This window comes from Tympanuchus pallidicinctus, unplaced genomic scaffold (genome assembly GCF_026119805.1).
Source record: "Tympanuchus pallidicinctus isolate F22 unplaced genomic scaffold, pur_lepc_1.0 scaffold20, whole genome shotgun sequence".
NCBI lineage: Eukaryota > Metazoa > Chordata > Aves > Galliformes > Phasianidae > Tympanuchus > Tympanuchus pallidicinctus.
This window is the reverse complement of record NW_026294722.1, coordinates 13,230,117-13,440,334: the sequence shown is the minus strand read 5'-3', so window position 1 is coordinate 13,440,334 and position 210,218 is coordinate 13,230,117. Positions and strand designations below refer to the sequence as shown.

Here is a 210,218-nt window from a genome sequence, read left to right as displayed (position 1 = left end):
CTTTCCCCAGGTGCTCGGGGCAACGGCCGACTGCGACTGCTTTAAGTCTGCTGGCAGGGCGGCTGAGGGAAGCTGCGCAGCGTCACGGTATTCCAACAGAAAGTGCTGGGGAGGAGAGGGCTTCTGTGCATTTGTGAATCCAACAGCATGGAAAATGCCACCCGTTAGCTCCACCCGCACAGAACGACCAAAGTGCAGCCGCCCTTTGATCCCCGACTCACCCGCTCCAGGCTGAAGGTGACACAGATCCTGCAGGCAGCAAGGAACCGCAGCTGCGCACACGAACCAGTCCCAGAAAGGGCTGCTGGGAGGGATGGGAGTCCAAACAAAATAGGCCTTAATAATAGAGGAGCCGGGGATGGCCGTAAATGTTCTGACAGACCTTTTCAAAGGGCACATTCGCCTTCAGCAGTTCAAAGCCTTGTGCTCCTGGTTCACAGCGTGCAGCAGTGGGCAGGGACACCACACGGCACCCGCAACTGGCTGCTGTCGGACCAGCAACCTTTTCCCTGCTCCTGCCCTTTCCTTACAGCAGGACCCTAGGCTGAGTTTCTAGTTCATCTTTCAAAAGGAAGTAGAGGCAACTGCTCTACCACCGATTTCAGGACGTTCCACAGTTTACTGACGGTGATACGATCCTCTGGAGCCTTCTCTTTGGCAGGAAGACCATCCCAGCACTCTCATAGAATCATAGAATCATAGAATCACCAAGGTTGGAAAAGACCTAAAAGATCATCCAGTCCAACCGTTCACCTATTCCCAATAGCTCCTACTAAACCATGTCCCTCAATACAACATCCAGCCTTTCCTTGAACACCCCCAGGGTCGGTGACTCCACCACCTCCCTGGGCAGTCCGTTCCAGTGCCTGACCACCCTTTCCGAAAAGTAATACTTCCTCATGTCCAGCCTGAATCTCCCCTGCCGTAGCTTGAAGCCATTCCCCCTGGTCCTATCACTAATGACACGAGAGAAGAGGCCGACCCCCAGCTCACTACAGCCTCCCTTCAGGAAGTTATAGAGAGCAATGAGGTCTCCCCTGAGCCTCCTCTTCTCCAGGCTGAACATTCCCAGCTCCTTCAGCCTCTCCTCATATGGCCTGTGTTCCAGACCCCTCACCAGCTTTGTCGCCCTCCTTTGAACACGTTCCAGGGCCTCAATATCTTTCTTGCAGTGAGGGGCCCAAAACTGGACACAGTACTCGAGGTGCGGCCTCACCAGTGCTGAATACAGGGGAACAATCACCTCTCTGCTCCTGCTTGCAACACTGTTTCTGATGCAAGCCAGGATGCCATTGGCCTTCTTGGCCACCTGGGCACACTGTCGGCTCATGTTCAGCCGAGTATCAATCAATACCCCCAGGTCCATTTCCTCTACGCAGTCCTCCAGCCACACCGCCCCAAGCCTGTAGCGTCGCCTGGGGTTGTTGTGGCCGAAGTGCAGGACCCGGCATTTGGCCTTGTTGAAACTCATCCTATTGGCTTCAGCCCAACTCTCCAGCCTGTCCAGATCCCTCTGTAGGGCCTCGCTACCCCCAGGCAGATCCACACTTCCAGCCAATTTGGTGTCATCTGCGAATTTACTGAGGGTGCACTCGATGCCCTCATCGAGGTCATCAATAAAGATATTGAAGAGGACAGGCCCCAGCACCGACCCCTGGGGAACACCACTCACAACCGGTCGCCAGCTGGATTTGACTCCATTTACCACCACTCTCTGTGCCCGGCCCTCCAACCAGCTCCTTACCCAGCCAAGAGTGTATCCATCCAAGCCTCTGGCTGCCAGCTTCTGCAGGAGAATGCTGTGGGAGACAGTGTCAAAGGCTTTGCTGAAGTCTAGGTAGACCACATCAACAGCCTTTCCCTCATCCACCAGATGGGTCACTAGATCATAGAAGGAGATCAGGTTGGTCAAACAGGACCTGCCCTTCATGAACCCATGCTGGCTAGGCCTGATCCCCCTCTCCTCATGGAAAGATGCTCCCACCCTCCCCAGCAGCTTGGCGGCTCTTTCCTGAGTCCAATTCTGTATTACTGAAGAGCCCACACCTGGACACTGGCCTCACCAGGGCCTTTTCTGCAGTGGCTTTCCAGATGGGTGCTCCCTGCATGCCCTGGTACCTCCTGCTGTTCTTATCTGGAGGCAGGACTGTGCACTTCCCCTTGTTAAAATCCATGAGCTGCCCAACATCCACTTCCCCAGCCTGCCCAGGTCCCTCTGGATGGCTGCATGGCCTTCAGCTGCACCAGCTGCTTTGGGATCCTCAGCACTTGCTGAGGGCTCAGCTCCATCTCGCAGATCATTAGCGAGGCAGCGATACAGGCCTGGACCTACCGCTGACTCCTAGCATGAACCACAGGATGGCTGTGATTGTTCCAGCTTCAAGCAGATCAGCAGGGGAACAAAGGGGCCATAGGCATCTCAGCTTCGTATGATCTGCAGATGAAGCTGCTTCATGAACATGAAGCTCATGAGCCCAGAACAACTCTAATCTGAACTTCTTTAACGAGCTCATCTGCATCAGTGAGCACCACCGGGTCCAGCCACCAGTTGGTTTGCCTAATACCTGCACCAGGGTCACACTTCACACCTCTCCCCTCAGGGCTGGGCATTGCTCCACCAGCTCTGCGCTCTCCCTGGGCTGCCCACCTGCCTTCTGCAGCCCTGCTTTGCAATGCCCTGCAGCAGCAGCCTCTGCTCTGAGCACACGATGCATCCCCAGCAGCCCCACACTGCCCTGCTTGAAGGGGGAAGGGGAAGGAGAGGTCTGAGTTCTGGAACCCAGCAGCACGGAGTTCCACCCATCAGCCCCACCTGCACACAACGACCAAATTCAAAAGGACTTTAATCCTCCTAACTCCCCCAGATCATTCCTAGGCACCTTCAGAAGTTCATTGGACTGCTTAGCCCTGCACAGTGAGACTGCTGTTTTTAACAAAGTTCACACACTGCAATTCACTGCAAGAATATTAAAATCGTTGTTTATTAATTTATTTTTCAGCACAGAAAGGCTCAGATTATGTCTGAGAAAAAGAAAAGAGTCCCAACTCTACCAGATGTTAAGTTCTAAGTACAAAGTTTTTGCTTAGTTTTGAGCAGAAAGCTTTTCCCAAATATAAAGTGCACCTTTTATAACAGCATCAAAACAAACCCAAGGAACAGTGATAGAATTACATTATTCTGGAACAGTACTTGATTTCACTTAGATAACAGGGATAAATGCCTTCACTCTGTAACATTATTCCTTGAACCATAGAACAAGTACTCCAAAAGCTTCTACAAAGGTCCCCCCACCTTCCAGCAGTAACCTGGAACACTGCAGCTGTGAAATGCTATGAACAGGAACAGCAGAGGCGGTGCTGCATCGCCATTAAACACAGGCTCACAAGCAGCTGAGCGCAGAACAACAACTGGCTGCTTCAGACCACATCTGCAAAGCAGGCCAATACCTCTTCTCACGTCACAGCCATCAGCCTCCAGCCCAAGGAAGCAACCAGACGGGAGAAGAGTGACACCATCTTCTCACACAGCAACCTCTTGAGTTAGCTTCAAAAGCTTGGCTGTCAAGACTGAATGCTGAGCTTCTATATTCTCTCTTCAGACACAGAAATCCAAAGCTCTTTTCCAGTTTCTGAGCATTAAAGAACACTTTACTTCGCAGTTTTGAGGGTGAGAACGCTTTACTTAGTAGTTTTGAAGATGGGTTTTTATTAATTAACTTCATTTAAAGAAAGCAGCCTTCAAAGAGAACACCTCAGACCTGAGTATAACAGGGAAGAAGTCTTCCTCGTTTGCTTTTTGATGGGACGGACACCTAGGAACACTCACACTAGTACTGCCCATAGGGGAGAGTGTAAGAACCCTTATTGTCTGTAAGGGTGATAAAAAATACACCAGAACAGCAACCATCAGGCCAGGAAAACAGGGACGGGATGCAATCATGGAAGGGTTCCTGAAGAACCTGACCACCCAGTGCAGAGAAATGCAGAAACAGCCTGTGCTGGGAGCAAGGAGAAGCAGAGCCACTGCTGGGCCACCACTACACTGAGAGCCAGCACGGAGCTCTGCTTTCCTGCAGGCACCCCAAGCACGGAGCTGTTGAGGAGTTCTGCAGTTCAGTGTAGCAGTTAAAAAAAAAAGTTACATTCAATGTATCAAAAATATGCTATAAAAACAGTAAAACGCTGTGTGCCACTGCAGGGCAGTGCTACTTCAATACAAGTTGTGTGGTCACTTTCATAGCAAGAGGCCTGCATCCCACCAGCTTTCTGAACACCAGAACTGTCATCTTCAATAAAAAGATCGTTACAGAAAACAAGAGGTGGTGGAATAACAAAGATTAAAGGAGAAGGAAGTTTTTCCACCAGCTCCAGCAATGCTGCAATTGCCTTCAGAAGGGATCAGGACAAGCAGCATCAAACCCACCGTACTTCTGGCCATTATGATGAATGGTTTTCTTAAATGAAGTTCCTCTTGCTACAATAGCACCAATATATTCAAAAATACATGAGAACTGAGCTCGCTTTGCTGTAACAGGTTCTCTGTTAGCTTTGTAGCAGTTCAATCCAAATAAGCACTTAGTTTAAGTGCACACATAAAAGCACACGGTATTGTAAAATGCACTGCTGCATTCCTCTATTTTTTTTTTTTTTTTTTACAGTTCATTGGATTGCATTTTAAAAGAGCTGCTGCTCAGAGCTGCCCGTCTTCTGAAGGAGGTGGTTGAACAGTGCAAAAGGAGACACCTTACTTATTGAAAGAAAGCTTCTGCTTGCAGCTGGGCTCTGAAGCTGTCATGTATTCATCCCTGCTTCTGTTATTCCAGCTTTGTTTCAGTGGAGTTAGATGAGGGGCAACCACATCACCATCCTGTCATTGAAAGTCAGAGAGCATTCATGACAACGCGTCCATTTTCACTCGCTGTGCAAAGCAGGGAAAAGCAGCTGGCTGCCAGACTGAGCACCGATAAACACAGCGCTGCACAGCAGCGAGCGTGGAAAACTGCACTGCAGAGATGGAAACTGCTGCCAGGAAGTGGTAGAAACGGGTGGGGAGAAGCAATTCCCCACTTATGGGAGAAACCTTCACTGCTCGTATTTAACCTCTTCCTAAACTGACAGCAGCAAACGCAGGAAGCTCAAGAGGCTTCTATTATGGGCACTGGTACACAGCTTGGAAACATTACTGTAAGTTTCTATAACATTACTCTGAGTTTCTATAACATTACTGTGTTTCTATAATATTACTGTAAGTTTCTATAACATTACTCTAAGTTTCTATAACATTACTCTGAGTCTTTGCTCTGAATTCCCCAGCCTCACATTAAAAGCTTAGGAAAAAAAAAAGCTTAACAAAGCTTTGCTCAGCACCCACCAAGCGCAGTTGCACCTCGCCACCTTAGGGTGCATCCCATACAGTAACTGCTGTGGCCTGGGCTCTGTGCTCACACTTGTCACACACGTATGTTAATCTCATGATCAAACACTGCAAGGGCAGGGCAGGGCAAGCAGAAATAAGCTGGGACTGCCATGGTGCAGTCAGACACCCCTGAACTGCTGTGCTCTGCAGGCTGTGAAGGCAGCCTGCTATGTGACCCCTTTGCAAAATGCCCTCCAGAAAGTAACTGCTCTCACAAGATGGATGCAGGCTGTATCATGCACGAACGAACCCTGAAACAAAACTGCTCATGCCTCTAGTTGCTGCTCCAGCACAGGAGAACACCGATCTACAGCCTGATCTTCCATTTTAGAGAACAGAGCTCTTTCCTTGAATGGCATTTGCAGGTGTGTCTAGGAAAGAAGATGCAGGCTCAGGGCTGTTAGCATATGCAATGAAAAGGAGAAACGCGAGGTTCACAGAACAAAGTGTTTATGCTGCACTTTTGAAGCAACTTGCAGATTTTACTTTGAGATTTGATCCCAGACAAAGGAAAATACCTGAAAAAAAGAAAACCAAACAAACATGGAAAGAAAGAAAGGCTGTTCCTTCCCACGGTGTGACAATTAGACAAAAGCCAACGTGAATAATTGGGAGAGAAATTCAGCAATGGATTTGCCAGCTCATCTACTAATCCTGTTCAGGCTTCCAGCCTGACCCCACACACACAGTGCAATGGCTCCATTACATATTCCAGTGAAAAAAACACGCTTCAAAATGTCATAACTGCTTCCTTACAACGAAGGATAATGCTGGAAGCATCAACACAATCACTTTATTAGTGAAAAAGACATCCACCTTTCTGCAAAGGAGACACCATGGGGAAGCAACATCATGAATCACCAGTTTACAGTCAGAGTTGTTACAGGCTTCTCCATCACTTTTGGCAGGAGGAACACAAGCAAGGCATATGGACCCAGGTTCTGCTTTAGGTTTTCCCTTTTCATTGCCATGGCAGCTCTGACACCGTCCCCAGAGCAGAACAAAACTTAGGTGAGCTGTAACCTTAGGTGAGGTGCCTCCCCTCCTGCCTCACAGCTGCAAACTTGTACGTCTGAGTGGCAGGAAAGGGGCACAGCACAGGTGAGGCCTTCCAAGCACTCAGCCTGCACATTGGTCGCCTTAAGAGTGGAGGCTTGCAGTCCTGTTGCCCTGGGGATTTTGCCCTCCCAGGCTCAACAGGCTCAACGTGGATATCCAGTGGGAGCAGTGCTGGAACAGCTGGTGAGCAGGGCAGAAAAAGAGGCAAAGCAATAGGCAGAACCAACCTGATCACTTCTCAGGATCTTTCAATCCCTGTGGCACTGTAAGCCTTTGTATGAGGAAACCTGCATCAGCGAGTGTCTGCCACCAGCTATTTTTAACTAAACGTGACTTTTCCAAGCACTTGAGTTAAATCAGTGAAAATCTGTCAGCACTTAAGTGAAACCAGAGTATGACCAGATGTGGACTACGAGGAGAACAGAAACTGGGATACTGGAAGCAGCTCTGCCCCACAGACAAGGCCTGAGTCCCAATATTTTTAATGCAAAAATTTCTAGAAACTAATACCTAAATTAGTTACCTGTGGTTTGGTGAAATCCCTCTTTATACACCACTGAACAAAATAGTGCTTTGCAGCTGAAACAATAACTGGATCCTGATGCTTGCAGTAAACCCGGATAACCTGCTCTGAAAAGGTCCCTGGTAAAAGCCTTGAAACCTTTGGAATAAAACAAACAAACAAACAAGCTTTAGTCTTTCTTTTAATTTAGAGTCCTTGGAACTCATTCTCAAAACAAAGAAAGCAACAAGAACCATCTCCCTATAATCCTTGAGTTTTACCCAAAAACTATATTTTCTTCAGAACAAGTTAAAGGCCGTTCATACGTAAAGGCCATCAGGACTTCACACAGAACCAACCACAGGATCACCAAGGTTGGAAAAGACCTCTGAGAGCATCCATGCAGAAGGACACCGATTCCACCACCCTCATGCACAAACGAAGCACCAGGAAGCCCTGCGATGGCTCCCACTGCCAGCCGTGAAGCTGAGGAGGATAAAGGACTACCTGTTCTTTACTGATCTTGATGGCCTTGGAAGGATCAGCCTTGCAGTAGAAGAGGACATTATCAATGGGGTTCTGATCTTTCATTCCATAATCCATATTAACAACCTTGCGTGCAGAACAAATAAAAAGGACATTTGTTAATGTTAGCCATTCATCTTCTGACAATAAATACAAGCAGACATGCACAATACTTCTGTAAATGAGAGTAGTCAAATAAAAGAGTAATTAACAACTGATTACTTAACACACTTAATGAAGTTTAAATAACAGTGTCAGCATCTGTTTGGTAAACCATCATTTGGTTTGTGTGGCCAGAGAGCAGCGCCCACCTCCCCCCACCTTCAGCCTTGGGACAACGCAGAGCAACGTCTGCGTGCAGCTGAGCAGGATAAGAGCTGCTTGTCTGGAAGGATAGTTACATCAACTATGAAGTCTCCAGCTGTCAGCTCCACGTTTGGAGGATCCTTTTCTGGCTTGGAGTTAGCAATGTCACCTGCCAGGTCATCATATTCATCCTGAAAAAGAAAACAGCTCTGACTGCATTTTTCAATCATCAGGTCAAGCCCTACAGACTTCCTACAGCAATCTGGCTGTGAGAACCCTCGTACACCTTAAACAGCCAGAGTCCTGCTGTTAGATTTCAGAAAGAAAACAAGAACAACCTTAACAAACCACAAAGATCCAAAGAACTTGGCTGCAGGAAGCAAGGAAAGCCCTTCCAGGTTATTTCATGAGCACAGAAATTTTAACGAGCAAAGAACAAACTTCCAAGCAAGTTGTTTGCTGGCACAACTGCATTATGCAGTTAAGTTCCCCAAAGCTAAATACTAAATATCTTTACTCAACTTTTTTTTTTTTTTAATTGACAGCTGCAGGATGTCACCCTCTAGTAGTTTTTGTACTAGAAAAACAACACTAAAACAGACAGACAGGATCAGTAACATCACTGACCACTACGGAGAAGCAGACAAAACAAGCTCCTCAAGGAGCTTCAGAGGGGATTGCTCCCACCTCCAAAGCAGAAATCCACAAAGGGCCTCGTCTGGTGAGAGCATTCTCTGCCAAAGGCTGGGCTAATGCTGAGCACACACGGTGTGGTGGAGAACTCTTATTTATGGAAAGGTGTGTGCTGTCTTTAAAGGGTTGGGGCTGGGCAGGAGAGAGAACATTGCCTGCTTAGGGATGGCCAGTGCAAGATGCAAGATTTGATGAAGGATGACTTCCTGGGAGCACCTAAGACTCCAGAGAGAAAAGCTTTGAGCACAGAGCACAAAGGTCCAGAGGGAAAGGAATTCAGCAAGCAGCAGATTTGTCCATTGCAAGACAGAGGGACTGCTGAGAGGGATCTCCACGAGCTGTTTGTGCAGTCTGCAGTGACTCCAGGAGCCAAGGGAAAGTTTAGGTTTAGATTGAGAGCAAGTCCTCCTCACCAACCTCCTGAGTGACCCCCACGTGGTGCAGACCAGCGGGGTACCCAGCTGGGTACAGTGAGGGCATGTCTGTACATAAAACTCTTCCCAGTTTTCTGTAAAATACTCCATAACAACACAAAGACAAGGATGGGTGGGAGAGAACTTCTGAGCCCATTGGGCAGCTGATGTCATCCACCTGGACTTCCACAAGATCTTTGACACGGTCCTGCAGCACGGCCTTATCTCTAAATGGGACAGAAATGGACTTGAAGGCTGGACTATTTGGTGACAAAGATTTGGTTGGATGGTCACAGACAAAGGGTTCAATGGCTCGATATCCAAGTGGAGACAAATTACGAGTGGTGCCCTCCAACCTCAGACATTCTGTGATTCTATGATTTTTGGAGTATTGGTTAAACCCCAAAAAACCCAATCACTATCAATAACAAAAAGAAAACAGGAAGAGGAAAAAAGGTAGTCAGCGACTTAGAGAACATGGTTAGAAGGACAGAATTCAGAATCTCTCGGTGACGGATATTACCTTTGGAATTTCGTTCACTTTCTCGGGTTGAGTCTCTCCTAAAAACTTGTACAGCTCACGCCGTTCTATCTTACGCAGGATTTCTCGTGCCTCACTCAGTTCTGGACGACTTGAGTGCAGAATTTCCAGGTAGATGTTATCTGAAAAGTTGTAGTGATTTCAGTTAACTGTGTCAGAACCCATCGCGACAGCAACACGCACATAAAGGGACAGAGGCTCAACTAACAAGAAAAAATAAAGGTTTGGGGAAAATGCACACTTTGAGGGAGTGGCTGAACACCGTAGGTCAGACAACTGAGAAGTTGCATTATGGTCTCAGATATCCCCAGGTTTCTTTTGCTATGGCTTCAGAGCAGAAGGGTTACTTCTGGCTGTCCCCAAACCAAACGGATGCTGCTCACCTGTCACACAGCCAACACAGCTGCACTCTGTGCTTCTATCAACATTCCCCAGCCAGAAGCAGCCACAGCTTTGTTGTGTGTTAGGCACAGCTCTGCAACACCCCCTACCACAGCAAGAAGCCCCCCACAATGCCTAGGTAAGCTATGAACCACGATGACCAGAACACCTTTACCAATGTTAATAGGAGCGTGAAACTCCCTCCAAGGAACAGCAGACTGTCTGCAGCTTGAGAGATAACCCAGGGAAAACAGGAAAGCCATGAACACGTGTTGTGTGAAGTATTAGCAAGGAACTGCTTGCTGTGTCACCACTACAAAAATTAGGATTCGCTGTCAAAATCAGAAGGCTACAAATTCAAAACCAAAAAATGTTTCTCTTCACCCATCACGGAGAGAAGCTGGAGAACCTGCTGCTGCAGAATCCCACAAGAGGTCGAGCATCAGCAAAGATCCCAAAGGCAGCTGCACAGTTCCACAAAGGCATCACTCACCACGGACTACTGAAAACAAGCCTACTGTCCTCACGGGCTGACACCACTGGACGCAGGAAAGGAAGTGTCTTGGTTTAGGATGAGAACACAGGTCCTTCCACCATTACATCTGATATTGACACACTCCCCTCATCCTTCTCCTTTCTGACCAATTCTCCCTCTGGATCAGGAACTCAGCTCCTCACTGCTGCTGACTGTAAGATGCAGGGGACAGACCGCCCTCCTTGCTGTGAGCTCACCAGATGTCACAGCTCAGCAACAACAGGATCCTGGCGCTCAGCTCCTGCACGGCTGCTCCTACAGACCACACAGTCCCTGGGATAGGCTCCAACCCATGCAAAATTTAGTCTTAGTCTTAATGCGGCTGAACGTGACTACAGCAGATGAAGGGTTGCCAACAGAAGATCCTCAGCTTAACAGATTACAGCAAGCAGACCTGCATCAATGCCTGCAGCACCTCGCTCATAGAAAGAATTCAAAGAAAGAATTGCTGAATCCCTCTGGTGGCCAGCCAAGGCTTGATGGTGGGCTCAGGAAAGTTGCTGTCCCACTCAGGAATGTTTTGGAAACTCTTGTGAGCAGCAGCTCCCAGGAACAGCAAGAGCTGCCAGCCTTTGGGAACACTGCAGCTTGTAAACACAACAGAAGAAAACAGAATACATGAAGAAATTAGCTTATTGGCTAAATACATAGAGCAGCAGTTCTGCAAGGATTGAAGCATCCTCTGCCCTGCAGCCACTCCAGCCACAAGCCCTCAGTGCAGCAGGGTTTGACATGCTCACCCTGGCCTCTGCTCCCATTGCTGCCACTCAAAGCCAGCACTGAACACAGGAGTGCTGCTGTGCCTTGCAGAGAAGGCCAGGAGGGACAGGCAAAACCAAGACAAGAAGCAATGGAAAGATTGAACTACGTGACAGAAAACACAACTCAAGTCAGTTTGGGGGAATTCAGTAATTTCTCCAAGCTCTTCCTCCTCACAGCGCTGACCCAGACCTTGGAGAAGTGGCTGCCAGCAGTCAGACTATTTGTGTAGGAAACAATCACAAGGCACTTCTCATTTGTTTCACTATGTAATCATACTGGAATTCTCCCACAGGTCTTTAAGTGGACTGCTGCTCTTGTATTTACCCTACAAGAACTATATTTACAAGATCTTGTCTAAGAAACTAGAAACTTCCAGGAATAAAATCATTTATGTACTGTTTTCTTCTGTTGCATTTGCAAGAAGGATTGCAGTGCCTCAAGCAAATTAAATTAGATCTTATCAGAGTCCTTCAAAATCTGTCCCAGCGTTAGTTTCACACAACACACATGCAGTGCTCCTCTACCTGATGGAGTTAGGTGGAGCATTGCTCTGAGCTGACTCACACTCCATCTCTGACAAATACAACAAAACCAGGGCACAGGTACGACTGCTTGGCCACACAGTAACTTGGCTTTGAATGCAAGCAGAAAACCAGTTCCTCCCTCTCCATAAAATTAATTTAAACTAGAATGTTTTCCTCTCCCAGTAAGACGTGAAAGCACAAAGATGCTCCAGGTCTAAACCACCACCAGTGCACAAAAGCAGTACTTGAAGAGTCCCAGTCGTGGGCAAGCATCTGCTGTGCCAACAGCTGTACAAACAAGAAAAAAAGGAGTCCTTTCTAAGAGGCACTCATGCTGTTGCACTTTAAAAGGAATTCTGAGAGCTCATACCAGTTAGCTTCGTGTAGGCTTCCATGTCCTCCATTGCTGTAGAGATCTGGTACAATTTTCCTTTAGAGCCTTCTATTTGAAAAAAACTGTCTGCTTTCTGAAAGGCTTCCGTAATCCTAGATGCAAGCAAAAGAGAGAATTAAAAGAGTAAAAAAATAAACACTTTAGTTACATTATAAAGACAAATTAAATTGTGTCCTAAACATGCAGCACAGCTGCACTGCAGTACATCCCATCTCAGTGCTGTCATTTCACATTTGAACAGAGCCTTTTCCATTTAGGTTCAGATCAGACCTTAACTCTACTTCAAGAAAGGTGGAAGTCTGCTTTGTTCTGCTTTGGACTACAGTGCTCAGATGGCTGCAGGACGCCGCCAGACACTGTCACAGTGCAATGACACCCTCAGAAGACCACATCCTCTTACAGACTCAGATAACTGAATGAACACCAAACTTTGTCAAGTTAAAGCATCAGATATGTGCGAAATCTTTTTCTAGTGGAAAAAAGATTTTCTAAGGACGAGTTCTTCCAAAGCCCCCAGTACTTCTTGTACCACGCCATCCTCTGTGTTGCTCTTTCAAAACACAGCAGTTAATGGGCAGCCAAGATCTGTACTAAAAAACATTTGGGGATACTTCTGAGGAAAAGTAAACAGAATGGTGTTACCAGGAAACTCCTGCAGGTATCAAGAGGAGAACTATAAACATCGGGAGGCAACCAAGCTGGTCCTGAACTATTCCTGCTGCAGCTTCACAGAGCCTCAGCCATGCCATGTCTGCTCACTGCTTCCACATATGAGTTACCTTGCTCCACTAAGCGCTCAGTTTGAGCCAAGCTGTCTCTAACTTGCAGATAAAGATTCAGCTCCTGTTGTCAGCAGTTACAACAGCATAACAATGTCCCAGTCCAGAGCTCCTTCAGGGCTTTTGTAATCTGCTTCTAATTGGATTTAACATGGAAAGATGCAGCTGTCTGTCCCCTCCACATTTTTTTTTTGTTTTTTTGTTTTTCATAGCCCCTCCAGCTCCAGGCTGGCTGCTCCCCAGCAAGGCTGCCCAGTGCCCAGCCACAGCCTTGGGCACCTGAAGGGATGGGGCACCCACAGCTCTGGGCAGCAGTGCTGGGGCTGCACTGCCTCTGCATAAAGAATTTCTTCCAAGCATCTAAATCTGCCTCTCTCAGCTTAAAGCTGTTACCCCCTGTCCCATCACAACACTCCCTGATGAAGAGTTCCCTCTCCAGCCTCCCTGGGGGCCCATCTAGCTTCTGGAAGGCCACAGTGAGGTCTCAGAGCTTTCTCTTTCTTGAAAGCACCAGCCCAGGTCCCACAGAGGTGCTGCACAGTCTGAGCATACTCATGGCCCTCCGCCACACTCACTCCAACAGGCCCATATTTCAAACCTCTAAAACATGCAGCATTTGGTTACACAGCCAAGCGGCTCTCACTGCATGTCAAAGCTCACTGATTTGGTGAAGATTCCAAATGGACTTAGAATTCCAAAGTAAAAAATAAAATAAAATAAATGATGTGCGAGACAAAGGAACTGTAATACTTGCATTATTTCAATGATGTTGCCAATCTTATGCTGGTACGCTCGCCGGTGCAGGCAATTCCGGGTGTGGAACATATCGTACAAATTCCCAACTTCCTGAACCAAAAACAACCAAACAAAACAATCATCTGCTTCCTCGCTGCTCACACACCTCAGACGCTGCTGCCGACGCTCCCAGCTCACGCACACCGCTTACCTTATCACGGGCACAGATATGCTTCTGGTTTCCCGCTTCGCAAACTCGAGTGAATTTAATTAAGCGCCTATAATCAAAATTATTCTGGATCCCTAGGTGGTGGCAATCCCTGAAAATATTCCACAGCGAGTGCTTAACAGTGAGGTCAGAGATGCGAGTAAAGCAGTGCTGTTTCAGTAGGGACTGAACAAAAGCAGAAGCTGTAGGATCCGTACCTTGCAAAATAATCCCATTTGTCCACATCAATGCCGTTTTTCTTGTTTGCTACTATCTCATATAGGAAACTCTTCTCCTTTGGTCGTCCTCGGTAGGGCCACTAATGACAGAGGAGCCAAGAAGGAAAATCAGGATCATTGAGAAATGTAACGATGCAAGCAATGGTAAGAGGGTTGCTCTGAAACTAATGCCTCCTATTCTGCTGTGCTGGCCCACAGCATCAGAGACAGACGGCACAGTGAGGGGTGGGCAGTGCAGTTCAGCACAGGCAACGACGACAGCGGGTCACCTCTGCTGCTGCAAACCTGTACAAGTGAGGAATGCAGCTCTTATTCATCGCTGCTGGAAATACACAGCTCGTGGTGCTGAGTGTGTAGAGAAACATTGCTTTGTAGCTGAAAATCTGCTCTGTCAAACGGTATTATTGTGCTCTCTGTATCCGTTGTGGTTTTCACAGAAATTGGAGGCACTACTTTTGGAGCACCCCATGCAGAATAATTTTTGAGGCACTTTGACTTTGCCTATGATAAAAATCTCACACCGTGGTGACAAAGAACACAGAGACAACCAAAGAGATTCAAAAGCTGCACTGTGCATTACAAGCCCAGAGCTTGTAGGACTTCAGCAGGTGACTTCCCAGAACACCAGAAAGAACAAAATCCACACACACTAGGAGCATTTAATTCCCCATTCTATCAAAGTAATGCACACAGCTTTGAAGTGCAAACAACCTGAAGAAACGAGCAGAGGAAGACACTGCCATTATTTAACCCCGAGGGGAAGGAATTAAACCCACACGCCACTCCCTTGCAGTCTTCTGCCATCAGCTCTACAGCATTACAGTGTACTTGTAAACCAACTGTTTAGGTATGTTAAACAATGACTGCTCAAAGAGCTGACTTGAACTCTTAACCCACAACTGAGGAGTGACTCAGTCACAAGGCAAACAGCAAATCAAGGCCAGAACTTAAACTACAAATTGCACCTGAACTTCTCTTAAACATTTAACGATTCTTCAGTTAAATAAACATTGCCTCGAAATTCTGGGGGGAAAACAACTTAAGATGTATGGTTCAAATGTTGACATTAGCACTACAGAAGTATTAACATGGATACAAAGGAGAAGGGAAATGTGCATGAACAGTGGGAGGAGAGCACATCAGGACAAAACCATCCCATTTGACAACAAAGAGCTGTTACAAGGACAACAATCAGGAGCGCAGGTGACAGCAGTAAGATGGAAGGTGCTGTTTGTGCCGGGACCAGGAGGACTGCGAGGTGACAGCATCACAGCACAGGTGCTCATCAGCAGAAGAGTCCCTGCTCTGCTAAAACCAGCACAACACGGATGACTGCAGGCAGAAGATGGGGCAGATGTCAAGAACGTTGGCAGCTATCACATACAATGCTGCTTTTCCTGGTATCCTGCTGGAAAACAGGCACCAACTTGGCCTAAGATCATCAGAAGCAGCAGGCAGCAAGATTTTGTTCAAGTAACTGCAAATGGGTAAAATTTCCCTCCTGCCTTCCCAAAGATCTCGTACTGAGCTGCTATGCTGAGTTCTCTACGTTCTGTCATCAGAGGGCTACAGTATATGTGGTAGCACTACATGCTAACAGAACAGAAAATAATGGATCAGTGCTAACATTTATGGGTGACTTGTTTGGGACAACATGCAAAGTTTGATTAGGACCAGACTGTCATGACAGATCTCCTACAGATGGAGTAATAAGTGGACAGGTATCTTTGATGAGAAGACATGAGCAAGAAAAAGAGGGAGGACTTGATTCTTTCATAGAGTTGCAAACATTAATAATTATGATGTCTTCTTCCTTGCCTCCTGAAACAACACATTTCTTATCCCTTCATCTCTGTTTGTGTCACTGGGATACATCCAAACGTTTTCTACAGCCATCAAAGCTGTTGAGGCTCTGGCACTCCTCGTATTTGGGCCACGCTTTGTGGTGACTCACTGCCTCACCTCTGCCATCTGGCAGCTCTGGTACTGGCTTATTAACATAAACCATCTCCGCATTTTCTTCACCTGGCCAATTAAAAACACAATCTCCAAAACCAGTATAAAACAGAAGAGAGGGAAAATTATCTACTCTCTTAGTAAAATTGACTCTCAGAAAAATTTAAGATGTTTGTTCAAACAACCACGGTCGCAGTCCAGCAACTCACCGATGCCTCACAAGTTGACTCATCTATAGGCCCTCCTATCTGCTCCTTGATGAAGGCCATGTCTTCCTCCAGGATGAGACCATACGATTCCATGACTTCCTCCAGTTTGTTGGATGTGACCAGGTGCTCAAACATTTCAACAGAAGCAGTTTCATGCTGTGAAAAATTTAGAAAAAGATACCTAAACATTACATTACCGTGTCCAAGCGCCCTTCCTGAAGTGCCACAGCTCTCTCCTAACACAGCAGCACTGCCTGGTGTGCTGCCAGCAATGTGCAAGTGCAGCACCTGGCTCATTTTCTCATCATTTATATCTACACAAACAGGAAACCACTCTGTGAGCAGCATCAAGAAACACTCTTAAAATGATGGGTACAGCTGTAGTGAGTTCAGAACCTGACCATGGGTACAGACAATACCCAGATATTTAATTTTCCAGTGTCATGCAATGAGATCTGCAAGAGGACACGCATACACAAGTATCTCAAAATATTACATAGAAGCTCAAGAGCACTTTCAATTTCTGGGGAGATCTCAGAATTGTAGGGGTTGGAAGGCACCTCTGGAGCTCCTCCTCCTCAATCCCAACCCCTAAAGTAGGTTCCCTGGAGCAGGTTGCAAAAGAAAGTGTCCAGGTGGGTTTGGATGTCTCCACAGGAGCCTCCAGCACTCTCTGCACAGCCTGTGCCAGGGCTCTGTAGCAAAGTTCTTCCACATATTTGTGTGAAACTTCCTATGCTCCAGTTTTTGGCCATTAGTCCTTGTCCTATCACTACAGGCCACTGAAAAGAGTCTGGCCTCATCCAATTGCCTCCCACTCTTTACAGATTTATAACCATTGATCAGATCCCCCCTCAACCTTCTCTTCCCCGGGCTGAACAGCCCCCGGGCTCCCAGCCTTCCCTCACACAGGAGATGCTCCAGGCCCTCCATCATTTTTCTGGTCCTCCACTGGGAGATCCCTGTTATTTTTGAACTGGGGAGCCCAGAACTGGGCACAGTGCTCCAGATGTGGCCTCCCCAGGGTAGAGCACAGAGGGAGGACCACCTCCCCCCCCTTCTGGCCAGGCTCTTTGTAATGTACTGCTGGCCTTCTTGGCCACCACGGCCCATTGCTGGCTCTGTTATCCACACCCGGGCCTTCTCTGCAGAGCTGCTCTCCAGCTGCTCAGCCCCAACCTGCACTGGTACACGTGGTGATTCCTCTCCCAGTGCAGGATCCTACACCTGCCCTTGCAGAACCTCAGCAGGTTCCTCCCTGCCCAACTCAGTCTGCCCAGCTCTCGCTGCCCAGCTCTCGCTGCCCAGCACGGCCTTCTGGTGCACCAGGCACTCCTCCCAGCTCCGTATCCCCAGCAGACTTGCTGAGGGTGGACTTTATGTCTTCATACAGGTCACTGATGAAGATGTTCAACAAGACTGGATGCAGTACTGACCCCAGGGGAACACAGGTGACAAGTATCTGCTGCCCCCACTTCTTCTCACACCTCTCTCCATTTCACTGGTGAGGCTGTGTCTGCTCACAGCAACACTAAGGGGGTAGAGATATTCTCCAGACATTTAAAGAGAACAAGAAAAATCATTATAAGGTACTGATACGACTTCAATTATGCCATCAAAATGATTCAGTAAGGCTAAATGATGACCACGTGCTCACAAGTGCTGGCAATCTCGCTGATAAATTATTTTCCCTATAAAAATGTGATTTTTTTCATTGTACTTTAGTACTGAAATGCCTACCTTCCAGTTCAAACCTTGACGAGCAAGTGGAATAAATCTTCCATCAAACATGTGTGAAAATGGCCCATGACCTTAAAAATAAAGATTACACAGGTTTAATTTCAGACACAGCTGTCAGCAGAAATACCTGGACCAAGCTAAAGATCTGGATTCTCTTCTATTTGACTTGATCTTAACATCACCCATGAGGAAAATGCAGCTACAGAACTCTAAAACACCGTAAGAAAACAACACAAAAAAGCCTGTGAAAAGTGGCTCTGTACTCATCAAATGGACTTGCCTCCACAGAGGTCTCCAACCAGACAGCTCCCACCCCACAACATGGCCACGCACTGAGCATCTGAGAGAGCTCTCATTCTGATCTCACAGCAATCTCTTCCAGCAGGTCAGCTTTCAAAGAGCAACAAGCCATTTCAATTCTTGCTCACCCAAATCATGGCAAAGCCCAGCGATTTCCACGCAGAGGATGTCTCGCTGGGTTATACCCAGCTCCGGCTGCCGCTCCTTCAGTTCACGAACCAGACATCCTGCAAGGTAGCCCACCCTGTTGCAGAGAAAAACCCACAGGCACCAGAAGTGAATACAACAGTATTTTACTTTGAACAGGAAAAGAGCAGTTCACCTATTCTGTTTTGCTGCTTTAGGTCACAGCCTTCATCTAAAAGACAGCACACAACAGATACTCAAGCCCTAACCTGAAAGATAATCACAGGCAAATTATTTCCTGTCATAGAGCTCTAGTCAACAGTAATACATTTGAAAGGAGAAAGCATGAGACACTTGTGCCCAAATTTGGAAAGAACAGCACCCTAATATGGCATTCGGCTAACTAAGCAGATCTTACATTCTCCTCCTTCCCGTAAATCAATGAGTTACCATCAGTCTTTCTCAATTAAAGCAGAGCTTCTGATTTTGAAATTCTCACAGACTTCTCTTTTCACGTAGCTAATATTGCTCACAAGCCTGCAGGAAAACAAACACCCTAGCAGATTCACAGAGCCCTGCCCCATTACTCAACAGGAGGCTGAGATGCATCAGCAGCTCCAGTATTTCATAATGGACAGACACAAAATAACATCACTGTGTAAGCAAGCCCACTGTATTATTGACAGTGTGCATCCTGAAGCATCACAGCTTATAGACCACCCTCCTACTTCTAGTCAGAGCTCCACAGCAGCCACAAAAGCACTTTGTTCTTTCAAATTCCTATTTTAACGACAGCTTATCATGATTATTTCACTCCCTTTACTCATTTAACTTCAGGGACGCTGAATATCTTAAAGCAAGAGCAGGTTTTAGTAGAGGTACAAGTTTGCAGGGCCTGCCAGGAGTGAGCCCAGAGCACCGAGGGAGCTGAGGGGTGTTACTGTGGGACTCCTCCCAGCAATTTACCAAAGGTACTGGGAATGTGGGGACTGTGGCCAAAGACAGCCAGCATCACACCCACCCACCAGAGGGACATGAGGAAAGAGCCAGGGCCCTCCAGATCTGTCAGTCCAGGGAGAAGTGATGGAGAAGACTGTCCTGGGGGATACTGAAGGCACTTAAAGAACAAAGCTGGTATCAGGCACAGTCTGCAGGTGCTCATAAAGGGGAAGTCCTGCCTCGTATTTCTCCTATGTCTCCTATGTTTCTCCTATTCTCCTAGGTCTCCTATGAGAAGGTCACCTGCTTGGTGGATGAAGGGGAGGCAGTGGAGGCAGTTTCTCTGGATTTCAGTGAGGCCTTTGTTGCTGTCCCTCACGGCATCCTTTGACAGATTGTCCAGCTGTGTGACAAATGGCTCCAAGCTGCACTGCGTGATGAACTGGCTCTGTGGCAGAGCTTTGAGGGCTGTTGGCAATGGGGCTGCACCTGCCTGCGGTCACTAGCACTGTACCCAGGGACAGGAACAACACAGAGCTGTGCCAAGGTCAGAGCAGGTGCTAGGAAACATTCCCTTACCGCGAGGACAGTCAGCAGGCTCCTAGTGAGGTGGTGGATGGCCTGTGCCTGGCCGTGCTCAAGGGGAGTTTGGACAATCTTGTTACCTGCTTTAAATTTTGGTTAGCCCTGAGGTGGTCAGGCATTGGACCAACTGGCCTTTGAAGGACTTCCAACTCAGTTATGCTATTCTATCTTTTACCGGACACAACTTTACTGTCTGCTTTTATTTTTTTCCTACTCTACCAGTATACACGAAGTTCACCTCCTCTATTTTAACCCTGCAAAAATCTTCAAAATGAGTTGAGAATAACTGTCCTAAGTCTAGCTGTATGGATTAACAAGACTGCTTGGAAGAAAAATTTGCTGCTGCCACTGGAGTTTTCAAACTCCTGTTTGGAACATTTTGTTTATATTCCTTGTGTTTTTGTTTTTTTTCCAGGCTCATCAGATGCAGTCAATTCAAGCTCACTTCACTAATGTGGATCTTTTGCAACGGTCTTTTGCTTTCTGTTAGTTTCACAGTGGACAGTGGCCAGCTGTGCTCTATTTGAGCACTACAAAAGCAACACAAGGCTGGCCAGATCACCTGAATGAAAACATTGACCAGTTTAACTTCTCTGCACCTCAAGATATACCTTCAGAACAAGCTTGAAGTTATCAGCTTCTCTGTGGAGCGTGAATGATTTGGCAACACCCTGGAAATCCTTATGTCCACAATCTGTTTCTTTAACTTATAGTACTGCTAACAGCCTGACAACTTGACCCTGATTGCATAACTTCAAATGCAAATATTACAAGTAAAATCATCCATGCTGGGCAATCCAAGGGGATTACAGCTGCCTGACATATTGGTAACAGACTCAGCGTCCTTCGCTTTATGCTTTTAAACTCAAATTTTGACCAGGGAGAACATCACTCACTGTCTCCAACTGGCATTACTCTCACCAGAAGGAAAAGAAGAGGGGAAAGTACTGATCCATCTTGCAGGTTTCTTTTTCTGTAAACAAAGTCCACAATCGCACACAGGAAGATTCAGGTGACAGAAAATGCCAGGACAGCAGCTGCCACCAAAACGCTGGCACTGCACATCTGTGGAACCAACCTCAGACATTCAAATGCAAAAGAGACATGCGTACAAGGCTACACCACCTTACCCTAATGAGTGTTCAAAGCGGTTGTGGGAGGCTCCAGGAAAAACAAAGTAAGTGCCACCCAGCTGCTTAATGTATCGCAGGCGCTGAAACTGAGGCGTGTCAATGATGCGAACAAGAAGAGGGTGTATCTCGATGTGCCCATGGACTGGATCATTAAAAACCTACAAAAGCCAAACAATAATGCAATCAGTGTCTATTTGACTTTGAAAGTTAACAGGGCTAAGGTAAAGGACATCGAGAAGGGTCAGGGATTTGGTGGGAGAGGCTGTATAAATGATTACTTGGTTTCAGCTTTAAAATTGGCATATTCTGTCTATCTTAATCAAGATTTGTCCTGGAGAGTTGCTTAGGCATGGCAGCAGAGAAGACAGAGTTGTGCACTTCAGAGGGCAAGGCAATTCCAGACAGCTCTAGAAGCTCTACCTGTTCAATTCAATTCTTAACACTTGAGAACCACTGTCTTTATCAGTGACATCTGCTACTCCACTTAAAGGATACTGCAATGCATGTCGGGGATCACAGAATCAGAATGGACTGGGTTGGAAGGGATCTTAAAGCCCATCTATTTCCAACCCATACCATTGGCAGGGAGACTTTCCACTAGATCAGGCTGCCTGGGGATCCAACCTGCCCATGAACACCTCCACAGCTTCTCTGGGTAACTTCTTCCAGCTCCTCCCTACCCTGAGTGAAAATTTCTTCTGAATATTTAACGTAGATCTCCCCTATGTTAGTTCAAAGATGTTACTCCTCATCCTGTCACTACTCTCTCTCACAAAGGGTCCCTTCCCATCTCTCCAGTAGCTCCCTTTAAATACTGGAAGGCTACTGTAATGTCTCCCCAGAGCCCTCTCTTCTCCGAGCGGATCACCCCCAGCTCCCTCAACCCGTCTCTACAGCAGAAGTCCTTTAGCCCTCTGAGCATCTCTGTATCTCCCCTCTGTGCTCTCTCCAAAAGGTCCATATCCTGTGCTGGGGACCCAGGGCTGGATGCAGAGCTGCAGGTGTGGCCTCACAAAAGTGGAGCAGAGAGGGACAATCCCCTTCCTTGCCCTGCTGGCCATGCTTCTTTTGATGCAGCCCAGATGCAGCTGGCTTTCTGGACTGCAAAGGCACACCGCTGGCCTTACTGAGCATCTCATGCACAGCAACGTCAAGCCCCCCTTACAGGAACAATCTTTGTGCTCAATAAGTGCTTGGTATGACATGGCACAGCTTTTTTAAATCCAAAGTGAAAGATCAAGGAGCGGAAATGACAGTTCTAACCTTTTTCACAGAACAAAACCCAAAACCAAGACAACTGAAATGTGAAGTACTTCCTGATCAGCTCTGGGTACGCAGTTCAGAAGGCACCCACGTAACCACAGGCACTTACTATGGACGAGAAGCACACACATTTAATCCTTGCATCAAAACAGAAGATGAAGCCATTTCACAATTTAGTATCTCAGTAAAATGCTGAGGCAAATTAGGCCTTTTTGTCTTCTCTCTCCTCCCTGCCACCACACTGGCAGGGCTGCAGCAGACATGCAGGCAGTGGAGCCACGTGTGCTGACAGGCAGCCCGGGATCGGGTTAAATCAACAGACACCGCTGTGAGAAGCTGCTGGACATCACAAACAGCGGAAGGGAAAGGCCAGCTGTCAGCTGAGACCAGAGGGTGAAGTAGCAAAGCACAAAAAGAGGAGGCTCTACAGGACAGAAGATGTGAAAAGGGAGCTTCTCACATTTCAAAAAGCAGCTCATTTCTTATCCAGTCTCCCACAGCCGCCAGGTGCCCACATCAAGCTCTGAACTGCTGATCTTAACAACTGTTCTGGTTAACGTGGTTTTCAGACCACCAGCTATTGAGAAGAAGGGCTTGGAGCTTGAAGCTCTGCAAGGGAAAAGCACAGTGGCAGCACCAGCTGCTGGGACTGAGCAGGAAGGAAAGGAAGGAAAGGAAGGAGAGGAGGAGAGAGACAGGGCTGCAGGTGCCAGCAGGGTGCTGTGAGCAGAGCCCACACAGCACTGCTGTTACCTTCATGATGTCCACTGTCTGCCTCAGCTGGTTCAGGCAGGCGAGCACTTTCAGTCTCTCATCTGGGAGGCTAGGAATAAGACAGCAACAACAAATTACTTGAAAGCAAAGTTCACTCCCTCACAATCTGCATACCTAGAAAATTACTTGTGCAAGTTTCCATTACTCTGATGTTCACTGATTCTTTTATAGAAATATTTCCATGGCTTTTTCAGAGAAATACTGAAAGCATTTGGTCCTCTACACTCAAACAGAAGAGGAAAATCCCAAATACCTGCACAAGTGCACTAAGCTCCCAGTAGAGCTACTGTGCTGCAGCCACATGGCCTTAAAACAACTCTGGAGGGAGAGATAGCACACTTCCTTACGCCCACTTTTATTAACTGTCTGCAAACTTTGTCCTTGAGCAAACTAGTTTCAGCCTCAGTACAACAGCAAACACCATGAGAACAGCATTTGGTACCTTTTACACTTCTCAGCAATTAACCGCTGCGAGTCCAGCTTTACACCAGTCTTTGAATTTGACAGAAATTAGTACTATAAAATGTCAGCTATTAGCAGAGACAAACACTACTCAGTGCACTACATATTTTCGGCCAAATCATGCAATAATTCACAGTCCACAGAAATAGTAAATGTATGTGATGCCTGAGCTGCTGGTGGGCTTTTCTATCTTATCCACTTCACCTTCCCCCAGCAGGAGGGGCCTCAAGCTGCCGTCTCTGCTCTGTCACTGCAAGTCCTCTGCTGCCTCTGCCTGCAAACGCAATGAGAAGTGTGGCAGTGCTGCTCAGCCTGCTGCATCACTTTGTTCTGCATCAGGGCAGTCAGAAATTCGCAGGTGCTTACAAGGGAGTTCCTGAACGAGCCCACTACTTACAGGGCAACAGAAAGCAGCTAAAGCGAAAACATGAGGTCCATTATATCTGCCTGTCCTTCTGTGCTGCGATAAGGTGACAAGCTTTCCTAAGAGCATTCAGGCAGAGCCATGTGAGAAGCTATTTGCTTCCAGCTACCTACATTCACTTCACTTCTGCAGAGATGATTTTTCTCCAGACTCTTCGAAGACACTGAATCACTTCCAGAGCAAAGCCGAGTAAGATTCCAGCAGACTTTAAACCCCCCCAACGTTACAACTCTTTACATAGGTAAAGAGATGGCACCCAAGTTACCAATTCCAGCACAGGTCTTGGTGGATATGACCTAAAAGCTCGCTAATAACAGAGATCAAACCTCACAAGCACGTTTTTGAAAGAGCTGCAACGCTGTGGAAAGCACAATTGCACCAGCAGCAGCCGTGACATCAGATAACAGTCACTCTAAAGGACATCAGGGCCACACAAAGTCCACGAGGCTCCCGGTGCTCAGGGGAAGGCAAGGCAATGCAAAGCACACAGCACTGAGCACAGCCAGCACCTCCCAGTGCAGAGCAGTTGGCTGCAAGCACCCGCTTACACTTCTAAATGCCACAGAAACTTGGGAGCAAGGAGCAAGCTAACTGGAAAACAATCAGATGTGCACAGAGGACGGCATGAGAGCACCCTGACAAACTACCAATGGCTGCAGCTATGGAAAGAGCAGAGAAAAAACCTATCTGTTCTGCTTACACTGCACCCACACAAATGCGTCCACAAGAACATGGCTCAGTGTGCTTTTATGCTCCAGAAAGGCCCCTCAAGCAGAGCTGAACGGACAGGAGGCGATCCCAGGCAGCGTGGTGCTGCAGGCGGCTGCTCTGAGGGCGGCAGTCCCTGTCTGATGGGACACACATGAGGCTTTGCCCCACTTCTGGGAACACCAACAGCTTTGGGCTTGGTCTCCACCACATTACGGTCCTGGTACAACTGAGCACTCAAGCACTAAATCACAAAGAGCTCTTTGGTGCTCTTCAGAGAAAGACCACCAGACACTTACCTACCTTGTGTCCTCAGGATGAGGCTGCCTCACCAGATTACACACATGGAATCACAGCATTGCTCACGTTGGAAAAGACCTTAAAGATCATCAAGTCCAACCATAACCCAACAATACTACCCTAACTCTAACAACTCTCCCCCAAATCATGTCCCTGAGCACCACATCCAAACGGTTTTTAAACACATCCAGGAATGGTGACTCAACCACCTCCCTGGGCAGCCTGTTCCAGTGCTTAACAACCCTTCCTTTTCCTGATATGCAACCTAAACCTCCCCCGGCACAACTTGAGGCCATTTCCCCTCGTCCTGTCACCTGTCACCATGAGAAGAGACCAGCCCCGCTCTGCTGCAATCACCTTTCAGGTACTGGAAGAGAGCAATAAGGTCTCCCCTCAGCCTCTTTTTCCCCAGACTGAACAGCCCCAGTTTCTTCAGTCTCTCCTTGTAGCCCTTCACCGGCCTTGTTGCCCTTCTTTGGACCTGTTCCAGCACCTCCATGTCTTTTCTGTATGGAGGTGTCCAAAACTGGACACAGTTCTCAAGGTGAGGCCTCACCAATGCTGAGTACAGGGCAGGATTACTTCTCTAGTCACCACGCCATTCCTGCTAGGATTCCTAAGCTAGGATGCCACTGGCCTTCTTGGCCACCTGGGCACATTCCTCAAGCTGTCCTCAAAGTATCTGTCCTAGAGAAGGTGAAAGCTGCCCCTTCCCCACGCACTCCCTTTCCCCCACACCCTCCCTCCCATCACAGGCTGGAACACCAGAAGCCCGCAGCCCCCCACAGCCCTTTGAGACTGACCTGTTCCAGAGCCATCAAGCAGACAGCCCCGCTCACCAATTTATTTCATGTGCACCACACCCTGTGTCACAGCCCAAGCGTCTGGGATTCCCAGCTCTGCCCCCTGAATGCTGAGAAGAATGCGGAACTAGATGTGTGTACTCACTGCTGGGCTGACACAGAGCCCCACCACAACCAGAGGCGACTTTGCACACCCACAGGACTCACCCAACCCAGAAAGGCCTGGAAGGAGCACACAGAAGTTCCCCATGCCTGAGTACCCAGTGTGAGCTCTCGATGCGCAAACAGGTACTAAAAGCGACTGGCCTCAGGGAATAGCATACAGAGAAATCACATAGGTTGCTCAGGAAGTCATGCCTTCTATTTATTTCCATGGAAACTACAACAAAGACCGCAATAATGCTGTCGGATAGAGCAAATTCTCAGCTACTCACGCAGGGCATTTTCACCAGGGGTGAAAAGGTGAACAAGAGCCACACGTGAGCTTGTAGAAGTCTGGGCCATGGGAGGTGATACACACTTACAGTCACCACTGCTGAAAAGCACAGCCCAGCCCTCACTGTGCTGACATCCACTCTGTAAAAGTTCAAAAGCATCAATGACTGCCATTTTTTCTTTCTTTTTTTGCATGGAGGAATTCAAACCCAGCTCTTCACTCCATATGCGCTCCCATGTCCAACGCCATTCTGCCACAAAGGGACACCTCTGCTGCCATCCCTCCCGCAGCAAAATGGCACGGGGCACCGGTGGGAAGGTTCAACCTCTGCTGCCATCTCACCGACGTCCACCCCTGGCACCGCGTGCCAACACCATAAAATAGGAGCGTTTCTTTCGGAGCAGCCCTCGCACTTCTCTGCTCGTTATTTCGGTGACACACACACCCCACGCACCAGAAGCCCCACAGCCGCGCTCCTCGCGGTTCCAGCCCAAACCTCCCCTCCAAGAACAGCACCGTCCCGGCCGACGCCCGCCCCGCTCCGAGCCGCAGCTCCTCGCCCCGCTCGCCGGCCCGGACTCCGCCAATAGCGCCGGGGAAGCACGTGAAGGGAGCCGAACGTTTGGAGAGCTCCGGAGGGCGGAACCAAAGCGAGCGGGGAAACTCGGCGCGGGCCGCGGGGACGGAGCGGCGCCGGGAGGGACGCAGCGGTGAGCGGGCTGAGCAGCACGGAGCACGGGGCAGCCCGGCACTGCGGCACGGCGAGCGCAGCCACCGATCCACGGCTCGGACGGAAGGGCCCCCGCCCTGCTGTGCCGGCCGCTCCCCAGCTCAGGCTGCCCGGCGCCCAGCCGCGGCCTCGGGCACCTGCAGGGACGGGGCACCCGCAGCTCTGGGCCGCAGTGCCGCACGGCCTCTGGGAACAGAACTCCCGTTCACACCTGACCTGAGCCTCCCCTTCTTCAGTTTAAAGCCGTTCCCGCCGCCCGCCCTGGCACTCACCAGACGCGGGTGATGCGCAGCGCGCAGGCGGGCAGGTCGAGCAGCATGGCCCCGGTGACGCCGCTCTCTGCGGGGACGAGCACACGGTGAGCGGCGGCGCCGGACGCTCCCCGCCCGCTCACCCTCCCGCCCGGTCCCGTTACCTCGGAAGCGGCGCAGCAGGCCGGGCTCGCCCACGCCGCTGCGCGAGAGGTGCCGGCAGAGCCGCTCCGTGTCCCACAGCCGCGGGTCGCCGTAGGCCGCGGTGCCGCCGGAGCTCTCGGCGAAGCTCTCGCGCCGCGCGCGCTTGGCGGGAGCCGCGGCCCAGCCCGCCGCCGGGCTGCCCATCGCGCGCTCCGCTCCGGCCCCGCCGCGGGGCTCTGGCGCCGCCGTGACGTCAGCGCGCGGCGCGGCCCCCCGATGCCGCGGCTCGTGGCTCTGCCCCCCGCCCCGCGCGGGAAGCGCCCTGCGGCGCGCGCCCCGTCCCGACTCGGCCCCGCGCCCGGGGCCACAGAACGGCTGTGCCGCGCCGCCCGCCTCTCCGCCGTGCTCGCGACTGCCCCGCGCCCCTACGGCCGAGATGCGCGCACTCGCGTGCTGGGCTTGCACAGAAAGTTCTAGGAGAGGAGGGTGCGGGGCCGCTGTGAGCCGTGCCCCTGCGGAGGTGGGCTTAAGGGAGAGCGACAAGAGGGCGAGAAACAGCCCAAGTGAGGGCAGGAGGCGCCCCAGGCACAGAGCGGCAGCTCCCTGCAGCCCAGGAGAGGCCCACGGTGGAGCAGACCATCCCCCTGCTGCCCACGGCACCGCACGGAGCAGATCTCCCCTTGCAGCCGTGGGGGAACCTGCGGTGCAGCAGTGGACGTGGACTGAAGAAGGTGCAGCCCACGGAGCCCCGCAGGGCCTGGGATGGAGCTGCAGCCCGTGGGGAAGAGCTGGAGGGAGCAGAGGGTCTGGGGGAGCTGGAGCAGTGCCTAAAGGATGGGCCCCATGGTATGGAGCCACAGCAGAGCAATGCTTGGAGAGCTGCAGCCCATGGGAAGCCCAAGTGGGATCAGTTCAGGAAGGGCAGCATCCATGGGAGAGACCTTTGATGCTGTCAGGTGAGCAGTGGCCCTATTCTTACCCCAACCCCGCAATATTTTTTCATTGCATTTTCTCTCCCCCCACCACAGTGGGCAATGGGAGCACAGCCTGGTGTTCCTCAGGAATGCAGCCCAGCTCCAAACAGCCTAAAACAACTTTCTGTAAGGCTTTGTGCTCTCATCATAAACTCCTCAAAGATGTAGTAAAAATAAACAAACAAACTCTTCCTAGGCTCTTTGCAAGGTCTCTCTGTGGAGCAGCAGAGCCATTGTAATGCTATAGCAGTTTGCTTCTGTTAACAAACACAGTTTTCTCACTTAAACAGTTTTGCCAGGAAAGCACACGCAGTGCTCAGCGCCTGGCTGAGCCTTTCCATGCTGCTCGGTTGTTCCAAGCTGTCCTTCAGCCCCCAGACCTCCCTGCTGAGCGGGGCAGTGCTCGGAACTGAGATCTTACTGAGGAGGAGCAACTCATCCCTATCAGAAAAACGGAACTGGCTCAGAAGAAGAAACAAATGAGAGATCTTGTGGCCTCTGGGCCATGAAGCAGCCAGATAACCTTCTGGAATCAATGCAAAGCCTGCTGATGTGCCAAAATCAGATGGACACAAAGCAACAGGCCCAGGGGTTACCAGTGTCACTCTCTACTAGGAAGGGAAGAAAGCAAAGGCAGTGCCAGGGGCGTTGGCCTGAGCAGCACAGCGTTAATGGGAGAAGTGCAGAGAGAAACAGGAAAGACACAGAAACCATTTCTGCTTGTTTACATGTGATAGATGCAGACAAAACCACCTCCCTTCCCTTCTGTGCACCCAGGTTCTGACTGCAGCCTGGTGCAGGCTGGTGGCGGTGGTGAGAATCGAGTTAATGCACAGCCCCAGGGGGGCCTGGTGGGCGTTTGCAGAAATAAAGAGCAAGGCAGCTGGTGGGAGCCAGGAGGGCAGATTTATTTTGCTGCAGGGGTTGGTTTGCTTTATGCTTTTACTTTAGACATCTCTACCAGCACTTCCCTGTGCCACTGGGCTCCCTGGAGCAGCTGTAGCTCAACAGTCTGTCAGAGCAGCATTCTCCCCTTCAGCTCATACCTGCTTTTCAGCAGCTGCTATTGAAGTGATGGGTAATGCACTTACTGGAAATGAAGATTACAATGCATTTACTTTTGCCTGTCCCTCAAGTGTTAAACCACAAAAACACTCTGCCTGACTCACAGGCCTGGCACATAAGAATGCTTCCTACCAGGAAACTGAACTGAATTTCAGTTTCAATTCTCCACGCTGTTTAATCACACTCTCACACCCCAGTTTCTTGAGGCCAAATGTTGGTGCACTTGGGCTGTGGCAGCCTCGTGTTAGCGGATTAAGTGCCAGCAGATCTGTCTCTTGTACTCTTCCTGCTGGTGCTAACAAGCTTTCTTCCCGACTCTGAAAACTCCCAGTCTTATTTCTCCCTCTGTACTGCCCGTGATGCTGTCCCCTCATTGCAGCTTTATCTACAGAAGGGAAGTTTACAGAGAGAAAAGCCAGCCCCATTTTCCACAGCAGTGCCCCTCAGCATCCTTCTAAGGCTGTTATCTCCATTGTAATTTGTCTTTTGGAACTAATTTTTGACTCTGAAGCTCTGGTGCCAAGATTTCAGTACTACTTACATTAGCACACTGGCCCACTTTTTCCTTCAGTAGCTGCATGGGCAAAATTCAACAAGCCCTGAGCACTGAGCTGGTACCAACTTTGTGTACGTTCACAGGAAGAAAACCACCATAAAGCCAGCCAGTAAAAACCTGAACACGTTCAACGCACTTAACCTGTGGGATGAGGGCTGTCCAGCACTGCCCACGTGGCTGCACAGCTGGAGCCCAAGAGCCAGGAGCCCGCAGCATTCAAGTGCTCAGCTGGGCAGGGGCGCCCCTGCCCAGCATTTCTTTGCTTACTTCAGCAGGAGCATTTCTCAGTCTCCTCCCAGAAACCACATCTGACTGCAGCACAAACACCAGAGAAATCTCAGGAGGAAACTTCAGGTAGATAAAAGATAAATTCAAACTGAAAAAGATAGAGAGGAAATGTGAGGAGGTACAAAAATGAAGGTCTTTGATATTACAGGAGATGCAGACTTTAGATGCAGATTTAATGAATGACCACACAAAACAGAGGTTAAAATACTTTTATTATAAAATACATATTTACATGTGAAGGCACTTTAAATCATTAGAAAAGTTTCACATACATTGCTTCAGCTGTTCCACAAGTCCAAAAACGTTTTTCATGTTGTCACCTACACAGGTGAAAAATCTGAACTGCATCCAGTTGTAGTACATCCATTTTTCTAATGAAAAAACACTGTGCTTAATGACACCAGTGAGGATCTTAGCACCATCAGCTCTCTGCCGTTCCAGAGAAGGCTGCAGGAGTGCAGGAGGCGTACATGTGGTAGGAAGAGATGGTGGGGGATGGAGCTTGAGGATCCCTGAGGCCCCCTCCAACCCAAGGGATCATCAGCGATCTTCCAGGGATCTACATCCCGACTGAATCAGCTTCGTCCTTACCATGCCATACTGCTGAAGAATGTAACCCTGGTAAGCCTGAGGTTATATTCATCACCCATAAGGGCTGCAGTGATCCTGCAGGTAAGGCTCAGTCAGGATTCCTAATTTCCCCTACAATGCAGGAGGCTTCTAGGGCCTGGGTTATGCATTGAAGGGAATGTGGTTGTAACTGCAGAGACGAGTGGATCAAGACAAAGTTTGTTTCTATTGTACATTTTGTCTCACCATCTGAAGACAAATATTCAAATTGGATAAAATTAAAGGAACCGAAGAATCTGCATTCTGTGCATCTGTGTCCATTACCCCACAGTCACACCTTTCAGAAATGAGCACCTTTTTTTTGGAAGTCAAAAATCAAAGTAGTTAAAGACCCAAATGAACTGGTTTGTAAACATCCTATCCTTGCTGAGTAGGGTCCCTGCACACACCCATGTACACACTCTCTCCTTCCATGGCTGCTGGCCAGATGCGTGAGATCACACAAGCTTTCTTCCTGTAAGCACAGCACAGCAGATCTGGCAGCATGTACTAAACAAAGCAAACAAAGTGAACAGAGCCCTTAGCACAAATGCTACGGAACTGTTATTTTTTCCAGCGTCACACACACACACACACACACACACACAGTACAGTGCTGAGAAGTTTCTGTACGGCTCTAACTTCAAATGCAATTAAGAAATAAGACCAAAATACTGACTTACAGTAAACTTGACTTTTTCAGTTTTGGTAAAGTAAATCCTATAAAATCCCTCAGTGTTAACAACAATTTTCGTTATAAGAAATAAGAACGTACACATTTCCAATGAAAGCAATCCTTTAGAAGCTATAAAAGTCATATATACAAACATACCTTATCCGATGGGTTTACTTTCAGTGTAGATACTACACAACAAGAGAGTAAGATCTTAAAATGTAGAGTTACATATTGTGTTAAATGAATTTCCACATTTCAACAGCTGTAAGGCAGGTGAAGCCCAAGCTCTCTTTCCAACTGTAACCAACTTGTAGGTCTTTGCAGTTAAGCTGCGATTCCTATCCACAGCTTCTACAGCCAGGCAGCAACCAAGCTGCCCATTGGAAAGGAGCATCTCCCACAGCAGTGCTCACTGGCTCAGGAGAAGGGTAATTCAGACTTATTCAGAAAGGTATCTCTGTGCTTTTCCAGTTGCCGGTGTCCAATTTAAACTGCTGCATCTGCTTCCTGATTCACGTTCTACGCTCTGATCCATGTTGCAACATACGCTTTTGCTGAAGCTCTGACAGGAGATAATGGCACAGGACGTAGAGTCACACACTTCAGAACTGTTCCACTCTTTCTGAGACTGAATCAGTCTGTTCTCCTCTTCAGTTACTCCACATTATTTTAGAAATAAGGCACTTTCAAAGTTTCTACCTCAAGTACGCAAGCTTGAGAAACGTAACCGACTTCACTCATTTCCTTACCGTTTTAATTCCAAAAATAAAATGGTTACCAGAAGCTGAGTTACACTCAGAACTGAAATGCGCTAGATTAGGCTCAACAACATCCACCACAGCTTTCTGCAGATCACTCTTTTCCTAAAACGGCTCAAAGAGAGTAACTTACAGTACAGTATGTTCTCTGGGAATAAAACCACCTTCCATGCTCCATTTCTTACTACCAAACTCTTGCTTCCTGCATCCTGTGGAAGTCAGAGGTTCAACGTTAACCAAACTAGGCAGCTGTCTGCATATACCACATCTTGTAAGGAAGTAATAGCACTATTGCTGTATCGACCTGCTCAAGATAGCTGAGATCCCGCAGAAAACGGACAGCTTTAGTGATTTGCTCTTTCACTGACAACATCCTGAAGGCGCTTCAGTAGAACATCATCATTTTCCTGGCAGAGTCGCTTCATAGGGGGCTCAGTGTCGCCATCAATCGTTATTGCTCGTTTCTTACTCCTGTGTTCACCTTGTTTTATCATGTTGTTGATATCCTTCAAACTCTGTGAACGACAATTTAAGAACAAAGTAACACGAGTTACTATGACTTCATTTCAAACCCGATTTGGTTCTCAATTAGCTGAGAACTAAAGAAGTTATTATTTTGAACCTCTCTGCTGGGCGAGTGAAGAACTCTCCAAAAGAACTCCACCCCTCCCCGCAAAGCGAGGCTCAGTGGATTCCCACCGACATAGAGCACGTTCCAGCGGTGAGATGAATTCATCCTCTCCCAGATCAACCTCTTCCAACCCTTTCATTTTTACCTTGGAAGGGCTCCCATTGAATTTGTACAGGAGCGCAGTTCGAGGCGTCAGGCAGGCACTGTTCTTGTGAGGCGAGACATAAACAGAGTGCTGCTGAGAGATCCGCCGAGGAGACACCGGCTGCTGCTTAATGCTGGGGAACGGAGACAAGGGGGGGGCTTCCATCTGAAAGAGGACCAACGCCCAGGAGATGAATCAGGAGCTACCAGACAGCAATAACTTCACAAAAAGGCAATGCAGCCACACTTCTGGGTTTTCTGCAGAACATTTTATCCTGTAGCAGTGTGACAACCAAGCAAGAATCCACAGAACAAATGCACGAAGGCAGCTCCAAAAGTAACGCCTCCTGTTTTATGATGTTGGCCCATGATGTCAGAGGCAGATGGGTGGAACCTTCCCACTGATCTCCCATTCCATTTTGCCGCCATATGGAACTGTCTGACATAACAGCGTGTGACATGGGAGCGCACATGGAGCCAACAGGGGGGACTGAATTCCTCCGTGTGGAAAAAAATGGCCTCCAGTGACATTCATCAATGCTTGTGAACATCTATGGAGACCAGCAGTGGATGTGAGCGCAGCGAGAGGCGGGTGGTGTGTTCCAGCAGTGCTGACAGCAGGCCACCTCTGCCCCTGCAAGTATTCCCCCCACGAGTGCAGCATGCAGGCTCAGGTTCATCACTTGTGAACGTGCACAGCCAACAGTGGTGAACATTTTGAACAACGGTGTGTTGTAGGATCTGCTCTGTCCAACAGTGTTCTTGTGCTCTTTGTATCTGCTGCAGTGTCCACAGTAATAACAGGAGGCACTGCTTTTGGAGCAACCTATGTATTTTACAGATGTGTCAACACAGCCACAAGAGCAAATGAGCACTGCTATCTAAAGAAACTGAAAATGGGGTTGTAAACTGGGTTGGTTTGCTTTCTGCTTTTACTTTAGACATCTCTACCAGCACTTCCCTGTGCCACTGGGCTCCCTGGAGCAGCTGCAGCTGAACAGTCTGTCAGAGCAGCATTCTCCCCTTCAGCTCATACCTGCTTTTCAGCAACTGCTATTGAAGTGATGGGTAATGCACTTACTGGAAATGAAGATTACAATGCATTTACTTTTGCCTGTCCCTCAAGTGTTAAACCACAAAAACACTCTGCCTGACTCACAGGCCTGGCACATAAGAATGCTTCCTACCAGGAAACTGAACTGAATTTCAGTTTCAATTCTCCACGCTGCTTAATCACACTCTCACACCCCAGTTTCTTGAGGCCAAATGTTGGTGCACTTGGGCTGTGGCAGCCTCGTGTTAGCGGATTAAGTGCCAGCAGATCTGTCTCTTGTACTCTTCCTGCTGGTGCTAACAAGCTTCCTTCCCGACTCTGAAAACTCCCAGTCTTATTTCTCCCTCTGTACTGCCCATGATGCTGTCCCTCATTGCAGCTTTATCTACAGAAGGGAAGTTTACAGAGAGAAAAGCCAGCCCCATTTTCCACAGCAGTGCCCCTCAGCATCCTTCTAAGGCTGTTATCTCCATTGTAACTGAGCAGCACAGCTCCTGAAGGGCTGCAAACATTACAAGAAGCATCACTTTGTGACTTCTGTAACCATGCCAGGTAAATACAAAACAAAAACCTGACACAGAATAAACCAGCGTCTGATTCTTAAAGCAAAGCTCCAATATATTTTACTTACTACATGATCCTGGTTTGTGACATTGTACTTCAGTGCAAAAGATTTTACTCTTCCTACATAGACCGCATTGTAAAATTTAATGAGATCTCCTCTCTCCTCTGTTCCCAGCTCAGTGCAGTTCTCCTCTGCTGATCTTCCCAAGGAATTTCCACTCTTCACAGATGAGTCTGATTACAAGAGAAAGCTTCAGATTTTAGAATGCGGTGTTAAATTGACTTCTTCAGATTTAAATTTGAGATGTCCAACTGACAAGAGCTCCTTCATGAGCTGACCAGTCAGTAAGATGAACTCATGAAACACACCTCAAAGATGCACTGTAGGTGGTTATGAACATCAGGAGGAGTTATGAATCGCTGCCAGCAGACCAGTGGATGGTGACTGAAGTGGATAATGCAGATCTGTGCTACAGCTATTTCCAGCTTAGGAGTAGGAAGTAAAGCAGTATTGATCCCTTTTCTTTATTTTTAAAAGGAGTAGTAAAAAGCTTATTTTTTTGGTTCATCTTTTATGGACTGCTATACAATCCCAGCACAGTAATAATGAAATTAGCCAGGGTGCTGAACAATGCTAAAGGTACTCAGAACCTTCACCTTTCCAACACTCAGCTACATGCTATTCAAACTTGCAACAATGCTTTAAGCAGTCTGACAACGTGCAGCTTTTAGCTTCTGTGAAACTTCCTAGTTGTCAGCTGGCAAAAAAAATAGCCTCTTCCTCTACTCACACCTACTGCACGGATGCCATGACCCCATCTCAAGAATTCTGTGGTACTTCAGTGAAAAAAGCTGCAGCTGCACAGCAAGTTGACGTGATCTCTTGCCTGCTCAAGTCAGGCCTTTACTGAGCACAACATCCTGTTTCACTCTCCATGCTACTGACCAAGCAAAACAAGATCACAAAAGAAAGCCTCTTGTTATCAGTGCAGTATGAAAGAAAACATAAAAAAAAAAAACCTTCCTTCAGTTGGTGTCTGTAATTCTTTAGCACGTCTGCCTTGTGTTACAACACAAAGTTGTCAAAAGTTGTTAAAAAAACAGGAGTTGGTACAAGATAAAGGAGGCACGAATCCATCAGCAACGTGCAGGCAGCTGCTGGACAGGATGCTGAACCTGTTGGTTTTTTTCCTTAAAAAAAAAAACAAAAAACAAACAAACAAACCCACCAAAAAACAAACAAACAAAAGTAAACATTTGTTCCAACTGGGAAGAATGTTTTCTCTCTCTAATGCAGGAGGGCAGTTGATAAAACAGTTTATTTTTCAGAAATATACTTATTTTTCTTCATTATGTTTAAAGCTCTAAAACTCATTTCCTTTCTCTTTATCACTTGACAGCTCAGCTTCATAAAAGCATGCAAACACATTTCAAAAAAATGGCCTTACTTACCTTCTGTCATCTGTACGTCTTGGTTCGCATTTCTCTCCAAAGGGACACTGGCAGAAGTGTTCCTTAACAAAACACTCCTATAAACCTACAGGACACAGAGGAGAGGAAAAAACATTGTTGTCAAGGAAAACAGAAAAGACAGAAGATGAGGTGCTGGAATAGGCTGTCAGGGAGGTGGGGAGTCACTGTCCCTGGTGCCATTCAAGAAACGTTCAGATGTTGTGGTGAGGGACGGGGGTCAGTGGGAAGCACTGGTGGGAGGTGATGGTTGGACTGGATGGTCGTGGAAGCTTTTTCCAACCTTGGTGATCCTATGAGGTGAAATCCATCTGAGTAAGTGAGTAAGAATGAAGAGAGCAATGAAGCTGACTTTTCCATTATCACCAGAATAATCTGAAGGCCACCTCTGTCCAACATTTATACAAAGAAAAGGAGCCATCATTTACTCACGTGGCTGTTTGCTTGTGGCTGATTCCTGTAACTTTTCATTATATCCTGAAAAGTTCTTTCCTCTTTGGTGACCTGGAAAAGAAAAGGCTGTTGAAGGCAGAGTGCAAACAGAAAGACAGGGCTGCTCAGGTGCAGTGTACTCAATTAGCATCCTTGTACACAGATCTTTCATGAGCATTAATATGCTGATGGGAATATGAACAAAACCACACGTTTCCATGTTCAAGCATTCTTTTTTTTTATTTCTGATAGTAAAGCTATTTGTTGCCTGTTAGACATTATCCCTCCTCCAACTTTTCTTCCAGTAATACTAAAAATTAAAAATGAAGCATTATTCCATTAGAAGATGTATTTGTGAATTTGAAAACTACATGTCTCAACTTTTCTAAGTAGAAAGTGAGGAAATACTCAACAAACCACCACACAGGTACATACACACACATACTATTTTGGTTTTCTTTCACGTCAGAATTGCTCTCTGCTACACAGGACTCGGTCTTCCAGCCATCCAATGTACACTTTCATCTGAAATAAAACTCTAATTCCTTAAGCCCATATGTTACCTTTGCCATGATATAAAAGGCACAGAGGAGAAGCTGGTCCAAATGCCTGTCCTTCATTAGATCAGCACAGTGAACCAACGTGAACTCAAAGCACGTCCAGATCTTCCTGCGCAAGTCATTGGACACATCCAACTTCAAACACAGGTCACGCAGGCGCACGCTGGCCAGGTGGTAAACCTACAAGAGAAAGACACACAGCAATGAATGGAGCCAACTGAGCTTAAGCTATCCTGCAGAAGTGAAAGCCAAGTGCAGCTGTTTGATCTTTCAATACTTTGCTTCCTCAGAGTTTTCTCCTTCTGCCCACAAGAATGTCTTCAAATGCTCAATTGTCAACTCTGTGCAAATGCTGGGTGCTTATAGGAAACCTGATTGAAAATCTTCCATTCCTTTTTCTATTATATCACTCACTCGCTACAGTGGGATGCAATCAACCCTTGGCTATGCTGATCCAATCAGTTCTTCATCCACCAAACAGTCCAACCTTCAAATCCATCCCTCTCCGGTTTAGGATATAAAGGAGAAAATCTCTGAGAACATCTTCAGAAAGAATAAATCTCCCTGTCCTAAAAAAAGTAGGTTCTTAACTTACTCCTTTTACTCCTTTACTCTTTTCAAGAAATTCCTCCTTTCTAGAAGCTTTGAGATAGCAGCCCTGATTTCTGAGGCCATGCGCAAGAAAGATCCGCAGTACTGGGGAGATCTCAAAAATGCCAACAAGAGAATCTCCTGGTACAGGATCCAAAACACAGCAGTTCTGAATGACCAAAACACAGAAGGGCAATCTCATTTTTGATGCATCTAACTTCTGCAAACGTGAGAGGCAATAACAAGAGAATTACAAACTGGTAATGTCTCCTACAGAAGCTGCTGAATTAAAAACAAAAAAAACCCCAACGAAACAATGTAATGATAGCACAGGGCAGAAAGTGAACGGGGTTACTGAATTCTCTACAATAGCTTTTCCCTTCTCCCAGCAATAGGAGAATTCTTCAAGCCAAAGGCAAGGCACATGAAGACTGACAGGTAACGTACTGCATGGCGCTTCAGCACAGCTGCAGAGGTAAGTCACACCTTCCTGTCACCGCTCACCTTCCTGTAGAACAGCGCCAAGGATCCTGTTCTCTTTGGTTTGTTTCCTGATGAGAGATGCCCTTCTTGATCCTGATGCACCTGGGGCTGGCAGGGATCCTGAGCCTCTATTTTAGGTGCCTGACCTAGATTCATTGAGATGGGTATCAGTGTGATCCCACCCAGCTCATTTGCGATACCTGGAGATGACACAAGCACCCAGGAAACAAACTGTTAGCAGCCACGACAACGCACTGCAGAACTGTAAATCCTGCACTCTTTCACAAATATTTCACACAGAAGATATTTCTTCCTTCTGTATTGGGCACTGGGAAGACCGAGTCTTCACAAATAATAGAAAAGTACATTTCTGGTAATGCTTAAATGAAGAGTATGGTTGCGAATAATCACTTCTGAAACTATCTTCAAAGTACGAGGTTTACATGAAATTGCAATCTCTGTAGTCAGCCTATCACTCTTCTGGGAGTGATGGGCACTGGTGTTCATTTTCTGACACTATTTTGTAATCTGACTACATGCAGTCCACGTAGTTTCTGTAATTGTCAAGTTCTCTTAATGCATGTCTGTTTAAACATGAAAAGCAGTGATTTTTTCATTTTCTCTTCCTATATGAAGACACAGATTTTGCAATTCAGAAAGGCTACAAAACCTCATTTCTCATATATCATCCTAAGAAATCCTAAGAAGTCAAGCATTAGTTCCAGTAAAATAAAAAAGCCAACCCCCCAAAAAATAAATGCAACCCTCCACTACTTTGCTCAATGTCTATACACAGCCCTTATTCAGTAATATCAGAATCTTTTTAGATCACATTGTTAGAGTTGAGAAACAAACCAATGCTTAACCTGTGATGAGATTTAACTAGAAGGAAGAACTCCACAACTTTGCCAGGTGGAATCCTTGGAACTCTTGTCAGACATCACATTAAAGCACAGAATGAGATGTTAGCACAAAAGCTTAAGTTCTGGTGTTGTGTTTGCTTCTTTGCTTTGTTAGTGCTCTCTTAAAAAAGGAAAAGTAGATACAAGACGTGTGGTCCAGCTAGCCAGATCTTAAGGGTAAGCACAGCATCTCACGTGGAAGAAAACCAGAAAGAACTCATACCATGCAGTGGAATAGTAACTTTCTGTCCTGCTTTTCCTGCTACCGTTGCTGTTGTCACAGTCAGTACCGTCTGCCCAGGAGAGATGGACACATTTTCAGCAGCAATGCTTGATGCTGGAGCAATTGTCAACTTAGTTCCCTCTGTTAAAATCTTTTCCATCTGCATCTCTTTGGGGCTGTCATCTCCAAAGAGTCTCCTCTTGGCACTTCCTGCTGTAGGGGAGCTGTAGCGCTCATGTACAGAGATTGGTGACAATGGCTGAGTGTCTGGTGAGCAAAAGAGAAAAACAATCTTCAGTGGAGCAGCTGAACGGGAATATTTCTCTGCAGCACAAGAAGAGGCAAAAGATAACAACAGATCGAAATGCATCAATTCTGGTTAAGAAGTGATCTCACAGCTCGCTGTTTCTTGGCAATATGAATAGAGACCTACAGACCTTCAACTGATTTTTATTATTCTGTAGTTACCCCAGACAGTTTGGTTTCATATGATAGCAACAGGAAAGACAGGAGCAACCAAGCTACCAGTGCTGCTTGTGGAAAGAACACTCCTCATGGTGCAGAAGCTTTCTGGCTAACCAGCAAGGAGAAACCAATGGACACCTCATTTCTCCCTCTGCCAGGATGGTCTGCTGGGTGCCAGGAGCAAACAAACATTTCCAATCCCCACTGTCTTCCATGGGAAGATAGGAAGAACACTTGGTATCTTATAGATGGACAGAGGTGTGTGAGAACCTGGTACCATCTCCCTTCTACTGAACCACTCACCATAACACCTGCAGTAACCATTAATACATCACTTCCCTAACTTGAGTAGTTAAAAAATAAAAAAAAAACAAACAGTTTTGTACCATGATTTGCCAGATGAACACACAACACAACATCATCACAGCACCACGAGCAAGAACTTATGGACTCTTGTATGGGATACAGTGGAAGAGTGAAAGCAGCTCATCCTGACCAGTGAAGTGGGAAAAAGCAACAGCAGTGCTGCCACTAACCCTTCATCCTCACCCTTAAGGATGTTTTACATGATGCCTGGGAAGAGCAAGGCAGTTCTTCAGAGGAAAAGAATACTGCAGATAAATTATCATCCTCCCATCCTGCAAAAGCAAGGTCAGTATGAAGAGGACTAAATGCAGTTTTGTCATCTCAATATGTAATAACAAGGAGTGACAGTGGCAACCATCACTGAGCCAGTAGGACAGCATGCAGAGAGACCGTGGTCTGAAGGATTATTATGGTAAGAATGAAACAGATCTACTAAAAATGCTGGACACTGCAAAGAAAAGGTTATACTTGAAGGAAAGGAACCAAAAATCCAGTCCAATTCACTGACAGCAACAACAACAAAACCCCAAAGAACAAACAGCCCCAATAACAAAAATCCCCACAACCCCCACAGAGACTGCAAAGCTACCAGATGACAACTCATCCTACAAGTCAGGTAACCCTGCACCTACATAAAGGCACGTCCTGCTCCACTTCACACAGGAAGCGTGATGAACAATGACTGCTGCTAGTAAAAGACACAAGGGTTTGACTTCTTGATCAACTGGGACTAGAACTGAATAAATAAAATCACACATCCAACATATATGAGGAACTCTGAACGTACCCCGTCTTGAACTCCCGCCAAGATCTGTCCGAACCTCTTTTACTCGAGGATGAACTATAGGAGATATTGGCATCATAGGCAAATGCCCAAGCCCACTTCCTCCATTGTTTGCTTCAAAATTATTGGGAAATATTACCTGAGAAACAAGAAATACCAGTGTAAGATAACAAATAGCTTTCCTTTGTCCCAAATCTTTAATATTTTTTTTCTGCATAAACTGTTCCATTCGAACAGTGTTCTGTACAAAGCAGCAGTAAGAAGATAATTTTTCAGTAGAGGAAAACAGATAACATACCTCCTCGCAGGTGGGAACCCTGTTTCCTGAAGCCTGGAGAGCAGTCCAGAGTGCTGAGTCCCGAGTCCAGGCAAGGCTCTCAAGGATTTGCTCCTCGATGCTGTTGAGGTGCTTCACCATGTCTCTGGAAAGTCCTTCTTCAGACCGAATCAGTACTTCAATTACCTAACAGCAAGAAGGCACTCACATGAAAGCAAAGTCAAACAACTCCTGCGTAATGCGACCAAACCATTATTCATTTCAGGACTGTGTTCCCAACTTCCCTTCAAGGTGGAATGTTCCAGCTTCCCCCTCACCCTTGAACCCTCCCCAGCCCTTTCTGACTCCCCTGAGCAACCCAGCTTCCACCAAGGCACCCACAGAAGCAGATTCCCCAAACACTCTGCCCTGAATGCCGCCCTTCCTCTGGTGGCTTGGCTTTCTGATTTTTCATCTTACGTCACACCTCAACAGAAGGCCTCTGTGCCTCTATTCAACATCCTACTTCTGCATTTCAGTGCAGCTGTGCTGTCCTGCGTCCATACAAGCACACAGATATACATGAAATAGATGTATCAAGCCCAAACACATTCCTTTATTTCCTTTTAAAAGTACGAATTAATTGCCTTTTTTTTTTTACTCCCTTTGCCAAAGGGGATCTGGAAATAGACAGCAAGCATCCTGTTAGCAGAGAATAACTGCTTGCAGGGTGCCTTCAGGCCCCTTCTCACACTGAGCATATACAGAAGGGATGCACAAAGCACATGCTGTGTTACAGCCAGGCAGACATGAGCAGGTGCATCAGATTCAGCTGGGCACATGAAAAGAACTAGAAGTTTATTAATAGCAAGTTACAGTGAAGAACCATTACAAAAAGGTTTACTTGCTTTAAGTTTCAGCTTCAACTCAAACATTACACATCTCAGGTAACGTTACGGACAGGCAGAATTTAGGATAGCCAAGGCACACGTTAACATCTGTTTCTCTCCTACATGACTACTAGGAGAGCACCAGCCTCAGACTGCCAGTCCAGTAACGTGCCACTTTCAGTGCAGATTCAGGCAGTATGTCTTTACCTTATAAAAATAGAATGGCCTTAGGTCAAGCACTTCGATTATCCAGGGAAAGGTGCGAGGAGAGCTGTAGGCAAAAAGCACGACCTCCAAGCAGCACGCCATGAGGGAGCGGTGAAACACATCTTGTTCCAAGAGAGCCTTAAGGGATGAGAGAAGACGCCAATGACCTGAGCTTGTGGAAATGGAGGCACAGGTATGTGAAAAGCCCTGCAGGCACAATCACAGGCACCTCAGTATTATTCTAAGAAACCCCACGCTCACAGAGCCTCCAAAACAACAACTTCTTAGGGTGGGAAAAGATGGGATGATCCCTTAAAATAATTACTACAAAGAGTATAATTACTGCTAGGATATAATTCATGTAATAATGGCAGATCTCTACAGTTTTCAAAAGTAGTCAGATTACACTTAAAAGAGAAACGCATGGGATGCGTGTAACATCAATGATACACATGGGTTGCTGTCTGCAGACTGATCTGTACTGGAACCATCTGAACATATCCCCCCACAGAGGATTTATGAAGTGTTCTCTTTTGCAGGTTCTTTACTTACAGTCATGTCCTTCCCATGCAGTCTTCGCATTTCTTGTACCATTATAGTCTCCAAGATCTTATAGTACAATATCTCTGCCAGTTTTAATCTGTTTACAGCAAAATCTGAAATTTAAAACCAACGCTGATGAAGCCCTGTGCTGTTTCCACGAACGGCCTCAGCCTGCACTGACCCATACTAGGGCTCCTCTAACAAAGCACAGCACATATATACGCATCCTGCAAACGAACACAGCATCCTCTGATACATGCTAGTCACAAGAGCAGCACACTGGAAATACTGGAGAGGATTATTAATGTTTATACTGAAGTCACTTGGAAACAGTTGCAATGCATTTCCTAGTCGTATTCCACTTCCTTCATCTTTAGGAATACAAGTATCAATTTTTGTTAAAATCTCTAAAGTTTCAGCACTCTCCTGTTATCTCATTTGAACTTAACTTTCTTTTAATTCTGTAATAAGATACTATTCATCATAGTGTCAACAGCAATACTTTTCTGATTGGGAGTGCTGATTGCTAAAGAGTCCCCCACGCATTGGGACAGGCTGAGCGTTACGTTCTGGAACATCCCAGCATTTCACCTTCCTACCTATGTGAGATCCTGGCAGTTCGTCTGTCGGCTGCGTGTAGCTGTGACAGAACGTCTCCCCGATTTCTCTCACTCTGTTCATGATGCTTTCTGCAGGGCTGCGTGCACAAGACCTGCAGGAGAACACAGGAAGCAAGCCTTGGCCATGTAAGTAAGTGTCCTGATCCCGTGCAAACAAACAAACAGCGCTGGTTTTCCTGAGCTCTGTTAGACAGTAACCCCAACATCATAAATCACGGGAAACATCGCATGGAAAGATTGTTTCTCTCCTGCTGTACAGATTTCACAGCCAACATAAGAGAAATTGAGAGCACAATCAGGAGAAAAAAATGCATCAGCAGGAGCAAGGCGTGAGAGCTTTCAAAAAACAAAAGCAAGGCAGAAGGGCACTGATGAACCCCCACAGACACTGCTGGGAAAAGCACCCAGAGAAGCTCTACATTGGGAGATGCCTTTCTGAATGCCTCCATACTCAGAGGACAGTGGCTCAGGACTGGTAGCAAACGCAGATACTGAGTTATGGTGAAAAGCCAGCGCTGCAACGATGGGTTCCTCAAACAAAGCCTTCTAATTGATTAAAAGTTACTCTTACAAGGGATTTATATCTGAAAGAGAGAACATTCAGAAGCATGGACCATTCTAGAATCAAAACCACTGTTCTTCTACTCCTCCCAGTCAGCCAAAGCATATCCCAGCCTCTGCAGAACTCGTGTTCAGGATGAGAAAAGCCTTCAACACATTTATTATCAGAGGCTTTTCTCAATGCTCATCTAAGTTTCAATATTTACAGCTATTGACAGGTTATTACTTGAATGAACACGTTTTTCACGAGAGATTACAGAGGCACTTTAAGAGGATGACGGAAATAACATTGGATTTCCACACAACACCTGTCAAACGGAAACGCATCCTTCCAAGCATTTGTAATCCCAACTTCTAAGAACATCTGTTAGAAGGACCTTCAAAACAGACACAATTCCAAAGATGAGAACTAGAATTACTATCTTCATCTATTCATGAAGATTGCTACAAAACACTACTTTTACATGTCAGATATTAAGTGCTAATACTAAGTTCCCATTATCACTAAAAATAGTAATAAATAAAAAATCCAGAGCCCATACACCACTATTCAGCAAGATTCACAGTCAGACAACTGCCCAACAGCTCTATGATTAGGCATTATTAAATTTTTACTTGCTATGAAGCAACACTGGTCCACCTTTTACTGCTGCACTGTGTGCATTTATCTGCTTACACACCAACGTTTCTGAGCACGTGTCACTGCAGTCAGCACACAGACGTGCATCCAGGAGGCCAAAGCTGATCTGCAGAACAGAGTGCTGCTCCCAGAAATGGTGGTGAGGAAGGCCTGGGGCTGCCTTCAGCAAAAACTGAATAGGATTTCCAATATCATACAGCTGCTGAAAGGGACGAATGAAGATGGTGCCCCCTCAGGGATGGGGGGTCCAGCTCTCCTCCAGAAGTACGGACCATTTAAAAAACAATGTTCTACTTGATATCAAGACCCATTAACTGGAAATAATAGAAAAACACAAGCAAAAAAAAAAAAATACACTGCACCAAACAAGAAAGTGCAATCTGAGAAAGAAAGCAGCCCCAGTCACAAAAAGATGAGCCTGCATTTGTTAGAGAACAGCTGCAGTGGATGTACTTACTCAAAAACAGCCAGAAGCAGGTCACTAGGGGCATTTTTCAACCCAGCCACAATGTTCTGCAGCCGACTCACGCTTTGTGTGGCTGAAGCAACGGGAGTGATGACAGCTTCCTTTTCTCGTAGGTATCTTCTTCCAGTCAGAGGAGTTGAAGGTGCAAATGACCTCTTCTGAGAGAGAGATGGATAATCAATAAAAAAAGCCAACAGAAGTGGTGCAGAAACAGCATCTCCTGCAAAATCACATCTAAGTTTAAAATAACACAACTAAAATGCTGCCAAAGAAGGCTGCCAGGTCTGTGCTCTTAGGACTTGTGGAAAATTAGTTCCTTTTCCCAATGCTGGGCTCCATAAATACATACAATCCTCTTATCCAAGTTTGAAAGCTGTTAATTGGGTATCTTCCCATACACCCCCTTCATTTGATACAGTTCACGTTGTTAAACACAGCGAAATGCTGACTTTGCTTATAGCTGCAGTTTGTAACCAAAGCAGAGGAGTCAGGCTTTGGTTTTGTGTCTTGAAAGCTATTTTTCATAGAATAGGTTGACTTTTCCTGTCATCAGAAAGAATCACAGGAAAACACAAATTAATCCAGTGTAAAGGTTTCATGGTATTCTTACTGGGCAAGCAGCATGAAATAACTCTATGTCCATATATGGAGGTCTTAACTACCTGCACTTTTTCCTGGACAAAATAACACCAGTTCATCTACAGAAGTGCTCCCACCCTGCTCAAGGAGCAGTTGTTTCCTGCATTAGCAAAGACAACACCACAATTTCTCTTAGCAAGGCTGCCCGACTAAGCCTGTGAGTGACATTCACCTCCTTCCTCCCAGCAAACCATTCAAGGGATGCAGCTTTTCCAAGTCATCTCAGGGATTCAAAGTGCATACGATGAGAAAACTGGACTCCAAAGGAAGGAGCAGTCCCCCCGAAAACGTTACATGAGTCACCTTTTCGAAGTGCTGCTGAAGGTGACACTCCACGTGAGCTCTCGCTGCTGTTTTCCCCACTTGCAAATCTGCAGGAAACTTCCGCGGAGTGCCAATTTCTTCCTCAGCATCCGCTCCTAGGAAAACTCTCTCATCAAAGTCCCCCACTGTTAGAACATACTCCTCGTACTCTTTATTCAGTGCTTTGCTGGAAGAGAAGCCAAAGTTTTACAGCAAAGGTTAAACTGCTGAACAAACACAGAAGTGAAGCCAGCACAAACTCAACGCTCCTCACGCTCTCAGTAGCAGCAGTGCTTCTACATGGAGCTCCTCTGCGTGAGCAGCCTGCTCACAGCCCTGCTTGGCTGCCTTCAGCTCCAAGCCTCCCACGGCAGCACACTGCATGGCCTGCTCTTCACCCGCCAGTGCTTCATGGAGCTACAGAATCACAGAACAGCCTGGGCTAAAAAGGACCACAATGACTACCTAGTTTCAACCCCCTGCCATGTGCAGGGTCACCAACCACCAGACCTGGCTGCCCAGAGCTGCATCCAGCCTGGAACGGACCATAAAGATCACCGTGTTCTAAGCCACCTGCCATAGGCAGGGATGCCCACGCAGTGCATTAATCTCAGACAGTGCTGAAATCAAGGCATCAGGATCCACAGCTGAATTGCTTCACACACACAATATATACATACACGGAATCTGGCTTTTCTGAACAATTTTCCCATCAGCTGATCCAGAAATGTTGGGATCTTAGGTTGAAACCTGCCAAACTAGGATGCATTTGCTTCAAATGACATTCACCAACACAGACATCTTCAGAATTATTACATTTCCCTTACACTTTCCTGAGGAAGTAGAAAAAAGAACTGCCTTTCTTAGATGGCAATTAGCATTAAATTAGTTCCACACACTAGAAGAAAATCTCCCAAAGGTCTTGAAAACCTGGTAGGTACACACGGAACGTGGGACCACGAGGCACTCGGTGATGCACTCCAAGGCTGCCACAGCCCTTTCCCCGCTTCCATTCCTGTACCCATTCCCTTCTGTGCTGTAAAGTGAACTGACATAAAATCTCATAGCAATGTGTAAAGAAAATGGAACCACTCTGGGCAGGGAATGGAAAGAGATCTACTATACCAGTGTCGGTATTCAGAAAAGTCTGATGACTGCACAGGGTGAGTTCTGAATTGAAAGCACTGTGCCCATGCAGTGGGCTGGACAGCATTTTGGTTTTTTGGAACAGAGCTTGGAGCCACCTGTGAAATACAGATACAGGGCAAGTCCTTCACAAGGACGAGAATCCAGATGTGAATGGAGCTCCTGGGGCAGTGGAAGTCTAAGTGCAGGATATAAAATGCTGACAGAAATTCCCAAATCAAAACAAGTGCAGACTGACTGAGCTTTGTTAACATCAGGTGGAGTTGTGTCTTCCTGCTGCTGCTTAACTATTTCCCAGCAAATCCTGATCTCTTTGTCACGAGGAACATGAATGAGTTGGACTTCAATATGTTCCACTCACTGAACAGAAAACTTCTCCTGAAAAGAAGTCACTGGGCTCGCACAGGGAGAAAACGTGCTTCCACCTCAGACAAACAGTACTGAAAGAGCCCATCAGAAGTTAAAGCTCTGCCCAAGCAGAGCAGCAGGGGCTGTGTTAAGTCTGAGCTCTACTTTGGCTGCCTGGCACTCAGTGGCATCTTCCCTCAATGGCACAGAGGAAGGGAACTGAAGCTTCAGTCTCCTCGAATCACCACTGACATGATACTGAACAGCTCCTTTGGCTCCTTGATTCCAGCTAACCTGCGTGTGGAAGAGGAACATTTAACCTGACAAAGGCTGCAGAACCTCCTGTTTGGGCAAAGACACAGGCAGGTTTCCTCAGGTGTCATTCAGTCAAGAACAGGGAGCCTCATTTGAGTGGCAGTAACCACTACCACCATTAGTCGTTGAGCAGGGATACCAGTGCAGCTCACTGCTCCATAGGGAGCAGAGCAGCACTTCTTCATCTGAATGCTCCGCACGTTGCAGCAGGGCAGTCTCTGCTCACGCAGACAGCACAGCTAAAACCTCCCCTTGCAGAACTGAACTATTAGCTGCTTGTGGAAGAGGAAAAAGCCTTGTGGGATCCAGAACAAAGCAGCTGCGACTCATCTTTTCATCTAAATTACTTTTGAGAATTAAATGTTAGAAGTTCCCAAAACAGCTCCGTTTGCCTCCCTCCTCTTTTCTTGTGGTTTTGCAATTGTTGCTCCTTTTTCTTTTGAGCTCTCCCATTGCACTCACAAATGTGTGCACTTATCTGGAGACTAAGAAACAATCCTAAATACTTCCCTATTCACATGCAAATATTGAGGTATGCATAGTAACACATTCATGAGTTTTAGAGCTTGGACTTGCTCAGACTACACACAGGTTAAGAGCTGCCAGAACAACACAGAGTAATCTATGCTGGAAAAGATCCTAAAGATCAAGTTCAGCCATCAGCCAGCACTAAACCACATCCACACGTCTGCAATAGCTGTAGGGATGCAGAGCGCAGCCCTGCCCTGGGCATCCTGCTCCAGAGCCTTAGCACCTTTCTGTGACCTGACATTAAGGAAGAAACTGTAGCTCACCCTCTGATATTGGAGGTATCTCAGACCCAGGAAGCATTTCGGCAAGGAACAGCATTGCTTCTCAAATCACCAGAAGCAGTGAGATACAGTAAGATACGGAAAACATGGGATTTAGCATTCAAAGACCCATACTCAAGAAAGAAACCCAAGTCCAAGATTAAAAACGCACACTGTCACTTACTTATTTTCTGTAAAATTGCAAAGATCCAACAGACATTCTCCTTTTAAGATCTAAGAACAAAAAAAAGCAGAAACATCTTACATCATCAATCAAAACCATTCCATCTCTACCAACGTGACAGCAAGACGGTCCTTGCCAAAAGCACAATGAGCACAACCAGACTTGTCCTTTTGCCCAGACCAGAGCAGCACAATGCTGTTGGTAAGAGGCGCAGGCCAGGCCAAAGCTCAGCTCATCCAAGCTGTGGTGAACGCACAGCTCAGGAGCAGTGCTGTCAGCTCTGCGCCCCGGCAGGGAGGAAGCAACCTGCTTCCTAGTCTGATGACTACAGACATCTCTATGGAGCTTGGAGAAGTTCTCCAGGAGCAAACCCACACAGCACAGTTTTTCCATCTGTGACCCCAACTCCTCATTCAAAGCACTGTGTTTACCCCAGACACACACTGGGACCCAGGCAATCATGACAGCTGTTCCACAAGATAACATTTTTCATTAAAAAAGCTGATCACCTACAGTGCAGCTTCCATACTGCCAAGAAAGTAAGGATCTTTCACTGACATAAAGAGCCAAAACAGAGGGGGCCCTACAGCATGCATCGTTAGAAGGGAGAGCTCAGTTCTGCTCCCGCTGAAATGCAGAGCAACCTGAACCAACACGAGTCCACACACCCACCAGGGCGCTTTCCTCCAGCACATGCAGGATTTCAATGCTCAAGACAAGACCATCTGTACAAACACTACCACACGTCCCCCACATAGTAATATGCACCTTCCTATCGAACAGCTTCGAAATGTACGGCTTGAAGTAGTGCTCCTTTATTCCTTTCGCTTCCACGAGAAGCCCATCGTGCAGCTCACACAGCGTGGCAATGATGCACGGAGGGTCCTCTGAGGCTTTCATCTCTGATGCATGGAAGTCTGCTGGTAAGCCTGGGAATGGGAAGGAGAGGGAAAAGCAAATGACAACCTTCAACTTTACCGAAAAAAAGAATAACCAAAGGAACAAAGCGTATTTCATTTTGAACAGCCTACCCCCACCGTACCTTTAAATGATGGATTTAGCAAATCTCTTCGATTTGGGCACAAAATGGCATTTGCAAAAACCAGGTCCAAGCAGCACAGAAGCAGATGATAGGAATTTACTAAATCGTCCCCAATCATACGGAAATTACCTTGAAGAGACAGCACATCACGTCAGGCAACAGAAGTTCATAACTCAGAATGCATGAGAAACACACGGCTGCAGAACGCAAGCCTACCCTTAGTGTACACAAACAGGGTCCAGCAGAAGTTGAAGAGATCCTTAACACCACACAGCACCCGCCTGTCAACAAGAGGGGCAGGAGTCAGTCTCTGCTTCCAGGAAGCTGAAGCGCACTGCTTAGCAAGAGTTTCCTTCTGCTCAAAGCAACAGTCGGAGCCATCACACCACAAGGGCACACAGAGGCACGCCGTAAGCTGGTGGCACACAGAGCAGCTCTCACTGCAGCCTCCTGGACTGCTCTGCACAGCTTTTTGCACAGTCACCGACTGCTCTGAGCCAACAGCTGCTTGTGGTCGGTGCCCCAGGCACTACCTTGGTGATGTTGCAATTGTGACAGGAGTCTCACAGAGCTGCATGTAGCAGACTGCTGAGGGCTCTGTCAATTGCAGTGCACCTTTCTCCTAAACGTTTTACTAAAGCATCGCACACCCTTTCAAAATATGCAACTACAACTCAGCTGCAGCTCTTCTGGTGAATACTCTAGAAGTAGAGATGAACCAAAACCACCCGACAGAGAAGCTGCGTGCTCACGTTAGTGAATGCTGCTCTGATGAAGGTACATGAACACAGTGCACGGACATTTCTCCTCATACAGGCTCAGCAAAACTGGTTGCAGCAGCAGCTCCCTTCCCATATCTGCATAAGGAGCCACACCAGAGTGGGTTACTTTAAATTACCCCCTCACATCCAGACCAAATTGAGGCTGCAGAAACCCCCAGCACTGAGCCAGCTCAGCTTCCTCTGCTGAAGGTCATATCCTCACTAGAGCTACCAGGGACAGCCATGCAGTCAATGCAGAACAAGGATGAAGCCCTTTAATTAAGAAGTGCTCCGTGCATCAGGAAGACGACAGCACCAGTCGCTGCCTGTCATACAGATGAGCACATTGGCTGCAGTTTGCTCCCACAAAAGGGCCGGCGCTCACCTGGCATTCACATAAAGCAGCCGCTCACTGGAGTCCACTGATGCAGCACTGTGAGGAGTGCAAGGAGGGACAGTAGCCTGGTCTCAGCCACTGCCTATGCCTGCACTGAGCATCCCTGCACGTCTGCTCAGTCACTTCAGAACTCGGCCTTGTTTTTTAAAGCACAACTACCGCTCTCTTTATTTGTAAAACCGTTGTAAAGCCACACGAGAGCTCCCCAGTACCTCTGCTTCCTGCTCCGTTGGGGTTTCGAAGTTTCCTCGTTAGGGTTTTGAAAGATATCCAAAAATATCGGTTCAAACTTCCTGAAGATGACAGTGGACACCTCGAAGTTCCTCTCCAGCCTTTCCACCCGCTCCCGGAACTCCTGTGGCACATTCGACATGTCCATCCACTTCTTCATTTTGCTAAAGAACTGAATCAAACTTAAAAGGGAAGAGGAAAAAAAAAAGAAAGAAAAAAAGACAAAGAAACCTTCGTGTTATCACCGGCTTTAACCGCCGTTCTGTCTCAGCGCTGCCCCGTGCGGGCCGAGCGGCGCACCTGAGCCTGGCGGAGCGCAGGATCCGGGTCAGCGACACGCAGTTGCCCTCCATCAGGCCGCTCCCCACGGTGGGCAGCACGCTGCGGCGGCACGCGGCGTACAGAGCGCAGGCCAGCCAGTGCTGCGCGTCCCCCTGCAAGGCAACGCCGCTCGTGGGGCCGGGGCAGCTCGGCACGGCGCGGCCCCGCCGCCCGGCCCCACCGCCCACCTCCAGGCTGTAGGTGCCGCGCAGCGCCGTGAAGTCGCGGAGCGCCTCGGCCGCGCTGCCCGCGTCCAGGTTGAGCTCCCGGCACAGCCGCTCGATGGCGGCGCCGAGCTCGGGCTCGGGTAGCGGCTCGGTGCGGGACATGGCGGCCCGGCACGGCCGCCACGGCGCCGAGCTGCGCTCAGCGCGCCAAAACTTACGAACCGGAAAGGGCGCGGCCACTTCCGGCGCCTCCGGCGCCGACGGGCGGGAAGCGGGAGGGGGCGCGGGGTCGGAGCGGTTCTGCTCCGCGCGGGTCCGAGCGCAAGGAGCGGCGGAACGGCCCGGCTCGGGACGCCTTTCCGGAGCCCGGACGCGCCCGAGGGAAGGCTGGTCCCGGGGGCCGGGCCGCGCGCGCACTGCGTCCGCTCTGCAGAGCTGCCGTCCTCGGGCGCTGGGCGGCCCTCGGTGTGGCACCGCGCGCGGCCGGCGAGCATCGCCGTGCGGCTCGCGAGGAGCGGCGCCGAGGCGCGCGGGGCAGCCAGACCGGCCCACCCCGCTCGTCCTCGCGCACCTGCGGGAATTTCCGCGCGTTTCTTCCGGCTGATGACCCGCTTTCCTGAGGCGCGCGGTGCCGAGGCGCGGATCCGTCGCAAGCCGTTATTTGGCGCCTCGGAGCGCCGAACGGGGCTGCGGCGTCAGCAAAGAGCGCGGCCCCGCTCCGTCCCGCGGAGGCTGCCGGCCGTTGCCGCGGTCGCTCTCGGGGCCTCGCGTCCGACCCCAGGCGCCCCGAGAGCTCTGGGATCGGCCCGCCGTGCCTTCGGGGCCGCGGCAGCCCTGGGAGCCGCGGCGCCGCCCGAGCTCCGCTCCGCTATGGGAGCGCGGCGGGCCTCGGCGCTCGTGCCGAGAGAAAGGCGAGGAACCGTTATCACTGAGTCAGGTGAATTAAACGTTCACATATATTTGCTGAAAAAAATTATATACATCTGTAGCAAGGCTCTGCCAAGTCTGAAAGATAAGCATCATCTAGTCACTAAATTAAAAAAATAAAAATCTGACCTTTAAATCTTTTTTTTTTTTCTCTTTTTCTTTTTATCCATGTCCAAGAGCACAGACCGTTTATTTTGTTAGCACATTTGGTGGAGGATGGATGTTGGTGTGAGTATCCATGGAAACCGGCGACAATTTGGCATTTCTTTTGGATTGGATGGAAAATTATAAGAAGCCACTTAATGCCTTACAGCCTAAGTAATCCACAGAGTATATCGGGTTGCAAAAGGGTCACAAAGTAGCAGTCAAAGAGAAGCCTAAACACCCAGAGACTTAGCGTACACGTCTGATAATAAGAACAAGGTATAGAGCATGCCGGCTAATTAAATAAACGCCACTTAAAACCCTGTTCCTTAGGAGTGTAACCCTGGAAAAACCATCCCGTGTGAGAAATGGACTCTGAAGAGATGTCTACATCCAGTCACAGTAAGGCTTTGAAGATACATGAAGTTTTATAGCATTTGTATTTTAAGGATTTAGGGCAAGTACATGTTCTTCTACTGAATAAAAAGAAAGTTAGTACTTAAAAGGTTCAAAAATATATCAATCGTGATTTTTTTTTTACATAAATAAATTATATCGATTTTGGATTTAACAGCTGAGAAAACCCTTTCTGCTTCCACTGGAGGCAAAACTGAACAAAATGTTAGTTAAATAGAGATAGCAGCATTTCTAAGAAATCTGTCGACAGCGATACAGTATCTATGCTACGAGGAAGTTATTAAATAGAAGACATTTAATTGGGGGGGGTTTGCATCGTGATTGGTTACAGACTTTAAAAAATCACCCAATCCAGGAATCTGGGAATACGTCCGTGAAAGGATGAACTTTTCAGCTCGTGGGTAACAGACTTCTTTGAGATGCTGATTTCAACATGTACACCATTTATCATTCCAAATGTATAAAAGACAATGACAAAAAAAAAAAAAAAGCATCATAAATAAATAATGCAAACCGAAATAGTTATGCCAAAACATTTGGACCATCCGATAAATTAGCAAAACTGTAACAGAAAATAAGTAAAAAATACAGTAAATCGTGACAACCAGATGTGTGACCGGTGACTTGACGCTCCCAACGCCCGCCGCGCTGACTTCAAGTCTCAAACCATGAGCTGCAAATGAGAACGAGCCCAAGTGAAAGGGAAACGAAAGGAGTGAAGGGGAGGAGAAACGGAGGAGTTGCCTGTGGAGGTGTCTCAACACACACAGAGTTTCGGGCACTGACTGCATTAAAACCTGTCCGCTTAAAACACGTACGTCAGAATCATTTGCCGATGGGGGGACTTGGAAATACTGTTCAACAGCACGTAGAGGAATGGAAAGAAGAAGCAAACGTGATCTCTTCACAGTCTACCACTAGGAAAGAAGAACAAACTCGAGCTTTGGAGATCCCGCGGTCCTTCTGCCCTCAGAGCAGCACAGCCTGCAGCCTCCCCTGCTCTGAGAGACGCCGCATCTGAACATGGACCCCAATGGACAGCAACTCAAAAAGCCTCAGTGTTCATAAAAGAGCATTAAAATCAGCGTGGCCTGTTTGTGGCCTGAAAAAATAACATTACAGCACTCCTAATGCCATAGATGAGGACTAACGCCGTAGATGAGAACGGAATTCTAGCGGGGCCATGGGGGAACTGGTAGCGATGGGTACAGGAATCCCAAAAAGTCATGCAAGATGTGCAAAACGTTTTCAGCTCGGGCTGAAAAGCTCTCATAACTATCGAGGAAAGGGCAACGAAAATTCCACTTAACGTAAAACCAAACTTTGGTTTGAAAAAATACAAAAGAATGCCTACGTAATATTGTCACTCACTGTCGTTTGTTTCCAAACCTTTGAGGTGGGGGTGATGGAGAAATTATACCACTACCAGTAATGTCTCTTTGTTTCAAAGAAATGAATATATGCATTTTCAATCATTAGGTATATACTTCTGTCTATACTACTATTCTAGTAACCATGATAAAATAGGGAAATACTTCAAATCAAAAATACACATCAGCACTTACTATAGCTGTGCTTTTTACCCCCAAATACAGGCTCTGTCACCCAGTGTCGCTGGAGAAAGAACCACCCCTGTCAGTGCGCAGACCAAGAGGTGAGAGCCTTGCTTGGCTCTGTTTTTGCTTCCTTTTCTTCTCAAATGTGTGAGCGGTTTGGGGGGTGCCCAAGAACTGGATTTGCTCGGCCGGGATGAACGACTGGAAAACAGAACGAGAATTCTGTGCCTCCCACACTATCTAGACAACACTGTTTATCTAATAAAGTGGCAAGACCCTGCAACTATTAACATATAATATGTCACCATAGTTTTCTGACAGGGAGTTAGGTAGATAATATTACTCATGGAAACACAGGTTTATGAAGGTGGAGTGGGGGCAGGAGGGTAAGTAACAAATAGGTATGGGATAAGAAACTTACAAGCCACAATCTTTTTTTTCAATGAAACAAAAGTTCTAATTGGTATCATTAACTTCTTTGACCTCCTCCTCTGCTGGTACATCCTGCTCTTTCTCTGCTGGCAAAGGCGGTGTTTGCTCTGTACAGTTTTGACCGTTTGCAGCTTCTTTTTCGGGCAGCGAGACAGTTTCTGGTTCTGGGTTCGCTGCGTCCCCTTTCGCTTTCTTTCTCTTCCGCTTCTGACTCTCCAGGCTGGCTGCCTCCGCGTGCCTGGCCTGCTGCATGCCCGGCAGCGCCATGCCAATGCCAGGGGAGAGAAACATTGACGGATAGATCAGTCCGGGTGACATCCCTGGGATAAGAAACGGGTTAAAAGCTACAGGACTACTGGTAGTTATTGCGGATTCTGTCTGATTAGAAAACGAACTAGGGCCGGGCTTATCTTCAGAAAGAGTTTCTTTTTTCGCATCCTGGCTGCTCTGTTTATCCTCAGTAGCTTTCTCTGCGTTCGATGTACCACTTTTTGTTGTGCTTGTTAAGGAAGTCGGAGCGGTGGCGGTACAAGTCGTTGCCATGGGTGGGTTGAGAAGCCCTCCGACGCCGAACATCTGCGGCACGGTGGCCATGCCTGGCAGCATCATGGGCAACATGCTCAGGGTGCTCTTCACGTCCTCGCCAGCGGGCACGGCCGCAAAGCCCGCAGGGAAGCCGACCAGCCCGGTCAGGGGGATCCCTTGCATGTTTCTCATGTTCTGAAGTCCCACTAGGTCCATTCCGGCAATCAGTCCGTTCATGAACAATGGTCCCATTCCAGAAGAAGAATCTGCTACGACGCCGGGGCCTTTGATGAGCTCACTTCTGGGCCGCCTCCCCCTGCGGCGCGGCCCCGCGTCACGCAGCACCGGCTCAGTCAGCACACGGTTGAATTTGCTTTCTGGTAAGTAGCCCTAGGAACGAAACAGACACAACACAAAATGCCTCGTTACTGCACGAGAGGAAACGTGGCTTTCCGTACTCGCGTCTGCATCCCAGATGGTGTCGGCACAGAAACATTTGCTGACATGATTCTGGATATGGAATTTGAGAGTATGCCTGACTTTTCCCCAGGGGATGCTGCCAAGTGCAGAACATCCTCAGTGTGCCCTGGCACAGTGCTGCAGTGCCAACGTGAGTGGGGGGGAGGGAGGCAGCAAGGACAGCAGCCTTTGGCTCCTCCGAGCCCCTCCAGCTGCTCCCAAGGACTGGAACCCCTCCTAGCACAAGGAGCACCGGGCAGCTCCACGTCAGAGGCTTGAAGTTCGCTTCTATCCCAGCTTCAGTCCTGGCTTCAGCAACCCTGGATATGAGCTCTAAGGGCCAAATTTTCAGCTGCAGGAGACGCAGAGAGTGGGTGTACTGCTGAGCTTCATGAGCATTCACTGCAGGAACAGAGCCCAGCGACCACAGTGAGGGAGAAGACAGCCCACCTTTGTGGAGCAGTGCAGCCAGACACACAGCACAGCCTAACACTCCATTTTTCAGCGTTCTCATCACAAATATTTGAATGGGTTTTTTTGTGCCTCCCTCGAGCTTCAAAGACTTTTGTGCCTTTGAACAATTGCCAATAATAGATCTGCACATGAGCTATACTTCCCACTGACACCTCAAGTGCAGAACAAACCATTGGGGAAGTTTGCGCAGCCCAGCTGCTGCTCCAGGAGGGACGAGCAAGCACTGGTGCACACGGTAATCTGCACAGCAGCCCAGGTAGCCCAGACACCACGGGGCAGCCTGCCCAACACCCAGCCCTCGAGCTCTTCCAGCGGCCGTCCCTCTACATGCATGCACAGAGAGTGGCAGATAGGGCTGCTGAGCACTATGGGCTGATACACAGCCATACCTCAGGCAAAGTGGGGCAGCCTAGGAGGCATCCGCAGGAGCTGGAGGCAATTCGAGGCAATTGACTGCACAGGGCATGCAGGCCAGCCTGGACGTGGAGCTGTGTTTTTGGTGGACAGAGGCAGGATGTGCCAAATTGCCAGCACTCATTAAAAACGGATTTCAGAGTGGTATAAAACTCTAAGCCACCTGATCCCCCCTCTAGCCCCTGCTCAGCAAGGTTGCTGAGGTACGTGGCCTTGAAACAAGGGGCAGTGAGTGGGGCCTCCGGGAGCAGCCTGGGGGGATGCACGTGGCTGCTGTCCCTCGCCAGGGCGGGGACTGGTGGGTGAGTGCACTGGTAGGGCTCTGCTCCCCGCTACCCCTGTCCTGCTGCTGTCCCAGCCCCCCACGCTGCACATCTGACAGCAGGCTCAGGCTGGCACGCACAGAGCTTGCAGGAGCTGATAAAAAGGCTTGGCCCAGGAAACTGCTGGAAAATGTGACTCATGAGAAAGCACTGTGTGCAGCTCCTGCCCTGAGCGCAGGTGGATGACTGATGCGCTCCTGCTGCCCCCGTCTCTTAGTCTCCCAAGCCTTTCAGAAAGGTTCTGCAATGGCTGCCCTGTCCTGCCATGCCCTTCCCAGGGCACTGAGCACCTCCTCTCCTGCTCAGCCGTGATGTGGAGCCATGGTTATGCCCAACCTTCCTGTGCCGCGCGGCCCAGCTGGCCTCCAGCTGTGCCATCCCAGAGAGGCCCTGCCCTGCAGCTCATGGGGCCTCACTGAAGAAAGGTGGTGGGGATGGGGAGGAGGAAGAAAAGATGATATGATACAGATTTCTCCAAAAGCTCTAACTTACTGAAAGCTTAACAATGTCAGCCCAGTCAGCTGCAACAGCATACTCCAAGTTTGCATCAAGCCACCTTGGCAATTCCTTCAATGCTGGTGCCGTGGCTCCCCCTAACTATAAAACATAGCAGAAGGATGACCTCTATTGCAGAAAGAGTTATGCAAAATAACACAAGAAATACGATTAAATGTCTAGGCAAACACACAGTTTAGGAGCATCCACCAGCCTCTGAAGGGGATGGTTGCTACACACCTGGGAGGCTCATGCAGGAGGTGGCCAAGCAGACAGAGACCATTTGGTCCTGTCCAAGCAGAGGGAGGACACCCCGAGGTGCTGATTGAGGTGCAGCTGGGAGCCAAGGCCAGCGTTTTCTGCTCACAGCTGTGGGCCAGTCCCTCCAGCCGTGCTGTGAATGGGATGACAGCACGTCTCCTGGCTCACCGTCCGGGGCTGCGGTTTGGCTGGGGCAGATGCTTTTCCCTTGCTATGCCACTTGGCAGGACTCAGTACGGGACCAATGCCTCCAGCCACATAGCTCAGGGAGCAGAGGGCCAGCCCGTGCCCTGCCCTGCCACCCAGCACTGCCCTCCTGCCTACGAGTGTGCCATGGGGTGGGGACAGAGCATTTGTACGAGACACACTCAGAACTGGAGGAACCCACCCAACTCCCCAGGTCTCCAGCAGCCACTGTGGGTGCAACACAGAAACACAGGTGTGGCCGAATCGGTCTCCCTCTACCCTACCACTCTGCTTTGGGTTTAGAGGTGATTATGGCTACCTCACCTCCTGAAGCCCTGGGTGTGTTTAACAGCCATATTTGGGTGCAAAGTTCCCTGTCTCATTCAGAGAGGCTGATACCCGAGCACAAGCAGTGGGTAACTCCATACTCCCAACTCTCGCTGCTCAGTAAGCACATCTCAGTAAGCAAGAGAAAGCACTGCAAGCCCCGCATTCCCACACGCCTCTCGCTCTGCTGGGTATCAATGTGCTCCTGCTGCACCTCGTAAGGAGCAGCAAAACAGAAACATTTGCAACACATGGGAATATTACAAGTTTTGGAATACTGCAGTGAGTTCAGAGGTAATGATTAGATCCAGAACAGGAGCCAGCAGCCAGGGCTATGCTGATGGCAGCTCCCCACAAGAGGCTGTCGCAGTGCTGCTGCCATGTTGGCACACAGCGCAGCAGTGAGCTCCCAGCCCCTCGTGCTGCAGGCAGTCACTTGTAGGTGTCTCCTCGGTCCCACATGTGTCACAGAATATCATACACCAAGTATGTATTCCATACTTTTGCCCTGTCCACGTGGTCCCCTGGATTAAGATCCACCCCTGGCCTGCTCAGGTTCTGCTAAGTGCTTCAGGACACCGAGGGCAGAGCACAGAATAGACCTTCGCTTACCCTCCGTCCGGTACCCTTATGTACCACCGGCACCCGCTCCTCGCCCGTGAGTGCACTAATGTCCAATTTGCTGGGGTCCTTGCAGCGCTGCCTCCTCTGCTTGGGCTTGTCTGAAAAATTCTGGAGTGCAAACAACACAACGTTAATGAGAGCAGGCAGCTTAATGAGCCTGGCTGGCTAGAAGCCCTGCAGAACGATGACACAGATGAGCACTCGAAGGACAGGGATGCCCCTGCAGCCCTGGGCAGAAGCTCTACGAGCAGCACACGCAGCCTCTGCCACTGGGCCAGTTTTCAAATGAGCATTAATTGCTGGAGGCACAAAGGGACTTCTGGGCACCGCACTGAAGTGGCACCATTTCCTGGCTCCCCCCAACCTGCTCCACACTTGTACACACACGTCTGTAAGCAGGGTGCTCTGCTTCTCTGCAGCTCAGCCCATGCTTTTTTCTGCTGAATTTCAGCAGTTCCCACTGCACAGCTGCTGCACCTGGTTGGGGTCCCAGCCCTTCAGGACCACAGTGCAGTTACAGCTGAGTTCTTGCACTCCCACTGCAGACAACAAGCCCTGGGACATCCGCCAACGTGCAGGCATGGATATAGCATTGTAACAAACTACTGCAAGCCCCGAGTCCCAGGAGTCAATGAAAAAAGAGAGCTGTTGGAGAGGGTCCAGAAGAGCCACAAAAGATGATCAGGGGGCTGGAGCAGCTCCCCTATGAACACAGGCTGAGGGAGCTGGGCTTGTTCAGCCTGGAGAAAAGGCAGCTGCAGGGTGACCTCATTGCAGCCTTCAGTACCTAAAGGGAGCCTGCAAACAGGAGGGGAGTCAACTTTTGGGAAGGGCGGATAACAGCAGGACAAGGGGAAATGGTTTCAAGTTGAGGGAGGGAAGATTGAGGTTGGATGTCAGGGGGAAATTCTTTACAGAGGGAGTGGTGAGGTGCTGGAACAGCTGCCCAGAGAGGCTGTGGATGCCCCGTCCATCCCTGAAGGTGTTGAAGGCCAGGTTGGATGGGGCCCTGGGCAGCCTGGGCTGCTATGAAATGGGGAGGTTGGTGGCCATGCATGTGGCAGGGGGTTGGAGATTCCTGATCCTTGAGGTCCCTTCCAACCCTGGCCATTCTGTGATTCTGTGAGAAGGTCCTGAGACTGGCCTGGCCTTCGAGAACTCAACAGAGCTGCTCCAGAACTCCAAAGCAGCTTTCAAACTGATCTCTCAGAGACAGAACACCTGCCTCGAGGCAGGGAACCCCTCAGTGTTGACACAGAGCTTGCTGGCAGCAGCTGGTCTTTGGCGTGGCAGATGTGTGAGCTCTGTAAGCCCCCCAGAAGGCCAGGGCACTGGGAAGTGGTGGAAAGGCAGCTGCATTGCTGCTCCATCAACAGACTGCTTCCTGCCGTGCTCCTGGTCCAGGGCACAGATCTCTGTGTGTCTCAGGGTCTTAAAAAGCTGCTTGATCTCCTCATCTCTCAGGAGCCCCCCACCCTGCCCAGCTTGCCCCTCCTCCATGCTCCTGCACTCCAGCCCTGGGGAAGCCCTGCCTTGGGCACAAACAGTCTTCTGTGACCAAGAAACAGTCTATTATGTATGGCATCACATTTCTTCCTGCTCTGCAGCCTGTGCTCTGCCTACCAGTTTGTCCCAGAAGCTAAAGAGGCTGAAATCTGAGGAGCAGATCACCCTGTGAAACCAAGAGGTGGACAGATGTCTATGAGACTACAAGAAGAATCAGACAGGCCTCAGTGCCGCTGTGTTCTGACTGTGCCTGCAGATATGTGCCCCCACTGCAGTGCTTCCATTTTCAAAGCAAGGAACTCCGCTTTGCAGGGAACATGCTGTCTGGGGGCCTCGCCTAATACAACAGCATAGCCTAAAATGACCCCAAGTGAAAGGGCTTTGAGCATCCCAAATGTCTTTTCCTATTTATCTCCCTACCCCTGCCATTTCTGGAAGACACTGGACTACAGACTCACGCTGCACATGTCTGATGCCCAGGACTGGAGCTGTAGAACAGACCTTGGGGCAGGGGCATGCAGCTCAGCAGGTGGTTCTGCGACTGCACAGAGAACCATGCCCATCCCCAGAGCGTGACCCAAGCCTGACAAACACTGCCACCTGTGGCACAGGGAAAGGTGCTACGCTTTGAATACTTCATGGGGGCCTTGAATTTAAGAGCGACCACACTAAGCCTAACACCAAAGGCAGCACACAAGGCAGACACAGGAACACACACATGCCACCAAAGGCCACCCTTACTGTGCCGAAGCTGGGAACGTCGAGCGTGTAGTCGGACTGCTGACGGAGCCAGTCGAGGAGACTCTTGTTGGGGACAGCCTTCTCAGCCTGGCTGCCTGCAGCTGGGACTGGCTGCGGAGTTGAGGTAGCAGCTGCCGGCCCATCTGGGAGGGGGCTGTTCTGGGGTGGCTGCAGCTGATCGTCCTGAACGTCCTGGAGTGAAGGGAGGAGCAGCATGTAGTGATGCATCTGTCCCCACACAGATCCCAAAGCAGCTCAACTGCCACCACAGCACAGGCTGGCTTCTTCAAACCCATGTTCCCTGCACCTGCTCCCCAGCCCAGCGCCCCAGCGCATTCTGCTTCCACTCAGCCCCAGCACTGCTAGCATGGAGGGCAGAGAGCTGGGGGATGCTTCTGCATCTCACCTGCAAACACTCTCATGACTAGGAGAGCCACTTGCCCAACAGATCACTCCTACACATGGTCTGAGGGGACTGCTCTGGCTCCCAATTTCCAGTGCTCAAGTGGACCCCAGGGGAGAAGCCTTGTGGCAAGAGCTTAAATGCAGTCATGGACTTTTTATCACGTTTTCTAACAGCAAACACTCCACATCTGGAACAACCGCTTGTGATAATGCTTACTGGAGGCAGCAGAGCTTGTATAGGGGAGCTGGACCACGAGAAGAATTGTGCTGACTGCACGGGGCCCATGTGAAAGGAGGGAGTATCAGCTCACCTGCAGCCTGGTTGGAAGAGGCCTCTCCTTCAGGAAGATGAGATCCATCCCTTCTACATTTTTTCTCCTGCCCCGTCTCCTCCTCATGGCAGCATCGTCTCTTCGGAGGCTGCCATTTACAATTTGTCCTGTGACAGGATGGATTAACCCCGCCTGCAAGATGCCGGACAAGTCCATGCCCAGGGAGCCCTGGAGGGTGTTGACAGTCCCCAGCTTGGGCATGTTTGCGTTCAGAGGGAAAGGAGAGGAGTTCCCTGGGGATCCGTCAGAGGCTCTGGACAGGTCCACAGCCGCATCGCGCCAGCCGTTCAGCACAATGGGAGGATGAACATGGGCTGCTGCCAACTGCTCCAAGCTCCTCTGCTTGGCATCTCTCTCCAGCTCAAATTCATACAGCCGCCTGTGCTTCCGCTCATCTTTTGCAAAGGCAGGGTTCAGGAAGCCTTCCTGCACGGATCAGAGACACAGAGCAAGTTACAGCTGCTGGTGCAGCGCCGTGGATTCCAGCAAACCAACGCACAGAGCTAGCGGTCAGGCTGCCCTGCTCCTCTGCAGCATGTCCTTTCCCTGGGCACAGCACACCTCACCCTGTGTGCAAGTGGTGCCATGGTACCCTCGGACCAACACGGACTCCCACATGCTTCATCCACAGCTGGGGCAGAGGTGGAGTCCCAGGTCAGCAGCTTCCTGCTCTGTGCCATGTCCATCAGAGGGAGATGAGAGACCAACAGGGAAGTGCCCTCTCCTGCACTCCTTCCTTCGGGACACGGGGGTAGCTGGGGGCTGGGAGCTCACCAGGAGTCCTCACCAGAGGGACTGAACAGCCCAAGCTGCATGTTATGCACCACAACTGGCACCAAGAGGCAGTGAAACCCCCACCTGGAGCAGGAAGCTAATGAGCACCTGGGGAAATGCTTCATCCCGGGGTCCTAAACCTGTCTTCAACCAAGGGTCCCGCTCACCTTTTGTACCTGTGAGATTAACACTCCATTGTTGAAGCTGGGATCGGGGGCTTCTGACTCAGCAAAGCTGTTCCTGCTGCCAGCATTGCTGGCCACGGCTGGGGCTGCCAGCAGACTCTGGGTCTCGAACTGCTGGCTGGAGGATGGCCATTTGCCCTTCAGGATGGCGTGGCAGATGTTGTCAATGCGGTTGATGATCACACGATCCTGCAAACAGGATTGGATGGGGGGGATGCTGGGACTCCAATGACTTTAGTTCATGTATGCCAAATCAGGATGAAAGATAAACCCAACCCTTGTGTCCCAGCTCAGCAGCAAACTGCTGTGGGGCACCGAGCACAGCGTCCATTGGGAGCCACGTGCAGAGGAGCAGGAGGAGGCAGAGCTGAGGCTGTGAGCCACTGTCTGTCAGGACAAGGCAGTAGCATCCACAATAAAAAGTGTTCATCTTCGACTCACCTTAGGCCACTCAGAGAAGGAGTAAAGCGTCTTTTCCTGCAGCAGCTGGGCGATGGTTGGTGCCCGGACATCCTGCAGGTCATCAATCTCCCCAGGCAGGACAGAAGCTGAACTCTTGCTCTCTTCCTCCAAATATTTCTCCGGGCCATCTGAGAAAGCGACAGAACAGAGCCCATTATCACACTCCCTCCCTAACCCCTCAGGGTGTTGGCACTTCCTCTCCCCTTCCCACTCTGGTGCCCAGCAGGTCCCCAGCAGATCCCACTCCCCAGCCATCCACCAAGAAACACAGTCAGGCCTGGGCCAGGAGCAGGCAGCCCACACCACAGAGGAGCAGATGGCTGGGCACTGCCATGAACTGAGTTCTGGGCTTTTATTACAGTGGCCCCATACCTTCCCCAGTGGCACAGCTGGAGCCCCGGTGGGTGAGGAGAAGGGCAGGGGCCTTACAGACAGAGCTGCCCATCAGAGTGCTCCAGGCTTGGAAGGGAAGGGTTTGGGCACCCCATGGCTGTACCCAGGGCAGAAGGGCTGCTGGGGTCCTGGCAAGCCCAACTAGTAATCAGCCACCAACTAGCAACCAGCCTGGTCACATTGGCCAGAGGTGACCTGCTGGGTTGGTAGCTGTCCCAGGAGGCTGGGCAGCCTCTTGGCTCTGGCTCAGTACTGGGGACAGCAGGTCCCACCCCTCCCAGATGGAAGGGAGGAGGGGACTGTCAGCTAGCAGGAGCTCTCAGACTGTACCTTGACTCTGGCTGCTGCCAGTTTTCTCCTCCTCATCTCTGATCTCACACTCCTCTTGCTTCACCCCCAGAGGCACAGGATGCAGGGCCTCCCTGCAGCCTGCCTGCCCCTTGGTCTCTTGGCCCCAGGCTTCTCCCCCAGCATGGAGGGGCTGTGTCCCTAGAGCCCCCAATGGAGGGGCAGGCAGGCTGAAAGGCCGGCTCTGAGACTGGCCTGGCAAGTGCTGCAGGGTGTTCTCCTCATCCAGGCTGTGGTCTTCCCTGCCCTCCGGCCCAGGCTCCGCGGGCACTTCGAGCATCCCCAGCCCCAGGGACCCTCTCTCACTGTTCACATCTTCAGGACAAGTGTCCTCATGTGTGGGGAGGCCAAGGCTCTGCTCCTCACCCCCCAGTTCATCACAACTGGCCCTGGCCCTCGGACCACTCAAGCCTTCTGCAACATCTGCTGCCGCCTCTGAGTTATCATCGTCCTCTTCTTCCTCATCTTCCTCACTGTGGCTTTGACTTGGACCTGCTTTTGCCTCCATTCCCTTCTCCTGCAGCAGATTAATGAACCTCTGCTCAGAAGGAACCTTCATGTCATAGTTGTGAAGGCTGGGACTGTACAGCCCCACACTTATAACCCCTTCCATGGCACGGTGCTCAGACAGCACCGGCGCAGGGCTGCTGAGGTCCCTCTTCTGCTGCACGGCCTCACAGAGCTCTGCTGGGACGCTCCGTGAAGGGTCACTTTCAGGAGTAGAAGGTGAAGGCTCAGCTTCTTCATTCTGACAGTCCATTTGGTCACAGCCCACCTGCAAACCCTCCAGGAAGGAAGCCTCTCTCATGGCCTCCGCGTCACAGCTGGATGGATCCTCGTCCCCCTCTAGCTTGCCCTCAGACAGTTTAGCAATGCTGCTTCCAACATCTGTGCAGGTCGGGCTGTCTCGGGCGAGGGAGCTCTGCTCACTGTTGCAGACCTTCTCGTCATACATCATGCACATCAGCGAGTCCGGCAGCGAGCTCTCATCGTAGTTACTGGAAATGATGTCCCGGACTTTAGACATGAACGTTTCACAGTTTGCATCCGGCGGGCTGCCCCCGGCCTGGGACATGGTGCTGTCAGTGTTTTCCAGCTTGATCTGACTCTCAGTCTCATTCTCCAGGGATTCACAAGTCCGATCCACCTGGCTATACAGAGGGGAACTGTAGAGTTTGGAGTTAGTCTGGTACAGGCAGCACAGAGATTCCGAGCCTGGGATCCCTGTTCTTTTATGCTGGGCGTAGTTCCTGTACGCATCTAAAAAAGACAGCTGCGGGTCATTCATGATGTAGTAGTCTGTGCGATTCAGGCCGTGCTTGGCGGTGCCGATCAGCAGGTCCCGGTCGTGTTTGCCACACTCCCACCACACGGGCAGGTAGAGGCTGGGCCGGCACAGCTTGAGCCGCTCGTGCAGCTGCGGACACCTCAGCACCTGCTCGCGCACCTTCCGCAGCAGCTCAATGCGGTACAGGGTTCTGGCAGCGCGCTCCTCCGTGATGGGCTCCACGTAGATGTCGGGATCCGGGGGACCTGCAAGAGGGACAGCAGAGCCAAGGCCCTGTTAGACACACTGATGAGGGCTGCAAGAAGCCGGGTGAGTTTTCTGCCGGGGAGGTGGGGGCAGGGCAGTGCTTGAAGGCTAATGCTGAGACTGAGTTTCCCAGTGCCACCGCCTTCCACTCATGCGTGACCAAATGCTCACACCGGAGCATGCTTTCTTGAGCTGATCAGCTGGGCCAAGAGCAGCACTGGGCTGCAGAAGGTTCAGTGCCCTGCCCGAGATCTGCCCAACAGAGCCAGCAGAGCTGGAGCCGCAGGGAGCTGCCATCAGAGCGGCTCCCTGAGGTGTGAGCCTGGGGCAGCCCTGCAGCATCTTCTCAGAGAAGGGAGTCCTTCAACTCATGCAAGCTCTTTTGATGAGTAACACCTATACACCCATACTGAAGGCATTAACACACATCTCTAAGGAGCTCTGCACAAGACTGGACCTCCTGGCAGGTCTGAGACGAGATCCTTCCTGCTTCTGTTCAAAGCAAATCACTTTGTGCTTAAGTAGCACTCAGGCAGCTTTGCATCTGCCATGTTCTGCATGAACCAATGTGCTGGGGCTCTTCTGAGTGCTCCCACAAAGCAGATGCCCAGTGTGTTGGCCAGGCTTCCCAAGCCTCCCATGCTACCTTCAGACCCCTTCTGCCCTGCGGGAGAGCTCTTCAGACAGCTGGGCATCAGTGCAGGCACAACACAGAGCTCTGTACAGTGCCAGCAGGAGGGTGCTTAGGCAGAAAGCAGCAACACATACTGCACAAACAAACCCCAGCTTCATTCAGTGTGGAGGAGGCGTGAACTGCTGCTTTTCTGCTTCTCTTCCCTCACATCAGAAGATCACCTGCCTTGGATAAAATTAGTTGAGATTTCATGGGAGAATTCCATGAATTGTGTGAGAATAGGGGCTAAAGACCGTGCTGCGGTGCTGCTTTCCTGTTACACCAGAGAGGCAGCCAAAAATGCAGGTGTCTGCAAGCCTATACTCTGGCTGGTATCTTGCTGCCTCCTACTCTCCATGGAACTCCTCCTTCTCTCACTCTGCAACCATTTCTCACCCGCAGCTACATGATTCTATGAAAGGCCATGCAATTTTCACTTACCATCTTCTTTCCACAGTGGGAGACCACAGACATTCTTGCACATGGCTACAAAGCTGTAGAAGTACTTCTCTAAGCTCTCATCTGTTTTCTTCTCCAAACGAGAGATGGCTCGGAACTGGGTCCAGTCAAAGGTCTTTTTCTCCTGGTCATAGATGACCCCGAAGGAAGAGACGGTGCGGTAAAAATCTGCCTGCTCCCTCCTTGTCCACCTGTGGGGCAGAGGAGACATGTGAGCACCACTGACATGTGCTGGTGCCAGCAAGGACAAGACAGCAGGCAGAGAGACTCGGAGCGGGTTATTGGTTACTGCCCACCAGTTCTGAGGGAGCTGCAGGAGGAGCACCAGCACCTGAGGCCCTAAGGTGCACAGTGAGGAGGAGTGAAGGCCACGGGCTCTCGAGCTCTTGGCTCACTGCAATGTCCAGAACCCCATGCAGCTCCTGGCTGTGCTGCCAATGGAGGGCAAGCTCCATCAGCTTCTGTGGATGCACAAAGCTATCGTATCAACTTGCTTTCTACCAAATGGGGTTCAGTTTCACCACCTCTTCAGAAAACTCAATTCTAGTACCAGCAGTTTGAAGACAAAGTTCTCATCCATCCACTTCAGGAGGTGAGCTGGGACTGGGGCTCATTGCCACAAGGCTCCTACTAACAAACACCTGTCCCTCCGATGAGAGGAGTCAGCAGGACTACTGGTGACAGGGCAGGTGTCACCTGCTCACCACTGAAGGAAAGCAGCCCTGGAGATGAGTTCTTATAGCTGCAGTACAGTTACATCATTATTTTCACCTTGCCTCAGACTCCCTGAGCTTTTATCCCATAGGGATCACACAAGGGAACAATCCAGGATAGAAATGGTGAAGACTGCATGGGGTACATACAGCCCTGGGCAAACAGCAGAGAAATGTGGGCTACAGAGAAGAGGTCAGGAACAAACTGTAGGGCCAGAGCAGAAGCAGGTGAGTGCCCTGTGCAAAAGAAATCTTGAAGTCAAATCCGAGCTCCAGAATGCATCCCTGTGCCAACGGCTGCAAGCCACTGGAACTCATCAAGGGAGAGCAGACAGGGCAGCAGCACCCACAGCACTCCAAACCCAACCCAGTACACCCAGACCAGCATTTCCACCCCTCCTCCCACAGGCTGAGTCTTCTGCAGTGATGTTTCATTCCAAAAAGGAGAATAATATGAAGGAAGTCAATAAAAAAAAAGAACGATCCAAACCAACGAGCCAAAGCACAGCTTATTACAAGACTTCCAGTTGAAGGGACACACTGGTGAGGTGACCAAAAAAAGGGCCCATAGAGATAAAGTACAGGAAATATTTGGCTGCTGCAGCATCTACAGCACAACAACATCTTGACCAGTGTGATAAACAGAGCTCTAGGGAAGGTCAGTGGGCTGGAGCAGCTTCCATATAACCACGGAGTGAGCAGGGAGGGATGCTGAGGCTCCAGTAACACTATCTTCAAAAGACAAATGCGTCAGACCTTCCCATGAAACAGGAAGGAGCAGCAGATGTGCTCAAAATGGGCAAAAGGGGGTGCTGGGTACCTGGTGACAGTCTCACCATTTGCTGGAGCGCAATGGAATGGGAACACACGGCAGTTAGCCACCAGCAGTGTCCAGGAGCCTCTAGCAGGAGGCTAATGCAGCCAGGAGGGCTGGGCATTCTGGGCAGGCCAACGGTGCTCATATGTCACCCCTCACCTACGATGAGCTCTGAGCACACAGCTCTGCTCAGCGGCCCAGCAGATGCTGGATTTGATCCTGATGGGCTATCCTCTGCTTGCTTTGTGCTGCCAACAGCCATTATCTGCAAACCACAGCAGGCCACTCCCTGGGCTGGGCTGGTGTCCAGGCCTCGGGGTCCCCAGTGCTGGGAACAGTGGAGGAAGGAGCCATGTGCCTCTGCTGCAGGCAGCCGGCTGCAGGGACAGTGGCTGCTGGGGAGAAGGGACATCACCAGGCCTAAACCAGCTGTGAAAAGGACCCACTACCTGGACTTGCTGCTCTATTACCTTTTCTGCATCTCTTTGTTCACCGAGTCCATCTCAGAGGCTCTCCGGAACACCTCATCTTGCAGCCAGTATCCATGGTTACCAGGCACCAGCATCTCGCTGCGCGCAGGCAACTCTTTGCGGTTGCAGCGCTGGTAGACAGTGACGAGCCGCCGCAGCCTGGCTGTGAGGGCAGACGAGACAGGCCAGCAGGATCTGTCTGAGTCGGAGCCATCCTGGGCTTCAAACATCAGCAAGGACATCAGTATTTAACGCACGCTGCAGAGCCCCAGGGCCGCGCGCTGCCACCTGCCTCCGGGAGCTCCCTCCCACCTTCACCTCGTGTGACTGGGAAAGAGGGGCTGTCTGTGGTGGCCACCCCGAGGCCTGTGCACCCCAAAAGCTGCTGGCTCACACCCCGACCACGTCTGAACCTCCTTCAGAGAGCCCAAGGGCAGAGACTGGGGTAGAAGCAACGGCTCTGGGCTAAACAGCCTCCAGGACTCACTCTGCCCTGCCTGCCCTGCAGAGAGGCTGGCAGCTCACGGCACCAACAGCAGAGACCCCACGCACTCATCTCAGCTGGCTTCAGTACTGCTCTTTCAGGATGCTGCCTGCCCTGCCACAGAGCCCATCCCTGGGCTGTGCATGACTCAGTTCTCAGAGCACATTTGTGCTCTCACCCCAGAAATGCTCTTGCCATCACTGCACTGGGCTACAGCAAAGCCAAGCCTGACATTCCTCCTACAGCCAGCAGGGCAATGTGCCAAACAGGCTTTCTGCAAGCCTCCTCTGCCCTTCAGCAAAGCCAGAGGGAGTGCTGGGTATGCACTGCTGCCCAGGTTATGCTCTCAGCCACAAGCACAGACCCAACCCCTCCCTCCCCCCAGCAGCCCCTGCCATTGCTCTGCCCTTCCTGTGCCAGTCCCTGGGCAGCACCGTGCCATGCTGTGGGAGATTCAGCCTCACCTGCCGATGGCTCATCCCGCTTCTCGCCAGCTTCACCTGCCCCAGCAGCCACAACGTCCTGCAGAAAGAAACCATCAGAGGAACCGCTGCTGAGCTGCACAGGAGGTCACGCTGCCCAGCCCTCCCTCCATGGCCCTGGCACGGACTGGGCCGCAGGACCACACATCCTTGCGCGCAGCCCTCAGCACACGGGAGCAGAGCAGTGCTGACAGCAGAGCTGACAGCTCAAGCATGCAGCGTTGTCTCCTCTGGGCCCCACCACAATGAATTGGGCCATAGCAGCACTGACAGCACCACACAAACGCCACACCCTCATGGGCTGCCTGATCCACCGCTTGTCATCCTGGCTCCTTTGCCAAAGCCCTTTATGGCTGCCGAAGCCAAGCATGAGAGCCTCCTGGCTATTCCCAGCCCCCGACATCCCTCTGCTCCCTGGGAAGTGGATGCTGTCCAGGTCAGCAAGAAAAAGCCATGCTCCAACAAGCAGAAGTGGCATGGGCCAGAGATTGTGCTTGGCAAGGCAGCAACTGCACAGAACAGGGATGCAGGCAGCACTGCTCCCCTGTGCTCCACTGCAGAGCTGAGCCATGTTTGTAGCACTGGGCAGGACAGCAGCCCTGGCAGCAGCATCCATCACTGCCAATCCCACTCACCTCCTGCTTCGGCAGCCCCTCCAGCTTTTCTCCGTTGCTCTCTTCCTTTTCCATGGTGCCCCTGGATAAGACAGAAAATTAGTCCTAATAGTAAGATGCCACTTCTCTCGCAGTGCCAGCAGTACAGCCAGCAGTTCCATCCCTGCAGCATGGAGCAGCTCCCACCTGTGCTCCCCAGTGCCTGCCACGCTCCCATCCACATTGCCTCCTTCTCCCCTCACTGCCCTCCATAAGCATAGCTCACTGCTTAACACCAACCAGCTTCTCACACAGACCCAGGAGCTCTGCAAAGCACCCAAGGGCTCGGCTCATCCCCTGCCTACCTTTCAGCAGTGTCTTGAGCCCCATCGCTGATGCCCTGCTCTGCAGAAAGCAGCTTCTCATCAGGCATGCCCACCTTCTCCAGGAAGCACAGCGCCGGGTCTGCCCGCATGGCATTGTACCTCTCATAACCTGCCAAAGCCATCAGAGAGGAGAAAGACAGGGTGAGGGTAGGCCTGAGCCTTGCTCTGGTGAACCTCCTGCTGTACATCTAAGAAAGAGCTGCGTTGACCCTGCACAGCTGCAGGTGACTGGAAAGAGCTGTTCTGGCCCTGCACAGCTGCACTGCATGGCTGCAGCTCTGCCCCTTACATGGATGTGGGAGCACACAAACCACATCCACTTCGAGTCCTGTGGCTCTGGCCAGCTGCTCCCTCTCACCCGCTGCCCACCTCCCACACAAGCTGGCAACATACCGTGCTTGAAGACACCGATGAGCAAGGATTTATCAGCTTCAGCATTCCACCAGTCCACTGGGATCTCCACGTAGTCAATGTCTGGCAGCAGCACATCCAGCTCTCTGCAGCAGACAAGTGTAAGCACTCCTCTTGCAGCCTCACCAGGCACGGCAGTGTGCCAGGGGCTGAGGGACAGGGGCAGGGGGAGGCCAGAGCTGGGGACAGCTTGGAGTGTAGGGCTGGCCTGACACGTCTCCCTGGGGAGAGCTGGGGTCTGCTCCACTGCACCCACAGCATTTCCTGTGCTGTTTCTCCAAAGACCGCACAGCCCTCCCGCTCAAGAAACATCAGGGGACAAGAGCTCCTGTCTGCTCGGAGGAAGCACTGCAAGCCAGCCAGACCCACAGGAGCAGCACAGCTGGCAGGCTGGGGTGCGACATTCCCTCCACACAAACTTGTGCTGATGGAGCTGGGCTGGCACAAACCATCCTGGGGAAGGCAGCAGCCCCTCCTGCAGGAAATTCATCTGAGTATTTCATGCTTCTTTCTGAAGCACCAAGAGCTGATAGTGGGTAGGTCAGGAGCTGGGTGGCATTAGCAGAGCCCCTTTGTCCTCAGCATGGGGAAGAGACAGTAGGCCCCAGCAGTGGGGCACATTCTGCTTGAGGCTGGCCCTGGGAAACGGGTGCAGTCCCTGCAGGCTTTTCCTTTGGGCCTGAAGGCCAATTCATCAGGCAGCACACAGAGATTTTCTTTGGGGATGGCACTGCGGCCTCAGAGCTGCCACAGCCCCTGCTCACACACAGCCACCACCAAAGGATGCAGCTTTGTCGGTGATGGGGCTGCAGTGCCTGGCTCACCCGGCCTGCCTGGGCCGGGCTGACAGGGACGCTGCTCAAGCACCACTACCGTCACCATGAGAAGCAAAGCTGGGGTTCACCTGAAGTTCCTACCTGGCAGGAGTGCCCTCGAAGGCCTTGTCAGCGGCCTCCCCAAGCACCTCAGCCTTCAGGTAGTACAGCATCCGCACTCGCAGCAGAACCCTGTTCTCGGGCACACAGAGAACACACATTCGCATGCAGGTACTCAGAACTCTCGTTGGAGCATCTACAGGGGGGTGCCGTGAAGGTCTTGATGGCAGCGAAAGCTGTTCCACGTGGTGTTCCCACATGGGAGGACTCACTCTCTGAACGCTGACTCCCTGTAGGGTGGGCAGCTTGACGGCTGCTGCCTGGAACACTGCTCCAGCCTTGTCAGCAGGAGGAGCACCAAAGCATGATGCTCTGCAAGGGCTGAGCCCCCCACGGCTCACTCCCACCCCCTTCATGCCCCACAAGCTGTCGCGGGCTCCTACACTCACTTGTTGCAGTGCTGTTTGAGGTGCTTCTTGTAGCTGTCATCATGCAGGACCACCTCAGGGTTGCATGTAGCAAGCCAGTCTGCGTTCTTTATCTCAGGAAGCAGCATTTGGTTCTTTGTCTTCTTCCCCTTCCTGCCTCTGGGCACTGGTGCTGACAAACCTGTAACAGCAAGTGGCAGCAAGTGAGCACCATGGGCACTGAGGGCCAGGCCAGGCACCTTCAGCACAGCTGTGTCAAGGCAGCACGGCTGGGAGCCCTGCACGGCTGTGGGCTGCAGCCTGCAAGCCAGGGTAGCAGAGACAAGTATGTGCCCAGGTTTATAAAATGCTGCCACTGAACAGCAGAGGTAGGTGGTGGGGTCATCACCCTTCTTGCAGACCAGTAAGGCTGGCAGCTGTGGGGCAGGCATTGCTCAGCACACTTCAAAGCCCCCAGTTTGCCTCACCTGTAGCTCTTCAGATCACCTCCAAAACAGAGCTGGGAGCATCACACCCATCTCCGAGATCTCTGTGCCCATGACCAGAGAGACAAGAGTGGCCACACAGCTTGAAAGGTGTATCATAAGGTAAAAGGGATGGACTGGAAAGAAGGACTGGGCTGGGAAAAATCACAGGAAGATTCATTCCCCTGTCACTGCAACAGCTCTGATAAAATTATCAGTCAGCGCTGGATAGGGACAGGAAAGATCTTAAGAAAACAGGCTGTTGCTTTTTGATAATACTACAGGGCTGTCTGATAAAGCCAACGAGCAGCACTCTGACACTCTGTTTAACATGACGTGCCATTTCTGTTTAGCACTTGCATCACATGGGATAGATGTGGCACATCTCAGATGGATCAAAGCTGACAGATGTCAGGGGGTTTGTAACATCTTCACTCAGCCCAACACAGGTGAAGGAGCTGCCAATGAAGCTCATGAGGTAAACCCAGAGCATGGGAGACTCCATCTCCTAGAAGAGTGTGGGGATCACCACAGAAACAGTGCAGTGCTGAGCCCAAGGGATAACAGGATCCCTTGATGTATGTACGTATGAAAACATCAAATGGACCTCAGCCCTGGGCACAGCTCTCAGAGCCCCTGGCCAACACTGCCTCTGAAGCTCACCCTCTAGGGACTACAGAGAAATTCTGGACAAGAGTTCAAGTAAGAGGCTTCCACATGATCAAGGACCAGAAAATAATCCTGATGATCTGATCTTTTGGGTTTGTTTCCCATTCCATGCATCAGAAGGAGGGCTATGTGGGAACCAGATCACTGCAGGTGGTATTTGCACTTGGCAAACACACTGAATGAGAAAGCAACGCGGTTCCATCTGGCTGACAAAGATAAAGTGAGATCCTGCGGCTGGAGCTGAAAAACACATTTTCAACCTTGAAATAACATGTGAATTCAGAGCAGAGCACGGGAATGATGCCCGGTGAGGTCACTATTGTTTGGAGTATTCCAAGGGAGACGAGCTGCACTGTGCACTTCCCAGGCAGAGTCCCGCTGATGTCACACACAGGGGAAAGAAAAGCCTCAGTGCTGCTGCCGCAGCCATTTGTCTGGGACACCGGGCAGAACAGACAGCATCACGGCGCCCTCAACACCTGCACAGTGCTTGCAGCTCCATGGCATGAAGACGGCTCCAGCTCAGGCAGCTGTGGTCACCAGGCTCTGCCCCAGCACCAATTTGGCATCACAAAGTCTGGGCAAACTCTGCCTTTCTCGCAGCTCAGCCCCATGCCAGGATGGCCAGCAGCAGCCTGGTGGGCCCAGCAGAGCTCTGGGCAGGGCTGGCTGCAGCTCCCACTCACCCTTTCACAGTCACCCTGACACAGGATTGAGGATCCAGGAGGCACGTGCAAGGGCTGGATGTTTTCTGTTGCTTTCTGCCCATCAGAAGTGCCTGGAACATGTATTGCTTCATCAGCTCCGCATCCAGGAGAGCTCTGGTTCCCTGGTGAGCCATGGCAGCACCTGCTGTGTGCCTGCTCTGCACTGGAGGGCTCTGCTCTCCTCCAGCCCCCAACTTTAGACTAGATGGTTCTGTCAACCTCCGGCCAACGCATAGCTGAAAAGCTGACAGAGAAGCTCAGGTTGCTTCTCTGTGCTAAATATCCAAACACATGGGTTATAATGCTGCTTTTTGCAGTAAAGCATTACTGATACTTCACTTAAACCGCTGCTTGTTTGTTACTTGGTACTACTTACATCAAGCCCATTCATATCAGCCAATTCATTTCTTCCTTTTGCTCTGCTCCCCACAGGGCTCTCAAGCTCAGACCAGCTGCTCTAAGCTGCTCTATGCAGGGCTGCATGGCAGAGCAGAAGGGAGCCCTGCCAGCAGCTCCCGCTGAAGGAAGTGACTGGAGGAAGCCCCTAAGGCCACATGCTCAGACCTCATGCCGTATGCCAGTCAGACATTTCCACACAGAAGGAAGCAGTTGCGCTGGGTCTTGAGACTGCACCGTGTTGTTTGAGCACCGTGTCGTGCTCAGCACATCCTTGGGCTCAGTGACAGCCCTGCTCTGGAGGTGCTCCACCTGCATGCCGCTGTCTTCAAACAGGAGTCTCAGGTATCAGCCTGTCTCAGTGGTGCCAAAAGCAGGCTGGGCAGACCCAGCCTCCTCGCTCCTCACTGTGTGCCCCACAAGTAGCACACAGCCATGGGGCTTGATCACCCCAAGAGAGCGCTAAGGGCTCCCCCACAGCTTCCCAGCCCAACTCACGTGTCCTGAAAGCCGTGTGATGCAGGCGTGATTCTGCCTGGTGCAAAGTCCTCTGACACAGAATGGGCACATGTGTCCCAGGCTGCAACCCTCCAGCTAGCCCAAGGAGCCAGCACAGGCTTCATACCAGGGAAGAGAAAGGCCATTATGGCTGCGTGATGGCACTCTGCTGTGCTGCAAGGGACTCCTACAGGGAGCAGATGATGCAACACAGGCACGGGGGAAAGTCTGCACAGCCCCTAGGAGCCAGAGGGGCAGCAGGAGAGTAGAGCAAGGAAAGCCTCTGCTGGACCCCATCAGAAGCTGAGGACACGTAGGAAGCCTCAGCCCAACGGAATCCAGATGCAAATATACTCTGAACACATGGTGTGATACGTGGGGTATTCAGAGTTCATATATACATGCACTAGTCCTCTCGACAGGGAGGGTGTAGCCAGACCTGAGACAAGGGGTCCTGCACCACCTCAGCAGGATTCTGCACTGCAGCATCTCATGACAAATCATCAATACTGCACTCCCACCAACCAGGACAGGCACTACAGAGTAGGGTGTCTGGGACCAGAACTGTGACAAGAGGAGGCACAAGCTGGTGACATAGGATGAGACAGCTGCACAGACTGCACTGCCAGTGTCCCTTACCATCTCCAAACAACGAGCAGCTGCAAGGCCAGGGCCAGGCAGATCCAACTTTAGCCTTTGTATTGGGCTGGCACAGGTGTGATGATCTGTTCTGCATCCTAAGCTGCTCTGAGGAAAAGCCAGACACCCTCAGAACTGTCCCAGCCAACATCTTCACCTGGTCACCAACATTTATGAGCTCACAGTGCAGCGTCCCCCAGCACAAGGAAACCCTGACAGTACAGCGAGATAAAACTCTGCAGGCCGCTCTCACTGCAAAGCTCTCTCCACACCAGCCACAGCCAAACAAGCATCAGGAGCCATGAAATGCACTCCCACACAAAGGCAGCCCCTGCTGCTGTCTCTGAGGTCTGTATGGAGGTCAGTCCCATGGCAGACACTTTATCTACAATGAGAGAGTTGTCATGCTCCACCACAAGCGCTTCCTGGCTGTTTCAAATGGCTTTGCTTTCAATTCTTCAGCCTAGTCCTGCAGAAGGCACGCTAATGACAGGTACTGTTGCAATGGCAGAGAGAACACGCAATACCTGAGTGATTCTGCAGTGCCTGGTTCTGGCCATCCTTTGTTGGTGTGATGAGATCCCAGATAAAACTCTTTATCTTCTCATCCCCTTTGTAGTGCTTGACACAATAAACCAGCAGTGCTCGACAAATCATCTCCATGTCCTTCTCGTTCAGGTGCCACTTGAAGCGCCCGTGGGTCAGGATATCTTTCCATCGTCCCCAGCTGGAACCGCAGTAATAGAGACAATAAACACTCGTATGCAGCTGGAGACCTCGCTGCGTGAGTTCACAAAGGGCACAACTCTCACGGACAGGGTCTTACGTCCCCACATCATGGGAGTAGAGATGGGGAGAAGTTTGCACAGGATTGAACAGGCTGTAGCAAGAGCAGACTCTGGAAGCCCTGACAACCAGCTCGCGCTTTGTTTTAAACTCCCCTTCCACCCAAATGTTTGCTCAGAGCCTAGGAGTCCAGGTACCACGGGGACGGGTCACTGCTAGAAGGGAACACTGCTTTGGGTATCTATTGCTGAGGACGGACAGAACGCGGCTGCGGCAGCTGGGGGCCCACCTGTGTGCTGGGGCAGCTGGAGGCCGTGTCTGAGGTCTCTGGGAGGGGGGAGACTTACCCAAATATGAGCAGGTTCTTCTCCACACGGAAGCACTCAGCCCGCAGGTACCGCCGCGTCTTCTCATTGAAGCGCCGGGAGCGAGTGGGGCGCTCATCCGAGTCACTGTCCAGCTCAGAGAACTCCATCAGCTCATCCTCCTCAAAGGAGTTGTAGTGTTTGGTCTGCTTCCGCACACGGGGCCTGTCGATGACCAAGCTCTCCTATGGGGACAAAGAGGGAATGCACTCAGGTGTGGGTTGCAACACCTGTCCTCCACGGCACAGTAAATTCTCCCTGCTGCTGCTCCCTGCTCTGCTCACACCTCTGGCTCCTAGTTCCCAGCCCTGGGGCTAGTCACCACCTTGCCACAAGGATTCCAGTCCCAAATTTGCTTCATGTGCACACAAGACAATTCAGAGACAGCACATAATTCTGCCTGAATGCTCAGAGGCTGAAAATCGGGCCTTCAGAGGTCAAACTGCTGATGCTCAGCAGCCGATTCAGCTCTGATTCACAATCCTGGCCTTCCCAGCAATGCCTGGGACAAGCAGTGCTGAAGGTGGTGTAACTGCTGTGTTGATGGGGAGACAGGTAGGCTGGAAAAGGAAAGGCAGCTTCCGAGAAGGGGCAGAAAGGAGCAACATGAAAACAAGTGGTATGCACATGCCTCCTTCCCATCAATGCCAAATGCATCCACGTCATCATCAACCCAACTCAGGGCAGGAGCCCCAGCTGTGCTGCCTCCAGATGTACCAGCAAGGCTGCAGTTCGTCTTAGCATTCACACAGCAGGCAGGGCCAAGAACAAGGATGGGAGATGCTCACAGAGGTGCATAGGAGGTGCAAGGATATTACCCTGGGAGATGCTCACAGAAGGTCCAGCAGTTTTGCAATCAGGTCAGGGGAAACCAAGCTCTGGCTCCAGCAGCCACATTCCCCATATTCCCTGCTGGGAAGGAGCCTATTTGCCAAGCAGGGCAATAGGCAAGATCACTGTAGCATCCAACTGACAGACCACATCTCCTTGCTCAGACACAGAGATGGGCTGCCTGATAACCTGGCTTTATTCCTTGTTCCCATTCCCATCACTAGCCTGAAGGCAAGGCAGCAGGGCTGCAAATACACATGGTGAAACCAGTGGCATAATTCAAACCTGTCCCCCCCACTTGCTCCACCTGGGCTGAAGAAGCCTGGGCAGCTCCCCTCAGCCCTATTTGTTTCTGGATCTTAGAGAGGTTTGGTTCTTGGAGATTGAATATGATCTACATAGCCACTGAAGGACCTCCCAGACTTAGGTGGGAGGCAATTCTGTACCAGCTGTGGGGCTCATAGGCCATGAACTGGATCTTACCTTTTCATTCTTGGCATCGGTATCAAGCTCTGCTATTTTGGCCCACTTTTGCCAGAAGTTAGGGTCATCTAAGGAGATGTCAGTTCTGTTGCCTGATGCTACAAAGCTGGCCTGAGAGTGAGAGAAGGTGAGTGAGCAGGTTGCAGCTGTGTTCTCCAGATGTGCTTTTCCCAGCATAGATCCGCAGTGCACTGCACCCTATGTTTACATATGTCAGAAGGCTCTTCTGTTTGCCTAAGGAAGCTGACTCTCTTTCCACTACAGTCCTGTCTGGCCTGCTGGAAATTGAGTCTGGGCTGTGCCACCTGCAAGTGGAGGGAAGCCTGATGACTCCCCAAGGACAGCAGCCAAATACAGAGCCGGCCTGTTGGGCTCCTTCCTGGGAGCTGGCTGCAGGAGGCTGCTCTGGTGGGACTGTCAGGACCCCAAGGCACACAGCTCCCCATGGTGTGGCAGCACAGCTTCTGGCATCGTGGAGGCCAGCAGCCAGGTCCTGCCACCTCTCCAGGGGTCCTGTTACAGAGCCAGGTCCTATGGCAGAAGAGAGACTGGCCACAGGGATGGGCTGTGCTGAAGGTATCACAAAGCCTTCCCACACCCTTCTGCCCTCTCTTCTCCAGGCAGAACACCCCCAGCTCCCTCAGCCTGTCTCCATAGCAGAGGTGCTCCAGCCCTCTGAGCATCTTCATGGCCTCCTCTGGACCCACTCCAGCAGCTCTGTATCCTTGTGCCAGGGGCCCCAGAGCTGAATGCAGTACTCACAAGAACAGGGTCTGACAAGAGCAGAGTAGAGGGAGAAAATCACGTCTCTGCCCTTCTGGTCGTGTCTCCCTTGACACAGACCAGGATCTAGTTGGCCTTCTGGACTGCAAGTGCACACTGCCAGGCTGGCACAGCTCTCAATTCTCTCAGGCTAGCAGCCGCCTTCTCACAGCTCTGCTGATCTCCTGAGACCATGAGCCACTCCAGAGGAGAATGGCTGTCTCCATGTTCCAACAAGGTCTTACTCCTGGGCATTCAGGGGCAGGCAGAAGAGCTTGGCCTCCAGGTGGACAGCTTCAGCCATACACAGGGAAGAGGCCACGCCAACAGGACTGAGCTACACCCCCCAGAGTGGCCCCCTCTGCCCCACGAGGCAGTTCCCTTACCACCCGAAGAGCACGACACACCTTGGCAAAGGTGGAGCCCTTGCCCTCGGACTGGATTGTGATGGTCTGCGTCCTGCGCTGCAGGATCTGGTCAATGTCCTCCTCACAGAACTTGGATCCTTCATCCTCCTCATCCATGAGAGCACCATAGGCACCTTTCCGCAGCAGGTCCTCCACCTCCACCTTTGAGAGCTGCTGGACCTGCCCAAACACAACACCGTCTCCACCCCTGCCAGCTCTGGGCACCAGCACCATGGGAGAAGGCTCTTCTGACCCAGACCTCCCGCTGCATGAGTCCATGTCAACCAGACACAGTACCATGTGTCCACAAACCCCGTGACAGTGCAGGGGCAGCCTGCCAGGTGTGAGCCACAGTGTGAGCGTGTAGGACTGGGCTTTCGCTACCCAGAAGCCTGCTGCAACTTAGCAGCCACTTGCACTTCTTCCAAGAGTTACCCAGCCTCTTTCTCTCTCCAGTCTACCTTTCTGCTTTGCATAGTACTGCCCAATGCTCATAAAAAAACTCTGCATGGCTGAAATGGGCTGGGTGGGCTGCTAATATAGCCTACAATTTCTTCTCATGTGGGGCAGCAGGGCAGCCACACAGGCTTTGGCCTCTTAAGCTCTGGTAGGAGAGGAACAGACAGGCTGGGAATGTTGGCCAATCTGACAATGGACTGGTGCTGCAGAGAACTGTATGGTCTGGTCTGAGCTCAGGTGAGAACCATCCTACTTGAATCTGAGGCTTTTAGCCCCATGTGGGGACACAGCCCCGCACAGCTGCCCAGAGAAAACGGGGGAACAGGATGGGAAGGAGACATACTCTATCTCAGAGCCTCCTGCTGAACCCCGCTGATTGCTAACCTACCCCATTGGTGCCGCCCTTGCGGTTGATGTCCTGCAGCACAGCCTTATCCAGGCCCAGTTTCAGGCTGGCCTTGTCGAACATCTCCCGCTCATAGGAGTTCCTGGTGATGAGGCGATACACCTTCACTGCCTTGCTCTGTCCGATCCGATGGCAGCGAGCTTGAGCCTAGGAGAGAAGAGGTCACAAGCTGAAACATGCGAGCCCAACATCTCCACCTCCTGGGGCACCCCTCACTGAGCACCTGTGGCTGGGCTGGAGTAGGAGCCAGACCCACCACTCCAAGGCAAGGAAATGGGGATGAGGCTTCAGCCTTTGCTCTCCTTGACCCCTCCACCAGCAGGTACAGGCAAAGTGTTGCCCACCTGTGCTTTTAGAGCCACAGTGGGATGTTCCCCCGTGATGTGTGCCAGCTCTCCAAGTGCCGCACGCCGTATCAGAGCAGTTGGTGTATGGTCCAGCCCTGCCTGGCCCGTTACCTGGAGGTCATTCTGTGGGTTCCAGTCTGAATCAAATATGATGCAGGTGTCGGCAGCAGTGAGGTTGATGCCCAGTCCACCCGCCCGCGTGCACAGTAGGAAGACAAAGCGATCTGAGTCAGGCTTGCAGAAGCGGTCGATGGCAGCTTGGCGCAGGTTGCCACGCACCCGCCCATCGATTCGCTCATAGGTGTACCTGCTCCAAGAGGGAAGAGGTGAGAGCAGGGTCATGGCTGGGCCTGACCTCACTACAGCTACAAACCCCTTCTTGCTCCTTCCCCTCAGGCTGCGTGTGGGCATACAGTCAGCCCAAACTAGGATCAAGGGAAGGTCCTATCTCACAGGGTTGGAAGGGACCTCAAGGATAAGAAATCTCCAACCCCCTGCCACATGCAGGGCCACCAACCTCCCCATTTCATACCAGCCCAGGCTGCCCAGGGCCCCATCCAACCTGGCCTTGAACACCTCCAGGGATGGACGGGGCATCCACAGCCTCTCTGGGCAGCTGTTCCAGCACCTCACCACTCTCTCTGTAAAGAATTTCCCCCTGACATCCAACCTCAATCTTCCCTCCCTTAACTTAAAATCATTTCCCCTTGAGCTGCTGTTATCCGCCCTTCCCAAAAGTTGATTCCACTCCTGTTTGCAGGCTCCCTTTAGGTCCTGAAAGGCTGCAATGAGGTCACTCTGCAGCCTTCTTTTCTCCAGGCTGAACAAGCCCAGCTCCCTCAGCCTGTGTTCATAGGGGAGCTGCTCCAGCCCCCTGATCATCTTTTGTGGCTCCTCTGGTCCTTCTCCAACAGCTTTCCATCTGGTCACTCCTAGGACCAGTCCTGGGCAATGCAGAGTGGCCAGATCACATTGCCCAGCACTGGAGTCTGCACCCATTGGTGCTAACTTGTAACTCAGATCTTTCGGTACGTGGGCAAAGAATGACAAAATCCCCACCCTGGACTTTTTCCACTCCAGTATCTATAGCGCAGGATGGACACAACATGGAGGAGCCGAAGTGAATGCTGAAGCTTGCACTAACCGCCTCTGAATGAGATAGTCTTCCAGGATGTCAAGGCAGCGCACCATCTGGGAGAAGATGAGCACCTTGTGCCCACCAGCAATCAGCTTGGGAAGCAGCTTGTCGATGAGCACCAGTTTTCCAGCTGCCTGGATCATCGCCTGCAGCTGGAAGTCTGGTGCCTCCGGGCTGTGTGTTTTACGGAAGTCTTCCAGGATCTTCTCCTCTGCCCCTGCCAGGTGAGAATGGATCACAGAATCACAGAAAGGCTTGGGCTAGGAAGGACCTTAAAGGTCATCTAGTTCCAACCCCAAGGGATGTATGCACTTAGTCAGGCTGGCAGTGCAGTTGATTCCAGCTTCCTGTCTAGGGCAACAGCAAGGAAGAGAATCCTTGCAGCTGACAGATCTAGGGAGGCTGGCTAGAGATCTCCAAAAAGCCCCTACATTCCTCCGACTCCACTCCTTCTGGTCTTGCACCAGCTCTTGACAGAACACGTCACACTGGAATGCTGAAGAGGACTCCACTCTAAAATGCCCCTGAAACAGCTGTACACAGAGAACCTGGTAGGACCCTGAGGCTGGCAGTGCCCACCAGCAGGCAGCACTGCAGGGGAGCTGGGCTGCCCAGGAGGGCACCAAAGCAGATCACTGCAGGCAGAAGGCCAGAGCTGAGTGAGCCCTATGGGCAGCGACAAGTAAACCCTGCAGTGACACCCAACCCCCAGTGCCGGCGCACAGCCCTCACCATTGATGAGATACGGGTGATTGCAGCACTTCCGCAGCTCCATCATGGTGTTGATGAGATTGGGCATGTTGTGCTGGTTGGCACCCTTGGACAGAAAGGAGAAGTTCTTCTCCAAAATGGCCCGATAGTATTTCTTCTGGATGTTGGTCAGCTCCACCTCAATGATGGTCTCCTGCTTGGGTGCCAGATTCTTCTCTACATCGTCTTTCAGCCGTCGCAGCATCATGGGCTTCAGGATAGATTGCAGCTTCTTCACCTGACAGAGCAAGAGCAGAGATTCACTGCCCTCCCTGCACGGCAAGCACACGGAGACAACAGCAGAGAGGCCTGCAATATTAGAGCCTCTCCAGGCTGGAAACCCACTATAAATGGCCCTGAAACAGCTGCTCTGACAAACAGGGCAATTTTAGGATCTGGTTTCCCTGCAGCAGGCAAGTGAACGGGCCATGAACTCTGCACAGTTCTGCTGCAGGCAGCTTTGGATACATGCGTCTGCTGCAGCAAACCAGAAGCTTTGATCACAGCTAATCAAAGCTCCATGCGTCCATGCCTGCTCCTCTAGGATGATCTTCTGCAGTCTTCACTTAAGCTAGGCACTCAAAGTGCAGTGAAGCAACCCAGGGCACTGTGCTGCTCCCCATGACCCACACTCGAGGGGATCTTTGAGAATGGTTCTCCAAGGAAACCTGACAGAGTGACAGACACGTGGACTTACGGACTTCTTCACGCACCCTACACTCTTGCTGGACGGACAAGATGGGAAAGGTGAGTGCACTGAGCTGCCCAAGCATGCAAGGGGCAGGGGGGAACTACGCAGGGAGCAGACCCTGCCCTTGGCATGGCACATGTCTCCTCTCTCCAAAGCAGCACTGGCCTATGGCCTCTGTCATAGTTTTGCTTCTCCTGGCTGAGTCCAGGGCCTACATGTAGCACTGCACCTTGCAAAGAGCAGATCTTTAGGCACTGAGGGGTGGTGTTCACTTCCACAAAGCTTGAGTGTGTGCCAGCTGTCTCAGTGATCTGCACTAAGTCACCAGCCTCACTCTTCTAGGTACCTGCTCTTCTGTCTTCAGGTCCCCAAACTCCTCCAGGAAGGCTGTCTCTGAGGGAAACTGTTGTGGCTCCAGGAAATTCAAGAGGCTGAAGAGCTCCTCCACTGAGTTCTGCAGGGGGGTTCCTGTCAGCAGCACCTTGTGCTCCTGGGTGTACACAGAGAACAGGTTGAAGGCTGACCCACTGGTTGGGACCAAAGGGCCCCAAGATCACAACGTTCACTGTCTTCCAGCCCCAAAAGAGCACTGTGTGACCAGGAGGCAAAGGAACACCCAGAGCGGCTCCTTGGCCACAGTGCTGACCCAGATGCTGTCTTGTGGTTCCCAGGATGCTCCCCAGGATGTGCAACAGTCTGGCTGTGCAGCAAGAGCAGCCAACACTAAGATCCCCCACGCTGCCTTCACAGCTCAGCCCTACCCTGGCATGAGCCCCTCGGTAGGGCTGTGCTGGCATGTGGACAAAGCCCAAGACTCCATGCACATAGGGGCAAGACTTTTTTCTGGTAGATCAGAGCACTGTTCTGAATGCTGCCTCCCAGGCTCACCAGCTGCTCTGCCTCAGCATTGCCAGAGACCTGGACATCCACTCATTGCTCAGGCTAATCCTCCTGCTAGACCTGATGTCGGTAACATCGTCAAGAGTCACCTGCTACGAAAAAAGGGCAAATGACTTGGTCCAGCTGCAGGTCAGTGTGACCCAGCTGGGTAGGAAAGGGTCACAGAATCACAGAATATCTTAGGTTGGAGGGGACCCTAATGATCACCTCATTCCAACAGGCAGGACTGCCAACTTCCAGATCAGGCTGCCCAGGATCCCACCCAACCTGGCCTTGAATGCCTCCAGAGATGGGGCATCCACAACTTCCCAGGGCAACACGTTCCAGCATCCTCTGAGTAAAACATTTCCCCAGACATCTAATCCAAATCTCCCCTCTCTTAATTTAAAACCATTCCTCCTTGTCCTGTCACTATCAGACCACGTAAAAATTTGGTCCCCTTCCTGTTTTTAAGTTCCCTTCAAGTACCAGAAAGCCATGATGCCATCTCCCTGGAGCCTTCCCTTCTCCAAGTTAAACAAGCACAACTCCCTCAGCCTATCTTCATAGGAGAGGTGCTCCAGCCCTCCAATCATCTTCAAAGCTCTCCTCTGGACCTGCTTCAACAGCTCACAGCCCTGCTGTGTTGGGGCCCCAGACATGTACACAGCACTCCAGATGGGGCCAATAGGCCTGATGGCCCTCTTCTCAGCAAATAGGTATGAAGGACGTGAACATCCAAATCTCTTCCCTGAGCAGCTCACTGACCCCTTTTTCATCACACACAGTCCTGCACCGCTATCCCTGGCACAGATTAGTCCCATGTTCGCAAAGGATTAAGAGAACACCTTAAATATGGCAGCCCTGCTCACTGCAGGGTACAAGGCACGCCACAGGCAAAGGATGTTGCACATAGCTGCTCAGCCACTATCTCTGTATGCTGAAGCAGTCCAAAGCTGTGCTGTGTGGCCAGCTAGTGCTCTGTCAGGGAGTGCACGCAGATGCAAGGACATAGGAGGAGTCATCTAGCTGTGGGTTAGTATTCCACTTCAGCAAAAGAAATGTCACCATACAGGTCACCAGTTCCCCACCCATCAAAGGGACCTCCTTCATTAGTGCTGCTTTAGCAACTAAGTGGCTTCCAAACAATCCTTCCCTCTGAGACAGGGAGATCTCAGCTCCGGCCCTGGGACTAAGCAGCTGGCAGAGACGTTGCTTGGCATTGCCACCTCTGACCCACCCTACTCATATGAATCTGAGCAGGACATGCTCACCAGGGCCATAAGTTTCAGCCCCTCCAGCAGCTTGCAGTTCCTGTTCTTCAGGCGATGCGCCTCATCAATGACCACACAGCGCCACTGGATCTTCTTCAGCTCTGGGCAGTCAGCAAGGATCATCTCAAAGGTGGTGATAACCACCTGGAACTTGAAGATCCCAGGCAGAGGGTTGCCCTAGGGAGACATAAACCATACACAGCGCTTGACTCCTGCAGGGCAGCAGGACGCTGTCTCACACCCTGGCAGTCCACAGAGGCTGGACACCATAAGAATGTTATCTTCTGAATCCTACTTGGGATTCTCTCACATTCACCTCCCTCAAGCAGTGGGCAGGTTCCTGCAAGCCTCCATGCTGGCTGCAGACTGCATGCCTCCAAACCAGGCACTGCTTCAAGGCAAAATAATCAAGCCCGAACAACAGCTGTGGCTGGGACTCAGCTGTATTTTCCCCTTTCTGCTTGAACTGGATCTTTTCTTCTCTACTCATACACAGTGCCACCAAAGGGGTCCTTAAAAGATACCACAAGCCCCATGTGCAACTCAGTGCTTCCTCAGTAAAGGAAGTCAGAATCGGAGGACACATCCTGGGAGTGCTGCATGCATCAGTCACCTGTGTGTCCCTGTACACCATCTCATACTGTTGGATCATCTGGCGGCTGATCTGGCTGCCGTGGTACACGATGGCATTCATCTCTGTCCAGGTGCGAAACTCCCTCTCCCAGTTAGTGATGGTGGAGAGGGGAGCGATGATGAGGAAGGGGCCATGGATGCCCATCAGGAAGATTTCTGAGAGGAAGGTGATTGACTGGATTGTCTTCCCCAGCCCCATCTCATCAGCCAGGATGCAATTCTTCCTGCAGATATGGGCAAGGACAGGTTAATGTGGCCCTCAGGGGCAAGAACCACTCTGTCACTAGCCCTTCAATGTGCTGTCAAGCATGTCACCTCCATGCACACCTGACTCCGTGGTGTGGGAGACATCAGGTCAGTGGCCCAAAGTGGTCTGGGTAAGCCAGACCATCCAACCTCTTCCAGATGATGGACTCGAAGTTAGTGTGAAAGAAGCTGTCTTTTGGGTGCACTCTAGCTTGTGAACAAAACCTGCTGATGCTGAGAACATGCATGCTTCTGCATTTCTCCCACAAAAATGAGTCATCAGAAGTCTGACCAATACCAAACATCAGCTGTATTTCAGACCCACACTATCACCACAGAGAGACATTCCTAAAGACTCAAACACAAACACAGCTGCTGAGGCCACTGCCCATCAGCTCCAGCACTGGCAGCTCTCAGCAGCTGCAGTCAGGCCCCTGCTTGTCAGCTCGACTCCTGCAAAGGCATGTGCCAGCGCCCCTCACGGGAGCCCAGAGCTCCAGCCCCTCCTCACCTGTTATACCAGTTAAAGAGCAGCCAGTTCATTCCCTCCAGCTGATATTCCCGCAGCTGGTTGCTATTCTTATACTCTCGGGACTTCTCCAGTTTCTGCCAGGACTCAGATGCTGGGCGCTCCTAGCAGGAGAGAGCAGGAGCAAGACTCATGGAGAGGAAAAGGCAAATGTCCAGTGTGGCCAGGCCCTGATTTTAGGACTGGGCACCAGGACAATGCTTCAAAACATTCAGCAGATTCGCAGAGAGGTCTTGGCCTCTGGATCCCACCCGCAAATCCCACCTGCTAACACCTCCAGAGGGGAGGATATGGGACTTGCACTGAAGTAGCAGGGACAAGAAGGTGACCACTGTTAGACCTTGACAAAACACAGACAGCCCCTTCCTGCCCAGGGCAGCAGTTGCCAGCTGGGTACGTTACCTCTGGGTACGTTACCATGTGCTTGATTTCTGGAGGGATTTGGAGGGCTTCAAACTCTTTTATCTTCCCTGGGTCAACATCCTCCTCCAGCTCCCAGGTGCTCTCCTCATAGGGCAGCGAGCACCACTTCACCAGGTAGTGAGTCACCTCCTGCAGCACATAGAGAGTAGACCAGAGTAGGGCTCACGGCTGCTCAGCCCCACGGCATGGGCACAGGCTGCAACTGAGACTGAATCACTGCAATGCTCAATGGCCCCTGTATTACCCCAGTGCCAGGGGGCCCCCAGAAGTAGGGTCTGAGCTGTGCAAAGCTGGAAAGGCAAGTTGATGAGAGATGACGTGATGCATGTGCTGGATCCAGCTGTCCTGCTGAACCTCCTCCCCCATCTGAGGTAGGTGAGTGATGCAGCCACTTACCTCTCCGGTGTCAGGGTCCTTCGTGTGAGCCACCTCCAGAATTCGATCTACCTCCACATAGTCTGGGTTAAACAAATCCTCGTCAGGCTGTGACAGCAAAAGGAGAGGTAAGTTCAAGGTGATTCGAGGGTTAAACAGATGGTGGGCATGAGAAAACAACTGCGGGACATCTGTCCCCAGCATGCTGCTTGCTGTGTGCAGCACACCAAGTGCCCATGGACACAGGTACGTGACATCTGTCTCTGGGCAGGGAGGATGCAGAAGCCCTGCAGAAGGCAAAGCCCTCGCTCTGGAGCGGCTGCTGGCCCTGTGCTGCCCTTGCTGGGAGGCAGAACTGTCTGCTCCAGCCCATCCAGCCCTGAGGCACAAAGACTCGAGCTGTGTGCTCCAGCTTATATACAGCATCCAGAGCTGTGGCTGCCACAGACCAGAACCGCACACGGCACCACCTGGGTCCCTGCAGCTGTTCCCTCATGGAGCCCAGTTCCTCTGCAAGGAACGACACCTTGTTCCCTCCGCCTCTCTCTTCTTCCCCACTTTCTACTCAGCATACACCAGCGGCAACTGCTCAGGAGGGAATGGAAAGCCTGGGGAGGAGTGGGCTTTAGAGTAGCAGTTGTCCTTGGGTAGAGGCGTCTAGGGCTTGGGAATAAGAAAAAATAGGCTTCTGTGTTCACAGCTCCCCAAGCTAAGCTTAGTCACAGGAAAGAGCAGTTGCTCTTTGTTAAACTGTCAGTGGAACAGTGCATCCAACATATGCCTTTTCTTTGCATCCTGGGAAAGTCCCAGACAGACTCAGGATTCAGAAATTAAACACACACTCCCCCGAGTTTGCAATTACTTCCATGGAGAAATGTTCATAGACCACCAACCTAGTTCACATTATAAGGGGCAGTCTGAGGAGATCCAACAACTATCTTTGGAACAGAAAGATAAATGATAGAACACCTTCCATACTAAACAAGATTAATCTGCTTATATAGCAAAGCAGACAGCAGTGGCCCTACACCCAGGTATTTACAGGTCTCTCTCCCCTCTGTCCCATCACAAGCAGGCACGTTCCCATACGAGGAAAGCACCATCAGCACTGTGTGCTGCCTTCCTTCCCATTGAGCAATGCTGCCAGGGTTGGCAGTGACCAGCAAGGGCTATCTGTCACCCTGCCCATACTTCCTCTGCTGACACCAGGGATGTTCAGGGCACTGTCATGGCTTGCTCAGCCACAGCTCTGGCCCAGCTGTGCCAGGGAAGGGAATGGCTGCCTGCTGCACTCAGCTCTCACCTCTGTAAAAATATGCTTCATCTGAGCCTGCTTGTTTCGGAAGCGCTTTATCTTCTGGGATATCCGGGGGTCCTTCTCCAGCTCCTCCAGAGTTGCCCACTTACAGTGCAGGTAGGAGCTGCAGAGGGAAAAAAATCAACAAAAGGTGACCAAAGAGGTCCTGGGGAAATGATCCTATCCACCACAAAGACAAACAAGGAGCTCCCAGAGACCCACGGAACACCCAGCTCATGCCTCGCCACATGGGGCCTCAGGCCAGAAAAAGCCATGGACAAGACTGAGCACTGCAGCTGCGGTGGCTGCCCGGTTCCCCACAGCCTGGGCAGCTCAGGAGAGCAGCAGCAGCAGCAAGGCCAGAGCTGCAGCTGGGGCTGAGACAGAGGTGAGAGCACACAGAGCACACTGCTGCACATGGAATGTACACCACTGCAGCACAGAGCACCACAACGCTGCACGTACAAGTTCCTGTACTTGACGTAGAACTCCTCCATCTCGAATGTCAGGCCTCCAGGATGAGTCTGAAACCAAGGGAAGGAAAATTAGTGGCATCCAGAGCCTGTGCAGAACATGGGGGGCGGGAGGGGCATTCTCAGTGCGGACCCCAGGCAGGCTGTGTCTCACAGTTAGCAATGATGGCCAGGCACAGCATAGTGCTCGCTCTGAGGCTCAGTGGCCCTGAGGAGCACGGTTGCTATACCAGCCTTGAAGATGAGAGTCACAAACACCTGGTGACCAGTCCAGGTCTGACTCCTCTCCACAGGCTTCCTGGTGCCCCAGGACAGGAGAAGCACTGCGCTTGTTCCCAGCCCAGAGAGGTGATGGTCTGAGCACACCCCACCACCCCCTTGCAAGGCACAGGTGCAGGAACAGCACAGAGACAAGGACTCCTGCTGCATAACCTGCGCCTGACGCACAAAGACAGGCAGGTCTCCTCCCCTCTCTGTCCAAAGACCTCCGCCCTACTGGTATCTATGCCACTCACCTCCTTCTGCACCATCCTTGAGGCAAGGATCTTCTCAATGATATTGGCATCATCCTCAGGAGGCTCCTGGTGACAGTGGAAAGAGAGCAGAGAGTTGTTTTCTCAGCTTGCTGTCTGGCATCACCCTACCACAGAGCAGTTGCTCTTCCTCTGCAAGCTCACCAGCCCAGAAAAGAGGAAGCTCGGGAGCTTCTCTGCCAAGACTCACAGAAGCAAGGTACTCCATCACTGCCACCTGCCCATGGTCACAGCACACGTAAGGGGACAGAACCAGGAAGGACTTTAGGCCTACTGTGAGGAAATTCTCCCTGAGGCTGCAGAACCTTCTGATGGTCACCACGGGCACCCACTCCACAAAGTTGTGCTGGAGGTGTTCCTAACACCATCCTGCTCCCAGCCCCGAGATGGCAGGCACAAAACAAGCAGGGAGTCTGAGGCCCTCCCAGTAATGCTCTGTGGCACAGGATCCAGGGAGGAATACTGCAAGCTCAGGCCATGGAGAGGACAGCTCTGGGACCTCAGGGCTCCCTTCTTGTCCTGCTGGGTCAATCCTGGTGCCAGGAGCAGCCATAGTCAGCACTGGCAGAGCCTGAGGGAAAGAGCCCAGAGCAGGTCCTCAGCTCAGCCTGGTTGCGATGCCTGCCCTCACAGCTCATCTGGAGCTGGGCACACCGAGGTGGATGTCCAAGACGCAATACAATGAGAAGCAGGCTTGCAGCACGGACACCTGACACAGGCAATCCATTCCCAATTGCTGTTTTGAAAATCTCACTTAAGAGTTCACTGGTGGAAGCCTGTTGGGGCCCCAGGCAGCCGCTGAAGGAAAGGACAACACGTCCTGAGGGCAGCCCTCCAGACAGGGCTGGGGCATCAGGCCAGGTCTTACTGCCTCAGCAGCAGGTCTGGCTAATAGCCACACCAAATGATAAAAGGGACTAGGGAGGGACAAGAACATCAGGACAACAATTAGTGACTGTTATTAATATCTGGCAGCTTTGTTGGTGACCACAGAAAGGCAGTGAGCTGCAGGCATCTGGTACACAGGCCAGCAGGAAGGAAGAACAAGACCAGTGTGCAGAGAAGGAAGCGCAATGAGCTTCACACCATGGTGACTCCAGTTGGTCCCTGCCACGCTGTCCATGTCCCTGCCACATTGCCCAGCAGAGCAGGTTTGTGGCAGGTGTCAAGCTGAGCATCTCTACAATCAGAAGGACTGATGAAGAGCGGCAATGTGCACAGAAAACAATGATCTGGCAACCTCAAAGCCTTTGGCTGTCAGTCAAAATACTTAATACTTGGGTTAACCTCAAGGGCAAGAGCTACAGAAACAGGAGCCAAAGGTGGGCTGAGGCAGAGGGTTGGTCATGCATTCAGGTACAACTCCAGCTAAAGAACATGTCCCACAGGCCTTACTCTCCCAGCAGGAGGAGGCAGTTTGGACCTCACCTAACCCCCAGTGCACTCAGACCTCCTGCTGGCACACTCCTACATGCACACTGCTCTCCCATTCTTGCAGAAGGATCCTACACTTCCTCGAATCCCATAGCGACACTCTTGGGACACCCTGACATGCAGGAAGCCCCACCACCACAGTCCCACCTCCAGCCCTACCTCAGCCTGCCATGCCAGAGTGGAGGCAGAGAGTGCAGAGGTTCGCCCGGCTCCCAGCACAGCTATCGTCTCGCCATCATCATCCACCACCTTGAAATCCAGGTCCTCGTTGTACTTCCTCCTCTTCACCTGCCGGCCAGAGCGTCGTTTCTGTGTATGGGATGAAAGAGGTAATAATGGGGAAACAAGCAGCCCGAGTACCTCCCTTGCCTGGCATGAGGATGGAAGCCTGAGGAAAGAGAGTCCCAGGGCTGCCTGATCTCCAGACCATCCATCCTCTGCACAGGTGGGGTGGAGGTGGTGGGAAAGAACAGGGCACCATGAGACGTAAGCCCCTGCGCTGCTGCCACAGGTAGAGCAGCTGCTATCAGTGCTGTGCAAGGCCCCAACTGTGCCTTGGAGCAGGGTGCCTAGCCTGCACAGTACTGCTGGCCCCTAGGCCACACTCAACAGAGCCCTGCAGGAATGCTCCGCAGCCTTCTCATGCCATCCTGGGGAGGGGCACTGCCAGAAGGCACAGGGTAATGCCCAGCTCTTTTCCTACTAAGATGCAGCCAGGATTTTCCCAGCCAAGGGTTTGGGGCCATACCTGGCTGTCAGCCGACTCCGCAGACTCCTCAGGGCTCTGCACTGATGGGCTCAGAAGATCCTGATCCAAATCCAAGCTGTCCACTGGGATCTCATTTTTCCTCTTCCCTTTCTTCTTCTTCTCTACAGGGGTGGGCCCCTGCTCCTTGCTGCCAGGACAGACCAACAGATAGACCTTGCTCCTTGCTGCCAGGACAGACTGATGGTCAGATACTGCTCTGAGGTCCTGGGAGGAGCCAGAAGGCATTTGCACTGGGTTCTGCTCCAAAATGCTCCTCCCTCCTCTACCAAGGGCAGCACAGGGCTCCCAGGGCCTCCCCCAGCACTGGACATATCAGCACAGCACAGCCAGCAGTGGTGGCAGTTTGTCTTCTCTTTGATCATCATCAGGTATTTCCAGCTGATTCTAGCACATCAGGACAAAAGGGTCCAACTGCACAGGACTTGGGGAGCGGCACCACAGGGGCTTCTGGAGATGGGGTTCAGCTCACTGCCAGTCTGCACAGCTCCTGGGACCTGGGAGCCAGGCTGAATGCTGTGACAGAGATGGGGCAAGGAGCCAGGAGGTGCCAGGCAAGCATCTCCCCATCCAACTGGATGGCACAGCCATCCTTACCCACTGCAACAAACACTGCTAGGAGAAAGATTTTCAGGAGTTGCTGCCTGTCCCTGGGCTGAGCAAGAAGCCTGGGAGCAGAGCTATCTACTTCTCTCACCAGCAGCCCCTCCACATGTAAGACTTGCACAGCTGCAGAGAACAGTGGGTTTCAAAGCCCCGCTGAGGTTTCATCCCCATTTTCATGAGACAATCATGCCTGTCTGGGGCCAGCAAAAGCCACACAGTTAAAAATCTGCTGTTTAGGCCAAATTTGACCTGACTGTAGCAGCAGTTCAATTAGAGGCCCTGAAAATGCACAGAGAGCATTGCTTCCATCCGAGCAATAACTCCAGAGATATTGATTTGCAAGTCACAATTAACAACTGTTTCATTCATGAGCCAGTAGTTGGCTGTGATTAGAAATAATTTAGAAGAAATTATGCCACCATTATCTGCCACTTAGAGGACTCCCAGCAATCAATCCCTCCGCATGGAGCGCCCGCCCCACCAGTCGCATGCTTGGCATGGGGCTCTCCCACTGGTGTCCCACATCCCCAGCCTTCTCCACGGCTGGGAGCAGGCTTCCCATTCCACCTCAGGTGTCTGCTCCCAGCACCCGTTCCTGCTTCAGGTGGGTTTGTTTGCTGTCTGCTGAGCCACAGGCCAAGGCAACCATGAGAGAGTCTCATAATGGACCCTGCCTTGCTTTCTGCAGCAGCCCCCAGACTGCAGCTGGGGTGACCCCACCACATCCCCCTGCCTGGCCAACCAGGCCGGAGCCACGGCAGGCAGGTCACGCTGTCGCAGGCTGCCTTTAGCACTGTGTGAAGGCATTGCTGGCAACCAAAGGACCTTCCAGGTGGCAGCAGGCTCCTGGACGACAGCTGGACCCCAGCCTCCAAGGTCTGCTCTTTCCCAAGCCTCCCTCCGCTGGCCTGGACCCCAAGGTTCCACCACGGGTGGATGTGTGTGAACCACCCACACGGCAGTTTCTTGCAGGCGCAGCGGAGGCGGCACTAGAAAAGGCTGCCAGCGGCATCCTTCATCTCTGGCAAAGGTTGAAACAAGCTGCCTTCAAGGCCTCCAGTTCAGCCTCCTGCCAGGAAAGGCCACAGCAGGCCTGTGTGCCGGGCACGAGGCCAGGCTGGGCTTGGCGCCAGGCTGGAGGCTCCAGGAGAGCAGCATGCTCACACATCCTGCAGGACACGGTGACCACACCGCCTGGCTGGCCCATGGGCCACACAGAGCAAACAGAAATCCTGCTTTTTGGAAACAGGGAGAGTTAAGGGCAGGCGCTGACCCTGCAGGTGCTCTGAGACTGAGACTGCAGTTTGTCCTTCCCAAGAAAAGCACAATCCTTCTGGGCACTGAGTGCTGCCTCTGCACATGCCTCATCCTTCTCTTCCTTCCCACTGCTCCAGCTCTACTCCCTAGCTCCCTGCTCGACCTGTCACCCACATCTCATCAGTCCATGACACGGGGCCAGGCATCCTTTGTGCGCAGAGCACTGGGAACAGAAGAGGCAGCACTAAGCAGCTCAGCTGTGGGTGCTCCACCAGGGGCAGAGCCCAGCTCTCACCTGCTGAGCTCCCCACCAGCCTGCTGTGGGAGCTGTGCTGCCCCATACAATCCACCTAAGCCCTGGGCATGGCCGCCCTGGCACAACCTCTCCTCCACCCGCAAGAAAGCTACAAAGGAGCTAGAGCCCCTGGGGAGGGGAAGATCTGGGGCTCCATCCCATCCTGCACACAGACAGCCGTGGCAGGAGGGAAGCAAGTGGGTGGATGCAGTGGACCCTGGGAAGCCCATTCTTGGTGACTGTTTGCAGGAAAGTTCCTTCAAGCAGCTCTACCAAACTGGTGTCTTCCAACAAAGAAAGGTTTTGATGAAAAAATCCGAGCCGGATCCCATACTAACCTCATTTCTGGCACAAATACATTCATCCTATGGGTTATTTACAGCACTAGAGAAGGGCCCAGCTCCAATCAATAAGCCTGCCTTGTACAGGACTCTCCACAAACACAGAAAGTCCTTGACAGTAAATCAAATGATGCCAGTTGACACCAGCTCTGCTTTCTGCACACATTCCCAATTAAAAAGAAATCAGAGCTCCTCTTCTGTCCAGTGATGTTAATTAATAGGATGAGGAATTACCAGAGGCAGTGGTATTCGGCTGCGCAGTACGAGGGAGCCCTCAGCCACAGCTCTGCTAAGAGCCCACGGCCTCTGTAGGGGGGCAGTCCCTGCCCCAGGGTGCACCCCACATCAGCCCCTGCAGCCCACAGCCCTTGCCAGTCACCGAGCCCAGGTCACAGCAGCACCCACCTGCTCTTCTTGGGCCTTGTTCTGGGGCCAGGCTCAGAGCCGCTCTTCCTGTCTTTAGGCTCCTTGGGAGCTTTGGGTTCCCGAGGTTTCCGGGGCTTCTTGGTCACCTCCCTCTGCTTGGGCTCCTTCTGCTTCTTGGGCTCCTTGGCCTTTTTAGGCTCTTTTGGTTCTTTAGGCTCTCTTCTCCTCTTTGGTTTCATCTCCACAGTTGCTTTTTCTCCTCCTTCCTGCTCTCCCAAATCCTTTTTCTTCCGTTTCTTCTTCACCCCCGTGCCCACAGCCCCAGTGTCCTGCATCCCGTTCTGGGCGCTTGGCCGCCGCAGCGGAGCCCCGTCGGGCTGCTCCTCAGGGCACAGGCACTGCCCACCTGCCTCTGTGGCCGTCGCCCTGTGGGTCTGCTGCTCCTCGCTGCCGGCCAAGGGGCCCTGCGCCTTGCACTCCCAGGTGTCCGAGGCATCCGACATTGGGGAGCGGCTCAGCACTTTTAAGCTGGGTGGCTGCAGAGAGAACAGAACGGCAGCACGTGAAGCAAACCCCACAGACAGAAGCAGCACATGTTTGCAGAGGGGATACCGCTGTACGCCCAGCAAAGCTTCCCGTGCCAGAGCGCTACATGAGCTGTGCCCCTTGATGTGTGGCAGACCTGCTGCCACCCCACACAGAGCTCCACGGGCAGGAGTCCCGGCCCTGCTGGATGGTGGCACAGCAGGACAGGACACAGACCTCAGCCTGACATCTCTCCTGCATCCCCAGGCACAGCATCAGATCAAATGCCCTCCTAGGAGCACGGTGCTCCCTGCGCCATCACCATGGCCCTTCCTGGAAGGCACGGTCAGCCCAGGGCCTCTGCAGGGGACAACCAGCGACTCCCGCTCTACAGGAGCAGCAGGACTCGTGAAAACTAGAATGCATCTTGCAGTAAGAGCTTTTTGTCCCAAAACGCAGAACTGCCCCATTTTTCCCACAAAGACATCTCTTCCCTCTCTTACAGCAATTATGTCCCAGGGGCAGAGCCCAGTTCCTATAGCTGGAAAGGAGCCTGGGAACCATGGGGCTGCGGTGCGCTGTGCGGCCCTCCCAGTACCCCACATCCTCCTGCCCAAGGCCAGGACAGCTGCTTCCCTTGAGGGCAGGGCCTGTCCTGAAGCAGCCTCCAGCACCCTGGAACGCCCAGCCCCATCCAGCTTCTTGGGTATTCCAGAGTTGCTGGGGTTTGTAAATATTTACATCCCATTGGCTGAGGCTGGATTCACAGTGGTCACCCATTCACTGTGGTCCAAGCACAGAGCACTCTGCACACTCACTGCTAATTTGGATCAGCAAAAGCACTGTGGTGGCACAGAGTGGCCCTGCCAGGCTGCCCCACTAATGAGCAGCAGAGCACCAATACCCACATGGTACTGTGCCCCTGGGCAGCCAAGAGAAACTCTCCTCCTGCAGGGAGAAACACTGCACTACAGGTGCTGCCTCTGAGCCTGGGCTGAACAACAGGGTCAGCCTCAGCCACAGCCTTTGCACTTCTTAGATCTTGCAGGCTGCCCAAGCTGGGGATCAGCTGGAACAATGTACTGGATTAGTTACAAAGTGCGCAGACCCCATGAGAATGGATCTCCTTTTGATCCTGCACTGAACAGCAGCCAAGCACAGATACCATATAGAGACAGTCAATAGCATCCCAGCATGGCAGCAGGGTGAGCTGCTCCCAAGCCAAGATCAGTCCCACACCGAGCTATGATGGCCAGGCATGGGGGGCCGCTCATGCATCACCTCTTCACAGAAAGCCAGCACTCCGTGCCCGAGCTGTGTGACACCCACACGTGGCCACAGGCTGCAGTGCCCAAGAAAAGGAGAGCACAGAGGCAGGAACCCCTTTTCTGCTGCATCGCCTCAGGCTGCCAGCAGCCACTCCAGCTCCAGACACCCATCAGAGCCCAAGGGGGCCATGTGCCCCAAGGCCAGTGCTGGCCACAGGACACCCTGCAGGTAGCTGTCACCAAGCCTGCCAGGGGAGTCACAGCAGAGCTGTGGGAGCAGCCAGCAGTGCACATCTGCCACAGGAACAGTCCGAAGCTGCTGTGTAGTGAGAGGGCCACAGCCAACAAGCAGCACACAGCTCACACAGGCAGCAGCAGAACATGAGAACGCCAAAACCAGGCATCTCCAAAGGGGCTGGATAAGGGCTGCCAGCCAAAACACCCTGCTGCACCCACAGCGATGCATGGGTGTGCCATGAGGCTGCAGCACGCTCCTGCTGCCCGCCTGCACTGCGCTTGCTGCCATGTGCAGTCGGTTTGGTGCAATGGGGAGAGCTAGGGCCAGGCTGTTCCTGTTTCCTTTGATGAAGTTCAGCTTATCCTGGCTTCTCTCCACCAAAAGTCAAGAGGAAAAGCCTGGGAAAACAGTGCAGGTGTTATGTGTGCTCCTGCGTGGCTTCAGAGCACTCCTGCAGCTCACCTGGCACAGTCCTGCAGCCCCACAGCCCTTTGTAACCATGGGTTCCAAGTGCCCAGCAGCATTTGGTGCTACCAACAGCTAAGATGTGGGAAAACACACTCACTTTAATCCTGCTGCCTTCCTGCCTGGCTCCAGGTTCTCAACAGGTGAAAAAGGTCAACAAAGAAGCGTCTCCTTGCTGCCCTCTCTGTCCCGTTCCCTACTTGCCCTGCTCTTACCCTGCAGAGCTCCTTGCCCAGCTCCAGCACAGGTGCCTCCCTCTCCATGGACACCAGCTGGTCCACCTATCCACCTAACCACCTATCTGAGCTGGCAGCAGGAAAGCACCCATCACTGAAGATGGACCATGACGCAGCAGGAGGATATACCTCTGTTCTCTCTCCCTTTGCAAATCACTGCAAGCAGAGCCAAATCTTCTTCCAGTGCTTTACAACCTCCTCCAGAAGCAGGGAAAGCCCTAAAAGAACACGCATATAAGAGGAGGGAGGCTGACTTTTCACAGAAGCAGATAGTGACAGCACAATGGGGAAGGAATCTAAACGAAAAAAGCAGAGGTTTAGGTCAGGTGCTAATGAAAGGTCTTTACCCAGAGGCGGTGCAGCCCCAGCACTGCTGCCCAGAGCTGTGGGTGCCCCAGGCCATGGCTGGGCACTGGGCAGCCTGACCTGGGGAGCAGACAGCACACTGCATGGTTGGGGGGGTCTCTTCCATCCCAGCTGTGTTGAGACTCTATGACACGGTGGTACCTCTATGTGTTACTTGGCAAGATTTTTCTTTAGCTCTCCCAACTCTGCCTCCATCTCACCGCCTCACATACTCACAGCAGGAGGACCACGCACCACAACAGCACGCTGCTCCTGTGCTTACCACTCGAGAGCCAAGAGCTCTCCTACACACTGACCCTGTTCTTTAACCCACCATTCATACACAGAGGCCTCTTGTCAGACGATGGCACACTTCCTTTAACAGCACCTGGTGAGGAATGCGCTCAGCAGCAGCACAGAGTCCGTGCACAACTACCGGTGCACTCACCTCATCCTCACTTTAAACCCACAGCAGTGCAGGTGCCCAAAGCCATGGCTGGGTCCTGAGCATCATGAACTGGTGGGGGGCAGCCAGCCCACGGCTTGGGGGTGTGGAGGCCCTTCCCACCCAGAATGCTGGGATTCTGTGATTTCCTCTGAGGTTCAGTGGCTGTGGCAGCTCCATCCACCCTTGGGCAGTCTCCCTGCAGTGCCCTGCTCCCTGGGCACCACAGGCCCTACCTACTTTCTGCCACATTAGCTGTAATTTGAGGCAATCCCTGTGCACATGCCACCAGCTGCTCTCCAAGCACAGCTCCTCCTAAAGACACTGTGGTCTTGAGATATTCAAAGAACTTATTATTAGAATTCATGCTTTTAGCAAGCAACCCTTAAAAATATTTTTAGCCCTGCCTTGTTATGGGCTTATTTTAGATTCCCAGTATGTGCCCTTTTTCTCACTACAATTTTTTAATTAAAAAAAAATAATAATAATAAAAAAATCCTCTTTCTATACTCAACAGCCCTCCACACATCTTTTGTAGCTGAGTGACCAGGTGAGCTCTGCTGTTTCCTCCTGGGATATTTTGGAGGGGAAGGGGAAGTACAGAACTCCCCCCAGCACCCCTCCCCCTTTTCCTGTTTCCTTGCACCACGTTTATCTTTAGGACTGTCCCTTTCAATTATTTCTCCATGTTGTTTTTGGTTTTTTGCTTTTTTAATGGTGAGGATTGCAATGATTTCAATGATTTTACACTTTCTGGATACAATTCTGTGTATAGTTTGGACACTTTTTTTTAATTTCCAGCTGAACCTTTCACAAATCACATTTGATGGAGGGAATTCCCCCAGCAGCAGCACGAAGTCTTCTCCTACATTCTGACAAAGTCAGAAACAAAGAAGTGCTTAAATCCTCCCAGAGAGCTGTAAGGGCTAACGGAGAGCACTCATAATTGCATAACCCCACAAGAGGGCATAGCCAAGGTCAGGATGGGCCTTAATGGTGCGTTTCCTTAACTTGAAATCAGTTTATTTCATAAGGAGCCACAGCTTGACTAGACTCCCCTGATTTCACTCAGGACTTGAGGGAAAGCAGCGCGACAGAGGGGCAGCAGTGGGGCTACCCACGGCCCAGCATTGTGAGGATGGCAAGGGGGCACAGCTGGTACGCACCCACTGCCAGCCCAGCACCTGCACAGGGAGCAGAGGATCCAGGCCCTTGGCAGCGGCTGGACTGGGCCCCCCTCATGCACAGCCCCGAGGGAGGCAGCGGTGGGCACCAAGCAGAGAACCTCGCCAGCCCTTCTCCAGGGCATCACCCACAGCTCCCTTGGTTAGATGGCACCCACACAGCGTGCTCCTGCAGGATGTGGGACTGCAGCCAGCAGCAGGAGCTGTGCCACACGCTGTCCTTTGTTTCCAGTGCCCTGTAAACCCCAGCATGATTCAGTGCCCTTTTTCTGCAGCCTCCAGGAGAAGAACACGGGGGTACCCCCCAGGTCTGGCTTGGACCTTGCAGAGACCTGTCCTACACAGGGAGCATCAACAGGGACCATGACAAAAGCGTCCAGCACAGGTTTCCTAAAGCAGAGCCCAATACCAAGGGGCTGATCCACACCCCTACCAGCTGCCTCTCCCTGCAGTACCAATGGCACCCAGCCAACAGGCCCCGTGCTCAGCTCTGCCCACCTGTCCCCACGGCCGGTCACAGGGCACCAGAGGGGTCCAGAAGGCAGCTTTTCCCACATGCAGCATTTCCACAGGCTGTCAAGCCATTCTTGTTAGCAGCTGCAGTCCCACCGGCGGCACAGCACAGCCTGGTGCATCCTCTCGCCGACTGTCCACACCCCTTGTTCCCAGCTCTTAATGCAATGCAGCAGAAGCTAAAAATACCAAAGTGCCACCCTCTGTCATGTCTCTGAGCAGGCTCCGCAGCCGGCACGGGATGAGCGTGACGGAGGTGGAGGCTGGCTCTGTTCCCAAGGCATTCTGTGAGCCACAGCCCTTGGCCGGGGAGCACAGCCAGCACAAGCAATGGGCACGGGGAGGCAGCAGCCGTGGGCCCTGCAGGGAGTCATGTGCAGCAATGGGGTGAGCACCTCAGGGTGGGGGCCGTGGGGGCTGGCGGGAGGAGCAGGGCATCCCCACTGCTCCCCACTCACCTGAGGCAATGGCAGGAGCCCAGGAACACAGCTTGGGACTGAACCACAAACACTCACAGGGTTCCCCAGCCCCTGCACGATGTCCTGCTGTCATCAAGTGAGCTCTGTTAATGGCTCTTGACATTGTCTGCAGTAGGGGAAACATCAAAGTTTAATTAAAAAGACCCATAGCATCCAGGGGAAAGCAGGGAGTACTGGAATCAAAGGCAAAGCAGAGTCTCCAGGCTGTGGTCTCCAGTCCCAGGCTGTTCCCACCTGCCCCCACAGCCTCCCCTGCACACCTGGGCTCAAACCAGAAGAACTCCTAGGGCACGCAGGAGGCACAGACACATGCTGCCCCGCTATAACGTGCTGCTCCAAGCAGTACAGGGCCATTTCCACCGCACCTGTAGTGATTTACAGGCACCACTGGATACATCTTAGGTCAGTATTTGCCAGGTTATTCAACAAGTCAGAGCTTGGCAGAAATTAGTAGGAGCAGTCCCTGCTAACGTGGCAGAAAGTAAGCAGGGCCCTTGGTGCCCAGGGAGCAGGACACTGTAGGGAGCACAGCCCAGGCTTGGATGGAGCTGCCACAGCCACTGAACCTCAGAGGAAATCATAGAATCCCAGCATATCTGGGTGGGAATGGCCCTCACAGACCCCAGCTGTGGGCTGGCTGCCCCCCACCAGTTCACGCTGCCCAGGACCCAGCCATGGCCTTGGGCACATGCAGGGATAGGGCATCCCCAGCTTCTCTGGGCAGCAGAGCCAGGGCCTCGCCACTTCTGGTTAAGGAGCTTCCTCTTCACACCTGACCTAAATCTCCCCTCTTTTAGTTTAAGGCCACCCCCCTTGTCTCATCACTATCGGACTGTGCAAACAGGATGGAGATGGAGCTTTTATATGCTCTCTTCAAAGTACTGGAAGGCCGCACGTTGGTCTTCCCAGAGCCCTCTCTTCTCCACGCAAATACCCCCAGCTCCCTCAGCCTCTCCATAGCAGAGGTGCTCCAGCCTCTGAGCACCTCTGTGGCCTCCTCTGGACCTGCTCCAGAGCTCTGCGTCCTTCTTGTAACGGCAGCCCCAGGGCTGGATGCAGTGCTGCAGGTGTGAGTGCCACGGCCTGCTGCTTCTCCTGCTCTGCCAATGGACGAGATACTCCAGCACGCTGCACTACCAGTCAGTAGGGAGGTAACCTGTTTCACAAGTTAGTCACAGCCTGGTGACAAACGCCCAGAATTTCAGGCACTGCTAAGGAAGAAGAGTCACGCCAAGGCAGGCCCTGACCGCCAAGCAGGGCCTCTAGACTGGAGCTGTCCTGCCAGGCCTGCAGAAGGCACATCCAGAACCCACTTCAAAGGAAGCCAACAGCTCTCCCAGCATCTGTCACCAACACAAAGGGTGCCGAGCACTCTGCCAACTCGTGCAGCTCCCTGCGGCCCCAAACAGCCGCCTGCAGGGTGACAGCCCAGCCAAACTCCCGCAGGTGAGCGGCAGGTTCGTCCCACACACAGGGCTCACCCTGGCAGCTGTTAGTGCTGCACAGACCCCTCAAGGAAGGGGACGTCCCCGCACTGCTCCTGTGGAACTGATGAGCTGCGGAATGCTGCAGCACGCTCCGTGACGCTGTAAGGAATGTCCCATGCTGCTGCTGGTTCAGAGCACAGGAGATGGACGGCTCGACCCTACATCTTCTTCCTCGTGCTAATTTGCCTTTATCTCCCTCCCAGACTTGATCTGCAGGGACAGCTGCACAAAGCACTGACAACTGAGCTATTTAAAAACCTCCAAATGTGGGAGGAGGATGGTTTTGCAGCGTTCAAACCCCACATCATTTCAGCAATCCCATTTACAGAGCAGTCAAAGCTGCTACACAAGTGTGGGAATTTCCTACCTGGCAGACGGGTCTCACGTAAGCGTGCCCCAAGGCCCCATCAGGCAGCAGAGCCCAGTCCTGCTGTGCTCCCACCCTCAGCTTGAGGCTGGCTCTGCCCCCTCACAGCACCTTTGGGACATGCAGTCATTAAACTCCTTGCCATACCAGCCTACTGCACACACACATCTCCTCCACAAGCCACTACTTCGTATCATGGCCACACACTTTTTCCAAATCCTTCCCCCTTCCTCCTCCCTGCCAATCTGCCACAGTAGCAAAGCATGACCCTGAGCAGCACCGAGCTCTGCTCCACAGCAGGAGCAGCACCAGTTGGTGCTCTTCAGCAGATCAGTCCCTCAGCTCAGTGTTCAGCTTCGTGGTTTCCCATTAAAGCAGCACAGGCACAAAAAAGCTCAGAGTAGAGTGGGCTGTTCTACAGCCCCAGCCATATTTCAACCCTGCTGGCCGTCTGCTGTAACAGGTCCCTTCCTCTTCCCAGAGCACCGATGGTCAGGTTCTCCTGTGCGCACAGTTAATACAAAGACTGCTGGCTAATAAATCTCTGGGACCAGCAGGTAGTGACGCTGTGATGCAGCAATTCGGAAATGGCAGCTCAGTGGGATGGGATTATTTCTGAGCAAGGAAAGATTTGCTGGCCAAGCTCTTGCAGCACTGCAGATGTGCTGGTCCCCAGCCTCACTAGTAGTGTCAACCCCGGGGCATTACGTTATTAGCAGCAATCACAGCAAACATGCATTTCTGTAATATATGCATGATGAGATTCAAATAAGAACCAGAATTAGTAACTTGGGAGGAAAGAAGGGCTGCTTCTACACAGGGACCAGGACCAAACCAAGAGCATTTACATCAATGAACACAAATCCTTTTGTGCCTAATCACCCAAGTAAGATTTATCCACTCTAGGCTGCAGCTCTGGTCAAATTTCAGCATCCTGAGCTGTGGCCGTTGCTGGAAGTGCAGCAATCTCTCTCTCGTCCCCTTCCCACCACACATCCACTGCAATACCATACAGCACAAGCTCCCGACGCCTCACCAGCTGAGTTAGGAGAAGGAGAGAGGGTCACAAACCTGCTTGTCTTTTTTCTGTATTTTCATTATCATCAAATCAGGGATGAATGTTATTTCTGTAAGACACAATACAACAACAAATTGACAATAAAAAGACTGGTGATCCCAAGGCACTCAAAATCTTCCACATCACCCCCCTAAGAGGCTGCGCAAACCCCAGTCCCACTTAGAGCAGTAAGGCAGCAGTGAAACGGCCACACAACCCTGTGCAACACTCAGTGCTACCCAAACCCAGCCTCACTCTCAAGTCCCAGCACAAAATGGAGCACCTGGGACTTGCAGAATTGCCCCCTACCCCACCACCACCACCACCACCCAAACCCCACACCAGGCCCTGAGAGACCTGCCAGATGCTGCCAGCTCTGCAGCAGCAAAGCGAAGCAGCGAACCAACTGGCTGAGCCAAGCTGCACCAAAGGGAGCATGAAATCCTAGAGAGGATGCAGGAGCCCAGCAAGCCTGGGGGCCAGGGCTACTCCTGTGTTCCCACGGCTGGGTGCGGGCAGGAAGCACACCTGAGTTCCATGTTGCTCTCCCTGGATTGGAGCTGCTCACCATGGGGACAGTCAAGGGGACACAGCGTAGTTTCAGCTCCACATCTCCCAGCGCAGCCTTTCCACAGTGCTCCAACAAAGCTGACAGGCCTTGTGGGAGCCCCCACTCCAGCAGACATTGCTGAAGGGCCAGTAGTTGTCTGCTCCCACAGCACCAGGAATGGGAGCCAAGGAGCCCAGAAACATTTGACAAGCATTTAAGACACAAATTCCACAAGCATGTGTCTCATTTGCCTCCCATATAGCACAAACCCCACTCCACACAGTACGGCACACAGGCTCACCACAGACCATTGATCCTTCCCCTCACCCATGCTGAGCCTCCCTGCCCAGCACAGGCTCCAAGCTGGCGAAAGACATTACCAAAACCCACAGCAACTGCTCTCCTTTGGTCTGCTGGGACTCCTCCCAGAGCAAGAGCCCAATGTGGGAGGCATCCAAGGAGATCAATCCCATGTGGTGATGTTGGTCCTTCCCAGACTCCTCAGCTCAACCCTGCCACACCAGGAAGAACCACCAAAGGCTTCCAATTCCCATCCTGGCTATGCAGCAAAGACCAGGCCAGTATTTACCAAGAGGAAGTCAAGCTTGGTGGCAGTAAAGGCATCCAAGTGCCACCAGCTGAGCAGTGAGGATTTTGATGACATCTGGAGAGGATGGTACAGAAATTCTCCGTGCCTTACAGCCAAGTCTGTCAGAATCATATGTCCACCAAGACATGGCCCAGAAGGCCCAGAGGACAAGGAGGCTGGGCAGACATGCACAGCTGCCCATAAAGGCTCAGGCAGAAGTATCACGCTGAGCAGCCATTGCAGTTCAAAACAATCCTGTAAAGAGCAGCCCCAACCCAAGGGTTTGCTCAGAGCAAGAAATGCTAAAATCTGTGATTGGTTCAGCTTTCAGAGGCCTGTGAGCTGCAGGAGGCTCCAAGGCTCTCAGTTGACCACTCCTCACCATCAAACTGTACCAGTCCACATCCCCAGACTGGAGATGCTTTTAGTCCTCGCTCTGCTTCCCAGCTCCTCCTTCACAGATTTTCTTTCAAGGTAGCCCAGAAGATGGATTTGGGCTCTCCAACTCTTTAAGGCACTAGCACTCTCTTCCTGCTCTTCATGTTCTTTGATTTAAATAAAACAAACATGATACATTATGGATCAGACACGCTTAGTGTTGTACCAGCACGATCTCCAATTTCTGTACAGCTTCCTTTAAACACAGGCAGTGCCAACAGCTGAACATGAGAGCAGGGGGATGCCAGGAAGTGACATGAAAGATGCCCACATAGTCAGTGGCTGACTATGAGCCCAACTGGAGGCTGGGCCCCACTGCCATCAACCTTGATCTCCCACTAGCCCAGCCCCCCTCCAGCATCACCCCAGCACTGCTTGGGGCTGCCCATTCCTGATGTCTCATTTCCCCAGAGAGCAGGCAGACTCTGCTGCATGCACAATATGCGCACACAGTTTCCACAAGCAACTTTTCCCAGGGAAAAGCTAGCACCAAAAAGCACTCCTGCAGCTCACTATGGCATGGGAGAACACAGGCAGCCCCAAACCCAGAGGGCAGCAGGAGGCATGGCAGCGGCCCAGCCCCGTGCTGGCCACAGCCAGCAGCACTGGCACACAGCAGTGGCCGGCAAGGGCCTGGCCTGTTGCTGGCAGGCTCTGAATGGGCACGGGAACAGGAGGGGACACTGAATGTTTCTCTGTGACCAATGTTGCGAAGCACGAGGGGCACCCACCTTGGCATGGAGACAGCCCAGGTGCTGTCCCCACAGGCCACAGCCACAGGACAGAGCTGTGCTGACCAAGCCCATGCCACGCTCAGGAACAGTCCCAAGCCCACACTCAGGTCTGCTATGCCCTGGCTTTTGATTTCAGCAGATACCCAACACCAGCCCTACAAAACACCCAGCTGATTTCCACAGCACTGAAGCCAGTGTATACATCTGTCTTGGAAAATCAAAGCTGAGATGCTCATTAGTCCCAGAGGAGACAGCTTTAACAGAGATATCAGCTCTGACAAAGAGCAAAGCCCTTCCAGCATAAGGAAAAGCCCAGCAAAGTCACTGCCAGCATCAGCAGAGGTGCTTGGTCTCCTGACACTCAGAGCTGCCCACTGAGGAGCCTGTCCCCTTGCTCCTTGCAGGGTCCTGCAGCAACGGGCATGATGCGCTCCTGGCTGTGTGAGCTGGCCATTGACCAGAGCCACAGCAGCCACGTGTGAGTCCAAACACCAGGGAGCTGCCATCGACACATGTTCCAAATGTTCTGATACCAAAGACTTAAATTCAGAGACTTAGATGTACATAATGAGGGTGATTTAGCTCTGGGGTGTGCATGCTTTGTGGCAAGATCCCCATGCACCCAGCGCTGTAACAATCCAGTGTCAGCTTTCTAAACTATCATTAGGTTTGGAGAGTTTTCTTAGTTACAGATTTTGGTAACAATCCCATGGACCCACCATCACCTGCCAGGGCCAAACTGGAGGGAGGTAAGGGCCACCTCTGTGCATGGCCTCATGCTCTAAAGTTTCTGCTGCCTGAGCGCCTGGCCTGGCCTTGGAGCTTCACCACCACCTGCCAAGGAGCACCACCACTCTGGCATGTGGATGTATACGCTGCCAGCCCCATTTAGCTAGCCATTTCCATGCTAATTAAGAATTTGCAGATTAAAGAGAAACTCTAATCTCAAAAGAGGCAGCCCAATTTTCTAAATGAGCTTACGGTTTTCATATGGAGATCAACATGTTCTCACTAAGCCTCATCTAAGGGCTCCAGGCTACTAGATTCAGCTTTACTGCCACCATCACAAATGGCAGCTCTCACTTTGCGCTCAAGTTTTTCTGCCTTTTGCACCTACGAGTGCCACAGCAGTGCTGCCAGCCCAGCAGGCATGGCCACCCCAGGCCAGGCATCTCCCGCAGCACAGCAGGTCCTGCCGGGCGCTCGAAGCTGTCCGGTTGTATTTGAAGAGAGCAGCAAAGCGGCGCCAAGAGCTGTGCTGACCCTCTATGCGAGCAGCCCATCCCGCGGTGGCACAGCCTCTACAAAGTATCTGCTGCGAGCAGTGACGTCTGCAGTTACACAATTTGGGGCACATCAGGTTACCAGCATCTTCCCTGGTATTTATTCTTATTGTTTTGCAAGAGCACAACATCCCTTACACCAGTCAGACCCAACATCACGCCTGCACTTCCTGGCACGCCTGCTTATGCCTCTCCAAGAGCTGAAGCATTTGTGCACAAACCAGAAACACAATCGGCAATTTCCACATCTGAGCCAACACCACCCCAAGACCAAGCAGTGGCCGTGTGCCCTTCCCCTCTCTGGGCTCCTCGCACGAGTGGCCGGGCTCTGTTCTGCAGCTGAAGGTCTGACTTTCCCAGTGCGGAGGCTGAGGTTCACGAGCTCCAAGCATCCTGCAGACACACACAGCCCTCCGATCTGCCAGCACAAACCTATTTTGGCTCGTACAGGGAGCGATCACCTCTCAGCTCCGTGCACACAGCTCCATCAGAGCACATCCCTGCATGGTAGTGCCCCTTAGAAATGGGAGAATAGATTCTCAAGATGAGCACCGAAAGTGAAAAGGAGTGTTGAAAATACACTGAAAGGCACGGAGAACTGGAGATGGCCCAGATTTGTAAAGCCAAAAAGAAACATATCCCTGCTCCAAAACCCACTGCACTGTGCACAGCTACTGAAGAAAACTGAACACGCATTTCAGAAATGCCTCAGGTAGGTCTGGAGAGGAAGGCAACAATGGTAACAGGGTGAGGCCCCAGGCTAGACCCTGTCACAACACTCACAAGGCACCAGGGCTGCTGCCTGCAGGGCACAGAGCCTTGGCTGTGACACACCGTGCAGCACCAAGACAGCATGCTGACACATCTGTGCTGCCACAGTCACAGAACAACAATGTCAGGAGACCACAGCAGGCAGGGAGAGCCCCAGGAAGCACAAGGACTCACTAGGACAAAGCCAAAGCTGCTGCTGGGGCTGCTGCCAGGACTGCACCTGACGGACAGACAGATTGCCATTGCCTATGTCCCACTGCATGACAGGAGGGGATCCTGGCACAACTGCCGAAGTGCCTTCCCAAACTTTCTACCACACAATGTCTCCACACCCACGTTCCTGCCCACTGTACACCATCTGCTGACAGCCTCACACAGGGCAAACAAAACACACACAAGTGCGCACCCGTCACCAGGTGCGATCTGCAACCGATGCACAGGCTGGGCAACACACTCCACTCACATGCAGCAGCAACATGACTCGATGTCCGGTTAGGAGATGCACACTGCTGCACCCAGCCTGCAGAAGGAGAATAAGAAGCACCTGGGCAAAGCAGAGCTGGCATGTTCTGGAGCAGCAGGTACTCAGCAGTATCCAACATCCACCCCTGCATGCAGCAGCAAAGATGCCAACCAACACCCAGGCACTCTTGGAAGTAGGAGCTGCACTCTGCAGCACCCACTGCACCACTACAGCTCCTGCAGTTGCTCTGTGCTGCCGCCCTTGGGGAGCTCCCACCTCAGCCCTGCAGTACTCCACCAGTGAGCCAAAACTTGCCAGGCAAGGGTTCCACAGCTCCACAGGCAGTGCATCCTTTCTGGCTCCTACAGCAGCTCTGAACCAGAGAAGTGAAGCACGTGGTTGTTTGAGCAGACATGTAACAGAAGCTCTGTTAGTAGCTGCCGCGTGGAATTACCCGGGTTGCAGCTCTGGCATCATCCTGTGCCAAACTGGTCAGCAGCCACACCACAGAGCCAGGAGGAGCTACGGGCACCGGCTCTCAGAACCATGCTGTGTGCCTGGGGCTGCACTGAGAGCAAGGCTGGCCACAAGCCAGAGTCGTCTGAAGCTGAAAATGCTGAGGCACAAGGCCTTTCTCCACTCAGACCTCCAAAGCAAACCTCTGCTTGCAATCAGCCATTTCACTGTGCGTTTGTTGCTTACAGGAGTCAGTGAGGCTGCCTGAAAACAAGGGGGCAAATCTGGGAGGGCTTAGCGGCGTTTCTTCATCCTGGGGATGCAGAGACTGTGCTCCAGTGCAGGATGCCTTGGTGTCGTCAGAAGACGCAGCTCTTCAGTGCCTCCTTCAGCACCAAACAGATCTCAGTAAGTCCAAATGTATTTCAGAGCAGCTTCAAAGTCCACATCCAAAGCAGTCCCGCAGTCTTATGGAATAAGCACATTTTTTGTCTCATTTTGAAACTTGAAGGATAACAAACTCACAAGGAATGTCCTTCAGTAAGAATTTCATTTACATACCACATTGCTATGGTCTGCAGCCATGTTAAGCGGCGTTTTTCTGCTGCGCTGGTCTGCCGGGAGGCCGCGTGCTGCATCGGGCCGCACAAGTCCTGAGGCAGCACAGCAGCACACGAAGCTCCAACAGCACTGTGCGTTACCCCACAGCCCTGCTTCCAGCATGGAAGGTGCTTCATTTCACTGCAGAAGAGTAATTTCTAATACTCATCATCTCACATGACAGCGAGCTTAAAGGCCGCTCCAGCAAGGCCTGCACAGAGCCTGCACAACCCCTGCTCCAGCACAGCTCCTGTGAGCAGGAGGGATGCACCATGGCTGAGACCAGGCTCACGGGCAGCACGGTGCTGTGCCCAGCTCAGCTGCTGCCTCCTTCAATGGCTCCATCAGCTGTGGAGATCACTCCAGGGCCATCTTTGCCTTTCTGTACACTTTGCTGGGTCAGAGGACGGCAATTGTGCTCCCACCACAGGCAGGCAGGAGGGAGAGCTCTCAGCATGCCACACTCTAAGAAAATGAATGTGTTTCAAAGAGAGAGTTGCTTTTCTGAAACCATTTTCCAGCACATCCAGGATGCTGCAGTTTCACATGAGGAAAACAAAATATTCAATCCTTTGCCCATCCTGTTCCCCTGGTGCCCATCCTGGAGCACCTGCGGTGCACCCGGCCCCAGCACAGGCAGCGCCAGCCCTGCACCCCTCACCCTCTGTAACCCACTTCTGGCTCCTCTGCCATGAAACCTGCACAGGTCACCTCTAACAGCCACGCGAGAGCTCTAAAACTGCTTTACGAGCTGCAAAATCCATCATGCCCATGAAGCTGTTGACATTCTTTATGACCACACATGATGCCAGCTCAGGAGCTTCTTCCTCACTCAGTGGCACCAGCTGCACCCCAGGCAGAGGCTCTCCCCAGAAGGCGATCAAGGATGGCTGTGGAAGCACTCAAAAGCCCAAAAGAACACTACAGAGAAGGCTGCACAAGCACTGACAGATGAACTGCAAGCTGCTGTTACAGTACAGGAGAAGCCCTGCCTGATCCTGCTGCATGCTAGCAGCAGCACCCAGACTCAAAGCCTGGATCCAAACCCAGACAGAGGCACCTTCATACAACAACAGGCATTCTTCATTGCCCTGCATGCGGGAAGGCTCTGAGCTGCACCTCCCCAAGAGCACGAGGAAAAACAGGAGTTCACAATGCACAGTTCCCTCTGAGACTCCATTCTGAAACAAAGGGTTTTTGACTTGTTTTAAAAAGAAATATCCAGAGATATACATGTGGCATTTTAGGCGTCAAAGTAAAGTGGAAGCAGCCCAAGCAGGCAGCTGGGAGAAGCCTCCCTCCAGCAGCCCCTGCTCAGCCCTCAGGTTCAGATATAAGATTCACCTTTGGGCTGAGGGAAAGCCAAAAGCTGCAATGTGAATGAGGCTGGAAAGGACTCACCAGAACAAAGGAGGGGGCTGTGGAATGACCTGGGCTCGCAGAAACAGTTCATAAGGCAGGTCTGGTCCAAAGTTCAGTCCTGAGATTTGGTTAGGATGACACAGAGTCAAAAAAAAAAAAAAAAAAAAAAAAAAAGCAGAACTGTAGTAGGAGCAGAGCTGAAAGCTGCTGCAAAAGTACCTGGGAGCTGCCAAGAGAGCCGGGTTGGGAGAAAGCATCAGTCCAGGAAATCACTCGGAGGCTGTCCCTACAGCTCAGCTGGAGACGGGCTACTGGGGCTGCGGGCTGGTAGGAAAGCAAGGGAAGGAGCTGTCAGAGGGAGCTGAGGGCTGCCAGGAGCACAGCACTGGCAGAAAGCTTTGCTTGAGCAAGGGTCTTCTCAACAGCTTCCCACAAAATAGTTAAGGTTGAATGACGGAAGATAGAGCTTACAGCTGAGCCTGGACTAGGGCTTCAACAGCAAAGCAGGGGCTACCAGGAGAGCTGGGCTGGGTGTAAGTCACTGTCACATCAACGGTCATGGAGCCTTTTCTGCTGCTCTGCAGGAAAGTGAGAGCAAGGTGAGTGCTGTGGTCGGGACACAGAGCTGTAGCTGTAGCTGGAATATGGCTGGAAATGGGCTGCCAAAAGAGCTGGGCTGGGACAACTTCCATCTGGGTTTTCACACCTAGCGCTCAGATGGAAAATGAGAGCTATGGCTAAGGCTGACAGAAAGTGGAAACGGGCGGTCAATCTTTGGCATGGCAGTCTCTTCAAAAGATCTGGCTTTAAAATTAGGGTTAGGGTAATATTGAGAGAAAGGGACAGCACAGAGAAGCAACTGGAGAGGGGCTGGAAATGGGCTGCCAAATCCAAGTAGGAGCTGCAAAGAGAGCTGGGCTTGGAGAAACCTCTGGGCTGGAAATGGCTTCGCTGGCTCTGCCACTCCTCCAGAAGGCAGGGACAGGGCTGGGATAGAGAAAGGAGCTGCCAAAGGGAAAGGCTGCTGGGAGCCCCCCCGGGGGGGGGTAGCCTTCAGTCTGTGCAATGGCTCCAGAGGCACATCCAAGGGACAGGAGTGCAGGACAAGAGCTGCTGTTCAGCTCCTGGGAGTGGGCTGCCAGAGCAAGCTGTGGGCTCCTGAAATGCTGGGAAGAGAGAAGTGTTTCACCTGTGCCCAGGGCGGTCCTCAAGTACAGTTCAGCAGGAAAACAGGGCTGGGTCAGAAAAAAAGACGACTTCTCCATGTAGGGTAACACAAGGCAGTCTTAGAACCAGGATCCTGCCCACCTTCATTCAAAGGGAATAAGAGCACAGCAACAAACAGCTTTTTTTTTTAAAATCAAATGTTTGTTTTCAGAAACTGATCCTTTGCTGATGCTGGCTGAATTTTTACAAGGACAGGTAAAGTATCAAATTCTGACATTTTCTTCCTCAAAAACAACATTCATTCGCATTGAAACCCTACCAAAAAAAAAGGCAGCCTGAGGCACTGCAAAGATTTGCACTGCAAAACAGTGAGAGCTAGACAAGGATTATTCCAGCTGTGCAGAGCAGCTCCAGCACACAAAGCACCAACACCACATAAGATGGAATTATATTAAAGTGTATCTTGTGGGAATGAGCTGTAATTAGACTGGCCCACAAGCCTGATGATCTTCACAGCCAACGAGATCAGAACATTGCATGTGTTAACAAGCAGAAGATGACTGTGCCTACAGGTTATGTATTCCAAGAGCAGGCGAGGGGATGAGTCTGCAGCATCCACGTTGCTCTCATCTGGGAGGCTGCTGGTGGGCTCTCACTTCTGAACTCCAGCTGATCTCACAGCACATCCAAAACCAACCAACCAAGGGATGCAAGCCCTCTGATCAGCAGGATACCCATCGCCCACCAGAGGTGCCCCCACAACATCACATCGAGCGGCAGGGCTCAGCCCAGCAGTCCTTAGGGTGCCAGCAGGACACGCGCATGGCACACGAGCATGGGGCTCAATTCCCAACAGCCGCAAACAGTACCAGAGCAGTGAAACACAGAGCACAGCACTGCCCCATCGCTTCCCCGACGAACACCCAGCACCCCTCAGCCCGTCCTGGCTGCTGGGCACGTCCCCGGCACAGCACCCAGCACCCAGCACAGGCCCCACAGTAACTTCAGACAGGCTAAGCACAAGTTCAGAATTCCAGCTCTCTTCCCACATTGCACATTTTCAGCAATATCCCTTTAAGAGTCCTGTGGTCAAATGACCAAGCCAGGAGCAGATGCATCAGCTGCCCCCTGCCCCAGACACTCCAGAAAGAAAGTTTTACTCTTTACTTTATCCTTACTTACTTATCCAAAGAGCAACTTTCATTCCCTGCAGGGAAATCACACCTGTGGTGTGGCCAAGGGAGCCGAGCTGCCCCCAGCAGGTGTGGGCACAGCCCTGCCATGTGCCTGCCATCCCCAGCCACAAGAGCTGCAAACTCAGACAAAGCAGAGATCTCACTGTCTACAGAAAGCAATGGCATTTTCCCAGGAAAGCTCCATATTGAGAATGGACAAGAAATTTTTGCTTTATTAGACACACATCCCTGCAGCACAGTACCATTTTCAGCTGCCTGCAAGAGCAGGTGGTTTCCCACTTCAAAGGGGAGAGAGAACAGATTTTTATCTGCAGAAATAAGCTGCAACCAGGAAACAACGTATGCAGTTATAACAAAAACCAACCCAAGCACCAGGTCCCCAGAGACTGTTGATCCTTTTCAGACAGAAGAGCAAAAGGGGTGTGCAGCTCCTCACAAGGGAAGCACAAAGTGTGCCAGCAGACGAGATTCTGGGCACTGGCAGCGCTCACAGGGCACCTCCTGAAAGGCACCATGGGTGCTAGCAACACTCACACACCCACTAAAACCTCCTCTTTTCACTTTCTAGAGATACCCAGCACTGGAACACACCCCAGGCTCCCATGATGTGGAGTGGCTCAGAGCAGAAGCAGGCAGCAGCCCAAGGCCATGGCCACAGAGGCGGCGAGAAGCATCACCCCTGCATATCCCTGTGACATTTTCCACCAGATGGGGGGTGCAAGCCTCCCTCGCTTCCGAAGCATCATGTGGATTCTCCCTCTCCTCCCTCCCACAGCTTTGATTATGAAAAGGATGCCTTGAAAATTCAGATCCCAAACAGGCACAGCACATCGCACTCAGCCCTGAAGGACGAGCTGTAGAGGCAGCAAGACAAAGAAGAGATGAGAATGGCACAGCCATGCTGTGAAATCACTGATGTTCAGCAGCAGCTCTGTTCTGCCACGGAACTGTGCATCTCCTCAGTGGTTGGGCACAGCTTGGAAGAAAAGAGGAGATGAGCCAGGAGGGCTGGGTCCCATCCTGCCAGCAGTGACCGGGCTCAAGGACTGCAGCCAGCCCACATTGATTTTACGTAAGGGTCAGGCTTTAGGTGCAGCCTCAGCCTTTTGCCTCTGCAGAGCTGAGGCACTAACACTGGCCAGGACAGGTCAGGACTCTGTGCCCTCTGCAGTAGACAAGTAGGCCCAGGCACGGAGCAGCCACCTGTCCTACCCAACATACTCACACCACACATGGGTAGCAGAAGGAAACTTTTGGGTTCACATGAGACAGAGCAGGAGCAGAGTTCCAGACCTACACAGCCCTGCATCCACCACTTGGATTGACCAGCACCTTTCTCCAAGTCACCAAGGAGCCGACAGATGGACTCTCAGAGCAGCCTGCTCCTGTTTGGCTCTCACTCCCTCACCTGCCCCTGTTCCTAAGCACGTCTCAGCTGGTGGGGCTCTGGGAGCTCACAGCCCAAGGATCTGTGGTACTATCCAGAGAAACCCAGCTGCTACATCCCTGCAAGCTGCCCGGAGCAGAGGCTCTGTGAAGGCATCTCCCTACTGTCAGACAAGAGAGGGCTCCCACTCACCTGGCAGCTCACTGAGTGATGTGGGGCTGATGCATTACCCACCTGCAAAACCCCCTAAGAGTTAGGGGAGGGGGAAGGAGCAACATCTCTTCCAGTTCCTCCCATCCAGTCTCCAGCAGGCTCAGCTCAGCGTGGCCCAGCAGAGTCACCTGTGCTGGGCAGCACAGCACCCTGCAGCATCTCAGTACCCAAGAGTTTCTCCATAGGACGCTCCAGCAGTGCCCAGCCCTGCCAGGAGCTTCCTGTCTGCAGGCTGTGGCAGCAGCAGCCCCACACCATGCTCACTCCGCACAGCCCACTGCAGCAGGACTTGTTTGTGCGGCTGCAGCTGCTCCACATCAGCCATGCTGAGAGCCCAGGCAGGGAGCAGTCTTTGGTCTCGCCACGCAGGGCCCAGCAGGCAGAGCACTGCCAGGGCGTGAGCCCATGGCACAGATCCTGCGGGGCTGTGAGCTGCGTTCCCAGCCCTCCGCAGTGCCTCCCCCACATCCTGCCTCCAGCCCTCCGCTGGGGGGAGAGAATGTGAATCTTGGGTTGTAATTCTTCCAAGTTAAAAATAACCCAGTAGTTTAGTGAGAGAGAATCAGCAGCAGCAAGGCAGGGGGCTGGGGAGCCTGCGAGTTTGCTGCAAGGCAGCTCTGGCATACATTTTTTCCTTCCCAAGCACAGGATACAGCAAGGCAGCCTCCCAGCTCTGCGCACGCAGCTGCAGAAATCCAGATCCCTCCAGCATCCCAACCTTCCTGTGCAGCCAAATGTGCTTTGCATCAAAGCTGCCCCCAGGTCCCCTCGCTGCTCCCAAGGCCCCAGCAGGATGGGGGCACAGACCCTGCCTGCCTGTCCAGGGACACACGGAAGAGCACTGAGGGGAGAAAGGATAGGGCAGAGAGCAACAGAAGCCAGGTGGGAACACATCTCACGTGTGTACACATGTCCAAGGCAGGCATGCAGAGCAGCGCACCATGGCCAGCCCCAGGGCAGGCAGAGCTGCACTCCCAGCAGCCTTCTGTCCTTAGAATATTTTAGCTTAAAAAAAATAAATAAATAGAAAAGGTTGGGGGGAATTAAATAGTACTTATGCATGTGACAGTCTTACCAGCCACACCTTCCCAGTACACCTAGCTCCATCCCACCCCACAGGGCAGTCAAGGACCAGCCATGGCCTCCTCATTCCATGGTAGAAGGAACACAACGCTGACAGCAGCGCAGGGCTCCCAGCAGCATCCCCAAAGAAGCTGGTTCAGCAGCACACTGCCCCCAAGCAGCCCCCAGTCTGGGAGCAGCAGCCATGTCCCACATGGGGCAGTGCCAGTTCCCCAGCTCCGAGATGCTGCACTGGCACACAGCGAGCAGGAGCATACTCAGTATGGGTGCAGCCTTCAGCCAGCTGTGCTACATGACTCTCATATCAAGCTCACGTGGCAAAAATGGCAAGAGCTCCTTTTGAGAGTTTTCAAATGCAGCTCCTAACCCACGACTGTAACCACAATGACCTTCAGCCATTACTTCAAAGACATGCAGTGCCACGGGGCTGGGGACAGAGGGTTTGCAGAGACTCCAGCAAGCATAGCAGCAAACAGAAACCATCAGCACAAGGGGAAGGAAAGCTGCATAACTGCCAGAACCCCCTCGGTTTTGTTCACTGGAGGCACACAGCAGAACCCAGAGCAGCACTGCCCAGGCAGCCAGCAGCCACAGGAGCACACAGCTGCCAAAGCGATGGAGATGGAGCCGGAGCTGCTGAGCGACAGCTCTCAGTGCTTTTCTGAGCAGCCTGTGGTTCAGAGCCGGGACGTGCCTGCTGCCAGCTGCACTCCTGGCACTGGGAAGCAGCTGGGAGCAGGTCAGGTTTCCCAGGACGAGGTTGGTGCCCTCCGACCAGCTGGCTGAGCCTCACTCTGCACAGTTGCTCATAAGCCTCTGGCAGTGGATTTTAATCCTCAGCATCAGCAGGGCAAAAAAGCAGAAGGAAAATAAAACAAAAGCTAAGCCCTGCATCTCTGTACCTGTGCAGACAAGGGAGAGAAGGGAGTGGGAGTAGCCTGGGGGCGTGCAGCTCCCTGCAGGCAGCCTGCAGGCAGCTGGGTGCCACGCTCCAGCTCCTATCACCACGCTGCCCAAGCCCACCACAAAGCACAACATTTTCCAGACTTTCGCTCCCCATTAAACACAAACACTGGTATGGCATTCAGTCCAGGCCACCACATAGGCAAAATGAACCCTAAGCTACCCTGGCTGCCAAATCGTAATGAGACATTTCTCTGCCACCAGCACCATGTTTTCCCTCCACTTATTCACAGGCCCAGGCACGTCCATCAGCGAGCCAAGGGAAGGACACGAATCACGTGCCCAGGGAACAGACATGCCAGCGACCACGGAGCCGATCCACTTCTTCCATCGTGCTCTCAGGATTTCATTTCCTACTCCAAATGCTGTGGCTGAGCAGCCTGCAGCACACTGCAGCCCATGGTGCCCTGTGCTGCAGGAGCTGGCACCACGCTCAGCAGCCGCAGGGCTGGTCAGCAGGAAGGCATCTCCTCTTGCTTCCTGGGGGACTGCACACAAACCTGCCCAAGGAATGGGCATGTGAAAAGGCCACCAAGGAGGCTGCATGAAGCCAAGGGTCAAAGCTCACACCTGACAACGCAGCCCTGATAGAATTTTAGGTGGACAGAGGCAAAGTAGCAGCTCCAAGGACATGCTCTTCATGCTGGAAGAATGCATGAAGTGCCGGCCTGGTAACGCCAGTCAGAGATGGGATCCCAGGCTTGGCTCCAACAGGAGGAGCCAGTCTTACCATCAGCACCACAAAAGCCTGAATTTTTGGGCTGAGGTTCCAGCTGGCCACTTCAAAGGCTCCTTACAGCAGGCCCAGCACCTGCTGCTTTCTAACTACCAGGAGAGACAGAGAGGTTTCTGCAGAAACAAGTGCCCATGCACTCAATGTATTTTCCTCATTCTTTTTATCTTCCACTCCAAGCACTCTTCAGGCTTCAGTTAGCTGCCCAAGGCCACCCTCAAAGTTACAGGGCCTCTACAGATGCCACCAGGCACACAATTTAGCTCCCAGCACCTTTCTTAGTGCTGAAGGTGTGCAATAGATAGCTCACCTAGTAGGTCTCAACAGCCACAGCTCTAAGAACCCTTGGTAAGGCTGCTGCCCCGGAGCCACGCACCTAAGAGCTATCCCAAGGCAGCCAGTCAAAAAATGAGATGGCATTTCAGAAAGCAGACATCCTCCACTCTTGCTGTTGTTGACATCCTGCACAGCAAACTCAAGCTGTCAGAAAGCAGCTTTGCCACATTGCAGCCTGCTCCTCAAAGGCAATCAGAGCCCTGTGTGCCTCTGCTTTCCAACTGTAGAACTGGGATAAAAATCAGCCTCTGCAGCAGGGCTGCCAAGAAGACTAGCAAGCACTTTCGATGCCCCTCAAGTCTGAGCTGCGTGGATGGATTAAGAGCACGTCTAACAGTGCAGTGCAGACCCCCAGCAGGGATGGCACAGCAGCTCCAAACACTGACACCGAGCCCACTGCAGAGCCCAGTCCCTCTGAAGATTGCTCCTCCTGGTGTTTCTGTCAGTTTTCTCCAGCTGAAACTCCATGCCCAAGACCTGCCCTGAGTGCTGGTGGCCCCCAGTCCTGTTTGCTGCTGTCTGTAGCCAGCTTTAAGCTCTCCCTGCGTCTTCCAAAGGCAGGGTGCAGAACAAGGCCATGCATAAGGGCTCATACTGCAGTCCCAGGGTTTGGGAACTAGAAAGCTGTGGCAGTGGTGGGCAGAGCAGGGCAGCCCTGAATTCATGTTGAAGACCTGCAAGCTGTTCTTAGTGTTTGGTGAGCGAGCAGCCCTCTTTAACGCCAGCCCCATCCCACACGTCTCAAAACCCAGGCGATAAAGACTGCTCAGCTTGGTCTGTGCTCCTGCACAGAGGGCAGAGGTTGGAAGGGCAGCAGAAATGACCCCAGGAGAACACCTCCTAGCACAGGACATCTCCAGCACCACCACGACAGCCCACAGACGTCACTTACTAGCTTGCTGCTGCCACATTCAAGGAGACTGCACCAGCCCCAGGCCCCCACCCAGGCAGGGGCTGGCTGCCCACACCCTGCTACTCTGCTAAAGCCAGCAAGGTGCTGTCCTGAACAGCCAAGGCCTGAGGGTTTGCTGCGTGCTGTAGTGAGGTCCCACAGCTCATAGCATCTGGTCTGCCCATACATCCTCAGAGAATCTGGCAAACATCAGCCCACAATAGCAACAGACAAACGTGCTGTTCTACAGGCCCAAGAACTTGCATGTTGCAGCATCGGGGCTGTTTCTCGAGTACTTAAAGAACAAGGAGAGAATTCAAAACATAGCAAACTCTCCTGATCCAGCACAAAGCTGAAGTGACTCTTCCAGGCTGCCCACGGTCCTAAGGCCAACATCTTTCAGGTTGTGCTGCCTGCATCCACTCCAGCTGCTTTGCTCTGCTCTGCCCTGCCCTGCCAGAGCTGTAACTCAGCTGGTGCTTACCTCCAAGGGATTCAGCTGCTTATAAATTATAACCCTCTGGGATACAAGTTCTTCACAATCTCAGCTTAATCTACTTTGAAGAACAGTCTCCAGAGTTCAGACACCATCTGTAAGCTGACATCCCTCTCAATCATCTCCATGCTTCCTCTCATTTGCGTCCTTTACGCCATCCCAGGAACTCTAGCCCAGGAGGAAGAGAGAAGTGCCAAAAAAATTCATCAGTCTCTCCCGTGCAAGTGCCTGGATTTCAGCAGCACAGGGCATAGAAACCTCCTCAGCCACAGACAATTCCTTTATACGCTTGAGTACCCCTTATTGAAGACCTGCTCAAACACATGGCCAGTAAAACACCACCAGAAGCACACACTGATCGGCCCCTTCCTGCCCCAGCTGGAGTTCCGCATGTGCCCACAAACAGCACAGCCCACTTGCCCTGGAAACATCGCAGAGCACTGCATTTGTAGTTCCTCATTCTACTCACAGCCAGGAGCTCTGAGCACAGCTCTCCTTCCAGCACAGCAGAGCTGCTACAGGACTACAGGGAGCTGAGCTGCTCTCATCCAGGGCGCAGCCGCAGAAGGCAGCACCCCTGCCAGCTGGCACATACGTGGCATTGTGGCACCGCAGTGCCACCACGCTCTTGTCCCTTCTGCCCATCGACTGCCATCTCCTCTGACATGCAGCACTACAAAGGGCAGGCAGGAAGCCTCTGGACACAGTGGCACGGCCCCACAGCCTTGCCTCAGAGCCCACACTTACCACCTTCACCAGCCCACATCAATGCGGTCTCCTCTCCCCGAGTACCTGGATGAGCAACTAATTTCTGACCCTTTCCTGAAGCAGACATCTTAGCAAGGCCTTCACACCTCCTGCATTTCCTGGCTGAGAGGTGCCTGGAGAAAGCAGCGCACAAGGCCCAGAAACGTGGTGCTGCTCCAACAGACTCTGCACTCCCAGAGCAGGGCAGAAGGAGCAGCACGCAGAACTGGGCACAGGGCCCCGAGCTCCTCAGCCCCAGCATCACCCTTCACCTGGCAGAGCAGGGCCAGGAGCTGAGGAGCAGCACCTGCAGAGCCAGACTTCTGTGCCCTGCCAGACGTGGGCACAGCTGCACTCCTCAAACACACACAGAGCCACACATAGCCAGGGGGCTCCAGGAGAGGCCACTCTGGATGGAACAACAGCTGTGACAGCTCCAACAGTGACCACTGCTGCCTCTGGCTCCCAGACCCAGGAGCCCACTCCTCGTTCCAGAAGCGTGATGTGGACTTGGCCCAGCTCCAGCCCTGTTATTGTCAGGCAGAAAGTCCTGCCCTCCAGCAAGGAGGTGTTGCAGGCACAGGGCCCAGCCCACAAATCTGTAACCACCTCTGCAGGAATCGGGGGAACCGCAAACCTCGGCCCCTCCACACACACACACACACACACACACACACACAGGTCGTGCTGCACTCAGCCTGCCCGCAGCATCGCACACCGAGAACAAACAGGGCACAGTCTGCTGTCTGCCCTGAAAGAGAATCCTGCCTTTATGCATGCAGGAAAGTGCATGCTGGGAAGAGCTCAGATACCTTGGTGAGGGGCACTCTACGGGGACTGACAGATCTCTGAGGAACAGGACTTGGCCCAAGAGCAGCAGCAGAGGAGCACACAGACACAGGCAGGAGCTGCAGGCTGCCCGCCACGCCGTCCTGCTGGGCGCAGCCGGGATGCACCATGCACATATATAGAAGTGGCCAAGGAACAGTGCTCCTGTGAGATCTTCCATCAAGAAGCATTTTACACACTTCATTTTATTTTAACTCCACTGCAAGTTCAACCAAAAAGGATGAAACACTTGGGGTTAAAGGTGCTCGGCAGGCAAATCCTTCAGAAGGCAGCAGTTCACACAAAAATATCAGCCTTCACAGCACATCCATAGCAAAGCACTAATGTTTATTCTTGCATCCAGGACTGACTTTAATTCTTCCTCAATGCATATAAATAGCAAGACATTAACACTTCTCGGAGAAGCAATACTTCTGCTACCTACAAGGCAAGAAAAAGTGAACATCTCATGTAACTTGGCATCTCCCTTGGTTCTGCACAACGCACACCAGCACACCACTGATGCTGGGAGTCACCTTTACAGAGGAGCACTGGGCATAGGCTACAGCACAAAATGAAAAAAAGAAACAAACGTAGTAAGTAAAGTAAAGTAAAAAAGGAAAAGTAAGTAAAACAACTTCGCTACCTACCTCCATGACTGCTGATGGGTGCTTTAGCAAATGAAACTTTTTTGAAAGGAACTCAACAGTGCCCATGCAACAGAAGCGTATTTCTGGGACAATACCAAGGCACCGAATCTCTCAGCAGCAGCTGCTAACATGCAGCACCTTGTAGCCAGTCCTTCAATTACTGCTTTTTCCTTCAAAGACAAACAAAGTGAGATTCCTCCTGGGGGGCACTCATGTCCTAGGAGAGCTTTTGCAATCCTCAGGGCTGTAGCTGCAGCCCTTCCCATCATCCAAGGCACACTTTCCATGCAGAACATGAGCCCAGCTCACCTCCCTGCAAAGGCTTTCACCCCAGGGTCTCTCAGAGCACATTCCTGTGTGTCCTCCTAGCAAGAGCTGTGCTTCTGTGCAGGAGCTTCCCAGCTGCAATTTGAACCCACAAGATACCTTGCTCCTCCTACAGCTCTACTGCTGCACATCATGGGGCCGGGTACCTCCGGGCTGTCCAGCACTGCCTCCTCCTGCTTCAGGCAAAATCAGGCTCACAGATCCCACGCTTTCAGGAAAACACTGAGGAAGAACAAGTCTTCTGCAAATCTTGCATCTACAAGTTTCACTTTCACCTGCTTTCAGCACAGAAGAGGCAAAAACTTAATCTCATTAGTAAAAATACAGCTGAAAAGCAAAACAAAGCCTGAGCAGATAAAACAACCTGTACTTGTGCAGCAGCAGGACTGCACAAAGCCAGAGCAAAGGCAGGACTGCAGGGATGAGGGATCCCAAGCAATGTGTGTGATGAGACACGCTGTTAGTAACAACACCAGACTGCTACTGAGCAGCATCCCTCGCAGGGAAAGCAGGGCTGGAAAATGTGATGTTGCACCCCATGGCCAAGCCAACACCTCTCTTTGTCTTGTTAATGCCTGTGCTCCCTGGTCGTGCCCAGCACACCTCTGTGAGCAGCCTCCAGCACCTGCACTGCAAACCAGTAGGGACCAGACACTCAGTTCCCACACTTTTTGCTTTCTCCTCTGGACAGGAGCGCTTTGCTCTCATTAGAACAGAATCTGTACTTGTTACAGGCTGGGAATCCCCTAGAGGCAGCAGCCTGCAGCAAGGAACGGCATGCACCCCTTAACCTCAAGGCAACACTTCTTCTCCAGGGGGAAAATCAGAGCACCTCACCGACCTCCTGGCGCCAACCTGGCACATCTGCAGCAGCACCAGTGGCACAGCACCAGCAGCAGGAGCCCCACCGCGGGCAGTCCCTCCTGCAGCACCCACAGGGTGCTCCCCTGACAGCCCTGCCTGGCCTCAGGACCAGCCCCGGTCCAGGAATCGCCTGCTGCTTCGGCTGCCCGGCCACCACCACTGTAACAATGCTAAAAATTAATAGCCACACATCGGCGGGTTACTAGGCTGCATACCAGATTTTCCCATATAAGGGAAAGTTGAAGGCATTATCCTATCACACGGAAAACATGTTGCACCAGCCTGAGATAACAGAAAGCAAAATCAGAATCCCCTCGTGTCACAGGCAGACACCCACAGACCACGTTTCTCCCAGCCTGCTGTTGGTTTGGGCCATTCCCCACAGCCCCGTTGCTCCCTGCTGGCTCCTGCCTGCAGAGCACCAGAGTTCAGGGCTGCAGGCTGGTGCAGCAGCACTGCTGCACTGCCACCATTCCTAGGGTGAAGTTGTGTCGTCCCATTCTTTTGGGATGCTGAGAACCCACCGCGCCAAGCCCGCGCCTCGCTGCTCAGCCAGGAGCAGATCACCCACCTCAACCCTTGCTTTGTTTGCCTCCCAACAACAGCTTCTGGTCCCACAGACCCGGATAAAGTGACAAATGCCATCCCGAGCAGGGAATGGGACAAGACTGGAGCCTTTCCACTGCTACTTACACGAGCCACTGGGATTAGCCTGCTCAGCTGCCACAAAGCCCAGTGACATCCAGCCACTGCATTTGCCATTGATTCCTTACAGCTCCCTGCACGTGCCTGCTTTCCAGCCCCAGCACATCAAGCCCACATTCCTGTACTAGGGGCTCGCTCCTGGTGCGAGCCTGATCAGACTGCTCCCTCCCCCACAGAGCAGCTCCTCCTGCACACCCATGAGCAAGAGATGTGCTCTTATCTCCATGAACCTGAGACAGGCCAGGATGGCACAGCCTCATGCAAAAAACAACGGCTCCAGTGGCTGCGCTCAGCCTTGCTGTCTTGCTCAACGCCCTTCTGCTTGTGCAAACCCTTCCTGAAATAACAATGATGTGGAATGCTTTCTATTATCCACCTGTAAAACTTTATTGTCTTCAGAGAAGCATTTAAGAAGAAAATATTAAATGTATCTCAGGGAAGAGTAAATCTTGAAAAATTACTGCAAGATTGCACATCTAGAAGGGAAAAAAACAGTAAAGCTTTGCTTCCTGCTAATGAAATACAGCAGAAAGCAGTCAGGAAAATAGGAGATTCCTCTGAGAGCTCACTATGCCACAGGAGACCAGCAGTCCCCGAACTAGGAGTGAGCACTGGGGCTAACGCTGGCACAGCCAAGGCCAGCTGCTCCATGAGCTCAGGCAGAGCCATCCTCCTGCTGCCAATGAGAAACCAGTGCATGGGGACAGGAACTTAAGTCAGCTTTTGCTGCCCAACCGGACAGCAGCACACAGAACGGGTATAATGGGACCTAATGGCACCTTCAGCAAGAGATGCACATTCCTCACACATCAAAAGCACCGAGCAGCAGTGCAAGAGCTGCCTCCATTCTGCAGATCCACGCAGGTTAATTTGTAACACACCTGCAGCAACGGGCTGCAGCCCACAGAGGGACCAACGCCACTGTTTGGAGGAATGAGACAACACACAGAAACCAACAGCAATGGACACAGGATGGTCTTCAGACTTTCCTGAAGTGAAAACAAACCACAAGGATCAGTCTTTCTCCAAAGGTTCTTGCTGCCTTTGGCTTTTATTGGATGAACAACAACACACAGTGTCGGTTTTGCCACACGGGGTGCCGCAGACATTCCGGTAGGATGCAGCCCCACTACTCACTAGCTTTACAGCCAGAAGAGCTAAAGGGGCAGCACCCAGAGAGCTGCAGCCCACTGCTGCTTCGTGTCTCCTGCTTCTGCAGAGGAAAAAACCCAGCAGCACACCTGGCACTCTGGCAGGACCCGCAAGTCCAGGCAGCTGTACTGATTCAGGGGTGATAGGAAGAATTAGCTTTCCAAAAACAGATAGCAGCATTAAGCTTTACAATGGAAGAAGAGTCAATTTTCCACTAAACAAGAGGGGAAGGAGTCCTACGCAAAAGCAATCCAGTTGAAGGCCAGAAGCCTCAAGAGAAACAACCTATCTATACTCCAGGAATAATTTACTCGCAGAGCAAAAATGTGCTGCTATTGCTTCATCCTTCAACAGCTGGACCCAAACAACAATTCCTCTGCAGAGCAGCAGAGCCGTGCTCCCACATGAAGGAGGTAAACAAGGAGAGGCACGAAGGCACCAAGAGCCGTGCCATCAGCTCAGCACCAACACATCTTCCACTGTGGGAAGGATGAGGAGCTCAGCTGGCAACAGCAATAACCCCACTGACCCCGCAGCAGCTGGACAGAGGCAGCAGATGCCAAAGATCTGCAAGCAAAAGGGTCAGGGATAAACAACTGCATCTGACACGGACACCCACAGCTGGCTGCAGGCAGGGCTGGGGGCCAGCACACACCTATGGAAACTTCATGTGAGCACGGCGAGTGGTCTGCAGCCCCCCACCCCCTCTCCCTGTGTTCTCTGCGTCCAAAAGCATTTGCTGCAATTCTCAAGTGGGGAGGGTGGGGGGAGGGAAGAGAGGAAAATACATCACAGCTTTTCAGCGTCGGTTTGGGGCAGCGTTCGGAGGAACACCAGCGGACGGCTGGCACGGCACGGCACAGCACAGCACAGCCCAGCCTCCCGGTTCAGCCCGGCCGTGCGGGGGCCGAGCGGCCGGCAGCCCCGGCGCCCCTTGAGCCGCGACCCCGGCGGACGGCATCGCTTTCCCCCGCTGCGGCTGCGCGCGTTTCTTTCCGACTCGCGGCTCCGACCCCGCGGACCCCGCCATCCCCAGCACCACCACCACCACCACCACCCTGCCATCCGCGCCGCCCGCCGGGAAGAGCCGCGGCAGGAACGCGGCGAATTCCGCGACGTCGTCATCGGAGCCGCACGGACGCGGGGGACGGCGGCGGCGGACTGCGGCGCTCCGTGCCACGGCCGCAGCGTCACCGCAGCGCCCGGCGGACCCCGCGCCCCGCCGCGCTCCGCAGCGCCGCCGTCCCGCGGCGCTTCGCCCCCCGCCCGGGAGAACCCCGCGCCGCCCCCGACCCCGCGCCGCGCCCCGACGCGGCCCCGCCGGTCCCCCGCGGCCCGGGGGCGGGGAGGGCGGCGCGGAAGATGCCGCGGGGCGCCCCCGCCCCCCGGGCCGCCCCTCCCCGCGCCCCTCCGCGCCCGGCCCGGCCCCGCGCCCCAAGGACGGCGTAGTGACAGGGCCGGCCCGAGCCCCCAGAGCCGCCGCCGCCGCCTCCGCCGCCCGGCCCCGCCGCTGCCCGCCACCACTCTCGGCCCTGGCGCCGCCCCGCCGCCGCCCCCCGCCCCGCCGCAGTCCCCGGCCGCGCCGCGCGGGCGAACCCGAAAGTTCGGGGCAGAACTCACCTAAAATGGCTCCCCGGCAGCCCCGGCGCCAACAGCCATTATTTGGTGAAGTTTAGCCCAGCGCCCTGCAAGGACACCCGAACCTCGCCCGGGCACGCCCCCCCCGCGTGCCCATTGGCTGCCCGCCGCCGCGCGCCGCCGCCCATTGGCGGCCTGGCCCGTCAGCCGCGCGCCGCTCGCGCCAAGCTTGGCTGCAGCGCGCCCGCGGCCCGCTCCATTGTGCTCCTGTTTGCGCCGATGAGAGCGCGGCGCCGATTGGCCGCGCCGCCGCCCCCGCGCACCGCCCCCCACGCCGCCGGGACCGCCTGCGCCCTCCGCGTACGCGCGGGGCCCGGATGTGGCCGCCCCGAGGGGTCGCGGTGATCCCGGGCACCGCGGCCGAGAGCCGGCTGCGCCCTGGGCCCTTTTCCTACCCCAGGGGTCGGGAAGAGGCTGGAAGCGCCGCAGCACGCCGCGCCGTGCCGTGCCGTGCCCAGCCGGGGTGTCGTGCTGGATGCGACGGGCCGGGGACGGCGGGGTCGGCTGGCGAGGAGGGCTGTGCTGCACAGCACGTGGTGCTTTGCAGCCGAAGGACGTGAACGGACTGAGAGGAGTGCTCGAGAGGCATCGCCCGCTGAGCGCCTCCAGTGCTGCCCAGCCCAGCCCCAGCAGCACCCTGTGCTGGTGAGCAGGCTGGGACCTGGGGTGCAAGGATTGGGGCTGGCAGCGGGGAGCCGCGCTGCGCTTCATGGCGGTGCAGCCGGTGCAGAGACGGGCGAGTCAGCAGCACCGAAGCAAAGCTATGCGAGAGCTAATTAGCTGAGCTGAGACTCGGGGCCGATTAACTAACTGTAGTGCAGTCCTTGTGCAGCCGCACTGCCTGCGGGGCCCTGGGGGAGCGCCGGCACGACGCTGCGCCGCATCCTCGGAGGCTTTGATTTGTCCGGCAGCAGCTGGGCAGTGCTGCTGTGCTCGTTGCTGCACGGCCCGCGGGCACAGGTGCGCTGCGGAGCTGCCGACGCCTCGCCCAGGCCCGTTGCATCCAGCGCTCCTCCCAGCGACCCCGGGCTTCTTCCTCTGCAGCATTCCCGCTCCTACCTCCTCGCTTGCTCCGGCCCATATCTGCACCCTGACCCCTTTTTCCTCTGCCCGTTTCCTTGCCTGAAGGTGACCTGTGGACACTTCTAAGATACTACGTTTTTGTCTTCCCTGTCCCCTGCTTTGAGATTCTCATTCTGTACATAGAATATGAACACGTAAGGTATTCCTCCCCTTTTCCCAGTCCTTCCACCCCTTCTGCAGCCATCGGCTGTGTCTGTACCTGATCACTTCCCTCGTCCCATGTGTTGCCCAGCCGTTGGTCAGCCACCCCCACCCTTCCCTGTATTCTCTCTGCCTCCGGAGCCGTGCTTTGTCCTCTGTATGAAGAACTCTGGTAAGGCAGAATTAATTGTGCTGGGCGATCGGAAAACCAAAACGGTTATTTTCAGCCGTGGTTCTGCCCACCTGAACCAGGGATTTCTTCATCTCTTTGGTGACCTGTGCACCATCCCCCTACAAAAGGATTTTTCCTAACATTCCACCCAAACCTTTCAGGACTCGCTCTTTGCTTTTTGCCTTTTTGTTTATCACTGGGCTCTGCCAAGAATTTGCCTCCAGTGCCTTTGCAGTTCTCAGCTGTGCAGTGTTGTGAATGCAGCTCTTGTGCTCATCTTCACCAGAAAAACACAACCAAGCTCTGCCTGCGCCCACCTCCGTCATCCCTCTCTGATGCATACCTGTTTTACCATTTCAGAGGCTCCAAAGTGGGACACAGTGAAAACAGAATATATGATTTGATGATGGAAATTCATCCGCTGACCCAGCCCGACTCCTGCCTGCAGTTCGCGGTGGTTGTTGTGGGCAGTGTGATTTGGAGAACACACTGTGCTGCTGACAACGGGAGCAATTGCACGCCCTCGTGTTCTCACCTGGCTCCCTCCCATCACAAGTTCTGTTCCTGGGTGTCCCCAGGGCGTGCTTACACCAGTAAGGAAATCCCATTAGCCTCTACAGAAAGCAGAATTAAGTCCTGGCTATTTCCAGACCCTTTGGGGTTCAGGACGTGACACCCTGTGAGCACAGGACACGTCACCTGCACCTCACCTGCAGCCGCCATTCTGCCCCATCCTTGGGCTCACAGCCCTTCCCATCTGCTCTGAAATAATCAAATTTGGGGCTCTATTTGAGGGACCGTGACAGCATCCCTAAGCAAGCAGTCCCCTGCTGAGGCCCACAGGGCCCTCCCTTCGTGGACTGCAGACAGCTCAGCCCTGGACCTCATGGAGCGGCCATCATCACCCACAGCATGCTGGCAGGGCCTGCGACCTCAGACACGGGTCTGTAAAGCCCCAGAGGAGACATGTGTGACTGTTACGTGCTTACCTTAGAATGAACGTTAGCTGGAATCAGGAAGAGCACCACGCAAATGAAGCTGCCTGCTTCCAGTGCCTGTACTAGGCAACAGCAGCAAACAAAAGAAAGCAATGAGGAAATTAAAGGAATAACAAGTTCAGCTGGCTTCCACCGCACACCGGTGGGGAGGTGAGCAGAATCCTGCCTGGCTGCAGCTCCCCAGGGGCCAGTGTCCATCTCCTGGCCTGTGGCCTGCAGGAAGGCTCATGACCAGCAAGGAGCAACTGCTTGGGATCTGGGGCTGCTCACCTGTGGTGCACAGCAGTGATTTTAGGGACTCTGTGAAGCAGCCCTGAAGCTGGAAACTGAAGGACAGGCTTTCCTTGGATGTGGTTGTTTGAGGGAATTCCCCTGCCCTCAGGAGCCTGGGCCAGGGCTTTATCAGATGAAGTACGAGATTGCCATTGTAAATTTTCCTGTGGGATTATTTGGGATTATTAAGTAGTTTCCTGGGTTTTGCTGCTGTGGATGATTGATAGCAGAGGAGATGCGGGGAGCTTCCAGGAACTGGGAATTTCATGGTCGGGCCCCAAAGCTGTCATCCTTTGGGCAGGAGAAAGGTTTCCTGACAGCTGTCTCCCATCACAGTCCCAGTGACTTGCTGCCTGCTCAAGTTCTGTGGCTTCTGTTGCTTCAGAGTCAACAGCTCAAAGGTGCTCCCAATCTCTCCCCCAGTTAAGGAGGGAGAAAGGTGCTTTATACGCCACTCACCATCAGCCAGGCCCCTGAGCATCCCTTACCTGTGTCTCGGGCGGGCTCTGCTCGCCATGCGCCTGGAGCTGGAGCTGAGCCATGAGCCAGGACCAGCCCTGTGCTCAGGCAGCAGAGCAGCCCCACAGATCCGCGCTGCGCCACTTTGTGCGGAGCTCCTCTCAGGTGTGTTTGCTCTTACAGACTTCTCACAGACTGATGTCACTTCCAGGCACTCCTGGTGGCTCTGCTCTGTCCCACTGAGCACCCGTTGTGATGGGCTTTGCTGCCATGTGAGCTTCTCTTGCTATGCTTCACCCGAAAAACTCATTTCCATGGCTGCACTTCGCTCCTGGCAGCTGCTTTGCTGCCCCGCAGACCCTTTAGGTCTCCGCAGGTTGTTCTCAGGGCTTGCCCAGCTGCAACTCTTCCCCTTCTCCGCACACTGTGAAGCCAGCCAGGCCCTTGCCTTAAGGTTTTTCCATATACTTTTACCCTGAAATTTGAAATCCTAGAAAAGAGGGAACCTTAGGGAGCAGCTAAGGGCCAGCTTCAGGCCAACTTCTCCTAGGAACCACAGTGCTGACACTCTAGTCCCTCAGGGAATGTTTTCCCAGCATCTGCTTTGAATTTCTCCACGATAATTTAAGCCTGTTTCCCCTTGTTTTATTCAGCATGGGCAGATTAATCCCTTCCTCTTTGCAGGAGCCATTTGCATTCCTGCAGACGGCTGCTCCAGCCTCCTCTGCTCTCTCCTACCAATTAAGCAGTCCCACATCTCGCCGTTTTTCCTTGCCGGTCATGTTTTCCAGGTCTCTGACATCCTCCTTGGACTCTCTCCAAGCAGCCCAAAGGGCAGCGTCCAGGCATCTCTGCCTCCCCCCGCTGCTCCCCGTGCCTCCAGCGCCCGCCAGCATCCTCTGCTCTGCGTGATTCTGCAGAACCGCAGCTCCTTTCCCCCATATTCATCTCTTCCTTCTTTCTCCCCATTTCTTGTTTATGCAATTGCCTCTTTGTGCTGAAGTGCCAACGGCATTTATCTGTACCACACAGCATCCTCATCCCTGAGACCATTTCTCTGACATGTCAGCAGTGGAGGCGTGGAGGCTTGCAATGAAGAGCCTTCTTTCCAACATGCTTCCCATCCTCCCTGCCTTCATATTTTGTCTGCAGATTTAAAAGCCAGTCCTGCATCCTTTTATCTCACCTGCTGGTAGCCGAAGCCTGGCAGCTTCTATCTGAGCTGGGAACGGCGCTTGTTTTATAGCAGGTTTAGGCAGAATGTGATCTGTAACTTGTTTAGGAGCCTGTTTTATGAACGATGTCGAAAGCCTTACAAGCATCAAGATTTATACTGCCATTCCAGTCTGTCACAGCAGCAGATGCCCTTGGTGTGCCACAGCCTGGCCTTTAGCAGCCATACCAGCATACAGGGGGCTGTGATTGGCCACGAACTCAGGGTTTCTCTCACGAGATCTGTGCTCTGGACCTTTCACTTGCTGTCCCATCTCACACTGACACCTCAGGCAGGGAGATCTCCATCCCCACTGCATCCTGGCTTTGGCTGAGCCTGCCCATGGCTCCGGCACAGCCCCTTCCATGTGCTCTGTAGCTGTGTGGTTGCACAGCAGCCAGGTTCTCCCTGGAGTGCGGAACAAATGTCTGCATCCTTAATATACAAAGCAACACATTCCTCCTTAATCCTTTGCCTGTCTTTCCAGAACAAGATGAATCCTCCGATATTAATATTCCAGTCATGTGGCTGAGCCCACCAAGCCTTTGTTATGCCAATTAAATCATAATCTTGATCATGCATTAAGACTTCCAGCTCCTTTTGTTTATCTCTGCCAGCATACCAATGCAGAAGCTGACAGGCACCCTGACGCCCCGTCCCCCACGTCCCCAAGGGCTGTGTCCAAAATGCCTCCTCCGGTACTGCGGCGGCTCCTTCCAGTGCTGCCACTGGCCGGGTGTCACCGTGGGCCTGGGGATGTGGGTGGCTGTGACTGTGGCTCAGAGGCACGGCCCAGAGCCCAAAAAGCACTGGGTGGATGGGGGCACCTCTGGAGGACACCTGGTGCAGCCCCCTGCTCCCACAGGGCTGCTCAGAGCGGACAGTTTGGGTTGCAGCTCCCTGCAGCACCGATGCTTTCTGGGTGATGCAGCGGGAAGGTGGGATTAGTGCCGCATCTGTTCCCTCGGTGCAATTGGTGCTAAGTGGAGTGAGGCTGCCCTGAGTCTGGGCTGGGAGAGGTGAGGAATCAGCATGGCTCTCGGATGCCATCTTCCTTCTTGATGCGGCCCCAAGCAGTGCTGAATATCCGGAGGTGTTTCGAGGCTGGGGTGATGCTGATCTATTCCTTAATCTCAGACCTGGGAGGGAATCCAGGGAGGGAATCCAGGGGATAGGGCCGACCTTGGCACCTCTGTGCTGATCACGGAGCACCGAGCCCATTGGCTGGCATGGCTGTGTCCCCAGCACCTCCCTGCTCCGTGTTATCCCATCCTGCAGGGCTGAGGCATAAACCCCTCTGGAACAGCTGAGTTACTTCTCATTACCCGGAGGCAAGCAATCTCTCAGCAGAACCCAGGGAAATCAATAGTGTGAAGGAAAATTAGCTCATTAAACAGCCATAAACACAAATGGAGGGATCACTCACGTCCTACCACTGCACCCATACAGACATCTTCCTGGTCATGGAAGGAAGGGGAGCTGCTGACAGGCTGATCCGGGGAGCCTTGAGCCCTGTCCTCAGCCCACTGAGTGCTGGATGGGTGCTGGAGCAGCCCTGCAGGGTGTGCACCCAATGGACATCATCCTCCACCACCACGAGTCCGGGGCTGTTCTCACCCTGCCCAACACCTCGCTTTGGCTGCACAGCGCTGTTGTGACAGGCTGGCACGCCAAGTGACACACAGGGCCTCCCCAGGGCTGGGAGCTCCTTTCTTCCACGTGAGGCTGGGAGAGCTGCTGGCATCACCATCATCGCACAGCTCCGCCGTGTGCCCACACCAGCCCAGGGCTGTCCCTGCATCCCCCAGAAGGGGCTGGGGTAGAAGAGATGCCGGTTGTTTTGCCCGACGGCAAGGGCAGCGTGTCAGCACACCGCAGGCCTTCGCTGCTGCCGGGCTCTGCCACCAGCTGGGTAAAGCACAGCCAACCCACGCTGCGACCTGCAGCAGCAGCAGCCGGCAGCGTGCCCCTCTTGGGATGCACGGTGTGCAGAGGCCAGCAGTGGAGCTGGGATCCGTCCTTGGCAGTTTCAGGTCCAAACTGGACAAAGGCCGAGTGCCCGGTGCCACTGCTGACCCTGGAAGAGAGATGCTGGGGTGCACTGCCCCCCATCCTTGCAGCCAGGCCTCCAAAACTGAGCAAGGCAGAGAACCATGAGGGAGTATTTCAGGTCTGGTGTCTCACTGCAGCAGCCCTGTTACTGAGGAGAGTTTCCAGACATGAAAGCACAACTTATTTTCATATTCCTTTATGCAATAAAACAACTTGATCCTTTTTAGGTTATAACAACTCTTAGGAAATAGAACTGATTTAAATCTCATTCCTTCATTACAAATCCTTTCACAGCCAGAACCACAATTTAGCTAAGTGGACAGCTCTGCTTCCTCCTGCACGTGCCTTGCTGTGACTCATGGACACAATTCTTTACCCGGCACTTGGCCACCAACAGAGAGGGGCTCAGGCAGCAGGGATGGCCTTGTGCCACTATGTCCAGGTGCCACCATGTCCAAGTGACTGCAGGAGAGAGTGGCACCGAGCCCAGTGTCAGCAGGACGTGCAAATGGCTGCGTGGGCCTGATAGTGGCCTCTTGTCCCTGGGGGGGACATTTCATTTAGAAGAGGAATGATGGGAGGAAGGGGTGGTTTGGGGCCTGAGCAAAATGACTCGGGCAAGGGAGGGACACAGCTGGGGCAGGGTGAAAGCAAGCCCAGAAACTTCAAAGGCATATTTTTGGAGCAAGAATGCAGGTTGGTGACAGGACCGGTTGGGCAGGTAGCAGGGAATGGGGGCACAAAGAGCACGGGCTGGGAAGAGGGCCCCTGGGGGGGTGAGCAGCTGGGGGGTGGCACTTCAGGACACCTTCCTGGTTCCTTTCCTAATCAGGGAGGTGCTGCCCTCAGCAGTGCCCAGGGGGGCGGCTGCTTGTGCTGGGCAGAGAGCAGCTGTGGACCCACCGGCATCAGCCACCTCTGCGGAGGCACTGAGCAGGGACGTGCCCACATGTCCCTGCTTCTCCATGCTGTCCCCAGCTGTTGCCCTGCCCTATGGCTCTGAAAAGCCAACCCCATGCTTCCTGTCCCCAGGTCTCTGCTGAAAGTGTCTCCAGGGCTCAGAGCTGACTTTGGGCTCCACAGCTCCACAGGGCAGCAGGGGGTGCAGAGGGGACCTGCCACAGCCTGGGCTGTGTCTGCAGTGTTTGCCAGAACCTCTGATCTGAAGGATTTTGAACATTTAGGAAAAAAGCAAGCAGCCAAGCCAGGCATTCTTCATTGTGCCCCAGCAGCTGAGGCTCAGTGGCTGAAGCCTCCCCGCCAAGCACCAATGGCTCTGATAGCTGCATGCATGCCACTTGTGTGTGCCTTCCATGTGTGCACCATCCCTGTGTGCACAGTCTCTTGTGCGTCACCCATGTGAGCATCATCGCCTGTGCTGCATCCCTGCGCGCAGCACTTCCTGAGCACCATCGAGGTGTGCACCAACCCCTGTGTGCACCATCCCTGTGCCTCCTCCTGTGCTCCATACCTGTATGCAACTTCTGTCCCAGCTGCTGAGCTCCTCCCTGCCCAGCGCCTGCCACCAGAAAATCAGGAAAGCATTTGCTTGGTGTGGAGTTCTTGTGCTGTTTGGGGCTCAGGAACCACAACTGTGGCAAACAGGGCTCTGGTCAGGAGGTGATCTGAGCAAGGCAACCCGTGGGGTCTGAGCTGATCAGGTCATGACCATGCTTCTACATGAAAAGATCTGAGCTTGGAGCAGGTGCCGCTGCCTGTGTGTCTGCACGGGGAGAAGTGTTCCACTCAACTCTTTGAAAGGGTGGATTAACAGGAGGACAAGGGGAAATGGTTTCAAGTTGAGGGAGGGAAGATTGAGGTTGGATGTCAGGGGGAAATTCTTTACTATGAGAGCGGTGAGGTGCTGGAACAGCTGCCCAGAGAGGCTGTGGATGCCCCGTCCATCCCTGGAGGTGTTCAAGGCCAGGTTGGATGGGGCCCTGGGCAGCCTGGGCTGCTATGAAATGGCGAGTTTGGTGGCCCTGCGTGTGGCAGGGGGTTGGAGATTCATGATCCATGAGGGCTCTTCCAACCCGAGTCATTCTGTGATTCTGTGACTCTGTTCAGGCTGGGAGATGGAGTGTCTCTGCTGGAGCACGGGGTGCTGTGTGCCTGGGCAGCAGAGCTGCCATCCCAGCTGGGGCTGACCGGCACTGCGGGATGGAGAAATGAGCCTTTTTGGAAATGGATCTAAGCTCGCCCTGTCCCATCCACTCTGCCAGCTCCTCCTTTTCAAAATCCATACTGCTCACTAAATCTGTGGCCCCAGGAAGATTTATTGCATGGCATTGTTCCATCATTGCACAGCTCCGCTGCTGGGAGTGCATAGCTCAGCAAAGGATGCCACCTTGCTCTATCACCATACGCTCTCGTGCTGCAGCTGGCACTGAGGACTGCCCCAAGCTGCAGTTTGCTCCCACTGTGGCTGTGGGTTGGGTGGTGGCTGTGGGCCCCTCCTGGAGCAAGCACAGCAGGCAGCACTGCTTGCCCACCCAGCACTGCCCCTTTGGAGCAGTGAGACAAAAGCCAGCAGCCCTGTGACCAGTCCTCATGCTGCCCCCCCAAGTTACAACCCGTGTTTCCCAGCATCCTGCCATTCCTCCCTATTTGCAAATGTGATTTAAGAGCTGAGGGCTGAAGGGAGCGGGAGCATCCCCTGCCCGTGCACAGAAGGGCGCTGGCTGCCAGAGCAGGGGCTGTGAGCTCTAAAGCACCAACAGCTGCCTCCCACCAGTGTGCGAGAGGATGGGAAGGGGCTGCAGGGCTGAGCAGCTGGGCAGTGCGAACCGGCCCATCCTGCTGAGGATTTATGGCTCAGCACTTCACACAGAGCCAGCCTACAATGGCTCCCGGTGGATGGGGGCCCACGTGAGTGGGAGGCACAGTGCTGTGCTGGTGCTGCCAATGCATTCCTCACAGCACTGCTGTCAGCACACGGGGTCCTCCCAGCACCGCACAGCCCCCCAGGAGGCCCCCAGCTCTTCCAAGGACTGCTCCCAGAGGCAGCTCCTGGGTCAGGGGCTCAGCCAGGTCACAGGGAGAGAAAGAAGGGCTGGGGGAGATCTCCCAGCGGATCCTCAGTGGGGACGCTACCGGAACATCAGTGGTACCTCCGTGCCCTGAGCCACCTCGTGCTGCTTTTGGAGCAGCAGATCTCCGAAGGGAGCAGAGAGTGGAGGCACGGAGGGGAACTCAAAGCTCCCAGTGCTGTTCAGGAGCTCGGGGCGCCTCTTTGCCGCATCTCAGACATCCCTGCTCCCACTCTGCTCCAGCATCCAGCACCTCACGGCACCCAGCACCGCGTCCAGCAGCTGCTGACCTCCGGGAAGGAGGCTGCACGGCCTCTCAGGACAGCAGCACGTGCAGACGTCCAGAGGGAACCGCTCAGCTCCGCGTCTGTTCCTGTTGCCTGCGGTCCCGTCCCCACGCACGGCTGGCTGCTGCTCTCTGCACGCTCCCGTAGCAGAGATGCTCTGTTCCCTTCGTCACCTCCACAGCCCTCCGCCGGACCCTCTCTGCTCTGCCCACGTCCCTCCCGTGCTGCAGAGCCCCCAGCCGTGCCCAGCACTCCCCGCACGGCCGCACAGCGCTGAGCCCAACGCAGGACCGCCCCGCTGGCAGCGCTCTGCCCTCTGCCCGACCGGAGGGCACGGCGGTGACCCCCGCAGCCCCGGGGCCGTTTCTGCCAATCCGCTCTCGAGTTTCATCCTGCTGATCGAGTTTGGAGCGCAAGTCTGCATTTTTAATCTGAAAATCAGAGTCTTGCGGGCAATGAGCACCCAAAGTCCCAGGGGGGCCCTCAGTGCGGAGGAGGAGCGGAGCCATGGCTGTGCTAACAAGTGTGTTAGCTAATGAAAACAGTGTTTAAAATAATCACAATATTTCTCTATTTGCATGTAAAGATGACATAATAAAAGATAATTAGCAGCATGTGAAGTAGTTCTACTACTCAATTTTCTCAGTTTAGATAATTAATTATCTTAGTAAAATGCATCATTATGGCTAATTTTAGAAAATCTAGCAGCTGCAAGGTCATAGTGGGAACAATTTCAATTTGTAATTGGAAGAAACATGAAAGTGAGTCAGATAATCTTTTATTAGATGATAATAATGAATCACACGGGCACACATATTAAGTGTTTTAAGAAGCAGAAGATGCACGGAGTCATTTACCAGCGTCATCCTGTGGTGCCAGAGCTCAGCCCCTGCCCGCGCCTCATTGCTGCTGCTGGACGGGACGGCTGTCCTGGCGGTGTCCCTCCTGTGTCACCTCCCAGGAGCCCGAGGCCACGGCTGGGGCAGCACAACGCTGAGCCTCGGCGCCATCACAGCCAGCGGAGCTGAGGGCAGAGTTGAGCCCCGGGATGCAGCGCGGTGTTTCTGATAACAAACTGCACCTCGGCGTATGAAGCAGAAAATCTCACCGCTCCCCGGGAGCAGGAAGCAACTCACACTGCAGTGCCTGTGCTGAGGGCACTGCACCGCTCTGCCCGGGGTTTCTGAGGGGTTCCTCCACTGGGTTCTGTTCCGCTCCCCAGGAAAAGCCGCAGTCTCAGAGGAGCTTCGTGCCGCACTGCTGCGTGTGGGGACACGGCGGGGCAGAATGGGCTGCCAGACCCACTGCTGGGCACCGGAACGCACAGCCGGGCCCAGAGCAGCAAAGCCTCTTGGGGCCCAGGGCCCGGGCATGGGGGGCTCCCAGCTCACTGCCTCGGCAGGAGGCAGCACTCTATGACCCGGCTCCTCTCCCAGTCCGAGCGACCGAGATCAGAAATTCCTCATCCCCAGTTTGCACCAAATAAAGCATTTGTGCAATGCTGGCGGTGCTGCATTCTAACCACATGGCTTTAGCGCTTCAGCTGCACCCACCCGCCTGCAATGGGGCCTCTGCCCTCCGTGCCCACCCCACGAGCAGAGCAGCAGAGGGTGCACGAAGTGTCGGCACTCGTGGGAAGCGCCATCGTTGGCATTTTCAACCATAGGAACTGGAAAAGTAACACCAAAAAATGGAAAGGTGAAAAGTCACTTAGATAAGAATCTTTAAAATTTATTGGACTAATTGTGTTACATTCAATATTTGATGTGTTTCTCCTGGACAAAGAATTGGCATAAATACAAACAAGCCTTCGTGTGCCTTCCCTAAACAAATAGGAGATAAAGGACTAGAGACGAGGGAACGTAGTTCACATCTTCATATTTACATTTTGCCTTTACTTTACAACTTAGCGCCGGGGGTATTTACAGAAAAATACAGTAGGAACAAAAAGATCATGTCTTGGCAACATACAGAAATCCAGACAGAATGCATATGACTTGAAGCACGTGATCCCTGGCATTCTCACCTCAAACTGCTCCTGCTAACATCCACGTGGAAGATGTCTGCCTTCCTTCAAAGGCATCGCTCAGTCACGCAGCCACTGCTCACAGCTGTACTCTGTTGCAGTGGAGCTGCTCTGATGTGGGCATGCAGACCCTCAACACCCCTCCCCCCCCCACTCCTTGATGTATGTGTGTCATACATCTGCCAGGTACCTTTAAGAAAGGATAGTTTCTTTAAATGAGTCTTTATTAAGGTACCGACATTTCTGCAATTTCAGCTCTGCATTTAACGAGGTGGCCGCCCCCCAACCCCCCTTCTGCACCATTAAGAGGATGCCATCATTCAGAGCAGAATTACGAACCCAAACCGAAAGGCGTTACTGTGTGAACAGAGGAACTCTGGCTGTGTCACATCTGTGATCGAGCGGCAGCTCGGTGCGATGCGCTGCCCCTGGGTGGGCATCTGCTCTCCCATGGGTATGGGTGCAAAAAACAGCCATGCGAGTTGAGAAGCTGCCAACTCAACAGGGCAGTCTGTGGTGCAGAGCCCCAGAAGCTCAGGGTCTCGACAGAAGCATCACGACTGATATAAATCTCAGCTTTCCTCTCAGCCCATGGGGGAGGAGAGCTGAAGGCACCCTGGGCCACCCGCAGTCGTCAGCTCTGCTGCCTGCTTCGCTGCTGCACTGCTCCTCACATCAGCCACACCACACTGTGAGGGGCACAGCTCTGCCACGCAGCCTGCGCCCAAACCGAGGGCTGACAGCACAGCACGCAGCACTGCTACGCTGCACTCAGACTTTCGTCAAGGTTCACCTCTGCAGATCGCAAAACCCCAAAGCCACGGGCAGGTTCACCCTGCGTGCGATGTGTTCAGCGTGACCTCGCAGATCAGACTTATATCAGTTATAAACGCTGCTCACACAAAACTCTTCTTTCAAGATTTCTGACACACGGCCCTGCTCCCCCTGTGAGCACTGCTCAGGGTGCCACACTCATGCTCTGGATGGAACAAGGAACAGACCGAAGCGCACTAAAGCGCAATATTTCGGGCAGTTCCTTTGGCTCTCTGACTCAGAAGGAGACACTCAGGGCTTCCTGCAGCCACAGCTCTGCTCCTGACTGCACTGTGCACCTGAAAGCAGCAGCTTCTGCAGCTCACTGGGCTACAAACCAATGGTTTTGCACGTGACACACACAGCTATGGGTTTTAAGCTGCTGAAGATGTGCAAAGCTTGATCGCTCTGTATGTTTCTGTTTGTTACACATGCAGTGGTCATGCCTTTTAAGTCAGTGGACTAAAGTGTGTTTGGCCGTTATGTAGATCCAAAGGTACACACACAGCGTGGGTAAATTTAGTGCCTGTGCATTAAATGCACACTGGCAAGAGCTGAGGAGAGATGAGGCCACGCTCCACCTCAGCTTTGCCACCAGACCCAGCGCTGCCCCTCACACCCAGGACGGTGCAGAAGCACGGCTGCTCTGCTCACCGCCACGGAGATTTTGGTTTTGTTTTTCCATTTGTGATTCATCTGGACCAAAACCTCCTGAGAGGTCCCTGTGCCTGCCCTGCTCCTGCCCCCTAGTTCCCCTCAGCTGAGACCCGCACGTCCCTGCACGACTTTTGAGGTGCAGGTGGAACCCTCCGAAAGACCACAGGCAGATGGGATCCAGGCACACCCCTGGCAAGGAAACTGTAATGAAACAAGTAAGACTGTTTCAGGTTACAACTGTTGCAAAAAGTAACTGAAATAGCAAAGTTAAGTGACTCACAGGCATTATTGCAATGCATATTAAAAAGCTTCCGAGAAACACTTTGTCATAACTTGAGGAGCTCCACCAATTCCTGCTCAGGTTTACGCTCACCTCCTCCCTGCTTACTGGAAGAAAAAGAACACGTGCACTGCCAGCCATCGCAGGCTGCACCCACACAGGAGCATCAGCAGTGATTCATTGCTGCCACAAGGCAGGACTGTGCTGGGGGCCTGAAAGCAGCCCCAGGAGCGGCAGTGCTGCTGCAGCTTTCATATTGCCAGCACTGACGCGCAGTTGTGAACACCTTTTCCCAGCACAGCCTGAGCTCCAGAGTGCAGCCACAGAGGAAGCAAGGAGCTCGAATGGAAGCTGCCGGCGGTCAGAGAAACGAATCCACACGGCTCTGCTCCCTGTGGGCTGAGGCAGCGACCCAGGCTGTGGCTGAGCCCGGCCGGGGCACCGGCAGCTCAGGGAGAAACTTCTGACCAAGGAGAGAGGAATCACTGCTGCCGAGAGAGCACGGTAACCTCAAAACGCTTCTAAGGTACAACTCCAAATGGACTTTCCATGGAATGGCAAGTTAATGGACAAAAGAAGGGTTCCTCGCTTTTCTGTTCCAATTGTTTCGTAGTCTGCGTAAGAGGAGCTTCTGGAAAGTGCAGAAGCTGCAAAAGCTGCATATTCGATAAATGTCAGGCAGGAGGCAGCCCCAGAACCTCAGATTTCAGCCCGGCAGAAGGAAAGCAAGAGATGTTTGCACATTTAATGAAAATGACGACTGAGCAACAGAGACATTTCAACATAATCAGCTGCATAAAGAAAATAAAACCAAGCGACTAAAATTAAATGTGACATTTTGCAACAGACCTGAAAGTCATAACCTTGTTTCTATAGAACCAAGATCTCTTATCTAGTAAGAAGGTGTGTCTGAACTCAGTTTGTTCCCAGGATGACAGAAACGCTGTGCACAGACCCACAGGATGGTACTGGGAAACACAGCATCTTGGCTATGCATTTGGTGACCTGATATTCCCGAGCAGCTTTCCTCCCTGTGGTGAACAAATGAGCTTCAAGCAGTGAAGCATCTCCTGCAGAACGCCGAAGGGGGTCAGAAACTTCTCCTGAAGTTCTTGTGGGCACAGCGAGCGCTCAGGAAGATTCCCTCCTCAAGGAGAGACCCCGCTCCCCTCTCCAGCGCGTGGGCACAGCGGGCTGTGTGAAGGCAGCTGCTTTGCCCCGCGCTCCTCATACTTCAGTGCAGAGATGGTTTTGCTTTGATTGTTTTCTTCCCACAGGACGAGACGCAGTTCTTAATTAGCAGGGAGTAGATGGCTGCTGGAGAGACTATGTTGCGAGCATCCAGGAAGACTGGAATTCAGTAATCTTTCGCGGGTAGGTGAACTGAGTCAGTATCCCAACTGCACGGCTTGGGATTCGTTTCTCCTTCCTCCCACACGGTATCTGCTGACTTGTGCTAAAATACGGTTTCCTGAATTCCGGAGGGCTGAGGAAATGTGTTGTTATTTAACTGTTTTCATTACTGTAGCCACCAAGCTCTGATCTAATTGTCCGGGGAGGATAACGGCCTACGGGTTGCAGTTCTTGAGCCCAACCTCCTGGAAAAGCGAGGTATAAAACTCAGGCTCCAGCTGCCTGTTGCGGTACTTATTGACAATGTCTGCGATTTTCTGTTTCCGGCGGACGTGGGGGGGGTTGTATGAATCACTTTCCAGCCTCTTTCTCCGACAAATATTTATTACTGTTTGCCTCACTAAAAAACCTAAACAAGAAAGAAGGTCTGAAATAAGCTTAGACAAAATCAACTTTCCCCCGTGATGGTTTTACAGCTAAAGGAAACATGGGGTCCCACCGCACCCAGGAACCCAGGGGAAGATGCGCAGCAGCTTTTCAGAAAGGCCACCTGGTAACTGCTCAGCCCTGTCCCCAGCCCTGCCATCCCATTCCAACGTGAAACTCAAATAAGAAAGGGGTGAAGTCAGCAGTACACCCAGCCAGTGGGAGCAGAAAGGGCTCCCCAGCTCTGTCAGTGCCAGGCAGCTACAGCAGCACCCTCGGGACTGAGTCAGTAAGCACACGGGTCCTGTGAGCAGAAGGGCAGTACGACAGCTGGAGGCTTCGCACACAAGGACTGGGTCTGAGGTGGCAGTGGGTGATGCTGAGGAGCCACCTGGGCAGGGCAAACCTACTGCAGAGCAGCAGGGATGGCAGAACTGCCCCTCTGAGCAGGGGGAGGAAAGAGGACAGACTGTGGCTAGGAACAGCAGACCTACTGGTATTCCAAAATAAAATTACTATGCATCTCATGAAAAAAGTGTTCATTGACTCTTTTCTGCCTATACAGAGGTGTCAGTAAAACAGCAAACACTGCCTTCCTTATCTAGAGGACCTGATCCCCAACTGCACACAAGCTACATTTGCTGACCTTAGAGATCAGACAAATGTTATTGTTTTACCCCAGTGCAGCTGAAAAACCAGCACCACACTAGAAGAAACACACCTGGTTCTTCACTAGGGCAAGCTGCTGTTATCAGCTGAGATCACAACCTTTATCTGCAGGCCTCGTCTGGCTTCGCTTTCACCATCACTGCACAGCATGTGCAAAATCAGAACCTGGGAGTCATCCCCAGCAGATTCCTACATCAGTTTTATGGCTGTGTCTAAATACTCAGAGTGTTTTCACTTCATTCTGTCACAGGAATAGCCCTCACTGGAGAGAGATTTCCAGCTGTTGAGTTTCTAACAGCACTGACAGCCAAGATCTGTCGTTAATACATCCAGGAATACCTGAAAAGGTGGACAGCACACACACACTAACATGGGCTACCGATCTCTGCGGCTTTTCATTGCAAGCCTGTTTTTAAAACAGAAGGAATAAGTGCAGCATGCAGCAGGAACTCAGCAGCACCCTTTGGCAGATGAGGAACACCAGCATCGTGGCCTTCAGTGCTAAGCATCAGGTCACATTTCTGTTCTTTCCATCCACATTTCTTCCTTCCACTGTATGACTCCAAGCCCTCACCTGGTTCCCACGGACAGCACAGCCCTATCTCACAACTCCTCCAGCTAAATGCTAACCACCTGCTCCCTCTGCTGTCCCTTCTGCCACTCTGGTGGCGAGAAGAACAAAATACAGACCTGCTGGCATGTCCAAAACCCAGTGACAAATCCCAGTCGGTGCATTTTGCAGATACATTATTACCCACACCACAGACACCTCAGCTTTCCTTCACTCTGATCCCACTAAGTTCTTGGGATCAGCCAGATCTCACTGTAGCAGCATAACAGAGGAACAGAAATGGGAAGCACAAACACAAAACCAAGAGCGCTGGTTATGCTCTGCTTCTCATGAAGGAGTAGAGGCAGAAGTATTGCTGGCAGGATGACCACGATGCAGAGGGCTGAACAGGAAGGATCAGAGCGCTCAATGAACTGCCTCCACGTGAAAAGGACAAGAAGGAGCCACAGGTGCTCCTAACCCCTGTCAGCTTACCAAGAGCTCTCCGACTGACTATCATCCCATCCACCAACGGGATAACCATGTTGAATTTCCCAGTTGCTCCTTGCAGTTTTATCCTGAATAAGCCGGTGTTTAAAGGATGGATGAAGATCACGGGAACTTCTTTCTCAGGAATGGTAGATCTTAAGGGAAAAAAGTACAAATCAGTTCTATAGCAGCGCTTCAATTAAAGTGAGCCTTTTTCTTTGTAGATCCAGTGTTAAAAGGACATGAAAATGTCTCATGGCTAAACCAGCAGGGCTCCTGTGTGCATTCTCTGGACCTTAGGATGTCTCTCTCCATCAGCTACTGCTCCTACAAACTTCTGTCACCACAGAATTTGAAAGCCCTGCAGACGGGGCTTTGAGCTTCATGACAAATATGCAGCATTAACCACCTCACCAGGGAGGAGGCTGATCACAAACCCAAGAATAAGACTACACATCTTCCACCCCTTAATTTATGTTGCAACCACAGCAATATGAAAAGCCCTTTCATTCTTTTTTTTCCTCAACAGAAAACAAATCCACTGAAGGAGCTCATCTATCTTTTCAACAACACTGTCCACAGTTTTTGGAGTTGCCAGTAAAAGCTGAAGAATGCAAATAAACCATGTCACGGCTTCTGAAGTGCAGCACAGACTGTCGTCCACATGAACCAAGAAAACAATGAAAATAAGAGAGGTCTCACCTTAGGGAAGCGCTGCTGTTGGCCGTGGTTTCTACGCCAGTGCTGGTCTCAGACACCAGATCAGGGAGGGGAAAATTTTCTGTAAGAGGACGTAGAGAATAAAGTTTAGATTCCCCACGGTTTTTGTTTGCTTCTTTGTTTTTATGCAAAGTTATCATCCAATATATAAACCATAAACCAATGCAACCTCAAGCATTTGTACCAGATATGTTCTGGCAAAACTGGTGATACAACGCGTGGTTTTGTTACCTAAGCACACGTTAAGTTTTGCTACACAGGCACGCCTGCTTCACCCACTGCTCAGGAGATCAGGGAATGCATCCCAGACCCTCAGATCTCCGAGTCCCAAAGGTCAAAATCTCCAGAGCCGCAGTGAAGCAGAAAGAAGCTGAAACGTGTCGCAGTCACAAAACACCTCTTAAATTATTATTCAGTAGCTTCTTCTCCCATCTGCAAGTCATCAGCCTCAAGAACAGTGCTGGGAATTTCAAACGGTACCGCTGCTCACATCTGCAGAGCTGCCATGGGAATGCCAATCTGCTCCAGCAAACACAGCGCCATTCCCTCAGCAAAGCCTGCACCACAACCCACTGCTCTGCTGCCTCGCCCTCACTAACAGGTGCAGAAGGAATGAATGAGAACTGGAATGGAACGTGGCACTTCCCATCCATTTGCTCAGGGGCAGAAGCTTACAGACGAGTTTGGGGGAAAAAAAAGTCAAGTATAATTCAGACAGCAGCATAATACAAAGCACTCTTGCAGCAGAAAGAGTGTAAGCCTGAAAACACTTTGTAACACAACTGACTGCACACAGCACATGGAACTAAGAGAGGGGGTGTTCACTGAAGTATTTTGAGATAAAGGAAAGGGAGGGCCAGCAGTCAGCTCTTCCACTGTGCAAATACCAAGATGGCATAAGGCAAAAGCCAAGAACACAAGAAGCATGAGGCAAAGCCTCTGGTCTAGGAGCAACCTCCAAGAGCACCCCGCAAGACATCCAACTGCCAAGCATGCTGAGGCTCATTTGTTTGGCTTCAGGCCCATGGCTCTGGGGGACTCCCATGGCTGCTGAAGGAGCAGCTGAGCAGAAACGTGTGTGTGCAGCAGTCACTGCCCCTCAGGGAGCCGGCCTGAGCTGCCCCCACACAGGAGGGGGTCAGGGACACCAGCAGCTCAGGAAATGAAGTGTTGAGGGACTCCTGGTGCCAAGGAGAAACCCTCTGGGCCAACATCAGGATAAGGAAGAGATGCTCCAGAACGTCACATGCGTATCCCGATCCCAGGCACTGCTCTGCAGCATGTTCCTTTGGACACCAAGATCTTTGTGCCAGAGTCCTGGGTGGGAAAGGGAACATTTCACACAGGTAGCATATGGGAAGCTTCCTCTGATCTCTTGCAATCTCTTGGTTGCTATCCTCTGGGAGGTGCTAAGGATTTAATTAATGTTAAACTGGGAACCTGGATTAGAAATCAGAGGCAGAACAACAACTTCAAACAGATGATCTGTTGCTGGCAGTGTTACAGACCCTGCTATGCTAGGCCAGCACAGGCAGGCTCTCGCATCACACAGAAGCCTGGCCCATGGCTTAGAACTAGCATGCAAGAAGCTCTCATGAACAAAGGACTCCTCAAGCCTGGGGGACAGCTGCTAGCACTAACCACGCTATGGCTACAACAGGATGGACAAAGCTGGGTCTCTCTCAGTTATCCAGACTCAGAGGGGAACCACCAGGGCAAGGAGCATTAATTCAGCAGGAGGAGCAGGGCTCTGCCTGGACAATGGCGTGCAGAAAGGCAACAGGCTGCCCAGCACCATCCGGACTGGCAACGTGAGCAGATTAAGCAAGCCCTCCACACGACAGATCCAAGCAGAAAGTTTCAAAGGTACCAAGAAATTGATGATCCCTTCAGAACAGACCAGCAGATCAGAAGCAAAACAAGGGTCAGAAAGTCACTCTTCTAAAGGAAGAGCAACAGCTCCATTCTGGGAACACAGCAGCCAAGAGCGTGCTGGTCTCATATGCTGAGCTTACAGAGAAGCTCCATGAGGGTGTCTTGCATGTACTGCCAGAGCTAAAATAATCTCCACATCCACAGCCAGTGATTCACTTGCACACCCCCATGGACCATCACTCAAATATCAAAGAACGGTTTTAGAATCTTGAGCGTCAGTTATAGAAATAAATAAGGATTTAGCATTCTTTTTTTAAGAGAAGTGGAGCTGAGCTTTTCCTCTCATCTCTGTTCTGTTGCTACATCAGTGAACAAGGAAAATTCTACGCACCTATATCATCATAACGTTCAACCCAGACCACGTACACTTTGGTTTCAGGTCCCATTGGTGGAATGGTCCGGCCCTGAGGCACCCTCTTGGATCTGGAAGTCGGGCTGAGCTGTTTTGAACACAAGAGAAAAGCAGGATTTGCAAACACCAGAAGCCCAGGGATTTATCTAAAGCATCTCATCAATTGTTTCTTTGTCCTTCAGATTTCAGACAGGTACAACCTCTGCAAATGATTACCACGGGGCTGCTGCAGTGGGACTACCCACCTAAAAGCAGTAATTCGGGTCTCCACAATACTTACATTCAACATAAACAACAGAAAAGTCTCTTATTCCTTTACACATTGAAAACTATGTCAATTTTTTGTTTTCCCCACACGTCCAAGCTGCAGTCAGTGCAATTGCTCCACGCTCCCTGGGAACACACACGTGCACTGCTTTGTTGCCATGCTACTGTGGAACCCCAGCACACCCATCATGGCAGAGCTTTATGATATTCTCATTATCAACTCAAATCTACTCATTACCCAAAGAAATGCCTTTTTCCTTGCTAATTTTCCCACTCAATCCAGTCAGCTAAACTGAGGTTCCTGCCCTACATTCAAATTCATTTGTTCCCACTTTTACTGTGCTTATACTTAGAGTAATTTTCTGCAAGTCTAATAAAAAGGGACCCAGGCAACAGCTGTTATTTAGATGAGTCATTTAATCATCTTAAAAACTCATTCAAGTTTTTCTTAACATACTTACTGATTTAGAATCCTTGAGAAAGTACATTTGGAAGTAAATTTATAACAAGAAATAAGCAGTCGTAAATCCTTTACGTTCAAAGTTCAAGTCTTTCTGCTTTGTTACTCAAGCAACTTCACTCCAGATAATTCAGCCACAACTGATACAGGCTGTTTTAAATCAGGTAGGGATGAACAGTCATGTCAATCCATCCTGAATTTCCAAACATGCACTGGGGTCTGGTTTACTTCAGGAACACTGCATGTACTTTTTCCTGCACGCTCTTCAAAATTTTAGTACATGAGATGCTCCTACTTAGCAAGTTCCAGTTTTACAGCTAATCAATGTAACTTTGCAATCTCCTACTGCAGGTGTAAATGATAGCCAGACAGATGCTGCTGTGGAAGATTAACATCTAGGAACGAGTGACTCCAAATGTCAGCAGACTGAACTGCGCTGTCAAAACCCACATGCACCACCACTGTGCACCCTGAAGACAAGAAAAAATCAACAAAAAACCCTGCCAAACAAACAAATGCCATTTTTCAGTCTTTTTTTGTCTTACCCGCTGAGAGGGATTAAGATTGTCTGTGTGATTGGGGAAGAGTTCAAGTGTCAAGGATGGCTGTTTTAATATTCCCGGCAGCAGGTCCATGTTAGAGTCACTCTCTTGATCAGAGACATTGCTTTCCAACGAATCAGCTACAAGCCAACAGAAAAGTGAGTTGTGTCTTTTCTTCTGCCCAAACAATTCCCCTCAGTTGTTATCACGTGTGCAGTCTTGAAACTCAGAGAGGTTCTAAGGTTTTTAAAACTGGATGCATGGAGGGGTATACAGTCAAGTCAAAATGGAGCTCAAAATCAAGCAGAGAATTCAGCAGTGGATAACACGAGTTACCCAGACACTGGCTGCAGTTAAAGCACTCCCCATGGACCCAGAAGCACCCTGTCTGACTACGTCTCCCACACAGCACAGCCTCTTTCTGCTGCTGTAATTCCCTGACAACTCTTTGAAACCACATGGTAAAAGATATCACGAAGCCATCAGTGTGGTCATTAGGCACATGCTCCTCCTTGTGTTGCAGGAGCACGTCAACAAGAAGGGACAGAGAGAACAAAACCACCAGCAAAACTGCTCTGAACTCCACAGCAGGGATTAGTACATTTTAACAATGTCAGAACTGCAGACCAAACCACACATCCAACCTCAGGCACCCAAGCAGGCACGTACTACCATGCAAACCTGGAAAGATATTTGATGCTTAGACTGGGAAAACAAAGGAGCATTGAACAGGTATCACTGAGGAGTGTTACACTCAGAAGGTTTCTAAGGATTAGGATATTTAAATCAGTACTTTTCTGACAAGGATCCTGCTTCTGCTTCTGACAGAGCTCTCTATTAAAAAACAAACAACTGTTGATCTTCTGAATTGTGTTTTGTTTTTAGAAACGCATACATGAAATGATCTTACTTAGGGACTCCACTGGTGACGGGACAACAAAAGCTATTTCTGTCAGGGCATCAGCGTAATACAGCACCTTCTTCTGCCCATTGAAGATACTTGCTCCAACATCTTCTGAAATCATTACATCATCTGAAACAAACACAGATGGAAGGTTAATTCAAAAGGCAGTTTCATCTCTCTAGGCACAGACCTTCAACCATAAGGTGCAAGAAATCACATAAGTCACATTTTAAAAATGAGAAGATTTCACAGTGAAATTTCATGGCTAACAACAATTTTCAGATAAACTTTTTTGATATTTTAAAGTAAATAGCACCAAGGGTTGGAAAGAGGATTTATTCTGAATATATTTCCATTATACTTACCATATATCATCCTTTCCTCAGTCTAAGGTAGTCACTACGTAAGCATCTCCTACAAGAATTCATCCAGTAGCTATTTCTACTCATTTCCTTAACATAAGTTTTGTTCAGTTTGTCATTAAATTTCAGAAGACAGCTTACATTTGCAGCTTCAACCTGACAACATTCTAGAATTTAAGCCAATTTCTATAAATTCCTCTCTCTCTATAATTTAAAAAAACCCACACCCTTGAACTGAAGCTAATGCAAGAAAGCTCCTAGTTCTCAGCCCCCACTTATTCCCACCTCACAGCTGGTAACAGTCAGGCTGTCACAGTACAGAGAGCAAATAAGTCTTCAGTGGAGCCACAGTACCAGAAGATGACCAAACCACCTTTTCCTTTCTCCGTACCTCCTCCAGAAAGAACAGCAAAGGCTTTAAGCCGAATTATTTCTCTGAGCCAGCTTACAGTGGAGCCCCTGGAACAGCTGCCTCAGCAAAAGCAGTGGAGAGGGGCCATCCAGCACACTGACACGCAGCCGGAGCTGGGGGCCATGCCTCACCATCAGGAAGCAAAGCCTCTCAAGCGCATCGCTGCCAGGGAGCAGCAACTCAACCCAAACTGAATTGCTTAAGAACTTCTTTCCCTTTGGGGCTGGGGGGATCAGAGGGGGAAGATGTGCAGCCATACTGACAACTCCAACCAGAAAAGGAAGAGAGAGGACTCTGCCCCAGTACAAAGCACAGCAACTCCATCCTGAAAGAAACAACAAACCAAGCCCTGGCCATCCCGTAACCTCTCTTGACTCGTTCTGAAAAAGCCATACATCTGTTCTCTTACGCCCTCCCCAACACCTCAAACCTTCCATCACTTGTAGTGATGTTCAGAAAAGCCTTTAGTCAGTCACAGTACCAGACAAGCCCAGAGGAAGAGTTGCTGTAGTGGAAAAGAAGCAGAGTAAATGAGGCAGGACAGCAGAAGAGCTGTGTGTGGGCTCCAGCCTCAGTGACCTACAAACAGCCACTTGTTTTCATTACTTACTACCAAGCATGATTGCAGCTAACTTACTCACCAACAGCTCATTTTAATCTACTTACAGAGCACAAAAAAATCGCACAATATTTCAAGCACATCTGTTAGTACACACTAAAATCTGTACCCAATTTCATCTGCATCTTGTTTTGTTACGTAATCCAAAACCTCACCAAGTCTGCTAGAAGTATGGGAAATGGTGCTCCTTGCTGAAACAACTTCCTCCCAACAACACAGACACACTGCTTTAATCACTTGGTCTTGAAGTTTAATCAATTTACACGTATCTTTCTAGAAAATGCCTTTTAAAATGTGAAGGAAGTATGCAAGTGTTCATATAGGCACACAGGAACAAAAAATTTAAGCCAGTTTTATCCAATAGGAGACAAAACTCAGTGTTAGGCAGCTGACTGTGCTTTACCTTGTTCAGGTCCCTCTTCATCACTGCAGCTGTTGATGGACCAGCTCGTGGAGACGTGCCCGGTCCACCCAGGATGCTTCCCCACATCGACAGACCAGCCAAGAGACAGCAAGAACTCCAGGAAGTGTGGCTGAACAATTCTGGAAGACTCCATGTTCTTCAGGATCTGAAACAACCAGCAGAAGCTGGTATGTGCAGGGGCTCCTGGAAATTGCTCTTTCCCTCCTCACCCTGCCTTTGTTTCTATCACCCCAAATTTTTGTCATCAAAACGGTTTTGACAAATAGAGATCTTCAGCAAATCAGGAACCCCAGGCTTTCTACATGGACACCGGTCCCTGCTGCCCAGCCACCCTGCATGGCAACATCCTGATTTCTGCCATCACTGCTGAAGCCTGAGATCACATTGCTACAAATGGTAATTTCAGGATCTATCCACACATCGGGGGTAAACCACAGACCTGGCCAGTGCAGAGTCTGCATCAATACCAGACATAACAAGAGGATTTTCTGGGCACGTTTCACTTCAGACCAAGGGGAAGTTTTGGGAGAAAGGCGTTCTGTCACTACCTGTACATGACATGGTGATTTAGGGCACCACCTCACCACACGTTAAATAATGAAACTGATTCTGCAGAACAATTTCCAGCAGGATTGCACGTGCACTTCAATCAAACGCCACCCCAAACTGCTCATTCTGAGCCTTAATCTCACTTTGCCCAAAGATCCAGGTTGTTTCCTCATCCAAATACATCCTAATCCCAGCGTGACCGAGGGAGGCTGGAGAGCTGCACTGAGCGGAGCGCAGGGGAAGCGGATGCTTTGTTATTTGGCCTACTGGACCACTGGGATACGGGGAAGAGACAACAGCATGCCGTGCGTCGTCCTTTCTTTCTGAGTCACAGGGAGTTTGTTCTGTGGCCAGAAGATCTCTGGAGCTTGTTTGTATGGGGGCAGTGCTGGGACTCTCCCTGGGACACAGACTGCACTGGAGCAGAAACTGCACAGCTGGGGACAGGCTGGGAAGAAAGCTCCCAGCAAGGAAGGCCCTGTGCCCTGGCACCCAGCTCCAGCACCCTGCTCAATATTTAGCAGTGACTAGACACTGAAATATTAGCAATACGCTCAGAGTCAGAGCTACATTTCAGAATGAATTCAGAGAAGAGAGCAACATCAGCTGCAGAAAATACGCGAGCTCAAGGTCTACATAAATGTGTAGTTTTGTAACTGAGCACCTTCAGAAAAAGAACTTAAATAAAGGTGAGGGAGCATGTTCAAAGGACATTTAATGTTATTAAGTATCATACTGAAACAATGGTGTGGGCAGTTTCATTACCCTGTACAAACAAATTCCACAACACCTTTCTAAGCCGTCAGCGTGCATCACCGCAGCAGAGACTGGGGCTCACTCAGGAACACCCCCACGAACAGCACTGCTCTAGGCTGTGCAGCATCAGATGTAGAGCTGCCACTACTCCCTGTGACAGGAGTGGGAATCACCTTGCAGAGCAGAATTAGGTCCTGATAAGAACTGCACGAGCACATGCACAAGGATGGCTACGTAGCACCACACAGCCACCCCTACCCAAAGCAGTGCTGCAGCTCAGCCTTGATCTCCTCTCTCAATTGCTAATATTGAAAATTACCACTGATTTATTTCTGCTCTCATTCTTTTCAACCACAGAAACAGCAGCAGTTTCTCCTCAGTTCAGGGCAGTAGAGACAAGCACCTTACCAGCTTGACTGCCTCTGACTTCTCACAGCCGAGAAGGCTTAGGAATCACAGCAAGATGTCCTGGGATCCTGAAGCAGGAATGCCATCTTTACACTGTCTGTCTAATACCCAGAATCTCTCATATACAAAATATTGTTTTATAATTGACATGGCAAATCTTCCTGAGAACAGACCACCAACTGGGTTTCCAAAGCTCTGTAAATTCTGCAGGACTAACGTCTGCACAGAAGTCTCACCTGTCTAAATCTGTAACTGCATACAAGCATCAGAGGAAAAAAGTATCCTGCTGGTCCAGCAAGAGCAGAACATTTCTGGACGGCTGGAAGGCATCGCACCCCGTAACCTCACCGACTTTGGGGACCACTTACTTGCTGCTCTAAACATTGACTTGAAAACTGACAAACAGCACAGTGCTGGCCTCAAGAATTGGTGGTGTGTTCCCCTCAGGTGTGGAAAGTGCTGCTGTGCTCTGACACCTGTATGCCGACAGCCACACGAGGCAATGACACGCTCATCAGTTTTGAAGCCATGCCTCTACTCTTTAGCAGAACAATTACAAATAGAAATGAGAAGTATTATAGAAATATCTCCAGTGAGCCCATAAACCTGCTTAGAAACTCACAGCAAAATTCTAGATCACAGTCTGAAGAAATCATGGCTTAGATTTACACAAATTAACCCAACTAACCTAATAGCATTTCAGTACAAATAGTATGATGTAAAGACTTACAAAGCAGTAATACTTTCTTGCAATAAGTTTCTGATTTCTTTAACATATGTTTAACATCAAAATCAAATTAAATTACCTGGATACTGCACATACCAAGAACAAACTGCAGCTTTCCCTACAGACTGAAATGCATTTCTGATATGAATCTTTGAATTCCAAATACATCCTTTCATTCATACACGTGCAAAAATGCAGATAATAAATCACCTTTCAAATGAAAAATACGCAGTGGTTTGTTACACCTCCTGTCTAAGTAAAGCCAAAGCCAATAACCACTGGTTCCAGAGCTCTGCTCCATGCATTCTCTTACCTCCTGGCTTGTCTTCTGGCCCGCCTTCATGTAGAAAATGAAAACAGTATCAAAAGGACGACAAGGCAGTAAGTCCAAGTACCCGAGGTCATCAAAAAATCCAGGCAGAGTAGAGTCAAGTGCAATCAGGTGGGGAGGTAGACGACTGTTAGCGGGCTCCTGTTGCATAGATCAGAGTTCAATAGCTTCAAAAAACGTTCCTGACTGAAAAGATCTCTGTGGTTTTCACACTGATCCGTTAAAAATGAATCAAAACCATGCAAAAAAAATTCTGATCCAATATAACAGTGTTATAAATGATCAACAACAAGCAGAAGTCTGACAGTTTGTTGCATTTAACTTATTCTTAGAAGAAAACTAACACTTTTCAAGTAAAACACAAGCAATAATTTGCTCAAAACATGCTCCATTCCATAACAAAAGCAGCAGAGACTTTCAAAATGCCACATTATTGTCTACAGCTGCATTGCATCTCATTTTGCTTTTATTACTGTAACCTATACACCAGCAATATACACAATATTAAGCATCTTTATGTTTATTTTTGCAATAGCTACTTTGCCTCCTAATGTTGATAGTTTTCTGGAAGAAAATGCAATAAATGAAAGGCAAACTTCTCACTTAAAAGGCAGAATTTCAGTTTAAGGATGTTGGTTTTTTCCTATACGTTGTTGGCATTTTAACTTCAAAAGGGACGATTCTACAGCCTAAATGTGGTTTAGCCATATGTAAACATTTTAGAGTACTTCAATACAATTTCTGGAACAGAAACTTGTATGGCAGTCATAATTTAGAAATGCTCACAAAGCATCCCTAACTCAATTTGGAAGAATAACACCAAATACAAACAGGTGAATGTGAGAGTTAATGCACCTACTGCAAAAGTAGACTAATAGCCACCCATTCAGAGCACGCTCAGCTTCAGGCAAGGCCTTTCACAACCCTGTTCTCAACCCTGAAAGATGGAAATTTGCCACCTAACTCAAGCACATGACAGCACAAAAGCAGCTGGCAATGCACAGAAAAATCTTCCACTAACGAAACTGAAGTTTTCCCCTTCTGTTAAGCCTAGCTATAGTGGTACTCATGCCATCAGTATAACACGAGGAATCATGAGGTCACCTTCAACGCCTCCAGCGACAGAAACCCGAAGTGGGAGAGGAAGAGGCGCGCAGTCTGGAACTCCTGTGCCGGCGGTGGGGGCTTACACTCTGTGATTGGATCAGGAAAGCTCTTCTTACGCCACTCCTCCTCGCTTTTCTGATCTATGGAAGTCTCAAAAACAATCTGCTGGGCCATGCCATTCCTCAGCTTCTCGTGTCGCTCTTCGAGCTGAAATACATTGTACAGACATGAAGTACCAAACTCTCAAGGCACTTACAACAGCCCCGTCATTCAGCAGAGCCATAAGTCACATGCAGCAGCTGCAGCTCCCCCAGGATGTTTACTAAAGCACTGTCAATGAGACCTTGCAAGGTTAACAGTGAATATCTCAAAACCTTGTTTGTCTGGGAGAGCTGTTGCAAATTTATGCACCCAGCATCAGATGCAGCATCTTCCTCCTAATGAATAAAAGCTAAAGTACTGCGAAGCTTTAGAATACTTCTGTTTTTGCATATGCACCATAAGAGATCTAACAAGTGCCCCTTCCATCTCCCTTGTGGATGCAACACATGACAAGCCACTGCTTCCTCGCAGTGCTGGTGTACAGGCTATTGGAATCCAGAATAAACTGTGCTGAGCTGCGCTCCCCAAGAGCACATCCAAGGCACTGCCATCTTCCTGGGACAGTGCACAGATTCATTTGTTCAAAGTTCATGATTCCTTTAAGTAGTGTGAATTAATCAAGCAGAAGAATAAGAAGTTAGTGTGTGATTCATGAACATGCAGAAAAATGAGCAAAATGAAGTCAAAGACAAAACCTCCTTACCTCCTCATTCACAATTTCATGTAAATCAGGAATGCTTAAGTCTGCTTTCACAAATGGGATCTTGTCCACTTCTTCAGGAAAAGGCCGATGCTTCACACTGTATTTCAATCCAACATCATTTTTAGGAGCTGGTCGAGGTTCTGGTACAAAGGTCTGACAAAAAAAAAAAGGTGGGCAAGGGGACAGTTTCAGTTGGGGCACTGCATCAGTAAAGAATACCTGCTTATAGCAGATGGGAAATATTCTCTCCCATCACATGTTTACTAATCCTTACACGAGAGGTATCATTAAAAAGCACTCAGACATGTTTCAGACTTGAATAGACTTGTACTGAAAAATAGATTAAAAATAAAAATAAAACAGAACGACAGCATTCTGTCCCTTTTGGTGGTGGTAATCATCATGCCTAGCACACTTGCTTACCACCTGAGTCTAAGCAGTTGCAAATCCTGTTAAAAACAGCAAGCTTGCGTGGCAACATCTTATTTTTAGGTTAAAATCTACCTCAACCACGTTTAAGGAAAGGTAACAGCTGTGCCTTGCTGACTTATGATGAGCTCAACAAGTGAAGCTGAGAAGTCCTGAAGTGAACAGCAGCAATGCTGTGGGCCAGCAGCAAGATGTCCCACCAGGGCAGCAACAGCCCTGCATTACCTATCATACAGTTTTGCTAATGCTGCTGTATTATGCTAGACTGTGCAATTCAAAAACTGACATCCCTGATGAAAGCAACCGGAGGTTGCAGGTTTGCATGTGTCTAAGCTCCAAGCAAGAGCGACCTTTAATTACACCTTGAACAGTGCTTTATGAGTGTATTTATACCAAGTACACTTCAAAATGGCAAATCTTGAAGTTACATAATGCTTTTAAGTTGGAATGGTTCCCTTAGATCCCCAGCCAAAGTGTGACTTTTCTTTTGGTGTGGGAGGCAGCACCCTTGGACTGACATTATTCAGCAAAACGCTTCAGCTGCAGTGACAGCACAGCTCCAAAAGGCATCCAGTGCAGGGTCCTCCCAAGGGCTGCACTACAGAGATCTACACGTTAATGTGACAGCTGGGACTGACAGGCCCACATTTCAGTTACATTATACAGTTTGAACATTTGGGAGATGTTTACAAACAAAGAAATTTTGGTAACTCAAGGGTATAATCCACCAGGCAACTGCAGTAAGAGATCCTACTTAAACACCATTTATTGGGTCATTTATCCTCCATTATTACTGTCCACAACCATTCCAAAGTCCACCTATAGGCTTTTCCACAGCAGTTTTACAGCCGCCTTTGCAACACTGAGCTCTGCAGTTTTAACAGCTGCTCTCTCAGCAGCATCTCACACGTTATCTCCAGACTTTGTTCCTTCTGCTGCAAAAGCCCTGCCTGACACCTAACATCAACACACTGAGCACACGGTCCACTGCTTCATCAGCTTAGAAGATGCTTTTAAGAAACGAGAATAAGGAGAGTTCTTCCACCCTCCTACACAAACCTAGAAGGCAACAGTACTTTCACAGCCTATATTTCATATTAATCACGAGTTGTAAAGAGTCACCAGAGATGCGTCACGTTACCTACAGCTAAAGGCCCCGTGGCTCAGCCTTAATGTATAATCACCAGATCTGTGGGGCTGTCTCACATTAGTGGAATTTCAGCTGAACATCAATAAGTTAAAGATTTCTTTATGGGCTTTGATAGAGACCTTTTGATTTGCTTTAGCTCCTCTTGGTAAAAGACAGAGTTGCTGGGCCCATGCAAATCTTCCAGACGTCCCACGGATCAAAACCGTGACAGAGGGGAAGGAGTCATCTGCAAAGCACATGGGTGAAGAGAAGAATACGTCATCAAAACCACAAATACTTCATTGAACAGTAATTAAACTGTAAAAAAGCACACACATTACAGAGATTTTGTTTTCAAGGAAAACTCCCACCCTGACCCTAAAGACAAATTCTGGTGAGAAGCAAACGCTGAATGCAATCCCGCTCTCTGCAGCAGAGAACTACTCTGTTCTGCAGTAGCCAGATCAGCTCCATTTCATCATTAAAAGTAACCTTAGTCCAAATTCATGCAGATCACCGATTTTCTCTCCAAATTATTCCCATGAATTAAAAAAAATTATTCAGCCACTGCCTGTTTAGGTACAACAAATGTTCATGCAGAAACATGTGGTCTCCATGACGCCCCCATGAGTTTCTGTGAAGGTCCCACACAAATAATGGCAAGAGGAATGGTGGAAAGCATCCATCAGTCAAACTGAGATGGGGGAAGATTCTAACTTTACGCAGTGAAAACATTTCTAAAAGAAGCCAGGCACTGGAATAGGGACAGAGAAACTCCCCCGAGGCTTCCAAGCCCTCCCTGCACAAAGCCATGAACAACCTGCTCTGGGTTCAATATTGACTCTGTTCAGAGAGCAGCTCAGACTGCAGTCCTCCCACTGTGCCTTTCCACTTGCACAGTCAGGGTTCTGTGGCAGGGATTCCAGTCTCCCTTCAAGGCTTAAAGGCCACCTTAGAAGAGGAATCACACCTCTACAGTTTCTCACCTTTTAGAGACGTGTGTCTCATCTTTTGTGCATGTAAACCATAAACTGACACCACTGGGTAACTACCAGACAGCCACTTCTTTGCTGGCATTTCACAGGCAGCACACCAGGCCCCACAATGATTCACTACAGCAGTCTGCCTCAGAACAGAGCTGACACACTTAAGCATTACTGCAATTAATCTTGTATTTCAAGGGGGATTTGTAAGCAAGTTCTGCACAGCAAGTAAAGCTAATTTAATTTCAGATTATAATAGCTTTACAGGATTCCTCAGTAATTCATTTAGCACAGGCAGAATAAGGGTGAGAAGTGCTCAGCTGTTCTGGCACGTTCCACACCCCTGTAGTCAGGAACACGTTGGCTCCAACCCAGACTGAGGGTGGACGTGTGGCAATGGCTGCAGGATCTGCACAGCGATTCCCCACGAGATGGGAGCATTCTGGAACACAACTCGTAAAAAACCAGCTTCCCTCTTAGCATTGGTGAAGCCAGTGCAGGAGAAGAGTTTCACTGATTCTGTTAGGCGATGCTTTGATACACGACGATTCACAGGGGGAAGGTAAGGAGATCAGTAATTCAGCTCAAAGCTTCACGTAAATAACAGATTTTTTTAATACATTCTATCCTTGGTCAAAGCACGGATGTCTTCATAATGCAATGGTACTGCTTTTGTCCACCAGCTACCATTCTGATGGCACTCAGCTGCACACATCCGGTCACAAAGGATGAAAGGCAACCGTGTGAACTATTTAGGAGGGCTTCTATAAGTCTGACTATCGCTGACATGGAGGTTAGCCCTGCCACTTCATTCCAGAGCAACATTCCATTCAGCTGCATGTCCACAGATGAGGTGGGGCCCTGAAAGATGACAGAACCACACAATGTGGTACCTTTTGTTTTCCTATAGCTCCATGCTGGGAGTTTTAACAAGAGGAACAAGGAATAGTGACTGCTGGACTTACTTTGTTCGTTCCCTAGAGGCTGCTCCAACATTGCCAGGATGACACTGTTATCCAGAACAAAGTAACGGAAACTATGCTTGTTTATGGTGGGCAGGCGAGAATATTTAATTAAGGTGGTTTCATTCACTAAGCTGCAAGGGGAAGCAGGGCCGCTGGGAGAAGGGAACGCTCCAAGTAACTGCATAATACTGCAAACGGGAAAAAAAGACAGAAGTCACCACAGATTAAGACCTGCTGTCCCACCCAAGCACAGACTTTCACTCTGTTCTTCACTGGGATCTCGACATAGCAGCTACTCTTATGGGTAGCACAAACCAATTACTGCACTATCCCATCAGCCTGTCTTAAAAGAGAACCAGTAATTTCAGAAAAAGTGTAGATGAATCCTTCAAAGAAGAGTAACCTGCCCATAGAACAAGTTCGTCTATAATCAAGGTCATAAAGATAGTAAGATACATTTTAGAGCAAAAAATAATCTGTAGTTCCACAGTTTTTTTATGTTTGTTCTTATAAGAACATTATGGATGTTTTGAGGTACTCCTCCATAACTTAACCCACTGTTCAATACCAACAAGCAAGGCACACACAGGGCTCCTAAGAATACATATATACTTAAATAATTTGAAATTGTGCAGGATCTTCCCAACAGAAAACCACCATGACAGGAGCCAACAGCAGGAGCAGAGGCTTCCATGCAGTGTCACTGACTGGAGTTCACATGTTTTGAATGGGGCTGCACTCAGATCTATACTAAATTTACTGAAGTCCTCCTGCCACACTTTTCCCTTGGAAAACAGATATCTGCATGCCTCTAAACAAAAGAAAAAGGCCACTTTCAGGCAACAAGAAAAATTTATCCACAAGTGCCAATGAGAAGCTGCTTTCATAATGATACCACCGTTTTTACTAATAGTAAAGTTTATAATGATTTTATTGAGAAGTAAAACAAACAAAATAAGCAAGCAGCCCTCACCTTTTGCAACACATGTTTATCCTACTCATCTTCAGTTTGTCCTGTCTACACCACCATGCTATTCGTGCAGTAAAACAGCACTTTCCAGCTTCTCTGGAGTGAATCTCAATTTACTTCTGCGCTCCCCCTCCTCACCCACACATCATCTGCAATCACATTTCCAGCAGAGTCTCCCAGATTTATTAAGCAAGCCCAGTTCAGTGAGCAGAATGACGTCCCACCCTGCCTTAGCTTACAGCTGCTACGTGTGTCACTGCCTGCTGTGTTACACAGGGACAGCAGCTACCGTGTGGGGAAAAGCATGGGGAAAGCATAACTTGTCAGGCCAAGGAGAAGGCTGTGGGCCTGGAAGGACAAGGTGACAAGGGGAAGAGGGAGACAAGGAGCTACTCTCTGCACTGGCAAAGAGCAGAACATCAGGGGCTGCAGGAAGGTTGTGCTCTCCAAGGAAAGGAAGGGGCAGAAAGAAGACAGCAATTACAGGAATCTTTCTTTTGCTAGACGTCTGTAATGGAAGGGGGAAGACAACCCTGCCCAAAAGACAAAACAGAAGGAACTTCTGGGTGACTTTTCAGATGCTCTCAACTACATACCGGGTGGAAACCCCCCATTAAAGCATTCTCTGACAAAGCAATGCTAAACAATGAACACGCTCTGAGAAATCACATACCACGTTAATGTAGCTTCTGCAGCATCCTTCACTCTCATGGATGCAGGGTTTGGTTCCTTATCTCCTTTGTACTTCACCTCTTGTTCGCTGCTCTTGGATTTACTTCCCGAAATACCCAGCTCCACAATCTCCAGTACCTCTTTTAGACAATCCTAAAACACACGAGGAACTACCTTAAAACAGAAACATTCCAACAGACGTCTCAGAGACCTCAGAGAAACAGCAACAGATGACTCATCTAAGCAGTGTGCTGCTTCTGGTGTGAGCTCAGAGATAAAGGCAGAAAATTATTTTAACAGACAGTGTTGAAATAAGATCACATTTGCTAGAGGAATTGTATTTTCTCTGTATATAGATGTCTAATTGTGTTAGTGTGCCTCCATATCCAGCGCTAGAAAGTGCTCTGAATTAATATATACACAACGTACATTAGACATGTACAAAACAGCCAAGAGAGCTAGGAATGCAATTGAAAAATATAAACATATTTTAAACGATAAACACATTTCTGAAATTATCTGCAGAAAATTTAATTAAGTTCTCAGGATATTAAGAATGAACTCATCTGGAAAATTTTCCGAATCTTTCAATTGCCAACAGCATCCATAAGGAAGGATAATATATGTGGTATCTAATTCAACAAGAGAACAATAACAGTGCTCTAAAAGTGCACAGCAAAGCATCAACAAACACACGACAGAAGAGGCCAGCACTCAGTGGGATCACTGCTATGACTGCCCAATATTGCTCACTGCAAAGTCATTTACCGAAAGCATCTGGATTGCTACAACAAAAGTTCTGATCTGATGGCTAAACAAGGGAATAAAGAGGAAAGCTTTCTCAAGAACAAGTAGCAGTCTACAATGAACCCTAACTACACAAATAAATCAGCAGTTTTAACCACCAGAAACCAGGCAGGGTTCTGCACTTTGGCCTGTGCTGTTTCTTGAATTCACAATTTATGCAGAAAAACAAAGAAAGAAAGAGAAACGAAGCATAATGTAACTTTATAACCTGTGCTGTGCCACATCCCAGGAAATCACCCCTTTCCTGGTCACCTACAACCAACAGCCAGTATCCCAAAGGTACATGCAGAAAGCATTATTATTGAAAACCCTCCCTGTTATTCTTTTTTATTTTTTTTATTTTTAACATATATTTGCAGATAACTGAGCTGCCAATGTAAGCAGACCTACAACAAAAGCAGATGCTCATGCAAAAAAAAAGATTTTTTTGAGACTATGACAGGAGGCGATCAGATCAGCAACATGCATCTTTCACACTCCCTCAGGAAGCTGCACCCTGCATCAAGGTTTGCCTTGCTCAGCTTCTAGAAAACTTCTGGTGAAGATGCCAAGGGTGAGTCCTGGCACCAGTGCTGTTCAACATCTTTATCAGTGACCCAGACAGGGGGACTGGGTACACACCCTCAGCACTCAGTCTGACACTGAGTGATGCAGGCCATAGAACAGAAGGGCTGCCACCCACAGGGGCCCAGAAAAGCAACATAACTTAACGAGGTTCAACAAGGCCAAGTGCAGGGTGTTGCACTGGGTTGGGGCAATCCCAGATATGTGTTCAGACTGGGAAAAGAATTCCTTCAGAGCAGCCCTGGAGAAGCTGACACGAGCCAGCAGAGTGCGACCGGAAAGCCAACAGTATCCTGGGCTGCATCAACAGAGGGGGCAGTGGGGCAGGGAAGGCATTGTCCCACTCTGCTCTGCCCCTGTGATACTGCATCAGGAGTACTGTGTCCAGGCCTGGGGCCTCTACACAGGAAGGATGCAGAGCCATTGGAGAGGGTCCTGAAGAGGCCATGAAGATGATCAGAGGGCTGGAGCACCTCTACTATCAAGAAAGGTTGAGGTAGTTGGGTTTGTTCTGTCTGGAGAAGACGCCAGGTACTGCTGTCCGTTACTTGGAGGGGGCTTATAAACAGGGGAGACTGACGTTTTACAGTCTGATAGCTATAGGATGAGAGGGAATGGCTTTGAATTAAAATAGGGGGGATTCAGGTTAGATATTTGAAGGAAATTCTGTACTCAGAGGGCGGTGAGGCACTGCTGCTCCTGCCCTGAGAAGGTGGGGATCCCCATCCCTGAGGTGCTCAAGGCCAGGCTGGATGGAGCCCTGGGCAGCCTGATGTGATGCCTGATTTAATGACTGGCAACTCTGCCCACGGCAAGGGGGTTGGAGCTCAGTGATCTTTAAGGTTCCTTTCAACTCAAGCCATTCTATGATTCTTATGATTTTACCATCATCAAAACATCAGCAGTAAAGAAATTCCACTGTTAAATTTAGAAAATTCCTTAGGTAAGAGCTGAGAAATGAGAAAAGACATTGCTTTTAGAAGCTTATCTGTGCAGGTAACTACACTATTTACACACCAATAATTCTCATATTTCTCCACTATTTTTCTGCTTTTCCAATTTCACGTTTTTTTTTCCTCTTTTTTTTCAGTTCACAAAGCAAGAAGAAAGATCAAAATATTTTCTTATAAACATGAAAGGTGGTTGCATAGCCAAAAATATTCTCAGTGAATGAAAAGGAGAAATCAAAACTGAAAGCTATTTTCCAAGTAAACTAGTTTTGGAATTCCTGCTATGCTTTTGAAAACTACAAAGACGTGTTGTTTTAAAGTCTGAAACATTGACAGCTGGGGACAAAAAGCAAATCAGTCTTGGGGGCTAAGAATACACACATCAGAGATTCTTACCTTCTCATCCAGCATGTCAGGATGCTCAGTGAGCCACACACAGAGGCACTGGAAAGCTGCAACTATCACAGAGTGAAGGTCACGGGAGTGGAGCGGGGCCGGCCGGCTGCACTGGAACACTATGTAGCTGCATACAGAACTGATAGCTCTCTTTTGGTCGGAGGAATCAACAAGCACTTTCACCTGTGTGAAGCAAGGAAAAGAGCACTGTCAGGTGAGAATTTCTTCACAAAACCTTCCAGAGAAGAAACAGCTTTTGAAAGCATTTCTAAATGCAGCTTTAAGAAATGCGAATACACAGCTGAGCTATTTCATGGTACAAATGTTAAACAGGGATGGATTCTGAAATTAAAAGAAACGCTGCAGTAAGGAGCCACCACCCCGCCGGGCTTTGTTTCCAAGAGCAAGAATGATACCAATCTGGTTTGATAAGAAACGAATTGTAAGCTGAATAGATCTGTGTTTTAAACTTATTTTCTGCAAAAACCTCTCCTTCAGCTACAGCAGCCCCACTCACGTCCACGTGGTCCCTCTAAGAAACCACTCACTGCCCAGTCTCCCATCCAGAGGGCTTCATTCTGCTCCTGTCCTTTTCCACTAGGCAAATTGTGTCAGCAGAGTGATTTTCTTTCACTTTCTCACTGACAAACAACCATGCTCAGACAAGCAGATTAACCAGAAAAAAAATCATTTGCAGAAAACCCCCTCAGCTCGTATCCTTGCCCAGATGGGCTTCAGGGAGCAAGGCTTCAGGCCGTGAGGGCTAACAAAGGGCTGTGCACCCCAAGTGATGAGGATCAGTAATCTGAAGTTAACCAGGTCAGCAAATCTCTCTTCTTCATGTGAGCTGACACAGGAGCTCTCAGGTAAACCTGGATTTTTCTACTCTGTAGAGTTTGACCATGCCATATAAAGGCTTATTCGATATTGGAGGGGCACCACCAGCATCCTGCTGACTGGTTTTGCAGGTGACAACACGGGAGCCAGACAGCTGTACTCAACAAGGGCACGTACGACTGTTTGGAGCCCGACACAGTACTTCCTTTGGAAGCGTAAGATATATGGCAGAGTCCCTTTGAGCTCAGCTTAGGACAAGAGGCTGTTTCCAGCACTCTTGCAGAAAACAGGATTTTTCTAATGGACCAAATCTTAGTAATAACCTGCAACTGAAAAGATACATCAGGGAATGCCCAGCTGCTGCACCAGTTCATTGTGGCTGCTGTAAATACACCAAAGCATTGCTTAGCAAACATCACAAACTCCAGACTGGGAACAATAAGTGTCCTCAAGCAAAAAAGGACATTCTACTTTTCATCAAAAAAGGACCCCCAACCCAGCATTTAGTTATTTACTATTCACTAACTTGCTAATTACTCCAGCTACTTGCCAGGTGAGTCTCCTTACAGTTAAGGAACATAGGCCACAACTGAGGGTGCTAAAACAGAACAGGAGTGGTTCATCTGGGAAGTGGTGAAGAGAAACAGCACAGCTAGTCTGAGGAACAGAGCTGTGTGAAGACAAAGCTCCCAAGCAGGTGACACCTTCACATTAAGAAGGTGTCACACATAGCTCAGAAAATTACTTTGCACGTGACACAAAAGAAAAAAAGTTGGCACTTAAAAAAGGGCAACCAAATTTTTTATGTCCTGGTCTATTTCCAACCCTGATCAGCAGCAACAGAAACTCTTGTTTGGTTTGTCCACCCACTGTGCAACCAGCCTTAGAAACATCTAACAAAGTAACCTATGAGAAATGGTTCACAGTGGAGTTGAAAACTATGGGCTGAAGCCCACACTGCCCACTGGAAGCTCAGTGGTACGGTTTTCTTCCAGCTGTTCAACCTAATATGTAAGATTCATCCACTGCAGTGTGAAAAAACAGTGACAACAAAACAGAACCTAAACACAAAGCAAAGCAAAACCACACATGAGAACCCATGAGAACGATTAGAAGCCATCCAGCTAAAATCAGCCAGAATCACACAGTAGGGCTACGTGTATCTGAAGCAGCCACCTTGAGCTTCACCTTCAGCCCAAAGGCATTCACTGCACTCACTTGACTTAAATCACTGAGCATATACACTAGGATAAGACAGAGCAATCCTACAGAAGGAGGATGTACCCTCTTTGCTCCAAATAGAACATCTGCTGACAGACGTCTGCTTGGTGGCATGATTTTCACCTGAAGAGAACAGGAATCGTCCCTTTGAGAAGAGGCTGGAGTAACCACAGCTTCGTCTCTCACCTTTGCCAATCCAGAGAGAAGTTCCAACGCAGCCAGTGAGATGCTCATGTCCTGCCTCCACTGTGAGTTCAGCCTCTGGGTTACCAGGTGAATGCTGCGTATCAGAAGTCCTGCAGCCGTATCTGTATTAAGAGCTAGGATGTAACCCCAGTAACACATACCACAGGGAGGGAAAATAACTAAGCATTAGTAACAATAAGCAAAGCACAGGAACAAGCCAAAGCAGCCACGATACGCACATAAAATTACATACAACCCAGAATCTGGAAATTTGGCTAACTGCCTTGTATGCAACACCAGTACACAATACAAATCTATTCAGATTAGCACCTTGTATCAATTTGGTTCTGTTTCTTCTAAAGACATTTCGGACAATCACAGCACTGGATGCATTTCAGCAGCAGAACAGCCTGTGTTGGGTTGTGCTGCTGTTTGCTACCGTGCTTACACTGCTGCAGTGTCTTGCAGACTCAGAAGAATTTAGGCATTAGTCACGTATGTTAGACACCAGTACTCACACTGAGTCATAGTAATGAACAGAGCTCATGTAACTTCAGATACCTAGGCCAGAAGTTACCTATTCTCTCTATACACAGCATTTATCAGAAGCTGCTTTAGGTATTTATGTGCAGATAATGAAAGAAACCAACCTGGAAGATATAATTGTTTCTAAATGTTTAATTTTCCTGTACCTTTGGCTAACATTAAAAACAAAGAGGTGCTTTTAGGAGCAGTTGCTCACAACTTCATTGTATTGGGAACACAAATATTATACACATTTGTTAAAACTGAAGTAGGCAAATTCATTTCAGCACCAATGCTCTCTGCCAGTCTAGCAGCAGATTCACACGTCAGCTACAGTTAACCAGTAAAAATAAACCATCTTGTTTCCAATTTTCCCTTCAAGCATTCAGCAGAAATGTTGAAATTCCTTTTGTAAGTGTATTATAACCTTACCTTGTGGGCACAGAATTCTTTTTCTTAAATCCAGTAAAATGAATCAATAATGCCAACAAATTCAGGGCCAGATATTACAAAAAATATCTTTCAATTTACACGTATGGTTTGAAAAGTCAGTGACTCAACAACTTAAAACATGAGGGTTTTTTTAGCCTTACAAAGGAACATTTTACACTGCGAGGTGCCAAAAACACTTGCCAATGAAAACACAGGAATTACATACATAATTAAGGTGGTGTGGTAAAAACCAGCACTTCAAGTCACTTCAGACAAATCCGTTAGAGAAATAACTAACATTTAAACAAAACCCTGCATCTGTATGTAATGTATATATGTGAATATGCTAAAGCTTTCCCACTAATCTCTCCTCCTACAAGGAGAACTGGGGAAGAAGCATTTTTATCTGGTGAGAATGGAGTTTCCCACCTAGCCTACAAGGTGGTCTGTTCTCACATTCACTTCACCAATTAACATCCATTGCACTGCTAAAGCATGGAGGAACAAATGAAATTCCAGAATCTCCACATTCTCACATTCTATGGCTTACCACATAGACTAAGTAGGACATGAATTCTACTGAAAGATTCAAAAAGGGCACAGTACAGGACATCACAAACCAACGTTAATTGAAGAGATCTTGTTATAACAAATGACACATTGCAAGCGTTCTGCCTCTTTATCTTGCAGAAACAGGAGTCCCCCAAATGGTCTTTAAAAACAGTTAAGAAAAGGTACTACTAAACTTGGAATGCTATCAAAATGAATGAAGCCATTAATTTGCACCTGGTATACGTTTATGGCATCAATGTTCATGAAAACACATGATAAAGTACAACAGTTTGCCACGAGCTTTTTTAAAAACTGTATTGGGAGAGTCCTTTAGCAGGTTAAACACCAACCAACACAGAACCAGCCAGCACATGTGAGCACCACACATGGGTGCATACGGGATCAAATCAGCAATGAACAAAGGAGTATCCATCTTGGCTTCAAAACACCCGCACACATTAATTATGAGCCAGAACTACAAAAGGAGAAAAACAAAAATCAAGTTAGGATATTATAATACCATTTTTTCCAAAGAGCTGTCCTTACCATAATCCCTTAGAAGGGCTTGTGCTGGCCGTTCACTATCTGGTGTTGTAGGCTCCGTGCTGCCGCCACTTGCAGTACTAATGCCACTGTTAGTACGACTGTGGCTTTTGAAGAGGTTGTTTTCACCACCATTCTGCAAATTTAGGAAAAAAAAATTAGAAAAGTGAAAACTCAGCAAGAATGTAATCTAGCCACCATTGTTAAAGACCAACATCATCTTCTATGAACGAGTGACTCGTCTGGTAGAGGATGGAAAGGCTGCTGCCATAGCCCACCTAGACTTCAGCAGAGCCTTTCATGCTGTCTCCCACAGAATCCTCCTGCAGAAGCTGGCAGCCCATGGCTGGGACAGCTACACTCTTCACTGGGTAAGGAACTGGCTGCAGGGCTGGGCCCAGAGAGTGGTGGTGAATGGAATTGCATCCAGCTGGCAGCCAGTCAGGAGAGCTGTGTTCCTCAGCAGTCAGTATTGGGGCCAGTCCTGTTTAAAGGTGTCACTGATGATCTGGATGAGGGGATTGAGTGCACCCTCAGGACATCTGCTGATGACACCAAGCTGGGAGGAAGTGTCAACCTGCCTGGGGGTAGGAAGGCCCTGCAGAGGGGTCTGAACAGGCTGATCGATGGGCTCAGGCCAACTGCATGAGCTTCAGTAGGACCAATTGCAGAGTCCTGCCCTTTGATCACAACTCCATGCGTTGCTACAGGCTTGGAGCACAGGGCTGGAAAGTTGCACACAGAAAAAGGATCTGGAGGTGTTAGCTGACAGCTGGCTGAACGTGAGCCAGCAGTGAGCCCGGCTGGCCAAGAAGCCAATGGCATCCTGGCTTGTGTCAGAAACTGCACAGCCAGCAGGAGGTGATGGCACCTCTGCAGCCAGCACTGGTGAGGCCGCACCTCGAGTGCTGTGTTCAGTGCTGGGCCCCTGACTACAAGAAAGACACTGAGACCATGGAGCGCATCCAAAGAATGGCAACGAAGCTGTGAGGGGTCTGGAGCACAAGATTACGAGGAGCAGTTGAGGGAACTGAGATGGTTCATTGTGGAGAAGAGGAGGCTTAGGGGAACCTCATCGCCCTCTACAACCATCTGAAAGGAGATTGCAGTGAGATGGGGGTCAGCTTTTTCTCCCAGCTGATTAGTGATAGGATGAGAGGTAATGGTCTTAAGTTGCACCAAGAGGGGTTCAGGTAAGATATTAGTGAAAGCTTCTTAAAAAGAGTGGTCAGGCATTGGCACAGGCTGCCCAGGGAAGTGCTGGAGTCACTGTCCTTTGAGGGATGTGTTTTAGTGGGCATAGTGGTGATGGGCTGACACTGGACTATATGATCTTATTGGCTTTTTCCAACCTTAATGATTCTATGAAACTGAAAGTCAGTTTTAAGTAATGAGAAGATCTTCTGAACAGAATTCTCTATAACAAAGAATATTTTTAGATGGGATAATATCTCTGGACTGAACTTACTTAAACTGCTGATAAATGAATCACATTTTTTTCTGAAGCAATAACTTCATAAACAACAATTAAACAAATCTTACCGTTTCCATTTGGCAGCCAATGGCTTCTAACAGTGCTGAGTCTTGAACAATATTCAACATTGCACCTGAAGAATTAAACAGAAGAGGTAACTAAAAACCACAGTAGAACACTGACAGCTACAATGCAGAGAAGCACTGAAGGTCTAAGCATCCAGAATCTCCTTCCTGATTTATACAGAGCTTTTATAAGAGTTTATAAAACACGAGGATTTGTTCCAGGCTTAGCAATTTGATGCAGATGAGAGCTGAGATATTCTTTTGGCTATTTTAAAAACGCTTTGAACACAGGTTTCCTGAATTCCTCCGTTCAGAAGGATTCTTGTTTCACAGAAGGGCTGGAATGCTTCCCTGTCTCCCAGCAGATTGTGCTCATTTAAAAACTCAGGTTACATTTAAAGAGGTTTACAGATTTTGTGAGTAAAAAAGCAGCATTTGTTAGGTAACAGACAGCCAAAGTGCACTGTAATCCAAAGCCACCTCAAGGGTTACGCCGTACTGTCTGGGCTCCTCTCTGTGCCTGGCACAAGGAGCCTCCCTTCCTCAGTTTGGCCATTAGGAGCCAAAAGGCACCTGGTAACTGGCAAACAAAAATGTGCTTTCACTACTTAATGGGCTGTCAGTGCAGGCAGCAGCCTGTTGGAAGATAAGGTAATATCTGCTCCATCCAGCAACCCTGAAGACATCAACATGAGACCACAATCATTCTCAACACAATCAATCATCAAAGGACCTGTCAAATGAACCCCAAATCCACTCCAGCACAAGCATTTTTACAGAGATGTTTTTGTCCAAAACCTGCATCAATATTTCCAACACCACTCTCCAAACTCTCAGATCAGTATAGTAAATATAAATTTCATTTCAGTTTAGCAAAAACATTAAACCAAATTCCAAAATCAGGAGGTCAGAGGTATGATCCACCAAAACTCTACCTACAAGTGATCTCCAGGACCCAATTTTTCATGCCTTTTTTTTTTTTTTTTTACTGCATTCAAATCAAACAGCAAGTAGACAGAAAAATCCAGCCCGGGAGAGAGAGCTACCAACAAGAGCATCACACAGGTGAACTAAAACTGACTGTACTCTGGATGCCTTATGTCACATGGGGCACACACCACCTGTAGCTGCATCATTTTTCCTCCAGCACAGCCATGGGGCTGAGGAGAACAACAGCTGCAATAGGAAACGAAACACTCCAGTTGTTGTCAAATATTTAAAAAGCAGCTGGAAATAAACACCAATGTTTCAGAGAGGATGATGGAACATGCAAGAATCTCTGGCTAAGATACAGACTCATGAATCCTCTCCAACCAAAGCCAGCAGGACATAAACTCCTGTTACATGTGTAGCTAACAGTAGGAAAACTGAAGAAACAAAGCAGTAAGGCCTGTCAGCCAGGTAATGGTAAAAAAAACATCATAGGCAGAGTATCTGAAAAGCTGAGGTGCAGGCACCAACCTCAGTGGAGGCATGTAAGAACGCACGGGTAGGATTTAACAGAACATCACTCACCCTACAGCTGATACAGCAACATGTGCTCTGTGAGCATGACTAAGAAACCACACACATCCTCATCCCTTCACTTGCAGCACTGGCTGCAAATCATCCTTTAAAATTATTATCGCCATGTCTTCTGCTTGTACAGAAAAGGTTTCAAGGGTTGTCTTGAAAGAACAGCTTTCAGAAAGACTGCAGACTGGATTTGTTTCCATTCACTTCATTGCTTGTGCACTTTTTCCTCCCTCTCCTATTATCCAGGCAGGCTTCCAGAACCAATCAGATATCTACCCAGTGCAAATCCACTTGCTTTTTAAACTGTTAAAGGAAAATGGCATGGTAACTATTATAATGTGAAGAAAGGTACTTTTACATAATGAGAGGGAAGCAAATAAGGGAAAAAAAAGTGTAAGGAAACAAAATTTTTACCTGCCTGAAAATACATCTGCTTAACAGACTGTGCACTATTTAAGATTCCAGCTTCTAGTTACTTCCTCAGCACTGACACCTCAACACATCCAACCACCTCAACGCACAGTTTGTTGCCAAACCGTGATGTATCTGCAGACTCTATGCTGGAGCTTTTCTGCAAGGACTGACACAGTGCTGAACAAACACCATCTGTATTCTGCCAATGCTAGAGTACTTGTTACCCAGTATTTCAATTGGTTTCTAGGCTCAAGCATGGCAAAAACTGAAATGTTCCCTGTAATCCATTACTCATGATTTTTTACCAATATTAGAACATTTCTTCCTATTTCCATTCTGAGTTATGACTGACTTCTGCTGCTAGAATGTGCTTTAATTCTATTTTTACTTTTCAAGCGCCATTCCACATTTAGAATGGAAGGGATTACATTTAGAATGGTAGAGAGAGATTACTTAACAAGAACGTGAGGATTTCAAAGATGTTTTGAGAGTATGAGGGCGATTATACAGAAGATGATCTGACAGGAATTTCTCCTTTTTCTTGCCAAGTATCACATGAATGTACCAAATTATTCCAGGAGAGGTGAAGGCGCTTTCATAACACAATGGATACATTAAAAATGTTGAAATTACCTAGTATCATCTGAGTGTTGTTGGGATCTGTTTCAGTTTGCAAAGCTCCTATAAGTATATTCACAAGCCTCAGCTTCAAGGAAAGGAAGGTTACTGGTTTATCATACGTTGAGCTGTCATCATTGCTGAATTTCCCTTCCAGGACAACCTGAATGAACAATGAATTTATTTCAGTATCAATTAGAACTCGATGCCATTTTTACACTGAACACACCAGCATGGCATTGCCTTCAAAAGTCAGAATCCACAGCACAAATTACTCCTGTCAAACTTGTGCCAAGAGTTTCAGGACTAAACAGAATGCCAAATACCACAACTCACCTCACCCAAATGCCACTCCACAACCCAAAAGACAAAATTCAACATGTAAGACAAAGCTGTAAGGTTATTACCTCCGATTTTATGGTTCCAAAATGATGAGGGAGAGGCAACAAAGACAGCAAGATGTTAATTGAAGCTCTTCTTAGCTCTGTGGGGTTTACATATATTTTAAACTTTGAGAGTTCCCTGCAAATCAAAGCACCATACAATTAATCAACTTTTCATAAGACTTTGAAGCCAAACCTAAGTGAAAATTAAACAAACAGCCACTCCTTGGTCTTAAATAACTTGCAACGTCCAATGTAGCTGTTTCTTCCTAGATTCAAGATTCTGATTTTATAGCAGTTGCAATGAAACAATTAGCAAATTATGAAGTCCTGCCTGAATGGTTTTGCACTGAACCATTAAGCAAACAGAAGTCTTATTCGTATTCTGCATCCTCAAGGCAGGAAATGCCAGTCACAAGCCTCTGCGTGCTTACTGCAAATCCCACCAACCCAGCTCTACCACAATCCCCAGAATTTGCTCGTGTGCATCTTGTATAAAACACATTCTGCTTGGAAACAGACCACGTTTCTTATGAAGCCACGAGTTAATTCTGCTTGTAAGATCCACCTGCAAGCAGCAGCAGCTCAGATTTAAGCCCAGAAGAATAACAGTAGTTTATGCACAACTTCAAGCTGAAATGCACCATCAGCACATACAAGATATGGAGAGGAAGGCAGGCACAGAGCAGTAGTAAGTGCCTTAAGTTATTTAGCAATCTGTACGGCTCTGACAAACAAGGGCATATATTCCAGTTTAGGAACCTATTCCAACTTCCCTGTCAGTCTAAATGATCAATGCTTTCCGTTTAGTGGTGTGTAAAGTTACCTTCTGAATAAAGTCACTGCAATAACAGCCAGTATAGAACATGCTGTAAAGTTCTCCTTAAAAATAAATCAGCTTTAAATGTATTCTTTTCCCTATTCTTGTTTTTCAATAATGAATACTAAGATAACACAACTCCAACATTCTCATTTTTAAAAAGGGCTACTGCTACTTTAAGGATAATTGCATTAAATGAAATGAAAAGTCAGAGCTTATGAAATGCTGCTGTTATCACTATCACATACATACATAACATGGGGCCCACATTACAGAACTCCTCCAGTGGAAGCCATCCAGGAACGACAGAAACCCCAGAAGATAAACATCTCCCCATATTTCTGATAGCATCTACAGGGAAACAGCAGTTTACCTGTCGGGTAAAATAGTTTCAAGAGCCGAAATGAAATATGGAACCACGACATCAATTCCTTTCAGGTCACAGCAGAACAAAGGAGGGGAGTTCAGAATAACACTGGCAAGAACGGGGTGGCAAACGAAATCTGCTATCTGCAAACCCTGAATTAAAAGCATGTAAAATCTGACAAAGAAAGATAAGACGGAATTATTTGCACATAAAAAGTATCAGCATCCCACACGAACACGAATGTGCAGCAATTAGATCTTTTCTACACAGAACAGCTTCACAATCAGAGCTGAGAGAAGCTTTTCTGAGCGTTCCCCGAAGTCATGTTAGCACAGGCAAGTGCAGTTAGCTATGTTTCAAAAAAAGCCACGCTAATCACACATATTACACGTGAAAAGCCAGCAGAGCACCATTCTGCTGAAACATCTGCCTTGTCGCAGCCCAGGGCCTGGGAGCTGCTGCAGCTACAGCACAGCAGCGTGCTCACTGTGCTCCCCGCCACCGCCTTTCTCGTGTAAGGGTGTGAAGGAGACCTCGGTTCCAATTCCCTCGCATGGAAGAAAAGTACTGCAAAATCCCTGGGGGGGAACAGCACTGTGACAGCAATCCTAACATCTGGTAAATAAGAGGGAAAATCTGAATCAGCTATTTCAAATGAAAAAGCAGAGGGATGTGAAGCACCTTATGTAGCTGGCCATCATCCCAAAGTACCTCGTCTCTTAAAGCAGTTAAATTCCTCTACAGGTTTTAGGTTACAGTGTATTTGTATTAAAAAAAGAACAAAAAAACAAAAAAAACCCACACAAAAAAACCCTCCACAACTTAACAAAACAGAGGAATCCGACTGTGTAAGAGGAACAGACCATCTAATGCATATAGCACTACCACATACATGAAATAACGTGGTTCAGTCTTCCAGAAGTTTTGATGCCACCTATGGCAAAGGTAATTGAACTGTTTGAGAGAGTTACTTTTTATAAAATTGATTCTCTGCCTCTGGCTTTTTCTACTTTTTAACTAAAAAAAGTTGGAAAAACAAGAACTATGATAGGCGGGATGGCCTTGTTTTACTAGAAATTAAACTGAAAATCGAAGTAGTTCACGATGAAAATATATATATATATATACACACAAACAAATAATAGAATATTAGTGCATTTCTGTATGTAAAAACCATTAAAAAATATATACTCATGTTTCTTGACAAGACAGCACCCTGTGCAGTCTAACAAAACACAATCTCAAATCTGCACACTTCTGTCCATCTTACCAACATTTGATAGCAAGTTTAAAAACCTTCAAGTGTCAAAAAGACCAAAGAAGTTCCCTCCAGCTGCTGGAGGGGCTCCCCCTCAACTAGAGCTTGAAGAAAGCCCAATGGAAACCAGCACTGTGGGAACACAAAGCCAACACTCAGCTTACAGAGGGAGCTGTGCCTCGTGCAGGCCAGCCACGCTCTTAGAGCTGGCAGCACAGGATTCAGACAGTAACTGAATGCTATGCACTGCAAATTCCTTTGCACCGTAACATTACACCAATAAAGCAACTGAAAGATAGGTTAGTACCGGGATAAGTAAGCTGGTAATATTTCCTCCCCAGTCTTCTTGCTACAAAATATCCTACACAGTGTCCCGCATGCCTCTGCCCTTCCTGCTTCATAGTTGTCTGGGAATTCACTGGCATCAAACAAAGGGTTGGAAGCCATTGTATCTGTGGACATTTGGGATCCTTTCCGGCGAAACTCCACACTAGCTTGAGTTGCTATAGCTGGGAAAAGAAAAAACAGCATTTCACTGCGTTTGTTAACATATATAATAGGCTCATGGGATCCTGGACACAAAGATCAAGTCCAATTTAGCAGTTATCATGAAGCTGTTAGTTCACTGTATTTGAGTCAGTGCCTCTGTTTAGGAACTATTTGAGGCTATAACTAACTTTTGTCTGTGTAAGGATTGCAACAATTGACCTTCATGTTCTGAAGTTCATCCCAATTTTGTGTTGGGAAGTGTCTCCTTGCATCCAGAACACCTCCCTACCCTCTCAGAGGACAAGGATCTTCCTCGCCTTGTTCTCATCTCCAGAAAACGACTTTCCTTGCACTCTTAAAATACCACCCAACGTTTTCACTGTGCCATTACTACTACCTCCACACAAGTGCTTACTTGCAACTGACTGATCACCTATCTTGTTCTGAACATCAAACTACTTATGTTGCATAAACATAACTGATAGTTTAATACAAAGAAAAAAATCCAAGAATTGCGAAGGACTCGCTGTAAGAAGGAAAATCAAAACATATCTGCTGAGAGCCACTCTCCTGCTTTGGTCCCCCCTGTCCCCATACGAGCCCAGAGTGCTGTCAGATGGAAGCTGCCAGCAGGGCAGGCCTCCCCGTGTGCCAACGCACACCGTGCTCACAGACATCTCCAGAGGCCGCCATCACCGCCGTGACTGGGTGCTGCTTACAGTGGGGGAACTGGAGCTCAATCATCTCTAAGGTCCCAGCCCCAGGTTCTGTGATCCTGCTTAGCTTTGTGCTCAGTTCCTGCAGGATGGCTCTGCCAGTCTGACTCAACTCAATTTGTGCCTTTTTCGCAGTACACCTTTCACACACCACTATCAGACACACAGGCTGCAAGAGGCTGCTCATCTCGCTGGCTTCTTCATTTCTTCTAAAATGGCAACCAAAACAAATCTGTGTGTAATGCCCTCAATGTGCAAGGAGATAGGGGAAAAAAAAAAAAACACAGTAAAAAGTTCACTCTTGGAAAACTAATGGCAGAAGCAGCATTTTCGTTCTTATTTTTAGCTAAGACTATGCTGATCTTCAGACATTTTATGAGCTACAAAACCAAAGAGAACAAATAATGTGTGCTCCTGGTTAATCAAGCTAACAACTCCAGCAGTACCAGAGAAGCTGCTCTATCTCGTGCCTGGGATACTCGGGAATATCAGGTTCACAATCAGCCTTGCAAACAAAGACTCGAACACTTGGATGTATGGAATACTTTTTCATTTATGGATAAGATTTTTGTTTGGATTTAGTTTTTGTTGCTTGTTTGTGTCTCTTTTAAAAGGAAACTTCCCAATGACAAGCATCTCCTGTTAATTTTTGCCTATAAATTCATTGTTTGACCTATGGTTAACTTAGAAATTTTCACAGTGTGAGTAGTAAATAAGCACAAATCTTTATGCATCTTCCCATGAGCCATTTTTTGTCCTGAATAAGCTATCCAGCAATATACTGTAGTTGGAAAAAAAACACTACATGCACAATGCATACAAATCAAACACTAGTCTGTAAAATAAGCTTTAAGTAAAAAAAAACATGGTTAGTGCAAAGTCCTGAAACTCATGACATGATCACAGACTAAAGTACATAAAAGATGGGACTGATTCAGGCAGATTAATTTGCTTTTGCCAACAATCCTCCCCATTCAAAAACACACACAAAAAAATTACTTGTCTTTTTCAAGTAAAAGTGCAAAAGCTACAAGGGACAATGAGAATGAATTTACAAATAAAAGATGGGATTATGGAAAAAGAAAAGCATGACCGCAATTAAGGAAAAGCTACTTGTTCCTACTTACAAGATTTATAAGAAAGAAGAATTTGGATAAAAGATGCTGCAAGATAATAGAAATAAAATGGAAACAAATCAAAGGACAGCAGTAGTTATAAAATACTTTTAAGATGGTGAAATTGTAATATAAGTTAAGAAGCTTTTAGCTTGTTTAAAAAATAGATTAAAAGCTTTATGATACAGCAAGCTTGTTAAACACACAGGAAATCGGCATTCAGGTCCAAAATTATGGTTTTGAAAGTATCATGCAAAACAAGGAACAAAAAGTTACAAAATACTAGCAAGATTTAGATCTGTTCACATCGGCATACATCAGTATTTAAAAGGATTATTAACCCTTCCCAGCTCAGGTGCATTTGCCTACGTTCCATTGCACGTGGGCTCCCCCCACGACTTCAGTGACTCGGTTATGTCTCACAAGGGCAGCTTACTTACCTACAGAGCCTCCTCAACCATAAGCTTCCAAACCATGAGCTCCTGACTGCACTACTGCTCCATCCTCTGTATGCCATGCTGCTAACAACCCAAACCAGCACGGCATGCCTCCCCTGGCCATCAGCTCCACCAACAACCTTCCACAGCAGAAATAAAGCCAGAGCACCACTAGAAAGATCAGCATCTCAAAAACAATCTCCAGAAACAGATGAGAGAGTAAAAGGACTCCAGCAGCCAGGCATCATGAGAGCAATCTGCACAGCTCACATTTTCCACACACTGGGTGAGATCAAGACCTATGCCAAGCCTCTCAGCAATACTCAAAACTTCCCTCACCAGGGCTTCTCCTACCTTCTCCTACCTGCCTCCTAGACCAATACAGCCTTTGGGGCACCACAATAACAAGAGGAGGGCCAAAGCTGATGAGGATTGAACACTCTGAGATTGCTTCGAGGCCCAAGAGCACCTAGTGATGCCAGCAACCATCCGCAGCACAACTCCCCCACCACTTTACAACACGTGGCTGGCAAGCTTGTGACTTCTTTAGGAACAAGGTTTAAGAACAAGCCCATCCCACTGGAAGATCCTCTTGTTGAACCAATGGCACAAAGGATTGATGGGTTCCTCCCAGTCCTCACCGTTTGCTGAGGACAGCAATGAGCAACACACTCCTACAGCCCGGCGTGTCCGACACATGCAGCTGGAGTTCAGCACATCACGCACTCCCCAGAGCTGCCATATTCAGGACTATCTTCCTAAAGCCTTCCCAATGGATTTCTTCAGGAGTTTTATCACGTGGAGCAATCCGTGCCACACTGAAATAACGATCACTGAGCCATCCAATTCTACACACTGTTCCAGCAACACCCAGCTCTTTTCCATGCCAAACACATTACAGAACAGAACATTTTTCCTCTCTTCCCATGATACAGAATAATGTTTAGTAGCTGCCTTCTATAAAGCTTTACCTTTAAGGTTTCAGTGCAGAAGCTAAAACCTGACATAGAACAGGCACAAGAGCATTGGCACTGATGATGCCAAGATCTCTGTTACGTCTTCAGAATCGAAACAACTATGAAACACCATCTGGAAGGAGGAGGCTCAGAGCAAACAGGAAGGTTGCTTTCTAGGTGATGAATCCCTATCAACATTCAGCTGTATACAGATTACCTCCAGCTAACCTCACAGCAGAGAAAATAATTCTACAATCTCTCTTTTCCCAGACAGACACAGGCTGAAAACACTACAACTGCAAATGTGAAATATCTATGATAACTATTGCAGGATTCTAGATTAGTACAATTTTTACCATGGAAATAACAGAAAACTGAAAAGAGTGGGTGTGTGGGAACTGCTGAATGACAGCCTGAACCTCTGAATGATCACCTGAGGCGAGCAATGCGTCAGCCCTGGGAGCACAGGTGAAGGCGATTCTCCCGTGCTGCTGGAAGGGTGGAGGCTGGCTGCACCTCCCCCAGGCCCATTGAAGAGCTGATTACCAGTGGGGAGGGATTTCTTCTGGAGATCCCTCCTCTGGAGTTTTACAGCAAGCCCAGGATGCAGGTAAGCGTTCTGTCTATTCTCTTCTTGTTATTATAATCTGCTTTGCCAAACTCTCTTATTTCATAATTATAACATCCTTATATAACATTCACTGATGATACATGACATTTATTGATTATACAGCGGGACAGTGTTTTCACATAACCACAGAATAGCTGAAGTTGGAACGTGTGGAGACCACCTATTTGGGCACCCTGCTCAAATCGAAGCAAGATCAACTAGAGCCGCCTGGGTTACTCTCCCATCCACCCAAATATTTTTCAGCTCAAAACCTACAAGTTGCATATTTTTTCCATCTCAGAAATGCCTTTCTTGCTCTTCTTGACTTCCTTTCAGGAGGTGAAAGAGTTGAAGAAATCAGAAACACGAGGCACCACATCTAGAATAAAAGCAAAAGGTCTAGAAAAGCAATATCTACTAATTTGCCTGGGCCTCGACCAACTACTCCTTAATTCATAAAGCTCATCAAAAAGATGTCTTGTAAGATGGGAGAAAGGTGAAGTGCTAGTCCCTGTGAATCAGTAGGGCGCACTTAAAGGAGCTGAAGTGATTTCTGAAGTAGAATTTGAAACTGCATCTCATCCTTCATGGTTTCTTCTAGGGTAGCTCACGAACGGTTATTTAGAAATCACATCATATCTGTATTTGTTGGAAGTTTGTGTTACCTTTCTGGAAAGGTGTACCAGGGCAGTGAGACCTCCTTGGTCTTGCAGAGAGGATTTTCTTCCTGCTGCTTACACAAGATTTATCAATAACAGTGCCAAACATGCAAAATGCATCCAAGCTAGTGACATAAGCTTTACAGTACTAAGCTGTTGAGAATGGGAGATGGACTGTGATATACAGGCATAGCTAACCCATAGACGAAGAAACTCATAACAAGATTTCCTTTTGTCCCCTTCCCTAAGCACAGGGATTGTGACAACTAGCTGTCCCTTCTCTGCTGATCTCTTTTCACAAGCCTCACCAAAGGGATCAAGTCTAGCCAACGCAGGTTTGTGAAAGGCAGGTCCTGCCTGACTGATCTCATCTCCTTTATGACATGGCGACCTGCCTGGTGGATACAAGAAAGGCTGCTGCCATAGCCCACCTAGACTTCAGCAGAGCCTTTCATGCTGTCTCCCACAGAATCCTCCTGCAGAAGCTGGCAGCCCATGGCTGGGACAGCTACACTCTTCACTGGGTAAGGAACTGGCTGCAGGGCTGGGCCCAGAGAGTGGTGGTGAATGGAATTGCATCCAGCTGGCAGCCAGTCAGGAGAGCTGTGTTCCTCAGCAGTCAGTATTGGGGCCAGTCCTGTTTAAAGGTGTCACTGATGATCTGGATGAGGGGATTGAGTGCACCCTCAGGACATCTGCTGATGACACCAAGCTGGGAGGAAGTGTCAACCTGCCTGGGGGTAGGAAGGCCCTGCAGAGGGGTCTGAACAGGCTGATCGATGGGCTCAGGCCAACTGCATGAGCTTCAGTAGGACCAATTGCAGAGTCCTGCCCTTTGATCACAACTCCATGCGTTGCTACAGGCTTGGAGCACAGGGCTGGAAAGTTGCACACAGAAAAAGGATCTGGAGGTGTTTCTTCTCAGAAAGTGCTGAGCCATTGGCACAGGCTGCCCTGGGAAGTAGTTAGAGAGTCACTATCTCTGGAGGTGTTTAAGAATCATGAAGACGTGGCACTGAGGGATGTGGTTTAGTGGTTTAGTGACGGTTGCACTAGATGGATGAGCTCAGTGGTCTTTTCCAACCTTAAAGATTCTATATTGAGTAGAATAAGCAGAGGCAAGTGAATGGGCACAACACCAAGTATGATGGGCCCCACTTGTATGATGGAGAGGGACCACAGCATACAGCCCTTCTGGCCCATCTCATCAGTCCTACGCAGCACCTTTCGCCTTACAGATTTCAAGATGTAAAAGATTTCTCTTGGAGGCATCCGGTTTCACAGATTAGACTCCTAGAAAATAAGCCTTTCAATCCTGACTTTGATCTGACTCTGAAGACGTTGATACTTCAAGTCAACAGGAACTCCATGAGGTTAGCTCCTTAGTAGATGTTTTCTGAGCAGCTGACCTTGAGATCTCCAGAGGAACGGTGCCTCTCTGTAGAGTTTCAGCAGCACAGATCCTTCTTCAGTGCTTACTTTAAAATGGATTTGGGATATCCCAAATCCTAAACCCATCATTTCTGCACAGAGGAAGAATGTGATTTGTGATACAGTGAACAAGGAAGTTCATTAGTTTAACTACTAATATTGAGTATTATTAGAAATCCAACCTGCTACAACAAACCTCTATCCATTTTTCTTACTTTGGCCAGTGAACTTCTGATGAACGGATGTCTTCTAAAGCTTTAGAAGACATCTGAAGTACAATATAAAGAACAGGAAACATGCAAGGACTGAGAGGTTTTTTTTTTTTTCTGAATATATATCACTCAAGGAAAGAGAGTGCATGAAAGCCTCTCTGAGCAGAGCCCTACTTCTATCATATCTCAAAACATCTAAATTCTAGAGCCGAACAAAGTGTAGCAGACCAAATAAATCTAGCACTTGAGAACTGCAGACAAGCAAGGTATCACGTCTTACATGGGAGCATGTAACAACCATCACTGAAAGAAAACAACTTGCTACTTTAAGAATCATCTGCTCACAATGTTCTCCAAAAACACGAAGCATCACTTTGTGTGGTATTTGCAGTGAAGTTTGACAACTTTACAAACATGAGTCACCATTAAAATTTGCAATTACTCAAAGATATATTCAGGCAGATTTCAAACCAGGAAACGGACTCTTGCTTCTATTTCCCTCTGTATAAAATCTTTCCCACTAGCACAATTACAACCACCCTACTTGTTAGAGCAAGTGAGTGCTTAATTGTGAAAAGTAATTGATTTATTTATTAGTTTTAATTTAACAGCCTCCAGACACCTACTGGTGCTGGTTCAGCTGGGAGGGGTTAACCACTGTAAGCACTTAAGGCTTTATTTTTATTTATTGATTACGTTATTATGTTAATCTTGCAGGTAGGAAATGTCAATAAAACAAGGAGAAAAAAAAAAAAAAGCACATTTTCAGTAATATTTACCAGTCATGCTGCTGTCTCTGTTTATTCCATTATGAAGTTTACAGTGAACAAATGCTGCATCAAATAACCACGATCCAAAGAGGTTCAAGATGCTGTTAACCTTTGGCCTGCGAGGAGCTGGCAGTGGCCGTGGCTCAGAACTTGTCTGGTTTGGGCTAGAGAGCGGAGAAGTAGAGGACGGTTGGTGCTGCACTTTGGAAGCATGTGCAGTGGTTGCCTGTTTGAACGGAAGAACAAATCAGCTCCCAGGAAAATGAAAATCACTTCCTCCGACCAAGGGAGCCCTCCGACAGCACCAGTACATAGAGACAGAAAGCGAAATCTTACAGTGCTGGTTTTCATTGTTGCTTTATTCACAGTCACGGCCCGATGCCTTCGGTTGTGGGGTGGGGTGGTGTTGATGGCGGTGCTCTGGGGCATGCTCAGCCTGTTCACGGGGGTGGGCGGCGCGCTGTCTGAGCGGGGTCGTGAAATGCCTGCAAGAATCCAGCAAGCTCTCAGCGCCTCTTCTATGAGCTCACACAGCAGCGCAGTTACTCAGCCTTTGGACCTTCTGTAAATAAACTAGCCTTCCCTCCGCCCCCGCTTCCATGAGCAGACATAACAAGAAAGACATTTTTCCCTTTTCCTGGCAAAAATAAATGCCCAAACAGAAGAGAATTCTGGTTGTGTTAGATAAACAAATGTTGAACAGAAAACCACGACTTCAGGACCTGGGAAAATGCACACAGGAGTACAAAGCCTAGGAGCAGGCAGGGGGAAAGGTGCAAGGGTCACCTGCCAAAGCCAATTTAACAGCTCACTCCTGCCAAAAATGAGCTGCATCTCACCTTTGCCCTTCTTTTCCAACCTACATCCCACAGCCCATTCTGAGGCAGCTCTAGGATGTCTGACCCTCAGTCAGCTCACTAAACTAAGACAAAACCAATACACAGTGCAGCATTCTGCTGTTTTAGTGAGCTGCTTCAGCTCACTGAACAAACACTACAGCCAGTGCAAAGGATGGCTAAGAAAGCTGAGCAAGCTATAATTTTCTGGCAGCAAGAAGTTAGATCAGTAATCTCACACAGCCCAGCCTGGGGGAAGCATTTGAAGTGTGTGAGAAGTTACTCTTTCTAGTCACAGATTGTGAAATAACTAGCTTAGAAATTCCCTCTGCCAAACTTGCAGTGACAAACAGCACTTCTTCCCATTTCAGTGAATACCAGCCCCTCATCCCCCATCTGAAAAACTAAATGCAAAACTGCAGCAGGTCTGAAGACCGAACACAGTTTTTTGACTACGTTGAAATACTCAAATGCTTCATGTACACAGCACAGAACAATGAACTCCTGCTGAACCACTGCTGCTGGGCCCCAAGCAGAGGTGATGTATGTACTATGAAACTTATTCCTTTGGTACAATTTGTTATTTGAAGGGGTGGAAAGTCAGGTGGAACACTTTGCCAAATGCACACATCACCTAAGCGTGTACCAGAGAGGGCAAGATAAAAACAATGTGCTTCAATGTTGGTGTAGTAACAGGATTTCTCGTTAGCCTTAGCTTAATTCATCCATCTGCCCAGGACACACTGTGTGTGTGTGCTGTATTTGATATCACCGGCAGCTCTGCTGTGCCCAAGAGCTACATTTCTTTGTTGGGCTTTTTTGTTGTTGTTTTTTTAATTCAGCTTGCACAGACAGGAAAGGATTCTCTCCCTGTTAATGCTCAGATTGCAATTTTTATTTATTTTATGATTATTTCAGTGGAGATTCTCAAATTCGTCACAGATTAGTAGAGTGATAGAGTAATACAAAGATGTTTTTATGAAGCAAAATATGGCCTTTCCTATACATAGTTTTCCTTTCACAACTTCCAATAGTATTTGACTACTGAACATTCAGTATCTCAGATGTAGTGCTAGTAAATAAGGAATTTTAATGATAGCTAAAGTTGGTGGCAAGCAATCTGAAAGAAGCACAGTACCCACAACCCCTTTTAAAAGCCACAATCACTTCATAGAACAGCCCCAGGCTGTGGAAGTGACAACTGACCATCGCCTCTTTTTTGCCATTTGGTAGCTTTTTAAACAGTGCTATGCCTACCAAAGTGAAAAACACAGCAACCAAAGCTTGTTTGCACAGGGGAACAGGGTACCCACAGAGCCTACTTTCTCAGCCTATTTTTTCTCCTGCACAGTTTCTGTACCTGCTCACCTGCAGTCCAGTAGCAGCTCACACTTCTGGCACATGGCAACACTTGCTTGCACACATTTAAAGAAAAAAAGCAGGAGACAGGTGGCTTTTCTGACCTTACAATAGCACATCAACTCTGAAGAATTTTCAGTAAGACTGAAGGGTACTTAGAATACTGCCTTACATTTCAAGTGCTTTACAACGTTACTTAAAAATTAGCAGCCAGTGCTTATATCTAACCTCATCTTTCAGGGAACCTGAACAACTCCGTTACCAGGAGGTGCAAAGAAACAAAGCTTCTTCTCAGCAGCAGCATTCAAACCATTCCTGAACTAGGGGCAACTGCCAGCTGCAGAACAAGTACCTGAAGATGCCAATCAAAAATCAATACCTACCAAGAAATGGGCAGCGCACACAGCTGCTGCCACAAAGTCACTAAGCAAAGTTGTCAGTGCTCACAACGTGCTAAAGTGTAACACTGGTATTGCTGGTCAGATAGAAGGAGAAAGAAGCCTTATTTGGGGGAGAGACGTTGATGCTGGACTCGACATTTTATTAAAACATTTTTGGCATTCGTTTAACACTAAGGTCGACTGCAACTTTCAAATATAACTACTGTGTACACAGACAGTTATTTACAAGTGGCTTCAGGTCCCTTCCCTACCAATTTTAGGCTGTACTCGCAAATGACAAATGGTCACATCTGTTTTCTGAAGAATCCAGATTAAAAAAAGAAAAGAAGAAAGTAGTGACCAGTTACTGTTCCCAGCTACCCACAGGTAGGTCGAAAGCATTACCTAGGAAAGCATCCACTAAACAGCTGATCCCACGCATGGCACGGAAGAATATTTGAGGCAGATGCTTAAGGCAGGGGTACTGATTCAGCTCTTGAGTCATCCCACTCACATTCAGAAACTGCTCCTGAAATTTGGGGGTAGAACTAATAATGGCTGGGTTACTCAAATCCACAGGATTACTGCACACAGAAAAAAAGAGGATATGTTTCAGTCAGTTTAAGGACAGTTTTTAAGATTTCAAGAATGCTTAGAGATGTAATGCTTTAAGGCAATTAATTAACAGCAACATGTGAGATCATCAAATAAAAAACCCTCAAAAGGTCAGCATCTTCTGCCAGCATTTTTTCTAATAGAGACTTTTTTGTTGCTTTTACTTCACCACAGGAGTCACAGAAGTCCATTTTTCCTTCCTGGTTTAGTAGTGGCACACTGTGTTCAAACATTTAAAAAACAACAACAAAAAATTCTCTATTTTAAAAAGCTTCAAGCATTCAAATAATCTTAATTTATTAAGACCCAGTGAGCAAGAGCACACCCTACAGAGAACAATCCTGCAGCTGCAGTAGTGTTCAGGACTTCTGAGCTCCATTTTTAAGATCTTACATAGTTAAGATTCTTCCCAAAGGGTAAGTGATAAATTACACATTGTCAGAAAAAAATGAAATGAAAGTGAGGGAGTAGGTTGTAAAAACTTGAGGTTTTTCCTGCCAAATACAAAGCTGCACCATCAAGCCTGGATTGGGAAGACACTACAGAAAGGCAAAACTGCTCTCAGAAATGAAGAATAAATTTTAACTATTAAAATAAGTAAATTTTAAACCTAAATAAGCGTTAGGATGATTTTAGAGGAAAAAGTCAATTATGCTGTCCATTGGGAACATTAATGTGATGCCTTCCCAACTCTCCTCAGAACAAAGCACCCACTTGGTTCTGCTGCAAATTTGAGGAAGGATAATATAGATGTTAAAATTAACCTATGAAGCTTTCCTTATAAAAGCAAAGAGATACACCCAATTTTAGAAATAATCTTTTGTAGGTTAGATTTAACGCCCTGCAAAGCAAATGGAAGCAGTGCACATCTCAGTTACTGTTCTGCTCTTCCTGTTTGCTAGCTCAGAGAAACACAATTCTATTGAAGTCCTGTTTTTAAGATCCTCCAAAATGCCACATAGCAAAAAACACTTTTTAACTGAATTTGTTAACTCAGAACACAAAGTGGTGTGCTGAGAACGGAGCGGCCCACCACAGCTTTGCCCTGCACTGCTGCAGGGCTCTTGTGCCACGCATTTCTCACACTTTGTTCTACTTCAGTACATCAAGCTCTGCAGCCTCCAGAGAAATTTTTCATTTGAAAATCTTCAGAAACGATGCAAGAACACACAGAATGGATGGTTGTAGCTACAATACCTCAGCATGTGTAAAAAGCGAAACCAAGTTTGTGCGATGCACTCGTTGTCCATTTCAGGAGGAATCAGACCAGCATCTTCTTCAGGAATTTTAAACGGAGGAAACGAAGGTCCATAGGTGAAACGCAGCAATCTAGAAAGCAAGTCAGACACGTCTGTCATGCTCTTAATACTCCTCAAAATGTAACAGTGCATCAAAGCCTCCAAGAAATGAGCAGGAGGCCACAAGGGAACTACAGCAACACGATACCACGAGGACAATGGCTGAGACAAGAGCTTTGGGATCCTCGCTGCTTAGCCTCTATGAGCTGCTGCTGTCTGATTTGATTCCTGCTTCATCCCCAGCTCTGCAAACTTTGCTCACTTCCCTGACCAGCATAATCTTGGTGTTTTCTAAAAGCATGGAAGAGAGAAAAGCAGCGCCTTCTGAAATTCCTAACAATTCCCACAAACTACTTTTTGGTTTCCCTAAATTAAATGGTCTTGTAGCACCATTTCTCACCAGGTGTTGTGGAAGTCCTGCTTACTCCTAAAGTTAAAGAGCCTGAGTTACCATTCACTGCAGCCAATTCATGCAAAAGACAGTCACAGCATGTAGGGAACCACAGTCTGTCATGATGACTTGTTTGGGCAGAAAAGTAGATGAACTTTAGGACGAGGCCTTCTTTAAGTCCAAAACAGAAATACACATTCCCATATTGAGCAGGAGCCACTTTGCAGTGTGCCACGCTGGATGCCCCAGCACCCATTTGCACTTGGGGCCCCAAAGGCAAGCTCCTATAGGGTTCTGCTGCAAAAAAAACCCAACAACCTCATCATGAACCTAATCAACCTCCCAGTGAATCCTAGCATCAGCCTTGGCTTGCACTTCTTGCTAAGTCATGCCCCACATCTGTGTGCTGCAGAAGAACACTGCTTCACAGTTCCTCTTGTACAGGCTGCAAGAAACCAGCTCCTCCAGGGAGCTGATAGGATCTTAATTGAAATTTGAGACTTACTCAAGAATGACTACAAACAGAAATAAGTTGTAATGCACAATCAGTTAAAACAGACTTACAGCACCCTATATGGGGAAAAGCAGTTCCTATTGGTATGGCAGCACAAGAGATCTTGTTTTATTCATCACAGCCATGGACACAGATTAACACTGCATAAGGGTACAAAGTTCCAAATATAATTTGCTATCTGGCTTTGAGATCCTTACTTGTGGCTGATGGATGACAACTCAATTCAGACAACAGTTCACTAGGACAGCACTTCAACTGTTTGAAGCCTTTATTTTATTTAAGTATTAAAAATTCAGCTTAAATGCACTGCACTTAAAGTTAGCACCAGAGGAGTTCAGTTTGCTAGATATAAACCAACATTACTATGCAGCAGATCAGCAAAATAAACGTTACAGAAATCCTGCAGATTACTGTGAATCAACAGAGCTAAGACTGTTAGTCAACAGTGAAGGATAAAATTTGGGCATGAAGTGCATGGAACAGAAATGCCAACGCATGTTTGGATTCAGAGCTGCGCTTTTCAGATCAGTGATTCATAAAATATCTTCTGTTACGCAATGCTGCATCGAACAAACAAGAAATAGCTAAAGAAGTAGTGTGTGAAATACACAAAACTTGCATTGAGGCTTTGTTTCCCACAAAGGTTTAACAATTAGCTGCATAATCTGGAAACATCTATTTACACTTGCTTTTTTAATAAGTAATTAAAAAGCAAGTTTTCAGTATTTAATTTTTCACAGCGCAGCAATTTTAATACATTTTCAAACTTTCATGCAAATCACTAGTAAGTCTCAGGGGAGACTCATCCCCCTGATCCTCACTTCAACATCTCGAGGAGGATGAGATTCGCCCCACAAAGACTTCACAGCACAAAGAGCCCAGCATTATCAGTACTGATGCTCTCCTCACTGTTTGAGGCTTCCTGCTACAGCCCAGCCTCCCCTGCAGCCCCCAGTTCCTCACAGCGTGGCCTGGTACTGCTCCTGTGCAAGAAGTCTGCAGCCTGCATCTGGCCCCTCACATCCCCACAGCCAGCCCATAGCATCGCTGCAGCTTTACAGAGCAGGAGCTGCCTCACACACAGGCACTGCCCAGTGGTGATAAGCACCTCATCACCTCGGTGATGCCTGTCACACACACAAACTGTAACACTACACTAATGCTAATGACTCATTCCTCACAGAACATAATATAAAAGTCAGCGATGGAGACTGACACACGTTCACACTGAGTAAAATGCCGATTGTTGGAGGAAGGCTGAGATTATGCAGTAACAGGGACAAATCTATTTAGACAATTCACTTGCAGAATGAAAATACATACGTGCCCAAACCATAAGAGCCAAGAGCATTTGTAAAATCTCTTATTAAGCACTTTGTTTTGCTCATTCACTCTGGGATCACTGTGCATTCCAGAAACACGAAACTCCAGAGAAATCAAGCTGTGATTGCAGCAGCAGGTGTCTATGCCTTTGTGCACAACTTCTCCTACCTGGAGGTAAGAGCACAGATGACCTTGCTCCACTGCTCCACGACTGCAGGGTGATGCCGCCAGTTGGCCACCATCTCTTTGGCAGTTTTCCAGTAAGGTGGTGTTGGAAAGCACCGTGTGCAGGCCAGTAACCACACCTCAAACAGCACGCCAATAAGCTTCTCAGCCAGATTTTCAGCAATGCCACCTTACAGCAGAAATGAAGCATACTTTTAGTGAGTGCTCAGTCTAAATAACTTCAGGCATCTCCTCAAGGATTATTTTGATACTAAAGGACTCTCACAACCCTCACAGAATCACAGAATGGCCAGGGTTGGAAGGGACCTCAAGGATCACGAAGCTCCAACCCCCTGCCACACACAGGGCCACCAACCTCCCCATTTCATACCAGCCCAGGCTGCCCAGGGCCCCATCCAACCTGGCCTTGAACACCTCCAGGGATGGACGGGGCATCCACAGCCTCTCTGGGCAGCTGTTCCAGCACCTCACCACTCTCTCTGTAAAGAATTTCCCCCTGACATCCAACCTCAATCTTCCCTCCCTCAACTTGAAACCATTTCCCCTTGTCCTGCTGTTATCCACCCTTTCCAAAAGTTGACTCCCCTCCTGTTTGCAGTCTCCCTTTAGGTACTGAAAGGCTGCAATGAGGTCACTCTGCAGCCTTCTTTTCTCCAGGCTGAACAAGCCCAGCTCCCTCAGCCTGTGTTTATAGGGGAGCTGCTCCAGTCCCCTGATTATCTTTTTGGCTCTCCTCTGGACCCTCTCCACAATTGCATCTCACATATTAGATTTCAGTTTAAGCAATAACTGTAAAGATTCCCAATCATTTCATCATATTTTTCATCATTTAAGGTAATTCCCCATTGCTTCATACAGAACTTTTTACAAGCCCAAAGGTAACAGAGAAAACCCAGCCACGTGCTCGCGTCACTAACAGGTACTGGGAATTCAGCTACTGACCTTAGGCTGTCTTCTGCACACAGAATATTTGATGTCTTATTCATTTTAAGTAAGGTATAAACTGATAACATTATTTTTCTGTAGGCAGGCCAAACTGGAAGGCATGTGTAGCTTCCAGTGAAACTAACAGGGAACAATGTTATCTACACCCTTCACTGCGAACTCTTTGTGTACTGAGTCCACTGTTCTGCAAAAACATATTTTGGAAAACTGACTCAGCTCTGAAGCACTCAATCTTCTCTGGCAGTGCTTTATTTTGGAGTAGTGTAGCAGAATTAGGAGTGAGCTATTGCACTCTGGTGGCTACTACAAGCTTTTAACACATTTCCCCAAATTCCCACAGCAGTTCAACATCCAGCAGAGCCAAAGCATTTTCTAGTAATTGGATCAAATGAAAGTCTAACACAAACCTTGCACAGTTGGAGCTGCTAGAAGAGTATCATTAATCTGAAGAAGAAATAACAACAAAACCTCCCACGTTTCTCTTGCCATAATTGTTGATTCACGAGCCAGTTTCTGGACTGCTTTCAAAACTTGCAGGCACAGCCTAATCTGACTAGATCCTGGGTCTGGCCTGCAAGAGAAGGAAAACATTACTTGAGTCTCCAAAGAGGAAATGGAATACACCATAGAGCAGCATGTTCAGTAATCAGAACTTTGAGCAATTATAAGAGGAAACATCAGTATGACTGAACCAGAACCAAGAACATGAACTAATTTGCATGTATGCATCACAGCTGTGCCTCTGAGCATCCTAACTCTGTCTTAACAAGTACAAGGTGTACCGTAATGCTTTTCTTTACACGAACTCACCGACACAAAGTGAACATTTTAACCAGAGAAAGTATAATCTCTTGCAACAAGAAAATATTTACTAGGACAAACAACGCAAATGCTAAGATACCTTTCATTGTCTGATATTTAAGTGAGAAGAAAGTGTTGAATTTAGAAGAAAACATGTTAAAACTTCTTCCTTGTTCCCCTCTTGCTTCCGAATGCACACCCAACTCTTGTCTTGAATTTCTGGCATTCAGGAAAAAGAAAATCTTGAAGAAAGTCATTAAATAGGGAAACTAGACTAAAAGGAGGGATAAGGAGGGAAGAAAGGGAAGTTGGCAGTATGAAGTTTTTCCCTACTTAAAGAACCACTTACACACTGCCTTTGCTGAGTCACGCAGCACAAGGTGTTGCATGTGCAGCAGGCTCTCTTCAGTTTGTGCACGGCAGAATGGGGACAGAACAGTTACATGAAGTGCTCTGGAGAGTATCTGAGGACACTGGTAAACACATCTAAGCACGCCCAAAAACTTAAGGAGTGAAAGAATGAAGAACAAAAGAGCTTACTGATTTAAGTGCGCGATATATGTGAGCCATTTTTTGACTTGCAAGCTTAAATTTCAAGTTGTAAGCTTAAGTCATCCTACCAGTTGCTAATAAAGAGAATCACAAAGATATGACCATCCACCAACCCACTAGGCAGCACTGCTAGAGCCCAAGCACTGCCAGCACAACGTAAACCACGAGTCGCTCACACAGCGAGCTCTCAAGAACGTGCAGATCCACTAGACAAGGATCTGCTATTTTCAGGGAACAGCAGCTCAAATTGAGATCACGTACTGATAGATGCTTTTTAAAAGGATCACCAGCTCTTATCCGTGCAGTATAAACATACTGTATGCCAGTACTGGAAGTAAGATTACAAAGAGACAATGCCTAGAGCAAAACTGTGGAGCAGTCACAGTTCAGAACGTCAAGGGGTTGTTCTGTGCTGCTGCTCCTAACAGATCATCTTGGTAAAGCAACAAAGCTGGGGACAAGCAAGCCTCTGTTATGGCACTGCTTTCCCCCCCATGCAACAAAGCAAACTTTTTAAGCAAAGAATACCCTTATTTTGTCATTCATTATGTTTCAATACCTGTCTCAAGAATTGATTCCCTAAGATTTTAATGAATTAATATTAAGGGATGTACAAATAGGAGCTCCTGGTGACTAATGGGAAACTTCTGAACAGAAGTGGGAAAGGCAGCTCTGCAGCTTTCACCCCTTTATCAGTTCCTTTTTTCCCCACAAAGTCAATTGAATGGCAAACTTCAGCTGCAACATTCTGCAGGCTTATTTCCAGAGATTCCTGCAGGACCCGTCCTTATGGTTCCCACACCTACACTCAGCAAGAATTGCTCCCAGAATTTTATACATAAATAAGAAGTTATCAGAAAGGCCTGTTATGCTTGGCCAGCCGCACATCCTGTGGCCTCTCAAAAGATTCCAGACACCTGAGAGCAGACCCCAGGGCCATGTCTACAACCCTATATTCCACAGGGCAGGGAAAAGAGAGCTTTCGTAATTTCTTTCCATGGTTCAAGCAAACTGAAATCTTACCTAAGAGTAATAACTACCTCAGTTAAGTTGTGTGCTACGCTCCCTGAGCATCACAGCATTGCTAGAGATGGACAGCCAGGGGGGGGCCTTGAGGGGTGCTCAACTACATCACGAAAAGAAGTCCTCCAGTCAGCAGGGCAGACAGGTCAGTGCTGCAGGGAAAGATGCACTTGTTCCTTAGTGTCTGACAGACAGAAGACAAGGAGTTGGACTTGCTCTTCTTCCAGTGTTTTTATTTTGTCAGCACCACACTATTTCATGAACATACAGAACATGTAAACAGCTGCTTCAGCTGGATGTTCAAACTAAAATGGTTTATGATACACATCTGCTTTGTATCTGGTGAGTACATATCACTGATACACCACAACTCTGAACCACCACCTCTAAGGCAGCCAAGCATCTGCTGCACTGTCAGGACACCAGGCCAAGGAAGGAAGCTGTCGTAACCCCAAACCTCTACACGACGTAGGTTTGCAATTAGAGCTTCGTGTTTCCTGCTACTTTGGAGACTTACAGGAAATAGTTCAATATATTACCAATGTACATCAGTATACTGTAGCATAGGTTGCTACAAGAGCTCCTGGGTAAGCATGTACAAGTGCTTATCAGCACCAGGCACCTGCAGCAGCTTGGTACCAAAAGTAGACTCTTCTCCCTCTACACAGACATGTAAGAAAATGAGTCCTTCCTTCCTCTCAAAGAATTTGCACACAACATAATTTTGTATTTAATGTTTGTTACATCATGTTTTTGCATTGCTCAACTGAAGGAAATGCTTTAAGATCTTCTTCCTGAAAAGGCACCAGGTACAACAGAAGAAAAAAAAAAAAAAAAACCACCAAGCACAGCCTTTCAGATACATGTTAAGAGCTTGGGAAAGAAAAATAAGAGAGATCTTATGCTTTGTGGTGTGCACACAGGTTTACAGTCATGATTTCTCTGTTCAGCCTGTATCTAGACGTCAGTTGTTTCATTCAGCAGACATCACATGTGGTCTGCCATCCTGCATCAATCTCCATATATGAAGTTAGAGCAGAAGCATAGACCAGCAGTAGTGTCAGCAGCACACAGGAAACAAAACTGACTGTTAACAGGGCCTCTATCACATGGCAAAGGAACACAGGAAAAAGCTGCTTATCAAACAGAAGAGTGCATTCTCCACTGGGCCAAGGAAATAAGTGTTTCTGGACTGAGCAAATTCCATTCTGCACCTATTAAAGATCTGCACCAGCTCTAGCAGGACAGACATCCCTCAGGAAGGCTTCTTTAACAACTGCCACATTTCCCAGCACCCAGTGTTTTTGACACAGTAAACATGTCAACACAGCACATGAAGGTGCTCAGCAGTCAAAGGACCTTCTACCTCAACTGTGTGTGCCACTGCAATGCTGTTTTAGACTGGTATGTATTATTGCATTGTAAAAATAATCACTGTGTTTAGTTGAAATGATCTGGTGCTTAAAGTGAGAGCACAGGTCCCAGAACCTGCATCAATTGCTTTCAGAAGAAAAAGATACTGATGAATAAGGATTCTAAGATTAAATATCTCCTCTGTTTGAGAGCTGCTTATTGAGAAACAATGACTAAAGATCCCAGATAAAGGAATCAGCAGTGTAACAAAGCCCTCCCCAAAAAAAGACAATGTCTCCAAGAGAGTGAACAACTCAAAGATACTGAAGACATCTGAAAATTATCTTATCAACTGCAAAATATTTGAAACTTGAGCATAAGTGCATTCAGGGTCACGGCTTGAAACTGGAAAGATAGCAGTTCTTTGTTCTTCTTGGACACAGGTTCACAGCAGGTTACTACACACTGAGTTCTGGTTTTATTCTTATGGAGTCCCATGACAAAGCCCAGCTAAGGCATCAGCCAGCTCTAGGCTAGATGCCAGCAGCCCAGGAAGGGAGTGACTGTGTTTCTTTACCTTCCTTGGGTAGTCACCAAGAAATGACCAGTAGAGACAGCTTTCTGTGGAAACCTGATCTGAAGCATCCTTTCTTTAAATTTCTTCCCTCCACTGCTTCCCTGACTGTCCTTTAAAGGGAATTAAAACATCTTCCACTGTGCATTTAGAGGAATTAAAACTCCAATTAAGTTGCAGAATTTGAAACAATCAAACAGGAACGACCTCTTCATTTGAGCTTGTACGAATTCCTCTTCAAAGCCCTTTATCAGTACAACCTTCAGATGAAGTTAAGTAACCCAAGCAGGGTTTTGAAGGCCACTCACAGTGATGCAGCATTCTGCAAAGTAGGTTGTTCAGTAGAGGTCTGGAGGTACCAGACCTGAAGTAATTTCAGGAGCTAGTACCTAGGTACTGTTTCACAGGGAACTACTAAGACAGCTTTTTCTTTATTCAGCCTGTATTCTGCACCATCAGGCCCATTTGTCATAAACTACACATGAAATCTAACGTTGAGAGCACTCAAAGCAACACAACTTTTTGTCTAAGAGGTAGGAGGATGCGTATGAACATCACTGTCCAATGATGTTCAGGGTAACGTCAGGCTGATAGATAGCAAGCACTTCCATAGGGCTCCTTGAAAATGATCAGTGAAACATGATCAATATGATTATGTTCATTTAACAGGCAGCAAATTCTGGCAAACGTGCAGGGAGCAGCTTGTGTCTACTCTTCTGATGTGATGGAAGAAGCTGTAAGTCAACACAGCATGGGATGGCCACCACATGCTTTTACTTACCTCATTTGTACACATTATTAGCAGACAGTCACATGATTTAGTTTTTTTTTTTTAAAAAAAAAAAATCTCCCCCCAGTCATGTAATAATAATGGTTCTGAAGTGATTAGTTACCTAAACACAGAAGCAACAAGGCATGGATGGAGTGAATCCCTGTAACTTGGCTGCAATAACAGCCTCACTTAAACAAGAGCCTGCACGGCTCATCACGTCCTTCTGACACACTGCCTGCTGACCATGGCTCTGGATGCCTGTGGATCTCTCCCACCCTAAACACCACCACCCTGACACTCACCTTGGTACAAAGAGATTTTGGAGATGTTTGAGAATGCTTTGAACATAAAGGTTTGGTTCCTTAATAACTGGTAAAGGAATCGAGTCCTTAGGTAACACAAGAGCCATAATCCAGTCTGTATACACATCGACGCAGTACTTCACGGTGTCGCCATCCAGGGGCAGGGTCAGCCCGTAACAAACCACCTCCATCGTCCATTTTACCTAGGAATAAAGTGAAGGTAATAACAGTGAATTTTAGACAGTGAAGGATGATTAACGCACACTAGCTCTAATGTAAAGAGAATTTCTTTTACCACACAACTGCATTGATCTGATGGACACACACATTAGAATCACCGAATCATTAAAGCTGTAAATAGTCTTTAAGATCACCAAGTCCAACTGGCAACCTATCCCTACCGTGCTCAAGTTAATGACTCGGTGTTCTCATGCAGCCTTGTGATTTCAAAAAGAATCTCTTCAGTCTGAATCATAGAAAGAATTCCTCAGAACACACAGAGCTGGATGATCATAAACTGATGTAGTAGAAGACTTGCAGATTCTAGCAAATAAACGCTCAATAATACCAACACTTACAGTCACACACTTGCTTCAGCAAATACAAAGGCTGCTCTACAAAGGCTTTAAAGTGTTAACCAACTCAAGCCTTTGAGTTTCCCAACCCCTTCAGCCTGCACTTTGGGTATAATAGCTCAGATAAGCACCAAACACCACGCACTGCTTCCTACCAGGCCATGAAGCACACAGTTGTCACAAACTGGCTGTACAAACATTACACAGACTGCTAACCTAAAAACACGGCACATTTACAAAAACCTGGCTTATCAAAGTGATTTTCTACAGCCTCTTAAGAGACCCTTAGCACGAAGAGAACTATGATCGTGGTGATGGAGGCCACAGGAATCACTTACTTCTTTGTCTGTTTTCAGCAAACTCTCGCTCCCAACCGGCGATGTGATGAGAGCCTGCCCCAGGGGGCGCACCACCGCATTCGCCACTTCTCTGCCCACGCTCTCAGGATAGCTGTGAAGCACACTGGTGTTACCCTGATCATTTTGAATGACAAGATGCAAGGATCTCCACTCTGAGTACATAGTGCCTCTATGCTACAAACCAAATAACACCTGGAGGGGCAAGAAAGAAGAGACAATCAGTAGAAGCATCTATGAAATTAACAGAACTGAACTTTTTGCCATTGTAAATTCAGTATATAAGCATCTACACCATACCTTTGAAATCCTGTAAGTGAATCAAACAGCTATTGTTTAACCTTAATGTCTTTTAATAAAAAAATAATATTTTGTAATATTTAATAAAATTTATAATATATTTATGATACTCAATAAAATAAAAACTCCAAATACTAAAAGAATCAAAAGTTATCCTGGGATTCAAAAGCTCTCCCAACGGGAATTCTGCATACTGACTCCCCCTCCTTTTAGGTTCAGTTAGGAACTTACAGCCTGTTTGTGACACTACAAGCCTCAGGAGAAGCAGCTCATGACTTCAGCTGGTGCAGTCCATGTCAAGACGCTTTCTTACAAAGTGCTCATAGCTAAAACAGAGAACTGCTCCAGAAATATTCAAAATTAAGGCAAGCAACAGCTGTGTTCCCACCTTATGCCCTTTTTCAGTTCAACAGTAGTTAAAAATACATACCAGGAAACAGACAGAAATCCTCACTCATTAGGAACACCAAATCCAGCCTCTTCCTACACTCCCAGTTTTTCTCCTGCAGCACCCAAAACTGCTGTCTGAGAAATGTGACTAACAGATGAACAGAAGTGTGCTGACCTGAACTGACAGAAGGACTGACTGAGCCCTCACAGAGTGCTCACTTAAACCACAGATGGCCTCACAGTTGCGACACAACCCCACGTGTGCTCCTGGACCTGGCGCACTCACGCACGCACCGGCGAGTTTCAAACCCTGCTGAAGTCAGTGCACACAGCCTCACCTGGCAGCACCTGGCAGCTCAGCCAGCACAGATGTCTTGATCCAGCCAGCAGCCGACAGGACCTGATCTGATGGAGGACAGATGAAGACCTGTGCCTCACAGAGGAGCTGGGAGAACACACATCTGGGAAGGGTGCAAGGAGCATTCCCTGCGGTGGCAGCACCCTGCAAACCTGAGCAGCACAGGCGCACAGCAGCACGAGCCTCAGACCAGCACCACCTCCCTCCTTCCATTATCAGTTATTTGAGCCAGCGACCACGTGAACAGCACAGCACAAGGCAGGCAGGGCTGGCACCGAGGAAAAGCAGGAGGGCATGCAGCAGCCACAGCACAGATCTGCTCATGCTGCCACAAACAGCGCTGCAGGGATGGCTCACCAACAGCTGCTGGGCATTGCAGGAACTACTTAGTTACATAGGGCATGTTTTCAGTGCCTCCCTTCAGTATTCCTTGGCAAGAAACCAAACAAGCCAGGCCTGGAAATGCACCTAGTTAGGAACAAGCCGCCATTTAAACAGGTCTGCCTATTTAGCTGATCACCTGAATGCTGATTTACACCTAAAACTCTATGTAAAAAGCTTGATGACTCCTTTATGAGGCGGCAGCACATCTTAGTTTCCTAAACTACCTCCTTCCTGGTTTGAGGCAGCAGCCACGCATGCTTTCCTGATGGTAAATAACCACAGCAGGCACAGCTGGCAGAAGTGCATCCTGTGTCCATTAGCAATGTTCTCCTCTGAGGGCAATGGGGGGAGGCGCCTGTATATAACCTGCTGCCAGGACACAGAAGTCACAGCGACAGGAGAGCAGGAAGCAAACAGGACCCACAGACCCATCTACAGCCATTGTCCTTGGTAACAACGGCAGTTCCCAGCTGAGTTCTTAGGCCGTCTCCCTGCTGCTGTGCCATCCCTTTCTGCAGGCCCTACACACAGTGCCAGCCCTCCCACAGGCACTGCAGAGCCCATTGCAGCAGCAGCGTCCACCACTTGAGAACGGAGCGCTGGATCAAACCAAGCACGTCAGCACGCACTGGCGCGCTGCTATCAGCTCAGTGAGCCCATCAGCATGCCGACAGCTGCCAGCACGGGCTGCCCAGAAGCACGGGGAAATTGTGGGTAGCCCAGAGGCTGTAAAGCTCCTACATGGAAGAAAACCAGAGAACAAAGGATTCCAAATTCTGAAGCATTTCAGGACCCCTTGTCATACCAGCACACAGCAATGCAAGAAGTTCCCACCTGCTCCCAGCCCTGCCAAGGCAAAGTGAGCAGCTCCATGGGGTGATGCTTCCCAAGCTCGGAGATGGGGTGTCTGTCACATACTTGGGATGCACCACAGCACGTGTGAGAGGCTCAGCAGCAGCACAGGGGAGCCAAAGCCTCTGGTGCTGCACACAGCTGGCAGACCTAACGCTCAGATCTGCATCCTCGCGATACCCCAGGCTGCCCTTGGTCTTGCCATAAAGGAAATATTATTAACGTACAATAATGGACCAAGGAACTAATTCCCGTGTAAAAAAACCTTTTGAGGTAGGACTTCCTTATGGTACTGGATTATTTACCCGCTACATTTTGTGACTGGAACAATTTATTTTGTGAAGACTGAAAGTTGCTTTTCCCTCGGGACCCCGCTAACTGCCATCTGAAGTGAGAGCCGTTGTTACCTGTCACAGCAGAGCTGTGGCTGTACTCAGCTGCAATTCAACTTCTTGAACCCAGACATAAGCTAACAACACCAGTAAGCCGCCCCACAACCACATCTGCTTTCATGTTGAATCTATGAAAGCAGAACATACTGACAGTGTCACACCTTGCTTAGAAAGCTCAAGAAGAAAAGTTCTGAACACCTCACAGAAGCAGGATGCACCCCTCAGAACAGGCTGCATTTGTCCCAATTTACTTCAACACCCCCCAGAACACCAGAAGAACACACAGCTTTGACTCCATACCACCAGTGCACCTCAATCTTCATTTGTTTCTGCAGCATTTCTGCACCTCGGTTTCAAAAACAGCACTCTGGCTCAATAGCTGAGCACCACCTGCATGAAATTTAGGAGAATAGCTACACAGACACAGGTTCAAAATCTCTGAGGGCTCCTGAGGTTCCAGACTATCTAACTAAGGGGAAGAAGAAAAGTAAGTAGAACTATTGAAGTCACCAAGCCATTTTACACACAAGTTTGGAAATAGAACTCATTTATGTTCTGCAGTAAATATAACACCCTGAGATTTCTAAAGGCAGGGGGGTCTGGAAAGAAATTCCCAACACTAGCACTGGTGGAAGAACAGAGAGATGCAAAGCTAAGATATGTACCATCTACTGTGGAACCACAGTACCAGTGTTCCTCAGCAAAGTAAATACCACCAACATGTTCCCTCCTGAGCCATTTTAGCTAGGGAATTTTTATAGCTACCACCACATAAAACTGGAAAAGGATGTTTCAGCATTTGAGACCAAAGATCTTCAGCTCACAGACACTCGAGACTTCGGTGAGTATAAGAAAGTCATTAATAAGCTCATGAAATTAAAAAAAGATGGTGATACTTGAGATTTATTTCTTGTCCCTAAAGCCTTCAGAGGAATAGGAGCAGGCAAAATATTTTACCTCCTGGATCAGTACAGTTAGTGAGAATTACCCAAGCAAACAGGCCCACATGCTGCAGCTGTTTTGAAGGAACACGTGGGAGCTCAGAGCAGTGGTGGGATTTTTGAAGTGTGCACAGGGAGAAGGTAAGGAACTGATGTTTGTGTAGGAAGCAGATCTCAGAGCGGGCACAATGAGGGCTGGGAGCAAACTGGGACACTGAGCCCTTCGTGCTCAGCAACTTCAGACACAAAATCAAGTGCTCACCTACAAAGCAAAGGGTTTGGAGCACAAAGACAAGCCTTCCCAAAGTATGAGAGCTTCCTGAGTTTTCATCAGAACCAGGAAGGCAGAGACTGAACTGACAATTCAGTGGCAACAATAATATTAATACAGAAGAGAGGAAGACCAGCAGCAGAGACACCCAAGGAAGGCCTCTCTGAAAGCAGAGCTCACAGCAAAGCAGCAGCAATATAAAGGAACTACTCTGTAAAGTTCGGGGATATTAATTATAATTCAAAAGTATTTCAAGGAAAACAAGGCAGCCATTTGCCCCACCTTGCCACAACTGCTGCCCCTCTGCCTTCCACTTTTCCGCTGGAGAGTACAGAGGCTGGCTTAGGTCCTGGCAGGGCTGCCTGACTCAGCACCACCCTTGCAAGGCAGAAGAAGTGAGCACTCCTCCAGGCCCCCACCTCCAAAGCCCACCCAGTAGGTGCCCCCGCTCTAAGAACATATCATGTTAAGAGACATCACATAGAGCAGCTTGCAGGCCCTGCTCTGCTTAATATCAGTATTTTGTTAGAGAATAAATGGAGATACATGCCAGGATTACTACTAAACGAAAGATTTCCATTCAAAGCAGGAAGGGATGAGGCAGAAAAGAGCAGGAACTCACAACCCCAGTTCCAGCTCAGGTGACACATTCAGTCACAGTGCTGCTGAATGGAAGAGAGGAGCGTCACCGCCCCCCTCGGCCAGGGAAGATGAGTTGGCCCAATTTTATCATCCAGCTGCCGGAGGTCAGTACACAAACCCAAAGGCAGTCCCCACTTCAGCCTCGGGGCAGGGGACTCCACTCTCCACAGCAGACCCCACTCACAGGGTCAGAGCCCCCACCTCAGCCCGGTTCTGAGGACAAGGCCAGACACAGCCGTCCCAGTGCAAGGGGCCGGGGCCCCCATCACGGAGGAGCAGCCTGGAACTCGGGGCTGTCACACTGAGCATTCGTCAACCCATAAGAAAGCAGAGTCAGAGAACTTTATAAGCGCTGGCTATTTTACTCTGCTTTCAAGCTTCATCACTCAGACATCACCACCGCTTTGCTTCTGGCCGCCGTCCCACCTGTCAGAGCCGGGTGAGAAGGCGACCCTTCGGGCTGCCCAGGCTGCACCCGCACCCCAAACGGCCCAGCTACCGCGGCCGCAGGGCGGAGCGCCCCGCGATGCCGCCGAAGGACGGTTCCGCGCAGCGCCTCACTGTTCGCTCCTCGCACAGCGGAGCGGCTCCCCCCGCCCCGGAGGAGAACAGGCACGGCCTGCAGCGCCGCTACTCCGCACCTGCGCCCGCCCGCGGGGCAGTGGGAGAAAAACGAGGCTAACGGCGGGAGTGGGACGGAGCCCGGCGCCGAGTTCCGCGCCGCTCCGCGGGCGCTGCCGAGCACAACTTCCCTCCGCCCCGCGCGGCTCCCGAACCGCGGCCCCCGCCCCGGGCACAGCAGGGCAGGACGGGCCCGGAGCTCTCCGCGGCCCACTCCCATCGGCCGCCCGGCGCTCAGCGCTGCGCCGGCGCCGAGCGCGGCCCCGACGCGCCGCGCGGGGGCCCGGAGCCAGGCGGGCAGCGGCCGCCGACCACAGGGCCCGGCGGAGGGGTGGGGGGGAGGGGAGCGGTCGGGCCCGGACGGCCTTACCTGCGCCGAAGGGCCCGGCGGGCATGTCGGACCGGGCAGGGCAGGGCCGGCCGCTCCGCCCTCAGACCGCCGGCTCCATGGTGCCCGCGGCGGCTGAGGCGACACGGGGAGACGCCGCTCCGAGCCGCCCCGCTCCGCAACCCGCGGCCGCTTCCGGCAGCGCCACAAAGAGCGCGGCGGGCGGCCGGGCCCTACGGCGTTCTGCGCACGCGCGCGCCCGCTCCGTCCTGCAGCTCCCCGCCCGAGCGCACGGCTCCCGCCGCGGGCAGCGCCAAATAAGTCGCGGGGAAAAGCTGTGCGCGTGCGCGGCTCGCCGCGGCGGTCCCCGTCGCCTCCGCCGTCCTCTTCCTCTTAAAGGGGACGCGCCCGCATCACCCGCCCCGCCCGAGGCCGCCCTCTTTCGGCACCCCATTCCGCGGAACGCCGCCATCCTTTGCCGCTCCGACAGGCGCTGCGGCCCCCGGGCTCTGGCGGGGTCGCACGAGGGCACGCCGTCACCCCACGAGCAGCCCTCAAAAGCTCGGCCCCTCGATGCGGGCCGCAGGTCACCGCCCGCGTCACCCCGGAGCGGAGAGAGGAGAATTCACCCGCAGCAGCGCCCGGCGAGGCAGCTCTGCTCTCTCCCTCTGCACCACGTGCGCTTTTCCCAAGGGACGTTAATGGCCCCGGGCTGCCCGCCGCTGCCGTGCGCTGGCTGCCAGGTCGGTGCAGTTTGCCGTGCGGGGATTTTCTGCCTCGGGATTCGCGCACTTCACCGTTCTCACGGTACCCCCGTTAGAGCGCCAGCAACGTTAACATCGCTGTCTCTCCCTTCTAGCAAGCCCACGCCACGGATGCAGCAGTCGCTGCGGGACTCGCTGTCCCGTCACAGGCGCTGCTGTGCTCCCCTGGCAGTCAGGCCCAGCAGCCGCTCAGCTCCGCCCTGCGGGAAGGGGGAGGAGGATGGGAAAGGTGACGGTTAGAAAGTGTGAGGGATGGTATTACGGCAGATCGATAAGGAAAAAGAGGAAATACATATTTTTCAAAAACCACAAACCCTCCTCACCCTGAGAAAACTACTCCAGAAGAGCTCATGGTGCAAAACGCAATTGTATACCACTGCAACTAATGCATAGCAGCAGTTTTTTTCCCCTGGAAAAACTCCCCACTGCTTCTCTTGCAGAGCACGGCACCGTATGATCTGGAACATCCCAGCTGTCCTGGCTGTGCACCCTCCCAGCTGTGCACCTACAGCATGCTCTGTAAGCACTTAACTGTGTAAGCACTGCTGAGCTGCAGCTACATCTGTGTGTTTTCAACGCTGTTTTCATCACAAAATCAAGCCACAGCACAGAAGGAAGTACTGTGAGAAAAAATAACACTCCCCAAAACCAGCACGGGCACAGTAAGGCTGCTGCTGGAGCACTGTGCAAGATCTCCATCCCAGCTGTCTGTGCTGATGCTGGCCGAGTGACCATCACACATGAAGGGCTCGGTGACCCCAAGCAGGTGCAGGACAAACTTCCCAGTGCAGGACAAGCTTCCCAGTTCATTGCATGGGGACACCTGCAGGCAGCTCTGCTGTGCACCTGGCAATGACACTGCTTTGGCTTTATCTTAGAGTGAAGCAGTGTGTTTTCACTAAACACATTTTCGTTCAGTTGCAGGAATGATGGATCTAGTTGTGTACTCCTGGGAAAACCCCAGAGGAATACTCAAGACCACAGTGCAGGTAAAGTCCTAGTCTGGCAGAGCCTGAGCACCATGCCATGTCCTGCTTCAAGGTCTGTGCAGTGCTGCATGACTTCTTTCCAATATTTCAAGGAATGTAAGATTATGTTGGTTTTTTTTCCTCATGTTGTCTCCAGCGTGTTTTGTTTTGTTTTGTTTTGTTTTTAATAAACGCCTTGCAGAATCTGAGCCCCTTTCTTAGGGGATCTGTAAGGAGCAGGCACCCCTGTGCTTTACATCTGCTGTTGTTGGCAGGATCCCACTTGCCTTGAAGGCACTGCCAATGCCCTGGTTGGGGCTGCGGGCAGGAGGGCGGTGGGGATGTGACTGTGGCAGCTGGGGACTGTGGGGCTGGAGAGGAGTGAAGGGGCCTCAGGGGACTGCAAATCTGAAAGCCACAGGGGATGATTATGAAAGTGAGATGTTGCTGGTAGGGGCGCACAGGGAGCAGACCAGTGGCAAACCAGTGCTGTCCCTATGGGGTGAGTGTAAGTAAGCTAAGGGGAAAGGGCAAAGGAGCACTCCCAGAGCTCTAGAAGTGCTGAAGCCTGGGTTCTGCCTCCGATCCCACCCAGTCTGCCCTGCTTCATTGTTCTTCAGTTTCTTGGTTTGCTCTTGTTTGGCATCTTCAGGATGTCCTGTGTTCTCAAGTGCCCAGCTGCTCTTCGGGGGTGGTCTTTCCCAACCTTGGTGATTCTGATTCTGTGGTTTAGAATTAGGACCACTGAAACTGTAGAATTCACAGTTCCTATTAATTACATTCTATGTCAGATTGCAGTCTCAGACTGGCAGAGGTGATCATTTGCTATTGCTGACTCATTATTACAGGTCCTTGAGGATTACAGGCCAGAACCAATACAAGCTTGTACTGTTACATTTACATTTACATCAATTTCAAGTTTCATTGTAATAAAGAGTGTAATCACAATTGCTTGTTTTTCCCACATATATTATGTTATGGGAAATATAATACTGTGTGTGTGTAATACTTCATACTGTAAGTTTCTCTATCACAACAGCTCCTTTCCCAACTGACTTCAGCTCAGTGGGAATGTCCCAGCAACGAGGCTCATTGCTTCAAGCAGCTGTTTGTTTCTCAATGTCGTGGAATTGTCCCATGGAATTTCTTAGGAGGGTTCTGGCAGGCAAACATCAAAACTATTATTAGCATGACAACTAGCAGAAAAGAAATCTACATCTGTGTGCCTTGTGATACCACTGGGGAGTCGCTGTCATCCCGTGACTTCACAGCGGAGTGGATGGATATATATATAGGTGGCTCAGGGTACAGATATCCGGAGTGTTCTGCCCTCTTCTGAGTCCTGCTGGCAGCTCTTGAGACATCAGTGCCTTCCCCGGATGGAACATGAGACATCCAGGCCTTGCCAGCTGTACATGAGACATCAACGCCCTGCAAGTGGATTGCGAGTGACCGAGGATCCTGCTCAAGGAACAGCAGACGTCAGAGCTCCTGCGAGTGGCACACGAAGTGTCCATCACTGTCAGCAACACACGACGTGCTGAGGCCCAGACACTGCTGATTGCTCTGTGAGAGGCAGCCTCCAGTGAGTCTGTTTTCTGAGCACCTCACTGCTAGCGCAGCTGCAGCCAGGAGTCAGTCAGGAGGAGCTGCCAGGAGGTACAGGTGCAGTCGGTGGAGGGCCCTGAGGAGGAGACGTGTCCCATCTGTCTCCGCCCACTGGCGGATGTGGCTTGCACAGGCAGGCACACCTTCTGCAGGAGCTGCATCCAGTGCTGGGACACCACCAGGGCCCATTGCTTCCCTCCTGAGCCTCATGACGCACACTCCAGAGGACGGGAGCATCTCTGCTGTTAGGAGGTGGGATGGATAGACGCTGGGATGGTCCTCCAGCCAAAGAGAATATTCCAGGAAATCTTGTCATTGTCAGTAAATTGTGGCATATCCTCAAGTTGGTGGCTGATATTTCCTTTTCAGAGATGAACTAGAAACTCAGCCTGGGATCCTGCTGTAAGAAAAGGACAGCAGCAGGAAAAAGTTGGCTGGTCAAACAGAGGATGGGCTGCACTCGGGGCACTCTGTGCTGTGCCTGGGGCCTGCTGCACCTGGTGGGAACCTCATCCTGCCCAGCAGCTGCTCCCCCTGCGGGCTGTTCTCCAGAGATGCCTCCAGCCTGAGCTGTTCTGTGAACTTGTGATTGGATTGTGCACAGAAACAAAGCTTTGACTGCAGCTTACAGTTCAGCACAGTCGTTTGTACGGGCCACACATTTTGTATATTGCAACCACCAGGTACGCTGGTACTGATATTAATTATGATGATGCCTATTGCAGTTGTAACCTGCAGTGCACTGAAGCACCACCCTGTCACCTCTGTCAGCAGGCAGAGTCCCCCAGGCACTGCCATCCATCACCCTGGCCAGGACGGATGGACAGGGCTCAGTCCCAGCCCTGCTGCCTCATGCAGCCCCTGCAACCCCTGCCTTCACACCTGCTGGAGCTCCAGCCCCTCTGCTATGTTGGTGAGGCTCTCTGAAATCAAGAAGACTGTCATTATTTTGGCAGTCTTGTATTATGCTATGGGGGGAAAGGAGGAGGAGCTACAGGGCCCAGGAACCCTGAGACCTGGTGGATCCTGCTGGCCTGGAGGTGGCTGCACCTCTACCAGCTGGGGGGAAGTCGCAATGGATTCCTCATTTTGCTTCCTTATGCACACCGCTTCTGTTTACCTGAACTGTCCTCATCCAAACCCACATGGTCTCACACTTTGGCCTCCTTGGTTCTCTCTCGCATGGGTTGGTGGGGGTGAGTGAGCAGCTGGGTGCAGCTGAGCCTGCTGGGGTCGGACCGCAGCAGTGACTCAGCACAATTTCACCCTGCTTTTCCAAATTTCGATCAATTTCCTGTTATAGTTTCCATACGTTTGCCTGACAGAGTCATGAAAATCAGCTCCCCAGATCTCCTCAGAGCTCGGAGCAGAGCTCAGCACAAATTTGCCTTGTTCCATCCCTGTTTTATCAAGGAGCTCTGGGGCTGTGGTTACATAAGCAGGTGTGTGACTCATCTCTTGTTTAGTCTGCAGCCCAGGAGGGAACATGATCTGGTGCTGGCAATTCCTTCTTACGAACAATCTATCTTAGGATTTCTTCTGATTTCAGGTTGAAGTGGGTTTTGTGGCTGACTCATTCCCCATAAAGAGAGCTCTCAGCACCAGAACAACCCTAAGCGCTTTTGTAGTAAACACCACAAAGCTGCCTTCCCCAAAGCCTTCCACTTTTTCTCTCAGCATGGCCTCCTGTGCACGTGGATAGCAGACAGACGTGGGCTCTCACCTGCCTGTGTCCAGCTGCTGCTCCATTCTGTACGCATTTTGGCAGCCCCTAATTACACTGCATCTTGCATTTCCTTGGCTGTCTTCTGTCGTCCACATTTTATCTGCCTAATTATTTTGCACACATTGACACAGTTCTAGTTGTAAGCTCCAATCCAAACTACTCAGCTTCCAGGACCGTGGGCTCAGTTCACTCAATACATCTGTTCTCTGTATTGTGCAGACTGCACATGTATGCATAATACGTAATAACACACAACACAGAAAATGCAACACTAACAAGAAACATATAATGCGTCGTACATACGTAATTTACACACAATGTTGTATCATTTAAATGCATATAACACACACATCTATCAGCACAACAGTCACTGTATATGAACATATACGTAAGCCTTTAATTCGGACATCTCAGCCACTTCCTCAGCCTGCTCTTCTGCTTCAAAACAATACCCCCACCGTCCTGTGGAGATTTTCTTCTGTCCCTTAATTGCAACCCGGTGTTGTTGTCCCACCTAGAACTTTTCAGGTAAAGCTATTTTAAAATGACGTCCACCATTTAGGCTCTGACATTTCCCATTACTTCCACTGATACGCAGCCATGTTTTCAGATTGCATTAAGCAATTACAGAAGAAAAAAGCATGCTTTTATGAAGGAAATAATGGAAACACAGTGTGGTCTGTTTTCTAGGCTGGAAGACACGGAGCTCTCCCTGTATGCTCATAGAGCTGGGCAGAGATGGGCACCGTGCTGAAATGAGAGGAAGCGTCTCCCAGTCTGTGCAGCTGCTGTGTGGGTCAGTGATCCTTTCATACTGCTGCTGTACCCCAGCCATAAGCTGTCTGCCCCCCACTTCATACTATGCCCTTCTTTTGTGCTGTGAAGCAGTGCTGGCCCACTTACACTTCCCAACAGTGAGTACAATGGATGTGCAGTGATTATGTGGAAAGTGTTTTTCAAGGTGCCAATGAAACGAGTGCTTCTTTCAACTGTTTCACTTGCATTAAAGCCCCACAAAGACATAAGTGAATCTCTTGGCTTTGATATAAAGAGACAAGCTTTGTGGAGAGGAACTTTGCAATCCTGCCATCAGAGCATCAACATTAGTGCCTTCTTCTTGCTCTGTCTTGTAGCAAAGGAGCTGCCGTTTGTGTGAGTGCTGGGAGCAGCAGGCTCAGGCCCTGGGCTTCCTTCAGTGCCTGCGTGCCACACACTGCCCAGACTTGAGCAGTGCTCTGCTTTGGAAAACGCATGTCCTTCCATCAGGTCCTCTTGCATTACTGGGCCCTTCAGGGCTTACCATCCTCCAACTCCCTCTGGCCTCACAGGGCACATTTTCTTCATTCCCCACCCGTGGCTGAAGATGACCACTCCTGCCTTCCACATCTTTGCAGGGCGCTTGAGAAACAGTAGGAGCTCCATGCCGGCAAGGCAGAACTGCAGGCAGCGCCTGTGTGTGAGCAGGCTGCAGCTGCTGCTGCTGGGGAAGCTCTGCTTCCAGGCACCTTCACTCTGCACAAAGCCGTGGGATGACACGCTGTGTGGGTGGGTTTGAATGAACCTGATGAGGCGTGTGGAGGAACGGCACAGCTATGTTGTAGCCTGCTGCTCCCCTATCTGCTGCAATAGAAATAAAGATGCTTGCTGAGCTCAGCCCGAAGCTCTTCACAAGCTGCTCCCTGAACCCTGCTGTCCCTACTTGGTGCTTGGTAAAAACAAGCCATTCGTCATCCAGGGCAGCCTGCCATGATTCAAATGAGTCTCCCGTGGGACAGAGAATGGAGTAGGCTCCCATAACCTTGCACTGCAGCTGCATACACTGTGTGATTCTTTCTGCGCTGTCACAAAACCTATCAGAGGGAGAAATGTTAGAAAGAGATTCTGAACTACCTGCAGAAGCAGTCCACTCATAGCAGCCTTCGAGATGAATTAGATTATTTGGAGGGGAATCTGTTTTGTCAGAGCTGATATCTCTGGCAGACACTCTCTCCTTTGAGAGAGCTGATGCAAACACGCAGAGATGCCCTACCATCTCTTGACTGTGATGAAGAAGAGCAGTATTTTGGAAAATGTGACTTGGATTGGGCATAAGAGATGTTGTCAGAGACACGACAGATTTTAGCCATTCTTATTTTCTAAATACGTTTCTCTGAATGCAAACAGACTCTCCAAGGATTTTGCTACACTAAATGTGTATGTTGCACAAGTGGTGGATGAGGGTTATGTTGCTTTAAGACCCCATTATCACTCAGTAGGGAATGATTTACTTTTCTATAAGTCTTAAACATTAATTAATTCAAATATATCATCTTAAAACTGTCTTAGCATTCCGACCTGCAGATCTGGATGAGTAGAGTGCTTGCTTCTATGCGACTGTTCTAGATCTCTCTGTGTAAACTGTAGGTTTTGGCAAGAAAAAAACATTCTGCTGATGCCTTTTGAAGAATTTAGGTTGACATGAGAAAGTTTGCAGTTACACTGTGCCTGTTCAGAAATAAACAGCCGCCCACATTCTCATGGTTTGAAGTCAGGAGGCCCATCCAGATCTCACCTGAGAGCCCCATCTGCCAGCAGCCTGCAAGGCTCTGCATCAGCACACAGCTGAAGGACTGCTGTGGAACCACAGCCCTGCCTGCCTTCGCAGCCTGAGAGCAACCAGTTTCTCAGCCCTCATGCGCTTGCAACATGGTTATGACTGCATTAAATCCCCAGCATGACTGTATGGTTTTGTAAACCAGTTCCAAGAGGAGTCATTTTTGTTGGTGTCTTCCCTGGGAAAAAGTATGAGCGGTCCGTTCTGAGCGACTGCAGTAAAAATGCACAGGTCAACCAAAGACACATGGGGAGGAGGTGGTGTGAGCTCAGTTTAAGGAATCCTGCAGCCTGCTGGGTCCTGCATGTGAGCAGGTGGGACTGGCCATGCCATAGGGCCTGAAGACTTCCTAGGCTGCAGGGATGTTACAATGGCAGTATAGCCTTCTGGGGGGAATTTACCTCTTCCCACCTCCACCCAACCTCGGCCATATAATACCTACAGATGTAAGGAATGGCACCAAACATCTCCAAGTACAGCGCCTGCGCAGATCTGTACCTCTCCTCTCGTTCCTGGTAGCCCAGGAATGCATAGAGTGCTCACAGGGAGCTGCAGGTACACTTGGGCCCATGCAAGAAGCCAGCAGCCAGCAGGCATGTTTCTCTGACATGTTTTTATATGAAAAAAAAAAATTGCCAAAACGAAATAAGAGTGTCAATAAATTCATCGTTCCACAATTACAAGGTAATGGCCAAAAGTCACATTCCTTCTTAGCCCAATTGAAGAAAACGTGCAGGGAAACAGCTGGAGACAAGTGCCTATAGGTGGAGTTCGGGGCTGGATCTTTTATCTGCCTTATCTCCACGGGCTCGCCCAGCAATCACGGGCTGCATATGACGTGGGAAATCTCTAGAGATAACTGAGGATGCGGTGAAGTCCCAGCAGGCAGCGCTGTGAGACGGCGGGATTTCACAGCGCTTTACAGCAATGACACGAGAGCCCAGGAGCACCGAGCACCCAGCGGGGCCGGCTGACCCCAGCAGCGGCGGGGAGCACAGCGCCAATCGCCTCCCGCAGCCCCTCCGCTCCGCTCCGCCTCCGCTCCCCCACGGCCCAGCACCGGGCGCAGCCGCACAGCCGCTAGGAGCCGAGCAGAGGCACCTCTGGGTGGCACCAGAAGCCGGAACGCTTGGGGCAAGACAGTGTTTGTACTGAGGTTGAGGTCAGCGCGGCCAGCCGCGCTGTGTGGAGCGGAGCCGGATGCGGCTGCGGAAGGAACGCGGCACCGGGCTGCCGTCAGGCGGGCTGCTCAGGGCGGCCGTGCGTTGCGAGAACCTCACACGTGGAAAGGAGCG

General features: G+C 50.0%; 4 protein-coding genes and 1 long non-coding RNA gene across 22 annotated transcripts; 1 reads left to right on the top strand and 4 right to left on the bottom strand.

Moving 5' to 3' along the window:
• Positions 1-2,957: 2,957 nt before the first annotated feature.
• Positions 2,958-27,522, bottom strand: SAMHD1 (SAM and HD domain containing deoxynucleoside triphosphate triphosphohydrolase 1). 3 transcript variants are annotated; one of them, XM_052683527.1, is made up of 16 exons: positions 27,316-27,522; positions 27,173-27,239; positions 23,017-23,086; positions 20,998-21,158; positions 18,346-18,461; positions 17,918-17,988; positions 16,178-16,333; positions 13,992-14,092; positions 13,777-13,885; positions 13,585-13,676; positions 12,028-12,143; positions 9,438-9,577; positions 7,904-7,999; positions 7,485-7,589; positions 6,999-7,136; positions 2,958-4,867 (listed from the first exon to the last, which is right to left on the bottom strand). In XM_052683527.1, exons 1-16 carry the CDS (start codon positions 27,497-27,499, stop codon positions 4,745-4,747), a joined length of 1,845 nt encoding a protein of 614 aa, XP_052539487.1. In that variant the 5' UTR covers positions 27,500-27,522; the 3' UTR covers positions 2,958-4,744. The 3 variants fall into 3 exon arrangements, with proteins under 3 accessions (XP_052539487.1, XP_052539489.1, XP_052539488.1); XM_052683528.1 differs by lacking the exon at positions 2,958-4,867 and adding an exon at positions 4,874-5,934; XM_052683529.1 differs by lacking the exons at positions 27,173-27,239; positions 27,316-27,522 and adding an exon at positions 23,291-24,814.
• A 2,851-nt stretch (positions 27,523-30,373) lies between these two features.
• Positions 30,374-51,934, bottom strand: RBL1 (RB transcriptional corepressor like 1). 3 transcript variants are annotated; one of them, XM_052683749.1, is made up of 22 exons: positions 51,740-51,931; positions 51,531-51,664; positions 51,212-51,412; positions 50,058-50,122; positions 49,842-49,970; positions 49,568-49,728; positions 48,800-48,849; positions 46,016-46,202; positions 45,065-45,231; positions 43,386-43,498; positions 42,796-42,899; positions 42,244-42,381; positions 41,189-41,353; positions 40,894-41,029; positions 39,276-39,542; positions 38,172-38,350; positions 37,080-37,256; positions 36,517-36,588; positions 36,067-36,151; positions 34,682-34,848; positions 32,998-33,162; positions 30,374-32,736 (listed from the first exon to the last, which is right to left on the bottom strand). In XM_052683749.1, exons 1-22 carry the CDS (start codon positions 51,878-51,880, stop codon positions 32,566-32,568), a joined length of 3,174 nt encoding a protein of 1,057 aa, XP_052539709.1. In that variant the 5' UTR covers positions 51,881-51,931; the 3' UTR covers positions 30,374-32,565. The 3 variants fall into 3 exon arrangements, with proteins under 3 accessions (XP_052539709.1, XP_052539710.1, XP_052539711.1); XM_052683750.1 differs by having other exon boundaries at positions 45,065-45,228; XM_052683751.1 differs by lacking the exons at positions 30,374-32,736; positions 32,998-33,162; positions 34,682-34,848; positions 36,067-36,151 and adding an exon at positions 36,158-36,395 and having other exon boundaries at positions 51,740-51,934.
• A 1,276-nt stretch (positions 51,935-53,210) lies between these two features.
• Positions 53,211-126,614, bottom strand: CHD6 (chromodomain helicase DNA binding protein 6). Of its 10 annotated transcripts, none has more exons than XM_052683523.1 (38): positions 126,493-126,605; positions 103,902-103,957; positions 95,318-95,814; positions 92,396-92,543; positions 91,807-91,956; positions 90,196-90,261; positions 89,673-89,731; positions 89,214-89,331; positions 87,932-88,018; positions 87,515-87,664; positions 87,095-87,216; positions 86,318-86,561; positions 85,705-85,881; positions 83,898-84,041; positions 82,843-83,098; positions 82,117-82,327; positions 81,084-81,279; positions 80,608-80,772; positions 79,761-79,940; positions 78,592-78,702; positions 77,260-77,462; positions 76,651-76,853; positions 72,775-72,934; positions 72,368-72,457; positions 71,433-71,536; positions 71,019-71,148; positions 70,696-70,756; positions 70,043-70,100; positions 69,095-69,314; positions 67,077-67,285; positions 64,411-65,961; positions 63,667-63,815; positions 63,208-63,414; positions 62,246-62,692; positions 61,530-61,721; positions 59,271-59,390; positions 57,882-57,986; positions 53,211-56,109 (listed from the first exon to the last, which is right to left on the bottom strand). In XM_052683523.1, the coding sequence occupies exons 2-38, from the start codon at positions 103,932-103,934 to the stop codon at positions 55,219-55,221; spliced, it is 8,214 nt and encodes a 2,737-aa protein (XP_052539483.1). In that variant the 5' UTR covers positions 103,935-103,957; positions 126,493-126,605; the 3' UTR covers positions 53,211-55,218. The 10 variants fall into 10 exon arrangements, with proteins under 10 accessions (XP_052539483.1, XP_052539476.1, XP_052539480.1 ...); XM_052683516.1 differs by lacking the exon at positions 126,493-126,605 and adding an exon at positions 104,456-104,476 and having other exon boundaries at positions 63,217-63,414; XM_052683520.1 differs by lacking the exon at positions 126,493-126,605 and adding an exon at positions 104,456-104,476 and having other exon boundaries at positions 91,807-91,935.
• Positions 126,615-126,830: 216 nt separating this feature from the next.
• LOC128080822 (uncharacterized) lies at positions 126,831-131,323 on the top strand. Its single transcript, XR_008206900.1, has 2 exons — positions 126,831-127,155; positions 128,267-131,323. It is a non-coding gene; the product is annotated as an uncharacterized LOC128080822 (long non-coding RNA).
• Positions 131,324-137,927: 6,604 nt separating this feature from the next.
• RALGAPB (Ral GTPase activating protein non-catalytic subunit beta) lies at positions 137,928-201,527 on the bottom strand. Of its 5 annotated transcripts, none has more exons than XM_052683545.1 (31): positions 201,307-201,527; positions 195,768-195,980; positions 194,855-195,057; positions 189,885-190,048; positions 188,515-188,701; positions 186,018-186,149; positions 184,611-184,789; positions 181,967-182,115; positions 181,640-181,856; positions 176,568-176,603; positions 174,543-174,744; positions 172,984-173,151; positions 171,815-171,929; positions 171,423-171,570; positions 168,864-168,928; positions 167,325-167,457; positions 165,270-165,391; positions 163,026-163,208; positions 160,310-160,461; positions 158,667-158,854; positions 156,859-156,965; positions 155,161-155,313; positions 154,353-154,562; positions 153,231-153,389; positions 150,457-150,622; positions 148,667-148,789; positions 147,760-147,896; positions 146,467-146,575; positions 144,183-144,261; positions 143,487-143,635; positions 137,928-141,755 (listed from the first exon to the last, which is right to left on the bottom strand). In XM_052683545.1, exons 2-31 carry the CDS (start codon positions 195,948-195,950, stop codon positions 141,562-141,564), a joined length of 4,512 nt encoding a protein of 1,503 aa, XP_052539505.1. In that variant the 5' UTR covers positions 195,951-195,980; positions 201,307-201,527; the 3' UTR covers positions 137,928-141,561. The 5 variants fall into 5 exon arrangements, with proteins under 5 accessions (XP_052539505.1, XP_052539503.1, XP_052539504.1 ...); XM_052683543.1 differs by having other exon boundaries at positions 165,270-165,403; positions 201,307-201,526; XM_052683544.1 differs by lacking the exon at positions 201,307-201,527 and adding an exon at positions 196,814-196,917 and having other exon boundaries at positions 165,270-165,403.
• Positions 201,528-210,218: the final 8,691 nt, after the last annotated feature.

What these genes read in the sequence shown, in the direction of transcription:
- SAMHD1 (XM_052683527.1), bottom strand. Translation starts at nt 27,499, where the DNA reads ATGGGCAGCCCGGCGGCGGGCTGGGCCGCGGCTCCCGCCAAGCGCGCG. An exon ending in CCTGCTGCGCCGCTTCCGAG is followed by an intron (nt 27,240 to 27,315) that starts GTAACGGGACCG and finishes TCGTCCCCGCAG; the next exon opens with AGAGCGGCGTCACCGGGGCC. An exon ending in TCAAGATCAGTAAAGAACAG is followed by an intron (nt 7,137 to 7,484) that starts GTAGTCCTTTAT and finishes TTTATTCCAAAG; the next exon opens with GTTTCAAGGCTTTTACCAGG.
- RBL1 (XM_052683749.1), bottom strand. Translation starts at nt 51,880, where the DNA reads ATGTCCCGCACCGAGCCGCTACCCGAGCCCGAGCTCGGCGCCGCCATC. An exon ending in CAACGGAGCAGGAAGCAGAG is followed by an intron (nt 50,123 to 51,211) that starts GTACTGGGGAGC and finishes TCTTGTTGACAG; the next exon opens with GCGGGTGCTGTGTGGTGTTA. An exon ending in GGCCATTCTATTTTTATAAG is followed by an intron (nt 41,354 to 42,243) that starts GTAAAGACATAC and finishes TCTTGCTGTTAG; the next exon opens with GTAATTGAAGTACTGATTCG.
- RALGAPB (XM_052683543.1), bottom strand. Translation starts at nt 195,950, where the DNA reads ATGTACTCAGAGTGGAGATCCTTGCATCTTGTCATTCAAAATGATCAG. An exon ending in TGCTGAAAACAGACAAAGAA is followed by an intron (nt 195,058 to 195,767) that starts GTAAGTGATTCC and finishes CTTTATTCCTAG; the next exon opens with GTAAAATGGACGATGGAGGT. An exon ending in TCTTCTTTCTTATAAATCTT is followed by an intron (nt 174,745 to 176,567) that starts GTAAGTAGGAAC and finishes TTCTTTTCCCAG; the next exon opens with CTATAGCAACTCAAGCTAGT.
- CHD6 (XM_052683523.1), bottom strand. Translation starts at nt 103,934, where the DNA reads ATGATAATGAAAATACAGAAAAAAGACAAGCAG. An exon ending in AGGGCTCCACCTTTGCCAAG is followed by an intron (nt 78,703 to 79,760) that starts GTGTGTCGTGCT and finishes TCTCACTCTCAG; the next exon opens with GCCAGCTTTGTAGCATCAGG. An exon ending in ATAAGGGTACCGGACGGAGG is followed by an intron (nt 57,987 to 59,270) that starts GTAAGCGAAGGT and finishes TATGTTTTATAG; the next exon opens with TTAGGGGGAGCCACGGCACC.